Below are 288,358 nucleotides of genomic sequence, written 5' to 3' on the forward strand. Positions count from 1 at the left end.
TCTGTTTCAAAACTTCCTTTAGTCATTTTTTAAAGGTATATCTGATGGCAACAAATTCTCTCAGTTTCCTTCCTCTGAGAGTGTCTTGATTTTTTCCTTCATTTCTGAAGAACATTTTCACTGGATATAGGATTATGCATTAACAATTTTTTTCTTGATGAGTGACTCTTGAAAAATGTTGGGCCACTTCTTTCTGGTCTTCATGGTTTCTGACGATGTCATTTAAATTGCTTTTACCTTACAGGAAAGGTGTCTTTTCTATCTCGCTGCTTTCAACATTTGCCTTTTTTGTCCTTAGATTTCAGAAGTTTGATTATGAAGTTTCTTCATGTAGATTTCTTTGAGTTCGTCTAATTTCAGATCTGTAGTTTTATGTCTTTTGCCAAATTTTGGAAATTTTTGACTATTATTTCTTTGACTACATTTTCACCCCCACTTACTTTCTTCTCTCTTTTTTGGATTCCAGTACCCTAGTGTTTGATCTTTCTTTATCTTTCACAGGTCCTTGAGCCTTTTTTTTTTCAGTCTGTTTTCTCTTTTTTGTTTATATTGTGTAATTTCTATTGTTCTGTCTTCAAGTTCAGTGATCCTCTGTCCTCTCCATTCTCCCATGAGCCCATTCATTGAATTTTTTAATTTCAGTTATTGCATTTTTCAGTTTTATAATTTCTACTTAGTTATTCTTTATATCTTCTATTTTATTGTTAAGATTTTCTATTTTCTGAGCTCTTCTATTTTTTCATTTGTTTCAAGAGTATTTGTATTTCTTGTTGCAACATTTTTGATGGCTACTTTAAAATCTTTGTCAGATAATTCCAGCATCTTCTCAGTGTTGGCATCTGTTGACTATTTTCTCTTATTCAAGTTGAGATTTTCTCCAATCCTGGTATGACTAGTGAATTTCTGTTTTATTCTGGATATTTGGGGTAGTATGGTTTGAGTCACTGTATCTTATTTAAATCTTCTGTTTTGCAGACCACTTCTAACACCACCCCAGTGGGGAAAAGTGGGTACTGCCTCATTACTGCCAGGTGTAGGTGAAATCCCAGGTTCCTTTTTTGGCCTCTATTGACAACCTGTTGCAGGAAGGGGTGTCTCATTACTGATGGGTGGGAACAGGAGTTGAGGTTCTCTACTATAACTCCACTGACACCTCCATGGTTCAGAGGGAGACTTGTTAATGTTTCCCATGGGGTAGGAAGACTTTGTTAATGCTAGGTGGTGGTGAAAGTCCTGGCTTTCTACTAGGTCTCCTCCTACATCACCCCAATGGGGCAGGAGAGGGATGCGTCACTGCCCTGGATGGAAGACACCATGGGAGAGAGCCCCATTACCACTGGAAGGGGATCAACATCCCAGCTACCCTCTAGGCCTTCCTGACACCATTTGGCTGGGAGAGAATTGTGCCTCATTATAGTTAGATGAGGTCAGAAGTTCCCACTCATGCTTTGGTGAGGAAGGCAGGGAATGAGGGGATGTTGCATGCTAGAGTAGGGCAGTTCTTATCTAAAAGTTTTCTGTCTTGCTAGTCTGCTCCTCTGGGTAGAGAAAGCAGGCTTTTGTTGGGACTTTATGCCTGTGCCTAGTGGTATTTCCAGGTTGCAAGATTCTCCAGGAGCCATATATGAGGTATATATAAGTGGAATATATGATGCAAAGAAAACTTAGGGAACTCACTGGTGTGTTGTTCCTTGCATTCTAGGATCCCTAGCTGGTGTACCTTCTTCTCTCTACCATTCAGAGTCTTCATATTTTTGTTTCATATATAATGTCTCAAGATTTTAGCTGTACTTAGTGGGACAAATAGGGAGAAGTATGTCAGCCAGTCTGCTATCCCAGAATCTGGATCCTCTTGTTCAATTATTCGAAACTATAAGTGTCTGGTGTTTTAAGTTGGCTGGCAGTTTGAGGAGGAGAGAGGGGAAATGAAAAAGAGAGTATGCATAGTAACTAGGCTGAACCTGCTAGGGGAGGTTACCTGAGGGCCACACTTTCACACACAGATTTTAAACCAAAACCTCTGTATGTTTCCCTAGGACTTGCCCCTGTCCTGCATAGTCTCTGATAACTCCTTTCCTTAGATAGCGTCCTATGCTGGGCTAAATCATTTGCCCTTTCTGCATCCACTTACCCTGTGCTATACAGTAGGTCCTTGTTGTTTATCTGTTTTATGTATACGATAGTAGTGTGTATCTGTTAATCTAAAATCCCTGGTTTATCCCCTGCCCCTTTCCCATTTGGTAACCATGTTTGTTTTCTATGTCTGTGAGTCTATTTCTGTTTTGTAAATAAGTTCATTTGTACCATTTTTTAGATTCCACATATGAGTGATATCATATGGTATTTGTCTTTCTCTGTCTGACTTACTTCACTTAGTATGATAATCTCTAGGACCATCCATATACCGTCTACTTTTAATCTATGTAAAGAAAGCTTATGCATTTATATGTCTTTATCACCTGGAGAGCTGGGACTCTGTTTTGTACATCTTCAAGTTCCCATTGCTTAAAAAATTCCATGGCAGCAAGCTTCATTCTGTTCTCTGCTGAATCTCTAGCATTTGCAGTGCTGTCTGGCATATACCATGTGCTCAAGAAAGGCTTGAGAAAGTCAGGAAGTTGACTACCTATTGGAACTTTTCTTTATTCTGAAAATTCTCATTTCATAAGACAATGTATCTTGCACTATGTACCTTGCACTATGTGGTAATGGATTTTGATCTGCCTTGCCTGTGTTGGCTGATGGAATGACATTAAACACATTAGGAGAGCACTTTGTTCATTTGTGGGTAACAAGGTTACTTTACTGGGATGCAAGCTGAATAAACTGAATCTGTGTTGCCCAACACTACAAAGAGAATTTGTAGAAATTTCTCCCAATAAAAATGAAAAAAGCCTCCCCAAAATAATGAAAAACCATAGAATGAGTTTAATGTTAAGTAGAATTTTTGTAGTGACGTTCTTAGGTGGGATCTGAAAACAAATCATTCCGGAGAGATAGGACTCCATCACCACCTCAGCCATCTCAGCCCTGTCTACTTATTAACAAAAACAATAATATTGGCTACTATATATTGATGAATGAGTGTGTGACAGGCATTATACTGTGTGTTTTATGTGTACTATCTCATTTAATTCTCAAAACATTTCTGAGAGTATTAGTATTCCCATTTTACAGATGAAGAAACAAAAGGGGATTAAGGAAACTTACTTGCCCAAAGTCACACTGCTGGTAAGAGCCAGAGCCAGGATTCAAACTCAGCTTACCTAACCCCAAAGTCTGCTCCCTGACCCTCCACCCTAGGACACACAGGAGCACCAGAACAGCCTGATCGCCTTGCCTCTCTCTTATTTGCCTGTCTCTCTAGCACACTGATTCTCAATCGGAGAATTCCATTGCATCGGAATCCCCTAAGTGGGCATTTCCCACCCCCAGAATTTCTAATCTGCAAGACTTGGGGTTTAGAAGTCTGCAGCTCTAGCAAGTTCCCAGGAGTAGGAGTTACCTGTTGCTGTAGAACCAGCTGACTAAGCTTGGGCTCATGGTCTCTCACAAGGCTGTAGTCACTGTGTTGGCAGGGGCTGCACTCAGCTCAAGGTCGGACTGCAGGATGTCTTGCTTCCACACTTGCTCAGGTGGCTGTTGACAGGCCTCAGATCCCCGCTGGCTGTTGGCTAGAGACATCAGTTCCTTGCCACGTGAGCCTTTCCATGGCCCTGTTCACAGTATGTCATCTGGCTTCTCCCAGAGCAAGGGGTCCATGAGAGGCACCCCCAAATGGAAGCCACAACCTTATTATGACCTAATATTGGAAGTGACATCCCGTCACTTCTTCCAAAGTCTATTCATTAGAAGTGAGTCACTACGTCCAGCTCACACTCAAGGGGAGGAGCTCATAAAAGAGCCTCCATCAAGGTGGTGAAGTCTTTTGATGGCCATCTTAGTGGCTGCCCACCATACTGGGTGCTGCTGGTGGTTTTACAAATACTGCTCTAATTAATGGCCTTAGAACAAAGACCTTTTTTCCTGAGAAAATCAAAGTTCCTTGGTGAGTAAATGGATATATTGCCCTAGTAGCACCCCCAAGGTGGAGAAATTGGACGGGAGGAGAGCTCTTTTCCATCAGAAAGGCAAAAGGACACTTAGGACACCATTCACCAGCCAGAATTCTCTCTAAAGGCCCATAACCAAGCTATGAAAATGATAATGTTCTAAAATTCTGATAAAGAAAAAGTTGAGGATAAAACTATCACTGATGGCATCAAGAGGTCCCAGCCAACAACTCCGGTACAGGCTGGCAGAAACCTAGGGGATGGTGCATTGAAAAAGTCCAAGTTTTCTTTTGTTTGAAAATAAGTGAGCTCGTCTCTAGTGGCAGTAAGCGCGTTCCTGTGGAAGCCCCAGCTTGAGGGTGGCTTGGCTTCCTTCCAGGCAGCTCTATGTCATTTACTCACTGAAAGCCTTAGGAGGACAGCTTCTTTATGTACTGTACATAAAATGCACACAGAGGGTCTCGCATAAAGATGTGCTCATTAACATCCATTCCCTCTGCGGGGACTTTGAGAGTTATAAACGAGTCTAAGGTGTGGTCCTTGCTTAGTTATGGAGTTGTTATTTCCACCTATGAAACAGCAGGAATTTTTACAATGTAGAAGCATGAAAAGGACATGGGATTTAGAATCAGAAGAATACAGCTGACCCTTAACAACACAGGGGTGAGGAGCGCCTACCCTCTGTGCAGTGGAACATCTAAATATACAGTAACTTAACAGTCAGCCCTCCATATCCACAGTTCCACATCCAGAGATTCAACCATCCATGGATCCTATTTGCTATTGAAAAAAATCTGCAAGTGGACCCATGCAGTTCAAACTCATGTTGTTCAAGGGTCAACTGTATAATGACACACAGAGCTGTGTGAACTCAGGCAATCACTTAAGCTCTCTGAGTTTCTATTACCTTATTTATAGGATATGGATAATATGCCAGCTGCTTCTAGCTCACAGTGGAGTTGAGGGGAGGGAACTAAGTAAAAGCACTTTTTAAACTTAGAGCAATATTTGGGTGCTAAAAAAATACACAGTGATTCTCGACTTTGGATGCATATTAGAATCACCTGCAAGCTTTGAAAAGTCCCAGTTCCCAGGTTGTACACCAAACCATTATGTACTAATTATGTCTCCCCTTCTTCCTCTGCCTCCTTCTCTTTCTCCATATATGTGTGTGTCTGTGTGTATGTACATAGCCTCTTGAAATAGTCAAGAGAAATTTCACTTGTGTTTCCACCAAATCGTATACACAAAGTACTTGGGGATGACATTCCAAAGAGGTGCTGTGAAGGAGGTGTCCACTGGGGTGGGACTGGGGATGGAGGGTCATTAGACTCAAAGAACACATGGGAAGAAAGGTTTCCTCTCCCAGGGTGATGGGTTGATTTCAAAGGACAGAGAGACGGATGGTTGTGCAACACAAAGACAAAGTATTCTGTTAGTGTGGACAAATTTTACTTTGAAATTCAGTTAGGGTGCCTGAGTGGATAACTGCAACCCGGGACAAAGTGAAGGCAGCACAGACGCCTAAGGAAGGTGCAGCGTTGAGTACATCTAGTTAATGTCCGTGCCAAGACAGAAGGAGTAACAAGTGCCTGAGTGTGTTTCTGTTCAAATTCTGTTCTCAGGCAGTATTGTTTAGGCAAGAGCTTTTTGCCCCAGCCACTGACCCTTAAAAAGTGTTTCTAATGAGCATGCCAAGCTCAGTAATTACTTTCAAGACCTAATTCTTTGATCAAGGTAGAAGACTTGATTTTTTTGAAATAGTCTTGAAAGTAGAAATTTTAACAGAAACAAGGTTTGGTTTGTTTCTAATCTTCACGTTTTCCAAAATTACTGTGAACAAAGTACTTCACTGGCATCTGTATTTTAGGGATTAACCAAAACATGGGTTTATACCCAAAGGAAACTAAACAGAGAAAGGACACTGTGCTCACTTGCTATGTTCTCCTCTCTGTTCTCTAGAACCACATGCCGTGGGAAGAACAACCAGGCAAGAAGCCCAGTTGCTCCCGCGGTCTGAAAGCTTTTCACACTGAGCCAGCTCAGGGGCCGTTCTCCACTGCTGAGATGGGAACATGGACCCTCCCCTTCGTCTCCACAGAGGACGTCCCCAGGGAGACTCCTTCACAACCCAGGAGCATCTCTCAGCACTCACACATCAGTTTAGATGACCTGTGGCTGGAGAAGATGCAGAGGAGGAAGTTGAAGAAGTTGGCCCAGTTTGAAAGGAAGATGCATGCATGTAAAGATGGAGTCCAAGTAAGCTGCCCATATGCCATCGTCATCAGACTTGGCCTGGTACCCCCTCTTCCAATGCAGCTGCTTGCCTTTCCTGCCCCCTGCCCACCTCTTCCCTATACAGCCTGCAGAAGAGACACTGCATAGTGATGTGTCTGAGAGCCACAGAGGCTGTGGCTCCCTCTTCCCTCTCTGCAGTCTGGCCCTGTGCAAGGCAATGGGGCAGAACTGAAGACGGCGGGGCCTGTCCTCAAGCCCTTTCCATAGTAATTACCATTCAGTGAGGACCCACTCTGTGTCGAACACTGTGTTAGACACTGGACAGCATTAGCTCTAATACTCATAAAGGTGCATGGCATTCTGATATAACAATCTTAAATTAATCAAACAAAATTATATAAAGAGAACTAGATTTTGTCTCTAGGGACATTTTGACACCATGATTTTTACATGAAACTGTAAGCTGTTTAAAAATGACTCAGTAGTTTATAAAGCATGCCTTTTACCCAATCCCTAACTCTGTTTCTTGTTCTTTCCCTTTGTAAAATAGCAATATTTTTAATTATCAAGTATTTGTGAAATACACCTCCCTGAGTCTCACCTCATCCCTGATACCCACCTTTATTTATTTTTTTGTTTCAGGTACTGTTTTTTTTTTTTTAACATCTTTATTGGAGTATAATTGCTTTACAATGGTGTGTTAGTTTCTGCTGTATAACAAGGTGAATCAGCTATACGTATACATATATCCCCATATCTCCTCCCTCTTGTGTCTCCCTCCCACCCTCCCTATCCCACTCCTCTAGGTGGTCACAAAGCACGGAGCTGATCTCCCTGTGCTATGTGGCTGCTTCCCACTAGCTATCTATTTTACATTTGGTAGTGTTTATAAGTCCATGCCACTCTCTCACTTCATCCCAGCTTACCCTTCCCCCTCCCCGTGTCCTCAAGTCTGTTCTCTACGTCTGCGTCTTTATTCCTGTCCTGCCCCTAGGTTCTTCAGAACCTTTTTTTTTTTTAGACTCCATATATATGTGTTAGCATTCGGTATTTGTTTTTCTCTTTCTGACTTACTTCACTCTGTATGACAGACTCTAGGTCCATCCACCTCACTACAAATAACTCAATTTCGTTTCTTTTTATGGCTGAGTAATATTCCATTGTATGTATGTGCCACATCTTCTTTATCCATTCATCTGTCGATGGACACTTAGGTTGTACCATGTCCTGGCTATTGTAAATAGAGCTGCAATGAACATTGTGGTACATGTCTCTTTCTGAATTATGGTTTTCTCAGGGTATATGCCCAGTAGTGGGATTGCTGGGTCATATGGTAGTTCTATTTTTAGTTTTTTAAGGCACCTCCATACTGTTCTCCATACCACTTTTTTTTTAATTGAGGTGAAATTCACATAACATAAAATGACCCATGTTAAAGTGTACAATTCAGTGGCATTTAGTAGATTCACAAGACTTTGCAGGCCTTATCTCTAGCTAGTTCCAAGACATTCTCATCATCTCAAAAGGAAACTTCACAACTATTAAGCAGTCACAACCCATTTCCCCTCCCCAGACCCTGGCAAGCACTAATCTGCTTTCCATCTCTATGGATTTACCTATTTACCTATGGATATTTCATATAAATGGAATTACAGTGTGTGACCTTTTGTGCCTGACTTCTTTCACTTAACATCATGTTTTTAAGGTTCTTCTCTGTTGTAGCATACAGCAGCACTTTGTTCCTTTTTATGACTGAATAATATTCCATTGTGTGGCTATGTTTGTTTTTGTTATCTGTTCATCCATTGATAGACATAGGGTTGCCTCCACCTCTTGGCTATCGTAACTAGTGCTGTCAGGAACACTTGTGTATAAGCTTTTGTTTCTATACATGTTTTCTATTCTTTTGGGTATATACATAGGAGTGGAATTGTTAGGATACATGGTAATTCTATGATTAACTGTCTGAGGAGCTGCCAAACTGTTGTCTACACCATTTTACATTTCTACCAACAATGTACGAAGGTTGCCAGTTCTCCACATCCTCCCTGACACTTGTTGTTTTGTGTTGTTTCGTTTAAACTATACCATCCTACTGGGTCTGAATGGTACCTCATTGTGGTTTGATTTGCATTTTCCTAGCGACTAATGTTGAACATATTTTCATACGCTTGTTGGCCATTTGTATATCTTTTTTGGAGAAATGTCTCTTCAAGGCTTTTGCCCATTTTTAAATTGGGTTATTTATCTTTTTGTGGTTCACTTCTAGGCATTCTTATGTATGCAGATACTAGACCCCTATCAAATAAGTGATTTACAAGTATTTTCTCCCATCTGTAGGTTGCCTTTCTTGACTTTCTTGATAGTGTCTACTGCTGCACAAAAGTATTTAATTTTGATGTAATCCAATTTATCTGTTTTTTTCTTTTGTTGCTTATGAATTTAGTGTAATGCCCAAGAATCCACTGTCAAATCCAAGGTCATGAAAATTTACTTTTATGCTTTCTTCTCAGAGTTTTTATACCTTTTGCTCTTATCTTTAGCTTTTGTATTCATTTTGAATTCATTTTTGTGTTTTGTGTGAGGTAGAGTTCCAACTTCAAGCTTTTCCATGTGGATATTTTGTTACTCAGCACCACTTGTTGAAACTATTCTTTCCCTCACTGAATGATTTTGACACCCTTGATAAAACCAAATGACCTTAGACATATAGGTTTATTTCCAGACTCTCAATTCTATTCCACTGGTCTATACGTCTGTGCTTTTGCCAGTATCACACTGCTTTAATTACTGTAACTTTCTATTAAGTTTTGAAGTTGGGGTGTGTGAGTCCTCTGTGTTATTTTTCAAGATTATTTTGGCTATTTGCTGTCCCTTGTAGTTCCAAATGAATCTTAGGATCAGCTGTTTCATTTCTTGAAAAAAAAAAAAAAGGCCATTGTGATTTTGATACGGTTACATTGAATCTGTAGATCACTCTGGAGAGTATTGCCTTCTTAACAATATTAAATCTTTAAATCCATGAACACAGGGTGTTGTCTGATTTTTTAGGTGTTCTTTAACTGCTTTTCACAATGTTTTGTAATTTTCACTGTACAAGTCTTGCACATCCTTGGTTAAATATTTCTTAATTATTTTATTCTTTTTGATGGTATTGCAAATGGAATTGTTTTCTTAATTTCATTTTTGGGCTTGTTCATTGCTAGTGTATAGAAATACAATGGATATTTGTATATTGATCTTGCACCCTGCAAATTTGCTGAATTTATTATCTCTAAGAATATTTTTGTGTATTATTTAGAAATTTCTATATATAAGATACAAACCCTATACATTTTAAAAATTTATATCTTTGCATTTAATTTCCTTAGGGATTATTATAAATGGCATTGTGTTCTTAATTTTATTTAACACCAGTTGATTCTTAGTATATTGAAATATTATTGATTTTTATGTGTTGCTATTGTAGCCTGTGACCTTGCTGAATTCATTTATTGGTTCCAGGATTCTTTTTAAAGACTCCTTGGGATTTTCTATGTAGACAGTCATATCATCTACAGGTAGGGACAGTTTCATTTTTCCCTTTCTAATCTGTATGCTTTTTTCCCCTTGCCTTATTGCAGTGGCTAGGAATTCTAATACTGTGTTGACTAAGAGTGGGAAAAGTGGATATCCTTGCCTTATTCCCTGTCTTAATAGGATAAATTTCAATATTTCACTATTAAGTATGATGTTAGCTGTAGAGTTTTTATAGTATCTCTTTCTCAAGGTGAGGAATTTCCTCTCTAATCCTAGTTTGCTGAGATTGTTTTAAAAAATCATAAATGTGTGTTGGATTTTTTTCAAAAGCTTTTTCTGTGTCAATTGATGTGATCATTTTATGTTTTCTTCCTTAGCCCCTTGATATGGTAGATTATATTAATTGATTTTTTGGTATGTTGAATCAGCCTTCTCCACTTGGAATAAATCCCATTTGGTCATGCAGTATATATGGAATGTATAATTTTTATTCATTCCTATATTAATTTGCTAATATTTTGTCCAGATCTTCTGCATCTACACTCATGAGAGATATTGAGCTGGGGCTTTTGCTTTTGTACTATCTTTCCATAGTTTTGGTATCAGGGTAATATGGACCTCATAAAATGAGTTGGAAAGTAGTCTCTCCTTTTCCATATTCTTAAAAAGACTGTGTAAAATTGGTTTCCTTTGCTCTGAAGTCTACTTTGATATCAATATAACCACTTCTTTTTTGATTAATGTTTACATGTACCTTTTTTCATCTTTTTACTTTCAACCTGTCATTGATTTGAAGTGAATTTCTTATGGCAGCATTGTTGGATCTTTTTATTTTATCCACTATGATTGTCTTTTAATTGGTATATTTTGACAGTTAACATTTGAAATAATTATGTTAGGGCTTAAATATGCCATTTTATTATTTGTTTTCTGATTGTTTCTTCTGTTTCCCAATACTCTTTTCTGTCAGTTACATGAACAATTTTTAGGATTCCATCATAATTTATTTGTGGCATTGTTGAATATATTGTTCTGTTTGGTTCTCATAGTGGTTGCTAAAAGTATTATATATATAACTTATCACAGTCTACTGTTATCAACATTTTACCACTTCCAATGAACTGTAGTAATCTTAGTTCCACCAAGGTTCATTTACCATCTCCACTATTAAAATACAATTGTCTTGTGATTTCTCTACATACATTTTTTTTGAAGTATGGTTGATTTACTTCCAATATTATGTTAGTTTCAGGTATACAACATAGTGATTCAATATTTTTATAGATTACACTGCATATAAAGTTATAAAATAATGGCTATACCTCTCTGTGCTGTACAATATATCTTTGTTGCTTATTATTTTATATATAGTAGTTTGTACCTCTTAATCCCCTTTCTCCTACCTTGCCTCTCCATCCACCCTTTCCCCACTGTTAACCACTGGTTTGTTCTCTGTATCTTTGAGTTTCTTCCTGTTTTTTGTTATATTCATTCATTTGTTTTATTTTTTAGATTCCACATATAACTGAAAATATACAGTATCTTTCTTTCTCTGTCTGACTTATTTCACTAAGCATAATACCCTCAAGGCCCATCCATATCATTGTTGCAAATGGCAAAATTTCATTCTTTTTTATGGCTGAGTAATATTCCAATGTATGTATATGCCACATCTTCTTTATCTATTCATCTGTTGATGGACGCTCAGGTTGCTTCCATACCTTACCAATTTTGGACAATACTGCAATGAACATTGGGGTGCAGATATCTTTTTCAATTGTTGTTTTTGTTTCCTTTGGATATATACCCAGGAGTGGAGTTGCTGGATCATATGGTAGCTTTATTTTTAATTTTTTAAGGAACTTCTATATTGTTTTCCATAATGGCTGTACCAATTTACATTGCCACCAACAGTGCACTAGGGTTACCTTTTCTCAACATCCTCGCCAACATTTGTTATTTGTTGTCTTTTTGACAACAGCCATTCTAACATGTCTGAGGGGATATCCCATTGTGTGTTTTTTAATTAAATTTTTTATTGGAGTATAGTTGATTTACAATGTTGTGTTAGTTTCTGCTGTACAGCAATGTGAGTCAGTTATACATACACATATATCCACTTTTTTAGATTCTTTTCCCATATTGTTCATTACAGAGTATTGAATAGAGTTCCCTGTGCTATTCAGTAGGTTCTTATTAGTTATCTATTCTATATATAGTAATGTGTATATGTCAATCCCAATCTCCCAATTTATCCCTCTCCCCCTATTCCCCCCTGGTAACCACAAGTTTGTTTTCTACATCTGTGACTCAACTTCTGTTTTGTAAATAGGTTCATTTGCACCATTTCTTTAGATTCCACATATAAGTGATATCATATGATATTTGTCTTTCTCTGTCTGACTTTCTTCAATCAGTATGACAATCCCTAGGTCCATCCATGTTGCTGCAAATGGCATTATTTCATTTTTTTTATGGCTGAGTAATATTCCATTTTAGATATGTACCACATCTTCTTTATCCATTCCTCCTTTGATGGACATTTAGGTTGCTTCCATGTCCTGGATATTGTAAATAGTGCTGCATTGAACATTGGGGTGCATGTATCCTTTTGAATTATGGTTTTCTCTGAATATATGCCCAGGAGTGGGATTGCTGGATCATATGGTAGCTCTATTTTTTAGTTTTTTAAGGAACCTCCATACTGTTCTCCATAGTGGCTGCACCAATTTACATTCCCACCAACAGTGTAGGAGGTCATTGTGGTTTTGAATTACATTCCCTGACAATTAGTTGATGTTGTATTTTCATGTGCCTGCTGGCCATCTGTATGTCGTCTTTGGGAAAATGCCTATTCAGGTCCTCTGCCCTTTTTTTAAATTGGGTTGTTTAGGTTTTTTTGGTATAGAGTTGTATGAGCTGTTATATATTTTGGATATTAACTGCTTATCAGACATTATTTGCAAATATCTTTTCCCATTCAGTAGGTTGCCTTTTCATTTTATTGATGGTTTCCTTCACTGTGCAAAAGCTTTTAAGTTTGATTGGGTCCCATTTGTTTATTTTTGCTTTTGTTTCCCTTGTCTAAGGAGACAAATCCAAAAAAATATTGCTAAGGCCTATGTCAAATAGTATACTGCCTATGTTTTCTTCTAGGAGTTTTATACTTTCTGATCTTACATTTAGGTCTTTAATCCATTCTGAGGGTTTTTTTTTTTTTATGGTGTGAGGAAATGTTCTAATCTCATTATTTTACACGTAGTTGTCCAGTTTTCCCAGCACTACTTATTGAAGAGACTTTTTCCCCATTGTATATTCTTAACTCCTTTGTCATAGATTAATTGACCATATTGCATGGGTTTATTTCTGGGATCTCTATGATGTTCCATTGATCCATGTATCTGTTTTTGTGCCAATACCATGCAGCTTTGATTACTGTAGCTTTGTTGTGTAGTATGAAGTCAGAGAGCATGACACCTCCAGCTTTGTTCTTTTTTCTCAAGATTGCTTTGGCTATTTGGGATCTTCCATGGTTCCATACAAATTTTAGGATTATTTATTTGTTCTTGTTCTGTGAAAAATGTCATGGGTATTTTGATAGGCATTGCATTAAATCTGTAGACTGCTTTGGGTAGTAAAGATATTTTAACAATATTACTTCTTCCAATTCATGAATATAGGATGCCTTTCCATTTATTTGTATCATCTCCAGTTTCTTTTATCAATGTCTTATAGTTTTCAAAGTATATGTCTTTCTCCTCCTTGGTTAAATTTATTCTTACACATTTTATTCTTTTTGATGCGATTGTAAATGGGATTGTTTTCTTGCTTCTCTTTTTCATAGTTAATTATTAGTGAATAGAAAAGCAACAGATTTCTGTATATTAATCTTATAGCCTACAACTTTATTGAATTCATTTATTCTAAAAGTTTTTTGGTGAAGACTTTAAGGTTTTCTATATATAGTATCATGTCATCTGCAAATATGATAGTTTTACTTCTTCCCATCCAATTTTTTTTTCTTGACTGACTGCTATGGCTAGGACTTCCAATACTGTGTTAAATAGAAATGGTGAGAGTGGGCATCCTTGTCTTCTTCGTGATCTAGGAAGAAAAGCTTTCCAGTTTTCCCCATTGAGTATGATGTTAGGTTGGTTTGTCATAAATGGCCTTTATTATCTTGAGAAATTTCCCTCTATACCAACTTTGATAAGAGTTTTTATTGTGAATGGATACTGAATTTTGTCAAATGCTTTTTCTGCATCTATTGAGAGATCATGTGACTTTTATCCTTCATTTTGTTCATTCTTAGAGCCTTGGTTGTACAGGAGTCTTTCTGCCAATTTCCAGTTAGTTTTCAGTGGTAATTGTTCCACACGTAGATGTATTTTTGATGTGTTCATGGGGGTAGATGAGTTCCATGTCCTCCAACTCTGCCATCTTGATCAATCCCCTTATCCTTCATTTTGTTAATGCGGTGTATCACATAGATTGATTTGCAGATGTTGGACCATCCTTGCCTCCCTGGGATAAAAACCCACTTGATCATGGTTTATGATCCTTTTTAATGTATTTTTGAATTTGGTTTGCTAATATTTTGTTGAGGATTTTTGCATTTATATTCATCAGAGAAACTGGCCTGCAATTTCCATTTTTTGTAATGTCTTTGTCTGGTTTTGGTATCAGGGTAATGCTGGCCTCATAGAATGAGTTTGGGAGTGTTTTCTCCTCTTCAATTTTTTGGAATAGTTTGAGGATAGGTATTCAGTCTTCTTTAAATGTTTGGTAGAATTCCCCTGTGAAGCCATCTGGTTTTGGACTTTTGTTTGTTGGGAGTTTTTTGATTACCAATTCAATTTCAATACTAGTAACCAGTCTGTTCAGATTATCTGTTTCTTCCTGATTCAGTCTTGGAAGATTATATGTTTCTAGGAATTTATCCGTTTCTTCTAGGTTGCCCAGTTTCTTGGTATGTAATTGTTCACAGTATTCTCTTATGATTGTTTGTATTTCTGTGATACCGTTGTAAATTGTCCTCTTTCATTTCTAATTTTGTTTATTTGGGTCCTCTCTCTGCTTTTCCTAATAAGCCTGGCTAAAGGCTTGTCAATTTTCTTTATCTTTGAAAAAAACAGCTCTTGATTTCATTGGTCTTTTCTGTTGTGTGTTTTTTTTGGGGGGGGCAGTCTCTATTTTGTTTATATCTACTCTGATCTTTATTATTTCTGTTCTTCTGCTGACTTTGGGTTTTGTTTGTTCTTATTCTTCTAATTCCTTTAGATGATGGGTTAGGTTGTTTATTTGAGATTTTTCTTATATCTTGAGGTAGGCCTGTATCACTATAAACTTCCCTCTTAAAACTGCTTTTGCTGCATCCCATAGATTTTGGAAAGTTGTGTTTTTATTTTCATTTGTCTCAGGGTATTTTCTTTTTCTTTTTCTTTTTCTTTTTCTTTTTTTTTTTTTTTTTTGATGTGGACCAGTTCTAAAGTCTTTATTGTTTCTTACAATATTGCTTATGCTTTATGTTTTGGTTTTTATGGCTGCAAGTCATGTGGGATCTTAGCTCCCTGGCCAGGGATAGAACCAGCACCCCCTGCATTGGAAGGCGAAGTCTTAACCACTGGACTACCAGGGAAGGCCCTGTCTCGGGGTATTTTCTGATTTCCTCTTTGATTTCTTGGTTGACTCATTGGGGTTTTAGTAGCATGCTGTTTAGTCTCTACGTGTTTGTGTTTATTTCCATTTTTCTTCCTGTAATAGATTTCTAGTTTCATACCATTGTGATCTGAAAAGATACTTGGTATATTTCCTATCCTCTTAAATGTGTTGAGACTTGTTTGGTGGACTAGCTACCATTTATTTCAGAGTCCTTAGGTAACTGATTTATACATCTGCCCAAGGTTTTTAGTTGCATTCAAATGGAAGAGATGGAGTGGGGTATCATACTCCCATCTTAACCCTTGTTTGTATATTTACATTTCCATTAATCACTAAAAGAATTTTCTAAGCACTGTTTACTTAATTTGTGTGGAATACAAAAGAATATGGAACATTTATTTGAATACATACCAAAAATTTTAAGTAAATTTGATAACTTTATAAAGTAGACAAAAATCTGGAGGGGCCAAGTTTATTTCTGGATAATGGAATGATAAAGAAAGGGACAATATCCTTGCTCTCCCAAGACCTCATACAACACTGGTCCTTACTGTCTGAAGGGTAAAGTCTGTCTTATGATTATGAGGTGTCAGGGACTTCATGGGTTGCATTTTAATTAAGCACCCCTGCAAGAATATAGCTAAAACACAGCCTTCCTTTTGGAGAAATGTCAGGCTGTGTGGCTGACCAGCTGGTGTAATTTGGGGGTTTGGAGACCTACTGTCAGTCCTCATTTCACATTGTTGAATGACAACCTATTCTGCCATGGTTGCCACCTATGACCATACAGGTTGCAGACTACTGACAACAAGAGAAACTTCTCTTTTTTCCATGGATTTTGAAATGAATGGCACCTCCCAGAGCTGTGTGCATTTTGGCTGCATGCTCTGCTCATGGCAAAGTCCTGGGCAATTAGAAAAATTATAATGTGGCAATGACAACATGTTATCTCTTTTCTTCATTTACTCTCTGCCTCTTTCCTCCTCTCCCAGTGTTGGAGGAAGATAACCATTACCTCTCCAGAGTCTTTGAATCTCCCTAGAAGAAGCCATCCATTCTCCCAGAGCGCCCCGACAGGACTGAACCACATGGGCTGGCCAGAGGCCATACCTGACATTGGTGAGTTACATGCCTCTCTCTTTTCCTTCACACTCCGGTGTCCTGGCAAAAAGGACAAGACGTGAGAGCATGTTGTTGACAGCTGTGTTTACTTGTCTGGCGGAAGTAGCTTGAATGTGAGAAATAAACCATTGTCTTTAACTCCTTCAATTAGGAAGAGGTCCCTAGCACTCTCATAAAGGGAATTCTTGGCTTGAGGAAGATTCCATTACTGAATCCCTAAACCTGGCTCCATTCATTTATTTTGAGCAGAACTACTGACCATCCCTTGAAACTTGTAATAGGGTATAACTTACAGAAGAAATAATTACAGAGAGAGAGTTGTCTAATCTAGTGATGAAACCTGGGTGTTTTCCCTTCTGGGGGACAAGCCTCTTCCTTGAGTTTTATGGCAGCCTTTCTGAGTCCCTTTCCCAAAACTATGGCAAGCAGCATCACATCACATATTTGTCCATAAAAGGGCTGATTTTTGTGCCAGAAGGAAACTGGGACCCAGTGAGGGCCAGGATGGGGCATCCTCATGCACAGCTACCACCCTTCCTGTACTTAACCCAGGAACAGCTGGACAGAGTGAAAATGCTCAAGGCTCCTCGTGCAAGGACAGATGTTGGGTCTCAGGTCTTGAACAGGTGCAGATTATGTTAGATGGAAACCTTATGGTTTAAAGGCATCCAGCTGGCTGAAGGAAGAGGCCAAATCTGGTGTTTAAAAAGGATAAAGAAGAGTAAAAGCCTTAGACAGGGTTGAAAAAACAAAATAGCTACACCTGCCAAACATGTACTTTTCCAGACTTGGGGAGTAGGGACAGGGCTGGCATTCAAGGATGTCTGTAGTTTGATCCTATTGGAGCTAAAGACCTGTAGAAAGCAGGTGAGGTTAGCAAAAGATGATATGGGAGAATAGTGGCTGGGCCCTGATCATTAGAGTGTGGCATATGCTGTGCTGAGGAGTCAGCTCTGATACAGACATAAGTCCTGACCTCTGAATCTGACTCAGTGCATACTGGGTGCTGGTCCTGGGGGAGCTGGCTACTCAAATTAGCCAGTAGCCATGATTGTTTTCCATTAGCAAATGTCTGTGCTTATGCTGCATCATGCAGTGGATTTTAATCTTCCCCAGATATGGTTGTAATCTTAAATTCACAATAAGCAAAGTCATGAAAATGTGTTTGACATCTGCTGAAAGAATCCTTTCATGGGAAAAGATAGTTCTAACATAAACTCTTCATTAAGTCATGGAATAGTTTAGAGGCTCATGGAAGAGACAGTAACGGGTGAGAGTAGCATTTTTCCTGGAATAATCTTCAAGGCTGATTTTGGCTTTTGAAGTTAGAAACTTCTTACAAGTTCAAGCTTAATAATCATCTGTTCCTATTATTTCAGAGCCTCATTTGAATTAATTGGCAGATATATTCATTGTAGAATAAGAGATTTTTAAAACCTCAATGTCACATGTCCCTCAGCATGCCTGCATGCTGAGGGACACTGCTCTGGAAGTCAAAGGTCAGGGCTCTGGCTGTAGCTGCCCTTCATGTGGGGGTGAGAAATTGGGCACTTCCCTCCATTTGTCTATCTCATACTTCTTTTTATTTAAAAAAAAGAGTATAATTCCTGTATTCATCAGATTAATATGAGGGGCTAGCTTGGGTCTCTGTATTTAGCTTAGGAAAGCTTTCTTTTCTTCAATTATTGCTTCCACTCCAACTGCTCTATTCCAAACTTCTGGGGTTTCTTTCTACGGATTGTATTCCCAGGTTCTATCCCCAGAATCTCTCATTATTTTCATTATTTTATCCTTTTCCTCTCTGTTCTGGGAGAATATCTCAGTTTTATCTTCTGCTTTGCTTTTCTGGTTTTACCTCATCTGCTGTTCATTGCCTTCATTAATATTTGTGATTCAGTGATCATGTTTTTAATTTCCATACATTATTTCCAATGTCCTCTAGAAGTTCATTAAAAACAGAAAGTTGGGAGTTTTGTAAAATTTTCTCCTGTTCATGTTTTATAAATTCATTTCCAAATTCATATGCTTTTCTTTTAACTGGTAACTTTTTTATAGGTGAAATTTCTCTATTTGCTTATCTTTACAGACGTCAATTCTTCGCCAGCAATGGCTTGTTGTCAGCTAGCACTTGAGACAACATGCTTTCAGAGACTGTTACAGGTTCCTCTTAAAATCCTTCAAGCATAGCTGAAGCAGGAAACGTTAAGCTTTCCTATAATGTGTATCATGGGTTCAGTCACCTTGGTGCGGGAGCTTTAAGCAGTCCCAGCGAGAAGTTTGCCTCTTTCCAGCACTTCTTCTCTACGTTTGGTGGAGTAGTCATGAATTAGCCTGATGTGGGAGCATGCCACCCTCTGCCCCACAAGTCAGTGCCCAGGATAAACTCCACCACACCCACTCTTCTCTGAGTGGAGCCAGCAGGGCCAGATATGACTCTGTGAGCCCCTAGCATGATGGCTGCACACAGCATCACGTAAAGCCCTCTGCAACTCCAGAACATTTGTTGAAAAGACTCTTTTTCCCTTTGAATGGTCTTGACCCCCCTGTCGAAAGTAAGCTGATCATAGATGTATGGATTTATTCCTGGACTGTCAACTGTATTCCACTGATATATGTCTATTCTTGTACTAGTACCACACTGTCTCGTTTACCATTACTTTGTAGTAAGGTTTGAAATCAGAAAGTGGAGTCTTCCTACTTTCCCCTTTTTTTTCAGGAATGTCTTAGCTATTCTGAGTCCCTTGCAATTCCATATGACTTTTAGAATCAGGTTGTCAATTTCTACAAAGATATCAGTTGAGATTCTGATGAGGATTTTATTGAATCTGTACATGAGTTTGGAGAGCACTGTCATCTTAACAATGTTGAGTTTTCTGATCTATGAACATAGGACTTTTTTCCCATTTATTTAGATCTTTTGTTTCTTTCAACAACATTCTGTCATTTTCAGAATACAAATTTGTACTTCCTTTGAAAAATTCATTCCTAAGTGCTTTATATAATTTTTGATGCATTGTGAATGAAATTGTCTCCTGAATTCCATTTTCAGACTGGTCATTAAAAGTGCACAGAAATACAATTGACTTTTGTATATTGGTCTTGTATCCTGCAACCTTGCTGAACTCATTAGTTCTAGTTTTTTAATGGATTCCTTAGGATTTTCTACACACCAGATCATGTTATCTATAAGTAGAGACAGTTTTACTTCTTCCTTTCCCATTTGGATGTCTTTTTTTTCTTGCCTAAGTGCCCTGAGTAGAGCCTCCAGTACTGTACATTTGAATAAAAATGGCAAGAATGGACATACTTACTTTTTTCCCTGATTTTAGGGGGAAAGCATCCCATCTTCACCATTAAGTATGATGTTAGCTGAGGGTTTTTCATAGATGCCCTTTATTGTGTAAATAAAGTTCCTATAGTCCTAGTTTGTCAAGTTTTTTTTGTCACAAGAGAGTGTTGGATTTTTGTCAAATGCTTGTCCTGTCTATTGAGATAATCATGCAACTTTTGTTCTTTATTCTTGATGTGGTGATGTGGTGTATTACATTAATTGATTTTCAGATGTTAAACAACCCTTGCATTTCTGAGATAAATCTCGCTTGGTCAAGACATGTAATTCTCATTATATTTTGCTGAATTTGGTTTGCTAGTATTTTGTCAAAGATTTTTGCATTCATATCCATAAGAGATATTGGTCTGTAATTTTCTTTTCTTTTAATGTCTTTGTCTGGTTTTGGCCTCATAAAATAATTTGGGAAATCTTCCCTCATCTTCTGTTTTCTTCAATAGTTTGTGAAGAATTGGTATTAATTCTTTTTTCAATGTTTGGTAGAATTCAGGGGTGAAGCCAATTGGGTGTGGGCTTTTCTTTGTAGGCAGTCTTGTTATTACTGATTCAATCTCTTTACTTGTTATAGAGCTATTCAGATTGTCTATTTCTCTTAAGTAGGTTTTGGTAGTTTGCATCTTTCTAGGAATTTGTCCATTTTATCTAAGTCATCTAACTGTTGGTGTACAGTTGTTCAGTCTTCTCTTATAATCCTTTTTACTCTGCAAAGTCAGAAGTAATGACCCTTCTTTCATTTCTGATTCTGGTAATGAGTCCCCTTCTTTCACTTGGTCAAACCAGCTAAAGGTCTGTCAATTCTGTTGCTTTTCCCGAAGAATCAGCATTTGGTTTCTTTTATTTTCTGTTTTTTTCTCTAGTCTCTATTTCTGTTTCTCAATATTTCTGTTCTCCATTGTGCCTCTACTAACTCCTACTCTAATCTGTATTGTTTCCTTCCTTGTGCTTGTTTTAGGTTTAGTTTTGCTCTTTTTTTCCCTGTGTCATTAGGTGCAGATCCAGTTGTTGATTTGAGATTTTTCTTCTTTCTTAATACAGGTATTTGCAGCTATAAATTTCCCTCTGAGCACTGCTTTACCTGTCTTCATAACTTTGGGCATATTTTGTCTTCATTTTCATTTATTTCAAGGTATTTTCCAATTTTTCTTTTGATTTCTTCTTGGACCCATTAATTATTTAGGAGTTTGTTATTTAATTTTCACATATTTGTGAGTTTCTCAAATTTCCCTTATTATTGATTTCTAATTTCATTCCATTGTGGTCAAAGAATACATTTTGTATTATTTCCATACTTTTAAATTTGTGGAAGTTTGTTTTATGGACTAACACATGGTGTAGCCTGGAGAATGTTCCATATACACTTGAGAAGAAAGTATACTCTGTTATTGTTGGAAAGTATACTCTGTTCTATATATGACTATTATGCCTAAATGGTTTATGGTGTAGGTCAAATATTCTACTTCCTTGATCTTCTGTATAGTTGCTCTATCCATTATTGAAAGTTGGGCATAAACCTCCAACTGTTATTGTTGAATTATCTATTTCTCCCTTCATTTCTGTCAGTTTTTGCTTTATGTACTTTAGTGCTCTGTTATTAGGTAGGTGGATATATATTTGTACTTATATCTTCCTGATGGATTAACCCTTTTATTGTTATAAAATGCCCTTCTTTGTCTCTAGTGTCTTTTGTTTTTTTTTAATTTTTTAATTGGAGTATAACTGCTTTACAGTGCTGTGTTCCTTTCTGCTATACGATGAAGTGAATCAGCTATATGTATACATATATCCCCTCCCTCTTAAACCTCTCTCCCACCACCCCCCCATCCCACCCATCTATGTCATCACAGAGCACCAAGCTGAGCTTCCTGTGATTTATAGCAGGTTCCCACTAGCTATCTGTTTTACACATGGTAGTGTATTTATGTCAAATCTAATCTTCTAGCTCATCCCACCCTCCCCTTCCTCCACTGCGTCCACATGTCCGATCTCTACATCTGCGTCTCTATTCCTGCACTGGAACTAGGTTCATCTGTACCATTTTTCTGGATTCCACATATATGCATTAATATATGATATTTGTTTTTCTCTTCCTGACTTACTTCACTCTGTATGACAGACTGTAGGTCCATCCACATCTCTACAAATGACCCAATTTCGTTCCTTTTTAGGACTGAGTAATATTCCATTGTATACAGGTACCACATCTTCTTTATCCATTCAACAGTCATTGAACATTTAGGTTGTTTCTATTTCCTGGCTATTGCAGATAGTGCTTAAATGAACATTGTGGTACATGTGTCCTTTTGAATTACAGTTTTCTCAGGATATATGCCCAGTAGTGGGATTGCTGGGTCATATGGTAGTTCCCTTTTTAGTTTTTTATGGAACCTCCATACTGTTCTCCACAGTGGCTGTATCAATTTACATTCCCACCAACAGTGCAAGAAGATTCCCTTTTCTCCACACCCTCTCCAGCATTTATTGTTTATTTTTTGATGATGGCCATTCTGACCAATGTGAGGTGATACCTCATTGTAGTTTTGATTTGCATTTCTCTAATAATTAGTGATGTTGAGCATCTTTTTGTGTACTTGTTGGCCATCTGTAAGCCTTCTTTGGAGAAATGTCTATTTAGGTCTTCCACCCATTTTTTGATTTGGTTGTTTGTTTTTTTGGTGTTGAGCTGCATGAGCTGTTTGTATATTTTGGAGATTAATCCTTTGTCAGTTGCTTCATTTGCAAATATTTTCTCCCATTCTGAAGGTTGTCTTTTTGTCTTGTTTATGGTTTCCTTGGTTGTGCAAGAGCTTTTAAGTTTCATTAGGTCCCATTTGGTTTTTTTTTTTTTTTCCATTACTCTAGGAGGTGGGTCAAAAAAGATCCTGCTGCAATTTATGTCAAAGAGTGTCCTGCCTATGTTTTCCTCTAAGAGTTTTATGGTGTCTAGCTTTACATTTAGGTCATTAATCCATTTTGAGTTTATTCTTGTGTATGGTGTTAGGGAGTGTTCTAATTTCATACTTTAACATGTAGCTGTCCAGTTTTCCCAGCACCATTTATTGAAAAGGCTCTCTTTTCTCCGTTTTATATTCTTGCCTCCTTTGTCATAGATTAGGTGTCCGTAGGTGTGTGGGTTTATCTCTGGGCTTTCTATCCTGTTCCATCGATCCATATTTCTGTTTTGTGCCAGTACCATGCTGTCTTGATCACTGTACCTTTGTAGTATCGTCTGAAGTCAGGGAGCCTGATTCCTCCAGCTCTGTTTTTGTTTCTCAAGATTGCTTTGGCTATTCAGGGTCTTTTGTGTTTCCATACAAATTGTAAGATTTTTTTCTCCTAATTCTGCAAAGAATGCCACTGGTAATTTGATAGGGATTGCATTGAATATGTAGATTGCTTTGGGTAGTATAGTCATTTTCACAATATTGATTCTTCCAATCCAAGAACATGGTATATTTCTCCATCTGTCTGCGTCACCTTTGATTTCTTTCATCAGTGTTTTATAGTTTCCTGAGTACAAATCTTTTGCCTCCTTAGGTAGATTTATCCTAGGTATTTTATTCTTTTTGTTGCGATGGTAAATGGGATTGTTTCCTTAATTTCTCTTTCTGATCTTTCGTTGTTAGTGTATAGGAATGCAGGAGATTCCTGTGCATTAATTTTGTATCTTGTAACTTTACCAAATTGATTGATTAACTCTAGTAGTTTTCTGGTGGCATCTTTAGGATTTTCTATGTATAGTATCATGTCATGTGCAAACAGTGATGGTTTTATTTCTTCTTTTCCAATTTCTATTCCTTTTACTTCTTTTTCTTCTCTGATTGCCGTGGCTAGGACTTCCAAAACTATGTTGAATAATAGTGGTGAGAATGGACATCCTTGTTTTGTTCCTGATCTTAGAGGAAATGCTCTCAGTTTTTCACCATTGAGAATGATGTTTGCTGTGGGTTTGTCATATATGGCCTCTTTATGTTGAGGTAGATTCCCTCTATGCCCACTTTCTGGAGAGTTTTTATCATAAATGGTGTTGAATTTTGTCAAAAGCATTTTCTGCATCTAGTGAGATGATCATATGGTTTTTATTCTTTAATTTGTTAATATGGTGTATCACATTGATTGATTTGCATATATTGAAGAATCCTTGCATTCCTGGGATAAGTCCCACTTGATCATTGTGTATGATCCTTTTAGTGTGTTGTTGGATTCTGTTTGTTAGTGTTTTGTTGAGGATTTTTGCATATATGTGATATTGGCCTGTAATTTTTGTGTGTGTGTGTGTGACATCTTTGTCTGGTTTTGGTATCAGGGTGATGGTGGCCTTGTAGAATGAGTTTGGGAGTGTTCCTCCCTCTGCTATATTTTGGAAGAGTTTGAGAAGGATAGGTGTTAGCTCTTCTCTAAATGTTTCATAGAATTCACCTGTGAAGTCATCTGGTCCTGGACTTTTGTTTGTTGGAAGATTTTTAATTACAGTTTCAATTTCATTACTTGTGGTTGGTCTGTTTATATTTTCTAATGCTTCCTGGTTCATTCTGGAAAGTTGTACCTTTCCAAGAACTTGGCTATTTCTTCCACGTTGTCCATTTTATTGGCATATAGTTGCTTGTAGTAGTCCTTATGGTCCTTTGCATTTCTGCAGTGTCAGTTGTAATTTCTTCCTTTTCATTTCTAATTTTATTGATTTGTGTCCTCTTCCTTTTTTCTTTTTCTTTTTTAATAAATTTATTTATTTATTTATTTTTTGCTGCATTGAGTCTTTGTTGCTGCACATGGGCTTTCTCTAGTTGCAGCAAGCAGGGGCCACTCTTTGCTGCAGTGCACGGGCTTCCCATTGCGGTGGCTTCTCTTGTTACAGAGCATGGGCTCCAGATAGGCGAAGCCCTGGCATGTTGGGCTCAGTAGTTGTGGTGCATTGGGCTCAGTAGTTGTGGCACATGGGCTCAGTAGTTATGGCGCACGGGCTTAGTTGCTCCACAGCATGTGGGATCTTCCCAGGCCAGGGCTCGAAACCATGTGCCCTGCATTGGCAGGCGGATTCTTAACCACTGTGCCACAAGGGAAGCCCTTCCCTTTTTTCTTGATGACGCTGGCTAAAGGTTTATCAATTTTGTTTATATTCTCAAAGAACAAACTTTTAGTTTTATTCATCTTTGCTATTGTTTTCTTCATTTCTATTTGACTTACTTCTGCTCTGATCTTTATGATTTCTTTCCTTCTACTGATTTTGGGTTTTGTTTGTTCTTTCTCTATTTGCTTAGGTGTAAGGTTAGATTGTTTATTTGAGATTTTTCTTGTTTCTTGAGGTGAGATTGAATTGCCATAAACTTCCCTCTTAAAACTGCTTTTTGCTGAATCCAGTAGGTTTTGGGTCATCATGTTTTTGTTGGCATTTGTTTCTATGTATTTTTAAAATTTCCTCTTTCCTCTTCGATTTTTTCAGTGATCTCTTGGTTATTTAGCAGTGCCCTGTTTAGCCTCCATGTGTTTGTGGTTTTTACAGTTTTTTTCCTGTAATTGATTTCTAATCTCATAGCATGCGGTCAGAAAAGATGCTTGATACACTTTCAATTCTCTTAAATTTTCCAAGGCTTGATTTGTGACCCAAGGTGTTATCTATCCTGGCGAATGTTCCATGTGCACTTGAGAAGAAAGTGTATTTGGCCACTTTTGGGTGGAATGTTCTATAAATATCAATTAAATCTATCTGGTCTATTGTGTCATTTAAAGCTTGTGTTTCCTTATTTATTTTCTGTCTGGATGATCTGTCCATTGGTGTAAGTGGGGTGTTAAAGTCCCCCACTATTACTGTGTTACTGTCGATTTCTCCTTTTATGGCTGTTAGCATTTGCCTTATCTATTGAGGTGCTCCTATGTTGGGTGTATAAATATTTATAATTGTTATATCTTCTTCTTGGATTGATCCCTTGATCGTTATGTAGTGTCATTCCTTATCTCTTGTAACAGTCTTTATTTTAAAGTCTATTTTATCTGGTATGAGTATTGCTACTCCAGCTTTCTTTTAATTTCCATTTGCATGGAATATCTTCTTCCATCCCCTCACTTTCAGTCTGTATGTATCCCTAGGTCTGAAGTTGGTCTCTTGTAGACAGCATATATACGGGTCTTATTTTTGTATCCATTCAGCCAGTCTCTGTCTTTTGGTTGGAGCATTTAATCCATTTACATTTAAGGTAATTATCGATATGTATGTTCCTATTACCATTTTCTTAATTGTTTTGGGTTTGTTTTTGTGGGTCTTTTTTTTCTCTTGTGTTTCCCGCCTATTGAAGTTCCTTTAGCATTTGTTTTAAAGCTGGTTTGGTGGTGCTGAATTCTCTTGGCTTGCTTTTGATTTCTCTGTCGAATCTGAATGAGATCCCTCAGTAATCTTGGTTATAGATTTTTCCCTTCCATCACTTTAAATATATCCTGCCCCTCCCTTCTGGCCTGCAGAGTTTCTACTGAAAAAATCAGCTGATAACCTTATGGGGATTCCCTTGTGTGTTGTTTTTTGATTTTCCCTTGCTGCTTTTAATATTTTTTCTTTGAATTTAATTTTTGTTAGTTTGATTAATATGTGTCTCGGTGTGTTTCTTCTAGGGTTTATCATGTATGGGACTCTCTGCGCTTCCTGGATTTGGGTGGCTATTTCCTTTCCCATGTTAGGGAAGTTTTTGACTATAATCTTTTTAAATATCTTCTCAGACCCTTTCTTTTTCTTGTCTTCTTCTTCTGGGACCCCTGTAATTCGAATATTGGTACATTTAGTGTTGTCCCAGAGGTCTCTGAGACTGTCTTCAATTCTTTTCATTCTTTTTTCTTTATTCTGCTCCTCAGCAGTTATTTCCACCATTCTATCTTCCATCTCACTTATTCATTCTTCTGCCTCGGTTATTCTGCTATTGATTCCTTCTAGTGTATTTTTCATTTCAGTTATTGTGTTGTTCATCTCTGTTTGTTTGTTCTTTAGTTCTTCTAGGTCCTTGTTAAACATTTCTTGTATTTTCTCGATCCATGCCTCCATTCTATTTCTGAGATATCAGATCATCTTTACTATCATTACTCTGAATTCTTTTTCAGGTAGGTTGCCTATTTCCTCTTCATTTATTTGGTCTTGTAGGTTTTTACCTTGCTCCTTCATCTGTAACATATTTTTTTGTCATCTCATTTTTTTTGATGGGTGGGACTGTGTTCCTTTCTTACTTGGTGTTTGGCCTGAGGCATCCAGCACTGGAGTTTGCAGGCAGTTGGGTAGAGCCGGATCTTGATGCTGGGATGAGGACCTCTGGGAGAGCTCACACTGATTAATATTCCCTGGGGTCTGAGGTTCTCTGTTAGTCCAGTGGTTCAGACTCAGTGCTCACACCACAGGAGCTCAGGCCCAACCCCTGGCCCATGAACCAAGATCCTGCCAACCACGTGGCACGGCAAAAAAAAAAAAAAAAAAATAGGAACAGAACAATAACAAGGAATAAAAAATAAAATAAAATTAGAAAACTAACAGCTATATTAGGAAAAATAAAAATAAAAATCAGAGAACAACTGGAAGGTAAAGCAGGACCACAATAGCAAAAAAAAGTCCAGAAAAGGCCTTGGCTCTGGGGGACGGGCCTTAGGCAGGGGAGGGGTTTAGGTGGGGGCAGGGTCTAGGCTTAGGACCCACACGGCCAGATAAGCCACTGGGGGGTCTGGGGGCAGGGCTTAGGCGGCCTTGGAGCACAAAGGATCAGGCCTGGGACCCCAGCAGGCTCCCCAGAGCCCAAGTGGGCAGAGGAAACACTAGCTGTGTTCCCCTCCAATCCTCTCAACCCCCGAGGGTCTCTCCCCATCCCCGTTTATACCCTCGTGGTCAGTGGGCCTCTCCAGGTGTGGGAACCTCTCCTCTCCCCCAGCCAGCCCTCAGGGGCGCCAGTCCCATCCCACCTCCACTTCTCCTATCCCCTCGCTCACCCCCACATCCTACCCGGTTGCTTGGGGATTCCTTCCATCCTCTTGGGTGTCAAGGTCCCCCACCAGAGTCTGGTAGGTGCCCTAGTTGTGATGCAAACTCCATGTCCTCTTACTCCACCCCCTAGTGTCTTTTGTTTTAAAGTCTATTTTATCTGATATCAACAGAGCCACTCCAGCTTTCTTGTGGTTGCTCTTTACATGATATATCTTTTTTCCATCTTTTTACTTTCAAGTTATTTGTGTCTGAATCTAAAATGTGTCTCCTATAGACAACATATAGGTGGATCGTGCTTTTTATCCACCTGACACTCTGTCTTTTGATTGGATTGTTTAATTCATTTACATTTAGTGTTGTTATTGATATAGTTATATTTACATCTGCCATTTTACTTTTTATTTTCTATATTTTTGAGTACTTTTTAGTGGTTGCTCTCGGGTTTAACATACACATCTTTTAAAATTTATTTTATTGAAGTATAGTTGATTTACAATGTTGTGTTAATTTCTACTGTACAGCAAAGTCGTTCAGTTATACATATGTATACACACAGTTATACATATGTATACACAGTTATACATATGTATACATCATATATATATTGAATATAGTTCCCCATATAGTAAGAACTTGTTGTTCATCATATACATCTTAACTTATTAGAATCAACTTCAGATGTATATTAGCTTAATTCCAGCAACATATAGAAATATTATTCCTATATAGCTCTATTCCCTTTCTCCCCTTTGTGGTATTACTGTTATACATATATTACATCTATTAATGTTACAAACCCAACAATGCATTGTTAAAATTATTACTCTACCATCTGTCATTATTTTCCTAGCTATTACAGCTTTGCTCCCACCCACCTCCTTTGTGCTAGTATTAGCAGATATAGTCTAGATATATTACATTTCTATATGTTGTAGGCCAAACAATACATTAGATACATATTATTTTATACAATTGGTGTTTAAATCAGTTAAGAGAAAAAAGGAAAAAAATAGGAATTTATCTTTTATAATTACATAATTACCTTTGCTAGTGCTCTATTTATGTTCATGTGTATTTGAATTACCATCTGGGGTCACTTGCTTTCAATCTGAAGAACTTAGGTATTTCTTGTAAGTTGGGTCTGCTAGCAACAAATTCTCTCCGAGTTTATCTGAGAAAGTCTATTCTGCCTTTGTTTCTGAAAGATAGCTTTGCTGGATATAGGACTCTTGGTTAAGAGGCTTTTTATTTTTTTCTTTCAGTACTTTTAATATTATCCCACCACCTCTGGCCTCCACAGCTTCTGCAGGGAAGTCAGCTGTTAATCTTTCTGGGGTTCCCTTGTAAGTTATATATCATTTTGCTCTTGCTGCTTTCAAGATTTTCTCCTTGTCTTTTGCTTTCAGCATATTTAAGATGATGTGTCTGTTTGTGGGTCTCTTTCCATTTATCCTACTTAGAATTTGTTGTGCTTCCTAGATATGTAAATTTTTGTTTCTCAGTAAATTTTGGAAGTTTTCAACTATTATTTCTTTGAATTTTTTTTTCTTCTTTCTCTCTCTTCTCTTTCTGCTACTCCCATTATACATATGTTGGCGCAGTTAATGGTGCTCCTCCACTTGCTCCTGGCTGGGAAAGGAGGTCTCTGCCTGGTACCCCCCCTCCAGGAAATCCTTCCACCTAATGATAATGGTGCTGGGGGACTGTTCCTTATTACTCTGAGGCTGTGTTCATTTTTTTTCATTCTTTTTTTCATTGTGCTTTTCAGTTTGCATAATCTCTATCAATCTCTTCAAGTGTGCTGGTTCTTTTTTCCTGCCAATTCAAACCTACTGTTGAGACCCTCTAGTGAATTTTTTATTTTAGTTACTGTACTCTTCAACTCTAGAACTTCCATTTTCAAAAAATAATTACTATCTATCTATTGATGTTCTCTATTTGCTGCAACTTGTGTTAAAAAACAAAATTCAACTGAGTAAAACTGAAGATCTATTTGCCTTTATTCAATAATTCATGAATCGGACAGCATCCCACGTAGCAAGGAGAAACGTGCTCTGAGAAGCTGCACAAATTGGAAAGTTTTTATAGGTAGAAAGAGGGTATGACAAAGAAGTAAAAGAATAGATTGTTTCAGGCAAGGTTACATTCCCTTAGGGAAAGGCAGGGATCTTAGGGAGTTTACCTCACTAATACTAACCAGGAAATTCCAGACTGATTGGTTTAAAATCCACTCCTGGGAGAGGCTGAAACTGCAGTTAGGTCAGGTATTAAATCTTACTGGGGCTTAACACAAGTGTCTCCATTTGGGGTTTTTTTTTTTTTTTAACAATTCTCCTTTGATCTCTGCCTGAGATATGTAATCAAAATTTAAGGCAGTAGCACCACTCTCAATTATACCACTCTATGGTTCTCACAACTTTCGTTGATCCTTGATTTTTGCTTTTTGGGTTTTTTTTTTTTTTTTCTGAACATCTGTGGTATTCACAGGTCACGACTTCAGGTTCACATTTTTTAAGTAGGTCACGTCCTCCATTTCTTTTTCAGTGTTCCAATCTGAGGGAGATCATTTGCTTGGTGGCTAGTGACTACAAACATGCATTTAAAGCTTTTGAGAGGACACAACACACCAGAGAGGTTATTATGATTATTATAAGTAGGATAATTCCCAATGTTCATAAAGCATTTGGAGCTATGGTCCCCATGACCCAAACCAATCAAAATCAAATAAGTCAAAAAAAGACCCCATTGAAGGGTCTTTTTAAGCCAAATGGCTTGTTCAGTGATTTATGTGACTAAACTTCAGCTTCCCCAGAAGTGTCAATCCAGGTGCAGCAGGTGGTGTAGGCCACAGCACAGACATCTCCTTGCTCAGTTTAAAGATAATCCAACTTTGGTTAGAGAGTATAAGGATCTTTGCCGGGCAGCCAGTATCTTAGCAACTGAATCTGCAGTGTCTCCAAGAATTAAGGAATGGTTTCTAATCATACTCTCATTTGTGTTTACTTCCATGTAAGGGGTTAGTCAGGTTTTTAGCACAAATGGGAAGAGAATCTTCTAGTCTGAAATAAAAAGTTGTTCTAAATTCCAGAGGTTACTCCCTTTAGCAGTGGTCTGGGAGGTATGGGTGATGGCATTATCTTTCCAGGCCGATGCCAGAGTAAAGGAAAGAAAGGGAAGAAGAGAAGTATTAAGTCTTGATTCAGCATCTTGGGTGGAAGCAGATTTCATCGATGCTGACATATTTTACAACAGAGATAACCTGAATTTGACTAGTAAGCCCAGGTAGAATAAAAGTTGTTTATCTGCATTATAGTCAATGTTGATAACTCTAAAAACATGTCTGTTTTAATTAAGCCAACGAACTTAAACTAGCTTTAATACTGAATATTTTCTCGGATCACATGAACCTGAAAAGCATTTGGGTTAGTTTATATTTCTGAGAGTTTTTAGAATAACCAACCCTTAATTTATATAAGTTCTTGTTTGTTTTTAAGGCAACTGAATAGAGCTCTTTTACAAATTAATTTTAGTAATATCATCCAGAGGTAGGAAATAACACACATCAACCACACGTGTATGTAGAAACAGGAACATATTATACAAATGCAAACAGAGACGTCATAGCTTCGTTTTAAAATTTTAGTTACGAGACAGGTATGATGATGTGAAAATCACTATTTATAAAAGAACAATTGGAATAAGTTAAGTTCTTCTGTTCAGATAGCTAAAGCTTTTTCTGCTAATATTTATGGAGAAGACACATGATTTTTCATTTGTCTAAATTCAAATGACCTTTCCCCCTTTCATTCTCCTGATTAGAATTACCTCTCTGAAGATTGTGCTTTAAAGAAATGGCCTAGATAAGAGTTAATATTTACAGCTTAAAGGCACAGGAAAAGAATGCAGTTTCCTCCAAGGACTTTGGTTTCCTAAGGCCAATATTTAAAAGCTTTTTGAGATGAATAAGGGAGGTTTGAGGATTGGTTAACAAGGATTGGTGGTTTCTGGAAGCACACCTCTGATCCTGGAAGGACTAGACTTGTAAAACAAGGACAGCTGTTTTTAATTTCTCATAGAATTGTATTGCTGCCTAAATGATATCAAAGGACTGTCAGACCCATCCACCTGTGTTGGAATATTTTTCTTCCTCTCTCGGTACAATTAGCTTAGGGGAGAAGGCCTTAAGAAAAGTCCTAACAGGCTGGGAACATCGGCTTCCAATCTGGCCAAATTTCTGATCATAGAGTTATTAAATCCTTTCAAATATCTTGTCAGGTTTCAGCTGGAACAAAGAGTAAATATTTCTGGCCGTACTGAATTGGATTTAGGAGGTGTTCTTAAAGAGGGTGAAGAAGATATTATCCTCACAAGATCTTAGAGCCACTCCCAAAGACAGCCAAAAGGAAGACTTAGATAATGACAAACAGTTGTCCCTGGGGGAGAAAGAGTCAATAACCAGTGTGTATGGATTTGGACAGGAGGGGACATGAAATTTTACTTTCCTCTCTCAACTGGTCACTACAGACAGGGATTACCAGGATGAGCACTCAAATAAAAGAGGATAGAGGGGAGCAATAGAAATTACATCAGTCTTGGAAATTCCCTCGGGGTCCAGTGGTTAGGACTCTGTGCTCTCACTGCTGAGGGCCCAGGTTCGCTCCCTGGTCAGGGAACTAAGATCCCACAAGCTTTGCAATGCGGCCCAAAAGAAAAAAAAAAAAAAAGAAAGAAAGAAATTACATCAGTCTTACTGTTTTTATCTTGTTTTGTTTTTAGGTACCTCTTGAGTCTTTAATTTCTCATTAGCATTTTTCAATAAATATTTTAATGAAGCTACTTCGTAATTTTGAAGGCTTTTGGAGGCTTCTGCAAACCAATTAAAATAGGTTATCCTGTTCTGTTTGTTTGATATGGGAACGCTTACTTTTTTTTATAGGCCATTAGGAATATATTTTATGATTTTTTTAACAGATATTAATGTGAGAGATATTGACAACTAGAATCCATGGCTAAAAGGGAAGTATATAAAGTGTTAGAATAATAGTCACATGGAAATCATATAGTATACTTTCTTAAATTGAAAAAAAGTGAAAGACAAATCAAAGATGCAAGAGTTAAATTATATAATTGATATAAAATAATCTGTTATATTTTCTATCCTACACTTGATTATTTTTGTATGACTTTTAAAGATGCAGTCCTTCTAATAGTTTATAGTTGACTCTCACAGAATTTCTATGGGATGGAACTAATCATATTCCTTGCTACCTTCTCACTCCTTCCTTTGCAACCTATAGTTAATATTCCATGGATATACAATTATATATATATATTTTTTTTTTATTTTTCCATTATGCTTTATTACAGGATATTGAATATCCTGTGCTGTACAGTAGAACCTTGTTGTTTATCTGTTTTATATATAGTAGTATGTATCTCCTAATCCCAAACTCCTAGTTTATCCCTCCCCCACCCCCTTTACCCTTTGGTAACTCTAAGTTTGTTTTCTATGTCTGTGAGTCTGTTTCTGTTTTATAAATAAGTTCATTTGTGTCATATTTTAGATTCCACATATAAGTGATATACAGTATGTGTCTTTTTCTTTCTGACTTACTTCATTTAGTGTGATAATCTCTAGATCCATCCATGTTGCTGCAAATGGCATTATTTCATTCTTTTTCATGGCTGAGTAGTAGCCCACATACACAATGGAATACTTCCCATGGTGCGGGGGCCGGGGGGGGGTGGGTGGCGGCTAAATCTCACTGCACCAAATTGTGTCCCCTTAGACTCCCTGAACTTCGGGTAGTAAGTGTTAATTTCAGCTGCCATCACCACTGTGGTCTTAAGAAATATGGATCCCTTTTGCATACCAGAACTCAGTGAAGACACTCTACTCTTCCCTGCAGTACAGCTGAAACCAGGATAGCTGGTTCAAATAAGACTCTACTGAAAACTTAAAAGAGAAATGGACTCAGAAGAAGCATGGCGCATGGCTGGCTGACACAGGCTAGATCTGCCCAGGCTGCTGCTACCTAGAGGCACTCACCACTTGGGATCACACAACACCTTCTCAAAGTCCTGACCCCAGAGAGCAGGAGTGCTCCCTTCTGCCTAGCTGGCCTCCTGCTCAGTTTCAGGTCCCTACTCATTCTTCCACAGGCACTCCCCGGGCACCTAGCCTGCAGCAGATGCTCTGCACACACTGGGGATACAGTGGTGGTACAGAGCTGCTGCCCTCACAGTGCATGGTCTATGGGAGGCAGCCAACAGATAACCAAGCCACTGACAGATGGCAATAAGTGCTGGAAAGGAATAACTGAAGTCTCACTGAGGAGGCAACATTTACTGAGATCTGAAGTTTGGGGAGCCAATACCTTGAAAAACAAAGAGAACATTCCAGGTAAAAAGAACAGTAAGTGCAAAGGCCCTGAGACAGGAAGGAGAGACAGCAAGACAGCCACCGTGGCTGGAGTGGAAAGACCAAGGGAAAGGGAGCGCTGACAGGAGGTGGAGAATAGGGCGGCCAACACACACGGTCTTGCGGGTCTCGCTAACTGCGAGAGAAGCTTCTGAAGGGTTTGAATCAGTAGCAGCACATGGTATGATTTATATTTTAATTTAGAGCTCCCTCTCTGGCTGCTCTGTGGAACAAGTCAAGAGACTGGAGCTGTCTTCCAAATACAGTATGGTAGTGGTGCAGTAAAGTGAAAGAAATGGACACCGTGGACACTTATTTTGGAGGGAGAACCCACAGACTTGCTGATGGCTTGGGAGGGTGTCTCCTGATCTGTGACTCATCCCCCAACAGCAGTTCTTCCTACCCCCAAGGGCTAGGTTCACAGGCCTCAACAGGACAACCGGACAAGAACACAGACGGTGACTCTCCTTGCTGAAAGCCTGCACTCAGGAGCAAGGGGGTGTCGGAGGACAGCTGTTCTTCCCAAGGACAGCGAAGAATGGAGGCATGGGTGGGAAGTGTGCATACCAGGTAAGGAATGGTCAGGAAGGATCCCCAGAGGAGTAAGCTGAGGGGGGCCTTCAAGGTGCAGATTTGGCTGAGTCACCCTGCAATGCCCATCAACTGAACCTCCAACACACTAGTATTACCTTATGCTTGTACAGAGCTTTGTACTTTGTACATAAACGCTGGCATGCCATTGTCCCAGCCCCCTGAGTTGTTATGAGGAGATAGCACAGGGCCTGCAAGGAGAGATGATATTGAGGCAGGGTCCCTTATGATGCAGAGCTAGGAGCACACATGGCTTAGGGAAGGAGACGGGCTACAGGAGCTGGACCCCAAATGGAGGGAAGAGGAGAGAATGACCACTGTTCCAGCATCCATTCTACAGCAGCTAGTGTGCTGGGGCGTGGCAAGGGCCTCTCATTTCATCCTCACCATCGTTAATACGTCTGCTACTTTACAACCAGCTCCCTAGGGCTTGGAGGAGTGGTGATGCTGGGGGTGGGGGCGATCAGCAGCCCTGTTTAGCCCTTGTCAGTCCTTACTGGGACTTCCTCTCACACTGCTCACTCATTATCGCGCTTGTTTGGAGCAGTGGCGGTACCTCACCCTCCCTCTAGGCACACTCCAAGAACCTACAGAATGCTCACGGGTGTCTGGGAGCCTCGGAGGAAAAGGCAACTCTCTTCCCTAATCCCTGCCCCCCTCCCCCGCATCGACAACAAAATTTGAAAAACCCTAGACTCCTTGGAGCTACGTCAAGGCTCCCATTTTCGATCGTGCCTGTCACTGGACTTTCCCAGACACTTCCTAAGTCATTTGGCGTGGACCGTGCCTCTACTTTTGATGGCTTCTTAATCACTGCAGAGCACCTCCGGCATACTCCTGCTGGCCGGCTGTCCCGAGGGTCGCGGGTGCCGAGTGTTCCCAGCGCACAGCCCCCGAGCCAAGCCAGGGGAGGAGGGGCGCGTCCCGACCAAGCGCGCTCCCCGACCCGGCTCGCAGGGCTGAGCGTGACCTCCCGCCTACACTCCTGCCCCAGACAGGCAAGGACGCGCAGTCTGAGCTGGGTCCTAGAGGGAAAAAGCGAGCGCCCGCCGGTTCTACTCACCGCCGTGGCTGCGGGGGGCCGGCCGCCTCCCTCCGAGGATGCGCCCGTCCTAACATACGCGCGCCAAGAACGGCGGCAGGGCGCGGCCCTACGGGCACCGAGAGCTGCCCGGGGCCCCGCGCGCCGCGCCTGCCGCCACCGCCCCAGGTCTGCGTGCGCGCGTGCGTGAGCGCGTGCCGACCGGGCCCGCGACCCACACCGAGGTCGGCGCCGCGGCACAGCGCCCGCGGGGCGGCTGGGAACCGGCGGCGAGCGGAGGCGCCGCGCCCTGCCCGGTGGGCGCCTGGCCTCGCCCGAGCCACGCGCGCCCCGCGCCCGCTGAGGGTCCCCGCCGCCGCAGCCGCAGAGCCCGAGCGGTTGGCGGCGGCCGGGAACCTCCTTAGCGGAGCCCCATGATGTCAGCTGGCCCGGAGCGGCGGCCGTGCGGCGGCGGGGATGGGGCCGAGGACGCCGCGCGGCCGTCTGCACGCCCCTCGCCCGGTCCGGGCCCCGGCTCGCTGGTCCCGTCGCCCGGCAGCCCCGCCGCCGCCGCGGCCCAGCCGCCCGCGAACCTGTGGCTGGAGCTCGGGCCCGCCTGCTCGAGGGCGCAGCAATGCCCGAGCGAGTCGAGCGGGCAGACGAGCGGGGACCTCGGCACCAGCAGCAGCAGCGGCGGCGGCAGTAGCGCCGGGCTGTCCCCGGGCTCCGACTCGGACAGCAGCGGCGTGGTGTGCGGCGGCCGCGGCGGCAGCGGGGGCATGCGCGGCGCCCTGTCCCGCTCCTGGAGCCTGGAGAGCCTGCGCTCGGCCACCGCCGGTAAGGGCGCCGCCGCCGCCCCGCGCGCCGCCGCTCCCTGCGTCTGTCCGTCTCGAGCGCCTTCTCTCCATCCCTCTCGAGACGGTCTCTCCTCCTGTCCTTTCCTCCTGCACTTTTTCTGTTGCTTGTTTCCATCTTTTGGTTCCTGGCTTCCTATTGCTTTGCTCTTCCGATTCCTTCTCTCTTTCCGGGTTTTCTTCTGATTTCCCACCACCCCCGTCCCGTTTTCACCCACTTCTACCTGTTACAGCCGAGCCCTAGTCGGCCCCCTCCCCCCTCGTAGCCGGGCGCGTCCTCAACTGGGAAACTGAGTGTTTACGGTGAGAACAGAATGTGGTCCCTTGACGCGCCGTTTCCCTTCCCCAGACTGGACTGTTCTTGACCGATGGCACAGGTCTGGCTTTCCGGACTGCAGCTCCTTGAGTTCTGTAAATCAGAGGAGAAAGGAGAGGTCTCACTGGCCAAGGGTGGACCGGATTCAGTGTGTTTGGTCCTGACTCTAGGACTGAGGCTCCCTGCCAGAGGAGGAGCTCTAGAGGTCCCTTCAGAGGGACCCTCTGAAACAGTACCGGTTTCCCTGAGATGGGATTGCTCTGATGTCCCCTGGCACTGTGTGCCCCCCTTAGTGCTCCCTTTCTGCCCCAGAGACCGAATTCTGGGTGCAGATTGATAGGAAAACTTTGACCCTAAATAATAATTAAGCAAGGAAGCCCAGAGTGCTGACCCTTGATTAGTTGCTAAACTGCAATCGTTATATTTTACTTCTTGGAAACCTTCAAGTTATTTTTGAGCCCCTGTAGTGAGAGCTGTAAAGGAAGACAGGTGCTGCCTGGGAATCAGGGAGGTAGTTCACCCATTATGCTTCTGGTTGGGGGTGGGGATGCAGCCTGTGAGAGCCGTAGAGCCCCAGGTAGGCAGTGGAGATGAGGGTCTGCATGTGCCCGGGTCAGAGCAGCAAAGCCAGGGAGGGGCAGGGGGGCCATGCAGGCAGCAGGGTTGTCTCGTCGCATTCCGTCCGCTGTAGTTGTCCTGTCCCCGTCCAAGCCTCTCCAGGATGGAACACAGGCCAGGTTGAGGAGGAGCAGAGGTCGGCTGTGTGGGTGCAAGAGTACCAGGAAAGGCAGATAAAGGGTTTGGACTCTGCCGTAAAGTCCGTGGGTTTGGAAAAGGAAAGTGAAGGATGCCCAGACCCCTGCATTGAGCACTCCATGACCCTCATTTGTCCTGTCTCAAAACAAACACATGAAACTCAGAAAAGTTGAGTAACCCAGCTGTTGGTGTATCCTCCAACTAAAAGTTTTTCAGAATTCTGCCGCTCTGACTCCCTCCCATCCCAGTTCCCTTGAAACTTGCCTTTCCCTCCTCTCTGGGGTGCTTAAATAGCCCCTAATTCGAGAAAACCAAACTAGATAATAGCGAAGGGGGACTTCAAGCAAGCTGGCAAAGGAACCTTCCTTCTCTTTGCCTAAATGACTTGCCTTCCACTTCTAGAGTCGGAGGGCATACCTGCTCCACGTTAGCACTGGCAAACCGGTTCAAAGAGGCTGGGGGAGGTGGCCCTGGTGCCTCCCTGGACTCCCTTGCCATTTCTTCCTTCTGCCCCGGGGCAGGGGTAAGGCAGATGAATATGGCAGAGGCCTGGGTTTATTAGACACCCCTGAGATCCAGGGACTCTCCAGACCAGACTGGGGGGACTGAGGCAGCGTGGATGAGTTTGAGAGATAGCAGCTGTATGTGCATGAAGGTGTGGGGCAGGTGTGTATGTGGGTGGGGTGGGGGTGAGGGCAGGCAAGGTAAAAGCTAAGGCCCAGAAGGCTTCTCCTTGAGGGGCTCAGAGCTGCCCTTGCAGTGGCAGGGCAGGGTTTAAAGCAACATGATGTTGGAAGAGTTGACATGAGAACCCTCAGACCTCGACTTTCTGCCTTTTTCTGGGAGGCTCTCCATGGGTAGTATGGTATGAGGGTATGAAGGTATGAAAGGGTACCTGAACCCTGTACCCTTGAGGTATGAAAGGGTACATGAACCCTGTACAGCTGTGTGAGTGCATGGAGCCATCTCTCAACTGAATTCCTGGAGAGAATTAAGTCTTGATGTCCTGAGACCCCCATTGTATGCAATGAGTGAATTCTCTTCTCTTCTTCTGGAATGGTACTAGCTATTTGCCATCCTTGGGAGGAACTGAGAAAATAAGCATTCAAATAATTCTTTGGATTTGTGGTTCAGTTGAGGAAGTCTTGTTGGAAAGGCTGCCATAGAGGAGGACCTGATAGGAAGAAGAAAGGGAAGGTACATTTGTTGAGCAGCTTCTATATATGCCAGGTGTGAGTCTCCATGTTACTTCATTAACCACATAAAAATCCACTGCTATCCTACAATCCAGATATGAAAACAGGCTCAGAGAGATGCAGTAACTTACCCAAGTTTGCCCAGCTAGGTCATGTCTGACTAGAGCTTCAGGCCTGAATTGGTGTGACTTATCGGGGGGCTCTTTGCTGGGTTTGGAGTGGAAGCTGGGCCAGGCCCAGCAGGGAAAGGCAGCGTACTGGGGGGGTTCACACATTGAAGTAATGTCTTAGCTACTTGCATGGTCACTGTTGTCTTTATTCAACAGACAGGGCTTTTTTTCTGGGTCCCAGGTACCCCGTTTTCAAAATGAGGACATTGAAATCTAAGGTCTGACCTCTTTTCTAATCAACTCTAGAATTCCATGATCCTAGTCAAGGCTGTTGAATTAAGGTGGGTTCCCACTAGTGAGTTGGCATTTATTTCATATTGTATTTCCGTTCAACTGGTCTGTGGCTCTAAAACAAAACATATGTGTGTTGAATTGAGCTGCGTTTGCCTCTTAAGGAAGATTAAGAATTACCAGTAAAAGATCCTTAGCAAAACTTAATTATTGTTGTTGTGATTTTTGTGATGAAGTGTATTGCTAAACATTTTAAAAGCTGTCAGCAAGAGCCAGAAAGGTTAGTACTTGAGGCTGGAATTACAGCTAACCTGCCGGGCAGAACATTAGCCAGGAAATCCAGCAGAGAACTGTAGGTAGACGCTCCTTGTTTCCAAAGACTTTTTGTTTTTATGTTTGTTTGTTTGTTTGTTTTATTTTTGGCTGCTTTGGGTCTTCATTGCTGGGCGCGGGCTTTTCTCTAGTTGCAGCGAGCAGTGGCTACTCTTCGTTGTGGTGCACGGGCTTCTCATTGCAGCAGCTTCTCTTGTCGCAGAGCACGGGCTCTAGGCGCGCGGGCTTCAGTAGTTGTGGCTCGCGGGCTCTAGAGCACATGCTCAGTAGTTGTGGTGCATGGGCTTAGTTGCTCCACAGCATGTGGGATCTTCCCAGACCAGGGATCGAACCCGTGTCCCCTGCACTGGCAGGCAGATTCTTAACCACTGAGCCACCAGGGAAGTCCCCCAAAGACTTTTTGAATTTTAAATATCCAGTCTTGGCATTTTCCACTGAAATGTCACTTACCCTGGTTTGGAGAAGGCTTTCTTTAAAGGCAGATTCTGGAAATAAAATGTAGTTGACAGAGTGGAATTTCCATAGCCCTTTCTTCTGTCCAGTGTTCTCTTCTCCCCCTAAGTGCCTGTAGCCTCCATAGCCCTCAGCTATGCTATCACGCTGCTGTTGCTTGGCTAAGGCTTTTTAAATTCCTATTCTGGATGTGTTGTCTCACAGGCTTAATTCTCAATTCACGCTTCTGGGGTTGACGGTTCTTACTGCCGGTGCTGACAGTTGTCACTACCTGACAGTTCTCACTACCTGGTCAGTGTCATATGATTTCTTGGGAGAGAACCCATGCTACATCCACATTCCTCTGCAAGCCCTGGAGGCGTCTTTCTGGCTCAGAAGGGAATCAGACTCATGTGAAGGCTGTGCCTCTCTTGCAATCAGACATTTATTTAACACATCAGGTTCTAGGCACAGCGCTAGGCACTAGAGATGGCAGACAAATTGTACAAGGTTATTGCCCTTAAAGGAATCACAGCACAGAGAGAGACAGGCAGTGTCAATTCATTATGATAAGTGCTCTGATAGAAGTAAACCCAATGGGATGATGTTCCAGAACCACTCTCAGTAGATAATTCTCTAGAAGGATTCACAGAGCTCAGAAAAGTGGTCATACTTGTAGTTCCAATATATTACAGTGAAAGGATTCAAATTAAAATCTAGGCAAAAGGTGCATAGGACAGAGTCCAGGGGAAAGCAGGCACAAGCTTCCAGGTGTCCCCTTTCATGGAATCCCATGGACCATGCTCAATTCTCCCAGCAACATGGTGAGAACATGTAGGAAGTATTGCCAACCAGGGAAGTTCACCCAAGCCTTGAGGTCCAGGGTTTTTATTGGCGGTCAGTTACTTAGGCATGCAGCATCCACAACTGACCTTAGTTACTTAGTCTCCAGTCTCCACAGAGGCCACTAATATAGTGTAGCTCAAGGGGCCCAGCATAAATCATATTATTAGCATAAACTACCTGTCACATCCCAAGGCCCCAGGTATGCGGAGACACTGTTAGTGGGCAGGATATTTTAAGGACTTAAAGTCGATCTCCCAGGAGTCGGTCCTTTCTTCCGAATATGCAAGGCTTGAACATCTTTGTCTTTACTGCACAGGTAAGGAAGCTCAGAAGAGGGTTGCCAGGCCCAACCTATCATGGGGGGCAGGGACAGGGAAGAAGTGGTTCAGAGAAACACATCAGCAGGGGGTGTTGCCTGAGCCTTAACGCCTGCAGGTTTGTTGTGATGAGGAGTAGAAAGAGCTTTGGGGAGAGAGGGCTAACATAAACAAATGCTGAAAAATGTATGAAGAAAGGGAACCTGTGCTGACTGAGCATCTGTGCTAGGTGCCATGCTGGGTGCTTTAAATATGCAGGAATTGCGTATAGTATGGAATGAGGAGCATAGCAAGAGATAAGTCTGCAGACAGGAAGACCAGACTGTGGCTGCATGCTAGAAAATGTGGACTAACAATTCTTGGAGCCATGGAAAGATTTCAGGCAGAAGGTTGATGGGGCCAAATTGCTTACATACTTTTTTTCCTTCTTTCTTTATTTTTCTTAAAGTTATACACAGTAAAAATTACTCTCTTTGGTGTATAGTTCTAAGAGTTTTGACAAATTTAAACAGCCGTGTAACGACCGCCATAATCAAAATATAGAAGTTTCGTCACTCCAAAAAATTAAAGCTGCCCCTTTGTAGTCAACCCTTTTCCCCACCTCCAGTCCCTGACTAGTCTATTCTCCATCCAAATGGATTTGCCTATTCCAGAATGTCATATAAATGGAATTATACCATGTTGTCTTTTTAGTCTGGCTTCTTTCACCTTACATAACGCATTTGAGGTTCGTCTGTGTTTTTGCATGTATCAGTAGTTGGTTTTCTCCTCTTAATTGCTGAATAGTATTCCACTGGATAGATGTTCCACAGTTTGCTTATTAGTTCCCTAACTGACATTTGAGTTGTTTCCAGTTTTTGTCTATTACAAATAAAACTTCTGTGAACATTAGTGTATGAGTCTTTGTATGGACATAAGTTTTGTTTCTCTTGGGTAAGTACCTAGGAGTGAATTGTTGGGTCATTTGGTAAATGAATGTTTAACTTTATAAGAAACTACCAAACTTTTTTTCAAAGTAGCTGCATTCTCACCTTCAAAGTATGCCGGTTGCCATTGCTCTGTATCCTTGTCTGTGCTTAGTATTGCCAATTTTTTAAGCCATTCTATTAGGTGTATAATATCTCATTTGGTTTTAATTTGTAGTTCCCTAATGACTATTGATGTTGAACATCTTTCATATACTTATTTGCCATATTTTTATCTTCTTTGGTGAAGTGCCTGAATCTTTTGCCTAGTTTTTATTGGGTTATTTTCTTATTATTGCGTTTTGAGAGTTCTTTATACTATATTCTGAGTAGAAGTACTTTGTCAGATATATGATTTGCAAACGTTGTTTCCAGTCTCTGGCTTGTATTTTAATTCTCTAATAGTGTCTTTTGCAGAGCAAAAATTTGTAATTTCAATGGAATCTAATTTATAGTTTTTCTTTTACGGATCATACTTTTAGTGTTATAGTCAAAAAATCTTTACTGAACCTGAAGACACAAAGAGTTTCTCCCGTGTTTTCTTTAGGAAGGTTTTATAGTTTTACATTTTATACTTAGATCTTTGATCCATTTTGAGTTAATTTTTATAAGGTTTGAGATGAGGGTGAAAGTTCTTTTCTTGTATTCGCATTTTCAAATGTTGTAGCACCATTTAGTTAAAAGACTTCTTTCTCCACTGAATTGCCTTTGTACCTTTGCCAAAACCCAGCTATCTATGTTTGTTTCTGGACTCCCTGTTCTTTTCCACTGATCTAAGGGTCTGTCCTTTTACCCATACCACATGGTCTTGATTATTGTAGCTTTATAGTATGCCTTAAAATCAGGTATGTGAATCATCTAATTCTGTTCTTCTTTTTCAATATTGCTTTAGTTATTCTAATTTTTTTTTGCCTTTCCTTATACATTTTAGAATCAGATTGTCAATATCTACAAAATATCCTCCTGCAGTTTTGATGTGGATGGTGTTGAATCTATAGATCAATTTGGGGAGAATTGAAATCTTGATAATATGGAGTCTTCCAGTTTATGAACGTTGTACATCTGTGGCTAGGAAGCCAAGCCAAGAATTCCCCACTAGATCTCACCTGCAGCACCTATACATTTGGGTGAATTCCTGCCTTCTAAATATTTCTAAAATATCCTAAAGCTCCTGAGCCTGCCAGAAAGTGACTTTCCTTACTGACCTGTAAGGCTGGGAACCCAATTAGCCTGACATCAGGCCACTTTTTCCAAGAGGGCTTTGTGAACATTGGCTCCATGAAGTCAACCTTAGCTCCTTACAAGTGTCTGGTTATATTTGACTAAACTAGTATCATTCCCAAATATGACATTCCAGGCAAGGGTTTGGTTGCATAGCCAATGTTCCAAGTATTCCTCTTGTTAACAAGGAGGACAGATTCTCACTGAACCTACGCAAATAATTACATTGCTTTGAAAATAAGAATACTTAGTAAGAGTTTTTAAGTTCTGGAGGGGTCAGATAGGGAGAAAAAGATATCATTTACAGATGTTTCATTTAACTTTACAAAGTGTAGTCTACTAAATGGCAATTTATGAGTTAAAGATAATGTAAGAACAAGGGGGTTCTTGTATCTCCAAGAAATAGAACATTAAAATGAAAGATCTGATGAGAATTCATAATAAGAATAATGTAATGGACGAGGAAATTTGGTTGTTTCTGCAATATACAAAACAAGATAATGAAGTCAATCAAAAATTTAGACATCACAATTATAAACATAATGATTAACCCTATTCTCAAAGAAGGCCATTAACGTTACATCTAACTTGTTAAAATGGATGAACATTTGCAGGGGAATCTGTACGGAGGATGCATCTTTACAGAGGAAAAAATCTTCAGATATAACATATAATAATTCTGACAAAGTTATATTAAGAATATGCCAAGTATACAGTTAGAATATACCAAAAATATAGAGAGAGAGATTCAGTAAGTCTGGAGCAGGTCTGTATATTAACATCTGTATATTGATAAACATCTGTAGATTAATAAAATCCCATAAGTAAGTGATATGAATCCCTTACAAGATGCTAGATTTAAAGAAGTACAGTTGCAGCCAAGTTAACATTTTAAAAATACAGTTGACCTTTGAACAATGTCGGGGTTAATCCACGTATAGTTTACAGTCAGCCCTCTGTATCCATGGTTCCTCTGCATCTGCAAATTCAACCATCCATGGACCATGTAGTAGGTAGGACCATGTAGTCCTGTAGTATTTACTACTGAAAAAAATCCATGTATAAGTGGACCTGCACAGTTCAAATCTGTGTTGTTCAACTGTAAATGAAATTATGACTGATAATACTATACTGTTGTTGTATGATATCAGGAAAAGTGGCACCAGGATTCCAATGAATAGAAACACATCATGGACAGCGAGGACATTGACAATTCACTAGGGACTTTCCATACAGTATACAGTGTCTGAAATATTTATATTATTAGTATTTTGCCCATTCAAAAATTTTTTTAATATTTATTTGTTTGCACCAGGTCTTAGTTGTGGCTCGCCGGCTCCTTAGTTGTGGCATGCAAACTCTTAGTTGTGACATGCAAACTCTTAGTTGTGGCATGCATGTGGGATCTAGTTCCCTGACCAGGGATTGAACCCAGGCCCCCTGCATTGGGAGCTGCGCCACCAGGGAAGTCCCTACCCATTCAAATTTAACCTAGGGAAAGCTATGCAACTCCTCTGACTTGACAACTCTTCCCATTTGACTCATCAGTATCAAATATACCTAAATATATCTAGCACTTGTCTTTCTTATAAGGTGAGAGAACAAATGCTTTATGATTTTCCAGGGGCCCTCTGGGAAATCACAAAGACAGTTATAGGTACAAAAAGTCATCATTTAGGATTTAATTTTGGAAAGGCAAAATATCAAAAATTGTCAGAAGATTTGAACACTGATTAAGATAGGGTTGTGGGTTACTGAGAACAATACTTGGCTAACTATTTAATAAAATATTTCTAAAATAAGCATGATTGTAAAGAACCTTAGCTCTTTCCTAACTAAGAAACTTTTGTTTCCTTAAATAATCAAGGGCATAACAAAGTCAACAAAGCACAAGGAATGATTTTGATAATACACAGAATCTCTACTATGTAAGCAGATTACACAGAAAGCAATGAATAACCTTTTACAACCTCTTATTAAGAGCAAACCAGGGCTTCTCTGGTGGCTCAGTGGTTAAGATTCCGCCTGCCAATGCAGGGGACACAGGTTCAAGCCCTGGTCCAGGAAGATCCCATATGCTGCGAAGCAACGAAGCCCATGCACCACAACTACTGAGCCTGTGCTCTAGAGCCCTCAAACCACAACTACTGAGCCCACGCGCCACAACTACTGAAGCCCGTGCACCTACAGCCCGTGCTCCACAATGGGAGAAGCCACCACAATGAGAGGCCTTCGCACCACAACGAAGAGTAGCCCCCACTCGCCGCAATTAGAGAAAGCCTGCACGCAGCAACGAAGACCCAACGCAGCCAAAAATAAATTAAAAAAAAAAAAAAAAAGAGCAGACCGATAGGAAATTCCCTGGCAGTCCAGTGGTTAGGAGCCCATGCTTCCACTTCGGGGGCCCCGGGTTCGATCGCTGGTCAGAGAACCAAGATCCTGCAGGCCAAAAAAACAAAAAAGAGCAGACCAATAATCTAAGAAAATTTTGTCATTTTAACAGACAGAAAATCAAATTCTTTTTTTTATCGGTATAGTATTTGATACTAAAGTTCCTTTTGAAAATCTTATTTAAAAACCCATCAACTCTTAGCTTTGACCATGACGTAGAATTCCCTTACAACTTTCTGTATCTGTATACATCCTTTATAGCACAGCTTCTTGAAGTGAAAAAATAAACATACTGATTAACAGACCCAACTATATACAGTCTCTCTGTAGCATATAAAATAAAAAGCAAGAGTACATAAACTTAAGTTATATTTAGTAATCAATGATACAGTATTCTATTTTATTGAAATGATCTAGATATCTATTGAATATCTATCAGTTAAGTTACTTAAAGCTCTTAGAAATTATCTTCAAGCTGACATACTTCCTATTGAAAGTTTGTAGGGATAACGATTCAGTTTGGTTAAATACAAATGTACATTTTTTTATAATCTTAAACATTTAGTATAAGTAATGCTACCTTATACAATCAGTAAGCCCATATAAGTTTAGGAAGTACATACCCAATCAAAATTAAAATCCACACATATATTATTTAACACTGATAATTATTTAACACAAAGAAGACATAGCTCTATTTATTAAACAAAATATTAAGCTAGTCTTATTTGTGAAAGATTTACCTAAATTATGTGAACTTGAATACTTGAAATGTTTCTGAGTTAGTTTCTATGAGAATAATTCTGTTTTTTCACATTGAAAATATTTGAGACTCAGTTTTCTTAACTTCTGGTAATTTTAGGAATATTCAATTTATATAAATGTTTATTTCTAAGCCAATCAGAATAGAGCTTCTTTAAGAGATTTTTATAATCTAATTTGGTAATATTATCTAGAGTTAGGAAAATATTACACATGCACACAGTGAGAGGGAAAGGCCTTTCTGAATTATAAACATGTAAATATACAGACATACAGAGAGAAAAACGTATAGCTTCAATTATAAAATGTCAGCCATGAGTCAAACATTACCACAGAAATACAAAACTCACCAGTCCAGATATCCTCTTCTGGCTGGGCATGGAATTCTTGATTTGAACTTAAGATAGACAAACAGAAGACTAACAAACCAGATTCTCTGCCATCTTCCACTCAACAGAAACAAGGTCTCTATAAACTATTCATCTGTTAACAGAGATCACCAAATGGTCAGACCATGAAATCCAAAGAATCCAGCACCAGAAATCAAGTGAGTACTCGGAAGGAATCAGAATCAAATCCTTATCATGCTACTGATGGACACTAGTCCAGAGCACAGGACCAGGAATGAGACATACCATTGGTCCCCAGTCACCAACCAGGAAGGAGAGGCTTATCACCTGTGTGGAGTAAGCAGGGATCCGGGGCAAGGTCTGGCCCTATGCCAGTCACAGCACCAAAACCGCCAGAGACAGGATGCACTAGGCAACTGAAGAGATGGTTTTACTCAGGAGATTGCAATAGGGATAATGCCCTTTAATGAGGAAAGTCTCAAAGAAGGGGGAGGACTTCTCTGGTGGCACAGTGGTTAAGAATCCGCCTGCCAGTTCAGGGGACACCAGTTCAATCCCTGATCCAGGAAGATCCCACATACCGCAGAGCAACTAAGCCCGTGTGCCACAACTACTGAGCCTGTGCTCTAGTGCCTGCAAGCCACAACTACTGAGCCTGCGCACCACAACTACTGAAGCCCACACGCCTAGATCCTGTGCTCCACAGCAAGAGAAGCCACCGCAACGAGGAGCCCCTGTGCTGCAACTAGAGAAGCCACTGCAATGAGAAGCCCCTGCGCTGCAGCTAGAGAAAGCCCGCACACAGCAAAGAAGACCCAATGCAGCCAAAAAAAGAAAGAAAGAAGGGGGAGAAACCTTGGGATTTTATAAAACAAGGGAGTCATTAAGAAGGGTGTAAGTGGTCTTATCTCAGGATACGGGAGAATAGGACGATCCTTGGTGGCTAGCCCTTTCAGAACACAAAAAGATCACCAAAGGAGGGGGATTTCTCTGTTTTCTGGGAGCACAGGGGTCAGCTAGAGTTAACATTGTCATAACTGTTCCCTCGTTTATTTTCAGAAAGAGATTTTTGTTTTTTAATGTTTGGTAGAATTCAAAGTGAAGCTATCTGGGTCTGGAGGACTTTGCTCTTGTTGTTAGAAGGTTTTTGGTTTTTTTTTTACTATGATCTCAGTTCCTTTCGTAGATGCAGGTTTATTCAAGGTATGGACCTTTGATAGTTTAATATCTTTCAAGGAATTGATCCATTTCAACTAAGGTGTTGAATGTATGGGCATAAAGTATTCATAGTATTCCCTATCATGTTTTTAATGTATTTAGAGTCTGTTCTCTTTTATTTATGTTATTGGTAATTTGTATGTTCTTTCTTTTTTATTTTTCAATCAGTCTGACTAGAGGTTTATCAGTTGTATTGACTTTGCAAAGAACTAACTTTTGTTTCATTGATTTTTTCTATTGTTTTTCAGTTTTTAATTTCATTGATTTCTTCTTTTATCTTTATTATTTCCTATCTCTTCTTTCTTTGGGTTTATTCTGCTGTTTTTCTAGTTTCCTAAGGTATAAGTATAGACAATTTTTAATTTCCAAATTTGGGGGGATTTTCCCAAATATCTTTTATTAATTTCCAGTTTAATTCAGTTTGGTCAGAGAGCATATTTGGTATGATTTAGTTCCTTTAAAAAATTTCAAACTTCATTTTATGGCTCAAAATATGGTCTATCTTGGTAAATGTTGGGTGCAAATTTCACTTTGAAAGGTCATTTTTGTTCAGAGAACAAGTAGAGTCCATCAAGAAAAGAGCTGAGCTGGAGAGTGCTGTGCTGCCAGGTGTTGACGAAATTGATTAGACACCAAAATGAGAGTAACAGCCAAGCCTTTAATCACTCACTGTGGTAGTGTAATCAAGAGGAGAAAGCTCTGGCTCCCACAATGTTCCCTTTTCCCGCATATTTGCGCAGATGGGGAGAATGTCTCACTGTGGAGAGAGCCCAGAACAAAAGGCTCCTGCCGTTTTATGGACGGGGCACCAGGGGTAGGTAGCAGGGAAAGGTTAAGGAGTACTGGGTGAGAGTGGAGAAAAGTGTCTTCAAGGTTTCCCCCCACCTCCATAAGGCATCGCAACAGAAGCACCTGAGTAAGGTCTTGGCTGAAGGCTCCAGATAAAGAGGTCTCCGAGTAGAGGCACCTGGTCTAGGGATGCAGCTATGTGCAGGAGCATGGCCAGCCGGGGGGCCGGAGTAACCACCATCCCCCTCAGAGACTGCAGTGTGCTGTCTGTGTACCAGGTCTGCTCCGCAGAGGGCACCTTTCCCTGGTGAAAGTCTTTGTAATTGCCTTTGGTCAGACCTGAAAGATCACCATAGGTTTTCGGCCAGGAGCTGGACTCCTTAGAGTCTTTTGTGGTTATCTAAGCAAGATATGATGGTGGCCATGAACTAAAACACTGATAGTGGGGCAAGACTTGAAAGTCAACTGCAAAAGATGTTGTGTAGGAGGTGTTGCCCAAACTTGGTAGTAGATTGGTGTCATAGGTTGGTTTCCTGGGAAACAGCCTCAGACAGAATTTAGAGCACAGGATGTTTATTAAAGAGTGTCTTTGGGGATCAACATCCAGGAAAGGAGAGGAAGGAGGCAGTAGTGGGCAAAAGGAGAGATCCAGCTATATGATGCAGATCCAGTAACAGCCATGGCCAACTTCCCAGTCACTCGGGAGCTACAATGGCCCTTCACAGTTGTGTCAACTTGGGCTGAGATGGCTAGGCCTTTATCCTTCCACATCAATTGATTGGGGACCACTCCAGGAAGGGGCAGGGCCTTGGGGATGATGGCTGTCTGAAGTTGCAACAGTCTCTCAGGGCACTGTCACTGAAGGCTACTTGTCATCAGTTTCCAGCATTGGGGCAACTGCTCATAGAGAGCAAAAGAGAGGTACCTGTAACTCCCAGGCATTTGACTTGGGTGCCCAGGGGGGTGGAGATGCTCTCACTGAGGTAAGTAGTCCAGGACCAATAGGTTGTAGGAAGATGCTGAGTTAAGTTCTGGACATGTTGACAACTTGGGAATCAAGAAACAGGATCAGGTCCCATTTTTCTGAGTGTACAAAGAACTAATTGTGTCAATCATGTTTTCATTTTCTGTATTACCTAATGCTTTTATATTTTGGGACCTTGCTAACACTAAAAAAGATGCCCCTCCCAGGGCTAGCTAATTCCTAGAGCCCATGCTCTTCAAATGCAAGCTAGCCAATCCAGCGCCCACACCTCCAACCACCCCCTTTATCTGGCTGTCACCCTCAGTGCCACTATGCCCTGTCCTAATCTCTCCAGGGTCAGGGGCCAGACAACTTGGCCAGCCTCTACACCCCGGAACCCCAGAAGTGATTCAGACTGGCCGATCCTGCCTGCTTACCCCGCCTTGCCTTGACTTTCCCACTGAAACCACAGTAAAGGCTCTGGCCCATCTTTCCCCACTCCCTGCACCTCCTGACTAACCCTGGTACTTCCCCATTGGCCCTGCGTGACATGCCAAGCTTCATATTTCTAGGGAACCATGAGTATAAACTTCTTCCTTCATGACAGTCACTTCTGTGTCTGCATGTCTTACTGTACCTGATTAAAACAAATTCTGGGTACATTTTAAAACACTAATTTAGGTGATCTAGGCTTCCAGACCTGTCGTCTAGGCATCTCTCTACCCACCCTCTGCTGTCAGTAGTTGAAAGAACACTGCTGAGAGGATGCAGGTGAGGAAGAGAAAGAAGAAATGCCATTTTAATTAAGAATTGTTCTATTTAATTCTCACAACAGTTCTATTTTATAAATAAGATAAATGGGAGTTCCCAGAGTTTACTAAGTGGTGATCACATCACACAGCTGATTGATTAGGTAGCTTAGAATTGACCTCTGGTTTGTCAGGTTACCATGTTTCTTCCATTCCGTCTGCATCTGATCTGAGATACTTATTTGGTCTCTGTTGAGCGGTGAGGAAATTGCTGCATGGGGAGGTTGTCCAAGGCAATTACCATGAAAGCAAAACTAGAAACACACATCCCAGAGTGTGGCCTAGAGCAGGGGTCCCCAGCCCCTGGGCCATGGACCAGTACCGGTCCACGGCTTGTTGGGCCGCACAGCAGGAGGTGAGCGGCGGGTGAGCGAGTGAAGCTTCATCTATTGCTCCCCATCGCTCCCCATCACTCGCATTACCGCCTGAACCATCCCACCTCCCATCTGTGGAGAAATTGTCTTCCACGAAACTGGTTGCTGGTGCCAAAAAGGTTGGAGACTGCTAGCCTAGAGCACTAGTCATGAGCGATGTTTAGTGGAAAAGGAGATCCACGATCAGATAAGTTTGGGGAAGGCAGGTTAAACATCTCAGAGCCTATAATTTTCTTATCTGCATTGTAGCGCTTTCAAAGTTCATTTGACTCTAGAATTTGTGTGTGTGTGTGTGTGCGTGCACATATACACCTGAGGGGCACACTTGGGAGATGTTGACCTCGTGCTTCCGTTTCCTACTCGCACCTGCACCGTGGGATGCCACAAGCCTCCCCTGGGCTCCAAGTTCAGTGCCAGGGATGGTTAGATAGTCAGGTTGATTTCGGACGCATGCAGCAGTGAGCAGTAGCTTACAGTAAGCAGTGACTGGAAGCAAGACCTTAGTTCCCTGACTGGGGATCGAACCCAGGTTGCCTGAATGGAAACCAGGATCTTAACCACTAGACCACGGGATAGAATCTAAGTCCCCAGTCCTTTGTCTACCTTGAGAGGAAGAATCTGACAAGGAGACAGAAGGTATAGAAGAAAGTAAAAGTGTTTATTAGAAAAGCAGACTACATGCGGAAAGACGCACGGGCGAACTCAGAAAGAGAGTCACAAGGGGCGCACCTTTGGGAAGTTTAAATCCTTTATAAGGGGGCAGTCTTCTGGGTCTTTGTCTTCTTCTTGGCCAATTGTATTGTTTTGACCCCACGGCTAATTTGTCTCATGACCCTCCCCTGGGTACGCACGCACCCCTCAGCCAAGATGGATTTCATCACAAAGGCATCGGGGAGGAAGATAGCAAGACTTACTATGGTCTGGCTTCCCCTGCCTTTTTGACCCTGTGAAGCCTTTTGTGCATGTGTAGTGTCTCCCTTGCCACGAGGATGGGTAATGTATGACCTCTTGATCTTTTAACAGGGTTTAGCCCCTCTCTGTCCCTGCCATAGAAGTGTCCAGTGTCCAGTTATCTACCCTATTCCTGTTGTTTCTTCTTATATCGAAGTGCAGATCTCAAAATGTAGACAGGAGTCTGGTCATAAATGTGTAGCACATGTTTGTCTCTTGCCTCAGGAAATGTAAACAGAGAGCTGGTAGTGAATGTCCGGGCCGGAGCCCATCTTTTTCTCACCCCAGGAAGTGTGAACAGGAGGCCAGTTGTAAATGTCTAGCCTGGAGCCCATCTATCTCCTGCCTCAAAGTTAGAAGTTATATAGGAGCCTTCTGAATTATACTTACTAAAATCAGCCAATAATAGTGCCAGCAAATAATTCATTTTGAGGGGAGGAGGCAGATGAAGGCAGATGTGGAAACACTCCAGAAAGTTTCAGGAAATAATCGAGACAACTCTCTGAATCCAGTCGTCTTAACTGAGAACCTGAGTTGTGTAAGATACACTGAAGAAAGAAAAGGTGAGACCCGTAGACTGGAGGCAAGTGATGTAAATTGAGAAATACGAGCTTAAGCAAAAGAAGAGACATGATGTAAGAAAGCCAAGATGCAGCCTGGCCCAGGGAGAGCCTGGGGATCAGGCAGCAGTGGGGTCTGGGAGGGGGCTCATCACTGCTCTCCTCTGTGCCAGCTTCCCTCTCTGTCCGCTGTGGACAGCCGTGTCTTCGTGGGAGGCCAGAACAATCATAATTGCCTCTGTGAGCTGGGCAGACAGATGTTCCAAAAGGTATCTACTGCAAGGGAGTTTCTAGTCTTGTTAAAAAGATGCTATTTATACACAGGAAGCGGTGAAGACACTGATTGCTAGAAAGCACAGCTCAGACACGACTGCCAAGATGGTCGAAGCGGGAAAGGCTCCTTGAAGGCTGGCGAGGTTGGCTCTGAGGGGTCTGAGCTGCAATGGTGTGAAATTGCAGCTGTTCTGTGCTCAGGCGTCAGAAGGGCTGGCATGAACTGCAGGACAAAGCTCGGGACCACCCCCACCCCCACCAGCAATAGGGCGAGACTCGTTTGGGGCCCAGCAAAACAAACAGAGTTCTCCTTAGGGACATGCTCCATTTCATCAGTGCCTCTGCTTCATGTTCCGGCTGCAGCCATCTCCCCAAGAAAACAGATTGTAAAGGGGCTCGATGCGAGAGACAGGTGAAATTTGGGAAAAATCATTGGCAGGAGGTGCTTAATAAGTGCTTGTCTGCACCTGTTCTCTCAGTACCTCTCCTGCTTTGGGCAGTTCAGTGGGCTCTGAGCAGGCTCCTTTGCTTCCCTCCCCCAGCACCATCAGCATGGGTGGAGGAGGGGAGGCTGGGAAGGGCACTTCCCGGCCCTGAACAAGCAGCAGGGAGAAGGAGACTCTTTCAGCGTGTTGTCACCCATCTCAGCCACCCAGCAAGCAGACCTTTCTGTACTTCCTGCACGTCTTCCATCTGATGCATCTGCCATGGTTCCAGCAGCCCCACGACCTGTGACAAGAGCGCAGCCCTCCCTGCCTGGCCGGGCGGCAAAGGGCTGGGCCATGCCAGGCACTAAGCCTGCCTTGGGCTGCTGGTGCTCGCCCGTGCCCGGCCCTGCCGCAGCCCAGAGGAGAGTCTGTGAGCTGTGCCGCACCGTCCTGGCCCCAGACTCACCTGGCCGGGAGCACAGGGAGATGGCTCTGGGAAGTCGGAAGTCAGAAGGTCCCAGAAGGGGCTCCTCAAAGCACGCAGGCGACGGTAGGTCTCCTTCCACTGTGGAATGACCTCCACGTTTTGACTGCTCCTCGCTGGGGTCCTGGTCAGAGCCTGCAGACCCTCAACAGTGGGCCTTATGAGCTGTGTCAAGGCCACGTTGGCTGTGGCAGCTTGTGAATATAGTGAAAGATGTGGATTAATGTTCGAAGCATCAAGTCTGATCTTGTAATTTACTTTAAAAGAAATCTCCTGTGGGAAGCACTAGAGAGCTGTGAAGGACGCTGGGCTTGGGAGTTTGGATCCCAGCTGTGCCTCTTACTGTGACGAGCTGATTCTCTACCCTCAGGCTTCTTATCTGTAAAATCAGAACCATAACATGATTCCGAGGGTTTTCATGAGGATTAAAGGAAGTAATGGGTGCCAATTTCCTAATTTACTGCCTAGCACAGAGGGAGTAAATGCTCAATAAATTTATGGAATAAATGGCTGAACTTTTGGTAGTAAAACAAGTCAAGTAAATCCTCTGTGGACGAGTAGGTCAATCTGTGCCCCAGTGAGTTCCCAGGCAGGCTGGCCGGCCACCGGCAACAGACTCAACCAGGAGAGACCAGAGTCAAGCGAGGCTGCTCCCACTCCAAGCCCTGAAGGCCGTCCCAGGGGCCCCGAAGGAGCCTGCCTCAGGCTGGAGACTTCCTGTTGGCCTTGGAGGCCAGAACTCCCAGTTCAGGCTACATCCAGGTAGGCAGTGTTCCATCCCTGGAAGCATCTCAGGCAGGAAATTAGGATCACCTATGAAATTGTGATACGTGGGCACAGAGAATTGAAATTGCATCTGGGGTTTAGGAGATTTTAATAATTAACTTTTACTGATTTTTTATTATTACAAAAGTAATGTATGATCATTATAGAAATTTTAGAAAAAAGTCACGTGAAATCTCCCAACCCAGAAACCATTGCTATTAACATTAGGGTGTATATTTGGCCAATCTTTATTCTGTGTATAAACTTGTCATTAACGAAATGGAGCTCATGGTGTATGTTTTGTTTCATGATCTGTTTCCCCCCTACACACACACACTTAATAATATGTTGTGGGCTTCTCCAGAAGTCATTAAATATTCCTCAACAGTATTATTTTCATGGCTACATTTTATGGACATGTCACGGTATTTTTAGTTAATATACTATTGTTGAACATTTAGGTTGTTGTTTACAATTTTTTAGTATTTTAAACAACACTCTACTGGGTATCTTTATATTCTTTCATCATTATTTTCTTAAGATAAACTTCTAGAAATGGATTTGCTGAGTCAAAACGTATGTAAAATTTGAAGGTTTCTTATAAGTTTGAATTAGATTTCGATTGTGGTTTTACTCACCATTTGGTGTGAATCCCTAGAACAGGATTATCCTCTGTAATTTCAATAATATATTAGACCTGGTATGTTTGTGTTAGGAAAATATGCTGTATCATAAATAGCAGTGAGCATCACGGTGATTAAAAAAAAAAAAAACTGAGAAGAATAAGTATAAAGGAATAGGACAAAGTGGCCCATAATCTCTCTTCCCAATTAGATCAATTCTTAACATTTTTAGTATTTTTCCTTCCAGGTTTTTTTTTTTTTAACATCTTTATTGGGGTATAATTGCTTTACAGTGGTGTGTTAGTTTCTGCTTTATAACAGAGAATCAGCTATACATATCCTTCCAGGTTTTTTTGTGTGTGCATTTAAACACAGCTGATATCGTTTCTGTAGCGTTCATCTGGTACTTATGCTGGTGTGGTTTGTATGTGGGGAAATGTGCTAGACTTGTCTCCATCAGCGTTTTGATGCCAGGACTCATGTTCTAGCCTCCTTATCTCCTGACACCACATAGCACTGTCATGAGCACCAAGCAGGTGCTTTATATAGACCTTCTCTGAAAGGACTGGAGAGTCCAGAAGAGCAAAGGTAAAATCGGTGTGTGGCCATATGGTGGGGAATTATCACCATGTCGTTAAGACCCTGCAGGGGCTGGGGACGGCTCTGCATTTCCAGGATTAACTCGGAAGCAGCATAAGCAGATCCCTTGGTACCTCTGTCCGCAAACAAACAGCGTGGACAGTTACTCATTTCCCCTGCACACCCTCCCACCACCTTTACCTGGGGCTTCCTAACCTCTGCCGTGGGTTGGGATCCAGTCAGATTTGCAGCTTTGGAGTCTAGAGATGTTTAGGACTTAGGTTTTGAGATAAGCTTTTAGAGTTTGACAGATTCAGAAAAAAAAATTTTTATGTATAAAATGAATTGATATCATACAGACCCATCTCAGCCTTCTTCAGGTGAGAGAATTGCTAATTCTGTTGAGGGAAATACTCTAAATACCCAAGGATTCAACAGTAACCCCTTTTTGCTTTAACGTTTTTGCGTTTTCAAGCCTAAACTCTTTGAATCCATTTCTCCCCCTTATTTAGTTGAATCTATAGATGCTGATGCAATTTTTTTCTTTGCTTATTAAATATCAGCAGGTACTGAAGAAGGTTTTCTAATGGAGTAGACTTAGCATGGGCTTCAAAGTCAGACCCGTTTGAGATCAAGTCATGGCTCCAGCCCTTGTGAACTGTTTGGCTTAGGCCCGGTATCTAATCTGGAGCCTGAATTTTCTTATCTCTAAAAAGAGACTAATGACACTTCATTAATTGAAATACTGAATCTAAAGTTCCCAACAGTATTTGGCACATAGTAGATGCTTAATCAGTGTTTAGCTTTCCTTCTGCTTTCCCTAAGGACCGTCATCAATGGTTATGATCTAAGACTGAGGTCATCATCCCAGATATCACTAACTGTGACCTAGAGCTCTGGGTAGGAAAGAACATAGGAAATTAATCCACATAAGTCATTATCCCTGGATATTAACTGGTTATGTTTTTGAACAAATTCTTAATAGCAGTTAGTTTTATTATCTTTTTTTTTCTAATGAAAATTGACTATATCTGAAATTTAGGCTTCTTTTTGCTTAGCTCAATTCTGCTTCTTTTTTCTTTAATCTCTGTGGCTCGGAGGAGAGTAGGTTTTATAAACAGTTTAAAGAGATGTGTAAAACATTTGTGGGTAGAAGTGTTTTGGGTGTTGGTTAAAAAAAATTGGAAAAAATCACCAATCTGACGTTTTACAGAGCAAGATTCCATGATTTCTTTGTTAAAATAAAGATGTAATTTCTCATTAGTTTCTGGATGAGTTTACAGCTTTAGGAGCTACAGTTCAGCTGGCAATTTGTAGATTGGTAAAGATAAAATTACAACTTCCAGTTCTGCGAGATGATGAGCTAACTCGAGAAACTTCTGCTATAACCCTTCAATATGCTGGATAAAATACAACAAAAATTAACTGCACAGCTCAACTCATAGGAATGAAAGAGAAGTCCCAGGTGTCAGCATTAGGAGGCTCTGCAGACAAGAGTTGATAGTCACATCCCCTGACACTGCAGCTAATGGGAGAAGCAGCGCGTTTAATGGGAAAACATAGCAGCTAGAGTTGCTATTCGTCCACTTGGGAACAGAAGATCAGGCCTTGGGCTGATGTGAGGCTGGGAAAAAAAAAAAAAACCTTATGCAAAACTGAGACGCTCTAAGAGGGATACGTCAGTGGAAGAGTGGGTTTTTTATTCTATTCAAATCTTGCTATCTCTGTTTAGGTTCTGGGTCAGGAAAAATATCCTCTCCTTGAGAATTTGAAATCTTGGGCCTGTACCTTACATGGATATAGAGTCCAAATTTACATCAATTCATGCAGCCTGAGACCCTCCAAATTGGGAAATCACCTAAAAATTAGTCCCTATTTAGTGATAACCCGGGGCATTTGAGAAACATTCATATATTTAATAGGTGTCCAAATAGAAAATAGAATAAGAGAAGTATTTGAAAGATGCATAGCTACAAATTTTCCAAAATTGATTAAGGATATGAATCTTTAATTCAGTAATCACAACACAACACTCATCATAGTGAAACTACAGAACTCTAAAGACAGTAGGAGATACTAAAAGCAACCAGAGAGAGAGAGAGAGGCCAGATTAACCACCATGGAACCAGATTAGATGGAAAGCCTACTTAGTAACAGTGGAAGCCAGGAGAATAATAACTTCAATAATAACTTCAGAGCATGTCAAAGTGCCAAGAATTCTTTACCTAAATAAAGTATCATTCAAGAGTGAGGTGAAAATAAAGACATTAAGGCCCTTCCTCTTTTCTAATACAAGATTAAGGCAATATACTTTCCTCCAAGCAGATTAAGCTGCATTCTAGAGACTTTTATGTTATTTTAATTATTTTTCAGTTCAAAATATTTTCTAATTTCTGTTGAAATTTCTTCATTGGCCTGTGTGTTATTCAGAAGTATATTGTTAATTTCTAAATATATATGGATTTTCTGATTAGCTTTTTATCCTTAGTTTCTGATTTATTTGCATTGACAGAGAAAAAGTCTGCATAATTTCAACCATTTGAAATTTATTGAAACTTGGCTTTTTCAGTGTTTCATATGTATTTGAAAAGAATGTGTATTCTGTCTTTATTGGATGCAGGATGTGTCATTTAAGTCTTCTTGTTGTATTTGTTTGTCTGCTTGCTTTGTCAGTTGCAAAGTATGCCTAAATCTTCCACTAGGATTTAAAATTTTTCTATTTTCTTTGTATGAGGCTATGTTATTAAGAGCGTACAAATTTAGATTTGGATAGCTTCCTTAAATATTATCTTTTTGACATTATTAAATGTTCCTCTTTTCCTCTAATAATGTATTTTGCCTTATTGTCTACCTTGATATAAATACAGCTGCATTAGCTTTCTTTTGGTTAGTGTTTGCATGACATATCATTCATTTACTTTTAACCTTTCTATGACTTTAGATGTATCTCTTATAAATAGCAAGTGAGTGGATTTTTAAAAATCCAGTATGAAAATCTCTGTTTTTTAATTGGAATATTTAGTTCAATGTAACTAGTGATATATTTGGTTTTAGATCTACCATCTTAATAAATATGCTTCATTTGTCCCATGTATTTTGAGTTGCTTTTCACTTCTTTTTTTGCCTTTTTTGGATTAACTATTTTTTATTTTCCTTTTTCTAATCTTCTGTTAGCTTGAAAGTTATAAACTTTATTATTTTTTAGTGCTTATCCTAGAGATTATAACATACATCCCTCTTATAAAAGTCTAATAAATAAATTAGTACTTTTGACATCTTCATAGATAATACAAGGACCCTAGAATACTCCTCTCCTGACTTATAGGCCATTGTTGTCAAAAATTTTAATTTTCCCTTTTACTTTAATTTTATATTTTTTCTCTATATATTTTTAACTCAACAAGACATCCCTGTTTTGTAGAGTCAGTGTTTGTTTATATTTTCCCATATATTTACATTTTCATTGCTCCTCATTTCTTCCTGAACCTCCAGTTTCCTACCTAGGATCCTTTTCCTTCTGCCAGAATAAACATGCTTAGTATTTTCTTTAAAGTTTTGAATGTATCTTCTTGAGATTCTTCCAGTTTTTCTTTGTCAGAAAATGCCTTCCTTTTACTATAATTCCTTCATTTTCTGAGTATAGAAAATGATGCTTTAAAGATATCATTACATTGTGTTCTAGTTCTCATTGTTTTTGTTGAAAATCAGCTGTTGATCTAATATCTGCACGTTACAGTTTTGTTTTTCGGTTTTTGTTTTAATTTTTGGCTGCGCTGTGCTGGGGATCTTAGTTCCCCAACCAAAGATCAAACCCAGGCCCATGGCAGTGAAAGTGCCAAGTCCTAACCACTGGACCACCAGGGAATTCCCTAATTTCTGCACACTTAAAGTCAATATATCTCCTCCCTGGCTCCTTACAAGATTTTCTCTTTGCCTTTGGTTTTCAGCAGTGTTACTGATATGCCCAGATGTAGTTTGTTGTTGTTGTTGTTATTTTTTCATTTACTCAGCTTAAAGTTCATAGTGCTTCTTGAACTTGTGGCTTGATGTCTGTCACCTATTTTGGAACATTCTCAGCCATTCTTTTCAAATATTGATTGCTTCTAGCACGTTCTCTCTCTCATAACCTGGAACTGCAATTACATGTGGACTTTCTCAGTGAGAAGTGAATTTACAGTGTCTGTTACCATCTCTCTGCTTTCCATCTTTTTATCCCTGCTTTATTCTGAATATTTTTGTCTGACCTAGTTTCACTATTCAGTTGTATCTAACTTTCTGTTAAACCCATTTATTGAGTTCTTGATTTCAGTTATTGAATTTTTAGCTCTCAAGCTCCCATTTATTTCTTTTTTTTTTTTTGAAGTGTATTTGTTTATTTATTTATTTATTTATATTTGGCTGTGTTGGGTCTTCATTTCTGTGCGAGGGCTTGCTCCAGTTGCGGCGAGCGGGGGCCACTCTTCATCGCGGTGCACGGGCCTCTCACTGTCACGGCCCCTCCTGTTGCGGAGCACAAGCTCCAGATGCGCAGCCTCAGTAGTTGTGGCTCACGAGCCCAGCCGCTCTGCGGCATGTGGGATCTTCCCAGACCAGGGCTCGAACCCGTGTCCCCTGCATTGGCAGGCAGACTCTCAACCACTGCGTCACCAGGGAAGCCCCCATTTGTTTCTTTTCTTTATAGTTTTCACTTCCCTGCTGAAATAGTCGATCTTGCCTTTTACCTCCTTGAACCTATATATTAATTTTAAGATCTGTGTCTACTAACTCCAGTTCTGGATTGCCTGTGGATCTGTTTCTATTGAAGTTCTTTCTTTTGTTCATATTGCCTTTCCTCCACATGTGCCTGGTTATATTTGTGACGATCAGACTATTTGCAGAATTGTTTATAGAAATAATTTTGGACTTAGGATGATATTATCTTTCCCCAAAGGGGATTTATATTTGTTTCTGCCAAGTAACTCTGGGCAGTAGTACTTAGCCTTACCTTAGTCCAGTTTCAAATTATTCAAAGCTGAGCCAAGTCCTGCAAGGGCCTATCTATTTATAATTTATCCCCACTCCTGGCATGTAGTCCTTTGAAGTCCCAACACAGAGCGTCCCCACCCTCACCCCCTTAGAGGGCTCTGGCATCCATTTCCTCTCCCTCTAACCCCCTGGGGTATCAAAAGTATTGTCCCACCTCCAGCCATTCCTCTGCTTTGTCATGAATCAGCACCGCCTTTCCCAGGGAAAGGCAACCATCAATACTTGGCTTATTTGCTTGAGCCTGTACTCTGGATCCTGACCTGGTTGTTCAAATCTTGATAGTTCCCATGTGTCTTGAAACCTGTATTTTATATTTTCTCTAGTTTTTCTAACTGTTCTCCATAAGTGGTTTGTGTGAATTACAGTCGCCACCTCCAGAGCAGAAGTCCTGTATCATTATGTCTTTGAGGTCTGCCTGTGCTGCTATTCTGTTCTCACTGTCGTCTATGGTGTGCCCTCACCACATTTTACCAAGTGTTCCACTGATAAACACCCAGATTGCCTTCAACTGGCTACTGCCACAATTGGTACGACAAAAAATATAGCATTGAAATGTTTCTTTATAAACTGTGGGAATTGGGGACGACATATATCCAGGAAGAGATTGCTGGACCATGGAATATCTGTATTTATTTTAATTAAGTGCTGCCAGGTGACTTTTCCAAGATGGTTGCATCAATATACCCTCTACCAGTAGTATGAGAGTATCATATCCCCACACCACCGCCTGGAACCTGGAATGTTCCAGCTTTCTAATTTCCTTCAAGTCTAATGGAAATAAAGGGATCTCATCATTTTAATTTGCATTTCTCTGATTCCAATTTTTCTATTTGAGTTTCTACATTTTTCTTTTTGACTGCAAGAGTTCCTTTTGTATTTAAATACCACCCTTTGTTGGATACAAATATTGCAAATATATTCTCAGCCTGTCATCTAACTGCCATCTTATTCATAATGTCTTAATTGATCAATATTGTTGGCTTATGGCTTGTGCTTTGTGCTGTTACTTAAGTCATTCACTGCCTTATTTCTGCTATATTATGAGCTTTTAATTTCATATTTTTATCATTCATTTATGTCTTTAAATCATTTGGAGTCCACTTTTGTATAATGTGCTGCTAGGAATCCAGTTTCATTTTTCTCCCATCTAGTAATCCAGTTTTCCCAACACTAGCTATTGACATTCTGTTCTTTCCCTCTTTTGTCATTTCTTTTCATTTCATTTTCATTTTTAATGGACTCCTATCTTTTTTTAATGTGTTACCAACCAGATTTTTTAGTATTATTCCCCTAACCCCATTTTCCCCCAAATCCTGTAGTTTTTGTTGCATGATTTTACATATCATGGTGATTTCATATATGTTGCATTATAGTAGAACTATCTGTATTTGGACATTTCCATAATAAAATGGGTTTTTTTTACTTTTTAAATTAAAATGTAAAAAAAAGAAATTCTCTTTTATTCCAGTTTTGCTAAAAGATTTTTTTATAAGTAGGCATTAAACTTTTTAATTTGCTTTTTCAGAATTGATTGAAATATCTTTTGGTTTGTTTCTCTTTTTGTCTACTATTTTGGTGAATTTCATTGATAAATTATCTCACATGGAACCATTCTTGCACTTCCGGGTAAACCCTTATTTAAGCATTATGCATTATTTTTAATGCACCGTCATATTGGTGAGCTAATATTTTATTTAGGATTTTTGCATCTACTTTTATAAAGGAGATCTGAATCTGATTTTTTGTTGTCATTTTATTCCTTTATTTGGTTTTTGAATCACAGTATACTAGCCTTAATTGAGCAGTTTTTGTTCTTTTTCTACTTTCTGGGACAACTCATATAAGGTATGAATTAATTTTTTTTTTTTTTGGCCGTGCCACAGGGCTTATGGGATCTTAGTTCCCCTACCAGGGATCAAACCCAGGCCCTCGGCAGTGAAAGCACAGAGTCTTAACCACTGGAACACCAGGGAATTCCTGAATTAACTATTCTTTAAATGATTGATAGCCTCCTGTATAAAGCCATCCAGGCCAAGGGATTTGGGACAGAAAGTTTTTTTTTTTAACTACCATTTTAATTTCTTAAATCTTTATTGGCTTGTTCACATTTTCTCATGCCGTTTTATATACAATTTTACCATTTTCTTTACATTTTTAGGGATTTATTCATTTTACCTAAGTTTTCAGATTTGGAATTGAATGAGAAACCAAAACTACAACTGTAACTAGAGGGAAAGATATATGCCTTAAAATGGGCAGGAAAGTCAAAGCCAAAAATGAAACCCTAATATACAGGAAAAGACTGATAAATTTGATAACATTAAAATATAACACTGCTTCAAAAGACTTTCTAGACAATGTGACTTTTTCACAGACTAGGAAGTAGAACAAGTCACAGACTAGTAAAGCTACCTACAATATCCTGTAAATGGCAAAGGATTGGTGTAAAGAATGTATGAAGAACTAAGAATGGATGAGAGGAAGACTGGAGTCAGCGTGACAGGAGACAGCATGGCGTGTGGTGTGAATAGGCGGGGCTTAGCAGAGCGCCTGAGTAATGAGTACACATGTGAGCAAATGCCCAGCCTCACTGATGACAAGAGAGGCAACAGGAGGAACCCTCCCACACCCTTCAACTTGGCAGACACCACGTGTGCAGTTGCCTTAGCACGGACACTGACACGTCACACACGTGCACATGTTGGATCAGAGTGCTGACGGTTCTGTGGGATTTGACACAGGCCAGTTTCCAGAGTTGGTGAGGACCGTGGCCCCCAGGCATCCGCACTCAACTCCTCCCCAGGCTCTCAGATGTTGTCATCCTGGGCCCCATCCTGCATTCTGTACTTTCCTTTGGTGGAAGGCTTATTCCTGAGGACCAGGTGAGTCTCTCTTCTACTCTTGTACGCAGTGTCTGAGGATGGCCCAGAGCAAAGGGAGAGACTGCTGGTGGCAGCTGTGTGTGACAAGAACAAAGGGCTGGAGACAGGCCTTCCCCTCAGAGCCTCACGGGAAGCCACAGGCCTGAAGGACCCCTGCCAAAGGCAGTCTGGGACCCGCGGCTGAGAGCTGGAATGGTCAGAGTCAGACACTTGCCAAAGGTACATGCACGCCCAGCATGTGTCAGGCTTTGTGTGAGCTGTGAGAAACAAGAAGCTGTTCCCAGCTTTCACAGAAAGTTTCTCACAGTGAGAAACACGAAGCTGTCCCCAGCTTTCACAGAAAGTTTCTCACAGTGAGAAACAAGAAGCTGTTCCCAGCTTTCACAGAAAGTTTGCCCTAGTGGGGGACCCAGACCAGTAAGAGGGGAAGTAAAAGCACATGTTACCAAGAGTGATTGCAGAGGGTGATGTTGCTAGTATTTCTGTAGAGAGAAGTATGGGGTGCTGTGGACATCAAGGAAGGAGGAGTCTGGAAGTCCCAGAAAATGTCCCAGAGGACAGAAAAGCCATAGCTAACATCGTATTTAATGGTGAGAGGCTGAAACCTTCCCCCTAAGATCAGGCACAAGGCAAGGATGTTCACACTCACCACCTCTATTCAGCACTGTACTGGAGGTTCTAGCCAGAGCAATTAGGCAATTAGGCAAAAAAAATAAATAAAAAACATGTAGATAGGAAAGGAAGAAGTAAAACTATATTCACAGATGACATCTGTGAAATTTTAAAGAATATACATACACACACACACACACACACACACACACACACAGAGCTAATAAATGAATTCCAGAATATAAGAATACAAGATCAACACATAGAAATGAGTATTTCTATACACTAGCACTGTACAATCTGAAAATGAAATTAAGAAAACAATTCCATTTACAATAGCATCAAAAAATTAAAAATTTAGGAATAAATTTAACAAGAACAGTGCAAGAATTGTACACTATAAAACATAACTGAAATAGAGAAGACCTAACTAAATGGAAAGACATCCTGTGATCAACAGATTTCGTATCATCCCTATCAAAATCTCAGCTGGCTTTTTTGCAGAAATTGACAAGCTAATCCTGAAATTGATTGATAGGGAATTTCAAGGAAACCAGAATAGCCAAATAACCTTGAAAAAGAACAAAGTTGGAGGACTCATACTTCCCAATTTCAAAACATACTACAAAGCTACAGGAATCAAGACAATATAGTACTAACATAGGATAGACAAATTGAGAGTCCAGATATAGCTCCATACATCTATGCTCAATTAATTTTCAGCAAGGGTGTTAGGACCATTCACTGGATGAAGGAATAGTCTTTCAACAAATGGTGCTGAAATAACTGGATATGGACATGCAAAAGAATATAATCGGACCCTACTTCACACCATACTCAAAAATTACCTCAAAATTCATCAAAGACCTAGTATAAGAACCAGAACTTCAAAACCCTCGCTGCACAAGATAGGATATAGGAGACATGGCTCATAGCAACAGCACAGGAGAAAAGCTGCTAACAGGCTTTAGTTGACATCTGAAGGAGTCAGCAATAGGATGGAGGGACTGAGCAAATTAGTACATTTCTTCCCAGTGTTGTGCTGAGCCATTTGAAGTCTGATCTTGGAGCGATTGGTCATGCCAGAGCTGGGGCATTGCAGATGTGTGTACTACAATGTAGGAAAGGCAGAACACTCTGGAGTGTGTTCAGAAGTGTGACCATGCTCACTCATCCATGTCCATGCCTCCTTGGAGATCTGTGCTGTGTGTGTGTATAGTAGTCCTGTCTCTTTCCCTGGGAAGTGCACAGATACAGACATTACCAACTCTCTATGTGCTATGAGGTGAGCAAGATTGAGAGGCACTTTGCCTGCCATTTGTGGCTTTCCCCTGTCTGAGTTGACCTTTCCACGTCAGCTCGGTTCCTCTAATCCCTCCTCTACAGCTATTGCTCTGTCCAAAATAAACTCTAAAGGACCAGCATGCTTATCCCTACTTGTATGTCTCCACTCATGCACTTGGTAACCTCGTTTTGAGTTCCTTTCCCATTTTTTTCTATCTCTCCAAATCGTACCTACTCTTCACTGCTCAGTGGGAACCACCCCTTCCTCCAAAACCTCTTCCCTGACCATGCCAGCCCACGTCTCTCTGGTTTCCTCATTTGCCTCATGGTGAGCACAGGTCATCAACCATAACACTCCCACGAGGCCTAGACAGCTTCTCGGTCAGAGGGTGAGCCAGTTAGTGACGTGTGTCGTGGATAATGGTGAGAGGGCCAGAACCTGTTGTTCCTCATTTCCAGCTTGGTTGGCGTAATTTGCGTTTCGCTAGGGAGACTGTCCCATCTCCCATAGATCATAACAGGGATATTAAGCACAAAATTGTAGTTCAAGAACACCGGCTACCTTACTGGTTCCACTGACTCTTTTATCAGGAGATACAATTGTGTGACTCCAAAGCCCATGTTGAAATCAGGAGCCAAAAATATTTATCATCCAAAGGGTTAATTCCACAAGACTTTGGAGCCATTTGTATTTGTAGCCGCCTTCTCTGTCTTTGTCTTTCCAAAGTTCTCCAAACAAACCTTTCTCCTCCAGTGGGCCAGGGCCCTCACAATCTTCCTGAGAGTTCAGAGCTCGTCCTACTCCTAATCCTATCCGGAAGTCTTTCCTCTCCCTCTGCCTATCCGAAATCCCAATTGAATTTAAGATACAGCTCCAGTGTCTCTCATACTTGGAAACATCCTCCAGCCCACAGCACCTCTTCCTTGGCTTCTCGTACATGGGAGTACCTGTAATTCCTTGGCAATTGGGTTTACTATCTTACGTGTTCATCTTGGTTTCTCATTGGAAATAGCTTGCTCTGGACGTGGCTAGACTTCACATCCACATCCTCCCACGTACTCTAAGACACGACCTCTCCAATCCTCACTCAGTTCTTTATTTATAAAACAATGGTGATTCCTGTTTTACACTGTCTTTGTATGAGGTGAAATAATATATATGAAAATTCCCGAGGCATCATAACTTCTCAGTGAATGTTAGTTTCGTTTCTTCCTTCTTGAGCATGAGAACCATCTCTTAAAATTTCTCTAGTATTCTCTGCAGCTTCTTTTTTTTATATATACATTTTTTAACTTATTTATTTATTTATTTATGGCTGCATTGGGTCTTCGTTGCTGCGCAAGGGCTTTCTCTAGTTATGGTGAGTGGGGGCTACTCTTCGTTGTGGTGCATGGGCTTCTCATCATGGTGGCCTCTCTTGTTGCGGAGCACGGGCTCTAGGCACACGGGCTTCAGTAGTTGTGGTGCACGGGCTTAGTCGCTCCACAGCGTGTGGAATCTTCCCGGACCAGGGCTCAAACCCGTGTCCCCTGCATTGGCAGGCAGACTCTTAACCACTGTGCCACCAGGGAAGTCCCTGCAGCTTCTCTAAGCAGAGTTCTGGTCAATGATTAGACACTCATAAACATAGACGGATGGGAATGCACCATTCATTGAGTCCCCAGAAGCGCTAGGACGAGTTGCCTGTGGGCAGGTGGGTGAAAAAAAAAATCTAAAAGGCACTCTGTCCAGACTTGCCAGGTCAATCAGAAAGACGACAGCCCAGCAGCCTGCGAGGGTCTGCCATGTCCCAGAGACTGATGACAGTGATGTTAAAACTGAACTCTGATTTAGCCAGCAGTGCCTTGCCTTGGATAGTATGTGACAGCAGTTGCTACAATGCTACTGAAATGCAGAAACATTGAGAAGAAAATATATCTAACAGCCTAGCCTAGAAATTCAAATCTAAGCACAGTCACATGTCCGTTAGCTGAGAGATTTCAGATCTATCTTCTGCGAAACTGGCTGTTGTGAAATTGATGGGCTTCTTTAGAAAGAACTTAACTAGAATAACTGGGTGATAATGATTTGGAAATATTCATGCAGGGATCCCGCACAAGGAGATTTTTGTTGAAATAGTACTTTTTTTTTTCTTTTTAAAGGAATTCCTTTATTTTTATTATCATTTTTTATTTATTTATTTTATTTTATTTTTGGCTGTGTTGGGTCTTCGTTTCTGTGCGAGGGCTTTCTCTAGTTGCAGCAAGCGGGGGCCACTCTTCATCGCGGTGCACGGGCCTCTCACTATTGCGGCCTCTCTTGTTGCGGAGCACAGGCTCCAGACGCGCAGGCTCAGTAGTTGTGGCTCACGGGCCTAGTTGCTCCGCGGCATGTGGGATCTTCCCAGACCAGGGCTCGAACCCGCGTCCCCTGCATTGGCAGGCAGACTCTCAACCACTGCGCCACCAGGGAAGCCCCGAAATAGTACTTTTTATATCCCAGAGCTTTCAACAGTCAAAGGAACATCTTTGGTTTCGGCTGTGGATGTCACCTGCCACATCAGTAAACAAAGGGTGTTGCGGCCATCAAGCCAGCGGCCACTGAAGCCGCCGCAACGATGCACCTGGAGGGCATTCAGGATGGAGGAAAGCATAGGATGCTGGCCCCAGAGAGCTGAGGTGCAAATCAAAGGAATGATTTCAGTGAGCCCAGACGCTTGCATCTTCCCATATGTAGAAAAGCGCTAAATTCCTTAACTTGAGATGTCTGGTTTTCTTTAATGAACAGTAATCTTTTGATGTTCTGACTACCTGGTTTTTATTGCCAAACCTCCTATATGCCCTGGCTCCCCCTTACCTCTTAGGAGCAATCCCTCAGAGCATCTGAGAAGCTGTCCCGGGCTTAAGTTCTCAGTATGTCCACCGACTAAAACATAATTCTTTTTTTAAATTTTATTTATTTATTTATATATGTTTTTATTTTTGGCTGCATTGAGTCTTCGTTGCTGCGTGCAGGCTTTCTCTAGTTGCGGCGAGCCGGGGCTACTCTTCGTTCCAGTGCGCGGGCTTCTCATTGTGGTGGCTTCTCTTGTTGCGGAGCATGGGCTCTAGGCTTGTGGGCTTCAGTAGTTGTGGCTCGTGGGCTCTAGAGGGCAGTCTCAGTAGTTGTGGTGCACGGGCTTAGTTGCTCCACGACATGTGGGATCTTCCCGGACCAGGGCTCTAACCCGTGTCCCCTGCATTGGCAGGCGGATTCTCAACCACTGCGCCACCAGGGAAGCCCCTAAAACATAATTCTTAACTTTTAGGTTGTGCATTTTTTTTTTTCAGTTGACAGGGCTGTCACGGGAGGGGAGCTTCTCCCCACAGGGGCTCCCAATGCCCCCAGAGGGCCAGACCTGCCTGCAGGGGGGTGGGGGAGAGATGTGAAAGGGGGGAGGCTGGGCCAGCGTGGTGCCAGCTCCAGATACACCTTTGGAATCAAGGTGTCTCTGTTAGTCGAAAAACTACATTCTGAAATGTTTCCATTTTATGATTGTCTTCCCCTCAAAATAAAAAGGCTCAGGGAGGGAAGGGGGTAAGGAAGCTCACCCAGTGGCAGAGCTAATCCCTCCTCCTCACACCCTCAGAGCTGGTATCCATAGTCCTTCTGGGGCCACATCCCAGGCCCTGCATCCCCGCTGTGTGTTTGGGTCACATGCACGTGCTGCCACCAGCCTCCCCCCAGGTGTGTGCAGTGGTCTGTCTCAGCCATGTCCTTGGAGAGACCAGATCTCTGCGCTAACTTGAGAATGAAGAATGGTCTGCACCCAGGGGACATTTCAACTGAGACCTTCTGGAGGCAGTGTCTCCACTTTTTTATTTAGTCCAATGTTGGCAAACAGCTTGCATACATGGAGGGCAAGATCAACCCCCCACCACCTCCCTCCAAGCTTGTTGTAGCTGTTGTCGACTGAAAAAGAATGCACAACCTAAAATTTGAGAGTTACGTTTTATTCGGTGGACAAAACTGAGGGCTTAAGCCCGGTACACAGCATCTCAGATCGCTCTGAGAGGCTGCTCCCATGAGGCAAAGGGGGAGCCAGGATAGATAGAAGCTTTTGCAACAAAGACCAGGTAGTCAGAACATCAAAAGATTACTGTCAATTAAAGAAAACCAGACATCTCCAGTTAAGGGAACTTAATGCTTTTCTGTGTTTGGGAAGATGCAAGAGTCTGGGCTCATTGAAATCATTCCTTTGATACGTACCTCAGCTCTCTGGCTTCTCATCCTGAGTCTCCTCAGGGTGCACCGTCCTCAGGGGTGGCCGCAGCGGCTGACTGCTAGACGGCGGGCGTCCTGATCCATCCCGAGTTCCCTCAGCGCTCACCGTCTGGGAGGCTGTCAGGTGATGGCTTGGTGGCTACAGCATCGTCTGTTTACTGAGATGGCAGACAACATTTTTCATTCACAGTGTTGAATCTGGTGACACCAAGAGGGTATGAAAAGGTTTATTGTTCACAAAGTGGGGCTCTCTGGAGAGCAGGACAGAGTCCCAGCCTGTGTGGAACAGCTGGAGCAGAGAGTGGGTAGTGGCTTAGGATTTTATTGTAGTTAGGGGTGGGCTGCCCTCAGGTGGCACAGAAGGCAGGGAGACCTTCAAACAGGTGATCAAGGTGCAGGAGAGAGCAAAGTAACACCTGTAATTGAGAGAGGACTTTGCCTTTCTGAGCTGTGCTGTACACAACATGAGTGGCCTTATTCTATAGTAAAGGTTTAGCTGGAGGTATTTTTGATTCAAAGCATGGATTTTATATTCAAGGTAAAGTCCAGGATCTGCATGGTTTGGGGGTCAGAATGTCTGGGTTTGAATTCCAGCTTCACCATTTTTTGGTTGTGTGACCTTGGGCCGGTTAACTTAGATGCTCTGTGCCTCAGTTTCTTTAAACTCAGATAACAGTGCCTACTTATAGGTTTGTTTGGATTAAACAAAATTATAATAAAGCACTTAGCTGAGTTTCTAATACATATTGAGGACTCAAAAATTTTTTTTATTATTTTTTACTATTCTGGAAGTACCAACACATGCAGTAAAATAAGAAAATAAATCAAGAGGCATAACAACTGGAAAAGAGGAGGCAAGTGCAGAGTGTAAACACTGGGCCTTTCCTGACAGCTGTTACCCCCTGACCCCAAGTGTTAGGTCTGTTCGTCACAAGGATTCAGGCATTGCCCCAGGCACTGAGACACAATGGAGACAGAAACCAGTTACAAAGACTTCTTTGAGGAATAACTGGGAACTTTAATGTGAGCTCTAGTCTAGATATTACTGAACTAATGTTTATTTTCCTACATGTGATCATGCTACTGTGCTCATGTAAAAGAACATCGTTCCTGGAGATGCATGCTGAGGACTGGGGTGACTGTTATGATGGCCGCAACTTACCTTTAAATGGTTCAGCACAAAACAAAGTGTGTGACAAGTGTCACATATGTGTGGGGAGAGAATGAGAGAGAACTGAGGGACGTTATTTAAGGTTCAGATCACCACCAGGAGACAAGTAAGTCCTGGAGATCTGCTGCACAGCATAGTGATTATGGTCAACAGTACTGTTATAAACTTAGCGGTTGCTAAATTGCTAAGAGAATGGATCTTAATTATTCTTACCACAAAAAAAATTATGTGACGTGATATAGTTGTTAGCTAACACTACAGGGTGGTCATCATACTGCAGTATATGAATGTATGAAATCAACATGTTGTGCACATTAACCTTACACAATATTATATGTCAGTTATTGATATATCTCAATTTTTTAAAAAACAACTAGGGAGACAAAGCAAATGTGGCAAGATCCAGGTTCTCTTTTTATACAGTTACAACCTAAGACCCCATGTCCCATCTTAGAATTGCCTTGTCAGCAGAGTTAGGAAGACTTGTGTCCCAGAGGCTGGGCTGGGCTGGGGAGCTTCTGATACTGAGGGGGAGAGAAAAGTGCATATTCATAGGTTAGTAGTTTAACATTTGAAGGAATGAAAAGTTGTATTTCGCAAGTCATGGTCACATGCATTAGGAAGGAGTTCTAGGATCTAATAGAACATTAAGCAACTATCATTTTGTCGAGACTGTTTTGTCTAGTTTACATAACTCGAAGCTCTCTCTATTATGGGGACCAAATTTCTTCACCAGCAGATTGGCCGTGAGGGCACAATGATGGAGCAATGCCATCTGCAGGCCTCAAGACAGAGGGAGCTAGAACCAAAGAGAGTGCATGAGAACTTAATTCAGACAGTCCTGGGTTCAAATCTGGACTCAAGCACTTACTAGGAAAATCACTTAACTTTTCTTTGCCTCCATTTTATCAGCTTTAAAATGGGTTGTTAGGAGAATTAAACAAGATAAATGATGTAAAATGCATAGCTTAATGCCTGCCATTTAATAAACATTCAATGCTCAGTGGTTTCATTTTTCCTTAATGGTATGAATCATATACATATGGATTTGTATATAAGTTAAATTTTGAAAAGTTGAACCTTGACACGTGTGTATATATGTGTGTACAGAATATGGATTAGAAAGATATATGCCAAATTATTGATAGCGTTTTATAGAGGGAGTGTGGTAGGCAATCTTCCACTATTCACTTTATATACTCACTGCTTAAAAATTTTTACAATGAAAATCTATTTGTTTCATAATAAGAGAAAAGAAAGAAAAGCTGAGCTGCCTTCTAAATGCACTGGAGGTGGGAGCGGTTTGCCTGCCATTGAAAGGAATCTTGCAATGAATCCTTTTCTAAATCCTTTCCTTCTTCTGTTCATCTGCAATCAGGACTTTATATGCAGGATTTTTTTAATAAGGTGCCCTAGATTCTGGTTGGTAATGACTAGGCAGGATGGAGAACAGAAACTGATTTTAAAAATCTGTCCTCAGGGCTACCTTTGGCTGACCCCACCTTGGCCTCCCCACTTTCTTCTCAGAGCATAGCGTGTATTCCTCTGCTAGGAAAGCACTGGCCATGTGATCCAGTCCAGGGGTCCCCTCTTCCATCCAATGGCCCTGTTTATGTTTATTTATACTCCTGGGATAAGCAGGCTATGGTAGTTATGTTCACAGAACTAAGGCTAGTCTTTGGCTTAGGAGAAGAGTATCACAAAGAAAGATAAAGGTCATTCTGGTTTAACATTAACAACAGGCAAGAACCGTTCATTATTACTCCTGTCAGATGTCACCCTCTCATCCCTGATTGAACACTTTAATTTTAATTTTGTAAAACTTTACTGCTTTGGGAGAGGCTTCTTCCTGATGCTGGGACACAGTCAGCCTTCCTGTAGCTTTTCTCTATTGTTCATTCTTTAAAGTAATTCACATGAAGTTTTATTTGTCTTAAATGTAACAGCCTTGCAGACATCTGAAAACCATTCCCCTCATCTCCCCTGCCTCCAAGTCTTCCCTTTGCCAGGGTAACTCTCAGTATTTCCTGATGTTCACAGACATGTCATTGTCCTAGCTACCTTCTACTAGACATGCTCTTATTTGTCAGGGCTCCTCTTGGAAGTATGTGGCCAAGTACAAGACATAGTATTCCAAGTGTGTTCTGTCAAGCACAGTGGAACCAATACCTCCGTGGATCACCAAGTATTACATCAAAGATGAGTATCCATCTAAAGAAGTAAGAAAAAGAACAGCAAGTTAAACTCAAAGTAGAAAGGAGGAAATACTAAATGTGAGAGAAGAGATTAATTAAATGAAAAGCAAACATATGATAGGATTAAAAAAAAATTGTTCCTTTGCAAAATCTAATCATTTTTTCAAGTCTAAAATTGATAAACCCCTGGCAAGAGTAATGGGAGGGGCTGTTTTAGGTCATTCCCCAGTGCCATCTGATAGCAGTTTTATATTTTTTCAGTGGGTATAGTTGTCTGTGGGAGAGTTTGTCTGATACAAGGTATTCACTATTACGGGAGCCCTTGAGATAAAGTAAGTGTTTAATTTATTGAGTGGTTGAGAGAGCGATTTTGACAGTCTCTGCCATGGCAAATTAAGTTTTGCTTGACCTTAAACGCCTTTGTCTAAGTAGAATAATCAAGGATGGGTAAGTCAGAGCAAGTGTTACTGCTGTAAGGAGATTCATTTATTTGCACGTTTGGAATATAATGAAAGGAAGTTAACATCCTTACAGAACCCTATATCTTTCTGCCTTAGATACCAAATTCATGTTTGTGTTTTAAAAGCAGATCCAGAATGGAAAGTCTTTTTAAGTTAATTTTGGACAGATCTTCAGGAAGAAAAGAAAAAGGACATGGGCAAATGGGTAGAGGAGAGGTGTGTGTGTGTGTGTGTGTGTGTGTGTGTGTGTGTTGGAAACTACACAGACCTGAAGCCATAGGTCTCAGCCTCGTGTCTCAATTCTGTTGCCATTTTCTCTGTGACCTGGTAAAGCTCTCCAGGCTGCAGCATTTCTCTCATGTAAAATGAGGACAAATAACATAGTTGACATGACAGAGGAGTAAATGAAAATATTTGTTGAACGTGAACCTGAAAAGGTTTAGAATACATTCCCTTGATAGTAAAACAAAATAGTCCAGGCATTTTACAGGAATTCCCTGGCAGTCCAGTGGTTAGGACTCCATGCTCTCACTGCTGAGCGCCCTGAGGGCCTGGATTCAATCCCTGGTCGGGGAACTAAAATCCCAAAAGCTGCACGGGGAAGCCAAAAGAAAAAAAAAACAAAGAACTCCAGGCATTTTAACACACCTGGTCTTTTCAGCCCTCTTTATCCCAACTTGAACCCCTTTCCCCTCCTGCAGGTTATTCTAAGTTGCAGCAGTGTGCAAGCCCACGAACAGGACTTGTATGGAAAATATTTTGACAATGGGAGAAAAGAAGCCTTGGGCAAATTTATTTCATCTGTCTGAAAGGATATGTTCATTTGAATAGACAGTGTCAGTGTTGATAGGCGGGATGGTAGCAGATGAGAAACAAAATGCAATTTCTGGAAAGTCTGGATGTTTCCAGCAATATTTCAGGACTTGAGCCCTGAACGTCAGGACCTTAAGCACGTGCCTCTGTCTCAACCACTCCGACTAGCACGGCGTGCTGTTAATGCCCACATGGTTACCAGCAGCTTCCGCCCAAACTGATTAGTCTTCAGATGATGGGGTCAGGAGCCCGTGGGAGCTGCAGTGGGTGGGGGTGGAGAGAGAAAGCGAGGCCAGAATGGCCACAAACTTTGGGTGCCATGGTGAGGATTCTGACTCTTACTCTGAATTAAATGGCAGGCTTTGCAGGTTTTAGGCAGAGCAGTGGTGTGATCTGATTGCATTTTACCAAGGGCCACTCTGGCTGTTGTGTAGAGGAGGACAAGGGCTCAAACAGGGAGATGGGCTGGGAGGCTCTTGGGTCACTCCATGGAGGAGTGGGCAGTTGATGTGACCTGCACCAGGGGTCACTGGCGGAGGGAGGAGAAGTGGCTGGGTTCTGAATAACAAAATGAACCCAGAGCTGATAGATTAGGATGTGAGTTGTGAGAGAAGGAGAGGAGTCCAGGAGAGCGCCAAGATTTTTCTTTATTGAAGTATAGTTGATTTACAATGTTGTGTTAGTTTCAGGTGTACAGCAAAGTGATTCAGTTTCATATATATATATATTCTTTTTCATGTCCTTTTCCATTATAGGTTATTATAAGATATTTAATATAGTTCCCTGTCCTTGTTGTTTATCTATAATCCCAGACTTCTAATTTATCACTCCCCAACCCCTTTCCCCTTCGGCAACCATAAGTTTGTTTTCTATGTCTGTGAGTCTGTTTCTGTTTTGTAAATAAGTTCATTTGTGTCATTTTTTAGATTCCACATACAAGTGACATCATATGATATTTGTCTTTCTCTTTCTGACTTACTTCACTTAGTATAATAATCTCTAGGTCCATCCACGTTGTGGCAGATGGCATTATTTCATTCTTTTTTATGGTTGAGTAATATTCCATTGTATATATGTACCACATCTTATTTATCCATTCATCTGTGGATGGACACTTAGGTTTCTTCCATGTCTTGGCTATTGTAAATAGTGCTGCTATAAATATTGGTGTGCATGTATCTTTTCAAATTAGAGTTTTCATCTTTCCCAGATATATGCCAAGGAGTGAGATTGCTGGATCATATGGTAACTCTAATTTTAGTTTTTTAAGGAACCTCCATACTATTCTCCATAGTGGTTGCACCAATTTACATTCCCAGCAACAGTGCAAGAGGGTTCCCTTTTCTCCACAACCTCTCCAGCATTTATTATTTGTTGACTTTTTATCATGGCCATTCTGACTGGTGTGAGGTGATACCTCATTGTAGTTTTGATTTGCATTTCTCTAATAATTAGAGATGTTGACCATCTTTTCATGTGCCTGTCAGCCATCTGGTTGTCTTCTTTAGAGAAATGTCTATTTAGGTCTTCTGCCCATTTTTTTTTTTTTTTTTTTTGATTGGGTTGTTTGGTTTTTTTGTTATTGAGTTGTATGAGCTGTTTGTATATTTTGGAAATTAATCACTTGTCAGTCACATCATTTGCAAATATTTTTTCCCATTCCATAGGTTGTCTTTTTGTTTTGTCTACAGTTTCCTTTGCTGAGCAGAAGCTTATAAATTTGATTAGGTCCCATTTGTTTATTTTTGCTTTTATTTCTTTTGCCTTGGGAGACTGATCTTAAAAAACATTGCTACAATTTATGTCAGAGAATGTTTTGCCTATGTTCTCTTCTAGGAGTTTTATGGTGTCATGTCTTATATTTAAGTCTTTAAGGCATTTAGAGTTTATTTTTGTGTATGGTGTAACAGAGTGTCCTAACTTCATTGATTTATATGCAGCTGTCCAGCTTTCCCAATACCACTTGCCAAAGAGACTGTCTTTTCTCCATGGTATGTTCCTGCCTCCTTTGTCGAAGATTAATTTACCATAGGTGTGTGGGTTTATTTCCGGGTTTCCTATTCTGCTCCATTGATCAATATTTCTGTTTTGTGCCAATACCATTGGCACATCAATATTGCTGCTTTGATTACTGTAGCTTTGTTGTATTGTCTGAAGTCTGGGAGAGTTATGCCTCTAGTTTGTTCTTTTTCCTCAGGATTGCTTTGGCAATTCTGGATCTTTTGTGGTTCCATGTAAATTTGAGGATTATTTGTTCTAGTTCTTTGAAAAATGTCATGGGTAATTTGATAGGGATCACATTAAACCTGTAGATTACTTTGGGTAGTATGGCCGTTTTAACAATATTAATTCTTCTAATCCAAGAGCATGGAATATCTTTACATTTCTTTGAATCATCTTCAGTTTCCTTTATCAATGTTTTATAGTTCTCAGCATATGTCTTTCACCTTCTTAGTCATGTGTATCCCTAAGTAATTTTTATATGATTTTAAAAGTGATTGTTTTTTTACCTTCCCTTTCTGATATTTCATTTAGTGTAGAGAAATGCAATAGATTTCTGTATGTTAATCTTGTATCCTGCTACCTTGCTGAATTCATTTATCAGTTCTAGTAGTTTTTGTGTGTAGTCTTTAGGGTTTTTATATATAGTATCATGTCATCTGCATATAATGACAATTTTACCTCTTCCCTTCCAATTTATATCACTTTTATTTCTTTTTCTTATCTGATTGTTATGGCTACAACTTCCAATACTATGTTCAATAGAAGTGGTGAGAGTGGGTATCCTTGTCTTGTTCCAGATTTTAGTGGGAAGGCTTTCAGCTTTTCACCATTGAGTATTATGTTGGCTGTGGGTTTGTCATAAATAGTTTTATTATGCTGAGATATGTTCCCTCTATGCCCGCTTTGGTGAGAGTTTTTTATCATGAATGGATGCTGAATTTTATCATATGATTTTTCTGCATCTATTGAGATGATCCTGTGGTTTTGTCTTTTCTTCTGTTGATTTGGTGTATCACACTGATAGATTTGCATCTGTTGAACCACCATTGTGACCATGGAATGAATCCAACTTTATCATCATGTATGATCCTTTTCATGTGTTGTTGGATTTGGTTTGCTAGTATTTTGTTGAGGATTTTTGCAGCTGTAGTCATAAAAGATATTGGCCTGTAATTTTCTTTTTTGGTAGTGTCTTTGTCTGGTTTTGGTATCAGGGTGATAGTGGCTTCATAGAATGACTTTGGGAGTGTTCCCTCCTCTTCAATCTTTTGGAAGAATTTGAGAAGGAGCTGTATAAGTTCTTCTTTATATGTTTAGTAGAATTCCACCGTGAAGCCATATGGTCCTGGACTTTTGTTTACATGGAGTTTTTTTTTAAATTACGGATTCTATTTCACTTCTAGTGATTGGTCTGTTCAAATCAACTATTTCTTTTTTTTTTTTTTTGATACATTTATTTATTTATTTATTTATGGCTGCGTTGGGTCTTCATTGCTGTGTGCAGCTTTCTCTAGTTGCAGCGAGTGGGGGCTACTCGTCGTTGCAGTGTGCAAGCTTCTCACTGCAGTGGCTTCTCTTGTTGTGGAGCATGGGCTCTAGGCACGCAGGCTTCAGTAGTTGTGGCTCACGGGCTCTAGAGCGCAAGTTCAGTAGTTGTGGCACATGGGCTCAGTTGCTCCGCAGCATGTGGGATCTTCCCAGACCAGGGCTCAAACCCGTGTCCCCTGCATTGGCAGGCAGATTTTTAACCACTGCACCACCAGGGAAGCCCAAATCATCTGTTTCTTCTTGATTCAGTTTTGGTGGGCTATATGTTTCTAGAAACTTGACGATTTCATCTAGGTTGTCCAATTTGTTGGCATATAATCATTCATAGTACTCTCTTGTGGTTTTTTTGTATTTCTGCAGTGTCCCTTATTATTTCTCCTCTTTCATTTATCATTTTGTTTATTTGTGTACTCTCTCTTTCCTTCTTGGTGAGCCTGGCCAGAGGTTTGTCAATTTTGTTTATCCTTTCAAAAACCCAGCTCTTGGTTTTATTGATTTTTTTTCTATTGTTTTTTTAATTCCTGTTTTATTTATTTCCTCTCTGATCTTTCTTATTTCCTTCCTTCTGCTGACTTTAGGTTTTGTTTGTTCTTCTGTTTCTAATTCTTTTACGTGGTATGTTAGGTTGCTTACTTGAGATTTTTCTTGTTTTTTGAGTAAAGCCTGTATCACTATGAAATTCCCTCTTAGGACTGCTTTTGCTGCATCCCATAGATTTTGTGTGGTTGTGTTTTCATTGTCATTTGTCTCAAGGTATTTTTTAATTTCCTCTTTGATTTCATCATTGAGCCATTGATTTTTAATAGCATGTTATTTAGTCTCCATGTGATCATTTTTTTCTCATTTTTCTTTTTGTGGTTGATTTCTAGTTTCATGCCATGGTGTTCAGAAAAGATGCTTGAAATAATTTCTGTCCTCTTAAATTTGTTGAGGCTTGTTTTGTGTTCTAGTATGTGGTCTATCCTAGAGAATGTTCCATGTGCGCTTGAAAGGAATGTGTATTCTGGTGGGGCTTTTTTGGGGGGGCAGGGAATGTAATGTCCTGAAGATATTAATTAAGTCTAACTGTTTTGTTGTGTCATTTGGGGTCTCTGTTTCTTATTGATTTTCTGTCTGGAAGATCTGTCCATTGATGTCAGTGGGATGTTAAAATCTCCTACTATTATTGTATTCCCATCAATTTCTTCCTTTATGTCTGTTAGTATTTGTTTTATGTATTCAGGTACTCCTATATTGGGGGCATATATTTATTTTTTGTTGAACTATAGTTGATTTACAGTATTGTGTTAGTTTCTGGTGTACAACAAAGTGATTCAGTTGTATATATATATATATATATATATTTCGTATTCATTTTCATATTCTTTTCCATTATAGTTTATTACAAAATATTGAATATTGTTCCCTGTGCTATGCAGTAGGACCTTGTTTTTTTAATCTATTTTATGTATAGTAGTTTGTATCTGCTAATCCCAAATTCCTAATTTATCCCTCCCCCCTTTCCCTTTTGGTAACCATAAGTTTGTTTTCTATGTCTGAGTCTGTTTCTGTTTTGTAAATAAGTTCATTTGTATCACTTATATTGGGTGCATATGTGTTGAGTGTAATATCCTTTTCATGTGTTGATTCTTTTGTCATTATATAGTGTCCTTCTTTATCTTTCTTTATGGCCTTTATTTTAAAGTCTATTTTGTCTGATATGAGTATTGCTACTGCCACTTTCTTATCATTTCCATTAGCATGAAATATCTTTTTCCATTCCCTCACTTTATATCTATGTGTGTCCTTCACCCTAAAGTGGGTTTCTTATAGGCAGCATATTGTAGGTTCTTATTTTATTAGCCAGTTTGCCACTCTATGTCTTTTGATCGGATGGAACATTTGGTCCATTGACATTTAAGGTAATTATTGATAAGTATGATTTTATTGAGATTTTAAACCTTGTTTTCCAGTTGATTTTGTGTTTCTTCTTTCTTTGTTCCTTTCTTTGTTTTTCCTTTTGTGGTTTGATAGTTTTCTTTTGTAGTATGTTTGAGTTTGAGCAACTGAAAGAGCACGGTTGTGGACTGTTGAGATACGGATGCCTGTGAGCCGAGCAGGTGTGGGTGGATGGGCAGTTCTGCTTAGGTCATATGAACTTTGAGATGCCTGTCACGCCTCTAGGCAGAAGAGCAAGCAGGTGGTTGGAACTGTGAGCCAGGAGTTGAAGAGAAATCTCCAAGCTGGAGAATTCAAGTGAGTTTTCAGCACCAGGACCAAAGCCACCTGAGGTAGGGCCCAGCCACCTGGGGCAGGGCAGGTGCCGCTTTGTGTCATCTGGCACTGCCTAACCAAGCAGGATGCCAGCTCCAGAGCACATCTTCAACCACTTAAGGCAAGCCATTACAATGACTGCAGCACCAAAATGTCCAAATACCCAAATGTGAACCCAGAGGGGTTGTGGCCAACCGCAGATAGCTCACACTGACAGTTACACAGTCATAGGCTTCAGAGCACAGAGGGGGAAATGCCTTCTGTTGCGAAATCACATATTCATACAGCATGAATCAAGACATATTGCAAGAACATTCTGCAGTTGATTCTGTGGACAGAACAGTAGAAATGAAGTCTACCAATGTTTCATTTACATGTAGAATATGAGAGGCTTATATACATACTACATCTTCAAGATCCAGGAAAAACTATTCCGACTCAAAAAACCATTAACACTGTGAAAGGAATTACCTCAGCAATTACTTGGGACTTATGACAAATACAATATCTTCAAATATTAAATGCTAAAATTGAAGAATTTTTGCTCCTCTGAAGGAAGGAGCATAAGACACCCACAGCAGCATTTATGGAGAAATGATCATGAAGATTAGTGTAAACCACAAATTCCCCCAGGTCTCTCTAGTCTCGCAATATATTTATTTATATTTGTTATTTAAAAGGTGTCGGGGACTTCCTTGGTGGTCCAGTGGTTAAGAATCTGCCTTCCAATTCAGGGGACACAGGTTTGACCCCTGATTGGGGAACTAAGATCCCACATGCCACAGGGCAACAAGCCTGCACACCGCAACTACTGAGCCCGCACGTTCTGGAGACTGTGCGCCACAACTAGAGAGCTCACGCGCCGCAACTACTGAGCCCGTGCACTCTAGAGCCTGCGCGCCACAACTAGAGAGCCCACGCACCACAACTACTGAGCCCATGTGCTCTGGAGCCTGCGTGCCACAACTAAAGAGAAGCCCCTGTGCCACAATGAAAGATCCCACATGCTGCAACTAAGACCCAACACAGCCAAATAAATAAATAAATATTTTTTAAAAGGTGTGACTATATATTAGGCAGGATTTTTTAAATAACAGGCTAAAGAAAGGCTGCATGAATGTTGGATCTAAGCTGAAGAGAAGTTCAGATCTTCCAAGCAAAAAGGTCAAGAAGAATGAGGTTAGATGTAAAGACCAGCTAACATTTAGGGTTCCACTGTGCATGTGAAGATGTAACAACATTTGAAAAGTTACTTAACTTGAAACTGGTGTTGGCAAGCTCAACCTGCATGAAGTAAACATTAAAGCTTCACATGCTTACCTCATTTAAGGACAACCTCACAATAAGGCAAAGACAATTTTATTTTTAATTTTATTTTATTGTGGTTAAGAACATTTAACATGAGATATACCCTCTTAACAAAATTTTAAGTGTATATTACATTATTTTTGACTATAGGTTCAATGCTGTACACAGATCTCTAGAATTTACTCATCTTGCTTAACTGGAACTTTATGCCCATTTATTAGTAACTCCCATTTGCCCCTCCTCCTGGTCACTGGCAACTACATTCCACTCTTTGATTCTATGAGTTGATTCTAGATACCTCTTATAAGTGGAATTATGCAGCATTTGTCTGTCTGTGACTGACTTATTTCACTTAGCATAATGTCCTCAAGTCATTACATATTGCAAAATTTCATTCTTTTTTAAGATTGAATAGTATTTCATTGTATGTATATACCACATTTTCTTTATTCATTCATCTGCTGCTGGACATTTAAGTTGTTTCCACATCTTGGCTATTGTGAACAGTGCTGCTATGAACATGGGACTGCTAATACCTTTTTGAGATCCTGATTTCAATTCTTTTGGATAAATATTCAGAAGTGGGGTTGCTAGATCATAGGGTAGTTCTATTTTCTATTTTTTGAGGACCCTCCATCCTGTTTTCCATAGCAGCTACAGCATTTTGCATTCCCACCAAGAGTGTGCAAGAGTTCCAATTTCTCCACATCCTCTCCTCTCATCCTCTTTTGGGTTTGTTTGTTTGTTTGTTTTATTATAGCCATCCCGACAGGTGTGAGGTACTATCTCATTGTGGTTTTGATTTGCATTTCCCTGATGATTAGAGACTTTGAGCATTTTTTTCATATACCTGTTGGCCATTTGTACGTCTTTTTTTGAAAAATACCTATTTAAGTCCTTAACCAATTTTTTAATTGCGTTATTAGGTTTTTTGGCATTGAGTTGTAGGAGTTCCTTTTATATTTTGGAGATTAACCCCTTATCAGATATGTGGTCTGCAAATATTTTCTCCCATTCCATAGATTACCTTTTCACCCTGTTGATTGTTTCTTTTCTGTGCAAAAGCTTTTTAGTTTGATGTAGTCCCATGTGTTTATTTTTGGTTTTGTTGCCTGTTCTTTTGGTGTCATATCCATGAAATCATTGCCAAGACAAATATCATGAAGCTTTTCCCCTATGTTTTCTTCTAGGAGCTTTACAGTTTCAGGTCTTACATTTAAGACATTTTGAGTTGATTTTTGTTTTAAGGTATAAGATAAATGTCCAATTTCATTCTTCTTTTTTATGTGGATATCTAGTTTTCCCAATACCATTTATTGAGGAGACTATCTTTCCCCCATTGTATACTCTTGGCTCCTTTGTTATAAGTTAACTGACCATATACGTGTGGGTTTATTTCTGGGTTCTCTATTCTGTTCCATTGGTCTATATGTCTGTCTTTATGCCAGTACTATATTGTTTGAATAACTTCATAATATATTTAAATCAGGATGTCTGTCCTTTCTCAGGACTGATTTGGCTATTTGTGGTCTTTTGTGCTTCCATATGAATTGCAGAGTTTTTTTTTTATTATTTCTGTAAAACAAAATGCCTTATGGATTTTGATAGAGATTGCATTGAATCTGTAGATCACTTTGGGTAGGATGGATATTTCAATAATATTAAATCTTCCAATCCATGAACACAGGATATCTTTCCATTTGTGTCTTCTTTTATTTCTCTCTTCAATATTTTGCAGTTTTCGGTAGACAAGTCTTTTACCTCCTTAGTTAAGCTTATTCCTAAGTATTTTATTCTTTTTTGGTGCTATTGTAAGTGGGATTGCTTTCCTAATTTCCTTTTCAGAAAGTCTTTGTTAGTGTATCAAAACACAACTGATTTTTTTTAAATTTATTTATTATTTATTTATTATTTATTTTTGGCTGTGTTGGGTCTTTGTTTCTGTGCGAGGGCTTTCTCTAGTTGCGGCAAGCGGGGGCCACTCTTCATCGCGATGCACGGGCCTCTCACTATCGCGGCCTCTCTTGTTGCGGAGCACAGGCTCCAGACGTGCAGGCTCAGTAGTTGTGGCTCACGGGCCTAGTTGCTCCGCGGCATGTGGGATCTTCCCAGACCAGGGCTTGAACCCGTGTCCCCTGCATTGGCAGGCAGATTCTCAACCACTGCGCCACCAGGGAAGCCCACAACTGATTTTTGTACATTGATTTCATATCCTGAAATTTTACCAAATTCATTTATTACTTCTAACAGTTTTTTAATGGAATATTCAGAGTTTTCTGTATATGAGATCATGTCATTTGCAAACAGGGACAATTTTACTTCCTTCCCAATTTGGACATCTTTTTTTCCCCTTATTGCTTTGGTTGGGATTTCCAGTACTGTGCTGAATAGAAGTAGTGAGAGTGGGCATCCTTGTCTTGTTCCTGATCTTAGAGGAAAAGCTTTCAGTTTTTCACCATTGAGTATGATGTTAGCTGTGGAATTTTCATATGTGGCCTTTATTATGTTGTGGTACTTTCCTCTTATTACTTGTTTGTTGAGATTTTTTAATCATGAAAAGGATGTTGAATTTTGTCAAACACTTTTTCTGCATCTATTGAGATGATCATGTGATTTTCATCCTTTATTCTGTTAATGTGTTATTTCACATTAATTGATTATCACACGTTGAATCATCTTTGCATCCCAGGGATAAATCCTACTTGGTCATGGTGTATGATCCTTTTAATGTGTTGTATTTTGTTGAGGATTTTTGCATCAATGTTCATCAGGGATATTGGTCTGTAGTTTTCTTGTCAGAAAAAGTTGTCTTTGTCTGGTTTTGGTATCAGGAGAGTTATGGACTCATAAAGTGAGATTGGAAGTGTTCCTTCTTCAGTTTTTTGGAAGAGTTTGAGAAGGGTTGGCATTAATTCTTTAAATGTTTGGGCAGAGACATCTTTTAGATACATAAGACTGTCCTGTTGCATTTAACTTAAGCAGCTTACACACTAAAAGTAGGAAACTGTATCATTTTTTAAAAAGCTTTTCAAAGCTTAATTTGTTAAAAATAACTGCTCAGCTAAATCTACCATGAACAATCATGATGTTTAATTTTTTGCAGTGAAAATTATTATTAAAGTAAAGCATGGTATGATTTTATTGCATTGCACAGTACTGAGGTGAAAATAAATTTTTTCATTAAAGTATTATGTGACATAATTTCATTATATTATATTGTACTGATTTACCAAAACTTGTAATTTGGTAAAAACATTGCCTTCTTTGGATTTGTATTACAAAAGTCTATGATCTAGAATATTATATTGTGGGCTCATTATGTTAAATTAAAAAATCAAAGTTATTACCTAAATTTTCCACTTCACATTTGTCTAACATAAAATAGCCATGTGTCAAAAATCATGTTTCACTTACTGCTAAGCATGACATGACATATTTTTAATGTAACTGCTTTTTGAAGTATTGATAATTATAACCAGAAAGCATCTTTTATACATGAAGGCCTACTTGACTGATTTCACTGGAACTTAATTCTTTGTTTCTTTTTTTCTTTTTTTTTCTTTTTCCTATTCTTTGGCTGCACCGCGCGGCATGTGGGATCTTCGTTCCCCGACCAGGGATCGAACCCGTGCCCCCTGCAGTGGAAGCACAGTGTTTTAACTACTGGACCACCAGGGAGGTCCCTAATTCTTTGAATAATAGGGAACCATGGCAGGAAACAGCCACATGCAGCACATGTTTCCCCATGACCTTCTCTCTCATGGGAGAGAAGGCCACGGGGAAACAAGCAGCTGTGTGCTCATGGAGGCCGGACAGTTCGGAGGCCCTAGAGAGGTGCAGGGAAGAGTGTGGACATTTGGGCAAGTTTTAATCCTGCCTCTGCTGCTGGCTGCCTGTGAGACCTTAGCAAGTGTCTTAACCTCTGTGAGCCCCAAGTCTTTATCTGTGTAATGTGTCTAATAATACCTATTTCACAAGTAGGCTTGAATCTGATATGTTAGTAGGCGGTACACTGTAAATTCCCAGTAAAAGTTATTTTACTCTCATCAGTAAGAGAACAGGGAGGCTGGGGAGGACGAAAGAAGGTCAGAGTCTTTCCTGTGAGAAAACCCTGAGTAAGCCTTGAGGTGCAGAGGGGATTCAGATTTGGTGCTATAGATGTCGTGAAGTTTTATTTGCTGAATGAAAAAGCATTCAGAAGCACGCAAAAGCAAGGCTTTGTGCGACCTAAATCAAAAATCTTGAGCTGAGGAGATCAGTAAATGTGATATGGGATCCTGGAACAGAAAGGATATTAAGGAAAAACTGAGAAAAGTATGGACTTTAATTAATAATAATAATGTATCAATATTGGTCCATTAATTCTGAGTAATGTACCCTATCAATGTAAGATCTTAATAAGAGAAACTGGTGTAGGGTGTATGGGAATTCTTTGTACTGTCTGCCCAATCATTCTATAAATCTAAAACAGTTCTAAAAAGTAAAGTCTAGGGAATTCCTTGGAGGTCCAGTGGTTAGGACTCCATGCTTCCACTGCCGGGGGCCTGGGTTCGATCCCTGTTCAGGGAACTAAGATCCCGCGTGACTCTCGGCCAAAAAAAAAAAAGTGAAAAAAATAAAAATAAAAAGTAAAGTCTATCAAAACAGCAACAACAGCAACAAACTTTTTTTGTTTAACCTGAAAGCTGGACAGGATTTAGAGTGGAAGGCAGACGCCAACAGCTGAGCAGAGGCGGCAGAGCAGACAAGGGCACATGAGGAGAGAGCAGTCGCGTGGGGAGGACAGCCTGGCGTGGGGGGCCCTGGGGACCCACTCCCTCTCCATCCTGGGCCAGCGTTGCTGCTCCCAGACCAGAATGTCAGCGCAGTGCGCGAAGCGGCTCTGTGTCTGGTCCAGCTGGGAGGCGGTGCAGGGCAGCAGGGGGGTTAGGAACGAATGAATGGACGCTGCCTGGGCTGCCTGCTCCCCCAGCAGCAAACACAGACTGTACCACCCTCGTCTGACTCACCATCAGCAGGAACCCTTCGTACAGGAGAGAAGAGAATTTAAACAGACTCAGTCTGGTGAAAACAGCCCAGAGATCTGGGTGATCTGGGGAAAGGAACTTTAGCTCTCTGGGCCCCAGCTTCCTCACCTACAGAATGGGGCACACAGTTTAGCCTTCTTTGTTGGTGTCACTAGGATGTGGTGAGAAGCCCGTGAGGCTGAGGCCTGAGCATTTACTCTGGTCACTCAGCACAGGGCTGCCTAGGACAGCACTTCCTGCACCAACCGTCCTTCCCAGGAAGGGCCATCAGACCTCGCCCCTGCTGTCCCTTCCCCCTTCTCTATTCCTGGATCTCTGGGACTCTTCCGTGTCCTTGAACAACATCCCACTTGCGTCTGGGGCCTGATGCTGTCTCCATTGCCTGGAACACTCTTCACCCTTCCGCAGCCCCTCCCCTCCCCCCCCCAGGTCACCCCCAGCGCAGGGTGGCCAAGACCTCACACCCTTGGGCAGGGGCTCCTGTGCTCGCCGCTTCATCACTGTTTACCCCTATTCCTGCCGGACTCTCATCTCCACGGGAGCAGGGGGGTGTCTGTCTTATTCACACTGTGTCCTCAGAACCCCGTGTGTGTCTAGTGGCACAAACACAGTAGGCACTGAACACTTTTCAGTGAATTCAGAAAGGAACAAACAAGTGCATAGATGTGATAAATGGAAGGAAGCCCCTGGCCAGTGGGTGCTGGGGGAGCAGCCCAGGCTGCCGACACCTCTCCAGACACCCCACCGTTCTGGCATTCCTGTTTCAACTCTGAGACTGTATGCCAGGCTCTTTAGAGTTCCCTAAAGGGGCCCTGCGGCCACCCCAAAGACCGTCTGCCCTGACTGTGCTGGAGCAGAATTTCCTGGGAGTTAGCAGATCAATTTGTTAAGGGCTCTTGACTGAGAACAGTGGGTCTCAGGCTTTGAGCTCTGCCCCAGGTCACCTGAAGTCACACAGCCTGCTGGGCCCAGCCCGGAGTTTCTGATTCAGCAGGTCTGGGGAGGGGCAAGAAACTGCGTCTCTGCCAAGTTCCCAAGGGATACTGCTGGTCTGGGGACCCACTTTGAGAACCACTCTTCTCCAGGGCTCTAGGGCAGCACAGAGTAGATTCCCCTGGGGCATTCTCTCCTCACTGGAAGGACCACTGCTTTTCCTTTTAAGTGGAGACAGAAGATTGTTTGGGTGCTGTTCATCAGAGGTAAAGGGGCCCTTGCCGATCTTTTGTCTAGAATCCAGAATTCTTAGCTGTGTTGCTGTCTAAAAGTTCTAAATTATTAGAATCTAATAATGGATCAGACAGCTGGCTTGTCTCCCTACATAAAAATTAAATATCCAAAATCAAGACTGATTTTGTGTTGACCTGGCCGTGTTGTGTTCATTCATTTATTCACCCGAAGATGCTTGCGGAGCATAGGACCACATCCTTTAATGCTTTCACGTACGTTAACTGCACGTGAACCTTCCAAGGGCCTTGCTTGTAAGAAAGCAGTTTGAGCGCATCTCGGAGGACAGAGGACTGGCTCTGCCCCCTGGCCATTTGCAGACCAGCACTGGGCCTGGGTGTCCTGACTGCAGTTCTGCCACCTCCACTCACACTCCTGTGAACGGTCTCCTATTTCCTTCCTTTACGCAAACACCCCCTCTGTCCCAGACCCTGTGCTGGAAGCTAGATATTAGATGATGATAAAAATATTGGCAGACTCATGTTGAAACTTGCTTTCCTTTCCTCCCAGGCTGCAGGTTTGCTAGATAAGCAACCATTTTGTGAGCTGCTGAGACCTCAACTGGGACTGGCTAAGAGAGAGCCAAGAAAAGTAGTAACTCTTACAAGGAATCTGTTTTATTCCCTCAAAGAGATGATTGATTTTTAAATTCTCCTAGAAGAAGGTGTGGCAGAAAGACAGACTCTGTATCTCTTAAGACATATACTATATAGTATTTACAGATTAAATTATAGGATGTCTGGGATTTGCTTTAAAATAATGCAGCACGGAAAGAAATCAAAGATCTAAGTATGGAGAGATATTCCACAGATTGGAGGATGCAACAGAGTAAAGATGTCAGTTACCTCCAAATTAATACATGGGTTTGACCCAATTTGTACCAAAATCCCAGCAAGGTTTTTTTGTAACTATAGACAAGATTATTCTAATATTTATAGAGAAAGGCAAAGGAACAAGAATAGCTAAAATAGTTCTAAAAAAAGAGGAATAAAGAGGAACCACTCCACCAAATTTCAAGAATTATTATACAACTATAGAAAACAAGATTGTGTGATATTGGAGAAGAACAAACAAGTAAATTAATGGATTAAAATAGAGAATCCAGAAATAGTGCCAAACAAGTATAACCAAACAATTTTTAAAACAGCTTTTTTGAGATATAAACCACATACCATACAACTCACCTATGTAAAGTACAAAATGCAAACTTTTTTTGTACGTGATTAATTTTTAAAATTGTGATAAAATGTGTTTTAAAATTTGCCATTTTATATGTATAATTCAGTGGCATTATTTTCACAATGTATGCAACCATCACCACTATATATGGCCAAATTTTTTCATTACTCCAAATGGAAACTCTGTAACCATTAAGCAATAACTCCCTGTTCCCCTCTCCCTACAGCCCCTGGTAACCACTAATCTATTTTCTGTCCCTAAGAATTTGCCTATTCTAGGTACCTTATATAAATGGGATCATACAATATGTGTCCTGTAGTGTCTGGCTCATTTCACTTAGCATAGTATTTTCAAGGTTCATCCATGTTGTAGTGTGTATCAGAACATCATTCCTTTTTATGACTGAATAATATTTCATTGTATGTAAATACCACATTTTGTTTTTCCATTTATCTGTTTGATGGGCATTTGGGTTATTTCCACCTTTTGGCTATTATGAGTAATGCTGCCATGAACATTGGTGTACTAATATCTGTTTGAGTCCCTGATTTCAGTTCTTTTGGGTACATACCTAGAAGTGTAATGGCTAGATCATATGGTAATTTTATGTTTTGCTTTTTGAGGACCTGCCAAACTCTTTTCCACAGCAGCTGCCTTGTATATCTTTTTGAAGAAATGTCTACCCAAGACATTTGCCCATTTTTTAATGAGTTTGTTGTAGTTGCTGTTGTTCTTGAATTGTAGGAGTTCTTTATATATTTCTAGATATTAGTCCCTTATCGGATATATGATTTGCAAATATTTTCTCCCATTTGGTGGGCTGCCTTTTCATTTTCTTGAAAGTATCCTATGATGCACAAAACTTTAAGATTTTGACGTAGTAGCTATTTTTTTTTCTTTTGTTGCCTGTGCTTTTGGTGTCATATACAAGAAATAATTTCCACATTCAATGTCATAAAACCTTTCCCCTGTTTTCTTCAAAGAGTCTTACAGTTTTAGCTCTTACGTTTAGGTCTTTGATCCACTCTGAGTTAGTTTTTGTATACGGCATTAGGTAAGGATCTAACTTCATTATTTTGCATGTGGATATCCAGTTTCCCAACACTATTTATTGAAAAGACTGTCTTTTCCCCCACTGACTATCTTGGCACCTTTGTCAAAAATCAACTGACCATTTATGTGAGGGTTTACTTCTGGGGTCTCTATTTTATTCTATTAGACCAACAGAATATATGTCTATCCTTGTGCCAGTATCACACTGTTTTGATAACTGTGGCTTTGTAGTAAGTTTTGAAGTCAGGTAATGTGAGCCCTCCAGCTTAGTTTTTTCAAGATAATTTTGAATATTCAGGGTTCCTTGAGATTCCGTATGAATTTTAGAATAAGTTTTTCTATTTCTGTAAAAATGCCATTGGGATTTTGATAGGGATTGCATTGAATCTGTAGATTGCTTTGAGTATTATTGTCATCTTAACAATATTAAATCTATTAACCCATGAACATGGGATGTCTTTCCATTTATTTAGGTTTTCTTTTTATATCTTTCAGCAATGTTGTAACTTTCAGTGTACAAATCTTTTGCCTCCTTGGTTAAAGTTATTCCTAAGCATTTTATTATTTTCAATGCTACTGTAATGGAATATAAAATATTTTTGTTTTCAAATTGTTCATTGCAAGTATATAGAAATAAAACTGATTTTTGTGTGTTGATTTATATCCCCCAACTTTGCTGGATTTATTTAAAAACTCTAACAATCTATTGTGGATCTTTAGAGTTTTCTACATATAAGATTGTGTCATCTACAAACAGAAATAATTTTACTTTTTCCTTTCCAAGTTGGATGACTTTTATTTCTTTTTCTTGCCTAATTGGCCAGAACTTCCAATACTGTGTTGAATAGAAGCAGTGAAAGCAGGCATCCTTGTCTTTTCCCTAATCTCAAGGAAAAAAATTTCAGTTTCTCACCATTAAGTATGATGTTAGCTGTGAGTTTTTCATATATGGCCTTTATCATATTGGGGACATTCCCTTCTATTCCTAGTTTGTATGTTTTTATCATGAAATAGTGTCGAATTTTGTCAATGCTCTCTCTGCATCAATTGAGATGATCTTGTAGGGTTTTTTCCCTTCATTCTATTACTGTTGTATATTACATTGAATGATTTTCATATGTTGAACCATTCTTGTATTCCAGAAATAAATCCTAATCAGTCAAGATATATAATCCTTTTAATATGCTGTTGAATTCAGTTTACTAGTAGTTTACTGGTATACTAATCCTTTGTTTAGAATTTTTGCATGTATATTTATGAAAGATATTTGTCTTCAGTTTTCTTTTTTTATGGTGTTTTATCTGGCTTTAATGAGTTAGGAAGTGTTTCTTCCTCTTCAGTATTTTGGAAGGTGTGAGAAAGATTAATGTTAATTGTTACTTAAATGTTTGGTAGAATTCACTAGTGAAGCCATCGAATCTTAGGCTTTTCTCTGTTGGGAAGTTTGTGATTCAATTTCCCTGGTAATTATAGATCTATTCAGATTTTCTATTTCTTCTTGAGTCAGTTTTAGTACATGTGTTTTTCTAAGAATTTACTCATATAATCTAGTTTATCTAATTTGTTGGTGTATAACAGTTCAGTTGACAGTATTTTCTTATAATTCTTTTTATTTCTGTAAAATTGATAGTAATGTCCCCACTTGGCTAACTGATTTTTGACAAAAATACAGAAGCAATTCAGTAGAGGAAAGATAGTTTTTTTTAGGAATAGTGCTGGAACAACTGGACACCCATAGGCAATAAAAATGAACCTTGACCTAAATCTCACATTTTATACAAAAAAACCTCAGAATGAATCATAGGTTTAAGTGTAAAAGGTAAAACTATAAAGGTTTTAGAGGAAAAAACATAAATGAAAATCTTTTGGAACTAAGATTTGGTGAAGAGTTCTTAGATGTGACTCCAAAAGCATCACCCATAAAAGGAAAATTTGATAAATTGAACTTCATCAAAATTTAAAATTTTGCTCTGTGAAATCCTTGTTAAGAGGATGAAAAGATAAGCAACAGACTGAGAGACAATGCATGCAAACCACATATCTGACAAAGGACTCAAATCTAGAATATATACAGAACTTTCACCACGTATCTGACAAAGGACTCATATCTAGAATATATACAGAACTTTCAAATCTCAACATTAAAACAATAAAGAATAGAAATAGAAAATAGGCAAAAAACATGAAGAAATACCTCACCAGAGAAGATATATGAATGGCAAATAGGCACATGAAAAGATGTTCCACAGCACCTGCCTTTTGGGAAGTGCAAATTACGACCAAGATGCAATATTATTATACACCTATCAGAATGTCTAAAGTATAAAATAGCGACAGTACCAGATGCTGGTAAGGATGCTGAGAAACTGAATCTTTCAAACATTGTGGTGCGAATGTAAAATGGCACATCCACTCTGGAAAATAGTTTGGCAGTTTCTTAAAAAACTAAACATTCAACTGTCATGTGACTCAGCAATTGCACTCCTGGGCAATCACATTTATCCCAGAGAAATGAAAACTTATGTCCACCCAAAAAACTGTACATAAAAGTTCCTAGTAGCTTTATTTGTAACAGCCTATAATTGGAAACCACCTGGATGTCCTTCAATGGGTGAATGTTTAAAAAAATGTGCACATTTATTGCATGGAATACTAGTAAGCAATAAAAAGGAATGAAGTAAAAATACAAGCAACCACTTGGATGGATCTCAAGGGCATTTGCCTGAGTGAAAAAAGTCAACCTCAAAAGCTTACATACTGATTGCCATGGAGGTTACACAAATCTACACAGGTGATAAAATGACATAGAACCATTTACATGTCTTGTACCAAGGGCAGTTTCCTGGAGTCATATGAAATGTAATCATTGGGGAAAACTAGGTGAAGGGGACACAGGACCTCTCTGCAGTAGAGTCACAACACCCTATACTGTATAGTTATTTCAAAATAAAAAGATTTTTTAATGCCTTAGAGGAAAAGGTATGACAGACAACTTTTGATAGACTATAGTCTGTTTTAGATATGTGCTATGGTTACACTTTTTTAAAAAAGAGTCCTCATCTTGGGACTTCCCTGGTGGCGCAGTGGTTAAAGCATCTGCCTGCCAATGCAGGGGACACGGGTTTGATCCCTGGTCCAGGAAGATCCCACATGCTGCGGAACAACTAATCCTGTGCGCCACAACTGCTGAGCCTGTGCTCTAGAGCCCGCGAGCCACAACTACTGAAGCCCGTGTACCTAGAGCCCGTGCACTGCAACAAGAGAAGTCACTGCAATGAGAAGCCTGCGCACTGCAATGAAGAGTAGCCCCCGCTCGCTGCAACTAGAGAAAGCCCGCGCACAGCAATGGAGACCCAACAACGCAGTCAAAAATAAAATAAAATTAAAAAATAAAAATAAAAAAAAAGAGACAAGACACACCACAAACAGGGAGATGATACTTGTGGCACAGATGGGTATCCAGAATAGAGGGGGAAAGTGTATGTATATAAACTATACATACATAGAAATATATTTTTACATTAATGATTATATTAAAGATAAACAACTCAATAGACAGACACTTCACATTAAAGGAAATACAGATAATCCATAAACATAGAAGATAAGATGTTCAACACATTAGTAAGCAGGAATTTTAAATTAAAACTACACTAAGATCCCATTTCATACCTATCGGCCTGTCAAAAATGAAACTGTCTGACAATGCCCATCCCAAGAGTTGGGAGGATGTAGAGTTGGAAACATTCATACACACTGTCTGAAGTCTAAGAAGTTGGTAGGACAGGAGGGGTCTGGGCAAGATGGCGGAAGAGTAAGACGCGGAGATCACCTTCCTTCCCACAGATACATCAGAAATACATCTACACGTGGAACTGCTCCTAAGTTGGTAGGACAGCTTAGGGGACAGTTTGGCATACCCAGGACCCAGGGATGCCATACCTAGGTGTCTATACCCAGGAGCGTGAATTCACTCCACGGGTAATGGCTTCATCCAAGAGGGCGAAAATCTTAGCTGTTACAACGGTTTGTGATCCTCCAAAGAGCAACAGGACTTTAAAATATATAGTGTATTCGTGGTATTAAAATTTCACTGGGGTCAATAGGAAAACAATGTATAAAAGGCTCTTTGGGCGGGGGCAATAATGAAAAAGAGGTTGGGAAACAACTGGGAGAAAGTCTGCGACCTATGCCCAGGCGGCTCGTGGATGTGTCTGCAGCACCATCATTTGTACCAGCAACAGCATGGGAAACACCCGATGTTCTGCAGCAGTGCAGTGCGCCTGCAAAACTGCAGATACTCACAAAATGCAAGACTGTGCATCAGGGAGACTGAATCATCGCAACTACATGAGCTGTTGAGTAAAAAAGCCAATCAGAGAAGAAAAGTTACTGGATGGTTCCATTTACATGAGGTCAAACCGTGCAAAACTCAACAGAAATAAATGCTAAAACAAAGACAGCCTGGGTATAATTTATAAAAAGCTTGAAATGTTGGATATCTCTAAAGGAGAGAGAGGGGAATGGGATTGGAGTAGGATATACAGGAGGTTGAATTCTAAGATTTTGGTATTTTCTAAAACAGGATGATAAGTACCACAGGTATTCATTTTATTAATTTTCAAACAATATTTGCATGTATATACTGTATATTTCTTTGGAGAGATTATATATATGTTTAATAAGAAGTTGTTAGCATTTTTAAGGGCCTTATGCCATGTATGAGGTACGGTAAAGTATACTATGTATACCTGACACATTGGTAAGTGGTTTTGAATTGAATTCAACGGGAGGGGACTCGAGTGTCATGCCACAGCACATAGTTGTGTGTCCTTGTTTACGGAGCTGACGGGGACTGAATGGTAGGTGATTTACAGTGACGTGTGAAAGTCAACCAGTGCACTTTTTCAACCAGACTGTGTTTCTGCAGCAAGACTGGTGTGAGAACCTGGCCCCCAGACCCTCTCCCTCCTCTTACAGAAGGAGCGTTTATCCCGGAAAGGCTCGTCTCCTTCTCCGCGTGTCCCCTCCCTCGCTCCTCTTTAGCAGCTGCTCTCTCTCTCCTTCCAGCCCTCCCTGATGGAGCTCTGGACACGGCGCTCCGTGCGGACGAGGCGGGCAGTGAGGAGGACCTGTACGAGGACGTGCACAGCTCCAGCCACCACTACAGCCACCCTGGAGGGGGCGGCGAGCAGCTGGCCATCAACGAGGTAGGGTCAGGGCTGCATGGGTGAAGGGATGGGGCTGGGACACACGGCCTGGCCATCGGGGCGACTTCAGCACACTCATGCAGGCCTGGATGTCCACAGTCTGTGTTCCAAGCAGATGACAGTGGCACCGGCGTACACTCCACACAGTTTCAGCCTGTGGCTCTCACTTTAGAATGTGGTGTCCACGAGCAGAGCTTGTCAAATCCAGGACCCTCCCCTCGGCCCTCAAGGGGCCTAGAAGGAACCCAGAATAGCAGGTGTGGTACCCAGGACCTGTGATGTAACTCCTGTAACGCCGTCCTGGATGGAAGAAGCTCTGCTTGGCAGGAGGGAGGCCAGGGCTTAGCCCCTGACCTCTCAACCAGTTGCCTGGGCAGGACCTGGGCAAGGCACGTGATTTCGTCCCTATTGACTCCAAGAGCTCAGAGAGTATTGCTGTTGCTATGACAACTGTGTAGTATATGTTACCACTTTTCACTGTTCCTACCTAAGCAGAAGAAATCAGTACGAAACTTCATCTAGGCAAAACTGGTCCCCATGCCAAGTCCTCCTTTTGTATTCTCCAAGGAAGGAGAAATTTCGAGCCCTGGACGCTCCTCTGTTTTTCTCACTCATACATCTATTTTCTTCCCTTCTTCTTTTTCACTTAATTTGGAGGAAGCTGTTGAACATAATGTGGTAGGTAACTGGCACAAGCACGTGTCCATAACAGCACCACATTCTCCTCTGGGCCATGATATAAATGTATTTCTCCTTCATTAAAACGAGAATCGGACCACCCACGATCTTGCAGAAGATTTTCCCCTCACGAGGAGATCAGTGTACAAACAGTTAGCTTCTAACATTTCTGGAGCCCTTCAGGAGTGTGGTGTCCTCATTACCTACCTGAGAGTCACCAGTGCACCAGCGCTTCCCACAGGCCCGGCTCTGAATGATGATTTAAAATAGCCATTAAATAATGATTTCATCAAAATCCATGATGCAGAAGGAATAAACATCCAAATAAGTTGGTTTTTCCAATATATGAAGCCTTTCTTTAAGTGCTTCTCATAAACTATTTTGAATGGAAGGGGCTCCAAAATGATGTCATCTTAGCAGAATTCACAGAGAATGGTTTGCTTTTTCTTGAAGATTCAGCCGCCCTCAGTCTTTGGGCCCAGCCATGGTGGGAGGCCATGTAGGGCAGGGGGAGAGCCTCTCACACCTGGATGGGAGCTCCTCCCTGCCAGCGACCAGGTGTGGAGATCTGAGCAGGTAGTCCTCTGGGTGCTGAACTGTAAAATAGGATGACCATACGGTTACAGGAGGACGGAGAAACGTAAGTAACGTGGCACGCAGTGGGTTCTCAACCTGCAATGACAAGGATGGTAATGAGGAAGGAATAGTAACATAAAGCTTTCCGGGACTCTGGAGAGGTGTGAGGTTATCTGATTGGCCATCAGTGCTGCGTTGTTAGAGCTCTCGTGTCTGCTTTTTATAGCTGTTCATCTCCTACCTGGTGGTGGAATCTGGTCCATCACATTGTGCTGCTGGTGGGGAGGTGCCTTTATGGTCCTTGACAAATTGTCCATTCTAAGATGCTTTGGATGAGGAAAGCCAAGAGCCAGGAGTGCTCTAGAAGAACAAATAGGCTCTGGCCAAGGGCAATGAAGGCAATTTAGACCATGAATTGTATAGGACCTATTTTAGCTGCTTAGAGAATTTGTTTCCTGTTTGGCTCAAAGGTCCTGCCTGGTATTTGAGGTTACTGAGTGGACAGCGTGGTGGTGGTGTACCTGTGTTTAGAGCCCTCAGTGCTCCCAGGGTGCTGGTCTTCCCTGGACCCTGGGCGAGCGCCCGGGGTGGGGTGAGGATGCAGCATGTCACAGAGGGGGACAGCTGGGCCAGGCAGCAGAGCCCCTCCAGTGATACAAGGCTGACATGGGGCAGGGGCTGGGCTGCTGGCTAGTGGAGGACCTGCTGCAGGTCATTCCCGTCTCGGGCCTCTTTTTCCTCTGTGTGGGGTGAATGAGGCCCCTGGGCCCCACTGGCATGTAGGAAAGTCACCGTGCCCAGGTGTACTGAGTACCCGGGAAAGGCTGTATTCGTTATGATTCCTTGGCAGCATTAAATAGATTCACCTTATCAGGAACTCCAAAGAGACATAAGAGGTGATTCTCCGATGACAGGCTGTTTCCCCCAACCTTGCGAGAGCAGCACGTCCTGCTCTGCATCCCCGGCCCCTCTGGCACGCACAGTTCTTGCATGTGAGGCAAGAAGGCTTACTGGGGGTCAGTGTGGGTTTCAGGCTTGGAGATAATAGAAGCAACACGTGTCAGAGAGAAGTCCACACTAAATAGCATCTGGCTTGCTCTAAACTCACACGTGCACTTGTATTTTCTAAGACTACGTTGGTGTCATGTTCTAAATTGGGACACTGTCTTGTTCCTGGTGACCTAAGGAGTGATCGCTCTTCAATTTCCTAAGCAGGAGGCTACCGAAACCACCTGGCCTGAGGAGCGGGCGACACAGGGGGACAGCAAAGCCCTCCTGTGTCCTGGGTACATGAGGAGCGCGTGTGTGACCACGTGAAGATCTGAGTGTGCGGTGTGCGCATGTGTGTTGCATGCATGTGACACACACTTACTGAGTGTTTAGTGTGTGTCAGGCAGTGTCTCAGGTCTGGGACAGAGCTGTGCAGAGGACATCGTCCTGCCTTCCGGGAGCTGACCGCCGGGGTGGCGGCAGGCACTGCCCGTCTGTGTGGGCACCTGGCCTCGTCTGCATGTGCCCCAGTGGAAAGAGAAGGGGGCGCGGTGTCTTGTTCATCCTGTATCCCCTGCCCCTAACTTGTGCCTCGTGCCTTGTGACTGTCCAGTTCCTGCAGGATGAGTTAACGTCAGGGCCCAGAAGTGTCCCCTCTCCTTTCAGTATTGTCCCCACCAGATGCCCGTGACCCGGGCCCAGGCCTGGGCCTGTCTGCCCAATTCCTCACCCCCCTCCCACCCTCTCCCTGCCTTCCACAGCTCCGGCCATGCTCTGCTGAGCTGGCGTCACCCCTGAGGTCAGGCCTGAGTACATTCTTAGCCCAGGGATTTTTTTTCTGAAGAGTTGAGGGCTGAAAGTAGGCAGTGTCTTTGGAAGACATTGTTCTTGTTTCTTTTTAACCCCCCCACCCCAAGTTGTGAGATGGGACCGGCTCCCAGCCAGGAGGCCTGGGGTCTCCTGGTACCCACCCACTGCCCTGCAGATGGCAGTCTCCCCTCCGGGCCAGGCCAAGCTGTGCTGGAGGATGGCACGCGTGTGGAGCTGGGCTTCCCCTCAGCTCTGCCCACTTCCTGCACGGAGCTGAGCGCCTTCGAATGTCCAGCTCCCCTCCAAACACCTGTGTGTAGATCTGTTCTGATGGCCCTGCTCCAGGAGGGCAAGGTGGGGCTGAGGGCAGCTCCTGGATCATCCTGCGGAGAGAAGATGACACCCAGACTAGAGGGCAGACAGACATAAAGCTTGTCCTCCAACCTGGGGCTTAAAGCGTAAAAGGAGCTTTGCCGATAACTAGGCCAGCACAGCAGGTGGGAAGCAGGACTGGCCCGGCCCACCAGGCCATGGGGTCACCAAGGACAGGAGACAGTCTGGCCATCCACCTACTCCTACTTCTTGGTGGAGCATTTAGAGAACACCGCAGGATGCAAGGCTGGCTTGTGACCACCCCTTCCTGGAGGCAGTCTGACCCTCTCTCCAGGAGTTTCTGCCTTCCCCAGTGCCTGTGACCCTGGGTATCTGTCCCCACACCTGACCTGGCTCTTGCACCCCCTCCCCGGCCCCAGGGAGGAGCCCAGTACTGGTCAGGGCTCCAGACCCCTCACGCGCGCCCTGAGCTGGGTGACAAACGGACGTAGGTCTCCGAGAGACGGGGCAGGAGCAGCTCGAGGCCCCAGCGCCAGGCCTGCAAGTGTCCATGGCCGGCAGCCCAGAGCAGCCTTCCTCTTCCCTCACCCTCCCGAAGCCCTGTCCCAGACACCTAGGTCACCCCACCTCCACGGCAGTCCTGCCCCTCACAGACCTGCACACCCACCCAGCTACCCTGGCGGGCCAGGCCCTGCTGCCTCTTCTACTTACCTTCTCCTCCCTGGCTTGGATCCTTTCAGCCTGAATCTTTCAAGGGCCTAGGCCTTTGTTTTCAAGCTTTTTTGGCTTTGTTTTTGGTCATGAAATACACACAGAAATACCGTTGCTACTATCTTCCCTGCCGTACACCCAGATCACCGGGATCCGAAGGCTGGGTGCCCCGGGGTGGGGCAGAAGCCACCTCTCAGTCCTCCATCCCGGCCCAGGTTCAAGGTTCTTCTGCCACTTAAAGTCTCCCAGGCTGCTCAGCTGCACAGGGGACACAAGCGTCATCCCAGAACTGGGCCGTGGCTGGAGTCCTGAAGCTCGCCCCCGAGGCCAGGCGGCAGCAGGAAGGTCCTGTAGACCCACAGCGCTCAATGCTGCGCCGACCAGTGGCTTCCTGGAAACACCCTGCCTGGTGGCCTGAGGTCACACAGCCCACCGTGCCCTCCTTCCTGGGTGTCCGATGGCTCTGCAACGTCAGGGGTCCAAGCCACACCCCACCAGAGGCGTCACACGGTATTACCGGTGCTGGGATTTGGGGCGGTAGGGAGTCTCCACAATCCTCGTGAGAGCTTGAGGGAGAAAATCTTGAGCCAGTTTTTTGAAGAACTGGGCAGGAAAAGAAGACTCTTTCCCCCAACTAGATAGATAGGCCCAGGTTGAACCTGCAGATCTGAGGGGGGCAGACAGCCCCTCTGGACACATCCCAACCCTCCTCTGCCACACACAGAGGTACCCACCTGCGCACATACATCCCAGCATCCACTTGCACTCTTCGGCAGGATGGTGACGTCCACAGGTACCCTCGTCTCTACTTACTCACATGCATGTAGAGCTGGCACACACACACGGAACCTGAACATACAGCCACCCACAAGGGAACACCCAGCCTCTGCACGTAATCCCTCCATGGGCTTCTCCTGCCCCAGGAGCTGCAGAGCTGAGCATGGAGCCTGGAAACCTCTGCCCACTTCTGAGCTGCTTTTCAATCTCCTCGGCCCCCTCAGCTGCAGCCTCCTGACCCTTCAGAGGGGCACGGTGACTGTGACAGAGCTCCTCACTGTGGATGGAATGACAGGCTTGCACATGAGCTCTGAGCCCTGCAAGGTTAAGGTTGCAAGCTCTGTCTGGGAGGCAGTAGAAACCCCCGGGTACCTGACATAGGGTTTTTTTCAAAAGCTGCTGAACCACGTGCAGAAGAATGAAATTGGACCCTCAAAAATCAACTCAAAATGGGATTAAAGACTCAAATGTAAGACCTGAAACCATTAACCTACTAGAAGAAAACAGGGGAAAAGCTTCTTGGCATTGTTCTGGGCCATGATTTTTGTATATGACACATTTGAAAAGCACAGGCAGCAAAAGCAAAAATAGACAAGTGGGATTGCATCAAACTAAAAAGCTTTGCACAGTAAAGGAAACCATCAACAGAGTGAAAAAGCAATCTATGGGGTGGGAAAATATATTAGCAAACCATATATCTGATAAAGGGTTAATATCCAAAATCTCTAAGGCACTCACAACTCAATAGAGAAAAAAAAAAGAACCCAAAAAACAAACCAGAAATAATAATAATAATAACACAATTAAAAAATGGGCAAAGAGACCTGAATAGACATCTCTTAAAAGAAAATGCCCAACGTTACTGGACATTCAAATATTGGGGAAAGGCAAACCAAAACCATGAGACATTACCTCACACCTTACAAGGGCTATTATTAAAAAGACAAAAGATAAGTGTTAGTGAGGATGTGGGAAAAGGAAACCCTTACACACCGTTGCTGGGAATGTAAACTGGTTCAACCACTTTGGACAACAGTGTGGAGGTTCCTCAGAAAATTTAAAATAGAACTATTATATGCTGCAGCAATCCCATTTCTGGGTGTATATCCAAAGGAAATGAAATCAGGATCTTGAAGAGATATTTGCACTCCCATGTTCACTGCAGCATTATTCACAATAGTCAAGATATGGAAGCACTTAAGTGTCCGTCAACGGATGAATGGATGAAGGAAAATGTGGTATATATATTATTCAGCCTTAAAAAAGAAGGAAATCCTGCCCTTTGCAACAAGGTGGATGAACCTAGAGGACATTATGCTAAGTGACACAGAAAGACAAATACTGCATGATTGCACTTACATGTGTAATCTAAAAGTCAAACTCATAGAATCTGAGAGTAGAGTGGCTGCCAGGGGCTGGGGGAGAGAGAAGTGGGAAGATGTTGGTCAAAGGGTACAAAGTTTTAATTATGCAAGATGAATAAGTTCTGGGGATCTCATGTACAGGATGGTGAATATGGTTAACAATACTGTATTGTACTTGAAATTTGCTGAGTGGTTAGTTCTTAAAGTGTTCTCACCACACAGACAAAATGGTAACTCTGTGAGGAGATGGAAATGGTAATCCAGCCACCACAGTGGCTTGATTGTGGTGGTCATTTTACAGTGTATATCAAATATCAAGTTGTACGCCTTAAATATATACAATTTTTGTCAATCATACCTAGGTGAAACTGGGGAGGGAGGGTTAGCGGCTGAAGAAGCCAGCTGCTTTCCCATAGGAACAAAATGCCGCTCTGATGGGCAAGGTCAGTAGGAGAGGTCCTGAGTCAGGGCCTTTCTGGAGCATCTCAGCACGGATCTGCCCGTCTGTCCAGAGTTCAAGTTCCTGGGCGAGTTTATGACAGAGCAAATCGACCTTTCAGAGCCGCATTTACTCATCTGTGCTGTCGGGGCCAAGGGCAGCCCTTGGTGTTAGGACTCAGAACCCCTGGCCCCCGGCACCCCAAGCGCCACCGTGGTCATCTATGCGCTCGGCCGGCGCGGAGCCAGGACCGCGGAGACACCTCGGGAGGAGGCGCCCCGGGCCGAACGCGGCGCAGGCGGGAGCCTCCCCGCCCGGCCCAGCCCCGCCCCCAGCCCCGCCCCCGCCGGCGGCCGGGTCGCTGGGCCGGGTCTTGGGGGACGCGGCGCACGCGGCGAGGGAGAAGCCCCGGCCCGGGGAGCGCGGCGGCTCCGCCCCGGCTCTGGGCGCTCCGGCAGCCCCGCGGCCGCCCTGTCGCCGCGGGATCCCCGGGCGCGCGGAGCCGGGAGGCTGGGCGCCATGGCCAGGGCCCCGCAGTCCCGGCGCCGCCCAGCGCCGCCCGGGAACGTCCTGCGCGCCCTCCTGCGCTGCAACCTGCCCCCCGGCGCCCAGCGCGTGGTGGTCTTCGCCGTGCTGGCGCTGCTCGTGCTCATCAATGTTGTGCTGATATTCCTGCTGGCCTTCCGCTGACCGCCGGGGTGAGTGGCGCCGGCGTGGGCCCCCTCCGCCGCTGCGCGTCTTTCCTGCCGCCCGGCTCCGGCTGTGGCCGCCCCAGCCCCCAGCTGCCCGAGGCGGGGCCCCGAGAGCCCCGCACCGCCCCTCGAGGGGAGGCCTACCCCTCAAACCCGTGGGCTGGGGCCCGTCTGTGTGCTCGTCCCCCGGGGCACGGCCGGGTGGGTGACTCAGGGGCGCGGTGACCCATGTGCCATGGGGTCCTTAACGTCTGTCGTGTGTGTGTGTGTGTGTGTGTGTGTGTGTGTGTCACTGAGGGTGCAGATGCAGCTGTGGCCGCGGCTGTCTGGTTGTCAGGGAACCTTGCACATGTGACCACCGTGTGAGCGGATCTGGACATGCCTTCCTGTGCGGGTTGAGAGATGTCTGAGGATGAGTGGGCCCCTCTGCTTATGTTGCCTGCAGTTGCTTTTCCCACTTTAGGTGTTAGATAAGTGGTCTCAGTCAGCGTGCCCCCCACTGCAGGCACGGCCGCCCCCCACCCTGCCCCTTGCAGGTGGGCACCCCTGGGCTGCGTGCGCGGGGGCCTGTGGGATCTGCGTCGTGTTCCCAGACTGTCCGCGTGGACTCCTCCACCAGCGTGCATGTGTGAGACAGCTGGGAGGTGGGGCAGGGTGGGGAGGGTGATGGGTGGTCATTAGGGGGCGCTTTGAGGCAGAGCCTGGCTTTTCCCAGCCCTGTCAAACTCTCAGAGGCACAAAAGGGGATCCAGCACCCTGTCCCTGGCTTGTCTTCGTCCTGAAATTGCCCCCCGCCGTCCGGGACAGTCCCCCACCTGCCTCCACATAAACACGCCATAGCTCAGAGCCAGCGTATGCTCCCCACTGCCAGGCCAGGCGGGAGCCCGGACCCCTCGCCCCTGGGCCTGCCCAGCCTGAGTTTTGGCTTCAGTGCAGCTGCACCTCAGACAGAGTGCCAGGAAGGGCCTCTGTCCAGAAGCCCACCCAGCACCGGCCCTGGCAGCCTCCGGGCTGTCCTGAAAGTAGAGTGCGTCTCTGACCTCTTGGAGCTACATCTTGTCTTAGTGACATCACATCAATGGTTAGTGTCGTAGCTGTAACTCGTCTGAGCACCTCCTGTTTGTGGATCTACACGGGAGCTTGGTGACCCAGGCAGAGCCCACTGTTACTCTGGGTTCTGATGGGGACCGAGGCACAGGGGTATCAGGGGAGTTGCTCATGGCTGTGTGTCTATCAAGTCCCCTGTGCCCAGCAAGTCGCTGGGACAAGGAAGTGACAAAGGTCACCCTACCCTACCCCCTGCCATCAAGGGCTTCTAGGTGACTGGTCAGGATGGGTATGGGGGCTTGTCCATAAAGGTGTAAGGAATCCTGGTCTCTCTGGGAGGCCCTGCCTCTTTGCCCCACACCTGGAGCCCTTCCCAAAGCTGAGCAGGAAACCACCTGCGGAGGACCCGCACCTCTCTGCAAGGGCCGGCGGAATAAAGCGGGTGCAGGCAGGAGGCACTGGGCCATGCAAGCGGGGATTTTGCTCAGGGCTCATTTGAGGGAAGGTGGGGACAGGGGGAGATGCCTGACCTGATTAATATCAGGTGGGACTAACCTGGGACGGGAACTGGTCAGAAGCTGGGCTGTGTGGGGTGTGTCTGCAGTGCTTCCTCCCTGCCTGGGCTCTAGCAGTGGGGACTCCCTCCATGCTGTCCTGGGGACTAGCGCGTGCAGCTCGTGGGACCTGAAGATGGACGGCCTCCACCTGCGATCTAGCAGATTGTTCTCAAGAGATCAGAGTGTAGCATCCCATTAGCCAGCCTGTGAATGTTCACTGGCAGGTGCGTGCCGGGGGACGTGCAGGAACAGGGAGTCTCAGAACACCCACTTCCCCAGGATCAAAACTACGAAGCTTAATAAACCAGTTTCGTTCCCTGCCAGATTCAAACCTCAGGTTACGAAAGCAGCTCCAGGGGTGAACCCTCCCCAGTCTCTGTAACTCATCACTCAGAACATACAAACCTTGCCAAGTAGTCTCCATCCTGATGGGCAAACTCACCCTTGGTCAGTGTCCCTGTACGGGAATGCTCACCTGCAGCCGCGTCCTCATTGGCTTAACTACACCACCTTTGAGCCACTCTGCTTCCTCTTGGTCTAGGGCCAGATCCTCTGAGGGCTGGATGGCAGCCTGCTTGTGCCCGTGTGCCGGCTGTGGACCGCCCAGCCTGATGCCTGCTCCCGGGCTGCAGCTGGCCAGCTCTTCTCACGTGGCCTCGCTGAATCCTCTGGTCTCATCCTGGCCGCACTGCAGCCAGGAGGTTTCTCCCTGCAGGAGAGGACCAGCCTGTAGTAGGTCTTCTTAGCTGGGATGAGTACAGTGGTTTCTTGAGGAGGCCTGCAGCCCCCAGGATTAGCCCAGTGCTGTCTGCCCAGGGTCCCTGGGTGGGCCACGGGAATCTGCAGCCCTTGAACAGCTGCTGCTGTGAGGATGGGTGTACACATAAGCTGTGGATTATTCTGAAGAGTGGTTTCACTGGGGTTGGGAGCGGGTTTAAACCCAAGAAAACATGAAGAACCTCATGGTGGTTTGTGAATGTGCTTTCTCAGGCCCTACCCTGGAGGAAGGGCCCAGCCTGAGTGGGCTCCAGTACCCAAGCACCCCCCGGCTTCTCACCCTGTCCCTTTGGGGTGCCGTGGAGACAAGTGAGTGGAACTCAGGTGGAGACCCGGCCAGTCCTGCTGCACCCCACTCTGGTTCCCATTTCGGTGGGAGGGTTACCACGCACACCGCCCTGGGAGCACCCAGAGAAGGCCTCCCGCTGGGCAGCAGCTCAGAGGAGGAAACAGCACAGAGGCCCTGCCTGGTGATGCCCCAAGGCCTTGACTGCTTAGCCAAAGAGCCAGCCCAGGTCTGTGACAATCAGAGCCAACACTTGGTCCCAGGAGAGAGGGGCACGAACCTCGCCTCCTGGGCAGCCCCCAGCCCGCTACTCCTCCTGCCCGAAGCTCGCGGAGCTGCTCGTCATTCACGGAGTAGACACTGAGCCCACATTACATGAGCAGGAGTCAGCCCAGTGCAAACGGAGCTCAGAGCACAAGGGCTGCCTGGGAGGGGAGCATCCCTCCTGATGCGATTTCTGATCACATGGGAGGGAGGGACCACGCCAGTCATTTCCGCAGAGAGAAGTTAATATAGAGGATTGTTAGCCAGGTATAGAGTGGGTGACTCAGTCACTAAGTGCTCAAGAACAGCCCTGAGGTTTCTGTTACAGAGGTGGCAACTGCGAGATGTTCCTTCCTCTCTAGAGCTGGGGAATAAAGGAAATAGACTGGAATAATTAAAACTGAGAATTCTGTGAGCTGGAGGAGACCTAGAACTCTGAGGAGAGGTGCTGCTCAGCTGGTGCCGAGGGGGCCACGAGACTGGCTCTGCAAGCGTTCAAAAAACACTGCAGACCGGATCCAGCTACTGCTTGGCTGGGCACCAGCAGACCTGGGGAAGCGGTGTTTGCTGCTAATCAGGTGGTCTACTGCAGGTCCACAAGAAGCCACTAGGCAGGAGCAAGCCCCCTCCCTCTCCAGTTCTCAGGTCCCCTCCGAAGCCGCACGGGACAGCCGGCACAGCAGAGATGCAGCCGGCAGTGCCCCAGGCCAGCCTCACGGAGCACAGCAGAGACACGGGGGAAGCTGAGAGGCAGGAGTTGAATCGCGGCCCAGTGGGGACTGGGACCGGAGGAAGGTGTGCCCTGTGCGGGGGAGGGAGCAGCACGCTTGCCCTCAGATGCTGTGGCTCCCCAGGATTCTAGCATCAAGGATCAAGTTCACCGCCAGTGTAGACATGCCCTGGGCACAGCCCTGCCCCCCGAAGAGCGGCTGGCTCAGAGGGAGCCTCCGTCCGCCCCTCTGTACCACGAGGCAGGATCCCTCCTTCCCAGGGGTGGGGGGCAGAGAGCAGGGGCACCCTCTCCCCCGTGACCTGCCCTCCCTGGTTCTCTCCACAGCTCATCAGCGATGGCAGTGTGGTCTGTGCTGAGGCACTCTGGGACCATGTCACCATGGATGACCAGGAACTGGGCTTCAACGCCGGGGACGTCATCGAAGTAATGGATGCCACCAACAGAGAGTGGTGGTGGGGCCGGGTCGCTGACGGCGAGGGCTGGTTTCCAGCAAGCTTTGTGCGGGTATGGCACTGGCCCGAGCTTCTCCTAGCCCCGTAAAGAGGCAGCTGGCTCTGCTCAGCAGTGCAAGCCTGAAACTGCTCTGGGGTCTGAGGTGCTGCGTGTAGACCTCCCACTCATAGCTGCGCTGGGACTGCAGGCTGGGGGCTGGGTGGGCGGGTGGGTGTCAGGAAGCCCAGCCTGGGAATTGAGACACAGCCAACTCCAACCCTGCCCCTGCCCCTGCCCCTCCCTCCAGGAGTCCTCAGCGGCCAGAGAAGAACGGGTCAGAAATGTGGTCCCCTCCGGGCGCAGGGGGGTCTGCGTGTTAGAGTACAGCCGCCACAGCCGGCTGGGCTTCCCAGGCATCTCCAAAGTGCTGTGCAGACCATCTGCGCGGGGCATCTCAGTTCTAACTTTCACAACAGTCCTGGGATCTTGGAGCCATCGCTACGCCTGAGGAAACTGAGGCAGGGACAAGCTAAGTCTCTAACCCAAGAGATCACGGGAGCGAACCCAGACCTAAGGCAGCCTTTGGTCTCCAGGGAAGGAATCCAGGCGCAGCCTCCAAACCAGGCGGAGGGCCGTGGGGAGGGGAGTGCTTCTCGTGCCCCAGACCTGGAGGAACAGCCCTCTCTGCACCCCGAGCCTCTCCTAGTTGCAGTTCCAGAGCCGGCAAGGCCACATCACCCGGCCGCTTCCTTCACAGCCCCTAGAGGGCCCAGTGTGAGCAGGCGCTGGTTCAGAACCCCTGTAGTGAGCGTGTGCCCGGTTCCGAGCACTATGCCTGGCAGAGCCGAATGTACGGGGGAGGACGGAGAGCGGGGCGCCTTCGGACCTGGCGTGCCCTGTCCCTGCGGGCGTTGTGCGGGTGACGGAGGAGCTTCCTGCCCCTGCGGTCCTGTGGGTCCTCCGAGCCTCAGCTCCCCGCCGCCGCCGCGTGGGATGCAGGGCGCTGACCCCCCGAGGGACGCTGACCGGCCGCGTTGCCTGCAGCTGCGGGTGAACCAGGACGAGCCCGTGGACGACGAGGGGCTGGGGACCGGGCACGGCGGGGCCGGGGACGGCGGGGCCGAGGCGCAGAGCAGCAAGGACCAGATGCGGACCAACGTCATCAACGAGATCCTCAGCACCGAGCGGGACTACATCAAGCACCTGCGCGACATCTGCGAGGTGAGGCTGGCGGGCAGGCGGGCTGGCGGGGCTGGGGGTGGAGGGGACCCGGGGTAAGCCTGGCCGCCCGCGCGCCCAGGGCTACCTCAGGCAGTGTCGCAAGCGCGTGGACATGTTCAGCGAGGAGCAGCTGCGAACCATCTTCGGGAACATCGAGGACATCTACCGGTGCCAGAAGGCCTTCGTGAGGGCGCTGGAGCAGAAGTTCAACCGGGAGCGGCCGCACCTGAGCGAGCTGGGCGCCTGCTTCCTGGAGCACGTGAGCAGCCCGCCCTGGGGCCCTGCTCCCGGCCCCACCCCCGAGGCCCTCACCGTGTGCAGGAGCACGTGAGCAGCCCGCTCTGGTGCCCTGCTCCCGGCCCCACCCCCGAGGCCCTCACCGTGTGCAGGAGCACGTGAGCAGCCCGCTCTGGGGCCCTGCTCCCGGCCCCACCCCCGAGGCCCTCACCGTGTGCAGGAGCACGTGAGCAGCCCGCTCTGGGGCCCTGCTCCCGGGCCCACCCCCGAGGCCCTCACCATGTGCAGGAACACGTGAGCAGCCCGCCCTGGGGCCCTGCTCCCGGCCCCACCCCCGAGGCCCTCACCGGTACAGTAGCTCCCGACCCCCCGTCTCTGCTGGGGGCTCTGCCCTGCCCCACCATCCCTGGCCCCGACCGCTGTCACCCTTCCACTCTGTTGTAGAAGTGGCTCTGCTTCTGGGGGTCGGGGTGGGCTGAGGTGGGCAAAGCAAGCTGGAGAAGGCTCCTTGGAGCTGGCGGGCCTAGGCTTTGGCCCTGGAGAGGATCTGCTTGGGACAGAGGTGGGCTGGGCCACCTGCTGAACACCCCAAGGGCTGTTCCTAGCGAATTCTGGGATTCCTCGCAGTGAGCACACTGGAATTGAGGTTGAATTAGTTCTTACTTCCACTCTAAATGCCAGTTGACATTTAGCCAAGGTTCATTGGACTCGTCTGGGCTAGGTGGACTTCTTCTTGTTTTTAATCCCTCTCCTGTGGCAGTCATGTGGGGTTGAGCAGAGGATGCCTAGCTCAGCCCATCAAGGACAACCTGGGCTCCTTTCCCACTACTAGCAGTGGGGGGTTGGGGAGGTCCTTCCACCCCTCTCCAGTGGCAGGAGGAAAGCTGAGGAGGGTGACCTCAGGAGCAGGTGGTGGGTCTGGGTACCCGAGTGAGTGTGGGGATTTGGGTCCCAAATTATTCATCAGGCAGAGTTGTGACGGGGGAACGGGCAATAGGGCATGTCTAACAGGCACGCTATCAGCATTACCCAGTGTGACCATCACAGCAGCCTGCCAGGCAGCCAGCTGCCACTACCCTCCTTTCCCACCTAAGTCCACGAAGTCCTAGGTCAGACCTAGGTCTCCCTCTGGCTCCAGGTAGATGAAAGTTACACACAAAAACAGGCACAGTGACTCTCCCGTACAACACACATGCAACGTGGATATATCTCTGTCACGTGCTGTTGAATAAAGTTTGACAGTGGCTGTCTTCAGATGTGAGGCCAGAGCTTTGTGGGGAAGAAGCTAAACACTGGGCTGAGGAGGAAGACAGCCCGGGAGGCACAGCCGTCGGGATCTCTCTCAATCTCCCTCTCTCTCCTTTTGGGCCGTGATATCCCTTCCTTATTAGTATCATTGATTTCACCCAAAAACCTGGCATACTGTCAAAATATCTGCTGAGGGCCCTGCAGAGAAAGCTAGGTGGCGACGGGCACGCGCGTGCCTGAGTTTTCTGGGGTCTTTCACGTCCCTGGGCACGATTCTGCGTAGCTTGTGCCCAAAGACGTAGGTAGACAGAGCCTGGGCCCCCTGAGCTCCCTCCCACCCCCTCCCCCTCCTCAACACTGCCCGTGGCCTGGGGGAGCAGGAGGCAGCCGTCCTCACCTCCAGCTGTGCCCACAGCAAGCGGATTTCCAGATCTACTCAGAGTACTGCAACAACCACCCCAACGCCTGCGTGGAGCTCTCGCGCCTCGCCAAGCTCAGCAAGTACGTGTACTTCTTCGAGGCCTGCCGGCTGCTGCAGAAGATGATCGACATCTCCCTGGACGGCTTCCTGCTGACACCTGTGCAGAAGATCTGCAAGTACCCTCTGCAGCTGGCTGAGCTGCTCAAGTACACGCACCCCCAGCACAGGTAGGAGGGTGCTGGGGGAGGTTTGTTGAGGCTTATAGCGTGCTGGGCACTGCTGCGGGTGCTGGGCACTGCTGCGGGCACTGGGGTGACAGCACAGACTGAAACGTACAACAGTCCCAGCCTTCATGAGCTGTCCTTGCAGTGCGGGACTGTGCTGAATAAAGTTGAATAGGATATTAAGTTCTGCTCTGTGCCTCGTTTATGGAGAAGATGGGGGTATGCACTTGACAGGTGGAGAAATGGCCCAAGGGCACAGCCGCAGAGGGAAACAGCTCCACAGGGGGCTCCAGGAGGCTCCCAGCCCTTCCCTGCTCTTGATCTCATAAGCCCTCTTCCACCTCTGTTCCGCCCCAGGGATTTCAAGGACGTGGAAGCTGCCTTACATGCCATGAAGAATGTGGCCCAGCTCATCAACGAACGGAAACGGAGACTTGAAAACATCGACAAGATCGCTCAGTGGCAGAGCTCCATAGAGGACTGGGAGGTGAGGGCCCAACACCCCCAGAAAATACCGTGGGTCTCGGCCTTGGCTTTAAAACCATGCTTGCCCCTGAGAAATCTAGGAGGGCACTGAAGCAGGGGGCCATGCTCCTGGGAGCCAGCAAACAGGAGCTAGTGTCAGGAGGGAGAGCTGGGCCTCTGCCGGGCCAGCCCGGCCCATGTCCGAGCCCCAGGCCTTGAGCGCTGCTCCCAGAGCAGGCCTGCTGGCCTCCTTCCTGGTGAAGAGCTCAGGGCACGTGTAAAATGCCACATGCTCCTCTCAGAGTGCAGCCATCAAGCCTCCGGGGACAGGCTGGGCCCCCAAGTTCGAGTTAACTTCTGGGGCTACCAACAGAAGGGGCCAAGCTTGCCACAGTGTGACCAGAGACGGATTGCCACCGGTCGGAGCCTCCTGGTTCCATTTTCCTGGCATACACAATCCCCTCACGTGGGCCAGTCTCGTCTTCTAAGGCAGCACGGAGGCCTGAACTAACAGCGACGGTCCTGTTCTGTTCTCTCCACCCCCACCCACCAACCGTAAAATCTGTGAAAAAAACAAGATTCCTAGGCCCCATCCTAGAAATACGGAATTAGACTCCCTGAGAGGGGGGCTGAGTGTTTGATTTGTGTTTTGTTTTGGGTGCCTGGCTTTTGCTTTCCTGATGATTGGTTCTGAGGCCCAGCCCTGACCAAGGACCCTCACAAACTCACTTATCCCAAACTGAATGGCTGCCAACTACGCCTGGCTGTGGTTTGCGTTTTCCTGGAGGAACCGGGCGCAGTAGGGCTTCACCTGAAAGTGTGAAGTCTGATGATAGGACTTCAGGTACTAAGTAACACTGAGCCAGAGGAAGACCTCCTAAACCCCTTTTAAAAGACAGGCCTCGGAAGTTACTTCCAGCCGGGTCTAATTATTCTCTAGAGCTGCACTGTCCAATCAAAGTACTGTGTGAGCCACATAGGGAACTTTATATGTATTAGGAGCTATCTTAAAAATGAGAAAAAGAAACAGGTGAAACTAACTTTAATGATGCTTTGTTTAACTCAGTATATCCAAAATATCATTTCCACATGTAATCCACATATAAAATACCATTGGTGAAATAGTCACAGTCTTGATTTCATACTAAGTCTTCAGAATCGGTGTATCTTCTACCTAAATGACACCTTGATAGGGATTAGCCACATTGCAAATGCTCACGCCACTGACTGCTGTGGGGCCTCATTTAACGGAGACGACCAACTCATAGGCCAAAGTGCCTTCTGACTCCACCCCACTTCCTTGGGCTTCAAGAGCAACCCCTTCCTCTATGGCCTGCTGCTTGCTGCAGACCCCGGCCCGACGGGGGCCGTGGGCAGGCAGGGACAGTAGGGACCCCACCTCCCGAGCCAGCAATAGAGGCAGGACGCAGAGCCCAGCAGAGCCTTGCTCTGAGCCCCAGGATGGGGGCACTCAGCTCACGGCTCCCCTTGGGTCCCCCAGGGAGAAGATCTCCTGGTCAGGAGCTCGGAACTCATCCACTCGGGGGAGCTGACTCGTGTCACACAGCCACAAGCCAAGAGCCAGCAGAGGATGTTTGTTCTCTTTGACCACCAGCTCATCTACTGTAAGAAGGTACCAGAGTCACTCTTGCCTGCTGGATGGACCTGTTCAGAGCAGGAATGGAGGGAGTGAGGTCGAGGGCTGGGAGCAGCTGCCCAGAGAAAATGACACACACACACACACACACACACACACACACAGCTGCCCAGAGAAAATGACACACACACACACACACAGCAGGGGGCTGTCTACAGAGTGAGCCTAGTGGCCCAGGGGCCGGAGGGTGGCCCTCAGAGTCTGACCAGTGCGCAGCGCTGTTAAGAACACCCTCCTTCCTGATGAGCCCCTGCTCGCTTCTCAAGCCAGCTCTTTTCCTGCAAACCTCAGCTTCCCCTTCCCAACCCTGGGGTCCTCTGTTCCAGCTGCCTCCAGGCCTCCTCTTTGCTGCTGGCTTCTACTCCCCTTTCAAAACACGGCGCAAGTGGCCGGGCAGCCCTCCTGAGCGCTGGCTCTGGCCTGGCCTCGGTAGACTGATGCTCTTCTCTGCTGCGCACTGTGGGCCCTGGCCTGCTGTCTGTTTCCGTGGCTGCCTCGCCATGAGGCTGTGGGTGTCTAGAGACCCCCAGGCCAGCCAGTAACCGTTACCTAAAGGAGCGGCTCCTCCACCATGGGTTCAGCATGTGGTCATGGGCCGAGCCAGGCTCACGCTCCCTCCTGAGATCACTTTCTGCTGGGGAGGTAGGTGCAGCCCGCCGGCCCTTCTGGGCACAGGGCAGAAGGTGAGGCAGGGCCTTGGATGTGGTCAGGAGAATGGTTCAGGCCGAGGGGCCGGGCAAGCAGCTGGGCCGGGGGCTCACGGCGTCTCCGGCAGGACCTTCTCCGCCGGGACGTGCTCTACTACAAGGGCCGACTGGACATGGATGGCCTGGAGGTGGTGGACCTGGAGGATGGCAAGGACAGGGAGCTCCACGTGAGCGTCAGGAACGCCTTCCGGCTGCGCTGCGGCCCCTCGGGGGAGAGCCACCTGCTGTGTGCCAAGAAGCCCGAGCAGAAGCAGCGCTGGCTCAAGGCCTTCGCCAGGGAGCGGGAGCAGGTGCGGCTGGACCAGGAGACAGGTGCGAGACCCCGCCTGGCCTGGCTGCCCCGTGAGGGCCCGCCCAGCCCTCCTTGCCCCCGAGTGCCGGGGAGTCGGCACGACCCTGAGACCGTGAGAGGCCGGTCTCACACGGGCAGAACCTCGGGGTTTGGCGAGGCTCCGGGACACGTCGTGGTTTCGGCCCCAGGCGTGGGTCACTTCCCCCCGCCACGCACGTGCACACACTCCACAGGGTGGGAGCCTCTGCTCAGTTGGAGTGGGAGGTGGGCGCCGGCCTCCAGAAGCCTCCCCCTGCCCCACGTGAGCACGGCATCTCCCCACGGCATTCCCCCTCCTATCCTTGGGCCCCTGGCCATCACGCTGGGCGGCGACCAGGTCGGTTCTTGATCTGGCAAGGAGCCGCCTCCACAGGGCCAAGAAAGGACAGTAGGCACCAGCCACGTCAGTGAGCCGGGCAGGGTGAGCGAGGGGCAGGGCGACGAGGGAGGCCACCGAGAGGTGCACCAGAGCACCCCTGCAGAGCACGTCCTCCGCCTGCGTGGCCGAGACAGGCTGGTGGGGCAGGACGCTGAGCCCCCGAGTACTGTGGGCAGGGCTGGGTACACAGACTGCGCTGGTGCCAGGACAAGAGGACCGTGGGGGGGGGGAGGGGGGTGCGGGAAGGCAGCTGTGGCTCTCATTTGTGGCCCCTTCTCAGGCTTCTCCATCACCCAGCTACAGAGGAAGCAGGCCATGCTGAACGCCAGCAAGCAGCAGGCTGTCGGGAAGCCCAAAGGTAAGTAGGTGGTGGTCCCACCTCCCCCCATGGCAGCCCGGCCCAAAACAGGGTCAGCTGGGCCTGGGTCCTCAGAGGTGCCCACTGCCTTCTGCAGGTTTGTGTTCCCCAAGGCTGGTGGTGAGGGACCGCTGGTGAGGAAGGCTGCTTAGGGACACGGTGGACATTGCTGCTCTGCAGCCCCTCAGGCTCCCGGGAGCAGCACGGGTGCTGCTCGGTGCCAGCTGCTACTTCCCGAGGCAGGGCTGCTTCCTGGCAAGGAACTAACAGCCTATTCCTAGAGAAACGTTAAATGCCGCCCCAAGAGCAGCTCCAGGCCTCACGCCTTCCCACGCCCCCTGGCTGTGCCCCATGCAGACCACGGAGGGCAGCCCAGGCCCTTGGGTGCGGTCAGCCCCAGGGGAGCAAGGGTGGGTGTCTGAGGCAGCCTGGGGACGGCCCGCTCCACCCCACAGGCTCTGCCCTGTGCCACCTGGCTCCCGACACACCTCCGACCCCTGCTCTCTTTCCCTGCCCAGCCCTCAGCCGGCCCTACTACCTGACACGCCAGAAGCACCCGGCCCTGCCCACCAGCCTGCCCCAGCAACAGGTCCTGGTGCTGGCAGAGCCCAAGCGGAAGCCGTCCACCTTCTGGCACAGCATCAGCCGGCTGGCGCCCTTCCGCAAGTGAGCCCACGCCCCGCCGATGGCACCATCTGGACCTGCCCCGGGCGGGCCTCCAGCTTTTCCTCCCCGAGGCTCACCACATCCGGCCTTCCTCTGCCTGTTATGCAAACTGGAGGTGGGAGGTGCTCAGTGCCCCCATTCCCGGTTTCCTCCCCACTACTGGGGCGCTGGAGACGCTGGCTGGAGAGGCAGGCCCCCAGCACGTGAACCTCCCGCCACCCTCTCAGCTTGTGCGGGGCCTCCTGGGAGCCACAGCTCAGAAGCACCCACCAGGCCAGCACGTATGAGAATGCCGCTTTGGACCCTCTTCTCTGGACATCTAATCATCGCTCCTGCTCCTGTCTTCTCTGGGCAGGAGACGTCTCTGCCTTCGGCCACCTGCAGAGCCAGGCTGTGTACCCCTCTGCCCTCCTGTTCTCCGTGCAGGCCCCCAGCTGGTGGACCAGGCAGCCTGCGTCCCTGGTGGGTGGGAACCAGGAATTCTGCCCACAAAAACATCTGGCCCAGAGCCCACCCGTTTTCGCTTCCCAGTCCCCCTCTAGACACTCCTGGCTGCTGGACACCCTCTCTTCACTTGTGATGTGTTTGTGTATAGTGGAAAGAAAACCATAGTCAGCTGAAAACTTCTGTCAGGGTTTGTGAGCAGTCCACCTGTAGCTGTGGGGTGATTCCAGAACCTGGTTCCAGTATTTTTTGTTCAGATTTTGTTTTTCTAACAGTAGAGAAGAATTGTTAGTGACACAGAAAGATTGCCTTACCCTAAGTGAGTGTGAGAAGCCATAAGGACTGAATTCTGTGGCCCATCACCCAGGACTGACCCACCCAGAGGCTGGTGGGCATGTGGGTTGGAAGGAAGCCCACATCCCACAGAGGAGGGGCACCAATGAGTGTGGCCAGGGCCTGGCTTGGGGCATGGAGCCGCCCCTGTGGCCCATGGGAATTCAGCAGCATGTACAGTCTCACTCTTGCACTATGCCTTCTCCAAGCCAGAAACCACATTTACTTTCATAAAGAAACTTGTGAAAAATAACCTGGCTGCCGGCTCTTGTTTTCTGTTGGAGTCTGTGCATTTTCTCGTGCCCTCGCCACTCATCTGTTTCCACCCCAGGCCCTTCCTTCGACTAGAGGAATGAGCTAGGCTCCCAGGGCTTTGGAGGACAGAGGCTCAGGGTAACTGGGAGCTGTCTCAGCACCTCCCTGCCTGCTGCTTCCAGAGTCAGTCTGTTTAGCTGAAGTGAGTTTGGGGGACAGGCAGTCCGTAATCTTTCTGGGTATCACCTTCCTCCTTGGTGAAATGGGGAAGGATGTGTCTTCCTCCCAGGAGGACCGAGGCCACAGGACCTCAAGAGGAGGAACAAGGGTGGCTTCCCTCCCCTTCCCCACAACCTGCTACCTTCACACCCGTACACACTGCCCAGGTCACTGGGGCTGAGCCTGAAACCCCTGGATTTCCTAACTTAAGAGACACTACACCTTCCATCCAGGCCAAGCCACCTGGAGACAAAACCTATGGGGAAAAATCATGAAAATCACAAAATGCAACACAATTCAATCTTTATTGAAAACTGCAGTATTAATACATAACAATTCTTGTTACAATAAACGTGCTTTTAAGAATTTTAAATCTGAGCTCATCTACTCATCAGATTGCATAAAAAATTAAAACAGTACGAATTTATACATAATGGAATTGGCTCAGGATGGGTGTTCCATTCCTTTGTACTGATTGACACTTTAAGTTCAATGCAGAGGTGAGGGGGGCCTTTAACACTGGAAGACAATGCTGACTTAAGTTTTAAAAAAGTACTATGAGAACGGTCTAAAAAAAAAAAACGTATTCCAAAATCGTTTAAAAAAAAAAAAAATTTCCTTGTCAGTAACAGTGGCTCCCTGGGGTCTCTCTTGAGTGGCCATCACAGTAACTCCGCCAGGAACACATGAGAGCTGGCCTCAGGTCCAGCCCAATTAGTCTACCGACCACTGGTCTGCACGAGGACCTACAGGAGACTCCAACAGGGCTCAGGAGGCCAAGACAAGACCCTTGTCATCTCCAACACACCAATCCTGGGAGCACAGCATCCCCCGAAGCTCACTGCAGGCTCCCTGCACGGAGATGCCAGCCTCTCCTCCGTCTCCCTGTCCCAAGTGACTTGACGTTTGATCCCGGGGATTCAAATAAGATTACCCCAGAGGTTTTCTGTTCTTCAAGTGAATAGGGTGGGGAAAGAGACAACTCCTCTGAAACATGTAAGATAAACTCTGCAACTTTCTACCTGAAAAGATCAGCAGGCTCCTTTCACAAAGCCCAGGTTGAGCAACAAACAGCTCAGAAGAAAACACACCAACATGTGAAATGTGCTAGAGAGGAGAGTCACGCAGTCCACCCTTCCCTCCGCCAACCACTCCTCTCTAGAGACACACCCCGTCCTCAGAAAGCACCAAGAGAAGAACCAGAAGCTGTACCCCACCTCAAGCCCCACACCCTTAAGCCTGCCCTTGCACGGCCAGAGGATGTCAGGCAGGCGTCCTGTCGGGGCAATGCCCAGGCTGGCAAGAACTGGGGTGTCCAGCTGTTAGCTGCCAGATAGGGAGAAGGTGGCCCAAAAGGTCAGAGTAATACTGTTTCCAAATGTTTACAAAGGACAAGTCTGGGTTTCCTTCTTAAAAAGTAGGCCCCAATACTGATGCGTCTGGTGCCTGCCATCCTTTCTCCACCTGCTGGCAGGACAGCACTACCAGAGATTAGTACATCCCAAGCCCCAAGAATCTGTTTCCTCTTGTTTGAAGTGCCGATGCCAGCAGATGGAGCGAGGCACTGCATGCCCAGCCTGGGAAGGGCAGGGTGCGTACCGACCAGGTGTCCAGCCCACAGCTCAGGACCACACTCGGCTCCTGTAAATACTACATTTGCATAGCACTCAAGAAACAGAGTCACATAATACAACTGGTAGGCCTAATAACCAAACCAATAAGAATGTTGAGAAAAGATTGAACACAAGAGACATAAAAGATTCTGGAAGCGCTTCTGTGCTTGTCACCATGAATGGCCCTGGCCCGGATGCTGGCCTCCGTTCTCAAAGGCAGCAAGATGATGGGACCATCACTCATCGTGAAACGTTCAGTCACCCGGCCCAGATCCAAACAAGATTTCCCTAAGCAGAGAAACATACCTTCTAAACCTTAGGGGAAGGCTGTAGAATAAAATTTTTTAAAAATATCCATGATGATACCTATGTTTATAGGAATTAGTTCCTTTACTTGCCTGTCTCAACTTCTACAATAACTGTAATTTAGCTGAAAGGCTCTCAAATTAGGAATGTCACATATAAAAAATGCAAAATTTCTCCGAATGTTCTACTATTGTGCTTAGGATATCAAATTATGCAACTTTATAACAGAAGCTCTATTCCTTAGTTAATTTTACTGGAACTAAATGCTGCTAAAATTACAACACATGATAGTTTTGTTACTATTCATTATATCCAGATTCTCACCTGCTAGACAAGATCTACCTTCCATATTTGATAGCTGATGCCGATAGTTTCAAAATTGAAAAGATTTCCACAAAGATGTATTCCATAATGCAAAAGTATTTGATGAAGTCTCCCAACTCAACTTCACAAAAGGGAAATAAGATTTTTTTAGAAATTACAGGGGGGAAAGTGTTTATAAAGCTGATGTAAATGGGGAGAAAACGAAACCCACTCTTTTCTTTCTCTTGAAAACACCATTTAATTCACAGTGCTCGTGAAAACACTCACCCTGTGTATGCCAAGTCTCAGGCAAGCTGGAAGAAACAGCCCATATAATTTCTCATAACTTCCTCCTGAATTCAAATGAGTCCAACCCTTACAGGTAGTGGCATGTGTGTGTCTGTGTGTGCCCACATTGGGACGTTTAAAAACCATATACTAAACTCTTATTTTCTCCTAACTTATTACGCTAAACTGGCTGGGGAAACCAACTTCTCTGTTCAGCCCCTGGAACCATTAGAACATATTGATATTACAAACCGTCCACTATACAGATGGAATTACCAACAAAGAGTTGAAGAAGTGGACACAGTGTGCCTGGGGTAAATGGCTGCTACTCACACACACATACACACACACACACACGAAAACACATACAAAGGTGGGTTAAGTGCTCTTTAAGCAATTTAAAGTACTTATCAGTAAACACACTATGTTACAGACATTAGAAATAAATCTTCTGTTTACAATGATCCATGCAAAAATATTCCTAAAACTCTTATAAAATAAAATGTGAAAAAGGAAATTATGAAGAGTACTCACTATAAAAAATAAGGTTACCAAAGGCTCAGGGGTCAGGTATCCCACTCACCATCCGGGGCTGAATGCCACCCCAGTGCCGGAGCCCCGACCAGCTGCCAGAGCCGTAAGGAGAGTAAGGTGCCCTCCCCACCTGAGGCCCACAGCGCTTGAAACGACGACGGGGTGGAGCAGGGGCACCCCGCCCCTGACAGACCGCTGAAAGGGAACAGCCCTCACCCCCCACCCCCTCTGACTTCATCTGAGGACAGACACACACACACACACACACACATCGATACAAGTTGGGCACATTTAGGCAGAAAAATCCTCTTGGTTTCTTATGTACAATATTCAGATTTTAAACACAAAATCCTCTCTGTAATAAGTTCCGGCAGGCAAACACGTTCTGAGGCTGCCTGGCCCTTTGCTGTCCACACGTGCTTTGTGCCGAGTGTCCTCGGCCGCAAGAAGAGATGGCCGAAGGGGCTCACAGACAACAGGCGCCAGCCCTTCCCTCACACCTCCCCACAGCCATCTCCACGAGTCCCCTCCACATGGTCTCAGAGGACAAGTCCCCATCAAGTGCGTGGGCCGAAACACAGCCACAGCCCTGCCTCTCTACAAGGAACAACCAATATCCAATAAAGTTCTGTTCCCTTTTAAAAGTTCTTAAATATACAACTTTCTTCATAACACACAGCTGAATGAAGTCTTTGCCCTTCTTTGTGGGAGGGAGAACAACAGTGCCTACATATGTTTTCAGGTGACTCAAACATTTCCCCCGGCGGGGGCGGGGGGAAGAAAGGAATGATTTTTCTAAGCTAAATAAAGGAGAGGCCAATACCTCCTCCAAGTGTGGCTGGTTCTCTTTCACATATCTTCCATCCCAGGAAAATAATTTAGCTCTACATAGGACTTTTCCATTAAACATACAGAAAGCATCATCTCTATCTGTAGGAGATTTGTAATGAAAATTTAGATGGCAGAGAAAATTGCTTTGCTGATACATAAACCACCTTGTGTCCCTAACTGGATTCATGGTAATCCCTAAGCACATCTACATCTCACTGACCCCACAAGCCTAAATGGAGAGAAAGCCATTAACCTGGCTGCACCCCAAGCAGCGGTGGCCCCCCCACACTCTCCCCATCCCTGCAACTCTCTCCCAGTGCAGTCTGCACAAAAGGAACAGATGGCTGGAAACTAGAAGTCCACATTTCCAACTGGCAACCCACGTCAACCCCAAAAGGCTGAAGAATCATCAAAGAGATTTCAGATGCTCTATGAAGAAATTCACTTTAACACTTATAACTTTAAGACTCTGCATACATTACAACAGTGCATTAGTGATACAAGTTGTAAAATACTTTTCCATTCCTTTGGATTTTGCATATGATGGTTCTGCATCAGTCACTGCAGGTAGATTGAGCAAGCTTTGTTTTTGTGTTTTTTTTTTTTAACATGCATTCAACTAGATATGATTCAGAACAGATTAACACTCCCTTTTTATCATTACAGTTAGCTAAAAAATTGCCTGGCAGCCCACCAAACAGGATTTGCTTTAAGACCAACCCACAGAGTCAGTTGGAGACTGAGGGCGCTGGGACCTGCTGGGCCGGCCGTAGTAGTGTTTAGCTAAGTGTCGAGAGCGTTAAGAAGAAAGTCCTGGTTGGAGGCACAAGGCCTGCAGCACCGGCTGTGGAACCTCCATGATGTGACTGCACAGCTCCATCTGCAAACCTGGGGGAGTGGGGAGAAAGACAGACACAGTCACACACAGCTCCTCTGGCACCACTGCTCAGAAAAGGAGGCATTCAACTGGAGGAGGAGGAGATCCACTAGGACAAGGAAGGGCAGCAGCAAGAGAGGCAACTGTGCTGGTTCCCATGGACCCCCAAGACTCCCAGTTACAACTGGAGCCCTACGTCCGGCAGGAGGCGGGCCAGCCCAGGTAAGGAGCACAGTGTGGGGGTGCACAGCAAGGACCCAACGGTCTCCTCCTTCTTTCCTCTGTAGAGCCCCAATAAGGACAGACATTTAAACGCTGAATTGCCTTTGGATCATCAGGTAGCATTTTTCTTGGCAGTGTTTAAACTGACACAGATCTCCCATTCTCCTCTTTAAAAAATGCACTTTAGTCACAAGCTGGCCCCGGGTTTCACCAGTCACTTACGTTTGCAGGGTGATCACCACTGGGGGGGCACATAGCTGTAGGTGGGCGTTCCTGGGGCCCGATACGTGGGCACGGTGACGGGGTGGGGGGCGACAGGAGTTGGGGAGTGGGCAGTCAGCAAGGTACCTGGAAGGAAGAGCAGGCATCTCAGTGGAGGGCAGAGTCCCACCACTGCTCCCTCTTACAGGGGAGCTCCCGCCCGACCCCCGTGGCAAGGTGGGAGGCAGACAGGAAGAGGGGACGGCTCTGACCCACAATGCTCTCAGAACTCTTGATTATATACAAGTCAAAGCTGTATAAACACAGCAAGCTCGCATGGATAGCATGTCTGCAGAAGCCTTTGGGCCTCCCCTTCATACAATCATACCGAATTATTTTTGCAGATGAGGTGATAAAAAGAAAACAAAAATATTATTCAGCCTTAAAAAGGAAGGAAATTAGTCACATGCTACAACACGGATGAACCCTGAGGACATTATGCTCAGTGAAATGAGCCAGTCACAAAAGGACAAATTCCGCATGAGTCCACTTATATGAGGTCCCTAGAGGAGTCAAATGGATAGTGACAGAAAGGAGAATGGTGGTTGCCAGCTCTGGGACAAGGGGAAGGGGGAGCTGTTTAATGGGTACAGAGCTTCAGTTCTGCAGGACGAGAAAGTTCTGGAGATGTGACACAACACTGTGATAACACCACTGACCTGTACACTTGGAAATGGTTATGGTGGTAATAAATAACTGGAAGAGAGAGAGAGAGGGACGCGGAGGGAGATTCCCAACTACATGAGCTTCTGAGTACCTTAAGCTAAGCATATTTTCCCTATAACTGCAGAAAACTCAGCTGTGTCCCTTTATGGACAAGCACCACCTCAAACCTAACAGCCTCACCTGGCAGCCCTTCTCTCCTCCTCCTTCCTGCCTGTACCCATACCAGGGCCTGCCATCCCCTCCCTCCATGTGCCTCAAACACACAGTTTCTATCTGTGCCAGACTCTCCTCTGCCTTCACGGGTAAGTATGGGAAAACCAAATAAAATAGAGACTCTAAGCAGAAACACACATGGTATCCTGAAACACCGTTCTCTCTTGAAACATTTTCCTTATACTAAAGTCTAGGAAAACAAAGAGGGAACAATATATATATATATTTTTTAAAGACCCAGCCATGGGCAACCAAATGCATTGTGTGCACCTGGCCCCTCGCCACAGACAATTCACATGCCCATAGGAGGTAACCTAATCCCTAGACATTCAGTGAAGCCCTCAAACACTCCAAGGTTCCATGGAGACAGGCCCATTCCAGCCACGGGTCTCTTCTATCTGTGGTTTATTTTCCAGACCTAGGGGAAGCCTTGGGAAATAAAGTCAATGTACGCCAAAGGATTTCTACAGGTAGCTGTTATCTCTATGAACACAAGACCGGCTTTCCTAGATTCATGAAAACATCCCCATTCAGACAACTTGGCCTGCACTGGTATCCCACACTAAAGGGAAGGATCAAGAGGGCCAGCCCCCCAGATCACAAAGTATCCCTCTTCTGGCGAAGCTCACCATAGGAATCTGGTCACTCCTTGTCCCTACAGCCAAGTGACTCAGCTCACCAAAAAAAAAGTGGCATCAAATTTGGAGAGGGCTACTCAGTCATGGTCTATGGAAAAGGTACTTGGTTCATGGTTCTAAACCCTACACTCCAGTCTCAACTGAAAGGAGAAGGAAGAGAAAGGAGGTGAGGTAAAGAAAAATATAACGTGCCATTTCTTCCCAAAAGGATCAGATGTCCTTCCACACAACTCTAGCCATGAAAAGTCAAAGCCAAGGGTCAGAGTACTACTGGGGAGCTCTCCCTTCCCCAGCCCTCATGCCATCACAGAGCAGGCACCCCAGGGCCAAGGACTCACCTGCTGACATGGCCATAGTGGTCCCCGCCACCATGCCCATGGTGACGCCGTTGCCTCTAGGCGGAGGGATGGCAGCAGGGTACACCGTCGCCGGCATGCCGTTGGGCTGCACCACTGTGGTGTGGTGGATGACGTGAGGGGGTGCTGCATACAGGGGCTGGGGGTAGTACGTGCCTTGCTGGGGAAAGAAGAGAGACGAGGGCCACAGGGTCCCACACCCAGGGGGTCAGAGCCCTGAGGAACCGGCCTTTCCCACGCGCACAGTGCCCAGGGGACCCCGTAAGACACCCACAGCGCGCCCCAGGCCTACCTGTGCGTACGGGCTCTGCTGGGGGTAGGCACTTCGCACGGGGTATACAGCGGTCTGGTAGGGGTTGGGGGAGGAGGAGTACGGTGGCACAGCCCCACTGGTGGGGGAACAGGACACTTTGTAAGGTGTGCCAGGAGTGTAACCTGAAACAAAGAAGCCCAAAGCCTTAATTCAAACCTACACTCGGCCAGACCCAGGGGACGGACCAAGTGTGCAGCGAGGAACGAGGCAGTGTTCCAGCCCTGACCACAGTCATATCTGACACCTCTACTGAGATCTGGCTTCACTGCTTAGACTTTATGTGCAAGTATTTTTTTGGGGGTGGTGGGGGGAGAAGAAAGATCTACTGAGTGCATACTTACATAGGAACAGGAAAGAAACACCAGCCCTGTCGGAATATAAATTAGCACGCCCTTGCTGGGGCACAATTTGGCATTAAAAGTATGTATGTCTTTTAACCCCACCATACTACTTCTAGAAATTTGTTTTAAAGAAATAAGCACGGCACATAAAAAGATGCTCAACATAGCTCGTCATCAGGGAAATGCAAATCAAAACCACAGTGAGGTATCTATCGCCTCACACTTGTGAGAATGGCTATGAATAAAAAGAACACAAATAACAAATGTCGGTGAAGCTGTGGAGGAAAGGGAATCCTCGTACACTGCTGGTAAGAACACAAATTGGTATAGCCACTATGGAAAACAGTATGGAAGTTTCTCAAAAAACTAAAAATAGAACTACCACATGACTCAGCAATTCCACTCCAGGGTATTTATCCCAAGAAAATGAAAACACTAATTTGAAAAGATACATGTATCCCAATGTTCACAGCAGAATTATTTACAATTGTCAAGATATGAAAGCAACCTAAGTGTCCATCAACAGATAAAGAAGATGTGGGAAACACACACATACATATGGGCGCGCATGGGAATGTGACTCAACCATCAAAAAAGAAGGAAATTTTGTCATTTGCAACATGGATGGACTTGGAGGGTATTATGCTAAGTGAAATAAATCAGAAAGAGACAAATACTGTATGATATCACTTATATGTAGAATCTAAATAATACAACAAACTAGTGAATATAACAAAAAAGCAGCAGACTCACAGATATAGAGAACAAACCAGCGGTTCACTAAAGAGGGAAGGGAGGAGGGGGGCAACATGGGGGTAGGAGATTCAGAGGTACAAACTACAAGGACACACCCAGGGAATACAGCCAATATTTATAGTAACTATAAATGGAGCATAACCTTTAAAAATTGTGCATCACTGTATTGTACACCGGTAACTTATAAAATACTGTGCATCAACTATACCTCAATTAAAAAAGAAAAAAAAAAGAAATAAGCATGGATTTGAACAAAGGCTGAACTGTAAGCATGCTCATCACAGCGCTGTTAATTACAGCAAAAACAAAAGGGAAAACTTGTCAAACACCAGGGTTATGCTAAAAAGACTTCTGGGTCTAAGGTACAGCAGGCTGAACACATACTTTTGCCTTTGTCCCCACCCAAAATGACAATAAAGCAGATTAATAAATAAAAAGACACAAAGCCACACAGATCAAGAAGAGAAGACATTTTAGAACCTAATAATTTTGGAATCTTTTAAAAAGTAGAAGTGGAAAATAATTTAGCAGACTCAAAAAAGCTGTACTCTCAGCCAGCAGTGAAGAGGGTCAAGAAGCAGCCTGACACCGGGAAAGCCCCTTCCCCTAGACCTAGACGCTGTCAGCATGTGTTGCCAGGAAGTGATGAAGGACCACGATCTGGAAGAGTGATTCAGAGTCTATCTGGTAAGCAGTAAGATGCCTGGCTCCCCCTCCTGACTCCCCATTCCAACGGAGGAGTTTTTCTCCAGGGAGGTTAAGAGAGGGTCTCTGAATTGCCACGTTCATAGCCCACTGATTTATACAGACTAAGCCACCAGCAAACTGTGGTACAACCATACAACAAAATACTACCACTCAGCAACCAAAAGGATAGAACTGATGATACACATAACATGGGATAAATCTCAAAAAAAAAAAAGAAAAATACAATATGCAAAAGAAGTCAGACACAGTCACACATGATAGGAAACTCTAGGAAAGACCAACATAATCTACAGAGACAGAAAACCAATTAGTGGTGCCCAGGGGCCAGAGGGCACGAGGGCATCTTTCACAGGAATGAAGTCACCTGACTGTTTGTGGTGTCACTCATCTGTATACATGTCCAAACACACCAAACTGTGCACTTATAAAGGATGGCTTATATGCAAATTATACCTCAATAAAACTGCTTTCTAAAAAGTCTGAGAAGCCACTTCTCATTCACTAGAACAGCTGACATGGCAGAGTGCTCACACGAGTTCCATGGAACAATACAACTCCTCATAAAGCTACAAACATACTTCCCATGGGGCCCAACAATTCACTCCTAGATACTTTCCCTAGAAGAATGAAAACATACTTCCACAATAGGACTTGTAAAAAATGTTCACCAATCTTACTCATAATGGCCAAAAGATGGGAAATAATCCAAATGTTTATCAATAGGAAAATGGGTAAATTATGATACATCCATATAAACACTATTCAGTATCGAAAGGCAAAAAGCATGAATGAATCTCAAACCATGCTGACCTTTTAAAAGACACCAGACACAGAGCATACACTGCATGATCTCATTTTCAACACTTAAGTAAACCTAGCTATGGTGACAGAAGTCGGGGGGAGCGGGGGGGAGGTGTATGATTTGGAGAGGGCTAAAGGAAAGCCTAGGATGATATAAGTGCTCAGTATTTTGTTTTGGGTGGTGGTTACGCGAGTATGACAATTGTCAAAATCCATACAAATGAACATTTAATATGTGGGTGATTTGCATAAATTATATCTCAAACTTAAAAATGAGCTGAGTATTAAAAAAGTTAAAGTTTAAAAAATTTAAACCACTTTATTGAACTGTGTTTAGCGGTGTACTTATATTTTAATTTAAAAGAGAAAAAAAGAATGAATGACTTCCAGGACATACACTAGTTTTTTTTGTGTGTGTTTTTTTTTAACATCTTTATTGGAATATAATTGCTTTACAATGGTGTGTTAGTTTCTGCTTTATAACAAAGTGAATCAGCTATATGTATACATATATACCCATATCCCCTCCCTCTTGCGCCTCCCTCCCACCCCTCTAGGTGGTCACAAATCACCGAGCTGATTGCCCTGTGCTATGCAGCTGCTTCCCACTAGCTATCTATTTTACATTTGGTAGTGTATATATGTCATTGCTACTCTCTCATTTTGTCCCAGCTTACCCTTCCCCCTCCCCGTGTCCTCAAGTCCATTCTCTACGTCTGCATCTTTATTCCTGTCCTGCCCTGAGGTTCTTTAGAACCATTTTTTTTTTTAGATTCCATATATATGTGTTAGCATACGGTATTTGTTTTTCTCTTTCTGACTTACTTCACTCTGTATGACAGACTCTAGGTCCATCCACCTCACTACAAATAACTCAATTTCGTTTCTTTTTATGGCTGAGTAATATTCCATTGTATATATGTGCCACATCTTCTTTATCCATTCATCTGTCGATGGACACTTAGGTTGCTTCCATGTCCTGGCTATTGTAGATAGAGCTGCAATGAACATTGTGGTACATGACTCTTTTTGAATGATGGTTTTCTCTGGGTATATGCCCGGTAGTGGGATTGCTGGGTCATATGGTAGTTCTATTTTTAGTTTTTTAAGGAACCTCCATACCGTTCTCCACAGTGGCTGTATCAATTTACATTCCCACCAAAAGATACACCAGTTTTAAATGATCCTTTTTTTTAAACCACAAGTCCCCCTTTCCTCCAAGGGGCCAAGTCAGTCCTGGAGACCCACTGAGAACCATCACGCACTTGGTGTGCCTGGGTTCACTAAGACCTTAAATGCCATGTTTCTCATTTATTCCCCAAACTGCCCCTCATGGTGTTCATGATGAAGATGCTGGTAAAGGTGTTAATGCCCCAGAGTCACACACAGCAGAGCAGGTGCTCAGACAAACCCAGATCCAGCTGCACTGAGCAATGACTCCTTTGCCCAAACCAGGTAATTCCCAAGCTCAGCTCGTATCTGTTTTAAGGAGAAAAGACCCTCACAGGTTTCCCTATTTCTGTGTTTTAGAAAAAAAATTTTGTATTGAAGTATACTTGATTTACAATATTGTGTTAGTTTCAGGTAGACAGCAAAGTGATTCAATTATACACACACACACGGGTTTTTTCCATATTCTTTTCCATTATAGGTTATTATAAGATATTGAGTATAGTTCTGCGCTATACAGTAAATTCTTATTACTTCTCTATTTTATGTATCTATTTGTATCTGTTAATCCCATACTCCTAATTTATCCCTCCCCTCTCCCTTTCCCCTTTGGTAGACTAAAGTTTGTTTTCTATGTCTGTGAGTCTGTTTCTCTGTGAGTCTGTTTCTGCTTTGTATATAGATTTATTTGTATTATTTTTTAGATTCCACATATAAGTGACATCATACATTTGTCTTTCTCTGTCTGACTTACTTCACTTACTATAATATTCTCTAGGTCCATCCACATTGCTTCAAATGGTAATTATTTCATTCTTTTTTATGGCTGAGTAACATTCCAACACACACACATATATACCATGCCTTTTTAAACCAATCATCTGTTGATGGGCACTTGGGTTGTTTCCATGTCTTGGCTATCGTAAATAGTGCTGCTATGAACACTGGGTATCTTTTCGAATACAAGTTTTTATCTTTTCCGGATATATGATCAGGAGTGGGATTGCTGGATTATATGGTAGCTCTATTTTTAGTTTTTGTTTTATTTACTTATTTACTTATTTATTTATTTATTTATTGGCCACCTAGCGCAGCTTGCGGGATTCTTAATTCTCTGACCAGGGACTGAACCCAGGGCCCCAGCAGTGAAAGTGCCGAGTCCTAAACACTGGACTGCCAGGGAATTCCCTATTTTTAGTTTTTTAAGGAACCTCCATACTGTTTTCCATAGTGGCTGCACAAATTTACATTCCCACCAGGTTTCCCTATATTATTTTGAAATTCATTAACTATTAGGTCAGTAAAAACAATGCCAAAATTTGAAGACACCAAATTTCAATACCAGTTTTGAGCTGAAAGAGAGTAGAATAAAGAGTCTCCGGATTTGGAAAAGCAACGTTAAAGACAAGAGCAATTAAGTCCCTCTCTCTAGCTGCTCATCTTCTAGTCTTTAAGAGGGACAGAAAAGGAAAGTGATGGTTTCACAGGTTTCACAGGTATACACACGTTAAAACCCATCAAATTGAAGCTTTAAATACGTGTACTTAATTGTACACCAATTATACCACAATAAGGTGGCAAAACATTTTCTTTAATTATAAAGAAAAAGCTAATTATGAAAGCCACTGATTTCTAACCCTGCACTGACACTCCCAGGAGACGGCTCAGTGATAGCTCCTAATTCCCCATAAGTGACTGCCTACATCAGAGGAGGAAATGAGGCACTGGTGCCTGGACACACTTGTGACCAGTCACGGTGATGGAAGCACTGCACCAGGGCAGAGTGCTGCCAACTGCCAGAGCGCATCACCAACATCACACGCCATGCTTGGGGCCCAACGGGCTTGTCAAAAGGTCCAGCCCCCTTGACAAGGTGCTGACTTCAGGGGAAAACCACAAGGAAAGAGACCACCAAAACAGCAGCACTGACACAATCCTGGCTGGCAAAAGCAGGAGCAGGTCGTCTCAAAAACAGAAGCTTGTGGATGAAGGCAAAGTATGTCTGGACAGCTCCCTCCTGCGCGAGCTACCCTCTCCTTCCCACTTCTCACAACCCTGCAGCAGCGGCATCGTGGAGTTAACTCACAGGAGAATACGGCTAAACATGGTCCCACTGGCCTGAATTAAGAGAGCCTCACAGGAGTCACTAAACTCACATCTGACCAAAAGGATATCAGGTTTTTACAAAAATGTCGGAAAATCAAAATATTCACAGAATTAGCATATTTTGAGAACAAGTGCTAGACTTCAAACTTGAAAATCACATTCAGAATTTCTGGTGCTAGCCAGTTTTCATAGGTTAAAAAGAACCAACAAGGCCCCCCCCTTTCTTCACTGTACAATTAAAAAACATCCATGACATAGACGAAACAACTGGAAATATAAATACTGATTGTAGTACTGATAGTATTAAGTAATTATTGTTATTTTTTAGGTGTGATGATATATATTTTTAAATTCATCTTTTAAAGATAATACTGAAAAACTGATGAATGTGATGTCTGAGATTGGCTTCAAAATAATATAGGGGAAAGTGACAGGAGTACAGATGGAAAAGATCAACTATAAGCTATTAACTGCTAAGTCTAGGGCATGGGCAGGTGGACCCTGTATTGTGTACTTGTGTATACTTGTAACTGCTGAGGCTAGGGTGTGGGTAAGTGATCATCAGCCTGCTGTGTACTTATGTATTTTTGTTATTATTATTTTTTTAATTTATTTATTTTATTTATTTATTTTTGGCTGGGTTGGGTTTTTGTTGCTGCATGTGGGCTTTCTCTAGTTGCAGTGAGCGGGGGCTACTCTTCGTTGCAGTGCACAGGCTTCTCACTGCAGTGGCTTCTCTCATTGCAGAGCACGGGCTCTAGGCGCGTGGGCTTCAGTAGTTGTGACACGCGGGCTCAGAAGTTGTGACTCACGGGCTCTAGAGCATAGGCTCAGTAGTTGTGGCGCACGGGCTTAGTTGCTCCGCGGCATGTGGGATCTTCCTGGACCAGGACTCGAACCCGTGTCCCCTACATTGGCAGGCGGATTCTCAACCACTGCACCACCAGGGAAGGCCTATGTATTTTTGTATTTCAAATTTTTCATAATAAAAAGTCTTCCAAAGTGTTTTATAAAGGTTAGGTAGATTTATGGATTAAAAGAGACAAGAGACATAACAAACTCAAGTTTATAAACAAATTCAACATGTAAATTTTGAATAAATTCTATTTCCAAATCTTTTTAAAAAATTTTTGGGACAACTGGGCAAATTTAAATATGAACTATAAAATAAAATGAGAGAATTACTGCTTCTAAGTATGATAACGGTATCACGGTCATGCAGAGGAGCATCCTCATTACGTTACGTTGAGGGTCAAGCTGAAGCCCACAGGACAAGAGCCAAAAAAGGCTATAACTCTGCGTTGCTTCAAGAAAAAACCAAAAACAAACAACAAAACGTACATACACACTCATCTTTATATGGTAGATAAAGCACATATGGCAAAATGATAACTGATGAATCTCGGTGCTGGATATTACAGACATTCACTACACTGTTCTCTCAATTTTTCTGTATATTTGAAAATGTTTTGTAGTAAATAAGGTGAGAAAATTATAATGCCTTCAGATGGTGACACACAACTGAGAGAGGAGCTAAGAAAACCTCCCAGGAAACAACAATCATGCAGGAGCTAAAGGGACAAGGAAGGAAGCGGGCAGAGGTCCCCTGCTACTAGGAGATAAACATAAAGTTTTCTGAGCCTTTAAAAAGGCCATAAGCTAGGAAGGCATGGCTCTTCAGCAATCTGATCTGAAAGATAACCTGGCAGCTAGGTACTAGCTGGAAGGGCAAATAAAGGTAAAATATGCCAATGTTCAATACATACAGCCAACCCTCTATAGAAAGTCATGGTGCTATAGGATAAAGTGATTCAAAAAAGAATGAGAAGAGAAAGGAGAACCTGTCTGAGGAAGTGAAAACACACAATGCACTCATGACCTGAATGAAAAACTGGGAGAAAATAGAGCCTCTAAAAAAGCCATCAATATTCCTAATAAGAAAGTCCATGACAATTCTGTCACTGTTCAAACTGCAGAAAGAGCCTGAAGCTTGGACTGAAGAGAAGCTGGAAGCTGTCCACCTGAATAAGCTTCTAAGGACACGGTATGAAAGCAAAGTTAGGAAGATCTAAGCATACACCTCTCCAGAGAGAGGCCCTCTGATTCAGAAGCACTCTTCTGGCCCACCACATCCGCTGAAAAAAAGGTAAAGTCCCTTATTTACCACAATCAACGATAGGCCAACCTATGATGTCGAGCTTTTCTTTTAAGGGAGGCTAGAGGCCTACTGTTGCAGAAACCCATCCAGCAGGCCTGAGGTCTCTTAATCATCTGAGATATCTTTTTTATAACACCTGCCTCATATGTACACTTTATTGAAGATAAAGAGATGACTCCAAGAAGCTACGATGTGTATGCATTTGTCAGAATACAATGAATGGTATATTTAAAATGTGTGCATTTCATATATATAAATTTCACCTAAAAACAAAACCTAAAAGAACTGTAAACAAATATTAACAATATGCCCACTGAAGTAGATGGGGAAAAGCGTCCATCCACAACTTACTTCAAAACACATGAAAAAACAAGATGGACTGAAGGATGGATGGAGTAAAATGTTTAACTTTAAAAGTTGATTTTAGGGACTTCCCTGGTGGTCCAGTGGTAAAGAATCCACCTTCCAATGCAGGGGACGCGGGTTCGATCCCTGGTGGGAGAACTAAGATCCCACATACCGCGGGGCAACTAAGCCCGCGCACCACAACTACTGAGTTCACGCGCCTCAACGAGAGAGCCTGCGTGCCTCAAACTACAGAGCCCACGCACCCTGGAGCCCGCATGCCACAACTAGAGAGAAGCCCACGCACCACAACTAGGGAGAAGCCCGCGTGCCACAACAAAGAGCCCACACATAACTAAGATCCTACGCAGCCAAAAAAATAAAGAAAATAAATTTTTTTTAAAAAGTTGATTTTAAAAAGTTTAATTATAGAATCTTGGCAGTCGATATGTAGATGCTCACTGTGAATTTTTTTCAGCTTCTCTGTATGTTGGAGAAATAGTCACCCACTATTTCTACTAATTATAGCAACAATTTTTAATATATATTATCTTACTGCTTATTCTTGTAACTGTGAGCTATATCCTGAACTCTTGAGAAAATTGATTTTGGTTTTTTGTATGGGCATGAATACTACATCACTTTCTATCCAACACTGAAGACAAATCAATTTCAAGGAAAGCAAACATGTCTCCCAGTCAATTAAAAACCAAGTGTGTATAGGCACTTTCCTTTTTGTTTTATGTAACACCAGATCCACTGTCTCACACCAGAGAACCTCAACAGGAGTCTTACAAACTTAAAATTTAAAAATACATAAATAAATACACATACATCTCACAGTATCCAAAATAGACACTTTGTGAAATAATTTTTAGATTTGCCAACCATTCACAATACAAAACCAAACACATTCACTGCTTGGTCTTTCAAAAACACTAACAGCTTTCCAGATGCTCCTTCCCTAAAGACCATTCATAAGGATGCCACACAGACAACAACACACTGGTCACAGCCTTTTTCCTCCTCACTCTCAGCAAACATGCATCACCGCAGGCTGACCTCCTCTCTGGGCAGAACTCACGCACAGGGCCACTGCTCTCAGACTGCTGTGAGGGGCCAGAAGCTTTTTACATTGGAACAGATCATTTTTCCCCAAAAGTACCGCATACCACACAAATTTCATATAATAACTTTGAGTATAAGACATTTATTTAGAAAATCTGGAAATTCAGAAACATATAGTATATGTGAGGAGGAACGACCTGCACCAAACACAGCATCATGAAATTTCAGAACCTGGAGACAGAACTACTACAGAGCACCAAAGAGAAGCCCAGCTCAGTCAACCAAGCATCAGAAAGGTACTGACATTCTCAGCAGCAACAGCAAAACTGGCAAACAGTTCGGCAATGTCCTCAAAATTCTGAGGGGAAATAACTGCTAGCCTAAAATTCTATATCCAGACAAACTAACAGTGAAGTGTGAGTGCAGAATAAAATGTTTTCCGACATGAAAAATCTCAAAACTGTGACTCTCCCATATTCTCCTGGGAGATTACTGAAAAAGATCCTCCACTAAAACCAAAGAGTAAACTAAGAAAGTAGACAAGGAATCAAGTGGAAGGGAAGAGGAGAGAACTCCCTGGGATGATGGAGGAGAACAACCCAGTGTAAGGCCCAGAGGACAAGCAGGCCAGAGTAGGAGAGAGGGTTTCAAAAAGACACCATCAAGAAAAGAAAACACGAACACCTTATGTGGCCTAAAACGCTGAGAAGAGACCCCACGCCTAGGGGGAAGTTGAGGGTTTAATCAACGATGTGGTTACAGAAATCTAATAAAGGACACTAGGTCCAGGGAAGAAAAAGTAACTGAAGAAAACAGCCACTCGTTCACAGCAGTGAGCAATGCTCACAGGGTCACAGTAACAGGGGTAGGAAGGAAAATTAGGAATCTTAAAACTATGTGAATGTAAACCTTTAACTTAAGTGAGAGAGAGAAACAGAGGCCATGACCCCACAACCTGTTAACACGCTAATGCTCTTCTCTCCTGTGTGGCCACCGTAAGTGAAAATTTTTAAACAAACCTGGGATCTTACTTCATGGACATAATTCTGAGCTTAAAAAGAAAGAAAGTGGCATATCGTAAAGCATTTCCACTTACTAAATATCCCTCATAAACAAGTAATAAGACCAGTTAAACACTGAAATAAACCAACAGTTTAATCAAACCATTACTTTACTAGATATATCTGCATGTATACATAAATATTTGCATAACTGATTATTCTCATTTTTAAGCTTCTTTCTATTATATTGCCAAACTGTCCCCAAAAATGTTTCCCCAATTTATCCGCCATCCAGTCATGCATGGCAGCAACCACAGAAGCCTTTCCATCACTCTTAGCAACGTTTTCATCTTTTAAAAATTTGTGCCAATGTAATATCTAAATCACCTCTTACATAGAGCTTACTACAAAGAACTGAATGTTTTTTTGATGATTTCAGATGATCAATGCAAATATTAGTTACAGATACTCCTGGCTGTAAATGGGAACAGAACAGAAGCCTGAATGTGCAGCCTTGGTGCCTTGGGAGCTTGACTGCGTGCTTGCAGCTAGAATCCTCAAATAACACAGCTGAGGACATATAATGATTCATTAAACAAAACGCCAAAAATGAAACGTCTTTCCCAGGAGTGACAGAGTCAGGATTTGAGCCACATCTTGCTAATGCTACAGCCCAAACTCTTTCCAATATATTGTTCTGATTCCAAAAAAAGACAGCCCTCTCTGGTTGCACATGTACTCAGCCTACTAGGCTTGTTCATGAGGATGAAATGAATACCACCTCCATTTCCAGATTCTGAGTAATGGAACCTTTCAGCAAAAGACATGACATCTCCTTACAAGGTTCTCTAAAACCTCCCTATGTCACACTTGTAAGAGCTAAGAAATAAGGAGTGTTAGGGCTGCAAAAGTGCTTTAAAAGCCACATACACAACCCCTATACTATACACCAGCTTTGTCCGAAAATCTGGTGGTGAGAGAACCAGAACATTGAGAAAGCAGCAGAAATGGGGAAAAATTTTGTTTAATTTTTCTATAGTGACAATTTTGGCTTACTCATCACATAAGAAAAAAAGCCCACTGAAAAAGGAAATTTAAAAATTCAAGCTATGAAAATGCTGAGGCTCCCAGAAAAAGAAGGGAGCACAGCTGTAGCCTAGACTCAGATCAGGTGGCTGCAAGCACTCGCATGACACCGGCATGACCTTCCAAGTGCCTTTTATCTTTTTCATTCGCAAATTTCACATACATCTTTATTCCCAGCTTCTCCTAAAAATCTGAAGATCTGGCAATGCTGGGCCAGCAGTGTGGCAGCCGACAACTATCCAGCACCCATCAGTGGACACCCCTTTCAAAAAGGCAGGCCCTCTTGGCAGCCACCGTTCCCACCAAGACCACTACTCCCACCTGCCCGCCCCAGCTTCTGGGTTAGAGGAACAGCTTGAGAGCAGTCTTGGGAAAGAGGCAAGAAAGGGCCCATCTCTCTACAAGAAAGGAAACACGCGAGAGAAGAGGAATGGCACCTGTTCTGCAGGTTGGCCAGAGGAGGAAGCTATCAGACACCAGCACCAGCCCACTAAACACCAAACTTTCCCTTCAGGGGAGCACTTCACACCCTGGGCAAGGAAAACGGCTTCACCAGCCTCAAATAAACCTGAGGCTCTTTTTGTAAAAGAATAAGAAAGTTGGAAGCTTTTAGTACATTTTTACATCAATTTGTACTCCATAGAGAAAATGAGTACAAGTGAGCTACGCTGGAGAATTCTAGAACAGTGACATTTTATGGTGGTCTGCAGCATGATCACATACAGTAAAAAAACAACTAATACTTATGCAAACATAAACTTCAATCCATTCCTACCACCATATAGAAAAATTAATCCAAAATGGGTCATAAACCTAAATGTAAAACCTAAAATTATAGAACTCTAGGAGAAAACCTTTGTGATGTTGGGTTAGGCAAAGATTTCTTAGAAACGATACCAAAACCGTGATTCATAAAAGAACAAGATGATAAAGTGAACTTCATTAAATTTAAAAACTCTTGCTCTGGGCTTCCCTGGTGGCACAGTGGTTGAGAATCTGCCTGCTAATGCAGGGGACGCAGGTTCGAGCCCCGGTCCGGGAAGATCCCACATGCCGTGGAGCAACTAGGCCCATGAGCCACAACTACTGAGCCTGCGCGTCTGGGGCCTGTGCTCCGCAACAAGAGAGGCCACAATAGTGAGAGGCCCACGCACCGTGATGAAGAGTGGCCCCCGCTTGCCGCAACTAGAGAAGGCCCTCGCACAGAAACGAAGACCCAACACAGCCAAAAATAAATAAATTAATTAATTAAAAAAACAAAAACAAAAAAAACTCTTGCTCTTTTAAAGACACTGAGAAGAGCCACAGACTATGAAAATATATTTGCAAATCATATATCTAATAAAGAACTCTCAAACCCAACAATAAGAAAACAAACTTAAAAACTGACAGGCAGAAAAAGATGTACACAAACACTTAACCAAAGACACACAAGTGGCAAACAGGCACATGAAAAGATGTTCAACATTATTAGCCATTAGATAACTTCAAATTAAAACTACAGAAGATATCACTACATATTCACTAGGATGGCTAAAATTAAAACGAATGACTATATCAAGTATTAGCAAAGATATAAAGGAACTTGAACCCTCCCCCACCACTGGTGGGAACATGAAATAGCACAACTACTTTGGAAGACAGTGTGGCAGCTTCTTACAAAGTGAAACATACGCCTGCCTTAAGAGCCAGCCACTCCACTCCTCTGTATTTACTCAAGAGAAATGAAAGTGTATGTCCACATAAAGAATGTATACAAATATTCACAGCGGTTTCATGTGTAACAGCCTCAAACTGCAAACAGCCCAGATGTTCATCAACCAGTGAATGGATGAGCAATTTGTGCTATTTCTGTACAATGCAATACTACCCAACAATAATAAGAAACGAACTTCTGATGTACACTACAACATGGATGTCAAAAATTATCCTGAATGAAAGCCAGTCCCCCAAAAAGGACATTCAATATGATTCACTTACACAAAATTTTAGAAACTACATACGATCTGTAGTGAGAGAACACAGATGAGTGATTTCCTGGAGCCTAGGTGAGGTCACAAAGGGGCAGGAGAAAACTTTTGGGGACGAGGGATATGCTCAACTCTAGACTGAGAAGGTGGCATACGTCATAACAAGTACCCTTTAAATATATGCAGTTTACTGAATGTCATTCAGACCTCCAGAGAGCTGTTTTAAAAAAGTTAAACAAGATGAGATGCTTCACAAAAGGAGATGGTGGTGCCATCTGGCCCTTAAATAATCTAGTGAGTAATAACATAATACTGCTTGTCCCAGGGAAGGGATGTTCCATAACAGATCCCAAAAGATGGCACAAAGTAGCAGGTTCTCTAGTTCTTGGGAGAGAAGGAGTGTGAATATAAGCTATGCAAAAACAAAACAAAATCTCTTTTGGAAAGAACAGGTCAATGTGCCAAAGAGCTAGGGATTTAAAGTTGGGACTCTAGGCTTCACTGTGTCTTAGTCATGGGAAACCTTCATACTGCAAACATTACTCTGGTGTAAGTGCAGGGAACATGAAGTCAAGGAGAGAAAGCTTGGGAGCAGGAAGACCAAGCTAAGAAGGTCTTTCTCTGGGTGTGAGATACAGGGTGAACAAAGGCAGTCAGAGTGGGAATGGAATGGGAGTCGTGGACAGAAGGGCCACAGAAGGAAGGAGGAATTTTACGATTATCAAATTGGAAGAACGCAGGAAAAGGACACTGCTGCTGTCTCCTCTCCTGTCAAGTTAACTATGTGAGGCCAGGGGTTCTGAGGGACAAAGAAGCACCCCAACAGACCCGTGAGGCTGAGCCTTCAGATCAGAGTGTAGGCCACCACTGCTGCAGCACAATCACAAAGTCTATCCTGGGTGAATAAAGCCTGGAATGAGCCAACACCAAAATGCAGGCTCAAAGAGGAAAGTCCCATTAAAAAACACTGTCTTTACAAGGTCCAGACCCAAACAAATTCCACTTTCAATTGTACCACTGATTTATAAAATCTGAAAACTATTCTCATGCACCTTACATAGAAAATAAGACTTTCTTTTAAAGCCATAATCAAAGTGCTCAAGTTCTAGAGAGAAATCAGTTATCTCTAAAAATGTTAGCAACATGGAAATTCCACTTATTAACATGGCAACATGATCTTTTGTTTCTAATAATCAACACTATTTCATAAATACATACATGTTCTGGAACAACTAGTTACCTGTAACAAGCTATGACTGGAATGAAGATCTGTGTTGTGGAAGGACGCCAGAAATGCAATATATTGATACAAAGCTTTATGTGCAATAAGAATTAAGCTTTTATTGTACGTATTAAGAAGCCTAATTTTATGAACCAATAAATCAATTCAACCCCAAATCCCAATTCTATAACCACCTTTCTCAAAATCCATCCACTTGACCTTCTCCCCCAGCCACATGGACAAAGCACTTTTGCCACCCAGCACATACGGCCTGCATACCTGTTTGGAAGGTAGGATTTGCTCCAGGGTACATGTTGGGGGAATAGGCAGGAGCTGCTGCTGCATAGCCCATGGGGAAACCAGCTGGAGAAAAACAAAGAACAATGTGATTTTAAAACCAGGGCTCCCACAGACCCAGTCTTCCTCAGCTTCTTCACCGCAACTCCCAGACTGACTTCAGGAGCCCAACAGTGCTATGGGTGCTGAGCAGGTGGTCTCTACTTGTCTCCTCTCCTCAGAGCTGTGATGGGTCACAATCATAAACACGTCTTTTTAACCTAAGAGTATAAATGCTTACAACTTTCTACAATTAAAAAAATTTGACATAAACTGAATTAGAATGAAGAAGAAAAAAAAAAAACCTAAGCTGAAGTCAGAAAACTCCCAATTCTTCTGGCAGTTTTATTTTCGATTCTAATCACCTAATTTATTACTTAGCAAGAGTAATAAGAGTGTTGCAAGCTTCACATGCTACACGGGCTCTAACCAGCACCATACACAAATGGAACTGGGCAAAATCCACTCACACATTCCGTTTGCAAGCAACCTGACCTTTATTAACACAAATGAGGAATCCTTAATAAGACTAAACTACAACCACTAATTGATCACGTGAACACAACAGAAACATCAAGAAAGACATCAGTGTTTCAGTCAAAACCAGAAGGGCCTCAGTTATTCGCTCCAGGTCCCTCACAGCTCAGCTCGATCCATTCACCACGTGACAACGGGGCCTTAAAGAGCCTTCTCTACGTTCAGGGCACAGAGCCAAGATGACCCAGGTTTGCTAGCCTTTACTACCGACACAACTAGTTGTGAGAAGCTGTAATCCCTCCAGAAAATTCTAATCTGCAGGGTTCCAAATCAACACGGCTGAGAACCACTGTTCCCTCCCACTCGGGTCCATCTTCCCGGTCACAGTACTGTCCTCCTGAAGACGCCCCTTGGCGAGTACCATGGACTGTCTCCTCCAACATCGACTCCACCTCCCTTCTGGCAGGCAGGGGCTGGCAAGCTAAAAATTACACTGCCCAGACTCCCCCTCTTGCAAGAGATTGGAAGTGATCCCAAATCCCAATCACTTCATAAAAACAAAAACTTAAATACCACTAGCTGCGTAAAAAAGACTTAGCTTTTTATAAGAAATATACTTGCAAATTATTTAGACAAAGGGCACATACACTTAATATATAAATAACTTTTAGAGTTAAAAAAAGAAAATCCCAATAGAAAGAAAAACCAACAGAAGACATGGACAGAGAGAACTGCCAACTACCATTTCAAACTTCAGGCTGGCACAAATCCAAAAGCTGAGGACACGCTCTCTTGGCAAGGTTGTGGGGTAAACAACATCTCACACCCTTCTGGTAGGAGTGCAAAGCAGTAAAAATCCTACGCAAGAAGGGAAATCGGCAGTACCTTTAAAATTACATCTGCGTTAGAAGATGTGGTATACCTACAACGGAGTATTACTCAGCCATTAAAAAGAATGAAATGATGCCATTTACAGCAGCATGGATGGACCCGGAGATTATCATACTAAGTGAAGTATATCAGACAGAGAAAAACAAATATCATGTGGTATCGCTTAGATAAATATCATGTGGTATCGCTTATATGGAGAATCTAAAAAAAAAAAAGATACAAATGAACTTATTTACAAAACAGAAACAGACTCCCAGACTTAGAGAAAACTAAGGGTTGCCAGGGGGGAAGGGTAGAGGGGAGGGATAGATTGGGAGTTTGGGATTGACATGTACACACTGCTATATTTAAAATAGATAAGCAACAAGGACCTACTGTATAGCACAGGGAACTCTGCTCAATATTCTGTAATAACCTAAATGGGAAAAGAATTTGAGAAAGAATAGATACATGTATATGTATAAGTGAATCACTTTGCTGTACACCTGAAACTAACAGAACATTGTTAATCAACTATACTCCAATATAAAATAAAAATTAAAAAAAAGAGTAACAGGAAAAAAAAAATCACATCTGCATTTACTCTCTCCACTGGCAATCCCACCCTGAAGATAATTTTCACAAACACTATCAACTGCAGTATTACTGGAATAGCAAAAGACTTCAAACAACATACCCATGCAAAGAACTGGTTGAATAAAACTATGGAAACCCCACAAGATGAAGGATTATCTTCAGCAGTACTATGTATTATAAAATACCAATAAGAACAAGGCAAACCTTTGTGAACTGACAGGGAACAATCATTAAGTTGACAAAGCCAAGTGACCACCACCACCTGCATCTCTATTCCAGAAAACCACCTGCTGTTCAGCCGGGAGGAGGACGCGGGCGGAGAGCCTTCAGCAGCAGTGCTTTCCAGGGCCACCTCTGCCTGCCGAGGCCTCCTCTAACTGCCAGTGCTGCCCCAGGGCTCTCCAGTGAGCCGCTGACACTGCACACTCGCACCACGGTCCCGAGGCTCCCGCACCCAGTACTGCTTCCACCCCACCAGAGCCTTACAAGCGTTACCCACCCCTACACCGTCTGAACTCCTAACTCCATCTCAGTGTCCGATACCCTCGTGCAACAAAGGCGAAATTAGAATATATGGACATCGTTGGCCTGGGGGCATGATATGTCTGTGTCCCCTCCAAAATTTACATGTTGAAACCCTAATCCCCAATGTGATGATATTTGGAGATACTTAATCGTGGTAGTCATTTCACGACATATACATAGATTAAATCATCACGTACACCTTAAAAAAACCCATGTTGTACAACCTAAATACATACGGTTTTTATTTATCAATCATACCTCAGTAAAGCTGGGGGGAAAAAAAAGATCAAGCAACATGCTGTGTGGTTAACAAAGGAAGATATCAACTGGATCACCTATAATTTTTAATACACTTGTTTACTACATTCCATGAAAAAAACACTAGGAATGGCAAGACACAGGACCATATGGGTGAAAAACAAAGAAAAAGATAAACTGATAATACAGACCACGGGTGATCCACAGACTGCAGTCAGCCAACAAGGTCTTTACACTGTGTACTTCTTATGACTTAGAAAACTAGAGCTCAGGTTTGCTCCAAGCCGCCCCTGCTGTTCAGAAGAGCCGCGCGTGGGCAACATAGTCCCGGGGAGCTTTGGTCCCTCGACTAGGCCCTGCCCTTCGTGCTCCGCCTGCGGTGGGGAGGGGACTCCAGGAGGGGGAGCTGCAAAGGACTGGGTGGGGTTGCGGAGCTCCTCCTGCTGAAGTTGGGGAAGCGAGGGAGGGGATGGGGGGGTGCAGGGTCCCAGAGCTGGACCCACCGCAGTGGGGCGCAGCCTCCTAGCCTCCCCTCCCCCACCTTACAGTAGGTTCCAATAATATTTAATTGCGTCTCGGGCTCTCGGGCTTAAAACTCATCCACAGGCTCGCAGGTCCCTTGACTGCGCTCCTTCCTCTATTAGATAAAGTACAGGGGGCGGGGGGGGGGGGGGGGAACGGACACGACGACAGAGAGGGGACTGGAGGGACCCCTGAAGTGCTGGCCTCAGCTGACTAAAGAGGTCGGGACCCACGCTGTCACAGACGTCAGAGGACCCCTTAGGGCGGAATTGAGGGGGACAGTTAAGAGGTGGTCCGTGTCAAGTGAGCATGGATCACCATGGGGTGGGGAGCAGGCTGACCCCTGAGAAGTACTGTTAAAAAGATGCGTTCCTTCCTCCCCTTGAAGGATGTGGGTGGGCTTTAAGGCTCCAGTCCCCCACACACACTCTTTCCAGGTCCGACTGCACCTCTGGCGCCGGGCTTGCTAGCCTGGCTTCCAGTCCTAGAACTTGCCAGGCTCCGGGAGAGAATCTGGGCTGCTGAGACGGTCGCTGGGGGTTCAAGCTGCCCCTGGGTTTCAGAGGTGGAGGGAGGAAGGGTGAAGGTCATAGTGGGGTGGGGCAGGGAGGGGTGAGTGCCCTGGGAGACTCTAACCCCACCCCACCCCTGCCCCCTGCCGCTGACCTGGATGCCAGAGGCTGTCAGTGCCTTTGGGAGGAGCCTCTGCTTCTCCACCCCTGTGCTCAGAACCATGCCCAACCAACTCCTCATCCTCCTGCTGCTGTGCCAGGGTTTTTTTTTAAATGTTGTTCTTGGCTCATGTGGTTTTCAGTTCCCTAAACAGCAGTTTTGAGCTCTCCAAGCTATTTAAAAGTGTTCTCCTTAAAGTGAGACTAAAGCCCACTCTTCTGGAAAAACTACCTTCACTTCAGAGGAGATATTTTTTCCTCCCCGTTTTTTCCTTCTACTGCCCTCTTAACAATCAAGCCAGAGTCAAGCAGCTCTGTGAGCACTAAGCAAGATAAACACAAAGAAAATCACATCTAGCCATTTCACAGTAAAAACAAAGATATTTTAAAAGCAGCGGGGTCGGGGGGCAGGGGGGAGGGAAGGGATATACTAACTCCAAAGAAACAAAAATAATTCTGACAGAAACCGGAAGACAATACAACTGCCTTTAAAGTGCTGAGAGAAAATAACTGCCAACCTAAAACTGTATACTCAGTATGGTAGGGAAACCCCGCCCCCCCAGAAGATACATCATCAAATCCCTGGAACCTATAAATGTTACCTTATTTGGAAAAAGAGTCTTTGTAGACATAAGTTAAGGACCTTGAGATAAGATCATCGTGCATTACGGGTGGTGGGGGCCTAAACCCAATGCCAAGTGTCTGCATATGAAACAGAGACGAGAAGGAGATGATGTAACCATGGAAGTAGAAGCCGGAGTGATGCTGCCACAAGGCTATTCATGTCAAGGAATGCTGAAAGCTTCCAGAAACTTCAAGAGGCAAGAAAGGATTCTTACCTCGAGCCTCCAGAGGGTGTGAGGCCCTGCCAACACCTGAATTTTGGACTTCTGGCTCCCACAACTGTGAGAGAATAAGTTTCTGTGGTTTTTAAACCACAAACTTTGTAGCAATTTGTTATAGCAGCCACAGAAAACCAACACACTCATCAAAAATATGCTCCAAAAATGAAAGCAAAATAAAAACATTTCACAAACTAAAACAAGTCACTGCTAGCAGACATGCAGTAAAAGGGGAGAGGAGAGGAGGAGAGGGGAGGAGGGGGGAGGAGGGGAGGGGGAGGAGGGGAGGGGAATGGGGAGGGGATGAGGGGAGGGGAGGGGGATGGGGAGGGGATGAGGGGAGGGGAGGGGGATGGGGAGGGGATGAGGGGAGGGGAGGGGGAGAGGAGGGGAGGCAAGAGGGGAGGGGGAGCAAAAAGTGTTGTAATCTTTAGAGTCATCACTAAATAGCAAAAGAATTTTTCAAAAATTAAAAGAAGGAAAAATTTAATGAAAAATACTTGGTTAATCCAAAAGAAGAAAAAGAAAGTGAACAAAACAAAAAAAAACAGGTGCTATCAATTAGAAAATAACAGTAAGATGGTGCATATGAACCCAATTATTGTCATTCCTCAGTATCCTAGGGGTATTGGTTCCAGGACACAATACCCAAAATCCACGGATATGAAGGGCTGACCATATGTCAGTTACCATATTACTACAATTAAAAGATGAAGTTGTTGGGAAGTGTTTCTTTTTTCCCATTAAATGTAAATTTTAGAAAGTTATGGACAAGCCTCTCCATTTACTGGTATAAAAGTATAAAATGGTATAAAAGCACTCTCTTTCCTTGTAATGTCTTGTTAGTTTTTGGTACTGAAGTTATGCTAGCCTCAAAATTCTGTAGGCACATTATTTCGCTATGTTTAACTCCCACTCCCATTCAAAATACCTAGAGTGGTTACTAGTTCCTACACTAAACCCTTGCTGATCTAGAGAGCTTTATGAAAGTCAAGGAGACTAAAATACTAAAACCAAGAAAATAGACAAGACAGGTATAAAGAAATGGATAAAATAAGAAGAAACTATAAAATTTTAAACAGATTTAAAGTTACAGAAATTTTCTTTTAAATGTAATTTTAAGACCAAAAAACCCCTAAAAAAGTGCACATGGGAGGGAGACGCAAGAGGGAGGAGCTATGGGGATATATGTATATGTATAGCTGATTGACTTTGTTATAAAGCAGAAACTAACACACCATTGTAAAGCAATGATACTCCCATAAAGATGTTAAAAAATAAAATAAAATTTTAAAAAGTGCACAGAACTGGTATGACAGGCAACCAATGTTTCATTATATAGTCTCTCAGGTAATGCTAATACCATCAGGTTTTGCCTATTCCCTGGTTTCAGATTTACACAGGATTCTCTTCAGCTATTTAGCCTTCTGTTTAAACTAGTGTTAATATGTTAAAGACAGTAGGCCTTATCACTAAATCACCTTTTATCAATTCTGGAAAATCTTGGCACTCCTTTTCTTCTAGTCTCTCTACTTAGTCCTTCTGGAGCTTTTAATTCTCCTCAAAACTTCTCATCCTAACACCTCTATTTCTTAACCAGTCTGTTTCCCCCTTTCCTTACACTGCATTCTGGTCCTCCCTTTAGCAGTGTTTTATCTGCAGCTTAACTTGAATTTTGTTCAAACGCCTTTTTTTTTCCATTTAAGTTCCAGTTGGTTCTTTTCGATATGATTCTTTCTTCTGCATCTTCAGTAATTCTAAACATGCTTGTGTGATATGGTTTCTACCTGTTTTATTCCTGCTGTCTGTCATGACTGGTGACTCTGACATGACGAATAACATCACAGTGCTCTGTAATAATTTTGACTTGTTAACAGGCAGAACTTTGTGGGAAACCCACACAACCTGGGTTGAGAACATTTGCCTCCACAGCAGTTCTGCACCTGCTGCTGTCAGGTGCTCCACGGAATAGTGCCGCCTAGAGACTATTTTTTTATGTTAGTTTCTCGATGTATGGACCCCCTGGGAAGGACAAGTAATTCAAAGTAGAGCCTGAAACATCCCTGAATAGTTACAAATTCTTAGAAAAGAGTTCTCCCTTCCCAGAGCCCAAGCGGAAACTGAACTTCCCCGTGGAGCCAGTGCATGGATTGTTTAGCCTACCTCTCCAATGGGAGTATCACCCTCTGGAGGAATCAGACTGATGAGGGGTCCCACTCCAACTCCCAGCCTTACAAGGGCCAAAGGCCTCAATTTCTGTCCCCAAATGGGTTGCTAAAACCCACAAATAACAAATGCCCCCAGGACAGGCACATCAGCTCAATGGCCAAATGCTCTGGTTTTTATGTTGCTTTCATATTCAGCTGCAGAAATCTCTTCCTTTCTTGCAAGTTCAGTTAAACGTTTTTGAAATGTTTTATTCAATTTTCCAGGGGTTTTTAGCAACAGGGTTTTAAGAGTATCTGTTCCACCATATTATCTAAACCCACAATTGTAATACTTCAAATAACTATTCCTTTCAATTAGGACAACAATTTGCTATTTTTGACCACCAACTCCTATTCCCCCAAATTGTGCTTCACCCCCTCCATCACAGCCCATGTTGGAGTAGCAGACTTCAGTAAGGTGGGGAACATGACTCAGGCCTAAATGCATCAGCAGACTCCCCCCCTGGCCCCGGGTGCTGGCGTGGAGGGAACAAGATGAGACCAGAGCCAGAGCCAGAGACAGATGAAGAGACTCACAGCCAAGGGGGGGGGGGGGGGCGGTGCTGAGCACCACAGAACCACAATGGGGAGAAGTGTGACCTGTGACCCACACTGAGAGGACACTGAGGAAGTGAAGCTGAGCACAGGAAGCAGAGAAACTAGACGCCAGTCCCCACCCTTGAAGCCACCAGATCAGCCTCTGACCAAAGCCAGACCAAGCTCCTGAATTTTCAATTCCATGAGCCAATACATTTTCTTCCCTATCTAAGCCACTTGAGCTGGGTTTGTCCATCGAAAGCATTCTTAGTGACACAGAAATTCACCACGTGTTCAAAGTTCAATAATGGAAACAAAATTTTACTTGCTTACCTGGATAACCAATTCCTTTGGCATTTGCATAGGGAACCCCAGAAGAACCCGGGCTATAAACAGGATTCATGATTTCAAGAACTAAAAAGGGAAAAAAAGTGATTTAGCCAAGCACTTTTGTTCTCAGGTTTTTCTCCTTCATCAGTCTCAAAAGAACAAGAGTCCTTTCTCTAGTATATTATAAAACAAGGCATTTCATGCTGCTGCCAACCAACAGAGAACAGAAAAGGAACGCCAAAGTCCTAATGGGTGCTCACCAGAACACTACAGGCTTCCGTTTATAACTCTCTTCGGTCCATCAGAAGCTAAGGGAAAAAAGTGTTCTCTGTGTCCGTGCTTAAAACCGTGAAAAAATACCTATAAATAATCTAAATGTCCTTATAACAGAGAACAGTCTTAACCAGATCTATCCAGAGCATGAAATAGCATGCAGCTGCTTTTTAAAGTATTTAAAAATACAGATTAACATCATGTTAATTGGGGAAAAAAACGGTACAATACTGTAATGCACTATGCTCCCAAATTTGCACCTACACATATGGGCATGTGCACCTCTAGCACAAACAGAAAAAAGTCTGGGAGGAAATTAAAATATGAACAGTGATTGCCTCTAGATGGTGTGGTTTAGTGTTCATTTTGCACTTTTCTCTATTTCTGAAATAACTTAGGTTAAATATATGTCTATTTCCTAAAAAAAGACAAATTAACACAGCCCAGCAACTCTATTTACCCATTCTATAATTCCCAACCTTTTTTGCCTGAAAAGTTCACGAACTTGCAGAGCTACAACCATGGTTTTATCCCTTCCTCTGAATTTTATCACCCAGTGTATTCTTAAAGTGTGAGCTTAATTAAGACTATTCAGTATTCCCTGACTTATGTGGTAGTTAAGGACAAAGGGGATCTTAAATTTAAAAATAAAAACAGCAATGGGGGGGGGGGGCAACAGGTATATGGGAACTCTGCACTTTCTGCTCAGTTTTGCTGTGAACCTAAAACTGCTCTTTAAAAAAAGTCTATTTAAAAAGAAAAACAGGCAGTTCCCTGGTGGCATAGTGGTTAGGATTCCAGACTTTCACTGCCGTGGCCGGGGTTCAATCCCTGTTTGGGGAACTGAGATCCTGCAAGTTGTGTGGCATGGCCAAAAAAAAAAAAAAAGAAACAAAAGAAAAACATAAAATGTACATGTATTTGCTTTAATGTCTGCCTTCCCCACCACATCCTCAGCTAGAATGTAGATAGGGAACTGGAACTTAGCCCTATTTGCAGTAACTTCAGCCCCAATAACAATGTCTTACACAAAAAAAGGTGCAACTACCTGCTGACTTTCTAAAAAACACATGCACCTCAAAACACTCTAGGTATCAAATTCCATTACAAAGGCAAAATGCAAAAACAAACCACTTCATATTTTCAGCTCACCTGACTCAGAATATTTACAACCAAGCAGTTCAGTAGAAACTATACCTGGTTAAGTCCTTAGCCTTTGTAACAAATTCTAAAGTAGAAATAAATTGGGGATATCAGTGATTGCTATTGATACTCATTACCTAAGTAATTATCTTATTTCTTTTTTTTAATTTTTATTTATTTATTTATTTATTTTTGGCTGCGTTGGGTCTTTGTTGTTGCATGTGGGCTTTCTCTAGTTGCAGCGCGCGGGGCCTACTCTTTGTTGCGGTGCACGGGCTTCTCATAGCGGTGGCTTCTCTTGTTGTGGAGCACGGGCTCTAGGCACACGGGCTTCAGTAGTTGTGGCTCACGGGCTCAGTAGTTGTGGCTTACAGGCTCTAGAGCGCAGGCTCAGTAGTTGTGGTGCACAGGCTTAGTTGCTCTGCGGCATGTGGGATCTTCCCGGACCAGGGCTCAAACCGGTGTTCGCTGCACTGGCAGGCGGATTCTTAACCATTGTGCCACCAGGGAAGCCCTATCTTATTTCTTTAACTTCCAAACCAAAAGGCAGAGATACTTTTTGATGCCATGACATCCAGAACCACAGCTAAGAGAGAAGTCTAGATCAGTGCTGTGCAACAGTACTTTCTACAAGGATGAAGATGTTCTCTATCTGTGCTGTCCAATATAGCATCCGTTAGCTCCAAGTAAACACTGAGCACCTGAAAAATGTGGTTAGAACAGGATCTGATTTTTTAGTTTATTTAACTTCAATCTAAATCTAAATAGTCACGTGTGGCTACAGGCTACCACCCTGGACAATGCAGATCTACAGAACAGACTACAAAAAAACAAGGATAGGAAGTAGACATGAGAATCAACTGTATTTTACACCACAGTTTAAGAATAAACAAATTGGTAACTGCTAATCCCCATTTTCCTGCACTTTTAACCCATTTTTGGTGGACCTGCGACATGAGACTGTGGAGGTCTTCACATATTTCATCTACTTCTCTGGTTCGACTCCCATCTCTGGAGAAGTGAATACTTCCCAAAACTCTCCTTCTCTATTCTGTGCCAGGATGTAATTTCATTTTCTTAATTGAATTCAAGGTAAGTAAAGCACTACGCAAAGGCCACAGGGGAAAAAAAGTCGCAGCCCCTGCTCTGAGTTTACAATCTAGAAAAATATTGTCCAACAGAACTTTCTATGAAGATGGAAATGTATGTCTGCTCTGTCCACAAAGAGTAGTCACTAACGGCTACTGAACACCTGAAATACGGCTAGCACGACCAAGGAACTACATGTTTAACTTTAATTTTAATTGAACAGTCACATGTAGGTGATGGCTACTGTATTGGACAACAGAGGCCTGTAAGACAGAAGACATAAATAATGGTGATTCAGGCCAAAGGGTGTTAAGTGCCATAAAGGAATAAAGTGTTCTGAGGGTTGAGTGGGGAGAGCAAAAATTCAAGGAGGAAGAAAGGAACGGTCAGGAATAACTTGGATTACGGAGGTACTGTTTCCAATAAGCTCTAAACAGGTAGGATCTTGAAATGCCACAGAAATTAGAAAATGCAAGATGCACTCTTTAGGGACACTACAACTGGGCTTGTTTGGAGCTTAGGCTACATGTAGGGAATCAGCAAAGATGATTATGGAGACATAGGTTAGACTGAAACCGTGTGGGGACCCTTAAATGTGGGGCTGAGCAGGAGATGTCACCTGGTAGGCATGAAGCCGATGAACAGCGTAGCGTAGCAGTTAAACACAGGAATTACCATTTGACCTGGCAATTCCACTCCTAGGTATATACCCAAGACAAGTGAAAACATACATCCATACAAAAACTTGTACATGAAAGTTTATAACAGCATTATTCATAACAGCCAGGAACTGCAGACAACTCCAATGAAGCAATGAATACCACAAGGCTCTCCTTTCATGACCTGACTTACATCTAAACCAGCAATACAATCCTACTCCACATTTGCCACTAAAAAATGTATAAAATTGCATTTGAATTCTAAATACCATAAGTTCCAAATTAACCAGAAGTTATGTTTCCTGAAGCACTTATACTTCCCAAGAGGCTAATAATAACTATTTCCTAAAGTGATTAAGAAGTCATAATTAAAAATTATAGGTTAAAAAAATAACAGGATTAACAAAAGAAAATGTTTGTACAACTTCTGTGAACAACTGTCATACAGCTTTTTAAATTACTTGTTCGTATGATGAGAGATTCCCCAAAGATCATGAGCCTCAAGGGCAGGGAAAATACCTTATTCAGCCCTGTCCCCCTGCATCTCACTAGTGCTTGGTCCAGATATAGCTCATAAATATTTTCTGAATGTTCTTTAATAAAAGAACTGTCCAATGGAAAATATAGGACTCTTCGTAGCAATAAATACGAAGTTGAGACATTTATTTAAAATCTAATTCAGAATTGTTGAAACATATCTGTTACTGATTAGTGGATATGAACGCTGAACCCACTGACCAATCTTAACATCACTAACAGTCAAACTACTTATTATCTGCATCCTCATATGATGGAATTACTCTGCATCATCTGAGGTGTACTGCGACTAAAACACTAAAATCTGAATCCAATGCAGCCTATACATCTACCTCCCAGGTTACAGAAAAAGGCAGGAGTTAGAGGAATATGCTGAACACCATGAAGCAATCAGACAAAGCCAAAAGGAGGGCATTCTAGAGGACAAGGGGGTCCAGTTTCTTCACTAAGTCAATGGTCTGGGAAAAGGTGGAGGGTGGAGAGAAGAATAGTTCTAGATTAAGACAGATTTAATAAAGGCCATAAGAGACTTTTGTTTGGATCCTGATTTTAAGACGGAAAAAACTGTAAAAAGGTTATTTTAAGGATTTGAGGATACAAATGAATATGGGCTAGGTATCAAACAGCATTAAACAAACATTAATTTTGTTACATGTGATAATAGTATTTTGGTTATGTAAAGATGCATCAATTTTTAAAAGTACGTATTAAACTATGTAAGGATAAAAATGACATGAAGTCGTAATCTAAAATATTTCTACATAAAAGGAATTGAGATATTGGGTATATAGCTGTACGCTGTATTTTTATACTTTTTAAATAATGAAAAATTAAGGAAAAAACCCACCATCACCACTCTGCCTGGGATTCTAGTGCCACTGGCCACCCAGAAACCACCAATTTCCCAGTCTGATTTGGTATGGGCCGAAGATCACAATTCCAAGGCTAGATCCTAAGGGTATCACTTTTTTTTTTTTTTTTTTTTTTTTTAAGTTTCTCATTTGTAATGACTCAAATGTCAGAATCCCTATGGGTGGTTTGACACCTGCAGCAAAATAAGTAAGTCTCAGATTTACCTTTAAAAAAGAAGACGACAGCAAAAATTTCTCAATTTGAAAATCCAGTAACAATCAGAGGGAAAGTATATTTAAGACCCATCACTGTACTTCTCTCTAGTGTCAAAATACACCATGACCTAAACAAAGTTCCCACACAAAATAGTAATTCTAAAACTTTAAAGGCCTTGTCTTAGTATTTCATATCAAGAAAATTAATGTCGAGGGGCTTAAATTCTCTCTCAGACAGCAATATACAAGATAAAATCCCTTTACTACAATCTAAACTGGAAATTCTCGGTAACATCTGATAACATCAAGAGTATATAATAAGATAAAATTCTAAACTCCCCCAAACTCTACCTTCACTATCAAGGTTTGCAATCTATTGCAAAATTCACATTTTTTTGCACAGAACAACTGGCGAGACTTCAATGATACAGACATAAAGTGGAGCACAGACACAAGAAAAGCAACCATTAACTCCAGTACACTGGTGTACTGTTGCTTTAAAATTGCTCTCAACTGATCCAGAAAAAGAAGCTGTTTACATAAGACAAGTCTGGTAGACAAAAATTTGCCTGTAAACTACAGAACCTAAAAAAACTTAAAATATTCTTTAATTGCACTTGTTTTCTTTTTTAATACTTCTAATCCTCTACCTCTGTGGCATTACCCTACACCTTTTCCCCATGTTTGAAAAGTCAAATAATTGACATCACAATTCTGTCTAACCTTAAAATGGAAATGAGCTGAAAGGCAGCTGTAGAGCAGAATACTAACTAAAAATCCTAACAAGTATATCAGGGACTGATAGGAGGGCAGAGGCAGTAATAGCAACAGCAGCAGGTGGTGCTTCCTCCTTCCTCCTGGGTTGCAGGCACTTGCCTTACACACAGCCCAATCCTTCCACTATTCCCAAGGGCTGGAGGCAGGAAGAGGGGACGCTCCCTGCTCGGTCTGTCCAGTGACTGCAGCACAGAACCTAGAGGAAGCCTGCAGTCTCCAACTCTTAAAGCCTGCATTTAGTCACAAACGCGACTAAACAAAAGTAACTATGCGAACACTCGCACTAAAGCAAGCCCGATTTATAAAGCTTAAAAGAGACAAAAAAAACTTCGCAGTGTGCAGCACAGTACCTTCAACAGTAGAAAAATTAACCTTTAATTGTTCAATTCTTGGCTGTCAAAGCAAAAATAATCCACTACTTGTTTATTTACCAAAGTTCTAAAATGTGTCCCTACTATTATTGTCAAGTTTTTCATAGACTATTTGAAAAAATCATCTGAAATTACACAAGGATGATTTAAGAACTTGAGGGGAAACTAGACAAAGCTTTTCATTTAAAAAATTGTTTTGCTTGGCAAAACACTACAAAATACTTTTATGTATGACTTTAATGAAGCATTAACTCATACAACCCATTAGACACATGCTTATATACACTATAAAAAAAGACGACCCCGTTTGGGGGTACGTTGTAAAGGCGCATCTCTCTCTCTCAAAGTTAACCCAGAATGGGCCACGACACGTCCTTTCTGAAGAAAACACTGAACCCGTTCCAGCTAAGCTTCTGCCGGGCAAATGGAATAATGTTTACTCTGTGAGTAGACAAAGTGAATAGTTTACACACTGGAAATGATGAAAATCCTAAGAACCTTAAACCTAAGTTACCGAAACACCACCCCACTGCTTCCCCATTTCTTGCTCATTTTCCTGATCTAATCACCTGGACCTTAAAAAGACCCAGAGAACATTCTTGTGCAACGAACGCCCCTCTCACCGGCCCCCAGGCAGCGTCCCCGCCGCCCACGCCGCACCAGCCCGCGCGCCCGGTCGCCCAGCTCCGCCTCCCTCGGGCCTCACCGGCCCGCCCTGCCCCGCGCGGGACAAAGCACCGCCGCGGGCCCGACCTTGGCGCCGCCCAGGTCGGCCGCACAAAGCGCCGCACTTCCGGCAGCGCAAGCCGCCGCCGAGCCCCTCGCGCGCCCCGCCCGCACTCACGGCGCCGCGGCGGCGGCCTGGGCCTCGGTGACCAGCGCTCGCCGGCCCGGGGCGGGCACGGCGGTCGGGCTCGGCGAGGGGCGCGCGCCGCGGAGGCCTGCTCCGATGCGGGGCTGAGCCGCGAGGCCCCGGTTGCCGCCGCCGCCTCCCCGGCCCGCGTTCCCGCTCGCCCCTCTCGGCCCGGTCCGCCTCTTCGCAGCCCGCGCTCCCAGCCAACGCTGCGCAGCCGCCGAGCTCCAACCTCACTTCCGCCTGGAGCCCGCCGCGGCGGGGGCGCGCCGACACGTGACCTCACGGCACCTTCCGGGCTTGGAGCTGGCGTGCGCGCTCCCGCCGGCGTCCGAGAAGCGCCCGGATGTGGAGGCGGTGGGGAGCTTCGCGGCGCGGAGATCCTCCGGCCGAGTCCTCGGGGTCTCGGAAGTTGGAGGTTGGAGAGCTGAGTGCCTGAGAGGTCACCGGCGCCTGGGGCGTACCTGTTGACTTTTTCGAACAAACGCTCATGTTTTTGCTCACGCTATCTTTGCGCGCTTCGTGCAGTGTGGAAAGAACACAGTGGAACATAATTATAGGGTTTTATTAACTTCTTAAGAAAAAAATGTATTCGGTTTCGTATTTTCAAACAGCGCCGCACTACAGGGACCCTCGTGTAAATGCTGCCGCGGCGAAGGGTGTGCGCCTCTCCCGACTGTCGGGCTCCGCGCCCCTGGCCGGGGTGGTCGGGTGGCCTCCGGCGGGGTGGTCGGAGGAGCGGGAAGGCCCCGCTGCCGGCCGGGCGGCTTGGGGCTCGGCGCTGGGACCGCCCGAGCTCGCGGAGCCGCCACGCTGGCCGCCCGCGTGCTCCGGCGCTCTTTGCGTTCGCTGTTTTCGATACTCTGCATTCATTAAGTCACTTAATACTCATAATAAGTCGTTTTACAAATGAGGAAATGAAGGCACGAAGAGGTTGACAACGTTCTTCGAGAGCACACAACTCCTAGGAAGGCGACCCGGGATTGAAACCCCAACGTCTGGCTTCAGAGCACTTGCTCTGAAAGAGGGAGTTCTGGCTTTGCACTTTCCCAGAGCTGCTCTTGCTGTCTCTGCAACGTTACTTGGACCCACAGGTTCCCTGTGTGAGCTGAGAGCCGATGGGTCTGCCTTGGAGAAAGGTGAAGGAATCCTGTGGCCTGTACTCAGCAGGAAGAATCCAGGCAGTCTACCTTGCCCTGACCAAGCTGAGAACATCTGCTATGGTTCCTAAAGACTTTTTACTTGGCATCTCTAAGATTTCAGTGCAGGTTAAAATAGTTGTAAAGGACTTGATTTTTGGCACGCTATAAGTGATGAAGGTTTTAAATAAAACTGGATGTTATTCTTTAAAACATACCCACCATGGTGATTCGATTCCCACTATTTTCCATTTTAAAAATACATGAATAAGTTCTGGGCTTCCCTGGTGGCGCAGTGGTTAAGAATCCCCCTGCCAATGCAGGGACACGGGTTTGAACCCTGGTCCTGGAAGATCCCACATGCTGCAGAGCAGCTAAGCCCATGAGCCAAAACTACTGAAGCCCCTGCGCCTAGAGCCCATGCTGTGCAGCAAGAGAAGCCACCACAATGAGAAGCCCGCTCGCTGCAACTAGAGAAAGCCCGCCGGCAGCAACGAAGACCCAATGCAGCCAAAATAAATAAATAAAACTAATTAATTTTAAAAAATACATGAATAAGTTCTGTAACAGTATGAAATTCCATTCTTGCTTTTTCTCCTTAAACTCCTGCTTCCATACCACTGCCCCCGGAGAATTTAACCCTAATATATTTGTGTGTTGAGCGTCTTTATTTTTTTTAAGTCACTTGTATCTGTCAGGATAGCTAGGAAATGCTGCAGTAACAAGCCCCAAATCTCAGTGTCTTCACACAATAGAGGTTTATTTCTCACTTAGTCAACAGATCTAAAGCAAGTGGAATCATCTAAAAAACTACACAAACAATAAGAGAATCCAGCAGCAAGTGATAATTGAAGTGAGAAAAAAAAAGATAGCTATCATGTATCTAAATAACTAATTAGACGATAAAATAGAAGAAAAGATCCATTTTATACAGTTACTTATAGGAAAACTAAATAAACCAATATATAAATATAACAATATAATACCTAGCAATAAACTTTCGTAAGAGTTGTGCAAGATCTATATGAATAAAATTTAAAATAACCACCAAATGGCACAAAAGAACACTTAAATTCATGGAGAAAAACTTCATATTCTTGGATAATTCTTCTAAATTTATGAATTTAATACAGTTCCTATCAAACACCAATAATTATTTTTAAGTAGATAAAGTAATTCTAATTTACACATGAGGAAAAAATCAACAAGAAAAATCGAAAGCAAGACTATCTGGGGAAATCCCTGGCGGCCCAGTGGTTAGGGCCCTGCGCTTTTACTGCCAAGGGCCTGGGTTCAATCCCTGGTTGGGGAACTAAGATCCTGCAAGCTGTGCTGCATGACCAAAAAAAAAAAAAATAACTGCCTGGAAAACTTTGAAAATAAAGAGTAATAGTGAGGGGGCTACTAAACCTATCAGACAAGAAAACATATTTAAAATCCTCAATCAATAGTGTGTCACAGTTGCATAAATAGACCAATGAAATATAACAGAAAATTCAGAAATACAAATTATTTTAGGAAGATGGTATCTGATAAAGGTAACATCTCAAATCACTGGGAAGAAAGATGGACTGTTTAATAAATGGTATTGGGACGAAATATAGCCCTCTGAAAAAATGTAAGATTGAATCTATACCTTGCACCATACCAGAATAAAATCCAAATGAAAAAAGATATAAATGTACAACCATGGAATCATAAAGAACAAGAAGAAAACATGGAAAATTATTTTTAAACCATGGAGTAAAGAAAGCCTTTTTAAACTGCCTCTCAAAATCCAGACACCATGGCTATAAAAAACTTTGGTTTGACAAAAATCACCATGAGCATAGTAAAAAGACAAATGATTAACGAGGAAGAAATAGTCCCAACACATATCATAGTCAAAGGGCTAATCTCCTTAATATTCAAAGAGCTTCCAGAAGTCAGTAAGAGAAAGTCCTTAAACTCAGTAGAAATTGAGAGTTCACAGAAAAAGAAATAAGTGGCTCATAAACCTATGAAAAAAAAAAAATTCAGCCTCACTCATTAAAAAAAAAGTGCAAGTCAAAACTCTTTGAGATAGCATCTTTTCACCTATTTGATTGGCAAGCATCAAAAAAAAGTGACTATTGTTGAGGCTGTAGTGAAGCAGACACATTGCTGGAATGGAGAGGGGACCATTTGATGCTGTGTATCAAGACAAATATACAGAAAACTTTTCATCCAACAATTCCACTTCTGGGAGTTGCTCTACAAAGAAACTCTCTGAAGTGTAAAATGAAATAGGTTCAAGTTTATTCATTGCAGTATTGCTAAGAGTAGGAAAATATCCGAAGCAACCCTATGTTTGTCCTAAAGGACTGACTGAATAATTTACTCCATAACTCAAGAAAGAAATGAGCAACCTTTCTATATACTGAAAAGGAAATATCTTCAAGGTAGACTGTTAAATGAACAAAGCAAAGAGTAGAACTGCTGTTATGGGCTGAACTGTGTCCCTTATTCTCAATTCATGTGCGGAAGCCCTAAACCCCAGTGCCTAAGAATGGAACTGTATTTGCAGATAGAGCCTTTTTTTTTTATAATTTTTTTTTTAAATTAATTAATTTATTTATTTATTTTTGGTTGTGTTGGGTCTTCGTTTCTGTGCGAGGGCTTTCTCTAGTTGCGGCAAGTGGGGGCCACTCTTCATCGCGGTGCGCAGGCCTCTCACTATCGCGGCCTCTCTTGGTGCGGAGCACAGGCTCCAGACGCGCAGGCTCAGTAGTTGTGGCACACGGGCCTAGTTGCTCCGCGGCATGTGGGATCTTCCCAGACCAGGGCTTGAACCCGCGTCCCCTGCATTAGCAGGCAGAGTCTCAACCACTGCGCCACCAGGAAAGCCCCAGATAGAGCCTTTAAAGAGGTAATTAAGTTAAAATGAGGTCAGTAGGGTGGGCCCTAATCCAATCTGACTGCTGTCTTTATAAAAAGAGGAGATTAGGATACAGACAAGATAGATCTATGGACAATCATGTGAGTAGATGACCAAGCCAAGCAAGCCAAGGAGAGAGGCCTCAGGAGAAAGCAATCTTGTCAGCACCTTCATCTTGGACTTCCAGCCTCCAGAACTGTTAGAACATAAATTTCTCTTGTCTAAACTGTCTTGTCTGTGGTATTTGTTATGGTAGACTTAGCCAAATGATTCAACTGTGCTAAAGAAGATTATGTAAAAAGGGGAAATGAAAATATGTATTTGTATTTACTTTCATACAAACAAATAATTGTAAAAATCCAAGAAAGTATTGGGTGGGCCAAAAGGTTCATTCGTTTTTTTCTGTAAGATGGCTCTAGTAGAGCTTAGTTGTCTTTAACTTCATTCGAAACAATTTTGTTAGATTGTATGTGACAGCTGTCATATCAGCATGCATTTAAAAAAAGACATCAAAATTGGTGAATTTTTGTGTAGCCATTTTAATATTGAAGATGGAAGAAAAAAAGCAACAATTTCTGCCTATTATGCTTTATTATTTCAAGAAAACTGAAATGCACAAAAAGATTTTTGCAGTGTATGGAGAAGGTGCTGTGACTGATCAGACGTGTCAAAAGTGGTTTGCGAAGTTTCCGTGCTGGAGATTTCTCGCTGGACGAGACTCCATGGTTGGGTAGACCAGTTGAAGTTGATAGCGATCAAATCGAAACAACAATTGAGAACAATCAACGTTATACCACACGGGAGATAGCCGACATACTCAAAATATCCAAATCAAGCGTTGAAAATCATTTGCACCAGCTTGGTTATGTTCATCACTTTGATGTTTGGGTTCCACATAAGTTAAGCAAAAAAAACCTTCTTGACCATAGTTCCGCATGTGATTCTCTACTGAAACGTCATGAAAACGTTCCGTTTTTAAAACAAATTGTGATGGGTGATGTAAAGTGGCTACTGTACAACAATGTGGAACGGAAGAGATCATGGGGCAGGTGAAGTGAACCACCACCAACCACACCAAAGGCTGCTCTTCATCCAAAGAAGGTGATGTTGTGTATATGGTGGGATTGGAAGGGAGTCCTCTATTATGAGCTCCTTCTGGAAAACCAAACAATTAATTCCAACGAGTACTGCTCCCAATTAGACCAACTGAAAACAGCACCCAACAAAAAGCGTCCAGAGTAGTCAACAGAAAACGCATAATCTTCCATCAGGATAATGCAAGACCATATGTTTCTTTGATGACCATGCAAAAACTGTTACAGCTTGGCTGGGAAGTTCTGATTCATCCGCTGTATTCACCAGACATTGAGCCTTCGGATATCCATTTATTTCGGTCTTTACAAAATTCTCTTAATGGAAAAAATTTCAATTCCCGGGAAGACTATAAAAGGCACCTGGAACAGTTCTTTGCTCAAAAAGATAAAAAGTTTTGGGAAGATGGAATTGTGAAATTGCCTGGAAATTGGCAGAAGGTGGAACAAAAGGGTGAATACGTTGTTCAATAAAGTTCTTGGTGAAAATGAAAAGTGTGTCTTTTATTTTTACTTAAAAAACTGAAGGCACTTTTTGCCCCACCCAATAGCAGCAGTGCTTACCTGTGGTGAGGCTAGGGACTGAGTGGACCCTGAGCAAACCTGGGTACAGGTGAGAATGATCATTTTCAATGTTTGTTTTTCTTTTGCACTGCATGAATGGATTACACGTTCTAAAATTAAATTTAAAATAAATAAAAATCTTATATTTTGATGAGAGTATAAAATGGTATAATCATTTTGGAAAAAGGTATGGTCATTTCTTTTAAAAAAATAAGCATACACCTATCCTATCACCCAGCAAATTGAAGGTATCTGCCAAAGAGAAATGAAGGCATACCTTAATGCAAAGAATTGTACAGGAATTTTCATAGCAGTTTTTTTTTTAAACATCTTTATTGGAGTATAACTGCTTTACAGTGTTGTGTTAGTTTCTGCTGTATGACTAAGTGAATCAGCTATATGCATACGTATATCCCCATATCCCCTCCCTCTTGCATCTCCCTTCCACCCTCCCTCCTTATCCCACCCCTCTAGGTGGTCACAAAGCACTGAGCTGATCTCCCTGTGCCATGCAGCTGCTTCCCACTAGCTATCTATTTTACATTTGGTAGTGTGTATATGTCAATGCTACTCTCTTACTTCGTCCCAGCTTACCCTTCCCTTCCCCGTGTCCTCAAGTCCATTCTCTACGTCTGTGTCTTTATTCCTGTCCTGCCCCTAGGTTCATCAGAACCATTTTTTTTTTAGATTCCATATATATGTGTTAGCATATGCTATTTGTTTTTCTCTTTCTGACTTACTTCACTCTGTATAACAGACTCTAAGTCCATCCACCTCACTACAAATAACTCAATTTCATTTCTTTTTATGGCTGAGTGATATTCCATTGTATATATGTGCCACATCTTCTTTATCCATTCATCTGTCGATGGTCACTAAGGTTTCACAGCAGTTTTATTGTTAATAACCAAAAACTGGGATGAGACCACGCATCTATCCTCAGGAGAACAACAGCTAATCAAGCTCAGTGGTGTGCAGGGTGACTTTCAATGCTTGCACTGGCTCCTGGAATCCAAGGGACACATTTTCAGGAATTTGGCAAGCCAGACTTTATTAAAAATTGAATTATAGGAACTTGATGTAAAGACAAAAGGAATAAATACTCAAAATTCACCCTTTCCTAATTACTGTCTTGTTGCCTGTGCCCTAAGGCTCTTGGCAGCTTTGGGACCTGCCAGGTGGAAACTTGGAGCTACGCTAGGCTGCGGGCTCCCTTCCTGCCTCCCTCCCTGAGCGTCACCTCTGGAGCCTGAAATCCGCCAGGGCAAGAATGCAACTCATGGGATAATAGTAATCAGAGCTTGATTTATTGTTTTGTTAATTTTATAGATTTATGCATATGATGGAGATAATATTAATAATGCAGATTAAAATTTAAAAGGGGTGGTGTCTGTAGGTGTCACATTGTGAGTAGAACAAAAAAATTTAGAAAATATTCTCCTAATATTCAAAAACTATTACTATCCTATTCAGCAAAGAAGTCACTCATGTCATTGACAAACAACTGAAGTTCCAACAAGGTTATTTCACTTTGATCTTACTAGTTAACATAAAGGAAATAGCAACCCAGAGTACTCTGAGACATGAGAATAATAAGGTGTTTAAGCTTTGCGGTAGTTTGGTACGCAGCAATAGATAATCAGAGCAATAGATAATCATGAGCAGCAGCCCAACTCGAGGCTCAGGTCACGAAATCAATCTAGGGATTCATTGTCTGCGTTTTTAAACATGGATTAGACTGGAAAATAAGAATGTAGAGTATGTGGCACAAGAGTAAGGGTAAGTATTGTTTGGTGAAAAGTTCTTTTTATATAAATTTTTTTACTCATATGTTATGTACTGAGTTATGAAGTAAATTTATTATTGTAGGTGAGAGTCAAACAGTTTGAAAATACTATGCTAAGGCACTTGCCTAGAAGCAGAATTGTTTGGTCATAGGGTACCTGCACCTTAAAACTTACTAGGTAGTGCTGAATTGTTCTTTAAAGTGTTTGTAACAAGCTACACTATCCCCACTAAGATATGAACTCTGGTAGCTTCACATATTTGTCACATTTACCATGAAGTTTTAGATTTTTGCCAAACAGGTAGGTATGAAGTTGTATCTCAGGATTTTTTTTTTTTTTTAGTTGAAGTAGTTGGTTTACAATATTGTGTTAGTTTCAGGTGTACAGCTAAGTGATTCAGTTATATAGATATATATATATTTTTTCAGTTTATTTTCCATTATAAGTTATTACAAGATACTGACTATTATTTCCTGTGTTAAACAGTAAATCCTTGTTGCTTATCTATTTTATATATAGTAGTGTGTTCAGGATTGTTTTAATTTCCGTTTCTTACATACCTGATGTACATCCTTGTAAACAATTTTTGGCTGGAGTTTCTGTTTATTATGGGATAATTGCCTCAAAGAATTACTGGTTTAAAGAGTATGAATTTTTTTTTTTTTTTTTTTTTGGTGGTGCCACGTGGCTTGAGGGGATCTTAGTTCCCTGATCAGGGATTGAACCCAGGCCCTCAGCAGTGAAAGTGCAGAGTCCTAACCACTGGGCCACCAGGGAATTCCCAAGTATGAAGTATTTTAAACCTCTTGATATTACCAAATTTTATTCCAGGATTGTAACAATTTACAATTGCACAAGCAAGTGTATCACAGTGACCGTCTCATCAAATCCTTCTATTGAGTATTTCACTAAAAATCTTTTAAAATTACCCACTATCTTTTAGATAGCTGGTGGGAAGCTGCTGCATAGCACAGGGAAATCGGCTTGGTGCTTTGTGACCACCTAGAGGGGTGGGATAGGGAGGGTGGGAGGGAGGCTCAAGAGGGAGGAGATATGGGGATATATGTATATGTATAGCTGATTAAATTTTTTTTTTTTTTTTTAAAGGGTTGTGCACCAGGTTGTATTCACCAAATGCACCTTTTCACCAGCCCCTTAGACTGGGGTGGTGTAAGGATTTGTTGCTTGTTTTGTTGTTTATTTATTTATTTATTTATTTATTTATTTATGGCTGTGTTGGGTCTTCGTTTCTGTGCGAGGGCTTTCTCTAGTTGCGGCAAGTGGGGGCCACTCTTCATCGCGGTGCGCGGGCCTCTCATTATCGCGGCCTCTCTTGTTGCGGAGCACAGGCTCCAGAAGCGCAGGCTCAGCAATTGTGCCTCACGGGCCTAGTTGCTCCGCGGCATGTGGGATCTTCCCAGACCAGGGCTCGAACCCGTGTCCCCTGCATTGGCAGGCAGATTCTCAACCACTGCGCCACCAGGGAAGCCCCTGATAAAATTTTTTAAAAATCTTTTAAAATTTGATCACTGAACATCTATATTTCATTTGTTTTAATTTGCATTTGCTAGATTTCAGGCAAGATTCATTTAAAAATATTTGTTGCATTTGCATTTTTTCTTTGTGAATGATTTATTCATATATCCTTTGCCTTTTCTTTTTTTATATATTTATTTATTTGGCTGTGTCGGGCCTTAGTTGCAGCACACGGGATCTTTGTTGCAGCATGTGGGATTTCTAGTTGTGGAATGTGGGATCTAGTTCCCCGACCAGATATCAAACCCAGGCCCCCTGCATTGGGAGCGTGGAGTCTTAGCCACTGGACCACCAGGGAAGTCCCTTTGCCTGTTTTTATATTGGAGTCTTAGTGTTTTTCTTGTCAACTGTATATAAACTGAGGGTTTAATAGGAAAATAGCACTGTTTTCTGTTCATCATCTAGCTGGAGGCAAAGTTTTTGAGAGCACAAAACTCTGTTTTGGTTCTGCACATTGGGTTGAACACAGAGATCTATGTCTCTTCCATTCCAAGGCCCTATTAAGGTAAAAGAAAAGGTATTTGTAAAAGTCCTGGAAAACAAGTTAAGGGCACTGTCAGTTAACCAAACATTTTGAGACAGTTGAGCATGAGAGAAAGCAATTGGGGTTGGAGGCTTCTGATTCAAGATGGCAGATCAAGAATACACTTTTACACTTCTATTTTCTCCTTAGACTTTTATGAAATACATGATAGACGTTTAAAAAATAATAGGCAGCACAGAAAACTGAAGCAGTAGTAGAGGCCCTGGTTGGGTGGGGGAGGGAAAGGACTCACTTTCAAGTGGATGGTTCAAATAGGCAGACAAACCTGCAACCCAGAGCAAGTGTGATGGGGGCAGAGGGTAAAGGTGGTGAGAAATGGGCCTGTAAACAAGAACAGTAACTGCAAGGCTGCCTGTGCCGCAGCTACACCCCATCTCTCTTCCCCATTCTTGTGTGCATTGGGAGTTTCACGCTTACAGTGGGCAAAAACCCAACTGCTCTCCTCACAAGAAATGGACTCAACTGAAGAAAGCCAAGGTTTCTCAGCAGATGTCGAGGGCAAAATACAGTCAAATATAAGTGCACAAAACTCATTGTTTCCTACCCAACAGAGGCAGTTCCAGCATTTCCTCATAGGAGGAGCAAAGGTCTATCAAGCTCGGTGGAAGAGCTTCCTACTCCTGAGCTGGACTTTGCTTTGGCTCAGCCCACACTCTGTTCTCACTAGAATTGTATGTCTGTTGGGATGGATTTGGGGTACTGATGAAAATTGTGGGGCTGGTGAAGTGCAACTGCTCTACCCTAAGAGGCACCTCTGCTATAGATAGATAGATAGGTAGGTGCTGCAGGAAAATAAAAAGTAATCCAACAAAGAGAACATGAGCAGCTGTGATTCATTTAGAAAAGGTAAAGGAAGCTGGAAATAAAAGAATGTCTATCACCTCCTGTTACTTGGAAGATTCTCATTCCAGATTATGTGGGATTGGCAGGGGGATGATATTTTACTTCATGTCTTATTTAGCTTTTCTTTTTTAACCACAAGAACTTATCACTTTCTTTTTTGCAATAAAGAAAGAGTACTAGTAATTGGGAAGTGGGGCTAATCAGGTCATAAGTTGGTTTGCCTGGGTTGAGGACCACACGTTCTATGGAGCCAAGGAGTCAAGCAGCTGATGGAAGCAGAGACCCAGTGTGGTTCCCTGAAGCACACCTTTCAGTATTGGCCACATATTTAGTACTGGGAGATGTGTGGCTTACCCAACGTTAGCCTTCTCCCTACTGTAATTTTCTTGTTAGCAGGCTTGGACAGAAAGCCAATTTTATTAACCAGAAAACTTACTAGTGGGTGCACCTGCTCCAGTTCCCAGAACATCTACCTTCACCAAACTGGATTCAACTATTACTTTTTCTTGACGTTAAGTTGTTAAAGTGATTTTTAAGTTGTTTGAGTCATGCATTAAAGAAAATTTGGAAAGTACAGAAAAGTAGGAAGAAGAAATGTCATGCACAATCCCATCACTCAAAGACAATATGTTAGTGTATTTTTGGACACTCCAAATCCAAGCCCTGAAAGGTAGGTACCTAACACTGAAGGTAGTCAGAGTTAGACTTGTAACTCTACTGAGAGAGGTCAGTATCCCCCGACGATACTGAGGGACTATACCCTTCACTCAGTTTCCCCTAAAGTTAACATCTTACATAACCATGGTACACTTGTCAAAACTAAAAATAGTTAATAATTACAGTTAACTAAAATCAAGAATTCATTTGGAATTTACAAATTTTTTCACTAACATTTTTTTTTTCCTGTTACAGGATCCCATCCAGGACACTACACTGCATGTGAGTTTCTCAGTCTTTCTTTGTTTTTCATGACCTTCATAGTTTTGAGGAATACTGGTGAGGTTTTTTTTTTTTTTAAATATTTATTCATTTATTTATTTGGCTGCGTTGGGCCTTAGCTGCGGCACGCGGGATCTTTTATTTGCAGCATGTGGGATCTAGTTCCCTGACCAGGGATCAAACCCGGGCCCCCTACATTGGGAGCGCGGAGTCATAGCCACTAGACCACCAGGGAAGTCCCTGGTGAGGTATTTTGTGGAATATCCCTCAATTGGGATTTGTCTGATGTTTTTCTCATAGTTAGACTGGGGCTATGCTTGCTTTGGGGAGTAAGACTGCAGGAAAAGTGACCTTGTCATTACGTCGTATCAAGGGTAAATACTATCAACAAGACTTATTGCTGTTGATGTTAACCTTGATCACGTGGTTGAGTAGTGTTTGTCAGGTTTCTCCTCCGTAGAAGTTATTTTTCCCCTTTCCAACACTGCACTCTGGGAGGAAGTGACCATGCACAGCCCACGCTCAGGGGTGCGTGGGTGGAGATTAATACCCCTCTGTATGGAGCATGATTAATTAGAATTCTTCTATAAGGAAGAGTTAGTTCCTCTCCCGAGTAATGTATTTAATTATTTACAGCAGAATGGACTCTAATATACTTATTTTATATTCTAAGTTATAACTGTGCCAGGTTTGGGCACTGGAAGCTGTTTCAGGTTGACTCTTATGTCCCTTGACACGCCTACACGCGTTATTTTTTTAGCATTCCGTACTTCTGGCGCTACACGATGCTCCAATCAGCTGTACTTTCCCCGAAGCAGTTCTAGAGTCAGTCGTTTCTCTAAAGAGCCCTGCCCGGCTCCTTTCACCGGAGAGTGGTACTTATAAGCAAGATCAGGGGGCCTGCAGTTCCTCTTCAGGTGAAACTTAAGCCTCCGAACCCCGCGCATCAGCCAGGCTTGCCCGGGCCCCACCGAACCTCCCGGCCTGCAGTGCGTGCCGTGCGCATGCGCGCCGGGGAGACGTGCCGTCGGACGGCAGTCAGGACGCTGGCGTGAGGCAGTCGGAGCCGAGCAGCTCGGCAGTGTCCTTGCGCTCCCGCCCTGCTTCGGTACGCGGCTGCGGCCGGAGACTTTGCAGGTGAATGTTCCTGTCCGGTCCGGGCGACCCAAGACCCCCTCGGGCCGGGCTCACCCACCCCACGCCCTTCCAGGGAGACCCCAGGCCCGCGCCCTCCGCTCCCCATCCCGGGCGTCGGTCCCTCCGGAGCCTTGTCAGGAGACTCCCGTCAGCGCCCCCCAGCCCCACCCGAGTCCTTCCCCTCTCCTCTCCCTTTCCTAACTCTCCTCCCCACTCCCCTTCCCCCTCGCCTCCCTTCCCCGGATCCCTCCCGAGCCTGCCCTAGAGCCGCCCGCCCGCTGCCCCTCCGGAGCGGACCCCCCCCCTCCTCCCGGCCCTCCCCCTCCCCTCCCCCCTCCCGCGGTCAGTCTAGAGTCTCCCCTGGAGCCGCCCGCCCCGCCAGAGCGCTCCTGCTGCCGCCCCCCTTCTTGCAGGTTGTCCCCGCCGGCACCCCGCTTTTCTGCCCGCGGGGCGCAGGTCTCCGCCCCTGCAGCCCGTCTGGTCGAGGGGATTGGGGCTCTTTTTGGTTATCCTGCCGCCCGGAGATCGCAGCCTCCTTAAGGAGTCCGGAATGGCATTGAAGCTCTGCGCTCTCGGGTGGGGCCCGCCTCCGCTCGTTTCACCTACTCTTGGTTTTGCAGTGTCGTTAGCTCTAAGTGCTCGGTGTTGTATTCTGTGTCTTTTTCCACGTTTGATTCTCTCACCTAACTACATTGGGAACCCCAGAGGTCAGGGGTTTTCATTTCGCGTCAGAGTAGTGTTTTTTGTTTGTTTTTAACTCAAAAATAGAGTAATTTACACAGAAAAGTCTTCATAAATGACTGAATAGTAAAGTTCCAGGTTTTCAGCGTGAGTGGGGGAAAGGAATGAGGTGGGACGATCACAGGGTCAAAAGATCTAGGGGAACATGGTTAATTCCGAACGCTGTTGACTCCTGAGACGCTTTCGTTGTGTTAATACCTCCTCTGACTAGGACGCGGTGGAGCCTCTGCCAGAGGGAGCGGCGCTTAGGTCTAAAGGGAGGGAAGTTCCTGGGTCTTGATGGTCTTTGAGGAAACCAGTGCCAGTGCAGGAAGTGACTTGTGTAAAAGTCACGAGGGGAATTAGGGCCCAAGCTGGGACTGTTAACTACCTGTTTATTTACGACCCTTAATGTTTGTCTGACAAATTAATGACCAAAATATCTGTGTATGTGTGCATGTGCTCCTGCGACTGGTCCTCTTGCGCTCAGGAGTGGCCCCTGGGCTGGGCTGATGGTTATTGATGGGAGGTGGGTATTGGGAAGAGAGCTGGGCAGGTGCTTGTCTGGGCTTCCCTTGTGCTTGGTGTTTACTCGGTGGGGTAGTGATTCCTTAACTCCCCCCATCTCTGAGGGCAGGAATCAAACATATGTTGCAGGATTATCCTGGCAGATAAGAGTGTCTCGCACAGTGTAGGTGGTCAGTAAATGCTTCCTGAAGGAGGCTGCAGAAAAGAGCTCAGAACCTGACAATGGTTCTTTACTAGCATGTTTTTAATGGTGTTAGCATATTCTGTAGGTAAATTTCCTGCTAATCTCAGGGACTGAATTTGTGAAATGATACGTCAGTGGTATAGAAAGGACGGATACCACTCTTGAGGTAGTCATATTACTCCTTGGGGGAAGATAGAGGTTTTTCTTTTCTTTTTTAATTAATTTTTATTGGAGTATAGTTGTTTTACAATGTTGTGTTTCTGCTGTACAGCAAAGTGAATCAGCTATACGTATACATATATCCCCTCTTTTTTGGATTTCCTTCCCATTTAGGTCACCACAGAGCACTGAGTAGAGAGGTTTTTCTTGACTCCCTCTAGAAGATTTGCTATACTTCCCAGCTTGCCATCCTACATTAATATTTGGGTTCTTTCTCCTTTCCTCTGTCCTTTCCACCAGGGAAGTCCCCAGATATCACTCTTGAGGTAGTCATATTATTCCTTGGGAAGATAGAGTGCTAACTAGAGGAGCCAGGCAAAGTGGGTTTTCAGTTCAGAACTGTCAGATTCCAAAGGCAATATTCTTTCCACCTCTTAAGTTGGTCCCTTTTGGATTCAATGATTTTTAAAGTGATTTGAGTTCATATTTAAAATAACTTGAATTGGAATTCCCAGGGAATTCCCAGGCGGTCCAGTGGTTAGGACTCTGTGCTCTCACTGCCAGGAGCCCAGGTTCGATCCCTGGTTGGGGAAACTAAGATTCCACAAGCCTCTAGGCGTGGCCAAACAAACAAACCTTAAAAACTTGAATTGTTGACTATGGTTTGTATTTTTAAAACTCTCTGTAGGTTTTATTGGCATGTGAGTAATGTGGCTATTTTGCAACTAGTTTGCTGGCATCCTCTAGAGACCAGCAGCAGATCAGACTTTAATGAGTTTTAGTTTATGCATTAGATCCTGCTCCAGGATATAAATAATAGTGAAAGGTTGAAATAAGTTATGGAGAATGGAATTCAACAAGGTAAGTCAAAAAGCTACTCCTGTTCCTTCAGAGACTAATTTAGTTATTATTCTGGGAAGGTTTTTGGTTTGATTTTTTTTTTTTTTTCCTTCTAGGTATGTGTTCAAATTTTGATTGTCAGGCGCATCTTACTAAGTCTTCTAAGCCATTTGAGAAGCAGCCTGATGTGCTTCTGTCTTCTAGAATGTTTTAGGCAAATTTTAGTCAGGTGGATAGTGAGGAAATAATAGCAAAAATAGTAGTAATAATTGCTGTGGGAGCAGCTACCATTTGTTAGTTTTAGTAACTAACAGGCACTATGCAAACACAAGTTATTTCACCCAATTTTCCAAACATCCTATCAAGTAGATGTTAGTATTCTCATTGTATAGATGAAGAAACTAAGGCTTGGAAAAGTTAATTAACTTGCTCAAGGTAATTTATAAGTGATTGAGCCAGGATATAAACACAGTTCTTTTGACTTCAAAGCCTGTATTATGAAACATTAGGCTCTATGAATTTTTCAAAGCATATTATCAAAATCATACTTTATGATTTTTGATTGCTAAGAATATACCAAGTTTCTCCCCCCATTTTAAAGAACTGTTAGAAGGGAGGTTCAAGGAAATGGTGTTCATCTAAGGTTTTTCTTTGGTATGTTTGAGGATAATTCAAATTATTGCATACATGTTCACATTTATCAAAATAATACATATACATAGATTGAAAAGCCAAGTAGCACTTTAAACCTCAGAGTCAGAAAAAAAAAAAAACAACTCACTCCCTTTCCATTAACTAGAGACAAATGTTTTCACCTTTTCTTAGCTGCCTTTTTTACATTTATATTCGGGACACGATAACATTGCTGTTGATTTAGATGTAGTCTTTGACTTCTTGCCATAGAAGACTTCTGCCTCGTGTAAACACTCTTCTTGAGTCCACCAGAATCTCTTAGATGTCAGTCTCTGTCCCCTTCCCCTCCCCACCCCCAACACTGTCCTCCAGTCTGGACTGGTTTCTTTTCTAGGCCTGTGGCACAGCTGTCTCCCTGGGACTTTCCTTCACCCGCATCCCCTAGTTCCTCTTGGCTTATGCTCTCATTTTGGTGGAATACATTCTTCGCTAGGCTCTGGAAACAGGGTAGGGTACATGGAAGGTAAATCTTAAGTCTTTCAGCATGCGTGTAAATGTCTTTATTTTATCTACTTGATTGATAATTTGACTGGGTATGGAATTCTGGCTTGAAAATAATTTTCTCTCAGCATTTTGAAGATATTGATCCATTGCCTTCCAGCTTCCAGCATTGTTGATGAAGATGCCCTAATGCTTTGTTTATCCTTTATGTGACCTCTTTTTTGCTCTGGGAAGTTTTTAGGTTCTATTCTTCGTCCATAGAGTTCTGAAATTTCAGTTATAAACCTTACTGAGGATCTTTTAAAATTCATCTTGCTGGACACTCATTGAAGTTTTTGTATCTAGAAATGTATTGTCCTGTTCTGGAAAATGTTTGTATAGTATTTTTTTTTCTACTTTTTTGCTGGTTTATTTGTGAAACTCTCCTGTAAGCAGGATGTTTTATATCCCAGGCTTATCCTTTAATTTTTTTCATCTCTTGGCCTTTTTTTTTCTTTTTTTCCTTTCAGAGAGATTTCCTCCATCATGATCTTTTTAGTTCTTCTATTTTAAATTTTGGTTAATCACTTTTAATCGAGAGCTCTGAACATTCCTATTTTAGAACATTTTGGTTTTGTTTTTTGGATACAATATTGTGTATCATCTTTCTGATAATAGTAATTTTTTAAAAACTTTTCCTTTGTTCCCTGCAATTGTCTCTGATTCCTGTGAGGTTTTTGAGTTTTTTAAATTTAATTTTTTCAGTCCCTTTAAGCTTCCTCAGATGTCTGAACATACATGCTATCTGTTTCTATTTAAGATATTAAAACACCTGATTGAAAGTTTGTGTGTTTAAAGTTTATCACTTGATGAGAATCCCTGTAGGTTTTTAGGCAGAGAGCAGTTTTGTTTTTTTTAAAAATATCTTTTTTTAAATAAATTTATTTTATTTATTTATTTTTGGCTGCATTGGGTCTTGCTGTGTGCGGGCTTTCTCTAGTTGCAGCGAGCAGGGGCTACTCTTCGTTGCGGTGTGCAGGCTTCTCATTGCGGTGGCTTCTCTTGTTGCGCAACACAGGCTCCAGGCGCACGTGCTTCATTAGCTGTGGCACACGGACTCAGTATTTGTGGCCCGCGGGCCCCAGAGCACTGGCTCAGCAGTCGTGGCACACAGGCTTCGTTGCTCTGCGGCATGTGGGATCTTCCTGGACCAGGGCTCGAACCCGTGTCCCCTGCATTGGCAGACAGATGCCTAACCACTGCGCCACCAGGGAAGCCCGGAGACCAGCTTTTTTATAGAAAAAAAAAAATGTCAGTATCAATGAACCTTTGGCTCTGCCCTTCGTCCAGAGCTAGAGAGTCTGGGAGTTAAGTAAAGGAAGAGGACAGGGAGTTTAAGACATTCACTTACTCTGTTACTCCTCTAAGTTTGGCATCTCTTTTCCACTCTGAGCTATCCCTGGTGTCCCCAAGACTACAGCCTCTGTGTTTCAGCTTTTCCAGAAAGGAGATCCTCAGGACTGGGGAGGGTAGTTGCCTGGATGTGTAGAGGGCCTACTAACTCTTCTTAAAGACTTTCAGTAAATTCTGATATTCTTCCCCGCCTTCAGCATTATCTCATACTTCCAGTTTCTGAATCTTTATGGTGTTCTGTGGCTAGAGTTGGCTTGCTGTGTTGTGGCTTCTTATTAGCACATGAAAAGCAGAGAAAGCTGAATTTTATATTAGTTACTACTTGTTCATTTGCCTTTAAAACTTTCTCAGCGTTTTTAGCATCTAATCTGCTTTTGTCTCTGCTGCGATTCTCTTTGTGTTTGTGGATTTATGCTTTGTTTTCCCCTTAACTGTCATTTTAGTTGCATTTCAGGAGAGAGCAGAGTTAGGTGTTTAATCTGTCGTTAATGTTGGAAATAGCAAAGCAGTCACCAGCATGGGTGATCTTTATGTTATTCATATATCTTTTGTCTTGGATTCTCATTTTTTAAATATTTATTTCTATTTTTGGCTGTGTCAGGTCTTGTTGCAGCATGTGGGATCCTCCGCTGAGGCATGCGGGCTCCTCGTTGCATGGTTCAGGCTTCTCTCTAGTTGTGGCCTGTGTGCTCAGTAGTTGTGGCACGCGGGCTTAGTTGCCCTGTGACATGTGGGGTCTTAGTTCCCCGACCAGGGATCGAACCCGTGTCTCCTGCATTGGAAGGCGATTCCTAACCACTGGACCACCAGGGAAGTCCCTGGATTCTCAGTTTAATGTCACTGTTGTGTCTTCTGTCTTTGAAAATAACTCTCATGTGATTTGTAGTGTTTAGTGTCAAGAAATATGTATTTTCCAGAAATATATAATATTTCTATATACTGTAGAGAGAAAAATGGGAAGATGGATATTTAAAGTCTGCCTTTTCTTCTTTTTCCCCTCAGAGCACTGGTCCTAGGTAACCTCAAGGCAGGGCAGGCTAGCAGGATCCAGGACCAGGGATTGGGCTAGGCTAATGAGTAGGGTACCTGTTTTAGGCAGTGGCATGTGAATGCTCTATAAGGCTGAGGGCAAGTAGGCTGAGTGATAGGCAATGTTCTCTCCTCCTCTGCTTGGTGGTCAGGGTTCAGGATACATTGGAGGAGCTTGGCAGGGGACAGACTCTAGATAGAAAGAGTTAGCTGTGGTCCAGCATAGGTAAGGAGGGTCATTTAGGAGCAGATGAGGCAGCTGCTTATTTAAGTACTTGTTACCCTTGGTGTCTCTTATTTATACGGCCCAGTGAGGGGTCTGGATTGTGTTACATCTTGCTTACGGGTTGGGAGCCAGAGGCGAGGGTGCTCCTGCTGATGAGGCAGTGTGCTCCAGTGGTGATGGGCTGCCAGCGTGGTACCTGACAGAAGAGGCTGGTAGACACAGTCAAAGGACACATACCTCTTTAACGGAGATGAAGAACTTTTCTGCCCTCCGAGGACTGCCCATCTTGCGGTCTCTGCTAGATGGTAAAATGTCAAGCCTCAGTCCCCCAGGAAGATGACTGTTGGCTGATGATGTTGCCTGATCTGAGTGAAGACACCTCAGGTGCTTTAGGAAGCTCCTTTATTTTATTTTCATTTTTAAAAATAAATTTATTTATTTATTTATTTAATTTTTGGCTGGGTTGGGTTTTTGTTGCTGCGTGTGGGCTTTCTCTAGTTGTGGTGAGCGGGGGCTACTCTTCGTTGTGGTGCACGGGCTTCTCATTGCGGTGGCTTCTCTTGTTGTGGAGCATGGGCTCTAGGTGCGCGGGCTTCTGTAGCTGTGGCACGCAGGCTCAGTAGTTGTGGCTCGTGGGCTCTAGAGTGCAGGCTCAGTAGTTGTGGTGCACGGGCTTAGTTGCTCCACGGCATGTGGGATCTTCCCGGACCAGGGGTGGAGCCTGTGGCCCCTGCATTGGCAGGCGGATTCTTAACCACTGCGCCACCAGGGAAGTCCAGGAAGCTCCTTTAATATCCTCTTAGCTTCTTCTGACTTCTGGAGATTGGCTTGTAAGTGCTTGCCCAGAAAGTGCAAGTAGCCAAACTCAGCGCATTGCTGAGGGTGTGAATCCAGGGTTCTTTTCCAGGAGTCATTTCTCCCCAGCAGTGTACGTTTTAGGATGGTTTGAAACCTGTTCCTACGGTCTTCTCTGCTGCCTATGTAGCAGTACACTTGAGTCCTTAATTCAGAAATCTAGACTTTTTGTCTTAAAAAAGAAATCCTAACATCTTAGACAGTAAACAACAAACATCTCTTACTTGTTAATGCAATAACTGTTTGAATTATTTAGTGAGAAGAAGGAATTACACAAATCAAAGTGTTTAACCTTTTTTTTAAACCCCCTGTGCCTCCCCCACCCCAGTTGTGAAATTGAAGTCACATTGGAAGGTGTGTTTTCTCTAACACATTCTGTAGTGATGTATATGGTTTTAATCATTTTATACTTAGGATGCCTTTTAGCCTCAGTTGGTTCTAATGAACCATAATTATTATTTTCACATTGGCACCCATATTGTCACAATCTGCCCATTAGATGCCGTTTCTGCAGCTGGTTGACTTTTTTTTTCCTGAAAGCATCTTTGTTTTTTGACAATAAGACAACTTAGGCACATCTTGAGGTGTCCTGTCCCTGAATTGTAACCAGCTCGTTTTCAAGGAGTGCTGGCTCCTTTTAGAGGAGACCAGTATTAGAGATAAAAATCTGGGCATGTGAGATTGTTCCACATAATGACTAAGGGTAGACAGGATGATACCAGATAAGAAGCTACTTGAGTCCGCAGAACAACTACCCTTTTATAAAAAGTGTGAGTTTCTGTTGCTAATTTCAGTTTAAGTTTCTTTCTACCTTGTAATTATCTAATTTTCTCTTTCTTTAATAGTTTTGAACTATTTTAAGTAGGCATGCCAAAGATACGTTTATAACGTTGTCCTCTCGATGGAGAAGTTTTTTTTTCCATTTTAAATTCTTGACTCCAGTGGCCTGAAATTGATTTCCAAGTCGGCTTTTCAGTTTTCTCTGTTTTTTTTTAAAATAAATTTATTTAATTAATTTATTTATTTTTGGCTGCGTTGGGTCTTCGTTGCTGCACGCAGGCTTTCTGTAGTTGCGGTGAGCGGGGGCTACTCTTCGTTGTGGTGCGCGGGCTTCTCATTGTGGTGGCTCCTCCCATTGCGGACCACGGGCTCTAGGCGCACGGGATTCAGTAGTTGTGGCTCGCGGGCTGTAGAGCACAGGCTCAGTAGTTGTGGCGCACAGGCTTAGCTGCTCTGCGTCATGTGGGATTTTCCCAGACCAGGGCTCGAACCTGTGTCCCCTGCACTGGCAGGTGGATTCTTAACCACTGCACCACCAGGGAAGCCCCAGTTTTCTCTTGTTGACATCCCTTGAGCCACATCTACCTGAAAAGTAAAAGAAACCCAGCCTCACCCCAAGGAAACGCCAAAGAAAACATAGGCACAAGATCTGGCAACTCATATGCTGACCCATACAATTAGTAGATAACTGGAAAGCTCTAGGTCCTTAAGGAACTCTTGTTTTTAACTCTTTATTTCCTGGATGCTACTGGTGGTGGTGTTAATCTTACGGGCACATAAAGTTGTTGGACTCGGATTCTTGAAGACCTGTGAATAAATGAAGCTGTTCTTAATATCATTGTTAGGCTGAGCTGACATTTTGACTATTACGAATGTCAGCAAATACAGCCAAATTAATATCAAGAATCATGAAAGATTTAAAAAAATTTACCACAGAAGTTCGGGAGACTCCTTCCTGTTGCATCACATTTTTGCACTGTTCACTTGGTTCCATAACCACCAACTCAGAAGGTACCAGTAAAGTTGTGTGACAACATTTCAGTCAGGTTTTATATTTGTATTGTATCTAGGTAGCTCCCAATACCTATAAGTAATTTTTGACCTATTCCCAGCTATTTTCCAAAGGAAAATAAATGAGTTTTTGTTATGATCATAGGAAGTTTTAGTATAAATATCCAGGATTTGGCATGAGTCGAATACGTGTTATATACCCTTCCAGTTATATGTTCTGGGGTAATAGTATCACTGCAGAGATGTGATGCTATCTATAACACTCCATCCCCTGTCTTTTTAGCTTACAAGTTTAACCTGTTTCTTCCGTTAGAATGTAAGCTAACATGAAAGCAAGGATTTTAGCTTGGTCACTGCTGTATCCTTAGTGCCTGCTGCAAGGCTGGGCACACGTTAGATGTTCAAAGAATATTTGTTGAATGAAAATATGTTGGTATTATTTCTCTGCCTCAAATCCTTTTGGAAGTAAATGATTGTTTTAGGATGTTTTAGGCTGCAAGTTGCAGGAAACTAGTTCAACTCAGTTTAAATAATGAAGCAACCCATCGTTTTGCTTAATGGGAAGCCTTGCATTAGCGGGAGATCCCTGGTTGGGTGAGTCCGTGACTCAGCAGTTAGCGCTGCCATCTCAACAGTCGGCTGCCCTCAGGCTCGTCCCTTCACTGTCAGCAGGTGTCTCGCAGCAGCAGTGAGCAGCGCGAACATGCACTGAGAGAAAGAGAAGAGATTGACTGTGCATCTAGTTCATCTGGGACTGTACGTTTGAGTACCTAAATGTGGGAGGGAAAGATGAAAAACGTCTTTCCTTTCTTGGTGAGGACAGACAACGTGAATTGGCAGAAACTGCAGGGAGACTAAGAACCTTCAGATTACAGGATTTTGGAGATGCTGGAATATAGGATGATTTGTGAGACTCGAGCCATACTTAGACATGGGGAAAGTTAAATGAGGGAGAACTCATTTGTTCTTTTGAGGTGCCCACTTGGGCTTGTGCTCCGTTTTGCTAACCTTCCAAACCTTTGTGCCTTAAAGAGAATACCTAAAACTGCTAAAGCAGAAAACAAAAGTGGCCCATAATCTCAGCCTCCAAAGAATATCTGTTGATTTCAAAAATAAAATGATACAGTACTTGCAAGTTGTTTTTTTAATTTATTTATTTAATTTATTTTATTTTTGGCTGCATGGGGTCTTCGTTGCTGCGCGTGGGCTTTTCTCTAGTTGTGGCGAGCGGGGGCTACTCTTCGTTACGGTGCACGGGCTTCTCATTGCCGTGTCTTCTCTTGTTGAGCACGGGCTCTAGGCGCGTGGGCTTCAGTAGTTGTTGTGGCGCGTGGGCTTCAGTAGTTGTTGTGGCACACGGGCTTAGTAGTTGTGGCTCGTGGGCTCTAGAGCGCAGGTTCAGTAGTTGTGGTGCACGGGCTTAGTTGCTCCGCGGCATGTGGGATCTTCCTGGACCAGGGCTCGAACCCGTGTCCCCTGCATTGGCAGGCGGATTGTTAACCACTGCGCCACCAGGGAAGCCCCGCAAATTGTTTTAAAAAACTTAAATAGTACAGAAAGGTGTAATAGGCCTGAATAGTCACCCTCTTTTCTGACACATATGCAGCACTGCCTCATTCCTCTCCTCAGAGGTACACGTTGTTAACAGTTTTTATGATTCCTTCCAGAAAGCAGTTGTGTGGGTATCAGCTACGTGTGCTCATCAGCACACACTGTTCTACTTCATTCCTTTTCACATCTGCATAATCTGCCATGGGTGGAGGTGCTCATTAAGCAGTCCTCTTTCGTGGAGCCCTTTGGTTGGGGCTAGTGTTATACATGTGTTGGTGAACCTGTGTATGTGTATCAATGAGGCATGTTTCTAGTAATGGTGAGATAGCTAGGTCAAAGTATATGAATATTTAAAATTTGGATGGATATTGTCAAATTTCCCTCCCAAAAGGTTACAACAGTTTTCATTCCTGCCATTATGCTTTCTCCTTTCTGGGTATCATAGTTTTTTTCCTTTGAGGCCCTCTGATAGGTAATATTGTTAATTTGTGATTTGAATTTTGTGAGTTGAATTGAGAGAGAAATGGAGTAGCTTATGAGTTTTTTGCCCACTCATGTTTCTTTTCCTGTGAACTGCCAAATGATTGCTGTTTCTGTTTTAAGTGAGCTTTATATGTGAAGGAAATTAACTCACTGCTGCCATATATATGGTTGTAAAACGTATTTTTCTTAATCTTTTATTGGTCTTTTTGACTTTATTTTTTGCCGCTCAGATTTTTATTTTTATGGAGTTAAATTTATCAACCTTTTTTTTCATGATTTCTGGTGTTCTGCTCTGACCTGGCCACTCCACCTGCTGACACCAGTGCGCACCTTACTGGGCTGTGTACAGCTGTTAGGGCACACCAGGGGTAAGGCTGAGGCAGCTGGACCCCAGAGCCTCATGATACCAGGCATGTTAGGAGAAGCCACAAGTCCTTGACAGAGCTGAATCTTTGTATTCTAGGGCTGCTTTATGTCTGTTAGATGTAAGTGGAGTTAGACTTAGTAAGGTGGGCAGGGTGCTGAGGCTAAAGCCTAGGGTGCGTGTGGGGGGTTGTATTGGCCGTATTAAGGAGGTACTGGGTAAATTCCAGGTGGCCAGTGAGGTAAAATGGCTTTGGTCCTTTCCTCAGCTGACACTGAAAGGGCTAAGGATAGAGAGTTAGACCAAAGGGTGGTGGTTTTGTGATACAATAAGAAACATATGAACTTCTAAAACTCTTGGAATTTCCTGAGAGATAGAGGTACTAGGGGTGTCTTTTTGTTGTCTTTTTATTCATAATAAACCCCTTTCAACCATATCTAAGTTTATGCTAATGAGATGATGGGCCCCTAGATAACTTCAGGGTAGGGCTGGTTGCCAGAGGGACCAAGCTTGTCATGAGGTTAGAACTTTCAGCCCCAGGGGCTTCCCTGGTGGTGCAGTGGTTAAGAATCCGCCTGCCAATGAAGGGGACACGGGTTCGAGCCCTGGTCCGGGACTATCCCACATGCCACAGAGCAACTAAGCCCGTGCGCCACAACTACTGAGCCTGCGCTCTAGAGGCCGTGAGCCACAACTACTGAAGCCTGCGCACCTACAGCCCGTGCTCCGCAACAAGAGAAGCCACCACAATGAGAAGCCCATGCACTGCAACGAAGAGTAGCCCCCGCTCGCCGCAACCAGAGAAAGCCTGCGTGCAGCAACAAAGACCCAACGCAGCCAAAAATAAAATAAATAAAATAAACAAATTTATAAATAAAAAATAAAAAGATCTTTCAGCCCCATCACTGGACCTCCAGAGATGGCAGAGAGGCTGGAGATGGAGCTTAAGGACCAGTGTCCAATGATGTAATCAATCATGGCTACCTAATGGAACCTCCTTAAAACCCCCTAAATGACAGGGTTCCAATGATCACATGGAGATGCTGGGAGAATGGTGCCTGGAGAGGCATGGAAGCTCTGCACTCTTCCCCCAGTCCTTGTCCTCTGCATCTCTTCCGCCTTGCTGTTCCTGAGTTGTATCCTTTTATAATAAATAGGTAATAGTAAGTAAAGTGCTTTCCTGAGTTCTGTGAGCCATACTAGCAAATTATCGAATCTCAGGAGGGGGTTGTGGGCACCCCCAATTTATAGATCAGAAATATGGGTGGCCCAGGACTTGTGTCTAAAGTGGGAGCACTCTTGTGGAACTGAGCCCTTAACCTGTGAGGTCTGATGCTAACTCCAGGTGGTTAGTGTCGGAATCTAATTGAATCATTAGACATCCAGTTGGTGTCCTGAGAATTGGAAAATTGGTTGTTGGTATGGAAAAACCCCACACATTTGGTGTCAGAAGTGTTGTGAGTAAAAACAGCTCATACGGGTCATTCTCTTTTCTGGGTATAATTTTGAACCTGCCTGTTTCTTCTTCTACAGGTGAAAAGATGGCGTTTGTGAAGAGTGGATGGTTGCTGAGACAGAGTAAGTACAGGACATGAGCCCTTTGGGCTGGGTTTAGTGTTGCCTTAGGGCACATCTTTATTTCTGTGGCTGACACTGCCAGTGTTTACAAACAAATAACAAAGTCTTACTAATGTTGTTGCCCTGGATTTCCTCTTGCAGATTTTTAGAGCTCTATGAACTGTTTTTCTGCACACGTGGAGCTTCTTGGTTGCTGCCTTGACAGGAACCAGGGGACAGTAGTAGTCCCTGCTGGTTTCTCTTTTCTCACTAGCGTGCTATATTATTATTATTATTATTATTATTTGGCTACGCCGTGTGACAAAGTTAGTTCCCCGACCAGGGATGGAACCCGTGCCCCCTGCAATGGAAGCACAGAATCTTAACCACTGGGTGGCCAGGGAAGTCCCTAGCATGCTGTATTACTAACGGCTGACCTGAGGTTCTTGGGTCTACCCAAGCTGAGCTGATATATTACCATGGAGCTGAGCTAATATATTAGCATGGAGGTACTGCTCGCTTTGTGGGAAACACCTCTTTCATCTGGGGATTGAACAGTGACCAGATTCTGAAATACTAGAGTCTTTAATTATAGATTAAGATTTGACCCAAGGGAACGAGTTTATCTAAAACCAAATCTTTTGTGTCTCCAAAAGGACTCTGGAGAAGGGACTCAGTTCTTTTTTTATGGGATTGAGTTCATTTTCTTAGCCTCATCTCTATGGGCCTGCATATACTTAACTCTGCTTATCTCTGAGGCTGCCACCTGAAGTAGGATTCATAGTATGTTTTAAAGCAGGAAGAAGCAGCTCTGTTTATTGCAGAAAGAGTAAGCAGATTATTCTGCTGTCTTTCTAGAAAGAGCAGCATTAAGGGAAAAGTGACTAGTATATTGTTTATGACGCCAGCAAAAGCTTGAGTGGTGATATATACTGTATTGTTCAGATATGAATTTGTATTTAAGGAATATCTTCAATACTTAGCTAAAATTGAGCCTAGCAATGAAGAATGGACTTGCATACCTTAGACGGTTTATAAAAACTATTTATGAAGCTTGTTTGTATTCCCATTTTACAGATTTTTATATCAATATAATTATCACAACAGCTCTGTGAGGTAGGTGGCATTACCCCAGCTTCCAGTTGAAGAAGTAGAGGTTCACTGATAATAGGTAACTGGTCCAAATGTTAACTATGGGTGGCAAACCTACATTCAGACTCAGGACTGTCTCGTTTCAACATCAACACCCTTTCTACCAGGAGACGAGCTTTCAGCCTGTCTGTCCTATTACTAGTTTTACATTCTCAGACCTGGCGCTGAACAGGTGTCCTTTCAAGGTCTATGACAGTTCTGTAGTCAAAGAATAGATGCAGCTATTGTATTGTTGGCTTAAAAAAAAAAAAGTCATGACATTGGAATCTAGCCCCAATGTTTGTGTAAGTTTCCTTGTCTTGGGTTTTGTGATCCTAAAATGGTCAGGGGACATGGAGAGCCTTGCTCAGACCTGGAGGATGTGCCTTCCCTTCCTGCACTCTTTGAGGGCAAGTTTCCTTCCTCCATCATGACTCCATGTAAATGCTCTGTCAACATAAGTGAACAGTGACCCTTTTGACAATTTTGTGCTTCCCATCAGCGCTTAGCATGATGATGTACACAAAATAGGAGTTCTGTAAATAAGTTGTACAGACTTTTCCACTTAGTTATGGTTATCTCAGAAGTGTGTATTCAGAAGACTTATTGCATTTCCCCATCTCCCGATGTGTGGGTTGATTTTCCGTATTTGCTAAAGCAGAAGTATCATTCATAATAAACTAAAATGAGGTGAGTTGTGTTATATTCACTGAGTTGCAGAGCAGCAGAGATACACATGTAGTTACATACATGCACCGCTGTCTTCAGGATTCCTTTTCTTGCCGTTGGCAGACCCTCAGGACTCAGTATCTGGGCTCTGGAGGACAGCTTAATTTAGGGTTCTGCGGTCAGGGCTTTGATGGCAGGTGCGATACTTGGGTAGAACTCCCCAACCCGGTGATTACACCTGTCTGTGTTTGGGTGGCTCTCTTTGGTAGTTTCTGCACAGCTCAGGCACTGCCAGTTAAATGGATGCTGGGTGTCACTTATTTATCAGTTTGGGCAAGTGCTCTCAGCAAGGTGGGTGTTTGATAGTGGTAAAAGAAATTCGGAAGGCTGCTGGGATGAATACCTGGTTGATACCTGTAACAGACGTGGGTACATAAGGAGGGGCACATGCAATGGAATTTGTGCACATTGGCCATGAACAGGGTGGGATCTATAGGAACAAAAGATGCAGCCAGTAGCGTATGGATGTGAGAAAGGTGCAGGGATAACTTCTAGTTTTCCCTTTTGGCTGACAAGGAAATCAGAGTTTTATAAAGTTAGATGCCTAGTCCAAGATTACAAACGAAAGGATGAATTCTCTCAAACTGATGGAGACGTGTGAGGTAGTAAGTAGGATGGATGCGTGCTGGGTAGGAGTCAGGCCCTGGGCCTGGGTCAGTGTCCTGGGTGTAGATGTATCCAGTGTCTGAGCCTGCCTCTGCATAGCCTTAGGCAGGGAGACTCCCCACACTGTGGGCTGTAAGGGAAGGTGAGTATTAGAGAAGAGTATATGTGAAGACCCTTCAAGAAAAAGAGAAGTTTTTCCAGAAGAGGAAGGTATTACTGTTATTTGTATGTAGAAACTTTACAGTTCAGTCTAGCAGTTAGATACTACTGGGAAGGTTTAGATATACCACATGGAGAGTTAAATGTTAGACATGTTTCATTAGCTCAAAATCAAAGTTTTATTGAATTTTTTTTTTTTTTTTTAGTATTTTGAGACTTTTAAGTTGGCAGCATTCTCAGTAAGATCGAAGTTCTCATCTTAGAGCGTGCTGCATGCAGCCCTGGTACAGCGTGGGTGTTCATGCAGTTCGGGTCTGCTTTCACTTCCATTTTGATGGACTGCTCTGGGCAATTGTATGCAGGTATACTTTGGGGACCAGAGGAAAGTTTCTTTTGTTTCTGTTACAGGCGAATTAGAGGACAAAGTCCTTGCTTTTCAACTCAAAGGCAACATTTCCCACTTTTTTTCAGGTACTATTTTGAAGCGCTGGAAGAAGAATTGGTTTGACCTGTGGTCAGATGGTCACCTGATCTATTATGATGACCAAACTCGGCAGAGTGTGGAGGATAAGGTCCACATGCCCGTGGACTGCATCAACATCCGTACGGGACATGAATGTCGGGGTAAGTGGGTCTGTCTTGTCCAGCTTCTGTCACCTGCCCTTCTGCTTTCTTGATGGGAGTTGATTCTTCTTCCTTACCCATTCTGCTTTCATTTACAGACCAAAGAAGGGTTTCATCTGGGAGGAGGTAACCAGGTGAAACCAGACACTTGGATTATGACCCATGTGGGTCAGCAGATTAATTTTCTCCCCTGAATTAGACCCATCAGTCCACATTTCCGTTCTCTCTCATGGAGAAGGTGGTGGAAAACTAAGGAACCAGAGTGCTGAGAACCCCAAGAAGGATGGAGCTACCCTAGGCAGTATAGATTTTGTGACTCAGAAACTGGCTTATTGATAACAACTCTAGTCAGTTTCTTAAAATCCATGATGTCTTTCAATATAATTATAACAACTATTGAAGGAATAGTTTTTTTGTTTTAATAAGCATAGACTTTTCTATTTCTAATTAATGGCACGTGTAGACTTCCCTGTTTGTTTTATTAGCTCTGTTGCTATTTGGAATAAAGAGGCTGCTGTAGTAACCATTGGTGTTATAATATCCTGCCCCTATAAGTTCTTGAAGCACAAGTCTCTATGGACTAACTATTGAAATCCTTACTTAAACCAGGCTCAGATATCATAGGTCTTACTTCTTGGTACACAGAGATACTTTAAACAACTGATTTTCACTTTTAAAGCAGCGATCTAGTTTGATGCTTTGTGAATAAAAGCAGTAAGTATTCTGTTAACTGATGCTTTGCAACACTTTTCATTGTGCTTATTCTTCTAATGTCTGGGCTATTTTATATATCACCATATGTGGATTGCGCTCTAGAAGAGGCTTACGTGTTTCTCCTGCAGGAAGTTTCATTAGAATGGAGTAATGATTCATGTGTTTGGTTCTGTACAGCAGAACAAAGATGTTTTATAATTGTAATGTTCTGAAGTTCTGGTCCTTTGCTTATCTGAGCTGTTAAGAAATCCTTAAAAAAAAAAAAAACTATATAAATACTCCTGTATTCTACATATTTTTCATAGATATTCAGCCTCCAGATGGGAAGCCAAAAGACTGTCTGCTGCAGATTGTTTGCCGAGATGGGAAAACCATCAGTCTTTGTGCAGAAAGCACAGATGATTGTTTGTAAGTTTTTTCCCAGTGTGTTTAATTTTAAAAGTATTTTCTGTTTTAATTCCAGTTATGAGGAAGGGAGAAGAATGGGGGTGGAGTGTTCCTGTAGGCAGCAGAATAAGCGACTCAGAGGTTGTGTGAAAGAAATGTTAAGAGTCTTATTCCATGTCTGATAACCCTGATCCTAGTTTCTGCCCCTGCAGAGCTGCCCATGCAGGGTCCCATTGTAGTGAGTATGGCAGAAACTATTAGATACAGTCACTTTGCACTCTCTTTTTTCATTACTAGATGCACATTGGGCTATGGGCATAGTTAAGTGGGTTCTTAAATTTTTTTTTTGGCCATGCCATATGGCTTGTGGGGTATTAGTTCCCTAACCAGGGATCGAACCCGGGCCCTCAGCAGTGAGAGCATGGAGTCCTACCCACTGGACTGCTGGGGAATTCCCCTTAAATCTTGTTCTTTTTATGTAAATGTCTTTTTAAAAAGCACTGACATCTGTATTATATAGCCTTTTCTTCTTTTGGTGGTTCTTATTTCCATCTGCCATCTCTGAAGAAGGGGTATGGAACCACAAAGAAGGAAAACGCAACTTTATTAATTCTCAGTCTGTTAACATTAGCATTGATGTAGGATCAGAATCTTGAAAACACTGATTTTTTTTTTTTTTCCTGTCCACACTGTACCACTAACAAAGGTTAACTCTGGACATTGTGAGAATTCACTAACAGAGATTATTATAATATTCCTGTATATTAAAATATTCATATATATGTGACAGTTTTATAAAATCCAGCTGACCAGTTTGTCAGAGTGCCTGCCCCTGCATTTCACATATATGTTCATCCTCAGTATAGGCGTTTATTCCATACTGGTCTCTAGGGTTTATTTTAAATCCTAGATGTAGTTTCTTTTTTACATTCTTCTCATTTATATTAGTGAATCTTAAATGGCACTTTCTGGAAAAGATGTACCTTTCTATCGACTAATGGAGAAGTGAACACAGGTCAAGCCAGTTTGCTACTTTTTTATAAACTGGATCTATATTTTTACTCTTTAATAATTTGAACACTTACTTTGCGCTGGGCACTGTGCTAACTGCTTTATGTATGTTGCTTAATCCTCACCATATCTTATAAAGTGGATACTGTTCCATTGTAAGAAATTGAGGCATAGCGAGGTTAAGTAACTTTCTGTATCAGTTATTAATGCTCTTGTAATAAATTACCACAAGCTTAGTGGCTTTGAACAGTACACATTTCTGATTACATTTCTGGAGGTCAGAGTTCTACACTAGGTTTCAAAGTGTTGGCAGGGCCATGATCCCTTGTGGAGGCTCTAGGGGGCAGTCTGTTTCCTTGCATTTTCCAGCTTCAAGAGTCCTCCTGCATTCCTTGGCTTCTGGGCTGAGCCCTTCTCCTGCTGTCATCTGTCTGATTTGCTGTAGCTGGGGAAGGTTGTATGCTTTTAAGGATTTAAGAATAGTTTGAGCCAGCCTCGATAATCCAGTATCATCTTCCACATTTCAAGGTCCTTAACCTTAAGTATAGCTGCAGAGTCCATTTGCCTGGTGAGGTAACATTTTCAGAGGTTCTGGGAATTAGGATATGGATCTCTTTGTAGGGAGGAGGCATCATTCTGCCTACCATACTTCCCAAGGTTTTAGAGCTAGTAGACTAGACTCAGGATTTGAACCTTTGTCTTCATAGCCCTTTGTTCTTAACTGCTCTGTTCTACTGTTTGCTGAGATGTCACATGTATGGACAGTTCCTTTAAGTAGTAGTGGAAAAAATATCTAGAACTAAAATTTTAAAATAGTTTAACAAAACGTGGGAGGCTTTTTTGTCATAGAGGAAGGAGAAGGGGTAAAAGTACACTGAAGGACTTGCCTTTTTGGCATGGAAGGCTGACTTTTTCTTAACCTGTATGGGAAAATAGAGTTTTATTTATGTGTCTAATTTTAAGGGTACAATTAGGGAGAGAGCAATGGAGGGTAATACTAGAGGAATAAAAAAACCCAGCAGGTAAACTTAATAAAGCATTACAGGAGATGAAGTAGCAGTAATTAGACCAATGATATCTGTGATTTCAATAAATGTGAGTTGGTTAAATTCTCCTTAAAAAGGATAAGATCTGAGATTGGGCAGAAAATACAAAGTCCAGCTATTTATTCTGTTAACAGGAAGCACACTTGAAATAAAATGACACAGAAAGGTAAAAAAGTAAAGGAGAGGAGACTGTTTCCTGGGGCTGCTGTAACAAAGTGTCACAAGCGAGGTGCCTTAAAACAGCAGGTTTATCCTCTCACAGTTCCACAAGCTAGACGTCTGACATCACTGTGCCAGCGGAGCCATGCTTCCTCTCAGACTCTGGATACAATCCTTCCTGGCCTCTTCCTAGTTGTGGTTGTGGCCGGTTATCCTTGATGTTCTTTGGCTTGCAGCTGCATCACTCCAGTCTCCTTCTCTGTTATAACATGGTATTCTCCCTGTGTGTCTGTGTCCAAATTTCCTCTTCTTATAAGGACACCTTCATTCAGTATGGCCTCGTCTTAATTTGATTCCATCTGCAAAGACCCTATTCTAAATAATTCACCTGTACTGGGGATTAAGACTTAAGCTTATCTTTCTGCAGGGGATACAATTCAACCCATTACAGAGACCTCTGAGAAAAAAGGGGGAAATGAATCTGTCATCTTCCTCAACTACCTAGTGAAATGAAGGGGAAGACATTCAGAAGCGACAGCCAAATAAAGAAGTTCAACTTCAAGCACAAAATACAAAGAGCGACAGTCAGAAAAAGAAATAGAAGATTCTGTTGAGATGTATCACAGTTTTTAACCCTACCGCAACTCCCAGAAGCAGTAACAAGATGAGCTAATTAAATCTTAAAAATTTTTGGTAGTACTCTGCAGTCTGTAGAGGTGCTGATACTTCTTGAAAAAGCTAAGGAAAAACGCTTGAGACTATGATATCCTTGGGACCTTAGCAGAGACTGGAAGGTTCCCCCAGGGCTTGTCATTTCAGAGCACTGGAAGGCAGAGAAGGATAAGCGAGCCCCGGCATAAGACATTCAAAGGAATTATGCTTAGAAGAGTGTAGAACCCAGATTTTTCAGAAAGGACTTACTCCCTATCTTGACCACTCACAAAAATTAACTTGAAAGGGATTGAAGACTTAAATGTAAGACCGTAAACTGTAAACCTACTAGAAGGAAACATGGGGGAAAAGGTCTTTGACATTGGTCTTGGCAGCGATTTTGGATATGACACCAAAAGTGCAAGCAACAAAAGCAGAAGTAAACAAATTGGGACTACATTAAACTAAAAAACTTCTGCACAGCAAAAGAAACAATTAGAAAAATAACAAGGCATCCTATGGAATAGGAGAAAATATCTGCAAACCATTTATGTGATAAGGGTTTAGTATCTAAAATATATAGGGAACTTGTATGACTCCATAGCATAAAAACAAACCAATTAAAAGATGGGGAAAGGACTTGAAAAAACGTTTTTCCAAAGGTGCTCAACATCACTAATGATCAGGGAAGTACAAACCAAAACCACAGTGAGATCACCTCACACCTTAGAATGGCTGTTATCAAAAAGACAAAAGATAAGTATTGGTGAGGATGTGGAGAAAAGGGAACCCTGTGCACTGTTGGTTGGCATGTAAATTTGTGCAGCCACTATAGAAAACAGTGTGGAGGTTCCTCAAAAAATTAAAAATAGAACTGCCATATGATTCAGCAATGCCACTTCTGTGTATATATCTGAAGGACATTAAATCGTCGTCTCAAAGAGATAGCTGTACCCCTGTGTTTCTCGCATTATTCATAGTAGCCAAGACATGGAAACAACTCAAGTGTCTGATGATGGATGAATTGATAAATAAAATGTGATACATACACACACACACACACAGACTTGTGCATGCATGGGTAATGGACTATTAATCAACCATGAAACAGGAAACCCTGCCTTTACAACAACATAAATGGACCTTGAGGGCATTATGCTAAGTGAAGTAAGTCAGAGAAAGAAAAATACTATATGTTCTCACTTATATGTAGAATCTAAAAAAGCCGAAATCATAGAAGTAGAAAGTAGAATGGTGTTTGCCAGGGGTTGAGGGAAATGGGGGAGATATTGGACAAAGAGTACAAGCATCCAGCTGTAAAATGAGTGAGTTCTGGGCATCTATTGTACAGCATAGTGACTATAATTAATAATACTGTCTCATATACTTGAAAGTTAAGAGAGTAGATCTTAAATGTTATCACCAGAAGAAATAAAAAGGTAATCATGTGCGGGGGTGGAGGTGTTACCTTATTGTGGTAATCAATTCATGATATCTGTGTATCAGATCATCATGTTGTACACCTTAAACTTACGTACGTTATAGGTCAGTTTCTCAAATACCAACATTATTTTTAATTGCAAAATATTGCTGACCGTCTAAATCTCATATCATGGAACATTATGTAGCCATTAAAAAAATCAAATAGATCTGTGTGTATAACATGAACAGATACAGCTAGTTCTAGTATAGTTAAGCATGGTACATTTTACATTTATTTAAAAAGTAAAGGAAAAACCGTAGAGTAGATTATGTACGATAGATTTATTTCTTTACATATGTACTATAGATTTATTTCTTTACATATCATATATTCCTAGTGTATGTCTCAGATGAGTTGATTGAGTGGGTCTTGAGGCAAGGGCTTCAGATCTGTTCTTAAAACAAGCTTTTTCAGAAATTCCGATGCCAATGCAGGTTTGAGAACCGTTGAGATAGATGTTGGATTGCCTCAAATAAAGTACCTCTTTCTTTTTCTTTTCTTCAGGGCCTGGAAATTTACACTTCAGGATTCCAGGACAAACACAGTAAGTTGCTAATTGCAGTCACTAGTAATGTTTTCACATAGTCTTGCTGTAACAAATGGGAGAACCAGAGGTTAAGAAGGGAAATGGGGAAGAGGGTTTTTTTGCCATCCGGCCCAGGATGAGCAAGCAGAGATAGGCAGGCTGTGTTTTGCTGACAGTGAGGAAGCTGGATTTTGCCAGAACATTTTGGCAGGAGGAGCCCTTCTAGCACAGGCACACTGGTCCCAGTGTTGTTTTCGAGAAATGTTTGTATCTCACAAAGATTTGCAACACTTTGAATTCTGCTGTCGTTAACAGAGAAGGCACAAAAGGGCCCGCAGGGTCCTTTTCATGAATAGCATCTCAGCCTGTGAAATAAACATTTTTGGGACTTGTACTTGTCTCTAGTTTCTTCTGACTTTAGGAAGTAACTGAGACAGTAAACCCCATTTGTAGAGGCTAGTGATACCATCTTGGTGTCTGTCAGGGAATCAAAGGCAATTCCCTCTGTGGTCAACATTTTCATTCTTCAGATAGGGTTTTATTTTTTCCTTTATTTCTCTAGGAAGAAAAGAGAAAGGTAGATGGTGCTTTTTAAAGAATTTGTATAGGTGGGAAAAGAAAGTAAAAAGACTTAATATCCAAATGCTGTTTTTTCCTACTTTTGTTAGCCCAGGACTGTTCTTCCTCCTAAGATTACTCTACAGCTCCAGTTACCTTTTCTTTGATGAAAATCCTCTACTTGAATGAAGTTAGTATTGATGATTCATATAGTTAGGGGCAAGAGCCAAGGTGATTCTTCATGTGGATTTTTTTAAAAAAGAGTGCATATATTTTTGTTTTCCACTGGGGGGTTATTTACTGAAAGATTTTTAAATTTTTCAAGTAAAAACCAGGTTGTGAGTGTAGAACATATCCCTGACTGCTACGTTTTAGATTGTAGGATTTTTATTTGTGAACAGAAGGGTTGTTGAGAGTGGTGTAACATCTTTTAAAAGGCCTGGGTAACAGTGGAGGCCCTGTGGCCTTCTTGGGCAGTGAGAGCTCTACTTCTGCCCCCTGCTGGTGGCTGAGGAGGACCACATCCTCCTGAATTCAAAGGACACTGGAGTGCTGGGTGGTGGGCAAGGGGAAGGTGGTCCTGCTAGTCACTGCTTCTCAGAGAGCTGGTATATTTCCTCTTCAAAGATTAAACTTTTTGGCTTTTAATTTTTTTTATTTGCTAAATAAAAGGGTATAGTATCATAAGAGCCTTTAGTTGCTTTGTGGCAACTCACTTGTTTTCATACTTTCTCTCCTCTCAAGGCTTATGTTGGCTCAGAAGTCATGTATGATGAGACTGCCGTGGTTTCCTCCCCACCTCCTTACACAGCCTATGCTGCACCAACCCCTGAGGTAGGGAGCAAATCTTCGCCTTATAGAATCCAAGTGAGGGAAACTTGGGGTCTCTGTGCTACTGTCCTTTTAAAACAAAAGAAAACTTTGAGCCAGCCAGTATCAGAGAAGTCAGAAATGTACTGTAAACCCTTTTCTTTTTTAAACTTTTCTTTTTTAAATAGATTGTTGTCATCTTTTGCTTTCCTAAAATAAAGCAACTGCTTTATAATCTTCCTGTTCACATTTTCTTTTTAAGATAGACCTAAAAATGAATCATGGTAATACGATTTTGATGATTCAAGTTTATACTTAATGATTTACTTGAATACTCTCTATCATCAGAAAAAATGCTTTTTTTATTTTGAAAAAACAAAAACAAAACCTTAAAAAAAAATCACATGCCAAATACCTTGTGGTGTCCCTTAGTTAGAGGTGCCAGGCGTTCAGTGCTACATATAGAAGTCTCTATTGTGGGAGGCACTTTGATTTTTTTTTTTTTTTTACTTTTAATTTTGAAATAATTATAGAGTCACAAGAAGTTGCAAAGGTAATGTGGAGAAATCTCATGTACTCTTCACCCATTTCCCCAGCTGTTACATGGTAGATAAAATCAAAACCAGGAATTTGAAATTGGTGCAATGTTTATGTCTGGTTCCATGTCATTTTATCATACGTGTAGATTTGTATAACCACCACCTCAATCAAGATATAAAACTGTTCGTAATATCTTCTTCCTGCTACACCCTCTACAGTCACACCCTTCTTCCCCTTCCCTAACACCTGTCAACCACTGATTTGTTTGCCATCTGTATAACTTTGTCATTTCCACAGTGTTATATACATGGAATCATACAACATGTGATCTTTTGAGATCTTTTGATGTTTTTACTCAGCACAACGCCCTTGAGAGTCATCCAAATTGTTGCATGTGTCAATAGTCTGTTCCTTTTTACTGCTGGGTAGTATGCCATGGTATGGATGTACCACATTATGTATTGAAGAACGTTTACCTATTGGGAGACATTTTGGTTGTTTCTAGATTTTGGCTGTTACCAATAAACCTTATGTGAACACTCATGTACAGGTTGTTATGCAGACATAAAGTTTTATTTCTCTGGGATAAGTGCCCAAAAATGTAATTGCTGAGTTGAATGTATGGTAAGTATATGATTAGTTTTTCAAAAAGCTGACAAACTGCTTTCCAGAGTTTCTCTACCATTTCTGTTTCCCATCAGTAGTGTATGTGTGGTTTACTTTCTCTATATCCTCACCAGCATTTGCTGTTGTCGCTGTTTTTTATTTTAACTATTCCAGTAGGTGTGTAGTGATATTTCACTGTGATCCTAATTGACATTTCCCATAGCTTGTGATGTTGAACATCTTTTTATGTGCTTACTTGCCATCCATATATCCTGTTCAGTGAGATGTGTCTTTATGTCATTTGCTCATTTTCTACTTGTTTTATTATTTTTTTATTGTTGAGTTTTGAGAGTTCTTATATATATGTTTGAGATAGGAATCCTTTGTCAGATATGTGATCAGTAGCATATCTTTTTATTCTCTTGACAGTGCCTTTCACAGAGTTTTTAATTTTGATGCAGTCCAATTTATCAGTTTTTCTTTTTATGGACTGTGTTTTGTTGTCATGTTTAACACTTCACCTAGACCAAGTTTCCCAAGGTTTTCTCCTATGTTATCTTCTGAAAGTTTCATAGTCCTAGGATTTATACACGAGTCTTTTCTGTTGTCAGTTAATTTTTAATAAGGTGTGAGGATTATGTTGAGGTTCTTTTTTTTTTTTTGCATATGGGTGTCCAATTGTCCCATCACTATTTGTTGAAAAGACTGTTAATCCTTTCTGGAATTGGTTTTGCATCTCTGTAAAAAATCAGTTGGCTGTATTTATGTGTGTCTGTTTCTGGGTTCTCTGTCTGTTCCATCCTCTGATACCACACAGACTTGATTACTGTAACTATATATCAATAATAAGTCTTGAGATTGGGTAGGCTGATTCCCCCCACTTCATTCTTCCTTTTCAGAATTCTTTTAGCTATTCTGATTCCACTTTCTTTCCATGTAAATTTGTCTAAATGTACAACAAAATCTTTCTGGGATTTTGATAGAAATCAGGTTTTTGGGGGGAGAATTGACATCTATTATGTTGAGCTTCCAATCCATGAAAATGGACTGTCTGTTTAGATCCTGTTTTTTTTTCACTAGCATTTTGTAGGTTTCAATATATAAATCCTGTATATGTTTTGTTAGATTTATACTTAAATATTTCTTTTTTTTTGAATTTTTGTATGTGGTATTTCAAATTTCATTTTCTCCATGTTTATTGCTATTATATAGAAACACAGTTGATTTTTATATGTTGATCCTGTAGCCTGTGAACTTACTACTAAACTCACTTATTAGTTCTATAAGTATTTTATTTTATAAATTTATTTATTTATTGGCTGTGTTGGGTGTTCGTTGATGTGCGCGGGCTTTCTCTAGTTGCGGCGAGCGGGGGCTACTCTTCGTTTGCGGTGTGCGGGCTTCTCATTGTGGTGGCTTCTCTTTCTTGCCAAGCATGGGCTCTAAGCGCACGGGCTTCAGTAGTCGTGGCTCACGGGCTCTAGAGCGCAGGCTCAGTAGTTGTGGCACACGGGCTTAGTTGCTCCGCGGCATGTGGGATCTTCCCGGACCAGGGCTCGAACCCGTGTCCCCTGCATTGGCAGGCAGATTCTTAACCACTGCACCACCAGGGAAGTCCAAGTATTTTATTTTAGATTGTTTGCAATATACTACATAGACAGTCATGTCATCTACAAATAGAGTTATTTCTTCCTTTGTAGTCTGTGTACCTTCTATTTCCTTGCCTTGCCTTGCCTTATTGCCCTGGTTAGAACTTCCAGTATTATATTGAAGAGCAATGGTGAGAGCAGGCATTCTTGCCTTGTTCCTGATTTTACGGGGAATGCATTCAGTTTTTCCACACTAAATGTGATGTTTTTTGTAGATGTTCTTTGTCAAGTTGAAGAAGGTCCTTCTTTTTTTTAGTTTTCTGAGTGTTTACCATGAATGGGTGTTGGATTTTGTCAGATACCTTTTCTGCATCAATTGATTTGGTCATGTGATTTTTTTTTTTTTTAAAACCTTACTAATATGGTGGATTACATTGATTTTCGAATACTGAACCAGCTTTGCATCCCTGGAATAAATCTCACTAGGTTGTGGTGTATAATTCTTTTCATTTATTGCTGAATTCTATGTTTGCTAATATTTATTAGGAGTTTTTGCAACTGTATTCATGAGGGATATTGGTCTGTAGTTTTCTTTTTTTGTACTCTGTTTTATTTTGTTATCAGGTGATACTGGCTTTATAGAATTTTAGGAACTGTTCCATGCTCTTGTATTTTCTAGAAGATATTGTGTAGAAGTGATGTTAATTCTTCTTTAATCATTTGGTAGACATTTCCAGTGAAACTGTCTGGGCCTGCCTGGAGATTTCTTTTTGGGGATATTTTAAATTACAAATTCTGTTTTCTTAATAGTTACAGGACTGTTCATTCTCTATTTTATATTGAATGGGTTGTGGTATTTTATACTTTTTGAGGAATTGGTCCTTTTCATTTATATAAGTTGTCTAATTTATGTGTGCAGCTCTATCATTTGGTCCATACACACTTATATTTTCTTGGTGGATGAACCCTATTATCATTATGTTATGTCCTTCTCTGTTTCTGATAATTTTCTTTAGTCTTATGTCTACTCTATCTGATATTAATGTAGCCACTTCTGCTTCCTTTTTAATAATGTTTGCATGATATCTCTTTTCCCATCTTTCTTCTTTCAACATACATATTACATTTGAAGTTTCTTATAGACAGCATATAGTTGGGTCATCCCCTCATCCCCCCATCTGACAAATCTCTATCTTGTAACTGGTATATTTAGGCCATTTACATTTTTTTATTGTGTAAGTTTAAGGTGTACTATATGTTATTTTGATACCTTTATATATTGTAAATGATTGCAAATGTAGCAATATTTATTACACTACATAATTACAGTATGATATTATTGTCTATATTCATTATATGATGGATTAGATCTCAAGGCTTATTTAATACTTGTTACAAGTTTGTACCCTTAAACACCATCACTCTTATCCTTCCCCACAGACCATTTGCATATAATGTAATTTTGATACGTTAAGTATGCCATTTTATTTTTTGTTTTCCTTTGGTTCTGTTTTTCATTTCTGTACTTTTACTTAAGCTTTTTGTGAGTTACTGGAACATGTTTTATTTTATCTTATTTATTGTTTATTTATTTTTATTTTTATTTATTTTTTGGCTGCACTGTGCGGCTTGTGGGACCTTAGTTCCCCGACCAGGGAGCTAACCCAGGCCCTTGGTGGTGAGAGCGCAGAGTCCTAACCACTGGACTGCCAGGGAATTCCCATAGAACATGTTTTAGAATTACATTTTGATGTATCTGTAATGTTTTGAGTATCTCTTTGTATTGCTGTTTTAATGGTTGCTCTAGTTATTACATTATACATATACACATATTTTTCAAAGTCCAGTGTTCACATTTTACCAGGTCCAGTGAAGTGTCAAGCCATTACCTCGAAATTCCTTTTTTCTCTCTCATTTTATGGTATAATTGTTTTAAGTATTTCTTTTACATGTATTGAGAACCATATTAGATGGTGTTACAGATTTTGCTACAGCTGTCAAACTTATTAGAAAAATCAAGATGTGATTTTTATTATATTTACATGTATTCTGCTCTGACCATATTTTTTTACCTCCTGATGTTTAAAGATTTCGTTTATTATTTACTGTTTAGTGAACTTCCTTTTGTCATTCTCTTAGGATAGATCTGCTGGCAACAGATCCTCCGTTTTCCTTCATCTGAGAATGTCTCAATTTCATCTTTGTTCTGAAGAATATTTTCAGTAGTATAGAATTCTGAGTTGACATTTCTTTCAGCACTTGGTAAATGTGTGCTATTTCCTTTGGCCCTCCTGATTTCTGATTAGAAATTTGCTATCATTTGAATTTTTTTCCCCCGTATACGTAGTGCATTGTTTCTGGCTACTTTCCTTGTCTTTAGTTTTCAGAAGTTTGACTGTGATGTGTATATTTGGGGATTTATCTTTTCTGGTGTTCATTCAGTTTCTTGAATACGTAGGTTTATGTTTCTTGCTAAATTTGGGAAATTTTAACCTATTATTTCTGGAATGTTGTTTTAGACCCACCCTCTTTCTCTAATGAAACTGATGAAGCAGATGTTAGATGTCCCACATGTCTCAGAGTTTTTGTTCATTTTTTTTCTTCAATCTGCTTTTTCTCTGTTGTAATTAGGTAATTTCTAGTCTTTATATTCATGTTCATTGATTATTTGTCACCTCTATTTGTTGTTGATTTATATTCATGTTCATTGATTATTTGTCATCTCTATTTGTTGTTGAGTCCATTCATTGAATAATTTATTAGTTATTTTTATATTTCTAAAATTTTCATAGGTTATTCTTGATATATATCTTTATATAGTTTTTCCTGATATTTTTCTGGTTTTGTGGAGACTTCCTGTTTCTTTTATGAATTTCAAACATGTTCTTAATTACTTATTGAAATATTTTAATGATAGCTGCTTTAAAATCCTTCCTAGGTAATTCCAACATCTTTGTCATCTTGGTGTTGGTCTCTTTTGTTGTCTTTTCTCATCCAGTTTGAGATCTTCCTGGTTCTTGGTATGATGAATTATTCTTTATCAAAACCTGGACATTTTAAATATTATAAGACTGAATCTACTTAAGTCTTGCGTTTTAGCAGACTTCCTCCTAATGCTCCTCTGGTGGGTGAAGAGGGGGTCTGCTTTGTTCCTTCATGTAACGGTGGAAGTCCAGGTTGTCCCCTGGGTCCCAGTTGACACTGGCTCATTGTCACTGCTGGGAGGGCTGGGAATTCAGGCCCTTCTCTAGGTCTCTGCTGACACCAGCCTGCCTGGGAGTTGGAGGGACGTTCCCTACTGCTCCCCACTAACCTTCACTAATACTATGGTTACTGATAAGAGGTTGTGGAAGTACTTGCTCTCCACTGGGTCTCTGTTGATCCTACTCCAGCAGGACAGGAAGGGGCACCTTGTTTCTGCTGGGAAGAGATGGGAGTTCTGGCTCCTTGCATGGTCTCCACTGACACTGTGGCATGGGACTGGAGGTGACCTGTTTCCATCTGGTAGGGGTGAAATTCCCAGCTTCCCACTTGGCCTTCTCTGACACTGTTTGAGATGGGGGTGGGAGAGCGTCTTTCTCCATACTTGACTTTGCTGGTGGGAGTAATAGCCACAGCTATTTTTGTGTTGTTTGGCTGGAGTGGAGCAGTTACTGCCTGAAAATGGTCTCTCTTGCCAGATTGGCCTTTTCCTTCTTAGGCTCTTTGGGTAGAGACAGCAGGCTTTCCTTGAGGCAGACCAAAAAAGGTCTGCACATGTTGGCATTTCTTGGTTGCCGCTTCTACATTATCCAGTCGGATGTAGGAGGCAAAAAGAAAACCCAGGGAACTCACTGTGTGTCCTTCTTAGGGTCATGAGGTCCCTAGACAGTCAACCGCCTTCTCTCCACCTTTCAGAGTCTCCTTGTGTTTGTTGTATGTATAGTGTCCAGGGTTTTCAGTTGTACTTAGCAGGAAGAATAGGGAAAACAACGTCTGCATCTATTCTTTCTTACAAAAGCATAAATTCTGTCTGCTTTTGTAAGATAACAGGTTTAATTCTACATACGTATTTGCCAGGCCACAGCTCCCTGTTCTCCCCTGTGCATAGCCTTTGTCACATAATGACAATAATTGTAATTGTCTGTAAACATGTCTGCCCTGTCACCACCTGTGAGCTCATAAAGAAGGCCAGGCCTTTCATCTCCGTATTTCCCAGTATACAGTAGTCCTTTACTTGGTCAGTGGAGGCAGTCCACTGCCCATTTCTGGCAATGCCCTTTCATAGGCATGTCCTGTTGGAAAACTGCCAGTTACCTGCCCAGGCCTCAGACCTCAGACCCCCCCAGTATCCTCAGTCTTTTATATTCTCCTGCCAGGAACTGCTGGAAATTGGGCTGGGGAGGGTTTTGCTGCTAGGCTGGCTTCACCAAGAGAAAACTGGCTTTGGATGAATCTCGTTTATCACCTGGTCCAAACTGATCATTTTAGAGATGAACAAAACAAGGCCTACAGTAGTTAGATGACTTACTGAAGGTCAAGTTAATGGTACAGCTGAAATGAAATTGGAATCTCTGGCAAGTCCAGTTCTCTTTTTTGTTGTGTTTTCCACCTACTTTATTTTACAGCCTGAAAGTAGATTCCAGTTGTGGGTTTGTTCTTTTAGAATCTTAAAACAAAGGGCATAAGCACACTGTCTGATGTTCTTTATTTATTATTATTATTTTAAAAATATTTATTTATTTATTGGGCAGCACCAGGTCTTAGTTGCGGCGTGTGGGATCTTTAGTTGCGTCTTGGGAACGATCTCTTAGTAGCGGCATGCGTGCGGGATCTAGTTCCCTGACCAGGGATTGAACCCGGGCCCCCTTCATTGGGAGCGTGGAGTCTTAGCCACTGGACCACCAGGGAAGTCCCATCATGTTCTTTATTTTTTTAATAGAGTGTCAAACTTTATTGACTGCAGCTTGGAGAACCAATTTTAATATATTCCCAGTGGTTTCAAAATTGTATTTTTCAAAATTGAGGTATAATTGACATGCAACATTATATTAGTTTCAGGTATACAACATAATGATCTGTATTTGTATATATTGCAAAATAATCACTGCACTAGGTCTAGTTAAAATCTGTCACCATACATAAAGAATTTTTTTTCTTGTGTTGAAAACTTTTAAGACCTACCCTCTTCGTAACTTTCAAATATGCAGTATAGTATTATTAACTATAGTCACCATGCTGTATATTATATCCCCATGATTTATTTATTTATTTATTTATTTATTTATTTATTTATTTAATTTATTTTATTTTTGGCTGCGTTGGGTCTTCGTTGCTGCACGTGGGCTTTCTCTAGTTGTGGCGAGCGGGGGCTACTCTTTGTTGCGGTGTGCGGGCTTCTCTTTGCGGTGGCTTCTCTTGTGGAGCTTGGGCTCTGGGCGCGTGGGCTTCAGTAGTTGTGGCTCACGGGCTCTAGAGCACAGGCTCAGTAGTTGTGGTGCACGGGCTTAGTTGCTCTGCGGCATGTGGGATCTTCCCGGACCGGGGCTTGAGCCCGTGTCCCCTGCATTGGCAGGCGGAGTCTCTTCCCACTGTGCCACCAGGGAAGCCCCCTATTTATTTTATGACTGGAACTTTGTACGTTTTGACTCCTTCACCCAATTTGTTCACGCCTGCCCCCCCCCCCAGGCCCTCCTTCCTCTCTGGCAACCACCAGTCTGTTCTCTGTATCTGTGTGCTTGCTTTTTTGTTTGTTTTTTAGAAAATATTAGATTCCACATATAGATGAGATCATATGGTATTTGTCTTTCTCTGTCTGACTTCTTTTGAAAATTCGAGGTCTGTCCATGTTGTCGAAAATGGCAAGTTGTCCTTTTTAATGGCAGAATAATATTCCATTGTATATTTGGACCACATTTTCTTTATCCATTTGCTGATGGACACTTAGGTTGTTTCCATATCTTAGCTATTGTAAATAATGATGCAGTGAACATGGGGATACAGATATCTTTTTGAGTTAGTGTTTTTGTTTCCTTTGGATAAATACCCAGAAGTGGAATTGCTGGATCAACTGGTAGTTCTATGTTTAATTTTTTGAGGAACATCCTTCCATTACTGTTTATCATAGTGGAGGCACCAATTTATATTCCTATCAGCTGTGTATGAGGGTTCCCTTTTCTCCGCATCCTTGCCAACACTTGTTATTTCTTGTCTTTTTAATAATAGTCATTCTAACAGGTGTGAGGTGATACCTCATTGTGGTTTTGATTTGCATTTCCCTGATGATTAGTGATGTTGAGTATCTTTTCATGTGCCTGTTGGCCATCTGTATTTCTTCTTTGGGAAGATGTCTATTCAGTTCTTTGGCCCGTTTTTTAATCAGATTATTTTTTTGCTGTTGAGTTGTATGAGTTCCTTATATATTTTGGATATTAACTTCTTATCAGATATGTGATTTGCAAATATTTTCTCCCATTCAGTAGGTTGCCTTCTCATTTTGTCGGTGGTTTCCTTTGCTGTACAGAAGCTTTTTAGTTGATGTAGTCCCACGTTTATTTCCACTTTTATTGCCTTTGCTTTTGGAGTCAGATCCAAAAAATCATCGCCATGACCAATGTCAAGGAGCTTATCACCTATGTTTTTTTCTAAGAGTTTTATGGTTTCAGGTCTTACATCTTTCATCCATTTTGAGTTAATTTTTGTGTATGGTATAAGATAGTGGTCTAGTTTCATTCTTTTGCATGTGGCTGTCTAGTTTTCCCAGCACCATTTATCGAAGAGACTGTCCTTTCCCCATTGTATATTCTTGGCTCCTTTGTTGTAAGTTAATTGACCATATATGCGTGGGTTTACTTCTGGGCACTCTCTTCTTTTCCATTGATCTGTGTGTCTGTTTTTATGCCAATACCATACTGTTGTGATTACTTTGTAGTATAGTTTGAAATCTGGGAGCATGATGCCTCCAGCTTTATTCTTCTTTCTTTGGCTATTTTGGGTCTTTTGTAGTTCCATACAAATTTTAGGATTGTTCTATTTCTGCAAAAAATGCCATTGGAAATTTGTTAGGGATTGCATTGAATCTGTAGATTACTTTGGATAGTATGGACATTTTAACTATTCTTCCAATCCATTAGCTTGGAATATCTTTCCATTTATTTGTATTTTCAATTTCTTTCATCAGTGCCTTATAGTTTTCAGCGTACAGGCCTTTCACCTCCTTGGTTAAATTTATTCCTAGGTATTTTATTGTTTTTCTGTTTGTTTTTGTTTTGCTTTTTAATTTTTATTTTATATTAGGGTACAGTTGATTTACAGTGTTGTGTTAGTTTCAGGTGTACAGCAAAGTGATTCAGTTATACATACACATATATCTATTCTTTTTCAGATTCTTTTCCCATATAGGTTATCACAGAGTATTGAGTAGAGTTCCCTGTGCTATACAGTAGGTCCTTGTTGATTATCTATTTTATATATAGTAGTGTGTATATGTTAATAATTTATTGTTTTTGATGCAATTGTAAATGGGATCGTTTTCTTAATTTCCCTTTCTGAACGTTTGTTATTAGCGTGTAGAAACGCAACAGATTTCTGTACATTGATTTCGTATCCTGCAACTTTACTGAATTCATTTATTCTTACAGTTTTTTGGTGGAGTCTTTAGGGTTTTCTATATATAATATTCTGTCATCTGCAAGTCGTGACAGTTTTACTTTTTCCTTTCCAGTTTGGATGCCTTTTATTTCCTAGTCTAATTGCTCTGCCTAGGCCTTCCAATAATATGTTGAATAAAAGTGGTGAGAGTGGACATCCTTGTCTTGTTCCTGATCTTAGAGGAAATGCTTTCAGTTTTTCACCATTGAGTATGATGCTAGCTATGGGCTTGTCATATATAGCTTTTATTATATTGAGGTATGTTCTCTTTATACCCACGTTGTTGAGAGTTTTTATTATAAATGGATGTTGAAATTTGAAAATGGTATTTCTAATGGGCCTGTATCTTTTCAGCAGGCATACGGCTATGGTCCATACAGTGGTGCATACCCGCCAGGAACTCAAGTTGTCTATGCTGCAAATGGGCAGGCTTATGCTGTACCCTACCAGTACCCATATGCAGGTAACTTATGCCAGCCTTTCATTCCTTGTTTCTCTTCATTTAGTGAGTCGATCAGTAAAGCCTGAAGAATTTTTATTTCTCAATTTAAAGTGAGCTATGTTTCTTCTGGTTAGACTAGAAATCACTCTGCTACTTAAAAAAAAAAAAAGCATTATATATCTTCACGCTGCTTTACAAAAGTTAGAGTGGGCTTGATTTTTAAAACTTCACTATTGTATCCAGATTCATCCCAAAGAAGAGAATTTGTACTTCCTGAAATTCACTTACATTAAGAAGCAACCAAACTAAGAGGCCCATTTTAAGGGATAAAAGGCAATCTTTCTCTTTTTTTTCCTTCTGGTAATATCCTTCAAAAATTATCACTACTTGGGTGTGATGTTCCATTTTGCAGGTGAAGTAGAGGCCTGGGAGGGCTTATGTTTATTCTGGGCTTTTAATGGGTTCCTTTCATTTTCGCCTCACCCGAAACAAGTTGTTAGGTGTGAATGACTGGCCTGTGTAGGAGGCATCAAGTCCTAGGTGCAGCATGGGCGGGGGAAGTCTGTGGGCTGGAGGTGCAGGAATATGCTGGGGCCTACAACCAGGGCAAGGGGGACCAGAGCTACATGCCTCATGGCCTGAAGAGTGAGGCCACACCCAGACCCCAATGAGCAGGTGAAGTCAGGCAGGGGCAGGTCACAGTGGGTATGGCATGTCAGAGCGACACACAGGAGAGTGAATTGGTGAATAGACGAATGGGAGCCCAGAGCTTGCCAAGAGATCAGAGCTGTAAGTGGCTGTGAGCAAACCTAGCACAGTGCCTTAACGCAGAAGCAGTGGAAGGAGAGTGTGTTACCGGAAGGGTGAGTGGCCACTGATATTAATGCCACAGAGAAGCCACGGGGGCTGCCACAGGGTCTCTGGATTTGGCCAGCCCCAGACTCAGAGTGTCCTTTTGGTTAGTGGTGGTTACTTTGGTTTTTTATGCATTAGCACCTAATACAAGAGAGTTTCCCCTGTTATCTGTTTCTGGAATCGGATGCAGTGCACTCAACTAGCGTAGACTGAAGGATTCTGCCTTGCTTGTTTATTTTTTTTTTCATGTCAAGTTGAAAACTGATAAAATAATGATGCTGAATAATGAACTATTTGTCTATCCTCTAATCCTAGCACAACTACTTTGGTTTGAATGTTTTTCCCCATGTAAAATAATTGTTTCATCTTTGTTATCTTACATTACTTTTTTGCATTCTATTCTCATTTTATCAATAAAATTTTATGTATTTTGTCCAGAGTGCTACATAATCTTCTTAAGTATTTTTAATCATTGCATACTGTCATGTGGGGTGATGTATTATTAGTTGTCTTTACTTTTTTCTTTTCATTTTTACTGTGGTAGATATTGCTTTGAATATTTCTAATCATTTTCTTTTCCATTCCTGTTAAATATGTCTTAGAATACATTTCTGATTTCTCTATATTAAATTAATATGTCAAAGGGCATAAACATTTCTGTTTCTTTTGATACCATTAAAAAATTATAAAAGTTTTCAAACATACGAAAGTAGGGACAGTAAATGAACTGTCAAATTTGCCTGTTACCAGCTTCAACAGTTACCACATCTTGTTTCACCTGTACCTTCTCTCCCCACCTCTGGATTGTTTTGAGGGAAATTCAGACTTTATGTCATTTCATCTGACAGTATTACAGTAAGTCTTGATACCATTTACCAAGTTAATTTCCAGAATAGCTCGCCAGTTTATAATGCCACTAGGAGTTAATGACGTACTGGTTTCTCTGTAGTCCCATAAAGATTGCCTCTTGTTGTGCTCCGAAAGTTTGGTAAGGTCTTAACATGGAGTCAGGTTGCTTTAGTTTACATTTCTATGATGACTGGCAAAGATAAACATTGTACAATTGTTTACAAATTAGATTTTCCCTTGTATGAATTATTTTTTTTTCCCCATTTATTTTGGGGTTGGTGGTCAGTTTTTAAGCCCTAGCCTAATCGTCTGATGAGAACCAGCCTTTTATTCAGCCCCTAGGCCACAGACTGGGATAATCCCAGCTGTTTCTAATTCTGTAGAAAAGCAGAAGTTCTGTGCTTGTGCTTGTGAAGGGAATTTCTGTACCTAGGATTCCATCCTTGCCTTTGACTTTCATGATGAAAAAAGAGACAGCACGCTCGGGGCCACCTCAGAATACTTGCTGCTGAGGGCTGAGTGCAGTCCATAGGCATTCGGCATTTGCGCTGTGACCAGCTAGCAGTGTGCTTGCTGTGGAAGGGCTGCTCAGTAGTGGTCGTCCCACTGCAGCATCGTGCTGGTAGCCAGACAGGAGCTCTTCAGTCAGCCTCTCTAAGGTACTCCGGTGCTTTGCCAGCTTCATGACACGCTGCCTTGCAGTGTCCATAGAGGCCCTGGTCGTGCAGAGAAGGTTAAAGGCCTTCTCTTTAATATGATTGGGGACGGGTGGCCAGGCAGCCAGTTTAGAAGTGCACAGAGTGCTGTGTGCACACTATAAGTATTCTGTTTTAATTTTCCCACGTTAGTGGACATTTGTTCAGCTGTCTCTTGTTGTGGGCTTGCGGTCTTTGGTTTGAGTTGCCTCCTTTGGTTGGAGTCCTCTGTTTCTGTCTTACGGAGATGGTACTCGTGACACATGATTGCACTACAGTTTCCAGGGCCAAGTCTGAGAGCAGACCTCTAGATTTTGTGATTCTTGGTGTCTCCTCCCCCATCTTTTATAATTTACTCAATTCGTTGGTTTGATGGTAATTTGTAAAAGTTACTTGCCTTTATTTAGCCTTTCCTAAAGTATCTAACTTAATTGTCATAGAAACAGTATCTGCCTTTTCTACATTCGTGTTTTGATCATTTATGTAAAGTTTAGTTAAATTAGATAATTAAAATAAGTACAACTTGGAAATGTCCCTAGTTGACTTTGGTAAAGACTTAGCTTCTGGGACTTCCCTGGTGGCGCAGTGGTTAAGAATCCGCCTGCCAATGCAGGGACCATGGGTTCGATCCCTGGTCTGGGAAGATCCCACGTGCCGCAGAGCAACTAAGCCCGTGAGCCACAACTACTGAAGCCTGTGCACCTGGAGCCTGTGTTCCACAGTAAGAGAAGCCAGCGCAATGAGAAGCCCGCACACCGCAACGAAGAGGAGCCCCCGCTCGCCGCAACTAGAGAGAAGCCCACGTGCAGCAGCGAAGACCCAACGCAGCCAAAAATAAATAAATAAATAAATTTATTAAAAAAAAGAAAAAAAAAAGACTTAGCTCCCTGGTAGGAGCAGAGGTGAGCAGGCACTGCGGCAGAAGTTGGCTCCTGGTCGTGCAGCGAGGAGGTCCCTCTGGGGGGCTAACAGAGGGAATGCAGGTTTAGATTTTTCAGGGGATCTTTTAATTAGGTCAGCTTACAGGTTCCTACTATATTGCATTTCACTACTTGGAGTTGCCTAATTGAAATTTTTTTAAATTTCAAGGCTGTGATAGTGAATGCTACAGTTCACCAGTTTTGTAGTTTAAACATACTGCCCTCGACCCCCGTGTGCCTCACTTTTGCCTGTCTGTAAAATAGGGATAACAGGAAGCTCAACTCATAGGGTTGTTGTGAGGACTAAGTGAGTCAATGAATGTAAATGCTTGTAATACTATAAGTGCTTAGACTAGTAAGCACTTGTAGATGTTAGCCTTTAGTGTCACTGTTGGTTTCACTTCCATTCTTCATCTACATGGACATATCACTATTGGATTAATCTCTCTATTTCCTAGGGTTGAACTGCTAAGGGGATAGTGGGTCAAGGAGGAAAGTTAACACTATATGTGAGCAATTTTAAAGCTAATTAGCTATTAGACAATATATTGTGAAGCATAGAAGAGAACAAGCAATACATTTCCAGTTGTAAACTTTAATTGTGCGAATAAATTTTAAATTTGTTTAAAGTTTGCTTTTTAGAAGTTTTCCCTCTAACATAAATATTTTTCCCCATAAAGACATAAGGTTAAAAATGAAGAGCAGGGGGGCTTCCCTGGTGGCGCAGTGGTTGAGAATCTGCCTGCCAATGCAGGGGACACGGGTTCGAGCCCTGGTCTGGGAAGATCCCACATGCCGCGGAGCAGCTAGACCTGTGAGCCACAGTTGCTGAGCCTGCGCGTCTGGAGCCTGTGCTCCGCAACGAGAGGCCGTGATAGTGAGAGGCCCACGCACCGCGATGAAGAGTGGCCCCCACTTGCCACAACTAGAGAAAGCCCTCGCACAGAAACGAAGACCCAACGCAGCCATAAATAAATAAATAAATAATTTAAAAAAAAAAAATGAAGAGCAGGTTAGGTTAGCAGATTAAAGGTTTAATTTAAAAACGGTTTGCATGAATACTAAGAAGCTAATTAACTTCTAGGTGGGTGTTTCTTCTTAGCTTTCAGTGGGGATTCTTGACTCTCCCATTGTCTCTAGGCTCCGTGCGTCTCCCACACTCCTCGTCTGCCTGCCATCCTGATGAGCAGAACGTGCGGGGCTGAAGTGGGCATTGGAGGCTGGAGTTTGCAGCTTCATTAGGATTCTGCTCTCTGCAGTGTCTGGGACTGTGGACCTTGGGAAGCTGAGCATCTTGATTTCCTCTTAGTGCCGTCTTAGAAATGGAGGTGTCCTCCTCACGTGGCCAAGTCCAGTCACCTTCGCTGGTGGTGGAGGAGAGCTGGGGAGCACTCGCTGCAGTCACCCCACCAGCGCCCCGAGGGAGGGGTGCAGTGCATGGAGAAACCTCAGGAAGGGTCCCAGTCAAGGGAGCCATCTTTTTGAGTGAATGTTGGACTTCACAAACTGCTCTTATTTTTTCCTTCTTTTCTAGGACTTTATGGACAGCAGCCTGCCAACCAAGTCATCATTCGTGAGCGGTATCGAGACAATGACAGTGACCTGGCACTGGGCATGCTGGCTGGAGCAGCCACAGGCATGGCCTTAGGGTCTCTGTTCTGGGTCTTCTAGAGTCCTTGGAACCTGGATGTGCATAGCTTCTGATACCCTGTGTGCAATAATATAATTTGCAGGGCATTTCTGTTTGTTATAAATGTTTTTAATAATAGTTTTAGTAGTTCTTTTGAAAGTAGTGACATCATACTTATAACTAATCCATATAAGTACCACAGAGAAGGCTTTGGACTGCTGTTTAGCTAACACGTGGACTAGTTGGGGGCACTGGCTCATTCTAGGAGTTTTTTTATGGAACTCTCAGAATACCTTATTTGAACACACCTGTTTGGAAAGGGCATTTTCCTTTTAGAGTTAGGCCTTAGTGCTTAAGGGATAGTTATTTTAGTGTTACGCTAGTAACGTCGTGATGTATGAGTGGTGAGTGATTGTGGCAAGAAGAACTGCAGCTGTTTTGGTTTAATGCCAGACTTTGAAACCTCAGACCAGACCTGGCTGCACGTTACTTCAGGAGTCGTAGGCTGGAACCTTCCTGAATCAGCGGTGTGATATCGCCACAGCCTCTGGGGCTCTGCAGGCTTCCAGCAAAGCCGACTGCTTAGGATGATGGGCGGGATGGCAGATCCCCCGCTTTAAAATGATGCTTTTCATTTTATTTTTACTAGTTTGTTTTTGGTAGTGATCCTTGGAAAACATCCCAAATTAAGAGTAGACTTGTGTCTCAGCGTTTTAGGGCTTTATCATTTAAAACTTGAACAAGGCAAAACAATTACAAATAAGTGTGTGGAGGTAGATTTGCTTTATTCAGAGGCATCATGTTTTAAGTGTTTGCTTTGAGTATTTTTATTGCCACTTCAGCCTACTTATAGCTTATTTTTCTACTTGTTGAGAAAGTAATATTAAGAGAATGGTGAAGAAAGTGGAATGAGAGCCATAGTTACAGTGTTACAGTTTTAGGGGATTGCGCTGCACTGAGGATCCCCTTTCCCACCCTTCTGAAGGCTGTTAAAGAGCCTGTTTCCTGTCCTGTGCAGGACTGGGGCGCTGTGGCTGTCCCTGAGCACTGGGGTGCGTGGAGCCCCGGTGGTGGCATGGTGGGGGAGACTCAGATTACAGATGGGAGTTGCGGTCTAAGGACATGAATGACCTGCTCAAGGTATTCCTCCATCTGACCAGGACACTGGCCTTGTTTTCATTCTTGACTCAAATGTCACAGAGAAGCTTAAAACCATTTAATTTGAGCCCCAACTATCTGTGAAGCTCTGGAAGACTGAGAGTCATGCATTTTTGTTATTTCTTATTTCTTTATTTATGTAAATTTTAAAACTTCAGTTATTCCAGTTTTCTGTCCTGCATGCTTTAAACAATGTACTTTTACAAAGGCAGTTTAGCACATTGAAGGTCTCTGCCCCTGTACTCCATGTGGCCCTATTTTCCATAAAATACACTCCTAGTAGCACAAATTCCGTTTTTATTCTATGTGGCCAGTTACATACATAGTCTTTTGTTTCACTGATCAACCCATTCCATCTCTAAGTCAGACTTAAATAGATCTATCTCCGTATGAAACCAGATGCCAAATGAACTTTGTGGTGACCACAGGTGTGTTTTCCTAGCCAATTCTATTGCACTTGTTGACACTGGAGAGTCTGTTTCCAGCTGAAAAGAAGTATACTTGGCTGTCATCTCTTTGGATGTTTGACATGGTGGAAAGTTGCCAGATGTGATGTGTGACGACACTGGTTTTGATGGTTAAAAATGTTGCTTTAGTTATTTTACATCGTATGTAGTAAGAATGGTTTTGTTCAGATGGTAACCATTATTCGAGCTGTATGTTTTACTTACAAAATACTAAACTCAGTTTTTCATGTTGCATCATTTTGAACTTGGAGTTAACTGGAACCACAGGTACTGAGTTACGTCAGTGAAATGCCCTTGAAGCAGATGGTCTCCTTTTGTTCCCCTGGCTTCCCTCTGACAGAAGGGGGAGAGCTATGGACTGAAGCTTGGGCCCACGTGTGCCCCCCCATCTCCAGTCCCTGTCCCCAGCGGGGCCAGCCCCACTGGGCAACTGTAGTTGAGTCTGGAAGTTCACTGTCACTAGTGACTTGATCCTGAGAGGAAATGCATACCCTGTATAAAGATGGGCTGAGATACTTCATTTCCCTGGCCCCAGCTCTCGTAGATGCCAACGCTTAGGTAATCCTAAATCAAGAAGTTAGGTGAGTTGGAAGGAACTTGTTCAGGTTTAGTCAGTATTTTACTTCCATGTGTACTTTTAGCTAGTTGGCCGTTGACATTGCACACATGCCAGTTGGCTTGTTTCTTAGCTCTGTTCTTTTAATTACTTGAGTTAACTTCAGGGTCTTAGATGTAAAGAGAAGGGAGAGACCCGTGGTTGTGTTTCAGGTCATCATTCATGAAACGGGCCAGACCAGGACACAAGATCTGGATCATGGGAGAAGTTCCTGCCATTGAGACAGAATGATCCACATTTATTTTCTACATTACTTGTGATACTGTGTGCTTTCTTTCTCCTTCCCAAGTTTATGTAGACACCAGCATGGGATGCAGTTCCGTTTTTTTCCCCTAGGGTTGATCTTTTTTTCTGATTGCTTGCCTGTCTCTAGTATTCTGTTGTGTCCTCAGAACCTATTTTTCCCTGTATATGCAAATTGTATGTTTATAAGTGAAAATGTTAATACAGTAAATGATTGTTAACCTTAAAGCATATTTCATTGACTTCTATTGTTTTTTTTAAATTCAGTTTATTTAAACTATAAAGATAAAAGCGGTTCATGCGTTTCTCCCATCCCCCAACCCCTGGCTCTGGCAACCAAGAATCTGTTTGTTTTTTTTTTTTTTCCATTTATTTTCTAGTAACACAGTCAGCTTTTTCTGCTGCATCACAGGCAGTAAGAATGCCATTTATGGAATGCTCAATGCATTCCATAAGTGCTAGGGAATGTATTGTCACATCAGAAAACAATAACTCATTAAATTCCTGTAGTAACTCCCTAAAGGATGTGTTATCCAAGTTACACTGGATGAAACTGAGGCTCAGAAGTTAAATTCTTTTCTTGGGAGCGCACAGGTAGTAAATGAAACAGATTTATATCTGATATTAAAACATATTCTTTTTCCCTGTGCCATGTGTATATGAGAGTAATTTCCACAAGAACATAACAAGGGTCAGTACTTCTAGGATGACTGTTAAAAAACTGTCAGTATCTTCCTCAACCAGATCTACTTGGCCTTGTGGGTTCAGTAACTTCTCCAATATCTTTGGGTACACGACTTTGTGTTTTTTGTTGTTTTGTTTTAAAAAATTATTTACATTTGTTTTTCATTTCTGCATTACCTCACTCTCTTCCTGGCTAGCTTTTCTGTTTATCTCGCCTGTTGCAGACTTTGATTAAATTGTGATGTGTGGTTGCCTGTAATAGTTTAAGATTAGGAATCTCATGCTAGAAGCTCTGGGTCTCTTGGTTTCATTTCTTTAGGGAGGAAGTCTCTAGTATTTTGCCTGGGGACAATTATTTCTGAATGTCAGGGAGCGGAGACACTCCACACAGCCTTTGTAAGCCCTTCTACTTTTCAGCTGGACTTTATTCTCATCTTCCATCATGCTGGCCCTTGCTGCCTCTGGCTCTTTTTTTTTTTTTTTTTTTAAGTTTTTGAATAGGTTTTATATATATATATATACATACACACACATAGCTTCAAAATGAAAAAAAGGATTCAGTAAAAGTTCTTGCATCTGCCCATTTCCTATCTTCTCTTTGCTTAACCACTCATACTGGTTTATTTATCCTTCATGAGTTTTTCTTCATGCATATATAAACCAGTACAAAGATAAATTGTTATTTTTCTTCCTTTTTTACAAAAAAAGGGTGGTATATACACCAGTGATACTCAAACTTCTTAGTCTCAGGATCCTTTTACAGTATTAAATTTTTGAGGCTTCCCAAGAGGTCTTTAAGGTGAGTTATATCTATCATTATTTACCATATTAGAAAATAAAATTGAGAAATTTGAAAACTTTCTTAAGAAATGGTAAACCCATTATATTTAAAAAATAGACTTTATAAAAAATATTTTCCAATACAAAATCAGTGAGGCAGAGTGTTTTCACGTTTGAAAAAATTTAGCATCGGGCTTAATAGCTGGATTTGCCTGTTTGCTTATGCGTTCAGTCTGTTGTTACTTGTTTTTTGGTTGAAGTATAGAAGGAAATACAGCCTCACGTAGATGTGTAGTTGGAAAGGGAGGACCTTGCAGACCCTCAGAAAGGGTCTTGGGCACCCTCAAGGGTCCTTGGGTCATATCTTGATGTATGCTGTTTTATCCTTTTTTTTTCACTTAACATACCTGAGGTATTTCCATATCAGCACGTAAGGAACTTACCCATTCATTTTATTTGTCCTGTAATTCATCCAGTACCCTTTTACTTTTGCTAAGAATGCTATAATGAAGGATACTGTACAAAAGTGACTCATCGCAGCGTGGGGCTCTTGGAGGTGCTGTGTTCTCTTTGACAGGGTGCAACTAGTGGATGACAGGGTTCCCTGGAGCGTAACTGACTTGAGTGCCTCCAGGATCCCACCAAGGCCTGGGACTGGGAGTTAGAGAACTGTATGCACAGAGGCTGACTGCTGTGATAAGCCACCGCAGGGGCTGAAGGCCAAAAGCTCACCGCTCAAGACGCGTCCACTGTGGTTTGCCTGGGAGGGAGACTTCTGCCCCAGGTAGTCATTTGGAGACCGCAGCTGCTTCTCTCCGGTGCCGTGGAGTCCTCAGGGAGCTGCTGCGTCCTGCTGGCAGAGAACGATGGTGAAGACACAGCCCCCTCCTCAGCTTGGCAGCGCTGCCCAAGCTTCTGCTCTCATTCCAGTGGGGAGAGCTAGTCACGTGGCCCTGGTGCCATGCAAGGGGTCTGAGGTGTAGTCTGAGCTCAGGAAGAAGTCACCCTGGCCACAGCTGCCGATGAGCCACAGTAAATGGTAAATACTGATGGTCCACTATCTTCAACACTCAGTGGAAGTCAGGCTCCTATTAACCCTCATTTGCACAGTATTTACTGATTAGTGAAGTGGGCGGTAGCAAATTACATGTAAATTGTTGGTTCACGTAACACAGATGTCATTTGGTCACAGAGTATTTTTGTTCCTCAATTATTTCTTTCCCTACTTACCAACTGATGGGCAGGTTTGCACCTAGAGAAAGACATTCACCCTGTCCAGCAAGGAATATAGTCATTAGTCATTCCATCCATTTGTTCTTTAATACATTAAATTCGCTCATTCCATCAAGTATTCACTGAGCATCATGGCTCCTGATTATTTCCGCCCCCCCCCACCCCCCCGCTTCCCTGTGAGTTACACATTCTTGCCTGTTGCTGTGTGACCTCCGGGGTCTCCTCCTCCACTGGGAAGAATAGAGCTCCCTGCCTCACTTGGGATGTGGGGTGTGGCATTCTTCGGCTCAGGAACATCGAGGTCCAAGCTCTGGTGCCTAGGTGCTGACGAGAAATGCGTATTCCTGGGACTCAAGCCCAGAAGGTCCTGAGGGGGTCCGCGGTGGGCTGGATTCTGCACTGCCACCAGCCCCCAGGGGATTCTGTGCAGGCTTGAGTCTCCCCTGGTCCTAGCTCCCCCAAGCCGTACCTGTCCTGAACACTTGTGCCTTCCTTTCACCTCTGCCAGCAGCATCTCCCTCCTGCATTTGCAGTGCCTGCCGACAGCCTAGGAAGACCTTCCCCCCTTGCAGCTCAGCGCTGTGATGAGAGGAACGACACAGTGGGGGATGGGTGTCCGGCACTGGCTTTTTCTCTGCCCGGCTGGAAATCAGGTCAGAAGTGCCTCCCCCTGGACCCCAGGAGGGCTGGTGACTCTGTGTCCTCCAGGTGACATTCCTTAACAGGGTCACCCCCCAGTGGGCAGTGAGCCTGGGGTGCCCTTGAGTAGCCTCTCAGGCAGGGCCTGCCTGGTCTTTCAGCTGCCTGTCAGAGGCCAGGTGAGCACCTCCTGGGCACAGGGAATGTGTTCCGGGTGCAGTGGGAGGCTGAGGCCTGGGGGCCCTGCAGGGAGGTGTCCTGGGCATTGCCACGGAGGCTGCTCATCCCACTCTTCAGGAGCTGCCCCACCTGCCCAGATGGGCATGGTAGGTATGAGGGCACCTGCGACGGCTCCGCAGACACGCAGGAGGGGCCACAGGGAGGACTTGGGGCCGCACTGTGGGAACATAGGCAGCACGGGCTCTCCAAGTCTCAGCCACTTCTTCCACGAAGTAGGCGTAATAACGAGAGTCCCGCCCTGGAGGACACACCGTGAGCAGTCATCCCCTCTCTTCCACTCCCCTCCTAGATGGCGGGTATCTAGTGCTCCCAGGCCACCAGCAGCCCCTGGGAACCTATCAGAAATGCAGATTCTCTGGCTCAGCCCAGACTCTGGAGTCACCAACCAGCCCTCACGGTGATTCCAGTGCAAGTTCAGATCTTGAGAACCACGGGTCTAGAATGGACTCCCTCCCTCCCGCCCTCTTCCATCCACTCCTCCTCCCTCCCCCGCCTTCCTTCTCTCCCCCTTGGGAGCAGCTGCACTTCTTCCTTGCCACAGCCGGTTCTGAGAGTCACCACTGGGTGTCAGAGCAGCCCCAGGAATGTCCCTGCTGTCACGCCTCCTCCCAGCACCACCCCCCCAACCCCAGTCCCTGCTGTGGCTCCCAGGGCTTCCCAGACTGAGCCCAGAAGAAGAGGAGGTGCTTGGATCCGGGTCTGGTTGCAGAGTCCCAGAGCGCTGCACCAGTGCCCCTGCTCCCTCGTCACTGGCTTGGGCTGGGGCGCCTACTCCACGGCTCTGCCTCCAGTGTTTCTAGGGGCCTCAGGCGAGGTCCTGAGAGGCTAAGGGGCCTGCCTGAGGTCACCCGTGAGCCTCTACCAGGGTGAGGGCTTTGCCCGGTCCTTTCCTGACTGCCAGGGGTGAATCGTCTGGGCACCAAGGTAGTCCACCTGGCAACACCCATGTGGTAGGGACCAGGGCAGCCCTTCTACCGTGTAAGCTGTCATGAGGGGTGTGAGGGTACAGACAAATCCCACTCCTGCCAAATTGCCTCTCGCTCATTGTCACAGCCTGTAGAGGGCGTGGACAGCGGTGTGGTCAGGGGAGGTGGCAGTAGAGGGTGGCCACTGGGTTTGGCAAGTGGAGGTCACGAGGCGTCTCTGGCCTCCCTGCTTTGGGGCCCTCTGTGAGCCCTGGTCAGGGCCCCGGGGTCTCCAGGAGCCTCCACGCAGTTGGGCTTCCCTTCCCTACCCTCCGGCCGTGCCAGTGTCGAGGTGGACCCTGGGCTGCCTGTCTCAGGCCCCGTGCAGCCTCCTTCCTCCACATGGCCTTGTGGGCAGTGGTCCTCCTCCTGAACACCCCCCTCCAGGCTTTGCCCACACTCCCTGCCGGGCTCGACCCACTCAGGGTCCACCCTCCCACGTGCTCAACAGAGATCTGGGCCCTGCTCAGTGCCAGGCACAGGCGTGAGGCTGGGCAGACAAGGTCACTGCCTTGTGGAGCCAGCGAGGACGCAGCACCCACCCTGCCACAGTGGGTGCTCCGTCGAGCACCGGGAGGGGCTGCAAGGGACAGTGGGGGTTATGCTGGGTTTCCAGACCAGGAACAGGGGTGCCATGGCCTGTGGGCAGGACAGGCGGGGAGAAGGTGGGAACAGAGAATGAGGCAGAGCCACGGTGGACTGTGGGGGACAGAGAACCTGGAGAAGTTCTTGGAGGCTGTGGCAGCTGTGGTGAGCGGGACGTGGGCCAAGCCTTGGGTAACTGGACACGTGTTGTCCAGGAGCCTTGGCAGGACTTGCTGAGGGTCAGCTGGAGGGTGGGGAAGTGGTTTCTGCCCGAGCTCCTGGGCCTCTGTCCCCGGGGACTTGGGGTGGGGCTGGGGCAGAGATGCAGGAGAGTGACAAGTGAGAGGCGATTTCTCCCGAATGGCCTGGTGGTTATGTCTGGAGGTCAAGACAGAGGTCTGAGCACAGCGATGGTATTTAAGGCCTGGAGCTGCTGAGCAGGGAGCAGAGGCCATCTCGGGACCGGCCGGCCAGGGTGAGGGAGGAGGACCGTGGGCATGGTGGACGTGCGCAGAGCGCAGCTAGGCTGTAGAGGGTGCAGACAGTGGCGTGGTCAGCGCGGTGGCAATAGAGGGTGGCCACTGGGTTTGGCAAGTGGAGGTCTTCAGTACCTTAACATGCTTCAGGGGAAAGTGGAGAGGACGGGAGTGGGTTTGGGGCAGGGCCTGCACACAGGCCCACACACCCTCCTGAGCTTTCCCTCCCCAAGCCCGTTATGGCAAGGGCCTGGCTTCAGGCATCAGGGGCTACCAGCTGGCACTGAAGCTCCTCTTCCTCCCTGGGGATGAAGCCGCTGAGCGCACCGGCTGATGTAGACTGAGCATCTTGGGCAGTGTGGTGCACGTGGGCTCCGTCTACTCTGAGACCCTCACCGTGAGGAGGGGCCTGTGGCACATGAGGAGGACGAGGGGTCCAGTTGGACACATCGTGGCCTCAGGGAGCTACCCATGGACATGCGCAGGTGTGCACACACAGAAGGAGTGTGTGTGCTCTCCAGACAGCATCCTCCAGGCGAGCTCCACATCTAAACCTGGAGGTGGTTATCACCATTATCGTCACCCGCTGCCAGGTTCAAGTCTGGCCCTGAGCCGTACCTGCTCTGTGAGCGTCTGGGCCAGGCAGTCGCTGGTGCCCGTGTGCCACGTGCCACAGGGTCTGTAAGAGAAGCCTGATCACCAGCGCAGGGAGGCGAGTGCTCGCTCAGTGGGGACCAGGAGGGAGAAACCTGGAGAGAGAAGGGCCCGGCTGTCTTCCTTCCTCCCCTCCTGCCCTCCTGAGCCTCAGCAACATCATTTGCAAAATGGGGACGTGGCAGCAGCTGCCCCCGAGGGTGCTCAGCGTGTGGCGTTAACACACAGGAGACACTTTTAAAGAGGGCCTGGCGCAGGTGAGTGCCCTGTGTGCTGCTCCTAGGGCTGTCTTCACAGGCGAGGACACCGAAGCCCGGGAGGGTAACCCAGCAGGGGCTCCTGCGACTGGGACCCCTTCCCCCTCCCAGAACTGGCTTCCAGCGTGCTCTTGTGGCTGGCATGGAGCTGGGTGCTCAGCAATGGTGGAATTCACTAATGACATTCAGGTTGAATATTCAGGGTTGGAAAATAGCATCTTATTAGAACAACACTTGGGCCATCTGCAAGGGAGTGGCATCAGCTTGCCCTGGGCTGAAACCTTGGCCAGTATAGACTGGCTGGCCAGTTTTTCCAGGCCACACCGTGAAGCAGCGGAAACCCTGGTGCCATGTAATGCGAAAGGCCTCCTGTCTTTCCCATTAGCTGTGGAGTCCTCAGGCGCTGCAGAATCTTCCCATTTCCCACAGCACTCAGGCTGAACACCTTCCCAGCCCTGGACTGGCCCAAGCCTCCCTTCTCTTCACCTGCAAGGGGCTTCTGGCCTCTGGGCCTTTGCACTCACTGTTCCCCCTGCATGGACACTTCCCTGCTCCAGAGTCCCCCCCCACAACCCCCGCCGCCGCTGCACTTCACTCTTTGCACATACTGTTCCTCCCCCATGGGCATTGTTCCCTGCCCCAATGTCCTCCCACTCTCTACCCCATTCTGCACCCTTCACAGCACACATCTGCTCCCCAGTTAGTTCTAGCTCATCCTTCAACTCTCAGCCAAAGGAGCATTTTCTCAGGGAAGCCCCCTGACCTTGGAGACAGGCCTCTCATTTCTTTGATGGCGCCTTCCTTTTCTTTTTAACTTTTTATTTTATGTTGGAGTAGAGCCAATTAACAATGTTGTGATAGTGCATAGCAAAGCGACTCAGCCATACATATACATGTATCCATTCTCCCCCAAACGGTGCCTTCCTTTTCTTCACCGCTCCTCTGTGGCTTCTCCTTCGATACGTGCATATTTGTGTAATTAACCAGTTAAGGCTCTCAGTCAGTGAGTGGCATGCGTCTCTGTTCCTATTCTACCTTCAGGCCTCCTGTGGCACCTGGGGGATGGGAGGTGCTGAACGAATGACCTTCCATTGTTTATGTCTCAACTTTCTCCCTATCACTTGCAAGGGGAAGCCGCCAGAGAAAAGAGCCCTACAGGACATTGAGGCACCCTGAGGAAATTTGAAGAAAGCTGCTTGATAAGGTCTCTTTGGGGGCCCCCCTTTATGAGGACTACCCACATGGGGGCTTAGTCTTCACAATGCCAGACTTGTGTGTGGTCTGAGTTCCTTCCGTGCCCACTGCATGGCCCCCTTCCAGTCTGGGAATAGCTGGCACTGCCCCCAAGGGGGGGCCAATCTCTGCCTTCTAATAGGAGAGTTTACTTATACTTAAAGTAATTTACTTTAATGAAGGATTTACTTCTGCCATTTGCCTATTTGTTTTCTCTGTATCTTACATATATTTTTTTCCTCCATTGGTTTTGTGTGTGTGTGTTTAGTTGATTTTTTTTGTAGTGTACATTTTGATTCCCTTCTTTCTTTTACTTTTCTATAAAATTTTTAGTTATTTTTAAGTGGTTACCTTGGGGATTGCAATGAACAATTGTTTCAATTAAACACATTTTGTTTGAATAATATCAGCTTAGCATCAACAATATAGAAATACTCTGCTTGTATACCTTTCCATCCTTTACACTTTATATCATTATTGTCACAGATTACATCTTTATACATCATTTTCCCATTGACATTGATTTATAATTATTGCTTTACATATTTGTCTTTTAAATCATTTAGGAAAAAAAGAGGTGTTACAAACCTAAAAACAATAATATCAGCCTTTATATTTACCTGTGTAGTCACCTTTGCCATTGTTCTTTATTTTTTCTAACTTTGAGTTAATGTCTAGGGTCTTTTCATTTCAGCATGAAGGACCCCCTTAGCATTTCTTATAGGGTAGTTCTACTGGTAATTCACTCCCTCAGTTTTTGTTAATCTGGAAATATCTTAATTTCTTTCATTTTAAAAAGATGGTTTTGCTGGATATAGAATTATTCGTTGACAGTTCTCTTCTTTCAGGACTTTAAATATGCCATCCCACGTCTTCTGGCCTCCATGGTACTGATGGAAAAATCAGCTGTTAATCTTATTGAAAATCTCTTGTACATGATGAGTCTGTGCTCTCTTGTTGCATTAAACATTCTCTATGTTTGGGCTTTGATAATTTACTATAATGTGTATTGGTGTGGATGTCTTATCCAACTTGGTATTTGTTGAGCATCTTGAATGTGTATATGCATGTGTTCCATCAGCTTTGGGAAGTTTTTGGCCATTATTTCCTAAGAACTCTTTCTGTCCCTTTTTGTTCCTTTCTGTCTTCTCTTAGAATTCTATTATGCATATGTTGGTATTTTTGATGGTGTTCTACAAGTCCCTCAGGCTTATTAACTGTTCTCCATTCTTCTTTCTTTCTGTTCCATAGACTGGATAATTTCAGTTGCCTTATCTCCAGGTTCATCGGTCCTTTCTTCTGCCTGCTCAAATCTGCTGTTGAATACCTCTAGTGATTTTCATTTCCAGAATTTTGGTTTGATTCCTTTTTATAATTTTATCTCTTTATTGATATTCTCATTTTGCTCACATAGTTTTACTGATTTCCTTTAGTTCTTTTCCATGGTTTCCTTTAAGTGACTGAGCATATTTAAGACAGTTTATTTAATGTCTTTGACTAATATTTCCAATGTCTGGGCTTCCTCAGGGATGGTTTCTGTCAAATACTTACTTTCCTGTGAATGGACTTTTCCTCTGTATGGTTTGTAATTTTGTTGTTGTTGAGAGTTGGGCATTCTGAATATTATAATGTGTTTACTCTGGAAATTTGATTCCTCCACTCATTAAGGATTGCTGAGTTTATCTTGTTGAGGGCTGACCATCATTTAGTGACTTTTCTAAATACACACAAATATGTATATACACACACATATATAAAGATAAATGAAACTAAATGGAAGTAAGGAAGTACGTTTCACTTGAAGTGGTAAAATATTAATACCTATAAATCATAAGTATACATCCTTACTTCCTTTTAGTTCTATTTACCTTCCCTATTTAAAAAATTGTTTTTGATATCAGATCATTTCTGTTTTAGTCATCAAGTATGATTTATAAGTTCTTTAGAGAGAAGTATAATCTATTGTATATATTTCTATTTCTGCTCTTACTGTTTTTCTTTTTTACTTCTTCTTTGATCATTTTTTTGATGTTTGAATTACTACCCTTAGTCTATCTTTAAGTTTAGATCTGTTAATGACAAATTATTTTAGCTTTCCTTCATTTACAAATACCTTTATTTCCACTTTGTTCCTGAAGGATAGTTTCACTGAATATAGAAAATTACATTTGGGAGGAGTTACATCAGCATCATGGCATAGTAAGATGCTCACTTTGTCTCTCCCCCTTCAATCTATAGGCAGTAAAACATACATAACTCAACTCATAACTCAAAGGTGCCTCTGCCCAACACACCAGGATGCCAGGGAATTCCACACATCTGTGCATCTAAAGGTGGGTGAATTGGAACACATAGAGGAAGTGGAATCAGGGAACAGTGGAGGTGGTGCCTGCAATCCTGGTCCCCTGGCTATGGCTGCTGAACCACAGTCCTAGGGAACCCAGGAGGAGCAGGGGAGGTGGTTGCACAGGACTCTGGCTTCCTGGCTGCAGTGGCACTTGCAGCCTTGGTAACTGGGTAACAGCAGCAGTTGGGCCTGGGACCCTATCCCTTCAGCCCCCCGCCCCCCGCCACAGTGGTGGAACCTGCGAACCTGACAACACTTGACACAGCAGAGGCTCCTACGACTTGGGCTACCCTCCCACCCTCCCTCTCCCCTCATGGAGGTGGAGCCTGCGACCCAGGAGATCATGGACGTGGTGGAAGAGCCTACCGTCTTGGTGCCCCAGGCAGTGACACCAGCGACACTGGCAGTGGCAAGGCACCAATTACCCCAGAGCAACAAGCAGTGATGAAGGCTCTCCACGACACCTCTGACCCAAATGGTGGAGAGCTGGAAAGTGCGACTCTCAGTTATAAGCAGAGGCGGCTCAGGTAAGAGAAACCAAAGCCGTATGCTACAGCACCACCTACTACAAAACAAAAGAAAGGCCTCTAATTTCTAACCTGTTGAATCCTTAGAATCAAGTTTAAAAAAAGGCTTTATCTAAAGAAGAAAGATGTTCACTACTTCAGATGTGCTGGCAGACAACTCATCAAGCACCACAAAGAACCACAGGAACACTATACAACAAAAAGAAATCGACAATTCTTCATAAATCAAACTTAAAGTCATAGAATACTGCAATCAAACTGTTAGAGAATTCAAAACAGCTGTCATGAAAGATAGCTCAATGAGCTCAGGAGTAAAATTAATGAACAGAAAGAATACTTTACCAAAGACTCTGAAACTCTAAAAAAAGAACAAAACAGAAATTCTGGAGCTGAAACTCTCAATAAACAAGATGAAGAATATATTAGAAAGCATTGGAAACAGAGCAGACCTTATGGAAGAGACAATTAGCTGAGCTCAAAGATAGAAATCTAGAAATGATGCAAGCAGAAGAGGAAAGAGAATTAAGACCTAAAAAAAAATGAGAAAATTCTACAAGCGCTATCAAACTCTTTTAGGAAGGGTAACATTATGGACACCCCAGAAAGAGAGAGAGGGAGAGGGAAGGAGAGAGTTTATTTAAAGAAATAATAGCGAGAACTTCCCAAACCTGGGGAAGGAACTGGATATACAAGTCTATGAAGCTAAGAAAATACCTAATTACCTCAATGCAAAAAGACCTTCTCTAAGATATATTAAAATTGTCAAAAGTCAATTACAAAGAAAGAATTTTAAAGGCAGCCAGGGACCAAGGGTTGGTGGCCTACAAAGGAACCCCCATTAGGCCATCAGCAGATTTCTCAGCAGGAACTTTACAGGCCAGGAGGAAGTGGAATGACATTCTCAAAATATTGAAAGATAAAAACTGTCATCCAAGAATACTCTATCCAGCAAAGTTTTCCGTTAGATATGGAGGTGAAATAAAGGCTTGAGACAAACAGAAACTGAGGGAGTTCATCAACACTAGACTTGTCTTACAAGAAATGTTGAAAGGAACTCTTCTATGAGGGATGAAAAGGCAAAAGTACACAAAACTTTGAGTAAGGTGATAAATAGCATCAGAAAATTGCAACTCTTTAGCAGAATAGGTTTTTAAAACAGTTTATTATAGCATAAAAGCTAAAGGGAAAAAAAAGCAGAAAAAATAACTATAGCTATTTCAGTTTTGTAACAAACTCACAACATAAAAAGGAATAATTTGAGACAAAAAAAAGGGGGGGAAGAGGAAAATGATGAAACCCATATAGATGAATGAAGATAAGATGCCATCAGCAGAATCCAAAACAATTAAGAAAATGGCAATAGGTACATACATATTGACAAGTACCTTAAATGTAAATGGATTAAATGCTCCAAACAAAAGATATAGACTGGCTGAATGGATACAAAAATAAGACCTGTATATATGCTGTCTATAAGAGACCCACTTCAGACCTAGGGACACATAAAGACTGAAAGTGAGGGGATGGAAAAAGGTAATCCATGCAAATGGAAATCAAAAGAAAGCTGGAGTAGCAATACTCATATCAGACAAAATAGACTTTAAAATAAAGACTGTTACAAGAGACAAAGGAGGACACTACATAATGATCAAGGGATCAATCCATCAAGAGGAAGATAAAACAATTGTACATATATATGCACCCAACATAGGAGCACCTCAATATATAAGGCAAATACTAACAGCCATAAAGGGAGAAATAGACAGTAACACAAAAACAGTGGGGGACTTTAACACCCCACTTTCATCAAGGACAGATCATCCAGACAGAAAATCAATAAGGAAACACAGGCCTTAATGACATTAGACCAGCTGGACTTAATTGATATTTATAGAGCATTCCATACAAAAGCAGCAGAATATACATTCTTCTCATGTGCACACGGAACATTCTCCAGGATTGACCACATGCTAGGCCACAAGGCGAGCCTTGGTAAATTTAAGAAAGTTGAAATCATATCAAGCATCTTTTCTGACTACACCGCTATGAGATTAGAAATAAACTGCAAGAAAAAAATTGTAAAACACACAAACACGTGGAGACCAAACAATATGCTACTAAACAAGCAATGGATCACTGAAGAAATGAAAGGAAATCAAAAAATACTTAGAGACAAGTGAAAATAAAAGCACAATGATCCAAAGCCTATGGGATGAAGCAAAAGAAGTTCTAAGAGAGAAGTTGATAGCAATAAAATCTTACCTCAGGAAACAAGAAAAACCTCAAATAAACAACCTAACCTTATACCTAAAGTGACTAGAGAAAGAAGAACAAACAAAACCAGAGTTAGTAGAAGGAAAGAAATCATAAAGATTAGAGCAGAAATAAATGAAATAGAGACGAAGAAAACACTAGCAAAAATCAATGAAACTAAAAGTTGGTTCTTTGAAAAGATAAACAAAATTAATAAACCTTTAGCCAGACTCATCAAGAAAAAAAGGGAAAGGACTCAAATCAATAAAATTAGAAATGAGAACTACCCTGGTGGCCCAGTGGTTAAGAATCTGCCTGCCAATGCAGGGGACATGGGTTTGAGCCCTGGTCTGGGAAGATCCCACATGGCATGGAGCAACTAAGCCCGTGTGCCACAACTACTGAGCCTGCGCTCTAGAGCCCACGAGCCACAACTACGGAAGCCCGTGCACCTAGAACCTGTGCTCCGCAACAAGAGAAGCCACTGCAATAAGAAGCCTGTGCACCGCAAAAAAGAGTAGCCCCTGCTCACTGCAACTAGAGAAAGCCCGTGCGCAGCAACGAAGGCCCAAAGCAGCCAAAAATAATAAAATAAATAATAAAAATAAAATAAAACAAAATAAAATTAGAAATGAAAAGGGAGAAGTTACAATGGACACCACAGAAATACAAAGGATCATAAGAGACTATGATAAGCAACTGTACGCCGATAAAATGGACAACCTGGAAGAAATGGACACATTCTTAGAAAGGTACAATCTCCCAAGACTGAACCAGGAAGAAATAGGAAATATGAACAGACCAATCACAAGCACTGAAATTGAAACTGTGACTAAAAATCTTCCAACAAACAAAAGTCCAGGACCAGATGGCTTCACAGGTAAATTCTATCAAACATTTAGAGACAAGCTAACACCTATCCTTCTGAAACTGTTACCAAAAATTACAGAGGAAGGAAAACTCCCAAATTCATTCTATGAGGCCACCATCACCCTGATACCAAAACCAGACAAAGATACCAGAAAAAAGAAAATTACAGGCCATATCACTGATGAACATAGACACAAAAATTCTAAACAAAATACTAGCAATATGAATCCAACAATACATTAAAAGGGTCATACACCATGATCAAGTGGGATTTATCCCAGGGATTCAAGTATTTTTCAATATCTGCAAATCGATCATTGCGACACACCACATCAACAAACTGAAGAATAAAAATCATATGATCATCTCAAAAGATGCAGAAAAAGCTTCTGACAAAAGTCAACACCCATTTATGATAAAAACTCTCCAGAAGGTGGGCATAGAGGGAATATACCTTAACATAATAAAGGCCATATATGACAAACACACAGCTAACATCATACTCAATGGTGAAAAGCTGAAAGCATTTCCTCTAAGATCAGGAACAAGACAAGGATGTCCACTCTTGCTGCTATTATTCAACATAGTTTTGGAAGTCCTAGCCCTGGCAATCAGAGAAGAAAAAGAAATAAAAGGAATCCAAATTGGAAAAGAAGTTAAATTGTCACTGTATGCACATGACATGATACTATACATAGAAAATACTAAAGATGCTACCAGAAAACTACTAGAGCTCATCAATGAATTCGGTAAAGTTGCAGGTTACAAAATTAATACACAGAAATCTGTTGCACTTCTATACACTAACAGCGAAAGATCAGAAAGAGAAATCCAAGAAACAACCCCATTTACCATTGCATCAAAAAGAATAAAATACCTAGGAATAAACCTACCTAAGGAGGCAAAAGGCCTATACTCTGAAAACTATTAGGACACTGGTGAAAGAAATCAAAGATAACACAGTTGGAAAGATATACCATGTTCTTGGATTGGAAGAATCAATATTGTCAAAATGACTATACTACCCAAGGCAATCTACATATTCAATGAAATTCCTATCAAATTACCAATGGCATTTTTCACAGAAATAAACCAAAAAATCTTAAAATTTGTATGGAGACACAAAAGACCCCGAATAGCCAAAGCAATCTTGAGAAAGAAAAACAGAACTGGAGGAATCAGACTCCCTGACTTCAGACTATACTACAAAGCTACAGTAATCAAGACAGTATGGTACTGGCACACAAAAACAGATATATAGATCAGTGGAACAGGATAGAAAGCCCAGAAATAAACCCACACCCCATGGTCAATTAATCTATGACAAAGGAGGCAAGACTATACAATGAAGGAAAGACAGTCTCTTCAATAAATGGTGCTGGGAAAACTGGACAGCTACATGTAAAAAAATGAAATTAGGACATTCTTTAATACCATACACAAAAATAAACTCAAAATGTTTTAAAGACCTAAACGTGAGACCGGACACTATAAAACTCTTAGAGGAAAACGTAAGCAGAACACTCTGACATAAGTCACAGCAAGATCTTTGTTGATCTGTCTCCCAGAGTAATGGAAATAAAAACAAAAGTAAACAAATTGGACCTAATTAAACTAAAAAGCTTTTGCACAGCGGAGGAAACCATAAACAAAATGAAAAGACAACCCACAGACTGGGAGAAAATATTTGCAAATGATGTGACTGACAAGGGATTATTCTCCAAAATTTACGAACAGCTCATGGGCTTAATATCATCAAAACAAACAACCCAATCAAAAAATGGGGAGAAGACCTAAATAGTCATTTTTCCAAAGAAGACATACAGATGGCCAAGAGGCACCTGAATAGATGTTCAATATTGCTAATTATTAGAGAAATGCAAATCAAAACTACAATGAGATATCACCTCACACCAGTCAGAATGGCTATCATCAAAAAAATCCACAAACAATAAATGCTGGAGAGGGTGTGGAGAGAAGGGAACCCTCCTACACTGTTGGTGGGAATGTAAATTGGTACAGCCACTGTGGAGAACAGTATGGAGGTTCCTTTAAAAACTAAAAATAGAGCTACCATATGGTCCTGCGATCCCACTCTTGGGCATATATCTAGAGAAAAACATGGTCCAAAAGTATGCATGCACCCCAATGTTCACTGCAATACTGTTTACAAGAGCCACAACAGGGAAGGAACCTAAGTGTCCATCAACAGAGGAATGGATAAAGAATATGTGGTACATATATACAATGGAATATTACTCAGCCATTAAAAAGAATGAAATAATGCCATTTGCAGCAACATAGATGGACCTAGAGACTGTCAAACTGAGTGAAGTAAGTCAGACAGAGAAAGAGAAATATCATATGATATGGCTTATATGCAGAATCTAAAAAAATGATACAAATGAACTTATTTACAAAACAGAAACAGACTTACAGACTGGGAGAATGAACTTATGGTTACTGGGGGGAAGGGTGAGGGGGAGGGATAGTTAGGGGGTTTGGGGTTGACGTGTACACACTGCTATATTTAAAATGGATAACCAACAAGGACCTACTCTATAGCACAGGGAACTCTGCTCAATATTATGCAACAACTTAAATGGGAAAAAGGATTTGAAAAAGAATAGATGCATGTATATTTAAAAAAAAAATGAATAAATAAAGACCAACAAGAACAACAACAACAACAACAAAAATATCCTGTGATAAACCATAATGGAAAAGAATATGAAAAAGAATGTGTATATATATATATATATATATATATACACACACACACATATATACACATACATATAACTGAATCACTTTGCTGTTCTGCAGAAATTAACACAGCATTGTAAATCAACTATACTTCAATAAATAAAAAAAATTTTAAATGTTTAAAAAAAAGAGACAGTATCTCTCAAATTAGGGGAAAAAAAGATGCTATCAGCAGAAAAAGAACTATTTTATCTATGAGACGTTTTATACAAACCTCATAGTAACCACAAAACATAAACTTAGAGCAGAGACATGAAACCTAAAAAAAGAGGAAACTAAAAATAGGAAAAACCAAACCAAAATGGCAGACAGAAACACAAAGAAAAAGAAACAATGGACTTCCCTCGTAGTCCAGTGGTTGAGAATCTGTCTTACAATGCAGGGGATGCCGGTTCGACCCCTGGTCGGGGAACTAAGATCCCACATGCCGCAGGGAAACTAAGCCCACATGCCACAAATACTGAGCCTGTGCGCCACAACTAGAGAGCCCGTGTGCTGCAACTACAGAGCCCACGCACTCTGGAGCCCGCATGCCACAACTGTAGAGCCCCATATGCTCTGGAGCCCATGTGCCACAACTCATGAGCCCATGTGCTCTGCAGCCCGAAAGCCACAACTAGAGAGAAGCCTGTGCACTGCAACGAAGAGCTCATGCGCCACAACGAAAGATCCCACATGACAAAACTAAGACCCGATGCAGCCAAAAGGTAAAAATAAATAAATAAATATATATTAAAAACAGAAACAATGGAGATATAGAACAACCAACCAAACAAACAAACAAACAAAAATATAAAATGGCAGTACTAATTCCTCATGTATCAATAATCACCCTAAATGTAAATGGAGTGAATTCACCTTAGGCAAGGGAAACAAAATCAGAAATAAACAAATGGGACTACATCAATCTAAAAAGCTTCTGCACAGCAAAGGAAACCATAAATGAAACAAAAAGGCTGCCTACTGCATGAGAGACAATATTTGTAAATCATATGTGTGATAAGGGGTTAATATTCAAAATATATAAAGAATTCATGCAACTCAACAACAAAAAAACAATCTGATTAAACAATAGGCAGTGGACCTGAATAGACACTTCTCCAAAGAAGACACACAGATGGCCAACAGGCACATGAAAAGATGTTCAACATCACTAATTATTAGGAAAATGCAAATCAAAAGCACAATGAGATATCTTCTTACTTCTGTTTGAATGGCTATTATTGAAAAGATAAATAACAAGTGTTGGCCAGGATTTGGAGAAAAGGGAACATTTGTCCCATTATGTTGGTGGAAATGTAAATTCGTGCACTATGAAAAACAGTGTGGAGGTTCTTCAAAAAATTAAAAATAGAACTACCAGATGATCCAGCTATCCCACTTCTGGGTATTTATGTGAAGAACACAAAAACACTAATTTGAAAACGTATATGCACCCCTATGTTCATTGCAGCATTATTTACAATAGCCAAGATAAGGAAGCAACTGAGGTGTCCATCAATGGATGAATGGATAAAGAAGATGTGGTATATAAATACAATGGAATGTTACTCAGCCATAAAAAGATTAAATCTTCTAATTTGTTACAACATGGATGAATCTTGAAGGTAATATGCTAAATGAATAAGAGAAAGACAAATAATGTATGATTTCACTCATATGTGGAATATAAAATGCAAACGAAAAAACCAAAGTAAATGAACAAACCAAACCAAACAAAAAGAAACATGTAGATACAGGGAACAGAGCAGTGGTTACCAGAGGTGAAGGGGTGGGCTGGGCAGGGCAAAATGGTAAAGGGGTCGACTGTTTGGTGATAGATGGAAACTAAATTTTTGGTAGTTAGCATGTTGTAGGCTATTCAGAAGTAGAAATATAATGTTGTACACATGAAACTTATATAATGTAATAAATCAGTGTTACCTCAATAAAAAATAAATTGAAAAAATAAATTGTCCTTTCAAAAAAAAGTCACACTTGACAGTTTTTTTCTTTCAGCACTTGTTAGATATTTTGCCACTTCCTTTGTCCTTTATGGCTTCAGTTGAAATGTCCTTTATTGTTAGAATTGTTGTTCCTCTGTAGGTATCATGTTGTTTCTCTCTAGCTGCTTTCGAGATTCTTTTCTGTATGTAGGTTTCAGAAGTTTAATTATGACATGTCTTGGAATGGACTTATTTGGGTTTATCTTGTTTGGGATTTTCTCAGCTTCTTAAGTCTGTGGGTATGTGTCGTTTACCAGATTTGGAAAGTTTTTAGCCATGAATGATTTGGATATTCTTTCAAACCCACTCTCTTTCTTCTCTCACTGAGGCTTTGAAGATATGAATGTTAACTCTTGTTCTTTTCCTACAGGGCTCTGAGGCTCTATTCATTTAATTTCCTTCTATATTCTCTGTTTTGTAAATTCTGTTGATCTGTTTTCAGCTTCACTGATTCTCTCTTCTGTCATCTCCACACTACTATTGACCCAATTCAGTGAGTTTCTTATTTCTGTTATTGAATTTTTCAACTCTATAATTTCCACTTGTTTTTCAAAATAACTTTTATTAAAAAAAATTTTTTTTTAACTTTCTGGCCGCACCGCATGGCATGTGGGATCTTAGTTCCCCAACGAGGGATCGAACCTGTGCCCCATGCATTGGAAGCTCAGAGTCTTAACCACTGGGGCTACCAGGGAAGTCCCAACTTTTATTTATTTACTAAAATATTTCTATTTTTTCACTTGTTTCAAGATAATTTGTAATTTCTTGCTGAAGCATTTTTTCTGATCATTGGTTTTGTGCCCAAGTCTTAGTCTATAAAGATGACTGAGTGACAACATGGAGAGGTCAGTGCCGTTGAAAGAAAAGATTTTACTCACAGTTCCCCTAAAAACAAGAGGTGTGCCACAGGGGGAAACACCACTGTTGGTCAGGAGGCAGAAAGCAGCAAGGGGAAGGGTAGGCTACAGACTTTATTGAGGTTTCTGAGAGAAGGACAAGGCAGGGCAGGGTAAACAGCTTAGGAGTGGCTAGTTTGAATAATTCAGCAGGTTTTAGGACACAGGGGCAGTTCCTAGTTGTCTGGTACCTTCCCTCAGTTGACTTAGGGTAGGGGAAATACTGGGTCGGTGTATGACACTTAGATAAAGGAGGTGGTTGGGGTTATGGACTCTGGATTGGTTGGTTTGCATCATAAAGGTAAGTTTGCAGGCGAGTATTATTTTTAGGAATTAGGTAGCCCGAGGAGCGCAGTCTCTCTCTGGCCAGCTAGGTCCCTCAAGATGTCAAAACATCATAAAATATGAAAAACATGATTAATATATGGTTCAAAGTCCTTGTCAGATAATTTCAACATCTGAGTCATCTTGGTGTTGGTGTCAGTTGATTGTTTTTTCTCATTCAAGTTGTGATTTTCTTGGTTCTTAGAATGATGGGTGATTATAGATTATATCCTGAATATTTTTTCTTATGTTGAGAGACTTTGGGGCCTATTAAATCTTCTACTTATGCTTAGTGTACAGGTCCTGGCCTGCTTTTTGTTGGTTGTGGTCCCAACAGCAGTTGAATTTTCAGAGCCTTGGCGGTGTTATTTTGTCTGACTGGTTTATCTGGTGCCGTCGGGGCTCCCGCTGGTCCATGGTGGGTTGTATGGGGGCGTAAGTGGTTTCTCCAGGCTGAGGGACTGATGGCTCTCATTGGGGAGAAGAGTCCATGGGGACAAAGGATATTCTCTGGCTGGGTGTTTCTGGGGGACGTCCACCTGTGTGCGGGGTTGGAGAGCACCTCCTGAGCTGTGCACTTATTGTGTCTGCAGGTGCCCCAGCTACCTTGTTGTCTTTGGGTTGGGAAGTACGATCTCAGGTCCTTGAGGGCAAAGCGGTGTTCAGGGCTGGGCCACTAACTGTGGCAGAATGCTTCTCCTCCCTGCCACCCAGCTGCCTCAGTGCGTCTCGGCATCTCAGGCCCACAGGCACGAAGAAGATGAGTTTTGGGTCCCCTGCTTAGTGTGATGTTTCCCTCCAGCTGTCTCAGTGTCTCCCAGTCACGGAGGGGCATCTCTGGTTCAAGGGCACAAAAAGCCCTCTTTGCCTATCTTTGCGCAGCTCACTCATTGTGGTGGAAGCCCTCTCCCCTGTGCTTCCCAGCGCCTCGCCCCTGCCCCCAGGCCATCAGTGGGCAGGGTGGTCTCAGGCTCCAGGGATGGAGTGGCTCCCTGGACAGGGCTGCTTGTTGTAACTGGCCGCTGGGGTTGGCGAGTCTCTGGCCCGGCCAGGAAGGAGTGCGCCTCCCTTGCTGCTTACTGTCAGTGGGGCTCTTTCTTGATCAGCCCCCTGACCGGTGGTGCTGGGCTTGATTGGAGGGACTCCCCTTCCACCTAGGAGAGGCCTGACCCTGCCTATGCCACCTGTTCTGACTCGGTTGGAGCTGGGAAATGCCAGGCCTGGGGCACCTTCTGTTGGTTGGAGGGATGTAAGATACAGGTGTGCTGTTCCTCCAGTCCTAGCTGGGGTCCTAAGCTAGTGTTCCTCCTTCTTACCACCTTTCAGGATTCTCCTTTGCTGCTGTTTGTGTTATTTCCAGGGTTTATAGTTACATTTGGTGGGAAGAAGCAGGGAGAAATGGGTCTGTGCCATCTTGTCTAGACTGGTAGTTCTCTCTGGCTTTTTAAGAAAATGTGTATTTTTCTCTTTTGCTCTTTCTATTGGATTGATCAAAAAAAGAAATTTTTTTTTTTTTTTTTTGGCCAAGCTTTTGCAGCTTGTGGGATCTTAGTTCCCCGTCCAGGGATTGAACCTAGGCTCTCGGCAGTGAGAGAGTGGAGTCCTAACCACTGGACCACCAGGGAATTCCCGATCAAAAAAAATTTTTAACCTTCTCCCCTCCCTGACTTGGAGGTTATGAATTCTAGTGCTTATTCTTAAGTATGCATAACAGACTTAATAAAGTCAAATTTTCCTCCTAAGTGACTCCGGATTCTTAGAATGTTTTAATACCCATCATCCCATCCATTCTCATCTATTATTGTCTAGTAGTTTAGTTCCTCCTTTTTTATATTCTCCAATTTGTCCTTATTATTTTTATGGTAAACAGGTATTTATATTTTCCACATTTGCTATTTCTTTGCTCATCCTGGTTTCTTGCACCCCCTTCTCCTTTCTTCTGTGTGCAATCTCTTTCCCTTAGCAGCCATTCCAGTGGGTATGTGGATGATAAACTCTCCGGGTCTTTGCTGGCAAATATCTTTATTCTCCTATCACTCTTGAATGAGTGTTTAAAACTTAGCATAGAAGACTAGGTTGATAGTTATTCTTTTTTTTTTTTTTGTCAACATTTAGGATATTTCATAATCTTTTGTGAAGATTTTTGCTTTGGGGCTCGCTCTCAATATAATTTCTGTTCATTTTGTTAGTAATCTATCTTTTCTCTCCAGTTGCTTCTATGTTTTTTCTTTGCTGTTTATCAGTTTCATTACAACATGTATATTTTAAACATATTTTAATTTATCTTACTTAAAACTCATGATTTAAGTATCTGAAGATTCCTTTGTTTATTTATTTATATTTGTCTATTTTTCATTGAAGTGTAGTTGATTTACAATGTTTTGTTAGTTTCAGGTGTACAGCAAAGTGATTCAGTTATACATACATATACATCTATTCTTTTTCAGATTCTTTTCCCTTATAGGTTATTACCAAATATTGAGTATAGTTCCCTGTGCTAAACAGTAGGTCCTTGTTGGTTATCTATTTTATATATAGTAGTGTGTATATGTTAATGCTAAATTCCCAATTTACCCCTCCCCCTTTCTCCTTTGGTAAGCATAAGTTTGTTTTCTATGTCTGTGAGTCTGTTTCTGTTTTGTATATAAGTTCATTTGTATCATATTTTTTTTTAAGATTCCACATATAAGCAATATCATATTTGTCTTTGTCTGGCTTACTTCACTTAATATGATAATCTCTAGGTCCATCCATGTTGCTGCAAATGGAATTATTTCATTCTATTTTATGGCTAATATTCCACTGTGTATATATATACATATACATATATATATATATATATACCACAACCTCTTTATCCATTCATCTGTCGATGGACAGTTAGGTTGCTTCCATGTCTTGGCTCTTGTAAACAGTGCTACTAAGAATATTTGGATGCATGTATCTTTTTGAATGAGAGTTTTCTCCAGATACATGCCCAGGAGTGGGATTGTAGGATCATATGGAAACTATTTTCAGTTTTTTAAGGAACCTCCATACTGTTCTCCATAGTGGCTGTACCAATTTACATTCCTACCAACAGTGTAGGAGGGTTCCTTTCTGAAGATTCATTTTTAAAAAAATTTTGAGAAAATTCTCAGCCACTTTCTTTTCAAAAATTGTGTCTCCTCCATTCTGTCTATTCTCTCCCCTGGAACTTCTGTTCAGCGGATGTTGGACCTTCACATTCTCTACCCCACATTTCTTAACCTCTTTGTCATACTTGCCATCTTTTGATCTTCGTTCTAATTTTCTCCAGTTTACTACTTTTCTCTTCAAATATATCTAATTTGCTATTGAACCTGTCTTTTTGGATTTTTAATTTGAATTAATATATTTTTCATTTCAGGAAGTTCTATTTGCATACCTTTCAAAATTCTGTACTTTAAAAGAATTATGTCATCTCCATATTTTTGAGTCCTGTGTAGATATAAATAATTTAGCCTATCTAATTAGCTGGATCCAAAACCCTCCCAACCCACTAACCGGACAGTCACTGCCTCAGCTTATATACTTCAGGGTGAAGATTTTTAGTTCTCCTTTTGTTTCTGACATGTAAAGATTTTCATTTATTTCTTATGAGCCCAGTTATGCATTTAAAAATTGTTATACTTAATCTAGTATTTCTTGATTTTTGTATTAGAAGGGTTTTGGGATTATTCTAGTCCACCATCTTATAGGACCTGGAAATCAGTGTATTCTCTTTATGTGCGGAGACTGAGTGGGGAAGTGGCTTGGTCAAGATCAACAAGCAAGACAGTGGTAGAGCTTGAATAAGAACTCGTTATCTCCTAGTATATAATACATAAAACGATGTTTCACTTTTTGGATCACTGAGACTCAAAGACTTAGTTTCCTGAGAGTGAGTAACTGGGCCCATCTCTTTAAACATTTGTGGTTTATAATATATTATCCATCCATCCCTCCATCCATCCAGCCCTTCCTTCCACAAGCTGTGGCATGCTGGCCGCGTGCCTGACTGTGGCAGTAAGGAGGCACTGTCTCTCTACTAAAGGAGCTCACAGTCTGGTAGTGGAGAGAGAGAGAGAAGTAAGCAGAGTCCAGGACCAGACAAGAAAGGCTCTGATGGGTAAGCCCAAGGGAGTGCTGAGCACCAGGGGAGCCCCAGGATCAGGAGACGGTTGGGAAAGGTGGTCATGACTAAGTAAGGTCAGACCTGGAGTGTGCGTCTGAATTGTTCAGGCACAGGAGAGGTGGGGACAGTTTTCTCACCTGAGCCTGGGAACTGCATGACCCTGAGTGAGGATGGACCTCCAGGTGGGGGTGGGGGGTGAGGGTAGAGAAGATCAGGGAGGCCATCGAAAGCCATCAGAGGACTTTGGATTTTATCTGACCCAATGAAGGATGTGAAGGGAGTGGAGAGGGCGACTGAAGCGAAGGCCAGTGAGCTGTTGGGTCTGGGACCGTGGCCCGTTGGGGGCGGGGTCAAGTGGGGGGGCATGCTGGGGGCGGAGCAATAGTGCCAGTGGAGGCAGGGCAAGGCAGGGCAGGGGAGGGCAGGGCAAGTCAGGGTAGGGCAGGGCAGGGCAGGGGAGGGCAGGGCAAGGCAGGGCAGGGCAGGGCTGGGAGGGGAGGAGAGGGACGCAGCCCCGGAGACTGCAGGTTTGTGCCTGAGCGCTCTCTCCACCACAGCGCCCCGGTGCCCTGCTCTTTTCGCCAAGCATCTCCACACCGTTGGCCGGTCACATGGCTGGTTTCCCACCTTGTCTGCAGTGTCCTCCCAGCTCTCCTCACCAGGCTGGGAGGAGGGCACATGACTGTCTTCCTTAACCTTCGTGGAGCCTCCCTGCCAGGATCCAGAGAGGGGTTATGGTGGGGCTTTCCAGTGCTTTTCCCAGAGAACACAGAACAAGCCTTTGAGCGGAGCTGAAGTCAGCACCCTGGCTGACACACCTACGCCGGCAGGGCTACCGGCGGCCTGCTCCCTGCCCCTTCCACAAGGCCCCCTCGGCCTCCTCCTGTCCCCATTTCCTGGCTGCCCAGGCTCAGCGCTCTCTTCTGTGGGAGAGATGCCTGTTCTTCTTTCACCTGGGTGTCTGAAATTATGGCCTCTCCAAGTAGGCAAGACACAGCATGATGGGTGCTCTCACTGGCCATGCAGTTAGGGACCGGCCGTCACCCTGTGGCCGGGTTGGGGAGCCCTTCTGCTGGCCCATCACGGGGACTGAGAGACGCTTCAGGGCTGTGGAATCATCTACAATGAAAACAGATAAATTAACTGATGTTTATGCTTGTGCTCATTTAAGCTCCAAGGATGACTTGCTTAAAAAGCAGCCACATACATGGACGTATATGCACTACCAGATGTAAAATAGATAGCTAGTGGGAAGCAGCTGCATAGCACAGGGAGATCAGCTCGGTGCTTTGTGACCACCTAGAGGGGTGGGATAGGGAGGGTGGGAGGGAGATGCAAGAGGGAGGAGATATGGGAACATATGTATATGTATAACTGATTCACTGTTATAAAGCAGAAACTAACAAACACACCATTGTAAAGCAATTATACTCCAATTAAGATGTTAAAAAAAAAAAGAAAGAAGGTAGGTAGTTCTTTGTTAAAGGGAGAGGAGAAGCACTGTACAAGTAAGTGAGAATGTAGAAATGTATGAAAATACTCAAACAAAGTGAACCTGCTTCACGGTGATTAATTTGCAAATATTTACATTTGCAATAGTTGCCAATATATGATTAAAGTCTTAATTCTTTTTTTTTTTAAAATTAATTAATTAATTTTAACTTTTGGCTGTGTTGGGTCTTCGTTTCTGTGCGAGGGCTTTCTCTAGTTGCGGCAAGCCAGGGCCACTCTTCATCGCAGTGCGTGGGCCTCTCATTATCGCGGCCTCTCTTGTTGCGGAGCACAGGCTCCAGACGCGCAGGCTCAGTGATTGTGGCTCACGGGCCTAGTTGCTCCGCGGCATGTGGAATCTTCCCAGACCAGGGCTCGAACCCGTGACCCCTGCATTGGCAGGCAGATTCTCAACCACTGCACCACCAGGGAAGCCCTAAAGTCTTAATTCTTGTAATATCAAAGGATGTACAGAAAGAGGTATTCAGTTTCCCCCTTCATGTTGTGGTAACAACAGGCTCTTTCCTATGTGGCTCACTTTCTGGAAGTAGTTGTAATCAAACCCATAAAATTTAATAGTTTGTTCTATTTTTTTAATCCTATAAATTAATTCATGGGTCATACACATTTTATGACAAACGACCACTGAGATACAAAAATTTTGTAATGTGGCAACTTCTTAGATGTACAGTCTTCTAAACTGTCATCAAAATCTGGTTGACTTTTTACGTCTTCAAAAAAAAAAAAAAGCAGCCACATAAATCGTGGAAGAGGAAGAGTCAAGACTAATTGAAATAGTAAATCAAATTATGGGCGTGCGGGAGAATGCGTTTCTAGTGCATTAGTCACCTGCTCACTAAAGCAGCACTGTTTAGGATGCTGATTTACAAATGGAAAGGGGGATACTGGGGCATCAGGTTGCTTCAGTGTGCTACCAAATTAGAAGATTCCTATGAGAAAGAGTCATTCTTTGGCATTTGTCCGAGTGTAGAATCAGCTGAGTTCCTGTTTTTCCCAGTTCTCTTGATCTGAAGCTATGGGGGCTGTGCTCTGGCCAGTTGGATATGCAGGCCAGTAGCAAATGCAGGACTCCCCAAAATATCATTTCACCGAGATGAGTCCATAGAAGGCCCCAGTGATAGATGGGTGTTTACATCTGAACCCCTTCCCGTGCCAGCGTTCCCTGCTGTAGTTTTTCTCCTAAGGAAAGACCGTTTAACATGCTTAATCTTTAATTTATTGCCTGTTCAATCTCACTGGAAGGTAAGCTCCCTGAGGGCCAAGGGTTTGTCTGTTTCATGCCCCGCTGGGCACTTTCCCTAGATAGGCCTGGCGCATCACAGATATTGCCTGAGCGTTTGTTGACTGACTGACGGAGCACAGCCCCTGCTGTGAGGACCTGCCCTGTCCATCGCTGCCCTGGCCTCAGCACACTCTGCTCTCACTGCAGAGGCCGCTTGCCTGGGTTGGGCCAGTTTATGATGTCACTCCATAGGGATTAAGGAATACGCCTGGCTGGGGGCATTCACACGGGCAGGGAAGAGAAGAGAAGGGAAGCCAGAAAAGAGGAGGCCTGGTCCGCTGATCTTCCCATTTCTCCGTCGGGGCGGATGCCAAGGCCAGGTGCTGTTGTGTTTCAGTGGAGGGAGCCCTGCCCTGCCGCTGCCCCTCCCGTAGGGCGAGCGTGAGAGCAGCCTTCTCCGCGGGTGTGAGCAGACACGCTCGGCACCGGCACCGTGTGGTCTGGGCTGGACTGCCAGCTGTTGACAGGAGCTGTCTGGGAATACCGCCACCTGGAAACTGCAGCCTGGCAGGAAGCTGAGCGGGGCTAATCGCCTCCCACGGGGAGCTGGGTACCTGGTGCCCCCCCGGCTCACTGTTCAGGGTCGCCTTAGGAAAATCGTGCTGTTGCCCCGCGTTTTGTGTTGAGGCACCGAGGCGTGGAGAGCTGCACACTCCGCTCGAGGTTGCGTAACTCCAAGTGGCAGATGTGCAGCCAGATTGGACTCCCAAGACTGCGGCCGTCCGACTGAGCCATCCTGCCCAGACTCCTCCAAGCTGCTCAGCAATCTTGGGAGAAACCCGATGTCACCACTGGGTTACCTCTGGGGGCCCTCGTGTCTGTGGTCTGGACACATCTGCTGTGGGGGAGGAGAAATGTCAGCGTCTGCCCGGAGCCTGGGGTCCTTCCTGCCCGCTCTCATTTGCTCCTGGTGGCTGTACAGCTGAGGCCCAGCCGCTTGCCTGGGTTCACGCAGTGAGCGATGGTGGGCAGGGTGGATCTCCGGCCCCGGCCCCGGGAGGCGTCTGCTTTGCGCTTGCGCTGTCCTGTGGCAGGATGCTGCGGCTCTGCGGCTTTTCACGTCACTCGAGCTCCTGCGCGGGAACGCCTCGTGAGCACCAGCACGGCCACGTTTTCCTCTGCCTCCAGCCCCTGGGCAGTGTCAGGCGAGGCTGCCACATGCAGCCTGCTGTCCAGATGGGACTGACCTTCGGTAGTTTCGGGCCGTCGTCTCAGCTTTGACACCACTGGGAACTAGGCCTTTCAGTGCAGGAACAGGCTCATGGACCAGCTTCTCCACGGAAGAAGCCAGAGGGGCTAGACATGAATGGAGTGAGGCACAAGGACCCGCAGTGCCCACATGAATGTATGGCACACACGCAGGGGTCATACGCACACACATCAACACAAGGACGTATGCGTGCCCTGTGATCAAATACACGCTTAGATTCACGCATGCCGGGTGCCTGTGTCTGTGCATGTAGACACACACACACACACACACACACAGCCAAACCGACACGCACAGAAAGAGCATTGTGTGGAAATGATCTCGTTTGGTTCCTATATCTGTTGACTTTTGATTCCTTCCCTTTGGAAATACATCAGACCTTAATGCATGATTGAGCAAAATGCGGCTGGACTCCAGTCCTGAGAGTCGCGTTGGCCTTGGTCAGGGTTACCCACGTCCAGGGAGTTAAGTTGCTCAGGCCCCAGGCCACGAGTCCACTCTGCAGTGTGGGTCCGTGCTTCTGCCTGGGGCCTGCCGCGAGCCCCTCCCCCTCCTCCCCCAGGCACAGCCCTGGCGTGTCCCGCGGCTGCCGCCCCTGTGCCGCCACGTGGGGTTCCCACTGTGCACACTCTTCAGAGAAGGGGCCGCGCTCCCCACGGGTTGGTTTCCTGGCTCTGTTGCTCCTGGGTAAGCCCCTGGGCACTCTGCCTCAGTTTAATCTACTCTAAGAAGGAAATAATGACACCACGTCCGTGGGGTCATGGTGAGGAATAAACGGAAGTCCTTTCGTAGAGAATCATAAATCCTCTGAGCTTTATGAGAGGCGGCAGGTCCCAGGAAGGGGCTGCTCTTTTGGGGAGGCTGTTTCCCTTTTCCCCCATCATGATCCCTTCTGTCTCCTCTGTGCCCCACCCCGGGCCTGGGAGGGTGGCCTCTGCACACACCCCGGGCGTCCTTGCCTGTTGGCTTCCAGGTGGGTTTGGCCATCGAGGGACCCAGACGGGGGTGATGGTGCAAGGAGGGAGGATAGGAGTATCTCTTCCCCATCTCCTCCTGCCGCCCTGCTCTGGTGCTTCCTGCCTCCCCCTCCCCCAGCCCCGAGGGCCGAACTGCCGCCCCCCCCCCACCCGCGCCGTGGTGGCCTCCGGGGCGTGTCCTGTGCATCCTCAGGCCCACAGATGGGAGGAGCTTGCTCCCGCTGGGATGGGGAGAGCGGGAGCCCCGGCGGCGGGGACCGGAACGTTGTGGTTCGAGGCGCAGGGGCTGTAGCTGGGGGTCAGAGGGAGAAGCCAACCCTGGGACGTGGTGCTATTGTACTTCTCTTGCATGGGGTGGGCGGGTGTGAGAAGCTGAGTGGCTGCCCAGCTCTTGCTGGGGATCGCACAGGGTCCTGGACGGGGCCACGGGGCAGCAGGTGGTGAGAGGTGGAGAAGCCAGACCCCTGCTGGGCCACCTCGCCCGAGGGGAGTCCGGTCCTGCATGGAGACCTGGGAGCTGACCCCTTCTCTGTGGGGGTCTTCCCATGGCCTCTCCTGCTTTGACAGGTCCTGACCAGACCCTGCTCTCCGGGCAGCCTGCCACAGGGATGGCGCGCCCCTCTCTCCCAATACCCAGCCCCACCCATCCCAAAGCCATCGCAGGGCTTTGCCTGTCCTCACATGCTGGAAAGATCCAAGGCTCCTTACGGAGAGGTTTTCCAGCCCAATGGCAACAGCAAACAAGCAAGTAAGACCTGTGGGCATGGGAAATAAGATGGACCAGCGTGAGGCGCTCCACACCCAGAACACACACCATAGGGCCTGTCCAGGGGCTTCCTTCTGGCCAGAGGAAAGAGGAAAAGTGTCTGGAATTTGTTTCCGTGATGGGGCCTGGGTGCGGTGTCTTGAGCTGACATCTCTGCAGGGCCTGGCCTGAGACAGCGGCCTTCGTGTTTCCTCGTCTGCTGAGAATTAGACTCCCTGCAAGGCTAAGGCTCCTTCGGCCTCCATAGGTTTCCCCTTCATCTTGGCACGAGGTTTTTTTGCAGGCTGTTATAACTGAGGCCAAGGCTGGGGGAGGCCCCCAGGTCAGGTGAGGCCCTGGCACGGACAGCGCTACGTGCCCAGGGCCGGAGCCCGTCTTGAGACCTCCTTGCTGCACCGACAGCGAGGCCTCTGCTGTCTCCCTTCTTCACGAGGCACGTTGTGTGACAAGGGTGGGAGAGACAAAGGAGCTGAACTCAATTCAGAGATTATAAAAATGTTGCGATGGGAGATTATATTTCTGCTTTAAAATCCTTAAACAAAACAGAACTCTTTGAGCAACGGGACCACGGTCCGTCCCTGTGGTGCCAGCAGGCCTCAGCGACATAGGGGGGCTGGACCGACGTCTGCCTCCGGGGTGGGGGGCCCTTGGTGCCAGCCACAGTGTCCCAGGAGTAAAAGCCAAGCAGGTGCCTCTTTGTGTCTCTGTGGACGGCACCTGTGCCATCACCTCCCACGAGAGATGCAGCTGCATTCCAGGGACAGGCCTTAGGCTGCCCAGTTCACAGAGCCCCAGACAGCACTGCAGCTGACAGCAGGCTTGCGGGAAGGGGCAGGAGCAGAGCACCTTAGGGGTCCCCCTGCTGGCACCCTGAACCGCCACACCCACTTCATCCAGATCCCTGCCGCTCGTTCCTGTTTCATATGTGGTGCTTCCTTTTAAATCTTCATATGGAGAAGAAGTCCGCCGCTGAAGGTGCCCAGAGCACTGCGGGCCTCACGGGCAGGCTGCCAGCCAATCCCCAGGTGACCTTCGTGAGCATCACTTCTCCCCGTGCCTCCGGGCACCATTTGGGCACCAGAACAGGCAGCACCACATTTGGGGCGGAAGGCCAGTGCCCTTGGTTGACCCACGTTGGCCTGCCCTGCCCTCATCCTCTTCCCCTTCCCCCTTCCTGCCCTGCTGGGCCCAGTGGAATGGGCTGCCTGGGGACATGGGAGGGCCACTTGTGGGGCAGGCACGACTCGTGGGGTTGGACGCCACGGGGTGGATTCAAAGACTGTAGAGAGCCTTTTGTGGGAGTACCTTTGAGCCTCCCTCTGTGGATAAATGTGGAAAAGTTGCTTCCCGAGTTTAATAATCATGTCAGAGTCATTTTTCTGTGTAGCCAAAACTGTCTGCATCCATAGCTTACTATAAAATATAGGTATCGGGAGGCAGGCCGTTTCATATTTGTGAATATTTCTGTATCATCTTGTGACAACCTCATAAATACTGTTGAAGGATGGCAGCTTGGCTGAAAAATTCTTTGCATCATGGTAATTGGCCCTTCCCTGACAAGCGTAAGACAACAGAGGGTGGAGTGTCTGTGTGGGCAGAGCGGGGCTCAGGCGCTTGCTTCCGAGGGAGGGGCCTCAGAGCTGGTGGGGATCGATGCTCCCTGGGGGTGGAGGGGCTGGGGCCCTGGGAGCCGGGTGGAGACGGAGGAGCCGGGCTGTGCCAATGCTCAGTCACAGCAGCTGGAAGGCCCAAGGCATGCTCTGAACCGAGGGGCCCAGGATCACCTGGAGGCTACTAGGCACCTTCTCCGTGCGTTGCCCCTTCCTCTAGGACACCTCGGCAGTGCTGGGCTATGACCCTCTTCATCTTACCGAGGACCCTGGGCTAGAAGAGGTCGGGTGCCAGTCCCTGGTGACCCAGGTGAGAGCTAGCTTGGAGTTCAACTAGTGCCTGCCTGATCCTTGGGTCCCATGCTCTCTGAGAGTTTGCCCAGGGAGCGGGGAGCCCAGCTGCAGCCAGGACCCTGCAGGGTACGTCTCCCCAGGACCCTGGGCTGCACCCTCCACTGCCTGAACGTGGAGCTGTGAGGCTGGGCCTCGGCCACAAGCTTTTGCAGCTGTGGTCGCCTGCACTTCCCCGCTGAAGTTGCTGGAGGGATAGAGGAGGAGATTGCCGCACACTTAGACAGTGATTGGCGAGCGGACCCTGCTGTGCTCTCTTGATGTCCTCTGGGCCTCACAGTTGTCGTGGAGGGTCTGGCTCACTTAACTCCATCCTTGCCTCCCTGTCATCGGGCGTCCTGACTACTCTGGGCAGGCTTATTCGGGGTGCGGCCTGGTGGTGAGTGGAATGGGCTGGAGCTCCACATACATGAGTTCATTTAATTTCACTAGCACCTGTGAAGTGGGCTCTCGTATCCCTTTCCAACATGAGTAACTTGAGGATCAGAGAGAGTGAGGAGCTTGTCAAAGCCACAGAATTTGAGTGGGTTTCCTAGTTTTCCTCAAAAGCTGTACACTTACTGCATTTTGTTGGGCTGTACCATGTTGCACTGTATCGCCTCCCGTGTGCACGGTATGAGTTAGGACCTTTTGAATTGGTGTGACCTGAGGTCCCATTTCTGTGCCTGTCCAGGTAACCTACTGGCGACCTTCTGGGCTGTTGGATGTGGAATGAAAGACAACGTTCGGGGGCACAAAAAGCACGGCATGGTGTTTTGGGTGATGGAGACTGATTTTCGGGGTCTCCAAGGGGCCAGGTCCTGCTGTCTCTGGCTCATATTTGCCTGGAGGGAATGAGCCCTGGTGATTATGAGAAAAGAAAGTGACTTTGTGACTGTTGACCTGGCCACATCCTCCTGGGCTGTCCTTCTCTGTTAGTAGAATCCAGTAGCTTTCCGGGGAGATGCAGTAGATTAACGTCCATGGGCGGGGGACACACACGCATCTGGATGAGCCTGGGCAGTGTCTGCAAGCAGCTGAGGGCGGCGATGGCTTCCGGGGTGCTCTCTCAGTCGCTGCCCAGTGAGGGAAAACCAGATCCCACTGTCCCCTCCAAGGGAAGGCTTGGGTCCTCCAGTGGAAGGCAGCTCGGCTCTCTGGCACACCCCTCTTCAGACCTCAGCACCCTTCACCCGCCTCTTTCCTGCCCAGCCCTCTTTGCCTGTGGCAAAGGCATTCATCTCTGTCTTCAAAATGGATTCTGGACCCAGCTGCACCCACTTCCCTACCATCGGCCTGGCCCAGGGTCCTACTTGAGCCTTGCTGCTGCCTCCCACCTGTCTGTGGGGAGGCCCTTGGAGTTTCCGACCCCCCTGCCCTCCAGGGGCTCCCTAAGGCACCACTGGATCTGCTCCCGGTTGTCTGCCCGCCTGTCTCCTGCTGTCACCCCAGCCCTTCTCCTGTGTCCCTCACATGCAGGCGCATGCCCCCTGTCCTGGGGTCACTGCTCCCTTCCCCGCCCTCCTGCCGCGAAAGGCTTTCACACTCTCTCACGCTCCTATTCAGTCCTCCGCGCAACGCCACCTTGTCAAAGCTCTCACTGCACACCCCTGCGTTGTTTATTACCACCAGACAGGAGATGATTCACTTCCTTGTTTACCATCTGTCCTTCCAGCCAGCCCGCCTGCTCTGCCCACCGTGACGTCCCTCCCACCTGGGTGGGCAGGGACCTGGCCTGTGCTTGGGGACACTGCTGTTGGAGGAGCACGGACAGGAACCCATGAGAAGAGACAGGGAGCCCAGGAGACCCTGGATGGGTGCATCTCTCATGAGGGCAGAGCCTTTGGTTCCGGGCCCTGCACTGGACAGAGAGATGGACACACAGGAAGTGGGACAGTTCATCAGCCTGGGGTAACCCTTCCATTTACTGGGAGCCCACTCTGGGTCTGCCCTCCACAGGCCCTGGACATGCACCTTCACCCTGAGGGGTCAGGATGGTGCTGGGCTCAGAGAGACACAGGTCCTGCTGGGGATCTCCTCTCCACCACCTGCTCCCCTTGGTCAGGCCCTGGTGGAGGGGAGCACAGGGAAGGTGGGGCAACGCCCTGCACTCCCAGGCTCACCCCCTCCTGGCTGGGGCCTCCTGGCATCTCATTTACTTATTCAGTAAATGCTCGCTGATAACATGGGGCCAGCGGCTGGGCATACGAATGTGGAAGAGACCCACTGTTGTCAGGAAGCGTGAACAGGAAGTGGCAGGACGATGAGATGGACGAGAACAAAGCCAGGAGGGAGCGCTCTTCCCTCCGCAGGGCTCGACGCCGGGTCCCAGTCCAAGCTGAGGCTCACGTGAAAGCGTGTGCCCTGCGTGTGAGTGAGCTCAGCCTTTCCCAGAGGGCACTGCCCAAAGGCAGAGTCAGTGCGCACTTTATTGCAGAAAACGTTCCTGGGAGGCAAGCCGTTGGGGTGAAGCTTGGATAGTGTTTTAATCAGCTATGGTGATGTAACAGACACCTCCAAAATGTAACTCAAAATAACAACAAGCAGCTTATTATTATCAATGACGGGTCTTGGAGTTGAATGGGCTCAGCTCAGTGGGTCTCACTGTTAGAGTCCCTCATGCGATTACAGTCAGATGGCGTATGGTCATTAATTGTATGTGTCACCTTTGCAAGGGTATAGTGCCCAGATGTTTGATTAAACTCAAGTCTAGATGTGCCTTTGCAGGTATTTTTTAGATGTGATTGGCATTTAAATTAGTAGACATTGACTAAAGCAGAAGCCCCTCCATAATGTGGGTGGGCCTCATCCAAGCAGTTGAAGACCTTAAGAGAAAACACGGAGGTGGCCTGGAAGAAGGAATTTTGCCTCCAGACTGCTGTTGGGCTCAAGATTGCAATGGCAACTCTCCCCTTGGTCTCTGGCCTGCCTCGACTGCCCTGCAGATTTTGGACTTGCTAACTTCCACAATCTTGAGAACCAATTTCTAAAAATAAATCTCTCTCTCTCTGCACGCACACTCTGGAGAACCCTAGCACACGGTGTCACCTCGAAGGCTTCCTCTTGCGTGTGTGGTGTTTGGGGTGGACTGTTGGCTGGGCCCTTGGCTGGGCTGCCAACCAGACACCCACACGTGGCCGGGGCTTCCTTACAACATGGCGCCTGGGCTCTAATAGGGAAGGTCCCAAAAGAGCCAGGTAGAAACTCTCACCTTTTATGGCCCAGTCTTGGAAATCACATGGCACCTTCCCCCACAGTCACAGCCCCACTGAAGTCAAGGGAAGGGAACCTAGACCCCCTCTCGTTGGGAGGCGTGTCAGTGGCACACTGTGAAGAGAGCCCATGAGATGGGAGATCTCGCTGCTTCCAGGTTAGAAGATCTGGTCAGCCCCGTTGGAGGGGGAGAGAGGAGTGGAGCTGCACATGGCAGCATGAGGCGTGAAGGAGTCCCCTCACCTGGAACACAGGCCCTGCGCCTGTCTGGCCTGCAGTGTGGGTCTGGGGACAGGCCCACTGGATTCCATCAGAGTCTCTGCCTGCAGAGAGATGGGCTTGGAAGGAAGGAAGGAGGGGGTTCCTAGAGAGCCGGGACTGGAGATGAGAGAGGGGGCTGGGGGTGGAGCCCGGTATCCCCCGAGAGAGCATGGGGCTGGGACAGCTCAGGGGGTGCAGGGTCAGGGGGGGCCCACGGAGGGCATCATGCAGGGGACCGGTGGTCAGATGGGCTCTGAGGGGTGGCGACGGGGGGTGAAGAGGAAAAGGGCACATAGAAAGTGTCCACCGGGATGGGCTTTCCGGGCAGGATGGAAGGAAGGGCGGGCCTACTGCTCTCCAGCCCCATTCCAGCCAGCGGGTGTCTCCCAGGGCCCGGGGTGCTCTGACGCCTCGTCCCCACCCCCCGGGAGCAGAGCAGGGCTACCACAGCTCCCGCACACGCTCACGCACACACGCAAACTCACCCACTCCCTTGCTCTCGCCCACCCATTCTCACGCTCCCACACTCCCTTTCACACACTAGCAACACACTCACACTCATTCTCTCACACACGCACACACGAATGGTATCGCCCACACTCACACTCTCACAATACCTGCACTCTGTCTCTCTCTCTTTCACACACACTCTCTCGCACTCCCCCATCCTCCAGTTCCCCGAGGGCAAAGGGCCACCTAACGCTCTGTCTCCTCATGTGCAGGGTGCAGCCTGAGAGTGTCTTTTATTTTCCCCCAGACTTTTTAGAGTGAGTCTTCTCAAGTGTACAGAAAGGTAAAAGGCAGATTACAGTGAACATCTGTCTACCCACCACCTGGATTCAACAATTGTTAACATTCTGTCACATTTGCCTAACAATACTAAATCTTATTTTTGCCAGAGCGTTTGAAAGTTTATCTCGAATCCCCTAACCCTGAAATTTCTCTCTTCTCTTTCCCTCTTTCTCACATCATTATGGATTCAGATTTTTATTTATTCTCTCTTTTATAATAAATTAAATTACATATACATATTATTTTATATTATATAGTTTATATTATAAATGAGAATCATTTTTATTTCTGATGCTCACGTTACCCCAAATCTGTCCAGCAGAAGCCCCTTCAAGTTGCCTTCTGAGTCTTTTTTTTTACTTCTTCTTCTGAGTCCTGTTGACCCACACGTTTCCTTGGTTTTGGTCTAACAAAATGTCCCAGGGTCATCCTGTCCTTTCCCTGGCTTGGCCTTAGAACTGGTCATTTCTCCAAGGAGTCCTGGTTTCTTCTGGTGAGGGGATTTTAGAAACCAAGAACTGTACTCTGAGTGTGATCATTCCTACTGGGGTGTCAGTTTCTAGGCCCTTTCAGTGGATAGAGGTAGGAAATTTATTCTTAAAATCACAAATTCTTATTAATATTTTGAATTCCAATTTCACATTGCAGGGTTTTTTTGGACCTTCTCTTATTTTTTATTTGCATCTCATGTCTCTTTACAGTGAAAGATTTGATTTCTAATTCTATTAACACTAATGTCTCCCTTGATTTCAAACTCTGTCTCGGCCTCTGTTTGCCCACAGCCCTCACCCTTCATCGCCTGCCCACTGCGCACTCCGCCACCGGGGCCTCTAGAAAGCCTGGCTTTGTGGAGACACCATGTCCCCAGCACCCAGCAGCCTTGCTGCCTTCACAGTCAAGCCCAGGGGTATCTTGCTGCTTACTGTGGGAGAAGGGGTGAGGCTGGAGGTGGGAGGAGTGGGCCCAGAAGTAAACACGTGGAGGACTTGTGAGGTTGTAGCCGTCTGTGCTCTCCCGTCCCAGACCCCGGCTGTGCTTCTGAACTTCTCTGTATTGCAGCTGCAGACATGTGAAGTCCACATCTACTTGCTCTCTTCATTCTTTAAACTATTAGAAGAGGTAATTAGCATTTATCCTTTTTCAGCAACTCCTGTTCCTTTTTGTGTGGACGCCTAGAAAAGCCCACAGGACTGTCACAGCAACAGAGCAGTGAGGCCAGTATGCAGCGGGAGGACGGCCACCCTGTGGGGCCATTTCCTGGACATGAGAATAGTTTCTGTTCTTCCAACGACCCATTGACAAGGCTCTGTGATGCCCTCATGTGGCTCTCACTCATGTGTTCCTCCATTTGAGGTGCGCCCAGGACGGAATGTTCCTGGCTGGGAGCCCACTGGTGCACCCCATCGTGTGTGCACTCACTGACTGGGTGTCCATGGAGCACAGGAGCACAGTGTGTACGCCCAGCAGTGACCACAGCATGGCCCTGCCCGTCGGGGTGGGGAGGCTCACATGATCAGCTGGTGATGCTAGGACACGACGAGCTGCGGTAGAGAAGCGCCTGGGCTGCAGGGGCACAAGGGAAGGTACCTGGGTAGTTTGAAGGGTCGGGAGCACTTCTTAGAGTGGCTAAAGGGTGAGCAGGGGCTGGCCGGAGAGGCAGAGAGGGGCTGCTGGTGGGGCTGCCCAAAGAGAACAGAGGCAACATGGTCTCTGCAAGAGGAGCGCTGCCTGGGCTTCTGGCGTGCTGCTGAGCCAGAGTCGAGGGAAGTGGCCTTGAGGGTTGGTGGCCCCCTCACTTTTGCCGCATAGATCCTGGCCACCCCGCATCCTAGTGTTTGAAAACCTCCAGAGCAAGGAGCGGCATGAGCACAAGAAAGGCAAGGGACCAACTGGCCTAAGGCGTGTGAGGAGCTGACACAGGGCTGGGGACACGGTGCCACCCGCGGGCGTCCAGTGTGACTACTGGGCAGCCGCTGAGGCTGCTGAGGTGGCCGGCGTCCTTCACCTGAGCTCGCATTTGCTGGTCACGGGGTCCAGCCTGGGGAGGGGCCACGGAGCCAGCTTGTCCTGTCATACCCGGAGCATGGTGGCCAACAGGGGCCGTGAGCTCTCCGCTTCCCGTGCAGGACATATTGACCCCCAGACACTGGGCTCCGGGGTGTTTGTCAGGAGGTGCCGTCAGCAACACCCACAGACTTCTCTCTGATGAGTCATGCTTCTCCCCAGTGAAACCCTGAGTGCAGGCTAAACCCTGACAGGTCCTCGGGAAAATGCAGTCCTAGCCACGCTGGAAGCACAGTTTCACCTCCCAGAGTAAATCGAGCCGCTCCTCCCCGTGACCTGCAGGCTCTGGTTGCGTCGTGCCAACTCTGGTGGTAGAGCCAGTCAGGAGACATGATTTTCGCTCTAGCTGAAGATTCCAGAGACAGAACTGGGTTTAATGGGAAGTTGGTATCGGATGAGGAGGCCAGTGCATATTAGCGAGGGAGACAGGGCCATTCGAGAAATGTGCAGATATCTGAACAGCTGTACAGATATCTGGGGGAAAGGTGAATTTATCTACCTCCCACTGTACACCAGAGTAAATTTCAGACCAAAGCTTTAAAAGTGAAATAGAAACCCATAAAGATAACTAGAAAAAATTTGAGAGTTTAAAAAATTCTTTTCCGGTAATCATATTTTAGGGAAAACTTTCCTAAGCATGAAAACCACAAAACCATAAATGAAAAGTGATAGATTTGACTATAAGACAGTTTATAAAGTTTCACATGGAACTATTTACAATAGCCAGGACGTGGAAGCAACCTAAATGTCCATGGACAGATGAATGGATAAAGAAGAGGTGGCACATATACACAATGGAATATTACTCAGCCATTGAAAAGAATGAAATAATGCCATTTGCAGCAACATGGATGGACCTAGAGATTATCATACTAAATGAAGTAAGTCAGACAGAGAAAGACAAATATCATATGATATTGCTTATATGTGGAATCTAAAAAAAAAAAAAGATACAAATGAACATACTTACAAAACAGAAATAGACCCACAGACACAGAAAACAAACTTATGGTTACCAATGGGGAAAGGGTGGGGGAGGGATAAATTAGGGATTTGGGATTAACATATATACACTACCATATATAAAATAGATAACCAACAAGGACCTACTGTATAGCACAGGGAGCTCTACTCCATATTTTGTAATAACCTATAAGGGAAAAGAGTCTGAAAAAGAATATATATATATATATATATATATATATATATATGTATGTATAACTGAATCACTGTGCTGTACACCTGAAACTAACACAACATGGTAAATCAACTCTACTTCAATTTAAAAAATAAATAAAAGCTTTCCTTCTGTAAAAAAAATGTTCCACATGGGAAACTAGAAATATATAAACAAAGTCAAGAGGCAAATACAAACTATGGTAAATATTTTCACCCAAAGTACTCATGTCCTTAATAGAAGAGTTCCTACAATAACCCACAGGAAAACGGGCAAAGGCTGAGGAGACAGAAGAAAGCTTTACAGGAAAGCAGAAACAAATAGCTGTCAAACTGAAAAAAAAAAAAAAAAAAAGTTCAACTTCACTCCTTGCTCATAATGAGAGAAATACAATTAAAAGTACAACGAGCTACCATTTCCAGGAGCCCGATGCCTGTTAAGGTTCCTTGCTGGCAGGTTGTGGGGTGATGGGCACTCTCGCATGTTGGTGGACGGGTGTGGGGTTGGCCCACGTCTGCGGAAGACACTCTGGCAGCATCTGTCAAAGTGAAACTGCACAGAAATTGTCCTGCAGCCACAGAGTTGCTCATGGGAAGTGACATTTGTACGAGGACACGCACTGCAATTTTGTCAGTAGTCGCGATACGTTTGAACACCTCACTGTCCATCAACAAGGCACTGATTAAATATATTTTGATATATTCAGGCATGGAGTACGACGCAGCTAACTAAAAGAGAGAGGAAGCTCCCTAACTGCTGATGAGCATTGGTTTCCAAAGTGAAAAACGTGAGATGAGGAGAGAGCTCTGTGTGTCACCGTGGAGTGAAATCTGGGCAGACGAGTGCCTGTAGACTGTAGTCTGGAGGGAGGCCCAGGACATGCGATGTGGAGGGGAGGGGGCATTTTTTATGTAAAGCCTTTTGTATCTTTTGAACTTCTCCATGTTGGCATTAAAAATAATTTCTTTTTTTTTTAAAATTTTATTTATTTATTTATTTATTTATGGCTGTGTTGGGTCTTCGTTTCTGTGCGAGGGCTTTCTCTAGTTGCGGCAAGCGGGGGCCACTCTTCATCGCGGTGCGCGGGCCTCTCACTATCGCGGCCTCTTTTGTTGCGGAGAACAGGCTCCAGACGCGCAGACTCAGTAATTGTGGCTCACGGGCCCAGCTGCTCCGCGGCATGTGGGATCTTCCCGGACCAGGCCTCGAACCTGCATCCCCTGCATTGGCAGGCAGATTCTCAACCACTGCGCCACCAGGGAAGCCCTAAAAATAATTTCTTAAACGTTAAAGCTTTCGTATTAAAAATAATTTTAAAAAATTGCTGGAGAGAAAGCTGTCTGGTTGATGGTGGTAGGTTTCTTCCAGGGAACCCTGTGTCACTCTCTCTAGCCAAGAGGAGAGGTAGGAATTTCTGAGGCCACTGATAGCCTCAGGCGATGTGGGGATTTGTGGTCACCAGCCCGGGACAGGACGATTAACTCACGTCCTGGAGGAACTGCTCTCTGCCTCAGTCAGCTTTTGCTCTGCAACATGCATTGACAACAACTCTGTGTTTCACAGCCTCCAGCATCTATTTCTTGCTCTCAGGTCTGTGGGTTGGCTGAGATGGCTGTGCTCCAAGGCTGGGAGGCAGCAGAGACCCAAAGTGCTGGCAGGAGTGCAAGAGGGCACCTGACCACAGCAGTGTGAGTCTGCGGGATGCAGCCTAGAGGCCCATCACATCCACAGCATGCTCCCTTCTACACTTAATTCATGTTCCCTCCCAACAATCCGTAGGGCACACAGCGGGTTTAAGGACAAGTCTTTCTTTGTCCGTCGCATCTTCTTCCCAAAGGTTTCTTAGTCGAAGTTGGGGGAGTCGATAACAAGGCTCCTTCCTCCACTTGACAGAAAACATGGAGGGGGAGCGGAAGTGACGAGAATGAAAAGGCAGAGATGGTTTAGCACGTTCAAGGTTAATCCAACGACTGGAAGTTTGGCTCAGCTGCAGACAAAACTCAGCAGCTAGAATCTGGCCACTGTTTCTGTGAAAGTCTGAGCCTCAGACGCCAGTGGAGGAGCAGGGCTGGGAGGGTCTGAACGTGCACGTGGAGGCAGACCTCTGAGGACCCCAGAAGCCTCCGAACCCGGCGAGGGCGCTGGAGTGACACGGTGTCTCTCACAGAGGCTTGCCAAGCGTGCTGGCAGCACAGGGACCTCCCGAGTGATTTGGAGCTTGGTGGGGGCCACACTTTCTTCCCACGGCATCTGGAGGTGACTCTAGTCCTCTAGTCACAAGTGCCTGGCTGGCCCTTATGAGCAGCGTGTGTGAAAGTCCTAGCGGCAAGTTCTTGGTGTATGGAAATGACGTAGTGTTGGTTCACCTCTGCCGAAGAAGATGCCAGGGAAGGGTGCTGGCCAAAGACGATGAACACAACTGGATGAACATCGTGTCCACAAAAATGGCTCTCTGTAAAACCGAAGACGGCCCAGTTGTCCAGGGAGGAGGCCAGCCCACAGGATGCTGAGCAGAAAGGAGGGAACTTCCTGGAAAACCTCGACACAGCCTTCTCGCATGGCGAGCTCTTGGGCCAGGCCCAGGTCGTCTGGGGCGCTGGCCTGCTTGAGGGTGATGGGGGCCAGCCGGGGAGGGCCTTCCTGGGTGGAGAAACATGAGGGGTCGGGGCGGCTGCGTGTGTGTGCTGGAGGCCCTGCTCAGGCGCTCCACAAGTACAGGCTCTCCTGCCACTTGAGCAGATCTCAGTGGGTTCCATCGGGTCGTCAGGGGTGAGCCTTGCAAAGGAGCATGTGGCATCCATGACCGAGCTGTGTGGGGACTCCGTCCACAATGCATATAGATTCTGGGCTAACTGTAGTGACATTTTGTGGATGGCAGCTTCACAATCCAGAGTTGGCCCCATTAAAATTGTAAGACCATTAAAGCACAAACCTGACAGCCAGATGGGTCTGACTCGGTTGCACTGGGAGGGCCATCCTGCCTGGGATATAATTTGAGGCATGGTATAAGGAGGGAGCAGCTCTTTTAAGCATTGCTCCCCCAGTGTTGAGGGAGGTGAGCTCTGTGTTAGCATCCACACCTGGCGGACACTGGCTGAAGCCCTTCCAAGGAGGTCTGCTGGCACCTGGTGTGCAGCCATCCTGTTTTGTTCCAGCACATCTCCTGAGACAGGGTTAGGCCGGAGGGGTCTGCTAGCAGCCCTTTTATCCAGGCTGTACACGGTAATAGTAACAGCCACCCAAGGAGAGCATTGTATTGGGTTAGTGTGCGGGGGTCTCCTTCTGGGCATGTAGTCGGGATGCCGACTAAAGGCCAAGTGTTGTTGCTTTGGGGCAAGAGGTTGCTTCCCTCTTTGTCTAGGGTGGGCTAGGGGCCTGGCCTGAGGCTGCTGACAGAGGCCACTAGATCCCGGGGTTTCAGTTTGGGTTTAATTTCCTAGTGTGACTGGCATCCTCTAGGTGGAGGGCCTTTTATCCTTGCTCTGAGACCCACACAGTTCTGCTATTTGTCCTGGAGCTATAATGCCACTCTCCTGCAAAATTTGTGATGAATTTGGTATTATTAGCCAGTCTTTAGAACCCGAATAGTGAGGCAAAGCCAGTGGCTTTACCTTGGTTTTGTGGCTGGTGCTGGGCCACCGTGTAGGCCAATGAATTCTGTATAATCATGATCTCTAAGCAATTCGGTAGGGTTTATCCCCTTCGCTTTCTATTATAAGGGGGTTCATATTGCCTAATCCGACCTCAGTAGGGTCACCAGCTCGTGGGAGATGGCAAGACGATAGAAAAATCAACATGTAGGACTTCCCTGGTGGCGCCTAAGGGAAGTAGTTAAGAAGTAGTTAAGAATCCGCCTGCCAATGCAGGGGACACGGGTTTGAGCCCTGGTACCGGAAGATCCCACATGCCGTGGAGCAACTGAGCCCATGTGCCACAACTACTGAGCCTGCGCTCTAGGGCCTTTGAGCCACAGCTACTGAGCCCGTGTGCCACAACTACTGAAGACCATGCACCTAGAGCCCATGCTCCGCAACAAGAGAAGCCACTGCAATGAGAAGCCCGCGCACCACAATGAAGAGTAGCCCCCGCTCGCCGCAACTAGAGAAACCCTGCGAGCAGCAGCGAAGACCCAATGCAGCCAAAAAAGAAAAGAAAAAAGAAAAAAGAAAATCAATATGTAAGGGGAGCATTCATTTGGTGAGCAGATGTGAATGACGTCCTTTCTGATGTCGGGGGGGGGGGTCCCTGTAAATACTAGTGGGGGAGTCTTTGCAGGATATTGTTTGTACTGTGGGGTTTTGGAGATACAGAGTTTGGGGTAAAGTTTCTGTCCGTATGGGGGAGCCACCTATTGTCTAAACGTGTGAGGAGCACCTCTTTGAGGAGGACAGTCAGCCAGGTGGAAATTCTACAAGATTCCACGTTCTAGAGCCTATGATCGAGCAACTTGGTGAAATGGGTACACTGATGTGAATCTGTGATACCTCGTGGGCCAACGGGGATGAGCACATACCTGGTTAAGGAGGTGAGCTGATGGGAAGCAGCTTTCCTGGAGGGCGCGGATAACGAGAGTCCAGGGAATGTGTCGCTGAGGGTGGGCACACACCTTCTAGTTCCAGCAGAGGGCAGCAGCTGCCCAACAAATTTGATTTGCCATCGAGGTTCAGTTTGTGATCCTGGGGACACATGCCCCCACGTGGGAGCCTTCTGGAGTTTTGTTTGGGGTTGGGGACTCGCGTGTGAAGCCTAGTAGGCAGCCGAGATTTGTCGCTGAAGTGGCTGCTGTCTGGGGCAGACGTTTGGTCCAGAGCCCCATGCACAGCCATGGGAGCTGTGCTTAGTTCATCGACTACAAGAGGCGTAGTCAGGTGTCACCAGTGATTCAGCTCGGTCACCTGAGCCGGAGGGACTAAGGGCAGGGCATGCTGTGTAGCCGGCTGGCCCCTCGTAAGGCAGTTTGTCAAGGTCCTCCCCGGTGGAAAGAAGCCGATTTTCGTGTCCTGGCACAAATAGCCTAAGCAGAATGGTAGGTGTGGAGAGGTGTTGCCTCTAATGCAGGCTGTGTCTGTCATAACGTGGTGGAGGCTTGACTGCGAGGAGCTGATGATTTTCAGCGAGAGGAGTTTCACGGCCCACAGCTGACCACTCGATGCCCAGAAGCTGGACAAACTGGTGGTCCTTGGATCTTGTGGCGGCAACGGTCCATCCTCTCTGCTGTAAATGTTGTGTAACTAGGTGCAAGCCTTCCCGGATGGCATCCTAAGGGGGCCCCTGTAGTAGAATGCTGTCCATATAATGCCAAAGGTGGCAGTGGGTTAGTTTGAGTGAATTCAGATCTCGTTGGCAGGGATACTGAGATAACCCATGGGCACCTGAGTAAAGTGGGGGCCCTTGAAAGTGAAAACAAATTAAGGCTGTGAGTTTTCAGTTATCAGGACCGAGCAGACCATGTTAGCTAGATCTAGGGCAGCAAAGTGGGGACTCCGAACCTTATGGATGACATCTTCCGTCTCTAAGATGCTGGGCATGGGAGGCTTAATGGCAGAAACCTGTGCATCTAAGTATGAATAGTCAATTATTAATCTCCTTCACTGATGGTCAGTTTTGACTCTGACCAGATAGGCTATTACAGGGTGAGATGGTGGCCTAATGACCTGCTGTCAAACTTATCTCCAATGATGGGCCAAGGGCCCTCTGCACCTTATTTTAGCCTATATTGTGGTGCATTTACTGTTTACACTGGAGAAGGCAGTTGGACAGGCTCCCATTTAGCAACTCCTACGAGGAAGCCCAGGGATTTGGGTTTATTCCCTCAGGTATGTCTCTGGATGAGGGAATCTGTACAGTTAATAGGAAAAGAGAGGGCCAGAGGAGGCCACCACCACTGGCAACTGTTTTAGAAATATGGTCCAATAGACACATCCAGCTTCATTGGCACTCTCATTCCAGTTTTACCTGCTATGCCTTCTAGGCTGTATGAGGTTCCCTTGAGGGATTGAGAAGGGTTACCTGAAATCATAGTGACTGATAGAGCCAGGAGGAGAGTCTGGTGATTGCCTTTGTCCCAGTGGACCACCAGAGTTGTAAACGGGTGACCGTCTCTGGGAGGTGGGACAAGCTCCGGGGAGCTGCTAAGCCCCCAGGGGAATGCCCTGGGGGGGCTGCCAAACCTGCAGGTCGGGAAGTGCTTGGGGCAGAGGGGTCCTCATGACTGCAGGCCTCTGGGCCTTGGAGATTGGACTCTGGGGTGAGGCGATGGCTCATTTTAAGGAGAGAAGCTTGCACCAGGGCTGGCCAGATATAAGACCGTTGGGGACCCCGATTGGCAGAGCTGCCAGCCTAAGTCCCTCTGCTGTTTAGAATCATCCCAGGTGTTGCCTCCTGACAGTGTCGGCACAAGGGCTCTAGGACCAGGAGCCAAGAGCCTGCTCTGTGAACTGGGCTGTGGGGTCTGGCCCCCAAGGGCTGTCCTTGGGGTTGTGGACTGCCTTGGTGCTGTCAAATCTGGGAGTCTGGGTGAATGGTTCCTTCGTGGCAGGCCAGCATATCTAGCCCCTCTGAGGCCTCCTGAATAATATGGGAGGATCCCACGAGGTGGAGGAGCACCGCCTTGTAATTTAGGAGGGCTCCCTGTAGGAATTCACTGGATTTGGGGTTGACTGGGACCTCTTCGGGGTTGAAGATAAAATCCAAGTCATCTGGGTTGCTATGTCTGAAAGAGTCATAGCCCCTTGGGCCACACCAGTCTTATGGAGAAGGAGCAGGGCTTCATCTAGTGTCTCCACTGGCTTTGAGCCTTTGTGGTGATAACTGTGATGGTAGGGTGAGCTTGGTGCCCAGGCAGACAAATCCAAGTGGGCAAGGGAGGGCTTCTCCCTCTGTATGTTAGGGCTGGTGCCTTTGGGTAAGACTCTCCCTCATCACTGGAAATCTTGATTATGACACTGGGATTGTCTGTGGCAGCAGCCTTTGCTTTGATTCTGGTTGACTTAGTCATACGGGTCTTGAGTGGCCCCTTGTGGGTGAGGGGGTCAGGGTCCCCCGTGTCTCTCAAGAATTTGGCCCTCAGCTCAGGGGACGTTTATAAGGGTATGCATTTGGGGTCTCTGGAAGTACCGATAGTTGCCTCATTTCTGTGGTGGTGACAGTAGCTCACAGTTAGTATTAAACTCTCTCAACAGCCAGTCAGCCCCTTGTCTCCCACACTGCTGTACAAATTTATTAAAATATTTTGAATCTTGAGACACGCCAAGTTCTCAGTTTCAGTTTCTAATTCTCCGTTATCCCCCACTGATTTTTTTTTTAACATCTTAATTGGAGTATAATTGCTTTACAATGTTGTGTTAGTTTCTGCTGTATAACAAGGTGAATCAGCTATACATATACATATAATCCCCATATCCCCTCCCTCTTGCATCTCCCTCCCACCCTCCCTATCCCACCCCTCTAGGTGGTCACAAAGCACTGAGCTGATCTCCCTGTGCTATGCGGCTGCTTCCCACTAGCTATCTATTTTACATTTGGTAGTGTATATACGTCCATGCCACTCTCTCACCCTGTCACATCTTACCCTTCCCCCTCCCCGTGTCCTCAAGTCCATTCTCTACGTCTGCGTCTTTATTCCTGTCCTGCCCAAGGTTCTTCAGAACCATTATTTTTTTTTAGATTCCATATATATGTATTAGCATATGGTATTTGTTTTTCTTTCTTTTTTTTTCTTTTTCTTAACATCTTTGTTGGAGTATAATTGCTTTACAATGGTGTGTTAGTTTCTGCTTTATAACCAAGTGAATCAGTTATACATATACATATGTTCCCATATCTCTTCCCTCTTGCATCTCCCTCCCTCCCACCCTCCCCATCCCACCCCTCTAGGTGGCCACAAAGCACCGAGCTGATCTCCCTGTGCTATGCGGTTTCTTCCCACTAGCTATCTATTTTACGTTTGGTAGTGTATATATGTCCATGCCACTCTCTCACTTTGTCACATCTTACCTTTCCCCCTCCTCATATCCTCAAGTCCTTTCTCTAGTAGGTCTGTGTCTTTATTCCCATCTTACCATTAGGTTCTTCATGACCTTTTTTTTTTTTTTTTTCCCCTTAGATTCCATATATATGTGTTAGCATACTGTATTTGTTTTTCTCTTTCTGACTTACTTCACTCTGTATGACAGACTCTAGGTCCATTCCCCCACTGATTTGACCTTCTGAATCGGTTGTGCAGCCCCAGGGGGACAGGGGTGGGCGTAGGTTGGGGTGGAGTGAGGTGGAGTTGGGGGGATGGGGAGGGTGGCCGCACTGACCTGTGTGAGGAGGTGTGCCTTCCCGATCTCGAGGTGTCCCTATTGTTCTCGTCAGGACTTGGAGTGCTGGGAGGTCAGGGATGGGGCGTCACCTCCTCTTCCTTCCAAGGCCCCCTCCTGGCCCTGTATCTGGTAACCCACAGTTGGGCGGGGGTTGCCACTGGCGAGTCGTGGCTGATAACTAACGCTACGAGACCTTTCAAAGATCTTAGCCAGTTCTCCTAACGGTCGACAGCTACGTCCATACTTAGAGTCGGGAAACACACACAAAGTCCTACACCTGCTGGGGGGCTTCATCCCCTGTGGGGTGTTAACAGGCGGAGGACACCTCCGAGGCACCAACCAGCTCTGACGAGTGGTGCTCAAGGTGCAGGAGGACTCTGGGTGTCCTTTCACAGCTCGTACTTTGGGATGGGAAGCCAAGGCAACACCTCCGCATGGGCGGGATGCTGCAGGGCAAAGCAGCGCAAACCAACACCCACGAGTGTGGACCCTCCCAGACAGAATCACCTGCCTGGAGGGCCAGTCAACCATGCAAGCTCCGAGGCATCCTCCTGCTTGCGATGCCAATGTTAAATTAACTTTCCTTAAGCGGAGCACAGAGTGCTGGGCGATGCGCACAGGAGGAGGTGCAACAGAGAAGGTGATGACTCCCAGTCCTGGAGGAGGTTCGCTGTAAGCCTGGGGTGGGGTGGGCACACGGGGAGGTCCAGGCAGAGTAAGACAGAGAGTGAGATTGGACCTGGGGCATGTGCCTTTGTTAGAGTCTATGGGGGTGTGCTTTGTGGTTTCCAGGCTAAGGCTGGGTTGGTTAATTCAAGAACCAGATTGGAGTTTTGGTAAAGCTCTGCTGGGTCTTACCTAAGGGGCCCACAAAGGGAAGCCCTGGGAGGCGGGGGAGACTGTTGATCACAGGGGTCACTGGGGGAGTCCCACCAGGAACTTACATTTATTTGTGACTCTGTGGGCTGCTATCTAGGAGAACTGCTTGCACGAGGGGCTAAGCCAGCTTAAGGCCCTGCGGGCCGCTTGGCCAAACAAAATGGATGTTGAGGCAGAAACACCATGGAGTAGCTTAGCTAAACTCTCGACAAGACCCAAACAGGTAATGGCTCAATACGACAAAAGTTTATTTCTTGCTCATGTGGCTCTCCTGGGCTGCTGAGCAGATCTCTAGGGTGGTGCTTTTCCACGTGGTCACTCAGGGACAGAGCTGAGAGTGGTTCTGCCATTTGGACGCGTGGCTTCCAAGGGGAGGAGAGTGGGGGTTTGGACGGTGGTCAGGGCTCAGGCACAGGTGTGGAGACCGAGCACAGCCTGGCTGTGTGCCGAAGAGGATGAGGGCGTGGAGAGAGATGACCAGCTAGCCACTGTCTGCCGCAGTTACTAAGGACGCTTTAGAGCTGCGGAAACTGTCTGTGAACATGAATTGGCATTGTACTGCTATTTATAGCGGTGAAAAGCTGGAAACAACCCAACGTTTAGCAGTGAGAGATTAGCAAAGGTATCTACTCAGTATGACATAGCACTGCTATTAGAGGTCATGTTTTGGGGACTATTTAAGGAGGTAAGGAAATGATAGTGTAAAATATTAACTGAAAAAAGCAGGGTACCAAGCTGAATATTCAATACCCCACCTTTGAAAAATATAGATCACTAGGAAACGCTGAATTATTAACAGTGGTTTTCTCTGGGCAGGAGAATTATGAATAGCTTCTATTTCTTCTTCATTTTCCCCCTCCCCCCCCCCAGTTCCTAATTTTCTGCAATGAATACAGATTTATAATCAGAAAAAAATGTTACAAAATTACGTGCTGATTTACGAGGAGCAGGCATGAGGGCCCTCCCCTCCTCTCATGACCTGGTCTGTGTTGATTGATTCCTGCAATCGGCCCATTTGGGAGGCCTGCTGCAGCCTGGCAGAACTAAATCAGCCGCTGGCCCGGCAGGCCCAGCAGGAGACGTGGGCCTCCTCCATCACATTCCTTGGCTTTCTTTTCTCTGGAGGATCTACCTTTTCTGCTCTGATTCTCACGAAGCAGAGCGTGGGCTCACACTGCAACGCTAGGCCTTTGGAGGAGGATGGGTCAGGTGCCAAGGGGCTCTGACCCATGCAGACCCTGCCCTCACGTCACGGTGCCCTTGCTGCTCTGAGAGGGCCATGGAGAGAGCGTGCTCCCCAAACTTTGACTGCGTGACGTACTTACCCCACAGACCAGCTCTGAAATCGTGTTTGCTCATCCAACAAATGAGAAGACAGTGCCAGAGGGGAAAGCACCCAGCCATGACTGGCTGGGAATGAATGCAAAGAGGTGCCTGATTGCAAAGCCCTGGGGAAAGTCTGCTCTGCTCCCACCGAGCTGGTAGAAATGCATGAGTTTTCCTTTCCTGAGGAAGGGCTTAAAGAAGACAGTGCTCTCCTCTGTGACCTGAGCTGTCATGATGGAAATCCTGACTTGTGACACGTGGGTTTAGGAGGCACTTCTCTCTTGGAAGCTGGTTCAGTAGTGTAGCCTGGATGCAGAAGGATTAGCGCACAGGCGTCTGGTAGACTTGCCTAGAAGCATGAGCCCTCCAGCCAGAGCCCAGGAACAGGCGATGGTGGACTTAGGGTGAGCTGAGGGGCCTTTCCAGTGAGTCAGGAGCAGCCCACAGCCAGAGGGTCTCCGGGCTGGTAGCATCATCGGGGCCTGGTCTCACCTGTGCTGTGCCCAGTACTGCTGAAGCTCATTTTTATTGCGATTTCAGGTAAATCTCATACTGGATCCACCAGGAAGAGACTGCCTCTCTCCATCTAACACAAGCAGAAGGGTTAGAGGATTTAAGGGCAGGTGTCAGGCCCAGGACATGGGGCTGGCTGGGTGCCTGGCCCCAGAGTATAAGACTCCTGTCCCCTGCTCTCACTGTGTGGGCCCTGTCAAGGCACATGCCCTTCTCCAGGAACTGGCGGGGAGTTTCCAGAGATAAGGACCCCGGAGGCTGCAGCAGGAGTCCAGGGCTGATCTCCTGGCTCAGAGCTGCTCCAGGTGTGTCCAGGGGAAGGCAGGCCCTCCCTGGACTGCAGCCAGTGGACCCCACAGGTCAGGGTGATCAGAGAAGAGTGGTCATATTACCCCCAGACTGGGTAACCTCTTGGTGGGTGTGGAGCCAAAAGACACAACCAAGCCAAAGATCAGGAGAAGGAAGGATTTATTACTTGCAGCAAGTAAGGAGAATGCCGGGGATCTTTCCCAAAGCAGTGTCTCCCAAAAAGCAAAATTGGGGACTTTTTAAGCTAAGGGTACATGTATATTCATGAAGGGGCTTGAGCAGAGGAGAATTCAGCCTAGAACTGGGGCAAAGGTTGACAGAGTCCAAGCTTTAGTTGATTGAAGTCAGGAGGGTCAATATCACCATTTCATCCTCCACCTGGGTGGGGACCTTGATTCCTGAAGAACTCAAAGATCTATTATTATGTATAGTCCTTGAGGAGGAACTAGGATTCTGCTTTACCACTGCACGATGGTTTGACTGCCTTTTCTCTGTTCCTGCTTTCCTTTATTCCCTTAAGATCATAAATTACTGAGACCTGTTCACGGGCAAGCTTTGTGGCCAGGCTTAGATCCCAAAATGACTTAAGCCAAAATAGCTTCCCTTATGTCAAGAAAGCCATGCCTGGGACTTCCCTGGTGGCGCAGTTGTTAAGAATCTGCCTGCCAATGCAGGGGACACGGGTCTGAGCCCTGGACCGGGAAGATCCCACACGCCGTGGAGCAACTAAGCCCCTGCGCCACAACTACTGAGCCCGCGTGCCACAACTACCGAAGACCACGCAACTAGAGCCCGTGCTCCGCAACAAGAGAAGCCACCGCAATGAGAAGCCCGCGCACCACAACGGAGAGTAGCCCCTGCTCGCCACAACTAGAGAAAGCCCGCGCGCAGCAACGAAGACCCAACGTAGCCCTAAATAAATAAATAAATAAATAAATAAATAAATAAATAAATAAATAAATTTATTAAAAAAAAAAAAAAGAGAGAGAAAGCCATGCCTGGTTCTCTTTCTTCGGCGACCCCCTAACCTGTCTGCTTACAGTCACTGGTGCAGGGGGAAGATAGCAGGCCAAGTCCAGCCTCAGAGATGGAAGGCCTGGGGCGGAGGCAAGCCCACGGTCAACCCAATGCACAAACAGCAGAAATAGAGGCTCGTCCAGCCTGTCTCAGCACCACTGTCCCTGACACTGTCCTTCCTCCTCAGGAGTCCTGGAGTCCTTTCTCTAATAGTCTCACTCCCACCCCCCCCGCGGGTGGAAATCTGTGTTCAGGCAAGGGTTTGACACCAGGCTGTCCGGGGCCCAGGAGGGCTTGTTTGCGGAGCAGGGCTGGGCTCCCGTGGAGTTTGCTCTGGCCGTTATTGGTTACTGTTGCTGTCTTGGTTTATCCTCCCTCTGGGCGTGTGTTGGCTGGTGTGCTCTCACTGCAGGGGTTTCTATTTCCAGTCGCATGCCTAATTAGATTCTGGAAAACTCAGGTAGGAGAATAACTGAAGATCAGAACAACAACAAACATGGTTTGAATGGGGTCTTCTTGGTAGTTGCAAAATTGCGATAAAAATAACAACATTAAACCACGCGTTCATGAGTGTTTGCCATAAACCAGCACTTTTCCTACATTATCTCACAAACCTTCAGTTTACTGATGAAGGAATAGCCAGCGAGCCTTTGCGGGATTCCAAGGCTAGTCAGTGGCACGGGTGGTGCCCCAGCCCAGCTGACTCCTTGCTCTCCAGCACTAGACCCTGCTCCCCGGGCTCCTGTCTCCTCTGACCTCCTTCCTATGTGAGCAGAAACCTCCCCGTCACTGCCAGTGTCAGCAGCACCCATGCAGGGCTGCCCTTCCTCACGTAGGCCAGCCCCCTCCCAGCCCCAGGCCGCTGCTGGCTGGTTTAGGCTCCAGCGGGGGTAGGGGGTGGTGTTGCAGGATGGGGGACCCCTTCCAGGGCCTGAGAGTGGGCTCTTGTCTGACACTTGGAAATGAATCGTCTGAGGAGACACATGTGCTGACAGAGCAAGAGACATTATTGGGAAGGGGCCCCGGGCGGAGAGCAGCAGGGTAAGGGACCCCAGGAGGACTGCTGTGCCACGTGGCTCGCAGTCTCAGGTTTTATGGTGATGGGGTTACTTTCTGGGTTGTCTCTGGCCAATCGTCTTGCTTGGCCCATATTTGGTCTGACTCAGGGTCCTTCCTGGTGGCGCACGCATCTCTCAGCCAAGGTGGATTCTAACGAGAAGGGCTCTGGGAGGCTGGTCGTCTCCTCCCTCCTGTGGCCCCTCCCGGATTCTCCCGGTTAGTTTTCGGCGGCAACACCATGTTCCTTATCGGGACCTCCTGTCGTGAGACAGCTCAGGCATGCGGGCCTGGCCAAGGCGGGGTGGGGGATTCGGTGCACAGTTCCCTCACAGTGGGGGTGGGGTAGGCAGATGCTGGGGCTCTGGGAAAGTGTCTTAGCTCTGAGCCAGGGCCCTTGCGAAGGGGAGGGCAGCCCCTCTCTGCCTTGAGGTGTTTCCGTATCTAGATGTGGCCTGCTCCCAGCCTGCGGGTGAGGCCACACTCAGCAGGGGGTGCCGCCAAGGATGCGTGGGGCGGGGGGTGAGGTCAGCTGGAGGACGGAGCTCCAGTCAGCCCAGGATGCCTTACTGTTCCTGCAGCTCCCTGCAGAAGTCCCTTTAACTGAGACTGCCCCAGGTCTGCACCGGGCACCTTAGAGCTTAACTGATTTGTTTGCAAGACTCACTGTGATACAGTTTTCATTCCAGAACATGGGCTCAGCCATTTCAACAAATCCCTGTGTGGTCTTCATTCAATCCCAAATTTAAGATCCCCAGTCACTGTGGTGTGCAAGGAACTAGATGTCCTGGAGATGTCCTGCATCTGTGAGTCGTGATTCTGGGGCCTGTTGAGGAATCTCTCCAGAGAATCTCTCCAGCCTCTCTCCATGTATATGCTTTCACAACCGGGATTACTTTTGCCAAGGAACATGGCATATAATTTTTTTAGTCTTTGAGAATACTGTGCACATGTCTTCAGATTCTAAAAGCCTAGCTGCATTTTCAAAAATGAAATGAGAAAAGTGGGGAAACCCAACAATACATGTGCAGTGAAATTGGAAGTGGCACAGAGTTAAACCTGCCGTGTCCCACCCACTTGCCCCTCCCGCCTGGGCTGCCCTTCAATGATCCTCACAGAAATGGCGCTGATGGGATTACGGAGAATCCAGGTGATGGCAGCAGCTGGACCCAGAGGATGAGCTCATTTTAACTTAACTTCTTAAAACCATGTTTCCTAGGTGATCACATCCTAGCTCCTAAGATACTTTTCCTCTCTGCTAATTTCATGTCCTATCTGACTACTTATCTTTTGAAATAGACCTTTCCAATTTCCTATAATTATAATGTTAGACATTTCTGGGGTTTAGTCCCCTGAAAAGAAATGTTTCATGAATGCCATAAACACCTCTCCTGGGAGTGGAGCCTGTCACTGGATTGAGCCTTCCTGTGGAGACATGGCTAAGTCTCTCCAAAATCCCTTCTTCCCCAACATGAATTTATTTAAGTTGCCTCTGTTTTTATGAAACACATTTTTAAAAGGCATTGGAACACAGAAACTTGACAGCTCTGTTCTCTTGTGAAGTCAGTTTCCTCTGGCTCTGAATTGCAGAAAATCCAATCTTCTTATCAAGATTTCTTCCCTCTTTGTGAGTGATGTATCCAAGTGTTATATTTCAGGGGACCTGACCTAGAGCTATTTGGCTACAGCATGAGCTATTCAAGGACAGGGAAGGACCTGCAGGTATTCAGAGATCATCAGGGCCACTGCTTCATTTCAACAGGTCAGATGTCCTCTGACTGAAGCCATGGGACCACCCTGTGGAACCTTGGGGGAGAGGTGGCCTCAGTTTTGGGGGCAAAAGATCTGCGGGGCAGCACTGTGGAGGGGAACTGCCGCCCAGTGAGCCTGGAGGGCAGGGCATCCAACAACCAAGGAACGCTGTTCTCCAATCTTGAGATCTGGTGGAACTTCCTTGCTAAGGTTTGGACTTCCTTGGAACTCACCACCTTTACCTTCTCTCCCATTTCCCCCTTCTGGAATGGGATTGTTTATCCTCTCCCTGTCCCACCATTGTATTTTGGAAGTGCATAACATGTCTGGTTTCACAGTTCACAGCTGGAGAGGAATTTTGCCTCAGGATGAGTCATACCAAGCCTCTCACCCATGTCTGATTTAGATGATATTTAGATGAGACTTTGGCCTTCAGCACTGGGGTTGGCGTTCAGAGTTTTGGGGCTGTTGGGATGGAGTGAATGCACTTTGTCTGTGAGAAGGACATGAATTGGGGGGCCAGGGGAATATTATGGACTGAACGGAGACCATTTGTCAGGAGGAGCCCTGGACTGCTGACTCCCAGGGGATACTTCAGCTGCAGAGATGAGGCCAGGCCTGTGGAGCCCAAGAGGCCAACTGCACTCATGCATGAGGAGTGAGGAGATGGGGCCGAGGCTAGGTGGCTTCCTTTCCCAGATACATTCCCACTGAGTCCTCGGGGCAGCCCTGTGAGGTGTGCACGTACACCCTGTCTTACAGGGATTTCCAGGCCCAGTGAGGTCAAGTGTCTCCCAATCTTGTGCCTTATGCTCCATCACCATACTCCCTCTAACACAGACTTTCTGGTTTTGAACCAAGGTCAGCTGTCTGCGAGAGATTGTGTAAAAAGACTCAGTATTCCCATACAGACGACCAGCTTCCCGAACCTCAGCAGGAGGAGTATGATGAGTGTATTTTGATAGACTCTGCTGTCGGCAGGGTTTGGGGCAAAGCTGACCTGGCCGTGCGCTGTCCGTGCTGGGGCTCCCTTTCCAGAGCCTTGGTTTTCTCACTTTGTAAATTTCTGATTATGACCTCTGCCTCTTAGCAGTGCTGCAGATATTAAGCAAGAGAAAGTGTGTAAAGTACCCCCCCTTCCTCTTCCTCTCTTCCCCTCCCTCCATTGTCTCACTTGCCCCTCCCATAGTCCTGTGTCTTCTGGTGGGGGTGTTGGGGTATGGAAGGGAATGGTCACCCTGAGTGCCCGTCCTCCCTGGACACCATGGTGGGACTTGCACCGATGTTATGTCACACCTCCCAAAGCCTCGACCTGGCTGCTGTTCCAACGTCCAGCAAATCCACACTGAGGGTCTACCAGGTGCGGGTCTCCATTCTAGGGGCTGGAGATTCAGCAGTGATCGAAACAGACACCTCTGCCCTCTGGGAGCCCACATGCTGTGCAGAAACAAACAAGTCAATAAAATGTAGAACAGGTGACATGCTGAATAGTACTGAGAAGAAAAATAAAGGTGGAGGGGGTGGGGTGTCAAGTGGGAGGTTTGTAACTACAAATAGGTGTCCTGAGAAGTTGTTTGAGCAGAAGCCTGAAGAAGATGAGGGAGGAAGCTGTGTGAGGTCTGGGAGGAGTGTTCCAGGCAGAGAGAACAGCATGTGCAAAGGCCCTGCGGTGGGTGTTTGGGAGGTCCAGACCAGAATTAGCCCAGCCTGCTGGGCCAGTGCAGGGGCTTCAGCCCTTGCTCTCAGTGAAGTGGGAAGTCACCAGGGAGCAGAAAGGAGGGACATGAGCTGACTTTCATTTAGAGAGGGGACTAAAGGGCAAGGGTGGGGGGCCAAGCAGGAATGCAGTGGGTGATGGGGTGGCTCAGGCTAGGGGTTAGCAGAGGGGTGGCGAGAAGTGCTCAGAACCCGAGTCTATTTGAAGGCAGAGACCACTGATGCCTTGTTGGGTTGTGTATGGGCCCAAGTGGGGTCAGAGCTGATGCCATGCTTTGTGGCTGCGCAACTGGCTGGCTGGAGCTCCGATGCCCGGATGGGCTGGGCAGGCTGCTCTGGGATGTGGGGCTAGGACTCCCAAGGGTGGAGAGCAGACAGCAGGATACACGCGACAGCAGGATGGATCAAGGGAGAGCCACCGACTGGACTCACACCTTGGGGGTTTTTAGTGAGGGTGGTTTGCTTACCAGGAGACTGGATGAGCCCCGGAAAGATCTGAGAGTGGCCAGAGAGGAGGGAGACCCAAGTTCGTTTCCTGGAATTGAGAGACTAGGATGAAATAGCAAGTAAGACAGGAAAGGAAAGGCAGGAGGAGAGCAGGCCTCATGTCTGGGACCCAGACGTGGACCCTTCACTGGGAGAATGGAGGCGGCATCCTTCAGAGCTAAAGAGTGGGGGCGATCCTGGTCAGTGTATTTTTCTTTCTTTTTTTAAAGGAAAAGAATATTTATTATGTACTATTTAGTTTACAAAACAAAACATTCAACATACATGTAATTTATGGAACACAATGAAAATATAACACTTTCCTTTGAATGCCCCTCATAGTTCAAGTTCTAGAATGTTCCCAGGGCCACATGTCTTCCTTCTTAACCCTCAGCCTCCCCAGAGGTAACATCATTCTGAAATCTGTGTTTATCATTTCCTTGTTTAAAATAGTTTTATTAAATATATATTATCTCTAAACAATAATTGAAGGATCAATTCAATTATTGTCAATTATAAGTCTCAGTCTCTAAACAATGTCATTTTATTTTGCTTTTTAAAAGTGTTGAGCATGATAAAGGTGTTCCCAGCATTACCAGACGGTGCTAAATCGTTTAACAAAGCAGTTGAACTGATGCACTCACCCTCCGGTGGTGTGGAAGACTGTTCCCTGCTCCACACCTCAGCACATAGAATTATCAGACTTCTCACTTTTGCCAATCTAGTGGGAGTAAAATGATATCTCATTGTGATCTTAATTTCTATTTACCTTATGATTAAAGCAGTTGAACTAATGCACTCACCCTCCGGTGGCGTGGAAGACTGTTCCCTGCTCCACACCTCAGCACATAGAATTATCAGACTTCTCACTTTTGCCAATCTAGTGGGAGTAAAATGATATCTCATTGTGATCTTAATTTCTATTTACCTTATGATTAAAGAGCTTGAACCTCTTTATATATGTTGATTTGCCATTTGTGTTCCTTTGTTATGAAATGCTTGTGTCTTTTGCTTGTTTTTCTGTTGGGTTGTTTATCTTTTTCTTTTGGATTTACAGAAATTCTTTTTACGTATGTTTTGAATACTAATCATCTGTCAGTTGTATGTGTTGCAAATATCTTTTCCAGATTTGTATCTTGTCTTTTCATGTTCATTACAGTATCTTTGTTTTTTAAATTGGGGTATAATTGTTTTACAATGTTGTGTTAGTTTCTACTGTACAGCGAAGTGGAGTTCCCTGTGCTCTACAGCAGGTTCTCATTAGTTATCTATTTCATACATATTAGTGTATATATGTCAACCCCAATCTCCCAATTCATCCCACCACCCCTTTCCTCCGTTGGTGTCCATATGTTTGTTTTTTTACATCTGTGTCTCTATTTCTGCCTTGTAAACTGGTTCATCTGTACCACTTTTCTAGATTCCACATATATGCGTTAATATACGGTATTTGTTTTTCTCTTTCTGACTTAATTCGCTCTGTAGGACAGTATATTTTGATGATAGAGGATTTTAGTAATAATGCAGTAAAATTTACCAATGTTTCCCTTTACATTTTGTGCTTCATTGGTCTGGCTTAAGAAAGGCTTTCCCACTCCAAAGTCATGGAAAGAGTCACTATGATTTTTTAATGAAGAGTTTTAAACTTCTGATTTTAAAATTTAAATAATAAAGCCATTCGTAGTGAAGAGATGTCAGTTTTTCCCCACATAGGTAAACCATTGACTTAGAACTGTTTATTCCATGTTTTGAGGGTTGAATAGTCCCCAGTGATCTGCAGTGTCACTTATGTCAATTATTAAGTTTGCATGATGGTTTGCCTTTTTCTGAACTCTCCATTCTGTTCCACTGGTCATTTTGTATGTCCCTGAACTGATAACTGATAACTGGTAGGGCAAATTCCCCTTCCAAATTCTTCATGAATTCTTTGGCCTTTGCTGTTCTCCTTCGAAAAACTTTAGAATCAGAGGACCTTCAAGGTGGCAGAGGAGTAAGAGGTGGAGATCACCTTCCTCCCCACTAATACATCGAAAATACACCTACATGTGGAACAATTCCAACAGAACACCTACACAATGCTGGCAGAAGACCTCAGACTTCCCAAAAGGCAAGAAACTCCCCACGTACCTGGCCGTGTGGCTGACAGGGTCTTGGTGCTCCGGCCAGGTGTCAGGCCTGAAGCTCTTAGGAAGGGAGAGCCCAGTTCAGGACATGGGACCACTAGAGACCTCCCGGTCCCATGTAATATCAAATGGCAAAAGCTCTCCCAGAGATCTCCGTCTCAATGCTAAGACCCAGCTCCACTCAACAACCAGCAAGCTACAGTGCTGGACACCCCATGCCAAACAACTAGCAAGACAGGAACACAACCCCACCAATTAGCAGAGAGGCTGCCTAAAATCACAATAAGTTCACAGACACCCCAAAACACACCACTGGATGTGGTCCTGCTGACCAGAAAGATAAGATCCAGCCTCATCCACCAGAACACAGGCACCAGTCCCCTCCACTAGGAAACCTACACAACCCACTGGACCAACCTTACCCACTGGGGGCAGACACCAAAAACAACGGGAACTACGAACCTGCAGCCTGCGAAAAGAAGACCATAAATGTAGTAAGTTAAGCAAAATGAGAAGACAGAGGAATAAATGACAGATAAAGGAGCAAGGTAAAAACCCAACAGACCAAACAAATGAAGAGGAAATAGGCAGTCTACCTGAAAAAGAATTCAGAGTAATGATAGTAAAGATGATCCAAAATCTTGGAAATAGAATGGAGAAAATACAAGAAATGTTTAACAAGGACCTAGGAGAACTAAAGAGCAAACAAACAATGATGAAGAACACAATATATGAAATTAAAAATTCTCTAGAAGGGATCAATAGCAGAATAACTGAGGCAGAAGAAAGGATAAGTGACCTGGAAGATAAAATAGTGGAAATAACTACCACAGAGTAGAATAAAGAAAAAAGAATGAAAAGAACTGAGGACAGTCTCAGAGACCTCTGGGACAACATTAAACACACCAACATTCGAAATATAGGGGTCCCAGAAGAAGAAGAGAAAAAGAAAGGGACTGAGAAAATATTTGAAGAGATTATAGTTGAAAACTTCCCTAATATGGGAAAGGAAATAGTCAATAAAGGCCAGGAAGCTCAGAGAGTCCCATAAAGGATAAATCCAAGTAGAAACACGCCAAGACACATATTAGTCAATCTATCAAAAATTAAATACAAAGAAAAAATATTGAAAGCAGCAAGGGAAAAGCAACAAATAACATACAAGGGAATCCCCATAAGGTTAACAGCTGACCTTTCAGCAGAAACTCTGCAAACCAGAAGGGAGTGGCAGGACATATTTAAAGTGATGAAAGGGAAAAACCTACAACCAAGATTACTCTACCCAGCAAAGATCTCATTCAGATTCGACAGAGAAATTAAAACCTTTAGAGGCAAACAAAAGCTAAGAGAATTCAGCACCACCAAACCAGCTTTACAAAAAATGCTAAAGGAACTTCCCTAGGCAGGAAACACAACAGAAGGAAAAGACCTATAATAACAAACCCAAAACAATTAAGAAAATGGTAATAGGAACATACATATCGATAATTACCTTAAATGTAAATAGATTAGATGCTTCAACCAAAAGACATAGACTGGCTGAATGGATACAGAAACAAGACCCGTATATATGCTGTCTACAAGAGAGCCACTTCAGACCTAGGGACACATACAGACTAAAAGTGAGGGGGTGGAAAAAGATAGTCCATGCAAATGGAAATCACAAGAAACCTGGAGCAGCAATTCTCATATCAGACAAAATAGACTTTAAAATAAAGACTATTACAACAGACAAAGAAGGACACTGCATAATGATCAAGGGATCAATCCAAGAAGAAGATATAACAGTTGTAAATATTTATGCACCCAACATAGGAGCACCTCAATATATAAGGCAAATACTAACAGCCATAAAAGGGGAAATCAACAGTAACACAATCATAGTAGGGGACTTTAACACCCCACTTTCACCAATGGACAGATCATCCAAAATGAAAATAAATAGAAACACAAGCTTTAAATGACACATTAAACAAGATGGACTTAATTGACATTTATAGGACATTCCATCCAAAAACAACAGAACACTTTCTTCTCAAGTGCTCATGGAACATTTTCCAGGATAGATCATATCTTGGGTCACAAATCAAGCCTGGTAAACTTAAGAAAATTGAAATCATATCAAGTATCTTTTCCAACCACAGTGCTATGAGACTAGATATCAATTACAGGAAAAAATCTGTAAAAAATACAAACACATGGAGGCTAAACAATACTCTACCAAACAACCAAGAGATCGCTGAAGAAATCAAAGAGGAAATCAAAAAATACCTAGAAACAAATGACAATGAAAACACGGCGACCCAAAACCTATGGGATGCAGCAAAAGCAGTTCTAAGAGGGAAGTTTATAGCAATGCAATCTTACCTCAAGAAACAAGAAACACCTCAAATAAACAACCTAACCTTACACCTAAAGCAATTAGAGAAAGAAGAACAAGAAAACTCCAAAGTTGGCAGAAGGAAAGCAACATAAAGATCAGATCAGAAATAAATGAAAAAGAAATGAAGGAAATGATAGCAAAGATCAATTAAATGAAAAGCTGTTTCTTTGAGAAGATAAACAAAATTGATAAACCATTAGCCAGACTCATCAAGAAAAAAAGGGAGAAGACTCAAATCAACAGAATTAGAAATGAAAAAGAGAAGTAACAACTGGCACTACAGAAATACAAAGGATCATGAGAGATTACTACAAGCAACTATATGCCAATAAAAGGGACAACCTGGAAGAAATGGACAAATTCTTAGAAAAGAACAACCTTCTGAGACTGAATCAGGAAGAAATGGAATATATAAACAGACCAATCACAAGCACTGAAATTGAAACTGTGATTAAGAATCTTCCAACAAACAAAAGCCCAGGACCAGATGGCTTTACAGGCGAATTCTATCAAACATTTAGAGAAGAGCTAGCACCTATCCTTCTCAAACTCTTCCAAAATATAGCAGAGAGAGGATCACTCCCAAAATCATTCTATGAGGCCACCATCACCCTGATACCAAAACCAGAAAAAGATGCCAAAAAAAAAAAAAGAAAATTACAGGCCAATATCACTGATGAACATAGATATAAAAATGCTCAACAAAATACTAGCAAAAATAATCCAACCGCACATTAAAAGGATCAGACACCATGATCAAGTGAGATTTATCCCAGGATTGCAAGGATTCTTCAATATACGCAAGTCAATCAATGTGATACACCATATAAACAAATTGAAGGAGAAAAACCATATGATCATCTCAATAGATGCAGAGAAAGCTTTTGACAAAATTCAACACCCATTTATGATAAAAACCCTCCAGAAAGTAGGCAGAGAGGGAACTTACCTCAACATAATAAAGGCCATATATGACAAACCCACAGCCAACATTGTTCTCAATGGTCAAAAACCGAAACCATTTCCACTAAGATCAGGAACAAGACAAGGTTGCCCACTCTCACCACTATTATTCAACATAGTTTTGGAAGTTTTAGCCACAGCAATCAGAGAAGAAAAAGAAATAAAAGGAATCCAAATCAGAAAGGAAGAAGTAAAACTGTCACTGTTTGCAGATGACATGATGCTATACATAGAGAATCCTAAAGATGCTACCAGAAAACTACTAGAGCTAATCAATGAATTTGATAAAGTAGCAGGATACAAAATTAATGCACAGAAATCTCTTGCATTCCTATACGCTAATGATGAAAAATCTGAAAGGGAAATTAAGGAAACACTCCCATTTACCACTGCAACAAAAAGAATAAAATATCTAGGAATAAACCTACCTCAGGAGACAAAAGACCCATATGCCGAAAACTATAAGACACTGATGAAAGAAATGAAAGATGATAGAAACAGATGGAGAGATACACCATGCTCTTGGATTGGAAGAATCAACATTGTGAAAATGACTATACTACCCAAAGGAATCTACAGACTTAATGCAATCCTTATCAAACTACCACTGGCATTTTTCACAGAACTAGAACAAAAAATTGCACAGTTTGTATGGAAACACAAAAGACCCAAATAGCCAAAGCAATCTTGAGAAAGAAAAACGGAGCTGGAGGAATCAGGTTCCCTGACTTCAGAGTATACTACAAAGCTACAGTAATCAAGACAATATGGTACTGGCACAAAAACAGAAATATAGATCAATGGCACAGGATAGAAAGACCAGAGGTAAATCCACACACATATGGTCACCTTATCTTTGATAAAGAAGGCAAGAATATACAATGGAGAAAAGACAGCATCTTCAATAAGTGGCGCTGGGAAAACTGGACAGCTACATGTAAAAGAATGAAAGTAGAACACTCCCTAACACCATACACAAAAATAAACTCAAAATGGATTAAAGACTAAATGTAAGGCCAGACACTATCAAACTCTTAGAGGAAAACATAGGCAGAACACTCTATGACATAAATCACAGAAAGATCCTTTTTGACCCAGCTCCTAGAGAAATGGAAATAAAAACCAAAATAAACAAATGGGACCTAATGAAACTTAAAAGCTTTTGCACAACAAAGGGAACCATAAACCAGATGAAAAGACAACCCTCAGAATGGGAGAAAATATTTGCAAACGGAGCAACTGACAAAGGATTAATCTCCAAAATTTACAAGCAGCTCATGCAGCTCAATATCAAAAAACAAACAACCCAATCCAAAAATGGGCAGAAGACCTAAATAGGCATTTCTCCAAAGAAGATATACAGATTGGCAACAAACACGTGAAAGGATGCTCAACATCATTAATCATTAGAGAAATGCAAATCAAAACTACAATGAGATATCATCTCACACCAGTCAGAATGGCCATCATCAAAAAATCTAGAAACAATAAATGCTGGAGAGGGTGTGGAAGAAAGGGAACACTCTTGCACTGTTGGTGGGAATGTAAATTCATACAGCCACTATGGAGAACAGTATGGAGGTTCCTTAAAAAACTACAAATAGAACTACCATACGACCCAGCAATCCCACTACTGGGCATATACCCTGAGAAAACCATAGGTCAAAAAGAGTCATGTACTAAAATGTTCATTGCAGCTCTATTTACAATAGCCAGGACATGGAAGCAACCTAAGTGTCCATCATCAGATGAATGGATAAAGAAGATGTGGCACATATATACAATGGAATATTACTCAGCCATAAAAAGAAATGAAATGGAGCTATTTGTAATGAGGTGGATGGAGTTAGAGTCTGTCATACAGAGTGAAGTAAGTCAGAAAGAGAAAAAGAAATACAGTATGCTAACACATATATATGGAATCTAAGGAAAAAATAAAAAGCCATGAAGAACCTAGTGGCAAGACGGGAATAAAGACACAGACCTACTAGAGAATGGACTTGAGGATATGGGGAGGGGGAGGGGTGAGATGTGACAGGGTGAGAGAGTGGCATGGACATACATACACTACCAAATGTAAAATAGATAGCTAGTGGGAAGCAGCCGCATAGCACAGGGAGATCAGCTCGGTGCTTTGTGACCACCTAGAGGGGTGGGATGGGGAGGGTGGGAGGGAGGGAGATGCAAGAGGGAAGAGATATGGGAACATATGTATACGTATAACTGATTCACTTTGTTATATAGCAGAAACTAACACACCATTGTAAAGCAATTATACTTCAATAAAGATGTTTAAAAAAAAATCTACGATCAATAAATGCTGGAGAAGGTGTGGAGAAAAGGGAACTCTCTTGCACTGTTGGTGGGAATGTAAATTGATACAGCCACTATGGAAAACAGTATGGAGGTTCCTTAAAAAACTAAAAATGGAACTACCATATGACCCAGCAATCCCACTACTGGGCATATACCCTGAGAAAACCATAATTAAAAAGAGTGATGTACCACAATGATCATTGCAGCTCTATTTATAATAGTCAGGACGTGCAAGCAACCTAAGTATCCACTGACAGATGAATGGTTAAAGAAGATGTGGCACTTATATACAATGGAATATTACTGAGGCATAAAAAGAAATGAAATGGAGGTGTTTGTAATGAGGTGGATGGAGTTAGAGTCTGTCATACAGAGTGAAGTAAGTCAGAAAGAGAAAAAGAAATACAGTATGCTAACACATTTATATGGAATCTAAGGAAAAAAAAAAAGGTCATGAAGAACCTAGTGGCAAGATGGGAATAAAGACACAGACCTACTAGAGAATGGACTTGAGGATATGGGGAGAGGGAGGGGTGAGATGTGACAGGGTGAGAGAGTGTCATGGACATATATACACTACCAAATGTAAAATAGATAGCTAGTGGGAAGCAGCCGCATAGCACAGGGAGATCAGCTCGGTGCTTTGTGACCACCTAGAGGGGTGGGATGGGGAGGGTGGGAGGGAGGGAGATATGGGAACATATGTATATGTATAACTGATTCACTTTGTTATAAAGCAGAAGCTAACACACCATTGTAAAGCAATTATACTTCAATAAAGATGTTAAAAAAAAAAAAAGAAATGAAACTGAGTTATTTGTAGTGAGGTGGATGAACCTAGAGTCTGTCATACAGAGTGAAGTAAGTCAGAAAGAGAAAAACAAATACCGTATGCTAACACATATATTTGGAATCTAAAAAAAAAAAAATGTTCTGAAGAACCTAGGGGCAGGACAGGAATAAAGACACAGACGTCGAGAATGTATTTGAGGACACGGGGAGGGGGAAGGGTAAGCTGGGACAAAGTGAGAGAGTGGCATGGACATATACACACCACTAAATGTAAAATAGATAGCTAGTGGGAAGCAGCCACATAGCACAGGGAGATCAGCTCAGTGCTCTGTGACCACCTAAAGGGGTGGGATAGGGAGGGTGGGAGGGAGATGCAAGAGGAAGGGGATATGAGGATATACGTATACGTATAGCTGATTCACTTTGTTATACAGCAGAAGCTAACTAACACACCATTGTAAAGCAATTATACTCCCATAAAGATGTTTAAAAAAAAAGAAATAAGAGCTTTCAATAATATAACGCAATTCTGTTTTGTCAAATATTTGGCAAAGACTATTGTGTTTCAATTTCCATGTTACTGATGAAGAAAGCTAACAGTGTCAGAATTAAAAAGGATGGAAAATTAGAATTTTTATAGTATACTGTAGTTGGCTTCCAATTATTTTTCAATAAACGTTTTGTATAAAAAAAACCCCAAACCAAAAAACTTTAGAATCAACTTCTCAAGTTCCTTCAAAACCCTGTTGGGATTTTGATTGGAATTTATGAATCTATAGTTCAGTTTAGAGAAAACCAATCTCTTTGTAATATTGAATCTTCTTGTTCATGAGCATGTTAGATCTCCATTTAGTCCCATCTTCTTTATTTTCTGTATGATAGTCTCCATATAAGTCTGTAAATATCTTTTGTTAGATTTATCCCTATGTGCCTTATATGTTTTATCTCTGCTGTAATGGCATATTTTTTAAAAAAAATTACATATTTTTTGTTTTTTGGCTGTGTAGCTTGCGGGATCTTAGTTCCCTGACCAGGGATTGAACAAAGGCCCCGGCAGTGAAAGTGCAGAATCCTAATCACTGGACCACCAGGGAATTCTCCCCAAATTACATTTTGAACTGCTTGTTGTTGGTATAAAGAAGTACAACTGTTTTTCATTTTTTATTTTCACCACCACTTTGAAAAAGTCTCTTTTATATTTCTAAAATTTTATCTGAAGATTCCTTTTTAAAAATAAAGGAAGTTATACAAGTTGTCAAAAGGGATAGTTTTCTTTCTTCCTTTTCAATCTCTATAGTTTTAAATTTCATTTTCTTGCCTTTCTGGCTCGACTATAGTATAAAATCGAATATGAAATGAGTATAGTGGCAACCTGGTCTTATTCCTGATTTTAAAGGGAAAGCTATGAATGTGTCACCCTGAAGTATAATGTTTGCTGTAGGGTTTTTGGTAAATGAGCTTTTTGGGCCAAGGAAGTCCCCTTCTATTCCAATTATGGTAAGAGTTATACTAAATAGTTTTAGGGACTTTATAAAATGCTTACCCCTGCATTTAATAAGATAATAGTTTTCCTCCTTTAATCTATTATGTAGATTTTGTTTTCATTTTCTGCTGTTAGACTAACCTTGTGTTTCTGGGATAGACCCAATTTGGTCAAAATGAATGATCATTTTTAGGTCATTTATGTTCATAGGTAAAATCATTCTACAAATTTCCTGTTTTTTTCCCTGGTTCTTGCCTGGTTTGGATGTCCAGGTTTTCGCTGCCTCATAGAATGAGTTGGGTCCCCCTTTCTGGTCTCTGGAAGTGTTGGTATGGGACTAGAAGGCCCTTCCACCTGCCTTCTCTGGGGGTCTCAGCCCTCAGACTCTGTGTGGGTGTGCAGGGCAGGCAGCCCTTCTCAGAGATGCCACAAGCTCTCTCTCCTTTCCCTTTGGTTTCCTCTCTTCCCTCAATTTCAGAAATAATTTCTACTGTGGGAGAGAGGATTTGCTCTGAACTTTCTCATATTCTTCTGAACCTCTTGTTCCTTTCCTGAGCTTAAGTTTTTGAAATGCCTAAGTCAAGACTGTAACTCCTGTTACCTGTGGGATGCTTCCCTCAGTTGTCAGGTTGAGAGCCAGGCGGGGGGTACAGAGAACTCTGAGTAGTGAAACCTCAGTTAGCAACTTAGAATATAATTCCACAGCAGCGGCACAATCTCTCAGCTTACTTGTGCTGGGGTGGGGGGGATTTGTGCCTAGATCTACTTGAACCTGAAGACCTTGCTTTTTCCTTTCTCCTTGCTGCTTCTTTACGCAGAGCCCTGCTCCTGGCCAGCAGCTGTGTCCTTGGTCTCTGGCAATGATTCTACAGCTGACAGAGGCCAGGATTGCTTGTCTCTCACCTTCTCCACCTCCCTGCTGCCCTCTCAGCAATTTGTGTCTGGGGAAAAGTATAAGCCCCAGACAGAAAATAAACTATCTGTACTACTAAGGGCGCTGCCTGTGTCCTGCTCAGGGGAGGGGAGCCCTGGGCAATGAAGGGCCCTGAGAGCCTGGAGACCAGGCTCCCGTCCTGGGTCTAGCACAAACAGCCATGTGGTCTTGGTAAAGTCCCTCTGTCCACTAGGATTTTTGTTGCCACATCAGTAGAGGAAGGGGTTTGACCAAGTGTTCTCTGTGGGTCCCTCTCATAGTGCATTCACTGTACATAAAGTACTCAGGGGAAAATAAGTTTGATTCTTTTAAAAATAAACCCAATTAAGAACTCAGGCCAGAGCCGGGATTTCTAGATAGTAATACTAACAGCTGACATTTATTGAGCACTTATTACAGACCTGACACTCTTCTAAGTACTTTGCATGATTGAAACGTGTCATCCTCCCAGCAGCCTTGTGAGGTAAGTATTATTATCAGCATTCCTCTTTTACAGATGAGAAAGTGGAGACTTCGAAGAGTTGAGGGGCATCCCCCTAGGTCACCCAGCCAGTAGGTGGGAGATCCAGATTTGAACCCAGGACTCTGGTACCAAAGCCTGCAGGCTTTGTATCCATGCCAATTTAATTCAGTCTATGTTTACTGAGTGCTTAGAATTTGCAAAGAACTGTGTGGGAAACAATGATATGACCCTTATATACTTTAAACATTAGTGGAGGAAACGCACATTAACAACTAACCATAAGACAACAACCTGCAATAAGTAATTACAGATTTGTAATTCTCACTGGGTGATGGGGAGAGAGGCCAGGTTTAAGAAAGGACATAGTGGGTAAGTAGGATGAAAAAATTAACTTCTCGTTACCAGGCAAAATTGCCAGGCTTGGATTCAAACAGATTCCTGAGTGTTCCTTCAGAGAGAGCTGGCCATGGTTAATGCTGGGGAGGGCCAGCTTCTATGGGATGCAGCTTTAACTTCCTATTGGCCTGGTCACTCACGTTTTTGTAGGGAGAGAGGGTAAATTGTAGACACTGACAACAATGCAAATGATTCTTGTTTGTGGCAATACAAATGAGTTTTTTCCCAGTAGAGTTTATAAATCTCTGTAAGTCAATTTCATTTGAACCATTTTCAGCATCTGACTCTCACATTAATTAATGAGTTAAATGAAATCTTTGGAAGTGTTTATTTTCTATTTGTATAAGAAGCATGGTTTTACCATTTTAAAGGCTATATTTTAACACTGTGAATATTTTCAAACATATATTCAAAGCATCGAGATTAGCGTAACGAATTCCCATGCACCAGCCTCCAGATGCCACACGGCATTGACACAGCTGCGAGGGCTGTATGTATTTCATTCACTTAATTTGCTCACTCTCTCCATGGAACAGGTGCAATTGTTACTCCACTTTATAGAGAATGAAAGTAAAGCACGAAGAGGGAAAGTGATATGTCCAGGGCGCCACAGCTGACACAGGCAGAGCTGGGATTTGTCTCTGGAGCCCTGGTTGTCAATCACTGCTATCTAAGCAGACCTCAATCCTGGAGAACCACTGGGGCTAGTATGTGGCTGTGCATTTTGAGCCTTCAGGAAGGTGACGTTGTGTGTGGGCCGCAAATCACTGGACTCCGTTAACACTTTCCCCCACACCCAGAATGAGGACCTCTGGATGGCTTTAGGAAATGCCACCCTGGACCCAGCTGAGTAAAGCCTGGTCAGCACAGCATGGGCCCTCAGCTCAGACCACACTGAGTGAGATCTGCCACCTACCAGCTGTACAGCTCTGGACATGTCACTTCCCCCAGAGGCCCAGTGACCTCCCAATAGAGAGGGACAATCCACACAGCTCACAACAGCCAGCCGGATGGAAAAGGTTGGCTTGTGCAACGATCCTGCAACTGGTGGGCATTACTTTCCCTTTCTCCAACTCTTGTCTTTCCGGCTTGTTGGCCGCGTGGTGGTGGGGGACTGAGCCTGTCCATGAGTCCGATGGTGGGGGGCTGCCCCTGTCCACAGGTGGTGCCACAGGTGGTGTCACAGGTGGCCAAGCAGTCCACCCACGCTGATCCCTGAGGAGTGGAAGCCTGGAGGCCCTACTTCCTGAAAATGAAGGATCCTCCCTGGTCACCAGGACATGGGGGTCAGACTTGGGCCTCTGACAGATTTTATTGCCCAAACAGGCCCACAGCACTGATGGAGAGGGGCCAGAATGAGAGGGAAAGTTAGATTTTATATATCTAAACAGGTTGTTCTTAGAATTAAAAAAACAAAAAATTAACTAAAAGCAAAAAGCAAAAGGAAGCGCTCTGGCTCTGTGCCTGTGGGAGGCTTGCAGCGGTCACAGGGGCAGGAAGTCCGGTTCCCCTTGGAGCCCAGAGACTGCCAGCAGGCCAGGGTCACAGTCCTGGAGCCGGGCCAGCTCTCGGTCCTCTGGCCTCTGCTCTAATGCTAGCATTCCCATGTTACCTGCAAGGGAGCTCAAGGCACATGCTGTCCGTGTTGAAGTGTCCTCCCTTGCTCCGGGGTTCTGCTGCTCTAATGCTAGCATTCCCATGTTACCTGCAAGGGAGCTCAAGGCACACGCTGTCCGTGTTGAAGTGTCCTCCCTTGCTCCAGGGTTCTGCTGAGGTTCTCAGGAACTGCCTGTGCTTGTGGCGTGGCCCCAGTTAACCCTCCAGCAGAGCTGTGAGGTGCACCTTCCATGGGCTGGAAGGCAGGGGAGGCCAGGGCTCTGGCTCGCATGGCTGTAAAAGGAAGGGCCAGGATTTGAATGCAGGTTTTCTGGGTTTGGAGCACAGGTTTCTTTGCTTTACTAATTCCCCTTAAATTAACTCAGTTTTCCTATCTGTCATTTGAGCTCTGTGGCAACAACCCCTTTACTGATAAAATGCAGACGAATGATTTGAAGGGCATCAAGGTTGTCAGAGAAAGACCAAAGGTGCTGGGCCTTCTCGGGGCTGGGTGATCATTTATGATTCTTCCATATTACCCTGGAAAGGGACGTCAGCTCAGAGCCGGGCATCAGGTGTCTATGTCTTTGTGGTGGGGAGAGACACAGTGAGAGAGTTGAGAACGAACTGCAGGTCTGGGAACTGTGGGTTTAGAGAGGGCAGGGGAGGAGGAAAGAGGAGGAAGAGGCTGGGCGGAGGATGGCTGGAGGCTTATCTCAGGAAACTCGGCAGAGGGATTGGGGCCTGGACAAAGGACTAGCTTCCAGGACCATTTCCGTGGAGACAGAGGCTCAGAGAAGGGGTCATAAGGCTTGGAGAGGAAATGTAGAGCCACGGTAGGCAGTGTGGACATTCAGGTGGAAGTAGGCCTCGCTGAGACCCTGTGCATTAGGGGAGCTGCTCCCTGCTCTTCTAACTTGAGGAGCCCAGTTCTCCATAATGGCGAGGATGAGGATGATAATCAACATGTACTGACTTCCTATGAGCTGAGAACTCTAAGCATCTTAAGTGTGGTAGGCCCATCAATTCTCACAATGGTTCTGGAAAATAGGCACTATTAACCACCACGATGGACAGACAGGGGCAGAGAAAAGATCAATAACTTGCTCAAGGTCAGGTCACACAGGTCATGGTGAGGGGCTGGGATGTGAACCTGGTAGTCCAACTTCCGAGTCCACTCTGGGGTGTGATGCCACACCGCCTCTTTCTCTCCAATAGCTAGATCGTGTCCACCGTCCGTGTCTTACATCAACAGCAGTCTCTGGAGGGACTCCTTCAACCCGGAGCTCTGGAAGGGATATCAATGAGATGGAACAGAAATGGGTGAGAACCATCATGGGGGACAGTGCAAGAGCACAAAGGACTTACAGCCGGTAGTCACGGTGGTTGGCAGCTTCTTACGTGACCCCCATCCCTTGCCTCCTGGTGCTGAGCCCTCATGTAATCTCCTCCCCTAGCGATCCACTTCTAAAGAATAGACTATGTCAGGATGATGGGATGTTACCCCCAAGATTAGTTTATAAGAAAACTGTGGCTGTCTTGGGCTCTTCTCTCTGTTTCTCTCTGTCCTCTTCCTCAGTCTTAGATCACTTGTACTGGGGAAGCCAGCTTCCTTGTGAGCAACGCTGTGGAGAGACCCATGAACCTTGATAAGGAACTGAGTCCTCAGTCCAGCAGCCCGGGAGGAAGTGAAGCTTGCCAACAACCATGTGAGTGACCCTGGGGCTGGGCTGCCCCACCCCCTGTCACCACAGCTGAACATTCAGATGAGATCACAAGATGAAACCAATAGCTTAACTGTGACCTCATCAGAGACCTTGGGTCTGAGATGCCCAGATAAGCCATACCTGAATTCCTGACCTGCAGAAACTGTGAGATCATACTTGCTTGTTGTTTTAAGCTGCTAAGTTTTGAGATAGTTTGTTAGGCAGAAATAAGTAACTAATACAATTCCTACTCTTTTTTTTTTTAACATCTTTATTGGAGTATAATTGCTTTACAATGGTGTGTTAGTTTCTGCTTTATAACAAAGTGAATCAGTTATACATATACATATGTTCCCATATCTCTTCCCTCTTGCATCTCCCTCCCTCCTACCCTCCCTATCCCACCTCTCTAGGTGGTCACAAAGCACAGAGCTGATCTCCCTGTGCTATGCGGCTGCTTCCCACTAGCTATCTATTTTACGTTTGGTAGTGTATATATGTCCATGCCACTCTCTCACTTTGTCACATCTTACCCTTCCCCCTCCCCATATCCTCAAGTCCATTCTCTAGTAGGTCTGTGTCTTTATTCCCGTCTTGCCACTAGGTTCTTCATGACTTTTTTTTTTTTTCCCTTAGATTCCATATATATGTGTTAGCATACTGTATTTGTTTTTCTCTTTCTGACTTACTTCACTCTGTATGACAGACTCTAACTCCATCCACCTCACTACAAATAACTCAATTTCGTTTCTTTTTATGGCTGAGTAATATTCCACTGTATATATGTGCCACGTCTTTTTTTTTAACATCATTATTGGAGTATAATTGCTTTGCAAAGGTGTGTTAGTTTCTGCTTTATAACAAAGTGAATCAGTTATACATATACATATGTTCCCATATCTCTTCCCTCTTGCATCTCCCTCCCTCCCACCCTCCCTATCCCACCCCTCTAGGTGGTCACATAGCACAGAGCTGATCTCCCTGTGCCATGCGGCTGCTTCCCACTAGCTATCTATTTTACGTTTGGGAGTGTATATATGTCCATGCCACTGTGTTACTTTGTCCCAGCTTACTCTTCCCCCTCCTCATATCCTCAAGTCCATTCTCTAGTAGGTCTGTGTCTTTATTCCTGTCTTGCCACTAGGTTCTTCATGACCTTTATTTTTTTTTCCCTTAGATTCCATATATATGTATTAGCATACTGTATTTGTTTTTCTCTTTCTGATTTACTTCACTCTGTATGACAGACTGTAGTCCATCCACCTCACTAAAAATAACTCAATTTCATTTCTTTTTATGGCTGAGTAATATTCCATTGTATATATGTGCCACATATTCTTTATCCATTCATCCGATGATAGACACTTAGGTTGCTTCCATGTCCTGGCTATTGTAAATATAGCTGCAATGAACATTTTGGTACATGACTGTTTTTGAATTATGGTTTTCTCAGGGAATATGCCCAGTAGTGGGATTGCTGGGTCGTATGGTAGTTCTATTTTTAGTTTTTTAAGGAACGTCCATACTGTTCTCCATAGTGGCTGTATCAATTTACATTCCCACCAACAGTGCAAGAGAGTTCCCTTTTCTCCACACCCTCTCCAGCATTTATTGTTTCTAGATTTTTTGATGATGGTCATTCTGACCGGTGTGAGATGATATCTCATTGTAGTTTTGATTTGCATTTCTCTAATGATTAATGATGTTCAGCATTCTTTCATGTGTTTGTTGGCAATCTGTATATCTTCTTTGGAGAAATGTCTATTTAGGTCTTCTGCCCATTTTTGGATTGGGTTGTTTCTTTTTTTGTTATTGAGCTGCATGAGCTGCTTGTAAATTTTGGAGATTAATTCTTTGTCAGTTGCTTCATTTGCAAATATTTTCTCCCATTCTGAGGGCTGTCTTTTGGTCTTGTTTATGGTTTCCTTTGCTATGCAAAAGCTTTTAAGTTTCATTAGGTCCCATTTGTTTATTTGTGTTTTTATTTCCATTTCTCTAGGAGCTGGGTCAAAAAGGATCTTGCTGTGATTTATGTCATAGAGTGCTCTGCCTCTGTTTTCCTCTAAGAGTTTGACAGTGTCTGGTCTTACATTTAGGTCTTTAATCCATTTTGAGTTTATTTTTGTGTATGGTGTTAGGGAGTGTTCTAATTTCATACTTTTACATGTACCTGTCCAGTTTTCCCAGCACCACTTATTGAAGAGGCTGTCTTTTCTCCACTGTATATGCTTGCCTCCTTTATGAAAGATAAGGTAACCATATGTGCGTGGGTTTATCTCTGGGATTTCTATCCTGTTCCATTGATCTATGTTTCTGTTTTTGTGCCAGTACCATACTGTCTTGATTACTGTAGCTTTGTAGTATAGTCTGAAGTCAGGGAGCCTGATTTCTCCAGCTCCATTTTTCGTTCTCAAGATTGCTTTGGCTATTCGGGGTCTTTTGTGTTTCCATACAAATTTTGAAATTTTTTGTTCTAGTTCTGTGAAAAATGCCAGTGGTAGTTTGATAGGGATTGCATTGACTCTGTAGATTGCTTTGGGTAGTAGAGTCATTTTCACAATGTTGATTCTTCCAATCCAAGAACATGGTATATCTCTCCATCGATTTGTATCATCTTTAATTTCTTTCATCAGTGTCTTATAATTTTCTGCATACAGGTCTTTTGTCTCCCTAGGTAGGTTTATTCCTAGATATTTTATTCTTTTTATTGCAGTGGTAAATGGGAGTGTTTTCTTAATTTCACTTTCAGATTTTTCATCATTGGTGTATAGGAATGCCAGAGATTTCTGTGCATTAGTTTTGTATCCTGCTACTTTACCAAATTCATTGATTAGCTCTAGTAGTTTTCTGATAGCATCTTTAGGATTCTCTATGTATAGCATCATATCATCTGCAAATAGTGACAGCTTTATGTCTTCTTTTCTGATTTGGATTCCTTTTATTTCTTTTTCTTCTCTGATTGCTGTGGCTAAAACTTCCAAAACTATGTTGAATAATAGTGGTGAGAGTGGGCAACCTTGTCTTGTTCCTGATCTTAGTGGAAATGGTTTCAGTTTTTCACCATTGAGGACGATGTTGGCTGTGGGTTTGTCATATATGGCCTTTATTATGTTGAGGAAAGTTCCCTCTATGCCTACTTTCTGCAGGGCTTTTATCAAAAATGGGTGTTGAATTTTGTTGAAAGCTTTCTCTGCATCTATTGAGATAATCATAAGGTTTTTCTCCTTCAATTTGTTAATATGGTGTATCATGTTGATTGATTTGAGTATATTGAAGAATCCTTGCATTCCTGGAATAAACCCCACTTGATCATGGTGTATGATCCTTTTAATGTGCTGTTGGATTATTTTTGCTGGTATTTTGTCGAGGATTTTTTCATCTATGTTCATCAGTGATATTGGCCTGTAGTTTTCTTTCTTTGTGACATCTTTGTCTGGTTTTGGTATCAGGGTGATGGTGGCCTCATAGAAAGAGTTGGAGAGTGTTCCTCCCTCTGCTATATTTTGGAAGAGTTTGAGAAGGATATGTGTTAGCTCTTCTCTAAATGTTTGATAGAATTCGCCTGTGAAGCCATCTGGTCCTGGGCTTTTGTTTGTTGGAAGATTTTTAATCACAATTTCAATTTCAGTGCTTGTGATTGGTCTGTTCATATTTTGTATTTCTTCCTAGTTCAGTCTTGCCAGGTTGTGCATTTTTAAGAATTTGTCCATTTCTTCCAGGTTTTCCATTTTATTGGCATAGAGTTGCTTGTAGTAATCTCTCATGATCCATTTTATTTCTGCAGTGTCAGTTGTTACTTCTCCTTTTTCATTTCTTATTCTATTGATTTGAGTCTTCTCCCTTTTTTTCTTGATGAATCTGGCTAATGGTTTATCAATTTTGTTTATCTTCTCAAAGAACCAGCTTTTGGTTTTATTGATCTTTGCTGTTGTTTCCTTCATTTCTTTTTCATTTATTTCTGATCTGATCTTTATGATTTCTTTCCTTCTGCTATCTTTGGGGTTTTTTTGTTCCTCTTTCTCTAAGTGCTTTAGGTGCAAGGTTAGGTTGTTTATTTGAGATGTTTCCTGTTTCTTGAGGTAGGCTTGTATTGCTGTAAACTTCCCTCTTAGAACTGCTTTTGCTGCATCCCATTGGTTTTTGGTCGTCGTGCCTCCATTGTCATTTGTTTCTAGGTGTTTTTTGATTTCCCCTTTGATTTCTTCAGTGATCACTTCGTTATTAAGTAGTGTATTGTGTAGCCTCCATGTGTTTGTATTTTTTACAGATCTTTTCCTGTAATTGATATCTAGTCTCATAGCGTTGTGGTCCGAAAAGATACTTGATACAATTTCAATTTTCTTAAATTTACCAAGGCTTGATTTGTGACCCAAAATATGATCTATCCTGGAGAATGTTCCATGAGCACTTCAAAAGAATGTTTATTCTGTTGTTTTTGTGTGGAATGTCCATCAAAACAGTTAAGTCAGTTAAGTCCATCTTGTTTAATGTATCATTTAAAGCTTGTGTTTCCTTATTTATTTTCATTTTGGATGATCTGTCCATTGGTGAAAGTGGGGTGTTAAAGTCCCCTACTATGATTGTGTTACTGTTGATTTCCCCTTTTATGGCTGTTAGTGTTTGCCTTATGTATTGAGGTGCTCCTATGTTGGGTGCATAAATATTTACAATTGTTATATCTTCTTCTTGGATAAATCCCTTGATCATTATATAGTGTCCTTCTTTGTCTCTTGTAATAGTCTTTATTTTAAAGTCCATTTTGTCTGATATGAGAATTGCTACTCCAGCTTTCTTTTTTTTTTTCTTTTTTTTAAAGTTATGTTTTTTTTTGGTGTTTTTTTTTTGTTTATTTATTTATTTATTTATTTATGGCTGTGTTGGGTCTTCGTTTCTGTGCGAGGGCTTTCTCTAGTTGTGGCAAGCGGGGGCCACTCTTCATCGCGGTGCGCGGGCCTGTCACTATCGCGGCCTCTCTTGTTGCGGAGCAGAGGCTCCAGACGCGCAGGCTCAGTAATTGTGGCTCACGGGCCCAGTTGCTCTGCGGCATGCGGGATCCCCCCAGACCAGGCTCGAACCCGTGTCCCCTGCACCGTCAGGCAGACTCTCAACCACCGCGCCACCAGGGAAGCCCCAGCTTTCTTTTGATTTCCATTTGCATGGAATATCTTTTTCCATCCCCTCACTTTCAGTCTGTATGTGTCCCTAGGTCTGAAGCGGGTCTTTTTTTTGTATCCATTCAGCCAGACTGTGTCTTTTGGTGGGAGCATTTAATCCATTTACATTTAAGGTAATTATCTATATGTATGATCCTATTCCCATTTTCTTAAATGTTTTGGATTTGTTATTGTAGGTGTTTTACTTCTCTTGTGCTTCTTGCCTAGAGAAGTTCCTTTAGCATTTGTTGTAAAGCTGGTTTGGTGGTGCTGAACTCTCTCAGCTTTTGCTTGTCTGTAAAGGTTTTAATTTATCCATCAAATCTGAATGAGATCCTTGCTGGGTAGAGTAATCTTTGTTGTAGGTTTTTCTCCTTCATCACTTTAAATATGTCCTGCCACTCCCTTCTGGTTTGCAGAGTTTCTGATGAAAGATCAGCTGTTAACCTTATGGGGATTCCCTTGTGTGTTATTTGTTGTTTTTCCCTTGCTGCTTTTAATATGTTTTCTTTATATTTAATTTTTGATAGTTTGATTAATATGTGTCTTGGTGTGTTTCTCCTTGAATTTATCCTGTATGGGACTCTCTGTGCTTCCTGGACTTGATTAACTATTTCCTTTCCCATATTAGGGAAGTTCAACTATAATCTCTTCAAATATTTTCTCAGTCCCTTTCTTTTTCTCTTCTTCTTTTGGGACCCCTATAATTCGAATGTTGGTGTGTTTAATGTTGTCCCAGAGGTCTCTGAGACTGTCCTCAGTTCTTTTCATTCTTTTTTCTTTATTCTGGTCTGCAGTCATTATTTCCACTATTTTATCTTCCAGGTCACTTATCCGTTCTTCTGCCTCAGTTATTCTGCTATTGATCCCATCTAGAGTATTTTTAATTTCATTTATTGTGTTGTTCATCGTTGCTTGGTTGCTCTTTAGTTCTTCTACGTCCTTTTTAAATGTTTCTTGCATTTCGTCTATTCTATTTCCAAGATTTTGAATCATCTTTACTATCATTATTCTGAATCTTTTTCAGGTAGACTGCCTATTTCCTCTTCATTTGTTTGGTCTGGTGTGTTTTTACCTTGCTCCTTCATCTGCTGTGTGTTTTTCTGTCTTCTCATTTTGCTTATCTTACTGTGTTTGGGGTCTCCTTTTCGCAGGCTGCGGGTTCGTAGTTCCTGTTGTTTTTGGTATCTGTCCCCAGTGGCTAAGGTTGGTTCAGTGGGTTGTGTAGGCTTCCTGGTGGAGGGGACTAGTGCCTGTGTTCTGCTGGATGAGGCTGGATCTTGTCTTTCTGGTGGGCAGGTCCACGTCTGGTGGTGTGTCTTGGGGTGTCTGTGGCTTTATTATGATTTTAGGCAGCCTCTCTGCTAATGGATGGGGCTGTGTTCCTGTCTTGCTAGTTGTTTGGCATAAGGTGTCTAGCACTGTAGCTTGCTGGCCGTTGAGTGAAGCTGGGTCTTGGTGTTGAGATGGAGATCTCTGGGAGATTTTCACCATTTGGTATTATGTGGAGCTGGGAGGTCTCTTGTGGACCAGTGTCCTGAAGTTGGCTCTCCCCCTTCAGAGGCACAGCTCTGATGCCTGGCTGGAGCACCAAGAGTCTTTCATACACACGGCTCAGAATAAAAGGGAGAAAAAATAGAAAGAAAAAAAGAAAGAGGATAAAATAAAATAAAGTAAGATAAAGTAAAATAAAGTTATTAAAATAAAAAATAATTATTAAGAAAAAAAAATTTAAAGTAAAAAAAAAAACAAGAAAAAAAACGGACGGACAGAACGCTAGGACAAATGGTGAAAGCAAAGCAATATAGACAAAATCTCACACAGAAGCATAGACATACACACTCACAAAAAGAGGAAAAGGGGAAAAAGTCATGTATCTTGCTCCCAAAGTCCACCTCCTCAATTTGGGATAATTTGTTGTCTATTCAGGTATTCCACAGATGCAGGTACATCAAGTTGTTTGTGGAGGTTTAATCCGCTGCTTCTGAGGCTGCTGGGAGAGATTTCCCTTTCTCTTCTTTGTTCGCACAGCTCCTGGACTTAAGCTTTGGATTTGGACCCGCCTCTGCGTGTAGGTCGCCTGAGGGCGTCTGTTCCCCGCCCAGACAGAACGGGGTTAAAGGAGCAGCTGCTTCGGGGGTTAAAGGAGCAGCTGCTTCGGGGGCTCTGGCTCACTCAGATGGGGGGGAGGGAGGGGTACGGATGTGGGGCGAGCCTGCGGCGGCAGCGGCCAGCATGACATTACAGCAGCCTTAGGCGCGCCGTGCGTTCTCCCGGGGAAGTTGTACCCGGATCATGGGACCCTGGCAGTGGCGGGCTGCACAGGCTCCCAGGAGGGGCGGTGTGGAGAGTGACCTGTGCTCACACACAGGATTCTTGGTGGTGGCAGCAGCAGCCTTAGCGTTTCATGCCCGTCTCTGGGGTCCACGCTGATAGCTGCAGGTCGCGCCCGTCTCTGGAGCTCATTTAGGTGGCGCTCTGAATCCCCTCTCCTCGCGCACCAAGAAACAAAGAGGCAAGAAAAAGTCTCTTGCCTCTTCGGCAGCTCCAGACCTTTTCCCTGGACTCCCTCCTGGCCAGCCGTGGCGCACTAGCCCCTTCAGGCTGTGTTCACACCGCCAACACCAGTCCTCTCCCTGCGATCCGACCGAAGCCCGAGCCTCAGCTCCCAGCCTCGCCCGTCCAGGCGGGTGAGCAGACAAGCCTCTCGGGCTGGTGAGTGCTGCTCGGCGCCGAGCCTCTGTGCGGGAATCTCTCCGCTTTGCCCTCCGCACCCCTGTTGCTGCGCTCTCCTCCGTGGCTCCGAAGCTTCCCCCTCTGCCACCCGCAGTCTCCACCCACGAAGGAGCTTCCTAGTGTGTGGAAACCTTTCCTCCTTCACAGCTCCCTCCCACTGGTGCAGGTCCCGTCCCTATTCTTTTGTCTCTGTTGTTTCTTTTTTCTTTTGCTCTACCCTGGTACGTGGGGAGTTTCTTGCCTTTTGGGAGGTCTGACGTCTTCTGCCAGCGTTCAGTGGGTGTTCTATAGGAACAATTCCACGTGTAGATGTATTTCTGATGTATCTGTGGGGAGGAAGGTGATCTCCGCGTCTTACTCTTCCGCCATCTTCTCCTCTCTCTATCCTTTACTATTGATGAGAAAACTGATGTCCACTTCCTACTCTTAAGAAGAACCTGCCAATCCACTCTAAGTAGGGGGAACATATAATTAATCACCTTAACTGGAACAATTCTGAGAATAAAATTATGGTGGAATGACAGGCATAAATTTGGACCATCCCTATGTGCAAATCAGGACACATAGAACATAAGGGATACGTGTGGCATGTTAGAATTCTCCTGAGGTCCTTTCATGTTCCACATGCTCCCTACCTGGTCTGGAGGTGCTGGATGCCAACCTCTTGCTTCTGGAGCATCAGAGCTAGATCTTGGCTTTCTTTACTTTTACACATGCCCCTGGCCTGGCCTCTGAGGGCTTAGACCTTTTCACCTGATTGCCACAGCTGGTTTGCTCTCCTACAGTTCTCTGTGCACTGAATGCTGGGTCTGTCTTCTGTTAGGATTTAGAATGGCTAGGGATGGGAAGCTCTTTATCCCTCTGTCTGTGCCATGGGAGTGACATTTGAGGCAAGGAAGACCTCTATCCTGCCTAAAGTCCAAGCCAAGATCGGGTTTCCCATTCCTGGAAATGTAGCTGCAGTGGTCCTGGTGAAAGTTGAACTTATATGGGAGCAGAGAACCTAAATTCGGGAGGAATTATGGCAAGAATGTTTGTGAACCGGAGATGGAGGACCATTTATGATGAGCCCCTCTTGCCATTTCATGGCAGCTTCTTCTTGTTCTCTTGCTTCTGAACTGGCCTCTCAGCCCAAATTCCAGAAGGAACCATTCTGATTGCTTTAGGAAATTAACTCATTCCTTGTACATCAGGTCCTTATGAGCAGACCAGCTTGGGGATAGCTGATAACTTATTGATGGGCCAAAGAAGCCCATCAGGTGCACAAAACAACTACCCCTCGGCAACAAGCAGCCCAACGTTGCTTCCTTGAGCAGGGTCTGAAGGTGGGGCCCAATCAGCTGAAACGGGACACTGGTTATTGTCCCTTGAGTCTCTTCCAGAAGCAGCAGGGTGACTTGGCCACTTTGTCATTTCAACTACATCTTGGGGTGTCTTCTGTCCTGGAGCATCCTCACAATCACTCTGACAGGTTGTGCACTGATAGTATTTTTCCATCTGATTCTCTTGCTATTCTGAACTCTTTGGTGGCAGGAAGCAAAAATGATTCCTAAGAGGCTTCAGAGTAGCGGACCCCTCATGTCAAGGGTGGTGATTGAGACACAATTGCATTTAAAATTGCTGCTTTGTGTCCATCTGATATGACATCTGTGGGTCTGTTTATCCTCACACTGTGAAGAATCAAGGAATCACAGTTGGC

General features: G+C 43.9%; 3 protein-coding genes across 9 annotated transcripts; 2 read left to right on the forward strand and 1 right to left on the reverse strand.

Moving 5' to 3' along the window:
* Nucleotides 1-16,498: 16,498 nt before the first annotated feature.
* On the forward strand, nucleotides 16,499-115,737 carry ARHGEF4 (Rho guanine nucleotide exchange factor 4). Its single transcript, XM_061199037.1, is given in 12 exon segments — nucleotides 16,499-16,589; nucleotides 95,226-95,365; nucleotides 106,724-106,903; nucleotides 107,876-108,052; nucleotides 108,132-108,311; nucleotides 109,953-110,185; nucleotides 110,540-110,669; nucleotides 112,149-112,280; nucleotides 113,080-113,323; nucleotides 114,002-114,079; nucleotides 114,598-114,689; nucleotides 114,692-115,737. Coding segments are annotated over 12 exon segments (1,878 nt in total). The 5' UTR covers nucleotides 16,499-16,558; the 3' UTR covers nucleotides 114,953-115,737.
* A 578-nt stretch (nucleotides 115,738-116,315) lies between these two features.
* Nucleotides 116,316-153,324, reverse strand: FAM168B (family with sequence similarity 168 member B). 5 transcript variants are annotated; one of them, XM_061182991.1, is made up of 7 exons: nucleotides 153,082-153,324; nucleotides 146,325-146,405; nucleotides 138,429-138,512; nucleotides 123,397-123,539; nucleotides 123,087-123,264; nucleotides 121,193-121,318; nucleotides 116,316-120,759 (listed from the first exon to the last, which is right to left on the reverse strand). In XM_061182991.1, the coding sequence occupies exons 2-6, from the start codon at nucleotides 146,392-146,394 to the stop codon at nucleotides 121,206-121,208; spliced, it is 588 nt and encodes a 195-aa protein (XP_061038974.1). In that variant the 5' UTR covers nucleotides 146,395-146,405; nucleotides 153,082-153,324; the 3' UTR covers nucleotides 116,316-120,759; nucleotides 121,193-121,205. The 5 variants fall into 5 exon arrangements, with proteins under 5 accessions (XP_061038974.1, XP_061038978.1, XP_061038976.1 ...); XM_061182995.1 differs by lacking the exon at nucleotides 153,082-153,324 and adding an exon at nucleotides 152,991-153,012; XM_061182993.1 differs by lacking the exon at nucleotides 153,082-153,324 and adding an exon at nucleotides 150,870-150,888.
* An 11,945-nt stretch (nucleotides 153,325-165,269) lies between these two features.
* Nucleotides 165,270-207,445, forward strand: PLEKHB2 (pleckstrin homology domain containing B2). 3 transcript variants are annotated; one of them, XM_061182998.1, is made up of 8 exons: nucleotides 165,270-165,566; nucleotides 178,356-178,400; nucleotides 181,476-181,628; nucleotides 182,648-182,750; nucleotides 187,584-187,623; nucleotides 188,908-188,997; nucleotides 199,695-199,800; nucleotides 204,633-207,445. In XM_061182998.1, exons 2-8 carry the CDS (start codon nucleotides 178,364-178,366, stop codon nucleotides 204,767-204,769), a joined length of 666 nt encoding a protein of 221 aa, XP_061038981.1. In that variant the 5' UTR covers nucleotides 165,270-165,566; nucleotides 178,356-178,363; the 3' UTR covers nucleotides 204,770-207,445. The 3 variants fall into 3 exon arrangements, with proteins under 3 accessions (XP_061038981.1, XP_061038980.1, XP_061038982.1); XM_061182997.1 differs by having other exon boundaries at nucleotides 165,278-165,566; nucleotides 199,692-199,800; XM_061182999.1 differs by lacking the exons at nucleotides 165,270-165,566; nucleotides 178,356-178,400; nucleotides 182,648-182,750; nucleotides 187,584-187,623 and having other exon boundaries at nucleotides 181,542-181,628; nucleotides 199,692-199,800.
* Nucleotides 207,446-288,358: the final 80,913 nt, after the last annotated feature.

Source organism: Eubalaena glacialis, chromosome 1 (assembly GCF_028564815.1).
Source record: "Eubalaena glacialis isolate mEubGla1 chromosome 1, mEubGla1.1.hap2.+ XY, whole genome shotgun sequence".
Lineage (NCBI taxonomy): Eukaryota > Metazoa > Chordata > Mammalia > Artiodactyla > Balaenidae > Eubalaena > Eubalaena glacialis.

Coding starts and splice junctions, on each gene's coding strand:
- FAM168B (XM_061182991.1), bottom strand. CDS start 146,394: ATGAATCCTGTTTATAGCCCGGGTTCTTCTGGGGTTCCCTATGCAAAT. Junction 123,265..123,396: donor AGCAGAGCCCGTACGCACAG/GTAGGCCTGGGG, acceptor TTCTTTCCCCAG/CAAGGCACGTACTACCCCCA. Junction 121,319..123,086: donor CACTATGGCCATGTCAGCAG/GTGAGTCCTTGG, acceptor TCTTCCTTCCAG/GTACCTTGCTGACTGCCCAC.
- PLEKHB2 (XM_061182997.1), top strand. CDS start 178,364: ATGGCGTTTGTGAAGAGTGGATGGTTGCTGAGACAGA. Junction 182,751..187,583: donor GAAAGCACAGATGATTGTTT/GTAAGTTTTTTC, acceptor TCTTTTCTTCAG/GGCCTGGAAATTTACACTTC. Junction 187,624..188,907: donor AGGATTCCAGGACAAACACA/GTAAGTTGCTAA, acceptor TCTCCTCTCAAG/GCTTATGTTGGCTCAGAAGT.